The following is a 245199-nucleotide window of genomic DNA, read 5'->3' on the forward strand; positions in this document are numbered from 1 at the left end:
GATGTTTCAACTATTGGCAAACGATAAGGAGGTAATCATCAGAGAATAATAACTCTAGCATCCAATATTCAAAAAGACTGAGCCAAGAAACATTGCGCTGCAGGACATTTTGTATCTGTTTGGTTTGGCGCAAGAAACAAACTTCATTTTCTCTAGAAATGTGTTTAAAAAAGATCCGTATTTGATATTCTGCTCTTAAAATACTGTCACAAACATGTTTGCCAATATTTTAGATGCAATAATAGGAAAGTATGAGAGAGTAGCAGATCATGGGCAGACGTATAAAAGTATTTTAAAGATATGTTAGACAAGATTTGAAATGGGTTACAAGGGTTACTGTAAGTGGAAACATTTTTGTATTTGTGTGTTAAAAAATAAATATAATGTTGCAAAATAAATAATTGTTTGTGAATTGTAAAAGGATGTTGAAGGATTGCTCTGATCTATTACAATGGGACAACTCTTTTCCAGTGAAAATCTTGTTTTTGAAATAAACACTACTGTAATCTTTTCTTGTGAACACATTAAAGATTTCCACAGAGGAGGACAGCTGGGGTCTCCCAGGAACCCGACTGAGCTGAGACACACTGGATCAAAGAATTCATAACTAATTAAAGTTTTTGTTTTAAAAGAAAGCAAATTACACAGAGTAGAAATAGTCACATATTATATCAGAAAGAGTTTTCTAGTTTTATGTTTTTTTCAATATGCTGTATGTTTTTACATCTTTGCTCCTGTTCAGACAAAAAACATTTTGTATTCTATCAAACATTGAGATGTGTGAAAAGTCTGAAGTACCTTAAACAGAAGGTGATGCATTCACCTCTTAAATATTAGCCTCCTATACATTAACAGTTCAAGACTGGATTTTACGCCTCTTCAGGGTCTTGACGTCAATGTAATTATCACAGCGGAAAAAGGTGAATCTCGTGAGATATTACCTATAAGTCAGTGGCTGATAACTACTTAACGTTTAGTTATTATAAAAAAAAATGTAAGGCTTAACTCATGTTAGATAGGAACAAGTTGAGCCAACTTTATGCTTGCATATTTTGAGGTATTGTCCCTACACTATCATGCTTAATACGCCTTAATAACGTAACTGTGCCCCTCTTTTCTTTGGATTCCCTCGAGCTTTTAAAACATCGAGCAATCATCTTGGCTCAGACATCTGTTTGATCAATCAAGACTGGAGCTGTTTACATCAGGATTTATATTCTGTTTCCTTCATCACAAACCACCTTCTGTGGTAGGTTTTTACTTCCCTTCTCAGTTCTGATTTTATCAGTATGAAAGTGAGACTACGACTATACAAAACAAGCTGAGGTGGGCACACGTCCGTTAATACATCAACCGACAAAGTTATTTATTTTATTTTGGAAAGTGATTAATGGAACATTTAACTCCTGTTAAATTTGGTTTCCAAGCCAGGTCATCTCATTTGCTCCAGACTCTTCGAAGAGATGAGACTGAGAGAAAAAGCACCTCTGTGGGGCGGGGACTCAGGGGACGTGATAGCCTATATAAAAAAAAGTTTCTATTACTTTTAGATTTTCAACATTCTGTAAGAGTTGTCATCGTGGCCTCTTAGGAACTCTAGAACTTTTTCTATTTACATTGCAAAAAATGTTTTTGTTGCTTAATGATGAGACAGATTAATGTTAATAATAACTTCTGTTAAGTATTAACCGAATGATCTGATATCAAATTTAACGTCTTTGTTAACAGCTAAATTGAGGCACATTTTTAATAAACTGTGCTCATCTCTTAGAACAAGAATACAAAAAGGCAGTGCAACGCTGACATGTATATACTCTAGCTGTCAGATCACTTTGGCATAGGCAAATGATATCGACTGTTGGCAGCACAAACACGACATTGTTAAAAGGAAGAACCTCACTTTGGTCAAGAAGGACTTGTGGTTACATGAAGTTTGCATGTTTTGAAATATTATTATAATTAACATCCCTACATTGTCATACTTCCACACAGCAGGCAGCTGTAGCTGGATTAATTATGTTTACAGGCTGTTTGAAAGTCCAATTCTTGAGAAGATGAGTTGCGTCATGGAGGTTGACTTATCACCCCACACCCCTATAACTAGGTTTACCAGAAAGTCAGTTCTTCAGACGTAGGGTCAATTTGTCACATCACAGAGACTTTTACTAACAAATCGTTAAAATTGTAGAACCTGGTTAACCAGTAGAATGTGTAGAGGAGGCTTATCACATGGCATTGCACAAATCAAGAAATAAACTGTATCAAAAAATTCACCACAGAAAGAGAAAAATAAATATTCCATCATGTTTAACACAACCAGACTCCCAACTGTTGCAGATTGGGCTCAATCGTTAAAAATCACCGACAAACACGACTTCTCATCATTCAAGTTCCACGGCATTGAAAAAGTCACACTGCCAGAGAGAGGTGGTAAAACTGACCAAACTGTCAACAAAAGGGAAGCACAGGCTACTGAATTTGTACTCTACAAACTTGATCCCACAAAGGTTTAAATGATGAGATTCCTGCATGTTATGCTCTAGGAGTTCTGTTCTTTTGTTCAACACATCTATGGTACAAACAAGACACAAACATTGTAACTCATGTGATGAAGACTTATGAAAGCTGTAAGGCCCATGTTTTCATTAATCAAATAAGTTGTGTGCTATGTCTCATTGATTGATTTAACTGTGTATGTATTGTCTCTTTCCCAGTTCCTGATCAAGATTCCATATTCTAAAATCTTTATTGTCTATAACATAGTGACAAAAAATGTCCTTTTGTTGAGGCTCAGTAACATGAAAAGTACCCTCAATAGGTAAAAACACAAATTTGTATTTTGATTAAGTTGTTATTACCTTCATGTGTGGATGTTGTGGTGAGTGACTCTGCTCATGTCACTGCTGATGACTGAGAGACACTTCTAATTAAACCAAATGTGCCACACATGAGCACACACAAGTAGGCGGGGCCTTGTCTCCTTTAGCTCATGGTGGGAAAATTGTTTGACCAAAATGTTGTATTTTTTTCTATAAAATTGGTGATACCGAGAAAGGGATTTTTTTTCTTTTCACTGTGATGGTAAAAGGTCAAACATCAGGTTCACTGAGGGCTCACGTATGAGAAATGCATCTCAGGAACATGTTTAATTTTGGAAGATTATATTTTGTCCAGGTCCCTCTATATGTGACAGCTTGTCCTACTGATTACATTTTTTTTAAGCTCTAAATAATTGAAAATATTTTAAATATTAATTTATAATCTCCACATCTGCCATAATTAAACTGTCCATCTGCTAGAAACACAGGTGGATGTAAACAACCCCTTGTTGGTTATTCAACTAACTCTAACCCTTTTTCTACATCCATGAAGCTATACAGGATCAGGGTAAGATGGACAGAGGCTACAATTTGTATGTCCCTGGACCATATGAGATCAGTTAAATATTACTAAAATTAGAGCAAAAATTACTCTCCCTTTTCATAAGTGAGTTGCATTTTAATCATCTTAGTCCGACCTCAATGGAACGTACCACTTGCTTTAAAAAAGCCCTTTCCATTTGCTTGTGATTTATGTGTTATGAAAGAAAAACTCCTTTCTTATGAACCTTTAGGGGTACACTGTGTCATGTTCTGTTTTACAGCTTAGTCATACACTAAAATCGACATGGACATCTATATAATCCACAGCAGAGACCGCAGACAAATTACACTAGCAAAGTGCATTTGCAATAGATTACCTTTACAACATTTAAGAAACCCAGCAGGGACAGCCTGTACGTCCCATGATTCACTCTGCGCTGAAGAACGTTGCAGTCCACGTTGGATCAGTGGCATCACTACAGTGGTTTGTTGTCTTCCAGCTCCTCTTCTGTCTGCCGAAGAGATGAGCTGCGCTGGTTTACCTCTCAGAGAGGTGTTGTGATTGTCTCTCGGCCGCCCTCGCTGCTGCTCCTCACTGTAAACAAAAGTGAGTCAGTAATAACTGTGCAGAGTGCACTGACGTCCCGTGTGTTGAACATTATCCATCAGCCTTCTGCGTTTCCTCACAACCTTTTACAGTCATCTCTGGGTTTGGGACAGAGCTTTGAGCTGCACTGTGGACAAACAGGCTCGTCAGTGAAATTACTGACCTCATCAGAATAGACTAGAACTGTTCCCCACCATATATTTATGTGATTCATTTCTCACTTATACCATATATTTTCATAAACCCTTTTCACATGCTAAACATGCTCATCAGATAGATTCTATACTTTTCTAGGAAAGGAAAAAAGAGAAACTGACAGCAACTTAACCTTCATATAAAAAAGTAAAAACTATTTCAGAATCCACCTAAAGATGGATTTAAATAAATAGGCTACAAACTCTGTTGCAATTTGTTGTTGATTTTTATTTTCTGATAGCTGCATTGATTACATGTTTTCAGTGGGACAGCATTGTTGATAAAATCCTCATGTCCGCCCCTGTGACAGTGGTATTTAATAACTAAAAAGGAAATATACAAGCCTCACTTTTCTGGTAACTGAGATCTCTCTGCTTCAGATGCCAGGATTTCACATAAGCACATAAGGGGAGAGGTTTTTTTTTTTAAGAATTAAAACGTGTGCAAGAAAAAGTAAACCTATTGGAGTTCAGGTCTTCAGATCTGGACCATGCTCCTACTTGGGTGTGCTTCTTACATTGGCTCAGAAGGAGTGGAGGTGTGTCCGTTTACTTTTTGAGATTTGAGCTCTCTGCTATACAAGTGGATCTCTTATTTACATTCTCTGCAATCTGACTCATCTTAAACTGTTTGGGAAATGTCTGCCGAGTGCTTCTTTATCTCTGCTTCTCACCAGCCAGTTCAGCTGAATTCCTGACAGGCTGCTACATGCGCAGCTCTGTGATGTCAGCACGAGCCATTGAGCGGAAATTGGATGGAAAAAAAACGTATCGCTTTAGAGCCTCTCATCCCATCAGGGTGCAGGGTGGTTCAATAGGCTATATTAACATCCCGCCTCTCCGCTCACAGCTGTGAGACACACATGGATAACTGGGAAACAGGGAGGAATTAGACTACCAGAGAAAATACCCTTGCGTCCTCATTATCTGTGCTAAAAACTCAATGCACTACCAAATGCACAACAGACCGAATGAATCACCGCTTACCAGCAACAGCCTCTGGGTGCATGTGGAAATGGATAACCAGAGCTTTACGCGGGGACAGCCGCACGCGTTAGGGGTCGGCACACTAATCGATTTACCCATTTTGATGTTTGCAGGAGGTGCAATTGGAAATTTAATCGCAATAATCGTTCTCTCAGTATCAAAACAGGAGAGAAAATCATCAGCTTTCTACGCGCTAGTGCGTGGTCTCGCGGTGACGGACCTGTTGGGCACGTGCCTCGCCAGCCCGCTCACCATAGCAAACTACCTGGACCGGCAGGTGCTGATGGACCGGCATGTGTGCCAGTTTCACTCCTTCTTGTTGCTGTTTTTCGGGCTTGCAGGTCTAAGCATTATCTGCGCCATGGCAGCAGAGCGCTACCTGGCCATCTGCTGCCCGTATACCTACCAGCGGTGGGGAGTGGACCGACGCTTTGCGCAGAAGTTACTTCTCTTTATCTACATCAGTCACATCTTCTTCTGCTGCCTCCCAATGATGGGCATGGCGAGCAGCGAGCTGCAGCCGTCCGGAACCTGGTGTTTCATAGACTGGAGGACGCAAAAGCCTCTGGCCACCGCGTACTCCGTTCTGTACGGCGCCGTCAGCGTGCTGCTCATCCTTGGCACCATTGTGCTGAACCTGGCCGTGTGCGGAGCGCTGCTGCTGATGCGCCAGAGGACCGTGCAGCGGCCCGTCACCAGGGGCAGCGTCCGACAGAGGTGGATGGCTCTGTCCTCCGCTGCAGAGACTCAGATGATCGCGGTGCTGGTGACAACCTCCGCGGTGGTTCTGGGATGTTCAGCCCCGCTAGTGGTGAGTCAGAGTGGGATCGTTATTTAGCTGTGATTGGTTTCCTATTGGTTATTGATATAAAATCCCCTTAAACTTTACATGTAGAGCGACAAAAGAGAGCCTGAGTTTTCCTCCAAGGAGCTTAAACGATATGTTACATTGTTGGTGTAGATAATGTTACATCCCAAGGTTTTTCACAGGAAACTTTATTTACTATTAGACATGTGATGGACAGTGGTGGTCCGATATTTTTAAGGGCAGGGGCCAAACATTTAAGGGGCACCAGCTCTATTTGGTGGGGCACTTTATACCTATTATAGAAAGAGTTCAAATTGATTTACTATGTGATTTGACGATTCTTCAATATAGAACCCCACATGTGATTCAGACTGTGTTGAATTTGAGCCCCTGAGAGTTGACAAACTTTAAACCCCAGTAGTGGCTAAAAACCTGCAAAGTTTTCAATGACAGCAGGGAACCTCCCTTATGGGGCCCCATCTGACAGCAATCACTCATTGCACTGTTGTGGCAACAATTTCTCTGTATTAGATTATTTTGTTTCTGGTTTAACCAGAAATATGATACAGGGGTCTGTCAGCCAAGTCTCTTTTTATAAGATATGATAACACTTTATTGATCCCCAGGGGGAAATTCAATTCTTTGAGTTGGTATTCAACATAGGGGAGGGAGACTCCAAAGAGGCTAAAAGCTGAATTTGAGGGGTCACAAGATTATTAAGGGCAGAATACTGCCAAAAAAATGTAAATATAGGCAGAAAATATTAGAATTTACCTACCTCCAGAAGGTACGGCCATTTGACGCGGTGGAAAGCCTTCTCAGCGTCGAGTGATAAAATGGCGGTATCAGGGGAACCTTCACATGCATGAACCAGGTTAAGTACCCGCCTAACGTTATGTAACCCAAGACGATTTTTCACAAAACCATTTTGATCCGGATGAATCACCGAAGGCAGAACATGATCTAGTCTCATAGCTAACGCCTTTGCGATAATCTTGGCATCCACATTTAGGAGTGAGATTGGTCTGTGGGACCTGCATTCTGTCGGGGGTTTGTCAGGTTTTAAAATAAGCATGATCCTAGTAATTCGTAATGATGGGGGTAGTAAACCCTGTTCAAAGGATTCCACATACATGTCCAACATGGGGGCCTTTAGCTTTTCTTTAAATAATTTATACAAGTCTATTGGGATTGCATCAGGTCCTGCTGCCTTACCCCCTTTCATATTAATAATAGCATTGGAGATGTCTTCCAAATTCAGATTCTTATCCAGCTCCTGTTTAGCCTCCTCATTAATACAGGGGATAGCAAGCTTATCTAGAAAGCTGATCTGGTCATCTGAGTCCCTAGGGTACTCTGATTGATGCAGTACTTTGTAGTATGTAACAAAAGTTTGATTGATTTCCTTTGGAACAGTTGTCACCTCTCCCTGTACATTTCTGATTGCATTAATAACTCTGTCTGCGTTCATTTTCTTAATTTGCCAGGCTAGTAACTTTGATTTATCTCTTTTCTTTAAGGTCCGCGTGTTTGCAAACTGCTTCATGACGAATCATGAGCACGAGGCTGACCTGGCTGCCATCAGGATAGCCTCTGCTAACCCCATCCTGGACCCCTGGATCTACATCCTCCTCAGGAGGTCTCTGTTTCGGCGGTTACTCAGTTTATCCAGACGAGGCAGCAGCATATGCAACAGCATACGCAGCAGCTCACCCCCTACTCCAAAAAGAAATCTTGTGTCTCCTGAGCTCAAGACAGGCTGCCATGTGTTCACACAGCCCATGTTCAGCACAAACGTTATCACTCATCTGCCTGCCACCGTGGCGTTAACTCCATGCAACACAGAGAGCCTCCAGCAGACCTAAAACACAGAGGACAAGTTTAACATCTATGAATGTTTGCAGCTTCTCACAATATGAGATGCTTTTATGTAGAAACAAACACTTTGCCTCGGAGACAGTGAGATGGACAAACTGTGATGACTCTGTGGACTCTGCTGAGTGGGACTCTTCAAGCTCCCGGTGGATTATTTATTAAACAGAGGCAAAAGACTGCTCTGGTGAATGAACAGCTTGCATACGGAGCCTGCAGGAAAACAGGAAATACAAGACTCTGATACCAAAGAGTGAACATTTATTGTGTGCTTCATCCAGCTTCTCCTCATCAGCTCCTGCCTCCTCCTGACCGCCACACCTTTATAAAGTTTCACTTTCCCTTTCTCATTACCCCACCCCCAGCTCCTCCTTCCACCTGATCAGCCAATCCCCCATGAATGTGAATGAAAAAGCTGCAGGTTATTAAAGCTCCTGCTGATTGATCTGATCTGCAGCTCATGTAATGTGGACACAGAGTTCAGATGACTCTTCTTGTATTAGAGGTGCCGGAGCATCATCACAGTCTGGTTTTACAAGAAACCAGGTGTTGTTATATTTGTTTGTATTAGCCCGTCATCCTCCTACAGACACATCCTGATGGGAATCTTTTCAGTTGCTACGTCTACATTAAAAGACAAATCAAATACTGATATAAAGTCAAACTAAATCATGATGATGGCTGTTTGCATTAAAAATCCTACAGCTCGATCTTTGGTGTCGTCTGTCGTTACTTTTTGAGTGTTTGTTGTCTTAAATGAAACAGATGCTAACAGTGGTCCTGACTGGTGGAAACCGTGCGAATACTTTTGCTCCAATACCGAACTTAGATAGTGTTTTGTGATTATTATATTTGAGTATTTGCCTTTTTTTGCTACCTTGTACCTCCACTTCACATCATCTACAGTTAAATGGTCTCATTGTCCTTTTACAGCACTACAAAAAAACATTTAACATTTTAGCTTTAGGTTTGCGTGAAACAATGAAATCCCATGATGCTTTTGTGCTGTAACCTTTCCACATGGCCTCATTTTAAAGCTCCTTAATTACCTAACAATTCAGAGGTAGTATGGATATTAAGTATTAAAAAAGAATTTGTCAATGAGCATTTTTCTCTCTCTCTATTGTTCCATGACACCTCATTTGTCTTAATAATTTTAAAACTAGCAAACTGTATAGAAAGAAGTTTAAAATGCCTCCACCCAATTTAAATTGGGGGCGCAAATAGCCTATGGTTAATGTGTGCGCCCAATGTAGGGAGGCAATAGTCCTTGAAGCGGGAAGCCGGGGCTCTAATCCGACCTGTGGCTTCTTTCCCGCACGTCATTCCCCGCTCTCTCTGTCCCCCCAGTTTCTGACATTTTTTTTTTTTTTTTCAATCAGTCAATGATGAGGGATTGTAAAGAAAAAAGTAATTGTCTTACTCAGCAGAGCGACTTGTGATTGGGTAACTGTTGTGGTTTATGAAGTTGCATCCATGCAGGACACACACACACAGGTTACTGACACATCATGAGCAGGTTGTGGATAATGACTGAACTCCACCTTTAGAAGTTTCTCCACAGGATCCTCTTCCATGAGTGTCCTGGATGTTGAGCAGATTTCTGTTTAAGTTTGTAAGTTGGAAGAAAGTCACACTGCATCATCAACTCCTGTACCTAACAGACTAGAGTGAGCGGATTCAGGATTGCTCTCTCGCTGCCTGAAAATCCCCAATAACCAAAAGTGCATCAAATCTTTAAAAACTTCTTCCTTTGCTGAATGTTGATGTAACATTAACTGTTTTTGACCACTTGGGGGGGCAGAAATACACCAAGCCATTCTGGAAACTACACAACAACCAATTAAACTTACATTTCTCGCGGTGTCGGCTGCCTTGTGGTTATGTCGCATGCCCATTGTACACAGGGATTTAGGCGACTTATTTCTCAAAAGCTGAAAGTTTTCATTAAAACCAAACAATAAATGATAGTAGTGGAATATTTACAGATATTGCTTTCATCTTATCTGCACTCAAAAGGTTAACACAAACAGTGTTTATATCAGTAAGTCTTCCTCATTTTTTAAATTACACAAAAAAAAAAAAAATCAATATTTTCAGTATTCCATAATGCATTTATTTTTCCCCGACATTTAAAAATAGCGTTTACTAAACATAAGCACACGAGACTGTGCAAAGCTGCACCTCTGTACAACATCTTTGTACCTTGACACATAAATAAAAATCTATAAACATCAGTTAAGTAAAAATTCTGTCTGGAGATCCATTAAAGACGCACAAAAATAATAATTATACAAGTTTTACAAAGTAATCCCTCCCCCTCGTCCTATGGTCATTTACAGCTCAAGTACAAGTTTTACAGGCGAGTCATCGTCCCAATCAACCCTTTTCAAAATGTAGAGTTCTAAACTCTACGTACAGAAATAAACAATCATTAGGGAAAGTCATAAAGTACAACATGTTGTAGTTTATGAATTTTTACATCGCTTCACCTGCAAACAAGGCCCCATGCTGCAGTGTGTCAGCATCAGAAAGATGAGCTTTTGGCAACATGACGTAGGATAAGAACAAAATCATGAAGAAAATAAAGTATGTACTGAAGACAGAGACGGCGTGATTAACCAGGGAAGGATGAGCAATGAATGAGTTGTTACTCCCAATGCACTCTGGGACAAATGCGATTGTTGATTTTGACTGTTCCAAGTATAGATGTAATCTTAAGTGGAGATTGAATTTCAAAATGACACTGGAAAAGAATTGTGTAACGTCCGCTTCATACGTTTGTTTGGATGTAAAACTTCTGCTTCACATGAAATCACATTTATCAGCCACATCAGTACGGCTTATAAAAAAACCAAATCACATCCAGAGATACAAGAAATGTTGAATTCAACTCATCTCCTGCACTAGTTTGATATGAAGACTTTGTCTGCATTCTGTTTAGAATCTGTATTCAAATGTTAATTATCAGCTGATCTTGATCTGAAAGGGTTCTGAAAGTCATGATGATCTAAAAGTGTAACCAGCAATATTTAAACATCTGTTGCTTTAGCAGTAAGATGCTCCTCCTCTGTGTTCTCCGGCCAATGTGCCACTGAATGTGTCTGCTGTGGTGTGGAGAGTTATCATACTCACAGGTACTTTACATAGCTGCTGATGAGAGCAGGTACACATTAAACTATATCAAACATGTGCTGCTGTAACCGTTCACCATCATGCTCTGCTGTTTGGGCATCATGAACAAAACTTTACTTTGTCATTTTACATGAAATGATTGTAGAAAATGTTAATCATTAAAGGGGAAAATAATGAAAACATTAATGTTGCATTTAAATAATGTCTTCTTGGAGACACTGATCATTTAAGGGATTTCTGGATCATCTCCTTTTTTTATTTTCAAAGCTCCACTTTATTACAGAGTACATTGTACTGTCTTATCTATTTTTGTTTTATGCAGCAATGTAAAGCCTTACAGTGGACAATAATCAATTAACACAAATCAAAACAGATAGAAGTTGCTGCAAACCAATGTTTCTTCTTTCAAGTTTCCTAACAGGAGCCCTGCCTGCAGAAATTGTGATTTATCTATTTTTTGGAGAAGAACTGAGCTGCAATGGGTTCCAAATGTCTCAAAAATACCGCCAATAAAACATCTCAGCAGTAAGAGCTGGCTTGCTTGATTTTTAAATAAGGAGAAAACCCCACACCTGTTGACAGCTTTGTCTCAAGACAGAGTCACAGTCAGTTTCTTCTGGTCTAAACACTTCAAGATTGTTCTAAATGTCATCAAGCAGGTAAACATAATAATCTAAAACAATAAAAGAACTAGAATATAACTGTACTCTCCTTACCAACATCTACAGCTACAGCAAAAAATATATCTGAGGCTACAGCTGGCACTTCTGCGTCATTAAAAGGTGCGTTATCCAACAAAATCAATATGCAGAAATTGAATTGGGCTACAAGCAAAAATAATGCAAGATGTCATATTGCTGCAGGGAGACGCTCATTCTGCATCAAAGAAAGCAAAGCTATCCTGCAAAGAGAAAAAGAAAGGGCCTCAATAGTTTCTCAAGTAGTAACAAAAGGCTGATAAATGATTATTAGTTCACAACTTGTAGACACAACTTTTGTAAAGAATAATGACCAGGATTCCTTTTTGTCTACATGAACTTACAGTTGAATCTTTAATTGCACAAACCAAACCTTTGATATCATGCATGTCTCCCCTGACCCGTGACCAATGACCTTCTGACACCGAAAAGGGACAGTTTGAAATAAAACATCTTGAAAGTCACTCGACAGAGAGACAAAATCTGCGTAATGCATTCGGTTTCATGATGTGCAATTTTGAAACTGAGCCTCTAACTTAAAAAAAACAAAAAAAAAAACATAAAAAACCAACAAAACAAACAGAGCAGCTTTGGTTCAGGCCGGAAAAAAAAAAAAGTAAAACAGCTGACAGAAAAAAAAACTCCCTCTGCCTCAGACATGTTGAAGATCTATAAATATTAATAATAAAGAAAACTATGAATCATTTTAAACCATTTTCTAACTCTATACTATGACATCTCAGCTACATTTACATGGTTAAAGTCGCGAAGAAATGTGAAACGTCTTCTCAGCACTCAGCTGCTGTAGTTTGAACTGCACGGATGTTTGAGGCTAAAATCTGATTTCATGCTAACTTTTCACATTTAAGCTCCATGATATCAAATGTATTCGTTGTGTTTGGAGAAATAGACAGATCTGTGAGAGGTCACTGACTGTTCTGGGTGACAGAAATCGTCTCACTCGTTTTACAGAACAGATTGAAGACAACAGGGCGTTGTGTGTGTGTGTGTGTTTGTGTGTATTAGCGCATTTTAGAATAGCTAATTATTTATACAGTGGCATGTAAAAAGACTTGCTGATGACAAGTGTGGCTGAAAGATTACTTATCTTTGTATGCAGCAAGTTCACCAGCATACTTTTTTGCAGACAGACTTAATGGTTTTTGTACTTTTATTTTGAAATCTGGACATTTTTCCACATCAGGCATTTGTAATGTTGAACAACTCAGTATCACGAGGGCAATCATTGTGTTGCGTTAACAGCTGTACCAGTGAGGCATCCTGATGTGCTTGATCCTCATCATGTTTAATATTTACCATGTCCAACATGTTAGTGTAGCATGCTAACACATGCCGACTAGTGCCAAACACAGAGCACAGCTGAGGCGATTATAAGTGACTGTCCCCTAAATCGCTCGTCTGTCCACAAAAGTGTCCATACGTGGCGTCTGCCTCAAGAGTTTCATTGGTCTATCACTGTAATCACTGAGAACAAGTGTTACAAGTTAATTGCTTTCACGTCATTACAGGTGCCTTATGAAGAAAAATGACAATCCTAATCATGAAGTTGTCGTGATCTGAAATGGGGCCCTTTCCACTGAGCTGCCTACATGCGATGTAACATCACTCTTGTTCGGTTCAAGGTAACACTCGCACTAGATAATTACAGCGGACATCCTTCCTAAAAAAAAAAAAAAGGTAACAAACGTACCAAAACAGTGATCATAGGTTGTGGAAACAAACTTGGACATTTCCAGAAAGCAAGGTGAAAATTAATCAGAACTACCGTTTACGGTGCTGTGGCACTTTTCTGTGTTCGGAGAAAATGGCTGAATCTGTCACCAAAGTGTCTGAAACAGGTGATTTGACTTTTTTTTTTTCCCCCTCTTGGACACTCCCATACTGTCTGTACCAAAGTAATATATCAACAATGCCAGAAAGTGAAGTTTGGACAGGGAGGAGTGTTGGAGAGGTCACGTCACTGGCCTGTCATGAGAGGCTCTTCTCATTCTTTCTACCCACCACCAACAGGACTTGCCTTCAGTCTTGTGTGCGGGGTAAAAAAAAGGACCCGCTGCAGGGAGGGCAGCTACACAGCAATGTCTACGACAGCGAGCCTGAGCGAGGACTAAATCCTCCTTCACACCACATACTGGTGGTTGCTGCTGTAGTTTGTCGTGTAGGCCTGCCTGCTGTACTGGAAGTGGTCGGTCAGCACGTTGTTCCAGTTGTGCTGCTGCTCCGAGCCGTGGGGGAAAGGCACTGAGCCGTTAGCCTGGGTCTTCTCCAGCGCCGGGTTGTCAAAGGACATCAGGTCCTCCTTGGTGCTGGGCAGCAGCTTTTTCTGCTTGTTGGCGTCATACTTGGCCTGTTGACAGATGAGAAGGGAGAAATTAATTTTATATGACTGGTTGTCTTCGAGAGTTACTCCCTAACCCTGATCCTTGGCTGCACACTGAACGTTAACAAGTTCAAACTTTTCCTCAACATGAATAAAACTTCATTGTTTACATTTCATTGAGTGGTAAACAGCCACATGTTGGATATGATATGGAAAGCAGTTTGCAGCCATAGTGCCAGCAGTTGACTACTATTAATAGAAAAGGACAGTTGTGAGTGGAACAAAGGGCGGTCAGAGCACATACAGTGGTTTGCAAAAGTATTCATACCCCTCCACATTTTGTCACGTTACAACAACAAACATAAATGTATCTCATTGGGAATTTATGTCATAGACCAACACAAAGTGGCGCATAATTGTGAAGTGGAAGGAAAATGATACGTGATTTTCAATTTTTTTCACAAATAAAAAAACGGAAAGTGTGGCGTGTACAAGTATTCCAGTGTTGTTGTATCATCGTCAGCCTCTCATACTGCCTAAAATACAGCAAATGCAAATCCCTTTCCAAAATGATGTGATGAATACAAATAAAACCAATACAGAGATGGTAGAGAATGTTTTTCAGTCAAAGTTACCAAAATGTAAAAAAAAAAACCACTTTGCACACTAAAGATGTGTTTTGTTTTAATCCTCCTTCTTCATAAGAATACTTGATGTAGGCTGATAGTGATACTCATGTCTTGGTGTTGGTTGAAAATATCTTATCTGTTGATATATACTCATCATACGTTTATCAACACTGATGTTCTATGAATGAAGATGTTTGAATTAAAAATGAGAAACTGAAGATTATTTAGTTTTTATTCATCTCTAAATGTCTTCATCTATCCCTGTGGACGTGGTGACTCACCTTGTTGTAGAGGAAGACCCCCACGATGGCCGTCATCATACCAAGGACGTTCGTGGATGAGACCGGGTTGCGCAGCATTAGCAGGGAGATGCTAATGACCATGATCCTCTTGGTGGCATTGGCAACGGCGTAGCTTAGGGGGCTGACAAGGTTGAGTACGCTGAAAGCAATAACATTCTGAGCGAAGTTGCAGAAGCCGCTGATGAGCAAAAGGACAAAGGTGCTTGTCCAGCCTGAGATCTCCGACTGTGAGGAGAGAGAGGTTTGGACATTGGTTACAAACAAGCCAGTTGCTGCTGAAGAACCTCCAAAGTGATGTTATTAAATCGCTATCACTCGTACTCACCAGGTCTCCATTAACAAGAAACACAGACAGATCGACCAGGACCCAAGTGGGCAGCATGAAGAAAACGGCATTGAAGCCCAAGATATTGAGCAGCCTCAAGTGGTGGACCCTCGTGTCCCGCAGCACCTTTCACAGGGAGAAGATACATTTTTAAGATTCAAGGCAGAGAAAAAAAAATTAAAAAGTTACTACAGCACCAACCAATACGATGGAGATTCAAAGTTTTGGACCCTGTTCCCTGTTCACTTTGAACTTTATGAAGACAATCAAAAAAAAAAGCAACAAAAGCAAGTTCAAAATGATACCAGAATAGAGTTAGTGTGGGTAGAGTTCATTTCAACCCTGGGGCATTTTTTTCCGACAGTTTCCAACCTCAATGATCGTCCATAACCTTAACCAAATGTTGTAAAATTGCAGTTGATAAAACAAAACAGCCCTGAGCCAAGGCTCACAGGCTAGGCTGCCAGGCGGTCAGGCTGCGTACCGCTTTGCCTGCACTGTACAGGAAACAAATTTCAAAAACACAAATTATAATGGACCCTCCATCGTAGCCTCCTCAGTAAAACTGCACCCACGGCAGCTATCCAGCTCAGTAATGTCCGTGTTGAAGTCACTGGGTGCTACCGCGGACCGGCAGCCTAGCCTGTGAGCCTGCGCTCAGGGCACCAACTCCACTAATGTGTTTGCAGATCGTCAGACACACATTTGAAGATATGTGTTTATGCATTTGTGGATCTTGCACGGCAGGAGTGTTGCAAAAGTCATGTGTAAAATGACAGCCAATGGAGAGGTCCGCCTCAGTTGTAAGCAATCATTTGTGTGTATTTTCAGGATTTACAGCTGAAAAAGTTCACTGCCATTAATAAATAAGTAAATATTTTGAAATTGGTCATCATATTTGCAGATTTGTTTACGCATTTGTGGATCTTTTTACACATTTGTGGATCTGTGTACGCATATTCAAATAGTTTTGCCACAATCATAGCTCCATAATTATAGATACCATTGCCATCTTGTGGCAGGAGCAGGTATTGCATACCAACTAAAAAATAACATTTTAGAGGCTGAAACATTTTCAAACAAACCACATAATAATAATAATAATAATAATAATAATAATAATAATAATAATGTTGATTGAAGTTGAAAAGGGGGATTCAAAATAAATCACTCTAGTCCCTTACAACATATTATAGTCATTTTTGATCTTGTGAAGATGAAGTGTTCACTTTCATATTGCTAGTATTTATAACCACAATACAAATGTTAGCCTTCTGTTATCATAAAAAAATTAATAAAGCAACAATAAATAATAAATAAATAATAATAACAATACACAAGATCAGAGATCAATGAGATTAAAGCACACTGTTTTGTAGTCATGTTGGAGCTGTGACTTTTTTCAACAAACCCCAGAAACCAGGATTTTGGTTTGAGATAGTGGTGTGTGATAGTGTTGAGAATGAGTTACCTTTTTGGAGAAGATGTTCTGCAGAGAGAAGCAGAGCGTGGCAGCCAGAGCGCTGATGAGTCCTGAGACATCAAAGGAGAGCTCCGTCGCTGTAGCCAGCAGCACTCCACCAATGATGGGGATGAGCGACACGTAGATCTGTGACAGAGAGCGTGCAACCGGACAGAGTCAGCAGGAGACAATACATAAAGACCAGCAGCATTACGAAACCCCCTTTTGCACTGACCACCCCAAAAAAAAAATATCAACCTCACTGAGTGACAGAGAAAATGTTTCCCTCACAGGTCTACAACGTGGACTTAAAAAAAACTGTGGACTGTGCCTTTAACACTGCCTCCTGAGTCACTGGTTAATGATTGAACCTTAACAGGATAAAATATGAGGAAGCGGAGCAGCTTCAGGAAGTAACTTGTTGTGATGAAAAGTTCGGATATACACCGATATATCCAGAAAGTTCTGATCTGCTTTACTTTTATCACATGTTCAGTATTGTAAAGTGGCAAGTTGTTGTTTGTCAATTAGCAATTAAGAGAGACCTCTTTTATTTTGAAAAGGGCCTCAATATTTGTCCCACATGAAGAGTCTAGACTTATTTTGAAAAATCATCACTGAGGCTTTTTGCAGTTGGCTATTTTTTTTTAGAAAGTAGAAAGAAATCAAATACAACTGCTTTACTAAATAGTCAACTTCAATTTAACTTTTAATATCCAGTTTTTTTTTTCAATGTAGAACAGCTGATGGGATCCGACAGAAGATAAAACAGAGCAGACGTGTCCCTCTGTTTTCTCAAAAGCCCAGAATCTTTCAGGTTATAATAAAGCTTTAACTCTGCGCAATCCCCCATCCGTCTCTCTGAATGAATACATGAAGGAAGATTAATTAAACAGAAGGTCTATCCTAACTGAATGAAGATAACCAGTGGCAGGTTGTTGTCGTGTCTGTATGTGTTGAGTTCAGAAAAGCCTCTCCCCCTGTGAACAAGTAAGACATTTAGTGAATGTGCTGCTGAGACGATCACTGATTCATATTAGTCTGCTCCTCAAACACAGAAACACGTCATCAACACCTTCACCCTTAGTCTGTGCACCCAGACGGCCCGCTGGAAGTAAACATGACAAGCTCATGTTAGACTCAGAAGTTTCCTTGACTGTTTAACGCTCCTACCACCTAGACTGAATATTAAACTTCAATGTTAGCAAGTAGCAGATCTTAAGCTCAGATTGGTTTTATGTAGAACTACATTTAAGCAATGTAGAAAATATTGTCTACACCTTAGCTTACTAAAGATTGTTTCTCATGATACAGAATGAAAAGTGTTCTGTGGTGTTTGGTTTTGAATCTTTGAAGGAAAATGTGTAACAATGAATCAAGACTGTTGTACATTCATTTGTATTTAAGTTCAGCTACAGTAAACGCTGTCACTGTAATAAGCAGAGGCCAAGATGAGCTGAGGAGGCATGACCAGGTATTTGTGAAGAATAGTCTTTCAGTCAATAGAGAGAGATAGACTTTATAATTGTTCATTCAGCTGTAGCTTGTACCGTATTTTCCGCACTATAAAGGCGCACTTAAAAGCCTTTAATTTTCTCAAAAAACGACAGTGCGCCTTATAATCCGGAGCGCCTTATATATGGATCAATTGGTTAATTGGTTGATCCATACTGGTTGTACACGGCGCTCAGCGACACTGACTCGGATAATGACGAGAGGGAGCCGGGCATGTTGGATGCCGTACTCGCCCAACTGTTCAATTCGGACACTGAAGAAGAAGAATTCGAGGGATTCGTGGACAGGGAATGAACTGAAAAAGTGAGCTTTACGTGTTATACGTAACTGAACAATGTTGAGTTATGCACTAACGTTTGAATTAGCGGTATCAGACTGTGTTTCCTTTACGTGTTTACAACTGAACTAGGCTGGGAGATATTGTGAATATGCACATTAACGTTTGAACAACGTTGAGTTATTGTGAATGCACTACGTATAAAACATAGTTTTATACGTATTTATATTTATATATTCACAATATCTCCCAGCCTTGTTCAGTTGTAAACACGTTCTATTCTATGCGCCTTATAATCCGGTGCGCCCTATATATGAAAACAGTTCTAAAATAGGCCATTAATTGAAGGTGCGCCTTATAATCCGGTGCGCCTTATAGTGCGGAAAATACGGTAGTTATTGTTCATTAATTATAGAATAATAAAGTAGTTAACTGTAGTACAGCAGTAATGTTGCAGTCTTGGAAACTGATAAAGATTGTTGATTTTTTTTTTTTTTACTGTTCGTTTAATAGACAAAAAAATAAATAAAAACATTGATTCCAAATGAATGTAATCTTTAGTTGCACATCGTTTTAGTATTTTAGTAAATTAACTTTTGGCAAAACTGCAGTGACACAAACATTCATAATTTTAAACACTTTTCTTGCTAAATTTATGATCAAAACTAACATAAGGTTTCGTTTTTGCGTGTAGAAGTTACAACACCTGTAGTGACATGCACTGCAGGATTTGCTTTGTTACACTGATAACAGTGGATCAAGCAGTCCATCAGTAAAAAATCCTCTCCACTCTTTCCCTCTTATCGTTGATGAATGTCTGCTAAACTGTTTGTGCTTATAGCTTATGTTTTGTCCATCACAGTTCAGAGTCAGCTTTCATCAGATCTCTTTAAACACTGCCCTCTGTTCTTAAAATGTTCTACCACCTCTGTATGTATGAGGGACAGCTTTAAAAAAAAAAAAATGTAATCACCTGAACACTGCCCCGCATCCAATTTAAGACATGTTTAGACACTGACCTAGCTGTCTCCTGCAGTATTGAAAGTAGTGTGTGAATTCAGAGATTTAACAAGTGAGTATGGCCCTGCCAGTGCAGGTGAAGACTTCCCTCTCTGACCCCCGGGCCTGCACGGTGCCACATCACCACTGCTGACTCTGAAACAGAGTGGGCCTTGTGCCTCCTTTGCTGCGTCCTACCCACTCACCTTTGTGGTTTGCTTCTCCTTCATGATTATTCTTGATAACAGCACAACCCATATCGGCATCGTGGCTTTGACTGTGGAATAAAAAATTAAAAAAAGACAGAGAGGGGACATTGTCAACTGGGACTGTTTCCTGGGCAAACACAGCAGCATTAAACAGCAGCAGGTGTAAGGTAGAGATTAAGTTAGTGCTTCAACACAATGCAGCAATATTATGTGTCATAAACCTACGTCAGAGGCAGGAAAACACACCTATGTCAAACACTCAACTTGTGTCACTCAATTATTTATAGAGCTCCACTGTACTACGTCAGACATGATCCTGGTTGGCTTATAGCTCAACGCTGGTTGCACTATGATTATTACAATGGTTTGAATAAAATTAGATCACATTTTCAAACTTAAAAACCATGAAACGTTGACCTGTGGAGTCAAAAAATGCTAACAAGAAAGAAAGACTTAATAGTGTGTAGTGAGGTCATTCTTGGTATTAGAAGAAGAATGTACACGCTTTACATGTTTTTCACGCTTAAAACATGTGAAGAATGAATAGTTGAATGGTTCATTTTAAAACTAGTTATGTTGTGTAGATAAAGTTAAGGCAAACTCCTAATAGTCAAAGCAACAATTTCATTTAAGGTTATAAACTCAGTGTCCTGTTTGTTCGGGAAACGTAGCTGAAAGTAATGCACTGAATGAGATCAGCTTTGGTTATAAACTGTTGCTGTAGATTTTTAACACAATATCCTGATGTGTTTGTCACTAAAGATTTTGCTTTTGCCTGGATTTTAAAGAACAGCGAAGGAGAGACATTAAAGGGATACTTCACTCATTTGCATTAAGCTTTGTATCTCTAGAAACCTGGTAGTATGTTTGAATGGTCGTGCATCCCGCCCTCATTTTCCCCTGAGACGGCAAATCTTTGTATGTCTAAGTCTGAAAAAGGAGCTTCCAGTGACGCAAAATGACGATTTTTGCGTCACTGGAAGCTGGTGCGGTTAGCGGGGTGAAACTACAACGCTAGTTCCTCATGTTTTTGACCACTGAAGCTACAGACCAATGAAATCTATAGCAAAAGCAATAAAAAAAAGTGAAGGATATCGTGTCTATGATGCCAGAAGAACTCAAATAAGGCAGACATGGATGTGACGGCTCACGCATTTGGTGCAAATAAATAAATACATTTTAACTTAACAATGAGTGGCATAAGTGAAAAGAGAGAATATTTTACTTCACAGGTTTTTAACATATCAATCAGGTATACAGTTTTAAGTTAAGCAGTCTAACGACAGTCCAGCAAATTTCTAACTATCATGAAGGTGATTTTTATTTATTTATTATTTATGTGTTGATTCAACCTTTATTTTAAATATAACCGGTCATTTCAATAAGATTTAGTTGTTGTGCAGATGAGCTGCAGAACATTATAGTGGGATGGTGCACATTATAACCCTCACAAAAAGGGCTGATTGAATATAGACCTGCTGTATTATAAGATTGAATTAATTTAGCATTGACAGCAGTTTTAGCTCCGTGTACCTAATGACGTCCAGCTGTGGCAGCCAATTAGCTTTATTAAATTCAACAGAAGGTAACTTCATGTTGCTTATTAGGAAAAAAACTCAATTAGCTAGGGAGCTGTGAAGTTAGAGGGGGAAACTCCCATTCAGAGCAGATTCAGGAATGGTCCCTCCCCCCTACCGTAGTACATCTGCGATAATGAAATTGGCTAGCAAGCTAACAGAGCCACTTATTTATATATCTTGTGGTAGCCTAAAAAGCTGGATAGTTAGTAGTTAGAGGACGAGGGGAAAGTTATTAAGTCCTCTGAAAGCTTGTCTGTTCCCATCCGAATGACACCGAGTCACGCCAGGAACACAAAGCTGTAGTTAAATGTCTGTGTCGCCGAGGTTGTCCAGAGTTAGCCACGAAGCTAGCCGCATCAGCTGACGGTACAGACACATCATCAGGTTCCCCCCATGGCTCACACACACACACACACAGACACACACACACACACACCGCTCCAGGTGGCCCAAAAAAAATCAACACATATCACAACATACTCACCCGTGTGCGCGTATGAAACAGGTACTTTCCAGATGCTGAAGTGAGCAGACACGGATGCGAAGTATTTCCCGAAAGCTAAGGGCAGGATGGACCACCGGTAGTACCTGCTCGGTAGCTCCGTTTTGGGGACTCCCCATGCCCGCAACAACGGCGGAAGGAAGACGACGATGGAGACGATGTGAAACAGAGAGACCGTGACCGGGTACGGGAATCCATTCAGGATGATTTTGTTGACGATGTTGCCCCCCGAGCTGACTGTGTACCAGCACACACACAGTAAAAATATCCGGATCCCTTCCCTGACCGGGGGCCGGTCCGCCGCAGCCATCTTCCAGCGCGGAGTGACGAGTCACCCCGCCTCGCCGGTGATATATATCTGGGCTGCAAAAGCTACTGCTCGAACCGTCAGATCACCAACGAAGAAGAACACGCGTAGCTTCCGGTTAACACTTTCAAGATAAAAGCCATTCACGGACTATAAGTCGTAGGGCCCTTTTTTTAAACCAACCCCTACACACCCTCCCCCTCCGTGACGGAGTGCACTCTGTTAGAAGTCACACTCGCAGCTGAGTGAAGTCTCCTTCATCGAGGTGTAGGGTACAAATACAGCGGCAGGCTTTGGGAAAAAAAACTTCCCTCTCTCAGGTGGAAACAGGAACTGTGTGTTACCATGGTTACTCAGCGGTATCTTGCGGAACAGCTTTTTTTTTTTGTAGCAAATGCATTCTTTAAAAATATTTATTATAGATTATTATAGATTATTAAAGATTATTCTTATTCTTCAAAGTCAAAGTCAACTTTATTGTCAATTTCTAAATATGCCAGACATACAGTGGAATCGAAATTGCGTTTGTCTCCGTCCCGCGGTGCAATTCAACCAAAATAAGGTAAAATAAGATAAAATAAAATGAGGTAAAATAAGGTAAAATAAGATAAGGTAAAATAGATAAAATAAAATGAGGTAAATAAGATAAGGTAAAATAGATCAAATAAAATGAGGTAAAATAAGATAAAATAAGATCAGGTAAAATAGATAAAATAAAATAAGGTAGAATAAGATAAAATAAAATAAGGTAAAATAGATAAAATAAAATAAGGTAAAATAAGATAAAATAAGATAAGGTAAAATAGATAAAATAAAATAAGATAAAATAAGATAAGGTAAAATAGATAAAATAAAATAAGGTAAAATAGATAAAATAAAACAAGGTAAAATAAGATAAAATACGATCAGGTAAAATAGATAAAATAAAATAAGGTAAAATAAGATAAGGTAAAATAGATAAAATAAAATGAGGTAAAATAAGATAAGGTAATAGATAAAATAAAATAAGGTAAAATAAGATAAAATAAGATAAGCTAAAATAAGATAAAATAAAATGAGGTAAAATAAGATAAAATAAGATAAGGTAAAATAGATCAAATAAAATGAGGTAAAATTAGATAAATAATATTTACAGTAATAAATTCTAAATTGTGCAAAATGGTAAATAAAATAAAATAAAATTTAAAGAAAAAGTAAACTTGTGCAATATGTGCAATGTGCAGTAAACTGAGTGTACTTTTGAATAACTTCATTGGTAAGTTATATTAGTGTAGACTTATAACAAAACAATTAGATTGAGCCTACATTGTTTATTGTAATTTAGAATTTCAGTTAATTTATTGTAATTTCATAGAACAGGGTGTCCTAAATTAATGTAAAGACAAGGATAATATAGACATAAGTTTATAAAATGTGACGTCATTAAGCTGCGTTAAAATGATAGATTGTGTAGTTTGAACTTTCTGCGATAAAATAAACCACTTTAAGTACTAATTTGAATAAATACAGAAAAAAAAAAAACATTTCAAACGCGAACAACAGGTGCATGAAAATATGTTTACTTCTGAGCTGTACAATTCCCAGAGTAAAACTTGGTTGAACTACTTGAACTGTAGATATTGCATTAGGGTGTTTTGCTCAAAGTGTTCAATTTTGCCATCAATATGGAAATACTGCTTTTCAGAGTGTCTCCAAGGAAATTATTAAAATTCTGACAAGTGCTTACTTCACTGAGCCAGCTTATATCTTGAACTGTGGATTTGTCTGATCAAGCTGCAAGGAGAAAGTAATGAACACAGAGGACAATCAAAATTCCTTCAATTTTTTTTAATTAACACATATCAACATGTCCACTTAAAAGGGCAAAGTAGGAAATATGGTCTCTTCTGCATTCAGCTGAACAAAAAACAAATTTCTGTATTCACTAAGGCTGTCTTTAGGGGAGGGGGGAGTTTCCATAAGGCAAACTATATTTAAAGGAATGATATTAAGTACTTTATCCAGCATGTCAATTTATATCCCAGCTCCTCCTTACAGTACAAAGATGCAAGCTAACAGTACTTACTGCTCTGCCATGTCAATTGATATTTTACAAACTAAATACACAAGAGAAAAGGCAAGTTTAAAATAAAATTAGTTTACATTATTACAATTTCTCATTATGGAAAGTATTTCCCGGATTAAGTAGGTTGGTGTATGAACAGGAAAAGGGCAGCTGTATTACCAAAACAATTGTGAATGAAGAAACCAGAAATTAAACAGCGTGGTCTGAAAACATATGTAAATTATTAATTTAAAACTAAAAATTAATATTTAGATGTAAATAAATATCTTTCATGGCAGCCACATTTCTCTCTCAGTGTGTATTTTTTTGGCCTAATACATGCCTTTCTCTCACCTCAAGCTGCACAGTCACATCTGGCAGTTTCACAATTTAACCACATTCAAAACTCACAACACACTTTTTTTTTTTGTTATGTTATGAAACAGATCAGTCTGTTTTTCTGATGGATGAAACAGTTATATACTGCTGAAACACGTGCCTTGCAGAACAATTTCATGGCTCAAACATTTCTTAGTTCTTAATACTGATGGTTATTATGATAGCAACTTTTTTTGTTGATAGACAGGTTTGTTCCAAGACTTTTGAGCAAATACCAACAGAGACCTCATTGGTATACGTGTTAGATTTCGATTAAAACTAACAAAACTTCAACTTGGAGAAAAAAATACAGCACTGTTATTTGAATCTGGGTAGATGCAGGAATCATGTTCACAAGGCTAACAATAAGATGAGTAAATGTAGCTCTGAAGTTTAATGATATGTCCTCATCCATACGGACAATGTCAGGTTTGGAAACTCAATCTGTACGGTAACTAAACACTGACAACTTCATAGTCAGATTGTGCATAGCCCATTTTTCTTCCTGCCCGCACACATTGTTCAAAAACTCATAAAAGAGCACTGATTACACACCCTCTGCTCCACACACTATGAAGCAGTCAGCACATTGTCTCATCTTTTATCCCAAGGTGCAAAACACCTCATATGTAAGTGCCTTCATATGCAGAGTCATACAAAGCATAGAACTTCCAACCAGATCTTGGTTTCAATCCAGACAGACGTACGGCAGTATGTTCAACCTGCTCTCATCTCCATGTGGGTCTAAAGATATGCACTCTGTCCAGTCATACCAATGACCCTTTGTGTCAAAGCAACCATTAACACCAGACCAGTGTTGGGTGTGTAATCTGCTCAGGTCTTCATAGATGACCTCTCTGCTGACCCCCGGTAAATCCTTGGCTGGGAGTTCTGGTGCAAGCGTGTGTGTCTTCTTGGCGTCTTTACTTTGGTGTTCCTCTTTTTTTATGAACTCTGTCATGAAAAAGTGTGCACCAGGTGTGTGTGTGCCCGATGACGTGAGCATGTTGCTTTGCTGGCTAAGGTATGACTGGATGATTTCGCTCCTAGAAAGTTCTTTCCAGTCCGTCTGTTGGAAGGAACTGGGAGGAATGGGCTGATTGGGTTTTGGCATTTCCGACCACTGGGATTCAGGTCTGTGGCTCAGTCTAACCTCCTCCTCTTGGCAAGGCTCTTTAAGAAAGGAGGGTTTGATCTGTCCTGTCACAGGGTCAAAAGTCAGCCTCCTGTCTTTTAACCTGACTGGTTTAGAGCTATCTTCTACAGTATGTCCATCTGACTTCACAACAACACAGTCCTTAGGCTTGTAATTGTGTCCTTTCCTTCTCCCTGTATTGCTAACAGTACTATTGTCCTCCAAACTGACACCATCACTAAAGGGTGAGTTAAGAAGAGATTTATGGGGAGCCCTGCTTTTAGAGTCTGAATCGGCAGACCACGAACCTGGAACACAAATATTTAAAGGCTGAAGGGAAGACCCTGACACAGAGGTGTCATCTGACACAGGCCTCTGTGCTTGTGGTGCAGTTTGAGTAAAGCCAGCTTCCTGCTTTAAAGTTTGAGGACTGTGCAAGAAACCACGTGGGCTTCTGGGTTTATGCTGCCCCCCAGAAGCAGCTTGCTCCTGTCTGGCATGCTGCTGCAGGACTGATGCCTTCAGCAAAGAAGAAGTGCTAGGAGGCTTGCTGTATCCTGGGGCACTTGGATGAGGTTTTACAGCATTGACTGGGATTTTACTTAACCTGTTGTTGTCCAAAGGCTCAGGAATATCCCTATCTAAAGGCTGATGTGCATACATTTCTGTAGAAATTTCAGAGCTACTGCTAAGTCCATTGGTCGGCAGCTGTTTGGAGCTTCGCATTTTATCATCAAGTGTCTTTTTGGATATCTTGGCTGGCAAAAGCTCTCCTTCCTTATGGTTTCCCTTGCGTTTTTTGTTGCTCAACTTTTCCATCCTAAGGGGGGAACAGTTGTTGAAGTCGTTTCTGTTCTTCAACTCTGCCCCGGTTTTACCTGATGGCGTGGTAATGGCTGGAGTGGCGATGCAACCATTTGAAGACCATGATGCAACACTGTGACCCTTGGACAACACCTCACCCTTCCCTGGTTCAATAAGCTTCTGCCAGTTTCGCAAGAGCTTCTTGGCTCTTTTTGCAAGGTCTTCATTCTTGGTTTTCTTGCGGACATCGTTGATGAGTTTGCCGAGTCGAGTTTCCTTGAGGACATAGAATTAGTGTTAAAGAGCTGCTAGAAGTTGATTCAATTTAAGTCCATCTTAACTTAATCTCACATTTAATAGGTCTGAATGTAACCTACCTCCAGTGCTTCTTTGGTGATGGGATATTTCTCCAGATAGGAGATAACCTCCATAACTACCACCATGTTGCATATCTGCTGAAAAGACATATTTACATTGAAAATCCTGAGCCTTCAGTATAATGTCTACATTACAACCACAGCATCCAGGTACAATGGTTTTTATTAAGATGTTACAATTGGTAATTCAGAACTTAACAGGCCAAATTTGCATGAATTGTAGACAGAGAAATGATTTGAATGGACTCTCACATGTGCACCTGCATATCACCAGACTATGTACTCACAACGGTTTCAGGCACAGAATGAGTAAAGTTAGATTGCATGCAAATGTGTAATTGTTTCCCACAAGAAGACAAGGTCAGAACTGCATGTATGATAGAGGAAAAGAGACACAAATAGAGGTCTGTTCACTTGGACCAAGCCTGATCGATTGATCCATATGATGTTATGACATTACCATGGATTGTAAATATTAATGGACGAAGCCTGAGTGACGTCACCCATTTGTTACTGCAGAGTGTTTTGGAGTCCCATCGATGGTGGTCACCATCTGGGAAATGCTGTCTCACCCATAGACTGTAAATATTAAATGGACCAATCTGAGTGACGTCACTAATCTGTTACTTCAGGGGGCTCACCGGCTGCAGCCGCCATGCTGAAAATCATATCTCAGCCTCACTTTCAACAACCTAACGACAGGCTAAGAGCTGAGGCAGGTTTTAAGCCTCCTTACAAACAGCTACATTGCACCCACCTGTCAATCAGGTCTGCTGCAAGTTTAACTATGCACAACTTGTATCATTCAGAAAAATCACAGATGCATTAAAAAATAATAATAATAATAATCACCCCCCATACAGTGTGTGCCCACAAGGACATAAACTAATCAGACCTATATCGTCTTTTGCACCAGGCTGTAAAACATGCTATTTGTTTGCTGTAAAAACTGGCATTTGTGAATGGGGTGTGTATGTGACTTCAGGGGGTCTTGGAGCCAGCCTCAAGTGGACACTTGAAGAATGCCGTATTCTGCTTCATTTTTCAGAACCAGAGGTTGCCCCTTGGACACAACAGATGTTTTTTTAAACTAAAAGGAGTTTCTCTTTAATGCTGTTAAAACGGTGCTAAATCATTCTAACAGGTCTGGTAGTGATGGAACATTGTAGGGCTGTGTAGCAATGCTTTCACTGGACTTCCATTTATGATTGAAGTTAAAAAAAAAAAAAAAATCTGCTGTTTCATTTGCTGGATTTTCCCAAGAAAGACATTGTAGTTTTGTTATTAAAAGTGGTAACAATTTTGTTATGACACCTGTGTTTTAACCATAGGCCACTATATAATCCCAAATAAAGGATTTGTTTTGTTAGTGTGAACAGTGACACAGACAATATGTAGAAGTAAGCACAAAGTGTCATTAAATCATGTTCCTTACCTCGACCAAAGCAGTGTATTCATCATTGCTCCAAAAAAAAAGGTAAATAACATAGCTACAGTATATTTAGACATCTAGATCTTAAAGTCAGGTTATGATGACTCTTTGGGATCTTATCTTCCCAGTGTTTTAAACTGTGCTGTGACATGCCATAGCAAATTCCTCAGCACTATAACAAAAAAAAAAAAGGTGGGAGTCGAGATACTAGACTAATATTTGACATGACCTGATTTAACTAAACCAAAAAGGAATAACTGTCTGCCACTGAAACACATCAACCTGTCGATTAACACTCCCCACCTAAATCAGTTTCACAGGCCTCTCAGTCTTAAACACACTGGACATTTTAGTGTTGCAAAAATAAAGCAAACTGGACTCCAACAACGGTGGCCACCAGCGGCCAGTAAAGGCGGATTGTTTCTTTCGCTAACTGGAGATGTTAGCCGGCTACTTAGCGAGCAAATAATGACTCCCTACACCGACACAATACTAACCCCCACACCCCCCCTCCTCCACTTTGTCAACCCTTTGTGGGCTCTACTGTCTGCCGGTCTGCCTCCTTTGGAAAAAACAAGCAGGTATACTCACATTGCTCTGGCCGTCGATGGCCTTTAGCAGCCGGTCCCTCATCACCTGCGGAGTGGCTGTAGCCGCTGTCATCGCCTGGCGGTGTCACGGGTCAGTCAGGACGGACGGACTCAGTCAGCTCTCTCTCTCTCTCTCTCTCTCTCTCCCCTCCTCCCCTCCCCGCAGAAGAGGCGCTTGGTTGTGAAACCTGCCGGCACTCACAGGCCAGTCGGAAGCTCTTCTGTGTGTTTGAGCACCATGTTTTATGATGCATCCAGATCTGTGTTTTCATCCGCCTCCGTTATGTTTTATGGTGTTGGCGACGAGCACGGACTAGCCTCCAGAGGATCGGCTACCCTCCTCCTCCTCTCCTCCTCCACCTCCTCCTCCTCCTCCTCCTCGGCTGGTAGCCTTCTCCTGTTTCGGTACTCTCATCGGGCTTTTTGTGAAGCGCTGGCGCAGTGCATGGTGGGAGAATTTGACGTAATGGACTGATCACGTTGGCGATGTTGTTCTACAGATGGACAATAGTTCTGTTTCTCCTGAGAGGGGTTTATTTTTTTCCATTATATTAATCGATTAGCGTCAATTAAATGTTTGGTATTATGTTTTGGATTTACCTTTTCTTTTGATTTTGATTCTGTTTGCTCATGAACAGTGTTTCAGCATTATGAGATTTTTGTTTTTTTGTTGTGTATTATGGTGTTGAAAACCATACACTGAATTGAGCAAATAAATCAAATATGAAATTAAATGAAATATGAAATTTTATGAAAATGTAAGGACCCCCTTGAAAATTAGATGATGCATCTCAAGGAGCTGATAAAATTACGATTTTTAAATTATGATTGAAATAAATTACAAATTACAAAATTAAGTTGGCCACGTTTTATACCCTAAAACTCTTCGAGCCTCGCGAAACGCTTTTTGATGTTTTAGTATTTTTACTAATGTGAAACAGTTTTTTTTATTATTATTAATTTGAGACGTGCTGATAGGCTGTCATGACAAATCTGTATATGGGAGTGTTTTTATTGTATATGGAATCTTCTGAGCACACTGCCCATGAGTAACGCAGTTTTATTCCACTTAATGTGTTACAAATAAAGATGTGGATGTAGTGACAATCAAATAAACTCGACTATCAGAATATAAAAAAGGATTTACGGAGGGTGATACAAAGGAATTTAAAAACATAAAAGAGTACAATGAAAATATTTGACACAACATTTCAAAATGGAGGATCTTTATTATTGAGCAGAGATATGCAGAAGGGGGGGAGGGGGGTCGCAAAATGTAGTTGCAAAGGTTTAGGATTGAATGTCTACAGAATACGTGTAATTCACAACCTTAAGAGGCAGAGCACTTGCCCCTTACAGGTTTCATGATCCAAATTCTCCCTCTGACACAACTTGACACCCATTCAGATGATTCCCCTCCGATTACATGCCATTTATATGCTACCTGCCAGTGGATTCAATACCATGATCACTTGCTGAAAACAAAACTGAAATGGGGAACATTCAAAATCAATAAAAAAAAACACCTTGCATCTAGAGAGTTACACAAACCTTTTCTTAAAGTATTCATAGCAATTGCACTTATTGATTTTTCAGGTTACAAACAGGGTGGTTATTTGCCTTATCAAGAAGAATAGTACAATATGTGTTTTTGTCCTATTTTTCTTCTGTGGCACTGAAATGTTAGAGGCAACAGTTGATTCCAAAACTGCCCCATATTACAAAAGAACAACAAAAAAACAGGGTCTATTATTTTGCTTTGATTGTTCTACAGCTAAATATTTGTTTTGTACTGTATACACTTGGTAAGTTGTATTATTAAGAAGTATCATGCAGACATCTTATCCTAAATAATGATAATTGATATAGGAGACAGACATTATGTATGCAGTTTACATGTATATAATTGGAAGTCAATTGGCAGACATTAGATAAGAAAACTTTTTTTTTTATTGTTAATAAAGAAACATTTACATAACAGTGCATATACATTTACATACAGCACATGCCTCAGAGCTCAGCAACATGGAATTTGTTTTATATCTGAGGGGCTGCATTAAAATGGTCTGTATTGACAATGCAATGCATCACAGATGATGGGTAAATGGGAAATGTTTTTGTCACTTATCACCGACAGAGGAAATCCAGACTTCTTTAAGTGAGAGTGGACATTTTGAAGGATCTTGTTGAATCCATTTGAACTCTGACAGCATTTTCAAACCTGGTGTGTGTCGAATTTGTAAACTGATAGGCAAGAGCTTTGATCCCGATCGGGGTCAGAGATCTCAGGAGAGAGAGGAGGCAAGAGGCTTTGTCTGTTATGTTATCAGAAGGGTGTTAGATCTGCACTACCAAAAATGTTGATAACACACAGATAGTTTTTACTAAATCATTTTGGTAAAAACAAGTGTGTGTAGGCCATTCCTGTTGGGATTTTAATCAATGAATTCATTTATTTTTTTTAATATGTGGGCCCTGGAACCATATATATATATATAAAATATTGGGAACCACTGTTCTAGAGGTAACATGCCGTGATTTGCAAGCATATATAAGGACAGGAGACAACACATGTACATCAGAGGTGGGGGGACTGATACAGTAACAGCTCTAACAAGAAGGGTCAAAAAGTAACAACTTCTGTAGGAAACAATATATCCAGTAATTCCTAAATACCTGTTCAAACAGAAGTAGCTTTAAGCTTTGGGATCTTAAGGTAAATGGAGCATAATTACAGTTTTAAGGGCCAAAAGAGCAACTAATAAACAAGTAGTCATCCATGTTGTCAGCATTCTGATAGACGTCATCCATCCCACGGGTGTTGATCATGATCCAAATAATCTGGATGGAGTATTGAAGACATGCAGTCAATTAAAAAAAAGCAACAAGTTCACAGCAATTTAGAGAATTTCTTTTAAAATACATTGGGATATATCTTGTAATAATAAATCAAACTGAGGCAGAGTTGAAGCGTAAGGGTCAGGATAAAGGAAGAAAATTGGGCTTGCAAAAGCGAAACATAAAATGAATTACTAATACAGAATGAGAGTTTAACCCTGAAAACTCTACCGTAACAAAAAAAAAAATGTCATATGTTGCTTTGACTTGGAAGAAGGTCAACTGAAAAAGACCCACTCAGCAGACGTTTGACTTGACACAGCCAGAGCCAAAACAAATGTCAGTCTTTTAGGGGTAAGGCTGATTCGACCATATTTTTAAGACAGTCATCAGATCACAGCCGAGGACCAGAACCAAGGGAGCATTTGATTCCCCTTCCCCATCCGGCACTCAATCCTGGGCTCATCATTTTTTCATTCTGACAGAAGAAATCTTTAAAAGTAAGTGGGTAACAATTACTGAGTTCCTGAGTAAATTCTTAACAAAGCTGGGCATTACAGGTTTTAGTAAACGTAGCACAAACAGGAATAAAGTTTTGTTTTGGGGTGGGGGGGGGGGAAGCTGATTAAAGATAGAGACTTCATTAAAGACAACTACTCACAGGATCATGCAGAACATCATGAAGATGTTCCACAGGGCGATGAAGATCCGGAAGTACCGCAGGCTGAGCAGAAACTCTCTGATGTTGTCACCTGAATAACACACATTACAATATTTGTGGCAACACTGTCACAACTATAGACACCTGTGACACGCACTGTTCTTTAACTTCTTCTCCTCTTTCCTACACTAACATGTAAATTACCTGTTGTCGGTGCTCTCGACTCATCTCCAAATCCTTGAGACTCCTTCCTTTTGCTGCAAAAACACCCACAACACATTGTCCAGGTTGTCTTTTTTTCCAGAATTTCGCTTTTCTAATGACTCTTAACTTAAATACTCACAGCTTGAAATTCAGCACAGCTCCTGCATTCACCAGTAAGGTCCTAAAGAACAAACAAAAAAAATGGGATAGTTTGACAGCAGGCTGAATATTAAGGTAACATTGTAATCTGTCTTTAGCGCTAGCAACAGCTGGGGAGCTGGCACTAGCACGGAGCTATCTTGTTTACGCTGCTACTTAACTAATGGCCGAGCACAGTAACACAATCGAGAAGGTGTTTAGATGACTAGAAGATCGAAAATAACAAATTAACTTACCCAAATATCAATAGGTCTCCGATCATTTTGTCCACATCACGTCACAGAGACTCGCTTCCGTGTACGTCCACGCATTACAAGAAAGTGACCAATAGCAACCGCGGGTTTCTGGAGTTGTGTCTGCCCTGCTGCTCGACTGACAGGCTGCTCCTGCAGGCAGCACTCGGGTGATTGCTGCTTTTAAATGACTGTAGTGACCAATTTTAACAAACCTAATATTGTTTTAGAAAAGTCACTTGAGGGATGAATGTGGGAGCTTTCGGAACGCGTGCTTAGCTCGAAGAAATTAACACAGTCCATTGATGATTTCATTTGGATATTTCAATCCATCTACTTTTAAACACTTCTGATCAAATAAAGGAGAATATGACGAACCACTGTCTATAAATAAAACAAACAAATCCGCGTTGGGGATGGCCAACACACACAACCACAAGGAAAATAGCATCACACAAAACAAACACCTCATTTGGCTCCAACAATGACTAAAGTCTACGTTTAGTACAAAGTTTGGAAAATTGTTGCGGGGGAATTAGATGGGGGTTTTAACACTTTGATGACCACGGCACAGAGCTGTTCTTGCCGGCACTGTCATGCAAACTGTAAAAGTTGGAGAACAAGTGATGTTGTAAGGCCTATTATGAGACGTAGTGCAGTCTCTTTACAGTAGGTGGCGCTATGATACCGGAAGAATTGTAGAATTGAAGCTCAGAAAGTCACTAAGTATAAGATGTAGTCTTCTAAAACATTAATTTCAGGTAGTTCTTTGTAAATATATTTTATATTTTGAATGGTCTATAGCCTAAAAAAAAATAAACAAGTCATTAATCTAACAGAGGAAAGTAGGCAAATCAAGCAAAATAAGATGTAATTTTTAGAAAAGCATTAAGCAAAATAGATGCAGTTATTAAATAATGGCCTTATGTCTAAACAAATGGATGAGCCAGTGTGCCCAACATGCCCAACATACCCATTTAGCCTACTGCAAACACTCACTTGCGGGGGGGGGGGGGGGGGGGGGTTATATAAAATAAAAAAAAAGACCAATTAATTTTTACCTATCTTAGTAATATTGTCTTAATTTAGAACAGTTGACACTTTGAACTAAAAATCATTTTAAAATGTAGCCCATAGCTTTGGAGCCCTCTGGTGGTGGCGGAGGATTATTCTCGATTTTAAGGGAAATATATTTAAAAAAAAATACAGAGGCTACATCCAATGCTTGGAAAAATATAATAAATCGCGCTGCTGTTTATTCGTAGGCTACATGGCTGTGTATTTAATACAAAGTTAGTGTACTGCATCATGTAGGGGAATGTAAACAGCCAATGTATCCCAATGTTAGCGAGCTGTTTGTTTGGGATTAGAGCCAATCATCTGACTGCGAGGCAGACTTGATGCAGCATCTGACTCTTGTGGATGTTTCGTACCAGATGATAAAGCAATCTTTCTCTTTGTATAAAGCATGGGAGATCTCCTGGCTTTGCAGCGTCTACAGACTGCAGTCGAGCCTAAAACAGCGTTTTGTTTAATAATAATAATAGTTACATCGATGTAGAGCACAAAGGAGGACAAGCCTTTTGTTTTGACATTTCAGGCAGCTGACATGTTTAACCCCCCTGTCGCGGAGCAGCTGGCACGGAGCGCAGATGAGGATGATGATGATGCTGAGACTGTAGAGATGAGTGGTATTAATAGGAGGGCTTGAGTGTCACACAGTCTTTCACTGTTGATACCGGGGGGGCTTTGGCGGAGAGTCGGTGGACCGGACTCGGGGGACTTTCGCATCAAGACTGCGCAGTTGGAATAAAAAACAGGGATTTGTTGTTTACCAGACGGGCATCATGGACGTGCTGGCAGTTCTTAATTTGGGAGAATTCCCCCACATTTTCTCCAAAATGGGAATGTTTCCTGTGTTTGATCTCGCGTATTACATCGTGTCCATCCTCTACCTCAAGTACGAGCCAGGTCAGTGCACATGAGACTTTGTTTTTTTCTTTGCTTTGAAATGAGCGTTGTTGTTCAATCAGTTTAAGGTTCCTACTTGATGAAAATGATGCGTTTTGATGTTTGTTGAGGTCGACATTCATCGGACAAGTGCTAAAACATAACCTACATTTCATTACATCAACACAATGAGAGGAAGAAAAAAAAAAACAAGCACAAACAAATAGCTTACTATGGAAGTTTAAAACTTTACTCATTGAAAACTTGTGAATAATCAAAGTTGCCTGTCACATGAAGTTGCTCCTCTGTGTTACACTTATATCCCTATACGGACTTTCTATTGCTGTAATCTCTGTCCTTATAAAGCATGACCTGTTACATAAAGGAAGCAGGAGCACTTGCAGCTCAGCTTGCTTGGTGTGAGGGGACTCTGATGCTGCAGTATAGTCTGACCTCATTTTCACCCTGGAAATCACTGAACTGGATTAAACAACTCAGATTTGGGTAAAAAGCCTGATATTTTACAAGATCTGACTCCTTTGAGAGCTGGAGGAGGGTGAAACCTGAGAGAAAGCCTTTGCATACCAGCGACTTAGGCAATAAATAGAAGATCCTGAAATAGACAGTGTCAGTGGGCCTCTGAACCCCTTCTGCTGCACACTTTTAGGCTGCAGCTGAGTGTGTTACTTACCTTGAATGTTAGACATGAAATACAATGTCAAACAAGCAGCTCAGTCTGACCTTATTGTTCCTGGGAGTGTGTAGCTTTTGAGTTAACTCCACCCCAAAGAAAAGTTTACTTGGTTATAAGAGTTCAGCCAATGCGGTGGAGCACTGGACACAACTTAAGCTCATTAAAAAATCTAGCATTTACAATCTTCCTTCACAGCCTTAAAGGAGCCTGGAGTGCACATCAAATACAAGCTACATTTATTGTTTATTTGAAAAACTAAATGTACCCCCATTTACATCTTCCATGTTACTCCACTTGCTTGCTGAGGAAAAGATGGGACCTACATGTCAGATTATCAATTAAGCTCTCAATATGTTGTCATTTGTTTTTTAGACACTCGTTATATACAATGAGCTACATGTGTAAGACACTTAAATTATTTGAAATATTTTCTATTTCCCACAAAGTTATGATTCACACATATTTTCTTTTTAAAATCTCTCCACATGTTTTTGAAGAAATCAGGGTGAAGCCACCAGATTGTGTTCCACAAAGCTGAAACCAGAATCGGTAGAAAAAGAAAAGATTTGTGGTTGGATGTTTTCCATTGATCTAACTCAGTTTACAACGTGAACCTCAAAGTGCACGTGAAAAGTATGATCAACATTATTGTTGAACACTGAGACTCCAAAGGAAGCTGCATGAGGTCTAATACACTGCCTTATGTGATGTCACTTGAGTCGGCACCAGTTTGGACAGGAGACCTCAAGTTGGCCTCTGGGTCTGTGGAGTAAAACAGAAGTGAATTTACTAGATTGAGATTTGCCCCAACTACTCTAGAACAACCCTACAGCTTAACCGTTAGTTGCATTTTGGGTGATGTAGGCACACATTTTTGACAAGTTAATCATGTATCTCTGGTTCTGCTGCAATTAATTTAACAGGCTAATTGTAAAAACAAAACAAAAAAAACAACAACCTGTATTTAATCCAAAAAAGTCTTTGAAGTTGTCCTTAAACAGTCATATCGGTTGTGAGATTTCGCTTATGAGTGTGCACATCCATACATTTATACATACACATATTAATGACTATCCCTGAGTTTTGAATCATCTAAAGGGGTTTAGGATTTTAAACCGTTTTAATATTTTGCTGCGCACACCTTCTTTTCAAAAACATGTTGTATTATCTATAAAAGGAACAGGAGCAGGAGGGTTAGGCAACACAGTTACATAGCTTGTTTTAAAATAAACATCTTTCAGGTTTACTTTAGTGTTATATCCTACTTCAGGCTAAGTGCTACATAAGGCTACCAAAGATGACTTCATGACTGTAACTACAAACCTCTATCATACATCATATCTGAGGATATTTTACAGTCAAATGTCACCTGCAGCCAACATTTGCAAGATCATTGAGTATTCACCTTTCCTGACATGTGTCTGAGTGGAGAGTGTTAGTTTGCAGTCCATGTTAGAGGAGAACATGAATGAGTATTTGGGGGTTGACATGGGTGGGGAAGGTGAGACAAGTGTTGGGGTTAAAGGTTAAGGCGGGCCTTACAGTTGAGAAGCAGTCAAGCAGACTATATTTATAGGGCGACATTTCTCAGGGTCAGATTGCATACAAACTGAGCACCAGCCACCACGACACCCTCACCCACCTGTTGTTGGAGATTTGTGCGGTGAAGCAGCCGGGTTTCTGTTCATGTCTTGATTTACTGAAAGTCTCCTCCAGGGCTATGAGACTGTTCTTTTTGTATATAATATAAAACATTCAGGTTGTTTTTCATATGTGCATGCTCAAACAGAATTCAGACCCTTTTTAGGAAATTATAGTGCCAAAAATATATCTTATTCTTGAATAACATGAACACCTCAGCAGTGAAAACTACTATAAAACATTTCTATAAAAGAAGCGTATACTTCTTTATTTTGTATTCTATGCTACATACTTACAGTACGACATGGATTGGGAGTTTCTAACATTCCTAGTTAGGAATGCCGTGTGTCGTTTCTGAAATTAAGTCCTGAAGATTTTAAATGTGCTTCAAGCAAACCACTGAAGACTGTTAGCGTAAGATAGGCCTACTAGGTTTGTACCATTTTAGCTACAGTGTGGCTAACGTAGACAACATCTGGATGAAGCTAAAGTTAGGCTTACCCAGGGTTAGCTAGTTAGATCAACAATTCAATGAAACCAGTGCCTCTGCTTTGTTCTTGGTTTCCTTTACATCATGAAAAAAAAGTTGACTCCCCTTATTGTGTAACCAGCACTTAAACCTTATTATTAAGTATGCCAACACTTACTTTTTGCAGGCTACACAACTATCATCCGGTTTGTTACGTTAGCAATAGCAAGTTAAGAATGTGCTTTGCATCAGCAATCTTGATCGTTTACAAAAAAATGTCTTAACTTTTCTTGGATGTGAGCAAGAAGAGTACAGCGAACTAACTGTCTCCGTCTCTTAAGTACTTCAGGTTTCAGTTAAACTGTTTCAATCAATTAATATTTTTTATTCAGGCTTCGGATATGAACCATTAGAGCGTGCTTTTATGTAAATAAACACTAGTGTTATGAGATCTAGATAAACTTTTTGATAAACACATTTAACATTCTGATGTATTACAGGCTGCTCATCAGCACATGTTTACGTTGTATATTTGGGTGTAGACCTTTACAATTGTATTGGTACAACATACAGATATGGGATAGATGTTTTTGTCTTATAATAAAAATGAATGCTAACTATTTCACGAGTTTATGAATGACACGGCTATGTGTGTTCTGCTTGTAGACTCAGTCACTTGTTGATTGGGTAAACTGTCAGCTCATGCATCACTGTGGAAGTCTTGAGTCAATATTAGTTTATGTTGAAGAGGCGGATTATCAGGGCGTGAACTGAAATGGTCAACTGGGTGTGGATTAAGATACAGCACATAGACACATAAGGGTTCCACTGATACTGTTTTCTTTTTAAGGTCACTGATAACAGTTTGGACGGGTAGGAACTCAAATTTTAGAAAATGTATAAATCAATGATTCCTTACAACCAGTTTCTTTTGACTTAGTCTTTGTTTCAATTACTTATATGTAGGCTGTACTTTTAATAGTTATTTTTGTGAATAAATCAACTGGGTAGGCCTAATCGATTTTGAAAAAATGATTGAAAACGTTTCTAATCAATAATTTGTAGGCAGAAAATGTCATGAATATATGATTTTTAAAAGTTTTTTTCATAGTATTTGACTTACTACAGTCATAGACGCATCAACACATTTTGCTTCACACAGACTCCGCCACCAACAGTAGGCCTACTAACTTCACTTATAAACACACGTGTTACACATGGTGTAACACATGGTGTATGGGTGTAACACATGGTGTAACACATGGTGCTATGCTGTGCTCTTTCCATTATAGTGCACCATATCGAGACAGCAGCCATTTTCCCCTGAGAACTCGCTCAGGGGGAGGAGCTCAAATTCTGTCAAAATCTTGTAGGCTACTTCTTTTCAGGTTCTTAGTCAAATAAATGTTTGGTATAATTCTGTTACTTCTTGTACAATAAGCAACCACACCTATTTCTAGCCATAATTCTAAATAAAACTAAATATTTAACCAATTAGCTAACTTCAGGAAACAGATTATGTTAGCACTCAAGCACTAGCCAACATTGCTCAGTTAGCAAGTAGCCTGTATTAACTAACCATTTTCTCAAGCTAACGTAATGTTAGCAATGAATTTTAGCAATCTTGATTTTATTTTGTAAAACTAATATTTGACTAATATGGATTTCAATAAGTTCCTTGCTGGTTATGCTAACGGTAAAATGGAGTATTAGTGGGTGGTTGATGCTAACATTAGCTGTTGTCTAAATGGTTAAGGGGGTATTGTCCTTTCAGGTGCTGATGGATTTGAAAGAGAGGGATTTATAGCAGAACAAAACCCTGAGGCTATGCAATTTACGACCTAGAACTCAACACAAGGACATTATCGCAACAGTTTAGCTTCTCACCCTGAGCATGATGTCAGAGTGAAATAGCTGCTGTATGAATGTTGTCTATGCCCTTCAGCTCCTCCGTCCCTCACGTCCTCCTTTTCTGTGTTGCAGGCTCGGTGGAGGTTTCTCGCAAGAGTCCCGTGGCCTCCTGGCTCTGTGCCATGCTCTACTGCTTTGGAAGTTACATCCTGGCAGATATCATGCTTGGAAGCAGCCCCATCGACTATTTCCAACACAACAGTCACATCCTGCTGGCCTCGGCTGTGTGGTGAGAAAATCCTCGAAACAAAGTTAGACATCACAGGGGAAAGGTTTACAAACAGATGTATGGAGTAAATCCAAAATGCTGTAACTAACAACATTAACTTTAGAACATAAGTACAGTTTTGAGGAGCTATAATTGAGTAAAGTAAGGTACCTCACTACAACTGGGGCGTACATTTTGTTCTTAAATTAATGGTGTTGGTTCATGTTGAAGCTAAACATGTTTCTGCTTTGACTCTAAGTACGTGAAGGTTTCTTTCCTTTCATTTGAGCTTTTCTTCTTAATATTTTAAAGTAATAAAAACAAAAGGTTTGGAATGATGAGTCAACAAAACCAACCTCGTAAAAAAGATGCTTTTTTGCTCTTGTGATTGAGACAGGATTTGCACAAAACAAAGAATCCATTGACTGGTAAATTAATTAGCACATTAGAACATGTAATTATTTAAATAAATAATTATTTAATTATCAGTTCAACTTTTCTATAAAGCAAAACTAGCTAGGAGAAATGCAGTTATAACATTTAAACGTCCATAATGTTATATAACATCTAAAAGTGAAAAGGGAACTTTATTTGTGGGACTTTTTTGGAGTATATTTACAGTATATGACTTTACCTGTGTTTAGATTATCTGAGTACCTTTAAGTTACCCACCAGCTAGCTTTTACAAAGTATTGGCTGGTATTTCAGGTGTAGACTTACCAATATCTCCAGTGAACAAAGTGGTTTATTTTGTATTCCTGATGAAAAAGGAAAATGCACCAGTTTTAAAGGATCAGTTCAGCATAATTTCTGAACATATTGTCCCCAACATATCATCAGCTGATCCGTTGATTTGATTGAACATGGCTCAGTCTCTTAACATAACCTATAAAATATTTCTGACATCATGACCACCCCCTCTAACTGTAATCTTTTATTCTCCACCCTCTGTCTCTGTCTTTGTCTTGTAACCCCAGGTACCTCATCTTTTACTGCCCTCTGAACCTCTTTTATAAGTGTGTGGCTTTTCTACCAGTCAAGCTGGTGTTAGTTGCTCTGAAGGAAGTGGTCCGCACTCGTAAGATCGCAGCAGGTGTTCACCATGCCCACCACGCATACCACCACGGCTTCCTCATCATGGTCATCGTCGGATACGTCAAAGGTCAGTGTCTTATCATGTTACGGCAACATTTTCCAATTCACTTTTGTAAATTTGCAGTCACCTGTCACAGGGCTGGTGGTGTTGTGAATTCAATAATATGTCACATTGATTTAGTGTATTACTGAGATTATGTATAAACAGTTGTGGCACAACATTAAGTCCATTGGGTTTCTGAAATTTCACAACAACCTCAATTTGTAAAATAGATTCCAAAGATTTCCTTAATTCTGTCAAATAGAAGTTGCTTGCCTGGTGCATCCACCAAAATGTTCTGTCTAGTGTGTTTTCATCATTTTATGCAGCCCCCTGATTATGCGCAAAAGTGGCTCTCATGTTGTCAAAACTGGACACTCATTTGTAAACTACCTTGATTCTTATAGTACAGTTTTTCTAAATTGTACTCACTTATGAGCTTCAATGAGTAGTTCGCAAGAATGGAAAAACCATAAACCGAGACCCAGTGCAAGATACTTTTCTTAATTAAGTAGTTTTGAAGCTCAAGCTAACCAAACCACACCGCAGATATTGTTCTGTGTTTGTACCTGTTGCAATTATAGAAATACGTGTCATTATTAGAGAGAAGAAGGGCTTGTAGGAGTTGTTTTTTGACTCTGAAACATAAGGAGAGATGACATACTGAGTTATTGTGGCAGAAAACAGGACCGCAAGAGTGTAAGAGATCGCAGGTTCAGCTGTCTTGTTACATGTACTTTCTGTTGAAGTCTGTGCTTGTCACTCTGGCAGCAGTTCTCTCTCTAGACAGCTGCGTTCATTCAGTGACAACCTCAGGAAACTACATGTCCACATTGAAACATGAATGAATGCTGCATTTTCATTGACACTGTATACCAGTGTGAACATGTGCTAGTCCCTCATAATAAAGTGAGTTACCCAGAAAAGAGCAGTTTAGATGAGAATCACTCACTTCTACGAGAACCATTTCAATGTTACTAAAATCTAAGGTATAAAATAAGCGTGGGAACATGTTGTCATGTAGTCTTCTGAGGCCCTGTAGGGTTAAATGCTGAAAAAATGCAGTCATAGGAGACACACACTTTGTTTTTGCCTAATATTCCGCTCTGTCTATTTTTATTCTTACAGGCTCTGGAGTAGCTCTCATTTCCAATTTTGAGCAGCTGTTGCGCGGCGTGTGGAGGCCTGACACCAACGAGATCCTGAACATGTCATTGTAAGTCTGTGTTTCCAGCTGCTGATATAAAAAAACAACTCATCACTGCTGCCATAAAGCATATAGTAATTATAACCCAGAGACAAAACTCTGACCATAAGAGTTGTGTCACTTAAATTAACACTGCCAATTGTTTTCTTTTTGAGTTTGTTTGTTGAAGTTTTTAGACTTTGTGCGCCCCCTTGTGGAAGCATCAAAAAATGCTCTTAGGCAGGTTAATGCAGCTGTCTTACAATGTCACACGTATTCTTTGAGCTGTTTTGTCTACAGGGGTCGCCAAAATCAACCAAACCAAAAGTTCCCAACAGGAGCTTTAAGTTAATAATAATTAAACAATACAATGATTTTTTATCTCCCTCTCTTTCTGTGAAGATAATCAAAATGTCATGTCTTTATTATTTTAATGTTCCTCTTTGCAGCCCAACCAAAGCCAGTCTGTACGGAGCCATCCTCTTCACCCTGCAGGAGGCTCAATATCTGCCAGTGTCAAAAAGCACCCTCATCCTTGTCTTCACCCTCTTCATGGCCACCAGCAAGGTGAGAACATCACTGCTGTGTTAAGTGTTGTTGACAGAGTTGCTTTTCAGATTATTTTACATGTAACTATATGCTGTGTTGTATACATGGGAATTGTTTTAGGTTAGTGAGAAAGGTTTTGTTTTTTTTACCAGAGCTTTCTCTTGTTTGGTCCTCAGGTGGTGATGACCGCCCGACACTCTCACGGCTCCCCCTTCGCTCTCATTGAGTCCTGGGTTTGCCACCTGCTGTTCGGCTCCCCTCTCGGTGGATCTGAGGAAGACCACCATCACGCTGCCGCCGCCCCATCATCACCTCTGAAAACCAAGGAGGAGCTGAGCGAAGGTGCTCGTAAGAGGAAGGCAAAGAAAGCAGAGTAGGACACCGTGTTACGACTGTAAAAAAACTGCATTTCCAGGAAGGGAACAGTTCGATGTTTTACAAATGAAACCCTTTCTATTAGAGCAAAATGGTGCTTTCTGCCTTTTACATAGCACAAGAACTCTGTAAATACTACGGCAAGGATTCACACTTCAAACCAACCTGAAACCTATTTCATTAAGTGTTTGTGAACTTCTGCAGCTGTGCTCAGCACTGTGTGGTGATCCATGTTTGTGTCACAGTGACCTCTGATCCACATCAGTAGTTGTGTTTCCATCAAACCTTATTTCACCTCAGAAAGAAGGAGAAACTTTTTCTTAATTCAACTGACTCTCCATTAAAAAATTCAAACTCGAAAGAAAAGAAAATAGTGAAATAACATTGCTGCTTTTACACTGAGAAGAGGACAACATCATGTCTTTCAATAAAATCAAGAGAAACATGGTGTCTTTGTGGTTTTCTTTACTGATCGACTTTTCAATAGTACAAAACAGAGCGACACATCAACAGCTTTTGCTGTGACTGTAAATGTTCTATACCAGAATGTATAGAATATTGAAATTTTCAAATAGACACGCCTTATAATGTTTTTTGAAAGAAGAATTGCAAAAACTGATTGAGAAACATTTCTTGTCAAAGTTTATCTCAGCAGTACTAAATAATTCTGGCCCATTATGTCACACAGTACTCTTATATTCTGGTTATTTTCACAATCTTAACTAACATTATTATAAGGTAAGTAGTACTACCAGTTCATTATTGTGTGAATACCATTTTAATTTAATCTTGGTGCAGTTTAAAGAGCTGACGCGGATATCAAGGACAGAACTACAACTACAAAGTGTTGATCTGTGAATCTGCTGTGAGTCTCTGTCATACAAAGACTTCTTTTTTTTTCCAAATTCAATATTAACAATAAGAACAGACTGCACAATGAATTGAGGCTTTCACTTGTTTGATACAGTTGTCATATTGCATTTCCAAAAGGACAGTTCTTTTCCACACTCTCTTGTTTGAAAGTGTAAAGCCTCAACAACAACTATCACTCCTCTCCTGAATTAGTTTCTAACGTTTCATGCCATGCACTTTGCTAATCTTCTAGAATAAATGTTAAAAGTGAAGGCGTATTGCACACCACCACTGGTTCTGAAGTACGTCTGTCGTGATAAAATCTCTGTTACATAATTGTGAAGCTGTTTGGAGGTGGCAGGAAAGGTCTCTGGTCAACCTGAGGTCGTGTCTTGAGAAACTTGTACGTTCCCTGCTGTGCTGACGATGTGTTGTAGAACAGGCCATAAAGCATCACTAATGAAGTTAGCAGGAGGTTGTTTCACTCCACCTTTGACCTGGACATTCCTCACAGCAGCAGAGCAGCTCAGGGCGGTATATGTAACCTGTTGGTTACATTTGTTGGAGCTAAAATACAGAAACCATCTCTAAAGCTGTGGTCCAGCTGTACCGTGCAAGCAGATGTTTGATTCATCACCCTTGGTTTGACTTCGTTTCTTAGTCATGACTTGAAATATGTTTTTTATTACCATGAGAAAACCATTTATTCTCGAACATGATGCTCCAAATATTATATCACGAATAAATGTTTTAAATAAATAATACAAACTAAATAATACTGTAAGTATCTCGAGAGGCCAAATAAATGTATTTTTACTGACACTTTTCAAGTGTTTAAACAGTAGTTAGCATCACTTCAGGTGCTGCATAAATAGCAGCAACGTGTTGTAGTTTTAAACCATTGTTAACACTTAGAGCGCCATAGTTCATCATTGCTGCAGTCTGTCTATCAGACTCATGATGGAAAGTAAAAAAAATTACCCACAGTGCATCTCTGCTGCTCACAAGATGGTAATGGCTTGTAATGGCTAATGTAAAGTTAAACAAACTTTTGAACCATTACTAAATTATTTACTAATCTTACGAACTTTCACTTGCTGATGAAACAGAATTGTTTGTATTTTTAAGACAAATACAATTATTCCACATCTGCCTAAGAGTCAAGGACTCCAGCATACAACAGAAACAAGCTGATGTTTGCTGTTCCAGGATATGACTTCCTCGCTTCTTTGGGAAAGGCAGCATGCAGGCGAGTGCACAGATAGAGAGAGACGCTGAGAGAGAGAGACACTCAGAGACAGAGAGAGAGAGAGAGAGAGGAGGTGGTGAGAGCTTATCAAGGTGATCGGGACCAAAAACTCCCAAAACAATAAATGCCAGGAATGTGACCAACATCTGCTTAATCCATTACCCCCCTCCACACACACGCACATATAGAAGTACACAAATGTGCACACACACACACACACACACACACACACACACACACACACACACACACACACACACACACACACACACACACACACACACACACAGTCTAAAGCATTTGTAATGTTGCAGTAAATATGTTTTCATTGTAAAATCCAGACTGCATCTGAAGCCTCATTTCTGCCTTTTTTCTTTTTAAACATCTTTTTCTTCCTTAACAAGTCAGAGACTAAATAAAAGCTCAACTGTTAAAGGTTTATCTTCTCCCGCGTGGGACGTAAATGTATGGACACTAAAATCATACCGCAGTAAGGTATGAAGATAAAGAAGATAATAATCAAGTAAAAAATACTATGATGTTTCTTTTCATGAGGCAAGCAGGGAATTGACCTTAAAGTAAATGTGAACATGTTTCTGAACAACTTTAACTAGTTAAAAAAGTATCAACGGATGAACAAGACTACAAGTATACCAACTTAACACCTTAATGAAGCAAAAACAACCAGACAAAACCAACACTGACCAAAAACCTTTTCATTCAAAATCTAAGGCCCCAGCACAGTGAACCCAAAATGACTGTGAGTTAAAATGCATCTATTAAAGGTGACGCTTTAATGTATTATGCAAACTCCTTTTCCCATTTCTTGGACTTCCCCAAATTTGCAGAGGAGCTTTTGGGGGAAAGGACAGGGATGTCAGCCAGGGAGGGGGAGGTGGGGGGGGGGGGGGGGGTATAAAAACCAAAAGCAGGAGAGGAGCGTCTGCTGGAACGAGGTTTTCAGGAGGAGCGCTGAGTCCAAGAGCATCTCAGATTGAACCATGCTGAGGTTTGTCGTGCTGACCTGTGTGCTGTGCATGGGAGGACACGCTGCGGCTGGACAGAGAGGTGAGAACCAGGTTTTATGGAGGCAAGATTTAGATTCTTTATTTGAGCTTTGGGTTGTTCACATGGGAAACCATAAAATTGAGAAACAAGATTTTGCCAGAGAAGCCTAAAATAATCCCAAATTACAAAAGGCAAATATGCATGAAATTATTTAGATTTTAAAAAAGCTAGACAATATGTTGTGCTCTTTTTTGTTGCAATTTTAATCCAGGACAGTTTAGTGTATAAGTGACATTTGAGGGGGAAAAAAAAAGCAAAATGTTTACAGAGTATGACAAACAATCAATAGAGGGTTAAAGCATCCTTGAATTTGGATGCATATCTGTCAAGATATAGTAATTGCATTGTTTGATTTTCATCTTTTGTCACAACTGTTCTTGCCTCACAATGTGGAAAAACAATCAGCATGAAGTCTCAGTTGTAAGATGTGATGTAAGAATCTATTAGCAGTGAGGGTGATTTATTCCAGGTATCTCTTCTCTCTGCTGTTTAATTCATTCAGTAAACAGGGCTGCTGCTAATGGAAAGAGCACATTTCCTGTGCTTCATGCTCAGGGGGTTTCTGCCCTCGTACTGCTCCTCATGGGGAAGGGGTAGTGGTCAAAGTGATCAGGGGGTGGAGATGATGGGTCTACGGGTCAATTAAAAGGAACTGAATATCTTAAAGTCTCATCCTGTTTGGAAAATAAAGCTTCTTCCCTTCAGGGAATCTTGACTCTTGTACTTTTTTATTAGCTATACAGAGAATTGCTACAAACTCCCCCCCTTTTAGAGTGTGACAGTTTCAGCTCTTTATCCATGAACCTGAGACTCTCCTCTTGTAGTCTTATTTTTCGCAGCTGCTTTTCACATAAAATAAATAATAAAAAAGCTCTCAAACTTCTTACTACTCGCTGAGTGTTTAGCAAACAACACGTAGCTCTGGTTAGCATGTTGGAGCATTAAGCTTAATATTTCCCTCTGGAGTTGGTAGAGATGAAATGACACTTTATCTATGTTGTGTTTACAACCTGTTTCTGCTGCCCCCCTGTGGCCAAAAAAGAACATAACCCTAACCCTTAACTCACTGTAAACATATTTTTTGGACAATTTAGTAGCCTGCCATTCACCCTAACAAATGTTTAGGTTGATTAAAGTTTCTTCAAGGTGTCTTCTGGTTTATCACATGGCAGTTTTTTAATCAGAGGACAAAACTAATTTCACTGCTCCTACTTTGTTCCTTCTGACATCAGCCGCGAAGCTAGCGGTCATTTTAGAACAAGGGAGATTGAGGTTATTAACATGAGTAACCGTGTGTTTTGAGGTTACTAATTCAACTTTTATTACTTTTATTTTATTTTATCCTTTAAAGTTACCTAGTTTATTTCAAGGACAACTGTTAACAGTTGTTTGGAAGAGGCTAACTTAAAAAGTCCAGATACGACTAAACGCCCGGAGAGTTCAGTTCCTGTAACTCACAAGCTTTGAAACGTATCGCCCAGAAAATCTGTATCATTCCATATCTGGAAAATCCATTTTACGACCGCAATGAAAACATCTCTGATTCCAGTGAATGCGTGGGCAGTAGATCCAAACGAGGCCTGCGGTGGCTTAGGAACGTCAGGTATTTGATGTACGATGGATCATGTTGGAGGACGTGTCTTTAAACCCCCCCACATGTCCATATGTAAAGTGAGCTTCTGCTTCCAGATGTTCAGCCAACAGGAAACTAATGAGGTGCAAAGACATGTCATCCAATTTGCATCCAAAAATGTATCCATAACTTATATTACCATTACCATACCATCACTGAAGAGCTTCAAAGAAAAAAGTGGAGACGGGAGGATTGGGTTTAAATAAGTGTGGAGACTAAAACGTTTCCCAAATGAGTGTCAAAGTGAAATAAGAATAGGACTTTCAGCTTGTTATGTGGCTTTACACCTTGTATTCTTGCAGACTGTATAAAAATAACAGGCAAATCAGCTGTTTATAATACATGGTTGTGTTGCCTCTTGAATGATTGTGATTACTTTTTTTCAGATGGAGAAATTATCAGTCAGATTAAAATGACGAACCTGGCGCTGGCTGAGATTAAAGAGCTTTTGAAACAACAGGTAAAAAAAACCTGTGTTATGGATTTACTTTTGCAGCCCATATAAGACTTCTGTCCTGAAGGATCTGCTTGTAAAAGCTATATTGAAGCAATAATACAATTTCAAAACTATTATTCATTTTGGGCAATGATCTCAATAAATGTCTTTAAAAAGAATTACACTTTAACACCAGTCATTTCAGGAGTAGGGCAGGTGTTTAGTAAAACTGGACAGTTGATTAGATTCAGTTTGGTGGCTTCATGAAAACAGAAGTAACTTCATTATTTGATTTTTGAATATTGCAGATTAAAGAAATCGTATTCCTGAAGAACACTGTGATGGAGTGTGAGGCCTGTGGTGAGTTTACCAGACAAACAGAAACCCTTTTCAGCACTTCATTGAAATATTTTGCATGCAGAATGATTCATGGTCGATATTAAATCTATTCACAACAGTTTCATTGTTTGAATAGAGTTCAAAGCTTCGATCATCCAGATGTTTTCATCAGTCTAAAATCCTGCATAAGTCCCAGTATAAAATAAAGAGAAAGAATAAAATAAAATAATTTATAATCAACATGAAGCTCTAATGATATCAGATATCATGAGCCATCATACCACAAGAGCTAGACCTGGTGCCAGTACAGTCAGTCAGTATGAATAGTATTATGACTGAGTTCTATTTACATGTTGGATATATGTTGCATGTTTAAGAGAGACACTTGCACTTGAATGTGTGTTTGTACTCCATTACTATTAGGGTTGGGGTCTCCTGGGGAACAGTGAAGGGGCAGCAGAGGGATATACAAAACAGACAGCTGAGACAGGTTGATCTGAGAGAGAAAACGCTAAATTGACCTTTAAAATTGGTCATTTTGAGGCCAACCACAACAGCTATTGGCTGAATATTGTATTTTCCAGGCCATAAAAGTCTGCTGAAAGTGTTGATGTCGATTTAATGTTTCTAGTGCCAAAAATATGAATGCAGAAAGAATTTAAACTGGGATGCTCGAGAAATGTCATGGCTCATTTAGAGCTGATGAGGTAGATGATTAGTATGGTGCTCCTGTTGCTCTTAAGCTCACTGTGCCAAAACCTTGAATCCGTTTTGCTTCAGAATCATATGAGAGCTGACACAGACATTTTCCCCACAGTTTGAGGGTAGCATATTTTGTGTGGAGCACAAATTGTTGGCTTTAATATCTACACTTTGATATGTTGGAATGAAGCATGTTTGACCTCTTCTCTCCTCAGGGATGGGAGGAATGCAGCCTCGTCCCTCCTGCATTCCCAACCCCTGCCACCCAGGGGTGAAGTGCATGGAGACACCTCAGGGTATAAAGTGTGGACCCTGTCCTGATGGCATGGAGGGGAACGGTACACACTGCACTGATGTAGACGAGGTACACGGAAATATAATAAGTCAGGGCATAGACAGTATGGGTTAAATAGTTTGCTTATAGGATTTGGAACATGTTTGGAAAATGTTGCAATCATTTTAGGTTGATAACTAAATGCAGAAAGAAACTACATAAAAATGAAACTAAAGGATTTCTCTACACTGTTCTGCTTAAAAAGAAAGAAAGAAAACAAATGAAATGAATAACTAATGCAATATTTAAAGAACTTCCACAGGTTGGCCTAAAGCTCATACAGTCTCTTTTGATTCATCATAATGTCAAAGAATAACATATAAAATTTTGATAGAAAGTCTTACCGTTTGGTGTTTCTGGATCTTTGTTGTCAACAGTGCATGGTGATGCCTTGCCACATGGGCGTACGCTGCATCAACACCTCCCCTGGTTTCCGTTGTGGTTCCTGTCCTGCTGGATACACCGGCCCCCAGGTCCAGGGTGTCGGGCTTGCCTACGCCAAAGCCAACAAACAGGTCAGGGTCAATAAATATACACATGTACAAACAAGTTGATTCACCAATTTGAGTGTATATTCAGGCTTGACATGGGGAATACGTGTGTGTATAATCAAATATTCAAAATGAAGGGCTCATTTATTAGATTTAGGTGAGCATTAGGATTTTGTTCAACCACATTTTGATGCTATAGTATGTAATAGATCTTTGACTTAAGTCAATACGTTTAATCACACATGCTAAATTACTTTGTCTTAGTTCAGTTGACATGATAGTAGCAATGGTAGACTACTATACCGTTGTTATTATTATACACACATTTGAATAATCAACATTAGTATATCAATATTGTATGTTAAATTGTCTTATTGCCATCAAAGATGAACTGATTGTTTCTGAATATTAAGATTGATTAATTCATTAATTGATAACCACCTACACTCACTGCTACGCAACCTATGTAATAAAATGTTTGAAAAGAGAAGAGAAATGTATCAAGACATCAAAATGATGAAATACACAACACTTTACTTCACCCACCTTGAGATTGCTGATCTTATATTAAAAATGAGGGAGAGAAAATTATTCCTCCTGCAGCTAAACATAATCATTTTTTCACTTCCTCCTTTATACATTCATTAGCAGCACCTCCTCACGCTCTCTGTGGTTTATATATACAATGTGTCACACCGCGTGCACTGGTCTGTGTCATGAACGTCTCACGCACTGCGTTCTCTCTACTGCACTCCACTCTTGTCCATCTTCTTGTTACAGTCTCAGTTTGGAATAGTGTATAATCTACTGATTTCTCTAACTGTGTTTTTTGTCCAATCAAGGTGTGCAAAGATATCAATGAGTGTGAAGGCCCCAACGATGGAGGCTGTGTGGCTAACTCTGTCTGTATGAACACACCTGTGAGTATAAACTCCAGCAATATTCATTACATGTCTTATTTCAGGAAGATTATAATAATTAGACACCGTCAGTGTTCATTATGTCAGTATTGGATGAATGTTGCAATGTTGGGGGTGCAAGCAGGGACTTGGGATGGGAAACTGAGGAGTGCCAATTCAAGTCCAGGTATAGACCTAGTATGGTATTAGGGCTGGTTGCTGCAGAGGCGCCAGCTTACTCCCCGAGTACTGTTGAAGTCCCCTTGTGCTAGGGTACTTCAGTTGCAAGGCACTGAACCACCACCGGCTTGGGGCGCCAGTTGTTGATCATTTTGATCAACAATGAGAGCATGATTATGAAACAATAACTTTAATTAAACATGTCACACTATGAGTCTATATTTATTTGCATTCAGGTTAAAGGTAGATGGCAAACCAGATATAATTTTAATTGAAGTTATCCAGGAGTAAAATTAGGTGAGGCAGAAATTTTATACTACAATAATACTAATGCAGGACTATAGAGTAATGCATGTCCTTACAAAATATATGTTTTTTCCCCCCTCTGTGTGCCACAGGGATCGTTCAGGTGTGGTCCATGTAAGACAGGCTACATTGGGGATCAGAGGCGTGGCTGTAAGCCTGAGAGAGCTTGTGGAAATGGCCAACCCAACCCCTGTCACGCCAGCGCTGAGTGCATCGTCCATCGAGAGGGTACAATCGAGTGTCAGGTGAATACATTCAACTTGCTTTATGTTGTACTTCTTGGTGAAAAACAGTACACATCACAATTTTTGCAGCCACAAAGAGTGAAGAATTTAGACTATTTATGACTTAAGAGAGAAAAGATCGTCATTATTCACTCATTTAAAATGTTGTGTATTAGTTTATTGTTGTGTGTATTAGCATGGACCAATAGGAAAAGTCTATATGGATTAAATATTCATTTCACAGCCTTAATTTAAGATTTGTGTTCATTGATGCAGTGATCTCAGTCATCAGCTTGTGTCAGATATAGAGAAATCAATGGTCTGTCTGATCACTTAGGATCATCAGATACTGTTTGTACTGCACAACAGGGCCAATGTTAACAGTGTGGGATCAATTAAAACACTTTCCATCCTCACAGTGTGGAGTTGGATGGGCAGGCAATGGCTACCTCTGCGGGCTTGACATTGACATTGATGGTGTCCCTGATGAGAAACTAGACTGCCCCGAGAGAAACTGCAACAAGGTGAGTCTCCTTTTATCATCGAAAACTTAAATTAAATCTTCAAAAACGACACTGAACTGTCATCCGCAAAGAATATTCACATCTCTTGTGTAGAAGTGGTTTCATAGGATGTGTACAGTATGTTTTCATACTGGTCAGTAATACTACCGTTGCAGGATTTTCAACAACACCTTGTCGGAACAGAGTTGAACTTCAGTCTTTTAAAGGATGTGGTTTGGAGTTTGAAAAGCGTCAGATATAAATATATATATATATATATATATTTTAACTTTGGTTCTTGTTTTGATGAATGATTTCTCCTTTTCAGGATAATTGTCTCACAGTGCCTAACTCTGGTCAAGAAGATGCTGACGGAGATGGAATTGGAGACGCCTGCGATGAGGATGCAGATGGGGATGGGATCCCCAACACACAGGTTGAGTTTGTAAAACAGTAAAGGGACACAAATCTATGAAGGTCCAGTGAACGTCTGTTTTAAAATGCCACTTTACGTTCAGAGACTGAAAAAGCTTCTTTACAGGATAACTGTGTGTTGGTGCCTAATGTGGACCAAAGGAACATTGACGAGGACGACTTTGGCGATGCTTGTGACAACTGCAGGGCTGTCAAAAACAACGACCAAAAGGACACCGATGTGGACAAATTTGGTGATGAATGTGATGAAGACATTGATGGTGATGGTATGTATTGTATTTTCTTTTTATAAAATATAGATATTAGTTATCAAATTCAAAGTGGATTAAAGTAAATCAAGAGCTGCCATTTTTAATTAATTCTACCAATATTTCAGCTTGGTGTAGCCACAATTATTGAGAAATGCAAATGAGCTTCAAATCGAAGGTCTAAGTTCCTTCTTAACTTCTCATCAAGGTTATTTAAAGAGAAATGACAAAAAAGCCTGTCAACGCAATTGGATGGGCCTGTCCTGACCAACCAGAGCAATTTTTACAGAACCTGTTTGCCCAGAATGTTTAATAAGAGTTGTGATAGTGATTCAGTATGCTTCACAGCAGCAGCTCTCTTTTGTTTGTTTGTAAGAACCAACAAGGATACCAATGTTTGAAAACATGGAGGTGGTTTGTGATAATTCTGTTACCCATGCTGTTCATGCAGTTAATTTAAAGCTCTTATACCAAGAACATGAATGATTAAGACTACTTGAACTTATCACTCTAATCTCAGGGATCCCCAATCACCTGGATAACTGCAAAAGGGTGCCCAACACTGACCAGATAGATCGTGATGGAGACAAAGTGGGAGACGCCTGTGACAGCTGTCCGTATGTTCCAAACCCTGAGCAGGTCAGAAATCCATCCTCATCCTGATCTGCTCTCAAATGAAACAAATTCACACATAAATTAAGCTGTTTCTGCAACCAAAATCCTGCAGCTTAACTCAAGAATTTGTACTAGCTGAAAACTGTAACTTAAAATGGATTAACATTCTTCCTCACTGCAGTGTTGTAAAAGAGTCCTCCAGGGTGTATCAGACATACTTTAAATTGTATTCTGACTTTTATCGATCTTTCCTCAGACGGACGTGGACAACGACTTGATTGGAGACCCCTGTGACACTAACAAGGACAGGTAAGGTGTGACCTGAGTGATCCAATCACATGTGAGATTTCCTAGCCATGAGCATTTTGGCATCCAACGTCAGCGTGTGGCAATAAAAGCGTGTCTCTTCCAGTGACGGTGACGGTCACCAGGACTCTCGAGACAACTGTCCAGCCGTCATAAATAGCTCCCAACTGGACACAGACAAGGACGGTAAGGGAGACGAGTGCGACGATGACGACGATAATGATGGCATTCCAGACCTGCTGCCACCTGGACCTGATAACTGCCGTCTGATCCCCAACCCCTTGCAGGAGGACTCTGATGGTGGGTCTTTTGCTGGCTTTGTAAAGAAAAACACATTTTTCTAAAGTACTTTTGTAAAAAAAACGAAACATGTAGAATTCTTAAAAAGTGTTTGTCTTTTTATCCTCTCAGGCAACGGTGTGGGTGATATATGTGAGATAGATTTTGACAACGACACCATCGTGGACACCATTGATGTTTGTCCCGAAAACGCCGAGGTCACCCTCACTGACTTCAGGGAGTACCAGACTGTTGTTTTAGACCCAGAGGGAGACGCACAGATAGACCCCAACTGGGTGGTGCTGAACCAGGTTAAGTGCTGGCTCCTGTTTAAGCTTCACATTTTTATTTGTCATTGCAAACAATGCAAATCTTTTTTGGCCATTTAACTTTCCCTTAATCCGATCTCTTTCTTTTTGCAGGGAAGAGAGATCGTGCAGACCATGAACAGTGATCCTGGCCTAGCTGTTGGTGAGAACATTATGTACCTGCTGTTGTTCTGTTCAAATACATGGGCCAGACGTGGCCATCGAACAGGCCGGGGGGGTCTGGCACAGTGTAGTTCCTATTCTTAAACATAGTCTCTACATTTGGGAGACTGGCCATAAGTGGGAGATACTTATTTTTAATTAATTTTATTTGGAAAACCTGGGGAAAGTGCCACATAACAAGCTAACTGTACATACATGTACATGCAAAGCTTAAGGTAAAGAAATACAATAAGTGTATCTGGCAAAATGACTATTTAAAGGAAAGGTACTTTAAGTATCCCAGTCTTTTAAAATGGTGGTCTCTTAAGAGTTGTAACTGAAAACTGGAATACACTGAAGGGTTAAACTAATGTTGCTAATCACAGGAGATTCATTTAAATGTTTGCACTTATTTAGAAGAAAATTCATTGGTCATAAAGTCATAAAGATCATCATGAGATGTTTCCATATTTTGATGGGTGGAATGAGAATTACTATCAACCACAACACAGAAAATATCAGACTTGTATGAGGTTCAAGGTATCCAGTAATTTAACGTTGTACCTAAAAGCGGCATCTTTGAGCGACCCACTGCCACCTGTGTTTACCACCAGGTTACACTGCTTTCAGCGGAGTGGATTTTGAAGGGACGTTTCATGTGAATACGGTAACAGATGACGACTACGCAGGATTTATCTTCGGGTACCAGGACAGCTCCAGTTTCTACGTGGTCATGTGGAAGCAGGTGGAACAGATCTACTGGCAGGCAAACCCTTTCAGAGCTGTGGCAGAGCCGGGCATACAGCTCAAGGTAGTCTACGGATGTAGCACAGTGGGGGAAAAAAAAAAGTCATGCATCAAATCCCAAACTTCAGATTTAGATTGACCTTTTAAACACAAACATGCCTTTTCTTTCAATTTATCGTTTACAGTTCAGTTTTAAGAGTCAATTGAACTTCTTGATAAGGAATAATTTAAGATGTAATAAATGCCTTTCATAATGATTTATTAATCATATAGTAATGGTTTGATAAAAGCAAGTGATAACCGTGATATTTAACTTACTGGACAGCTCCATTACGTTCTGTTGATTGATTGCTAACATTACGGTTTGTTATTACTGTTAACTATGATTTATGACTTTCTTTCCTGTTGTATCGTTTAACACCATCAGCAGTTATGTTAGCTTAAAAGTGGCTAAATGCTAATATTAGCTTTTGTTGCCATGATAAGCTAACTGGTTTAAAGGACATTGGAGGTTAGTCCAGATAATTAGACTAAATCTTATTTGTGTGTGTTTTATAAAGGCCGTCAAGTCCAACACAGGTCCAGGTGAGAACCTGAGGAACGCTCTGTGGCACACGGGAGACACGAGTGACCAGGTCAAACTCCTCTGGAAGGACTCGCGCAATGTTGGCTGGAAGGACAAGACTTCTTATCGCTGGTTCCTCCAACACCGACCCGCTGATGGATACATCAGGTACTGTCTGGTTTAACTTGAAGGAGTTCTGCAACTCTTGTTTGCAGGATTTTGAAATTTTTCTTAATTTCAACTCTGTTCCTTTATTTATTCCTCATGATGTTTAGCCCAGCGTAGCACAAACAATTAGAACTGTACCAAAGCATAAACAAACTTCTTGAGACTGCTACCTAAATTAAGTTAAAAATCCATATCATTTTCTTTTGTCACCTGCTCTCTTGTTGATTTTGCAGAGTTCGTTTTTACGAGGGTCCACAGATGGTGGCGGACACTGGAGTCATCATAGACACCACAATGAGAGGAGGTCGACTAGGAGTCTTCTGCTTCTCCCAGGAGAACATCATCTGGGCCAACCTGCGTTATCGCTGTAATGGTAGGACAAGTTTGCACTCCCAATCATGTTTTTAAAAACTTTGTCAACATCTGTCAACATTTCAAAACCCTTTGATTATCTTCTGAGTAGAAAATAAAAATGAAGTAAGCACTGATATTTTTTGATATTTTGCACAAATGAATAATAATTGGGACACCATAATTTGAGTTTGTCCCAAGCTCCAACTCTTAAAAAATAGCAACACATGAAGAAAACATACGAAATAGAAAAGAAAACATGGAAGAGGCCAGCATGCCTGTACATCTAACTCCTTTGTTTAAATCAAATAATTCATTAAGGGGTCTAAACTTAGTTTTTACTTTCAGAAATTAGCCAAACAATAAATGAAAAAAGTGAATGGAAGGAAGACATGAATGCAAACAATTTTTTTTCCTGCTCTGTTTGTTTTTGTTTTGCTAAACTAAAAAAAAAAGTGACTCACTTCTTTTGGTTTCTTCTCCAGACACTATTCCTGAGGACTTTGACACCTACAGAGCCCGGCAGGTCCAGATAGCTATCTGATGACATCAACCAAGCTTAGGGGATTCTGGGAAAGATATCCACACACTGGGATCAGAAATGTCACCAACCTGCCGATGGTTCTAAAAAGTCCATCACTAGTGTTTGAAATTACTCAAAAAGGGGATAACACGCTTTAATCTCCTGACAGAACAGGAAGGTCTATGATAAAAATAATAATAATAATAATCATGATATTAAGTGAATAAGTAACAGATTATTTGTCCCATGTATATGTACATTAGAATTTATACTGTGGTGAAGATGTAACGCTCACTAATAAATATATGTGAATTTTGGTGAATTCTGCCATTTATTCTAAATCTGCTAAATGTGATGTGAACATTTCGGCTATAAGACTGAATGTGATAGTTTAAAATACTGATTATTTTCTTACATAGATACAAAATAAGACCTTGTGAAGAATGACATTGTGAATTTGAGGGGAATCTTTGAAAAATGCCAGAGGCATCAATAATCTCCTGGACTAGTCAAATGCTAATCAAACAACAGCTGGAACGACTTTTATCATGTTAATGCACCTTTACATTTCTGGAGAAGTGCTAAATGAATTACGTTCAGTAACCGTTATTTAATAGCTACACTGCAACAAAGGCCAAACGTTAGATTTTAAGTAATAGACGTGACTTTTTTCAAACTCAACAGCTTTTAGTGGAAATCAACATCCTGAACATTTCACAAGCATGCACATATCCAAAATAATCTTTGAAACTTTGCATTTGGAAATACAGATTACAAAATAGAAACAATAGCAAAGACAATATACAACAGGATTAAAACACCATGCATGTCCACAGCAACAAGCTGCGGTGTTGAAAAATGACATCGGACGTTGTTGGGTTTTTTTCCAGCATATTTTTGCAAATCAAGACCATGTGCAGAAAAGAATCTGTCTTCCACATTCAATTTAATGGACAATTTTCTTTCATCTTATAAAAAAAATGGTCACATTGGGAGAATCACATGGCAACAAAGAAATAGCTACAGATCTTTTACTACGACTTGCAGGACAACAGTAATATAATGCTATTCTCACTATAGTGGAACTTACACTGTTTTTTTTTTTATCCAGAGAGAGCTGAAGAGTTGTTTAGAAAACCCGTGTTATTAAAGGGAGATTTGAGTCAGACCTAAAACACTCAGGGAACAAGCAGTAAAGACGAGCTGTGACTCCTTTCAGCCTGGGATAGAGGATAAAACTTTTAAAAAACAGGACGGCCTGCTGTGTGAGCGTCACTCATCTGATCGTTCAGTTTGGAACAACAATTAGCTTCATTGCTTTTCAACACAGCGTAAACAATGTGCGAACAAGTAATCCACGTAAATGTTGTCTCAGACCACAACAAGCAGAGGAGTCAAGAAATAAATAATCTACAAAATGCCGAAAATATACATTTCGATTCGTTCGTCTCATTTGTTTGCAAAATTGAATTCCAGCTTTCGTTAGTTCTCCTGAAGTTAATTCTTTGCATATTCTACTGCTTACACATTTCACAAGAGACAAACTCGTGCTGTTTATGAGAGTCTACATAAAAATGAATTTGGGGTTTAAATTTATGAACTCAGAAAAGTGTTTTTAAATCGCAGATATTGGATTTCTTTCAGTTTCCTAACATGTTTCTAAAAACCCATTCATGGGATTTACCTCAGAATTTGGATGCTTTTTCTAAATAGTTTCTGAAACTCTTCTGCTAATTAAACCTTGAATCAAACTGAAAAAGTCCCAGATTTTACTTTCACGTAGCCTTTATCCTCTTCTGTAATACTTTTCTAGCTGCCTGAATTCAAATTCAAATCTTGACCTATTTTCTAAATCACCATGTTCACAAACCTGTGACCACTTAAAAAAGCACTTCATCCCTCTGCACATATGTCATTACACTAATAATTCTTCTTCAGTATACAGTGCTTCATGTACCACTTAAGTTTGTTCTGTTTTGCCTTAAAGTAGAAGCTTTCAGCTGCCAGTCTCTATGGTAGATGGAGCATAGTGTGCACCATTCAGTCCTCGTTGTAGTTACAGTATTTGTAGTCAAGATGCAGACTGCTTCACATGAGTGTAACTGATAACTCCTAAGGCTAAACCAGTATCAGTGTAAGAACTGTGACTCGCTCAGATTTTAGGCAGTTTTCGTGAAGAGGGTAAATACTCAAACTAAGAATTACATTCGAAGTGCCGTTCCTTTTCAACACAAGAGCGCAAGCTGCACTAGAGTAAGCCCTTTCTGGTTTTGCATCCCCTAAAATCTTCACAGATAAAAAAAAAACAAAAAAAACAAGACAAGCCAAAATATAGTTTACAAAGGAAAATAGAGAATTCATCTTTTTCTTTGACATGAAAATATCTCCCGAGTATACATCTGGAGTCAAACAGTCAGCATTCACATTGGGCAGAACAGTCCCTGCTCAAGAGCCAGGAAGTCACAAATAAAGTGCGAAGCAACTAGTGGACTAAACATTGCACAAAAGTTAAAGTTAAAAAAAAACAAAACAAAAAAACAACATAAATGCAGAGTTACACTTTACCCAGCCCAAAACCTGACATGATAGGCAACAACAACATAAGACGATCACACCAGTTGTCACTTGAACAAAGCCAGGTCAAACTCCTGTACATAGCATGGGATAAGAGTCAGCTCAATGTGTCTATCATGTCATGCAGTCGACTGCGTAATGCCGAAGCTTCAGAAGTTTCAAGTCCATATATGCAAACACTCAGTGCACGTTTCCATCCATAATCCTCGCAAGCCAAAACCTGCTTTCATTTTCCTCAGAAAGCCAAGCGGTCGTGCTGACAGAGAGGAGGGGGCTGGGTTTAACAGTGTGTTTCTTTATGTACCAAAACCAACCGTTTACACTCATACGCTGTGAGATGCTACAGTAGAGAGAGAGAGAGAGAGAGAGAGAGAGAGAGAGAGAGAGCGAGTGGAACAGTCTGAATCCTGGGAGGAGAAAAGGGGACAAACTGAAAAGCAGAGAGACAAGAGTCTGATCCGACTGTGGCGGGACCAAGAGCTCCGAAAACATCAGGTCATTCTGGCAGCAGGCAAGAATCCAGGACACTGCCACAGAAAATACATTCTCTTATCATTCGTGGAGTAGCATTATGCTGAGATGGCGGTAACAGAGTTACTGAATAGGAGACTTGAGTTAACTGTTGCAAAGGAGAAACTAATACATGCATCCCTTCAGACTTTGTGATAGCGTTATGTGACACAAATCAAACCTGCGCAGCTATAGAAGGCCTTCGTTTAGAGGTTTTAACTGTCATCTTTAGTCATGCATTTTAGTTTTAGCTATAGCGTATGTACAAGGTCAGTGTGAGGGACTATAGTAATCAGTGGGATGACAGGAGGGGGAGTGAGAGGAAAGATCAAAAATCATAAACATACCTGGTACCTGGAAATAAAGGAGTGACGTTTGGCTTAAACACAATGCTTCATTTGTTTATGAATCAAACCTCTGGAAACATGAAATGCAGAGAATGAGTTCTTTACATTTGTTTCAGCGACTTAAAGGAAAAATCCAAGTTAAGATGCATTTCTATGCCCAATTTGGAGTGTTTTTCTTCTTCCAGCCAACTATAGTCCACAAATTTCCAGCAGCTAATCTAGAGTGATAAACTGATCTTAAAACATCTAGGTCAGGTTTAGCATCAGGTCCTTCGGGATTAGAAAGAGGGAGTTTCTTTTAAGGCAAAAGTTAGGTAGAAAGAAACATGTGAAGCTGGAGGCTAAGAGTAAAGTAAAAGACAAGCTGGATCTATGTTTCTGGACAGGAATTGGAAGTTTAGAGTTCGACTTCACATATTTTGATTGTCATAGCACCACTGCAACACTCAACGTCCTGCACTCATTGTATTCACTAGACGAGCTTACAATAGTCAGAGCTTCATCTCAAACATATCCATCTCTGCAGAGGGGGTTTGCAATGCAGAGCAACAATACTACTTTTGTTTTCTGTGAGAAGCTTCGTTACAATAAAGCAATATACATGTAGCTAGGGTTATCAAAAGGAGAATATTGTAGTCCAAATAACCGTACTCAAAACTCCACTATCTCCCATTTGAGAAGAGGAAATCCAGCTTTACTTCTTGAAAGCATCACAGGTGGATTTTCCCTTTAAGGGGTCGCTTTTTTTTTGTCTAATTTGCATAGGAATCACAACAAAAAAAAAAAGCCGAGCGAAAACCTTTGATGGACCAGTACAGCAGACAATCATCACTTCAACGTACTAACTGTAGAGGTATGCAGTAAAATCAAACGTGATTCCTTTACAGGTGGGGAGGGGGTTGAGTGGTTGGGGGCGAGGGGGGGGTGGGATCTTTCCAACAGAGCGTTTCGGTGAATAAATGATTAGCGTGTCTGTACATGAACATTACAATATACCAAACATGACCCCACAGAGCGACACACACCTCTCAGGGAAACTCTGACAAAAGGCCATTGCAGAATCCAATCTGAAGTTTGACACCGTTTGTTTGACACGTGTTGGTTAAAAAGAGATGGCTCATGGATGTATCGAGAGCTGATATCAATATGTACATTGTCAGATGAACCCTGTGTAAACATTTACAGTTAAAAAGGTTGCGTAAACAGTTTTAGACTCTTCTACATCCCTGATTGTATTTGTGACGGTTTTGTTTATTACACTGAACGGACCAGGGTAGATCTCTGTGCTGTGTGCATACAATACTAATTCTAGAAATACTCTTTATGTACCTTCTCCAGTGTACCAAATATACTTCATATATCCCTATATTCTTTTATGATAACAACCATCTTAAGGCTTCTGTACTGTTAAATATCCAACATTAGTTCTTTATACTGTGAATAGTTATTTTGTTGTCGACCTGTGTGCCACTGGTCTTTAGCTTTTTTGTTAGAGCTTCCCTGTCACGGAGCAAAAAGCCTCCCCATAATTGCACTCCTTCTCAAAAACTTGAAACCCATCCTTTGATTTTTTTTTTTTTTTCCTTTTAAGCTCCACTTTTAAAAAACATTGACGATTTGGCTATAAACTGTACCGATACAAAATACAGTACATTGATTTGTCAAACCTTACACAACAGAACCACAAATATCACTGACCAAAAGTTAAAGTTCCTCTGAAAGACAGGAAAATGTTACAATAAGTTACGAAAATACGTTTGTCACGCGAGACACTTAAAGTAGAACAGTAGAATACTCATGTAAGGCAAAATCAGGTGATTTCACAGTGACGACTTCCAAAAGATTTCAGATTTTAGTGTTTCAAAACTGGCCGATTCCTTCACTGAAAGGATGTTCAGTCTGGATAGATATATGCTTTTTTTTGGCCAGCAGAAAAATTAATTGGGACCAATTTGTCTTGCTTTCTAGTTCAATAGAAATACCTGATGTTTTCTCAGAAAAAGTTAATTCAAGTGGCATAAAAACCAACCCATTTCTGGAGCATGCAGTGTTTTCTGGAGCTGTGCGAAATTTTGATTGGACTGTCGGGCTGCAGCATGGCAACTTACGCTTCGCCCTACATCAGAGAATGGCACATTGAACACTTAAGAGCAACTATGGGGAGGTTTTGCACTCCTTCATTAACCAAGTAGCTTAACAAACACATAGATATAAATATGTACGTAATTAATAAATAGACACAAAGTACATCAGTGCAATCTTACACTATGCCTAGAGAGAGCATTTTGGCATTAAATTTAAATTATGAAATGGAATATAAAATATCTGTAACCAAATAAATAAATAAAACATATAAATACAGAAAGCATCAAAACATACAGTACATGACGAAAATAACATTTGGTTGTCAAAAATAAAGCTTTGAGTGAGAAATAGAAAGCCGTTACGGCATGATGGAAAACCGATTCATTTGATTGCAAGGTACAAGCAAACCGGCTGTTATCTTCTTTTCTGTTTTCAACACAGCCGTAAGAACAGGTACGGTTTAGCCCAATGTCCTAGCAGCTTCCTGCTACAAGTAAATATCAACAAAACAAGTGGATATGAAGAGAGAAAAAAAAAAAAAAGTCAAATGTGCGTATTTTTTTGGAATAAATGTGGCATGTAATGGTACACTGTAAACACAGCAGGCTAGCGAAAGCGCTGAGCGACCAATCTCATTCAAAACGATAGCGAGGCCATTCCCCTGCAAGCCACTGGATGTCTTTTTCCCTGTTGTCTTTTGGGCTTTACGGACTTGAGGGCGAGGTCGGGCAGCTGGACGGCCATGCAACAAGGGAGAGGGTTCATCCTGCCCTTTGTTTTTCTCCATTCACAAGTTAGTGTGTTTTTTTTTTTCTTCTTCCCCTTCCTGTTCTCAGCTTCTCACGTTACAGTCTGTCCATCCTGAACGTGTCCTCAGTGGCGGGGTCGGCGAGCACCATGTCAGGGTCGTTGAGCATGTGCAGTCCGTCTAGGGTGAGCGGGTCGATCTTGAGCTCGTCCAGAGGAAACTGAGAGTCTGCGTCAAAGCTGACATCGCCCACACCCGCCAGGGAGTTGGTGAGCTCTTTGGAGAGGCTCGGCGGGGACTCGCCTGTGACTGAGACAACACATCAGAGAAACGATCGAAAGAGAGACATGTGAGAAACAAGGGGAGGAACAGCAAGCGTCATGTGGACATTTTCACACAGGTTCAACTAGATTGAAAGAATTATTATCTTTAGAGATAAGCACAAAAAATACCATTCATTTTACACCCTGATCCAGCTTTTTGACCCCACTGGATATATCTATTTTAAGCACGAGTACAATGTTGAAACTCTGAAATTCCTACAAGCATTGGTTTAATTCTGCTTCCAGTACTGCACTGATTTCATTATAAAATAAGCTTATAGTCTATAAATGTGATTTTTGTTTTTCTTCTGATTGAAAGAGACTATATTTAACCTGAAAAACTGCTGAAGCTCACTATTACTCACTATGGAAATGTTTTTTTCCAACAAGGTGTACGATGCAGCTAAAGCCAAATATACTGAACAAAGTAATCCAATCAGAGTTCACGCTAGACTTTTTTTTTACAGCTAATATCGCTGGTAACATTTGACCATATATGGACTGCCATATATATCTTCAAAATCTTCAATAAAACACACACAAATAAAAACAGTGTACAGCACCGCTCTGCCAGACGTGTGAAGCTCTCTGCAAAACAGCTTTTAGGAAACACAAATTGTTATACATATAAAAAAAAGGAATAAATGCAAAAATGGTCGGCAAGTAAAGTCAATGTGTGGGAAACACGATCTTTTAATATGCCTTTTCATAATATAGCCTTTCATTTGGCACATTTCCCCGCCGGACATTTTGGACGTTGATATCGCTATCTGCAGGAAAACTGCATGTGATACTGGCCAGAAGCATAAACCCTGAACCCACTGAGACGCAGACACACTGCATGGAGTACGGTTTTGTCAAACACAGCACTAGTATAAAAAGATGATATGAGGTAGGATGGACTTGTGGTGTAGCTACCTGTGAGGATGATGTTGGGGATGTTGCCGTGGCTGCTGTAGCCGAGTTGCTGCGCGTCCTGCAGGCTGCTCCCGGTGAGGCCCATCATGGCCGCCTGTGTGTAGTTGAGGGTGGAGCACTGGTTGTAAAGGCTGTTGGAGCTGATGGGGTTCTCGATCATGTTGAACTGTTCCAGCTGAAAAGGGACAGAATTGTAACCCGATATTAATGCAGGAACTACGTGAAGGCTACCTTATTTTTTTGACACTTCTTCATGTCTGTGCGTGTTGTGTCACCTGGTGGGAGAGGGCGTTGGTCTGCCTCAATGCCAACTGCTGATCGTAGAAGGAGTCGCCGAATATGCTGCCTACCACAGGAATGTGCTGGAGGAAGAGAAGAACACAACAGAGATCACACACAAGGGATATGAAGAAGTTATACAATAATTGCAAGAAGGCAAGTTAGATATTTCAGCGATGGAACAACAGATAACTCAAGCAAAAAAAAAAAAACACAGACGTGTTGAGCTGAGCAGTGGCCAAAGCAAATGATGTTCATGACTAGGGCTGTGACGGTTCAGTGACAGAAAAAAGGAAGCTGTTTAAAAACTAGGAAAAGAAAATAAGGGATTATTTGTTCATCATTCAATGTATCATGTACATGTACCTAATCTTCTATAATGACGTTAAAAAAATCTCATTAAAAATAACTGAGATTGGCAGTGGAAGTATGAACATGATGTGGTCGTTTTTCATCCCTGTGGAAAAGACACAACAGTGCATTGTTTTGTTGACCGCAGCAGCCCCGTTCACTGTGATACAAACACAACTTCAAGTTGTTCAAAGGGGAATTCTGGCATTTCTCAACCCAGACTCTGTTATTCTGAATATTCTGACTACTGGTCATGATTATGTTTAAATCACATCATGCTTTAGTGTGAGCTACTAGCAGCTAAATGTTATCAAACATGATCCAAATGAAGCCTGATTCTGAACCTTATAGGGCGATGTATCCACATTCTTCCACAGAGGTAGTGAGTAAAATCTCATTTCATAGGCAATCAAAAATACTACGCTGTCCAGGTTGACAGATACAGTAATTCCCCCAGAACATTTTCTTGCTATGAGAAAAGCACAAACACTATGTGACTGGCATTTTTTAGTGTTGGAGTCTGAATAACATGAGGTGAAGTTATCACAGCATGAAAGGCCAAAGATCAGTTTGATTTAAATTTGTTCTGTATCTTTAAAACTCCATTATCTCCCATTCAGATCCCCCTCTCTTACCTCAAACAATAGATTAACTATATCTCTCTTTAAAGGTTTACTGGGGATATTTTTTGACGAGAACCCGACCGATTTATCGGCCAGCCGATAATATCAGCCGATATGAGGGATGAACCCAATAAATGTGTATGTCTATATCTATCTATCTCTAAAGATCGAATATAGATCTAATGAAGATATCGGCCGATATAATGGAATCCGATTTTTTTCTCTCCCAAATATCAGAGCTAAAAATCCAATATCGGTCAAGCCCTAATTTGACATCTAGTAGAGCTATAAAGTTTTTGTAATGCTGTTGTGCTTTTTTTATTTCCCCACAATTCTTCTGCTCTGCAGCATGCGATCAAACACTAGAGGCAGAGGAGGAGAAGAAGAAGGAGAAGAAGACAGAAGTAGAAGACTGCAAGCCGAAAAATATGATTTACACTTTAAGGGAAATTTGCTTTTCTAAATTTCTGTGGACGAGGCAAAGCATTCGACGTATTTGTTAGACCTCAAGGATCTACACCGACTCTAAGCATAACTTTTGTTTGTTTGACAATAAACTTCACATTTTAATGTTCATTTGATTCTGAATCTATTACATTTTGAACATTGACAAATTTATCTTTTTGCATTTGGACTTGTGCCATGAAGCAACCTTGGACACTGAGAAACACAACAAACATAAAGTGTATTATTATAATTATTATTATTGTTAAAATACTGACTTTGTTTTCTGCTTCCAAATGTTTTCCTGAGGATAGGATAAAGCCCTTACGACATATCACTGGAGAGAGTTATATGTTGGGTGTGTGAGTATTTGGCTAGCAGAAGTAAACAGAGGCAGAATGTGCCTCCTGACTGGAGTAGATCTCTGATGAAAACCCAGAATAACCCTGGGGGGGGGATTACTCTTAAATATGGCAAGTGAATTGGCAAATAACCACAACATATTTTTTGGGCTGCTGTGCTCCATAATTTGTATTCCCAAAGTTCTCTAAAGGAAAAATCCTAAACCTTAATTTTTTGTCAATTGATCTACTCTTTAGTTAGTGGGAAGACTTTGGCTGACTACAAGACTAACATTTGACGAGTCCATCAACAAACCCTGGCTATGTTGTCATGCACACAGTGAACAGTAGAGATGAAGACATGAAGAATGCAGCTGCTGACAACATGAGTGATTAACTGCTGATACAGAGAATGAAAAGCAGCCTAACTCATCTACAATAAGCTTTCCCCCAGGCGCAAAGCCCTCCCCCAAACAGCAGATAGCTTGGTGGGTGGGCCCTTACTTGAGGCGAGCCGCCAGGGGAGAAGCCTTGATTGGAGACTGGGGAGGTTGGAGACTGAGTGGCTGGTGAGCCAGTCTGATTGCGGTACTGTTGGAGGGAAGAGGGTTAGCTAGCACTGGGCTTCATGCCTGTCACACACAAATCTCAGAGGGCGGGATGTAAGAGTGCATGTGCCTTGCATCGTATGATTGACTACAATCATAAACCCTTTTCACACATACGGAAATCTCCTGAAAAACTCCAAAGATTTCCAGGAGGAGCCGTATGTGTGAATGCAACAGCCACATTTTTTACTCTGATATTACCCGGAGTTAATCCTGCCAGACCCTGAGTATTTTTTCATCAGATAATCCAGAGAAGCTGATGTCTGAACGCGGCCGCATATACTCCGGAGATTTTCAATTTGAGCCAATAGGAAGAGAATGACTTTTATATACAGTGACCGGCTAAAGTGTCTTCACACGACCACTATGATCTCCGTGCACGTAATTAAACGGCTGCATGATGTTTTCTGTTCGTCAGTATGTTGTTCTCCACTCTTGTGAATGTTGTCATCCCATTGGATTACACATAGCATTGATATAAAGGCAAATATTCTCATTATAACGTCGTGTAGCGGACTCTGTTGCTATGGCTGCTACTTCCGCGTTGTTTATTTACATCACGTCTTACCTCAGGAAATCCCCCCCCCCCCCCTCCCCCCCCCCCGCCGACAGGGAAAGTCCCCCGCTGTGAGGAGCATATGTGAACGGCTAGGTCGGGAGAATCTCCGGAGAAGTCCTCCTTTAAATATCTAGATATTATCCGGAGTGCACATGTGAAAACGGCTATATAGTAGTGTGGGAAGTATTCAGTCAGCTACAAAAGTATAGTCATTTGTGGTTTGGATCCTGGAAATGTTCAAGCACGACAGTAATATTTGCTGAAAAAAGTCTTATATTGCATTGAATGGTGCAGACAATCAGTCATGGTCGTACTGTGGTCAAAAAGTAAAGCTTAAGTGGTTGATGCTGCATTCATGTGATGCTCGTGAACGCCTGCATTGCTGTTGTTCCTGCAAGTCGGAACAACAGCAGGTCAACTCGGGACAGAATTTGGTGACCGACATTCTGACTTGACGTCATATTTGTCATTAACATGGCGGGCAAAAGATGTTTTGTTTCCTTGGTTCCTCGCTGTCACTAAAATACTGCAAACAGCGATGAACACTGAGGTTAAACTCTCTCAACAGTCACTTTCCTCACATCTTCTTCGCAGCAGTCATGTTGCTGGTGTTGTTACAACATTCCTACTTTTCAAATTGAAAGCACGTGAACACACTGAAGTCGGAAAAAAACCCAACTCAAAAACTGGGACCATCTGAAGAGCACATGAATGTTGCAAGAGAATGGCAGAATGTGTATTTTGTTCAACACTCAATTACATTGGAAAACATTTTAACGAAACAAAAACTGACACATTTTGAAACTAAATGCTAATATGCAGTACTAATATACACTTATAAGTATATAAGTGTATAAGGACATGCTAGCATCTCCCACAGCAGAAAATATCAACCTAACAAGTCATATTTTTGTTCAGCTTCTAAGGTAAGTGTTAAAGATATGCTCAGGGAAGAGTGCAGATATGCTTCTTGTAATAAGCTCACTTCTGAAAGAACCAATCAGTGTCAAAGCAAAGTAGTGTAAAGATCTAGATACTTTGGGTAATGGTAGAACTGTTTAAGGCTAAATAAGAAACAAAAGGTTCCCAGTCATTTCATCAAATCTCACAAGACTTCCTGGATTTCTTACCGAGCTGATGCTGATGCTGGCGGTGGTCTGGCTCTGGCTGTCCGAGGAGGGGCTGCTGGCTGTTCCAGGGGAGGCCAAAGTTGGCAAAGTGATGAGCTGGATGCCCTGCGACAGAACCTGCTGCTGCTTCTGGAGGTCACTAAGCAGCTGGGCCTGGGCCTGAGCCGTCAGCTGGTTGAACAGGGGGTACTGGGAAAGCTGCTGCTCCAGGGTCAGCAGCTCTGTTGGCAAAGCCTGCAAGAAGACATGGATGAACTCTCAGGTTAGTGTTTTGAACTGCGGCCGTATATTCTGAATTGACTTGACAGCTATTTGAATGTAACTGTTAAAACCACACCTGATATTGTTGAGACAAACTGTGATGAAAATAGGCACGTGTTGACTACGTTCTCCAGTCACTTGGACAGGGATTACAGTGATAAAGCCAAACTTTTTACAGAACAGAGTAAAGAGAGCATTCTGTTTTTTTTGGTTGACAGAAAACCTGAAGGCCATCTCTGGTTATCCTCAGATAACTCTGAGGATAATCCACTTCACAGCTCCAGTGAGAAGTTTTTAACTGGTTATGAAACTAATACTGATGCTTCTTTATGGCCTACAAAAGCATACAAGACCATTCAGAATAACAGTGATTGTTAGCACGCTGCAGAAACAGCCTTTGTTTTGATTGGTGGTGGGTTTGGTTGTTAAACGAAAGTGGGGTGAAAGAGATTTTTGTGCTCTGAATGTTTTATTGTTGGAAGACATTTCAAACACTAACCTTTTTGATATAGGAAAATGCTATTAATAACTTATTTCTGATCATTTATAGATAAACCAAAGTCTGCAGACACGCTGTATTATTTCTATATTATAACATAATCATCACAACTAGTGTTACAGAGTTAAAACATTGCCAGGAAATGCTTACAAAATGCTCTTTGAAATGCATATTCAGTCATAATTTTACAATTAGGTGAATCATTTGGAATAAATTCTAAAAAAAAGATGTTTGCATTTTTTTATGTATATTGGTTATAAATGTACAGATCAGAAAATGTCTCTGTGCTCATGTACAGGACACGATGAGAAAAGAGGAAAGATGCATGGCTGTGTCCACATTGACTGATACATAGTGAAACTTCCTCACAGGAGCGTTGACTTTAAATTATTCATATGTTAGGTGTCAATCTCGACACACACATACACTTTACTTGAAGCTCACCGTGCTTGTAGCTAAGAAAAGCTGAGCCCCTCTGGGACCCACAGGGAAAAAAATGAGAAGAGAAACATCTCTGTCAAGAATAAACTTAATTTTAGAAGTTTTTTTATTTATAAAACCCCAACAGAAAAAGGTTTGAAAATAACTATCTTTGTCAAATGAAATAAAAATGTATGTTTGTTATAAAAGAGTCAATGTGGCATGTCTTTATTAACCTTATAGTCATCTGTCTAAATAAATCATTACAAGTTGAAAAATATGGTCTAATACTGATAAGTCGAGAATAGGCATTATTAAAAAAAGACAAAAAAGCTGTTTACTGGGTGGCAAAGAGTGTGCGAAAACACACACGAGGACCTGCGTCTCCTTTTCTATATTTCATGAACTGTTTAGAATTGGGCTGTGATAGAGTAGTGGGATTTAAATGTGCCGAAAGTCCCCAAATCTGACAATTTAAGTCCAAAACCAAAAGTTTAAAAAAGGTCAAAGAGAGAGAGTTCACATTGCTGACGGGGAAAGATGACAAAATGAGAAATCAGCACTACATGATTTGAAGCTTTTAAGGGTGGTCAGCTGGTGCACTTAAATCATTCCTCTGCTTCATGTTGTGCCGACAAAAGTGTGACTCCACAGCTCACTATTATGTTGTTCATCTTTTTTCTCTGACACACCAAGCTGATCGTCGGCCGGCGGTCTTAGTTGGACTGTCGGTGAGCGGCTGTCACCCTAGTGGTTGCGGTTAGCCCGGCTCCGTCGTCTGCCTTTTTTTGGGCCGATTCGACATGTTGAATCAGCGTCGTGAGAGGAATCTCCCTGATTGGCCGGTACACCAGTGCCATTTTCAACTTTTTAAAATCAGACATGATTCTCGATTAGTAGGCCACCTATAATACGAGTGGTGCGTGACAGCGGTGTGAAATACACAAGGAAGACGACAGCTGATGGTGGGCTATGATAGAATATTGACACCCAAAATGTCAAGTTGTCTTTCAAGATGGCGATCAACCAGAGAGTCTCAAACAGAGCAGTCTTACCTGTGTGATATTTATGGGCGAGGAGAGGGTGGGTGAAAGCTGCTGTGGAGACTGTTGGAGATGGAGGTCAGAGGTGAGGGTCAGTGGCACCACGGGTGGTTGGCGGCGCTGTGCTGTTACAGTCATGGTGGGCTGAGAGGAGTTGGTGATCCCTGAGGAAGAGAAACATAAAAGCATATGTGAAAGGTTTCTTTGTATTCTGTCTGCTGACCAAGTTCCCTTTTACATATGTTGCCTCAAACCAAAATCTATTTTCACTCCAAGTTAAGAGGACGTTGCAAAAGAGTTTTCTTTTGTGCTGCAAATTTGATGTAATTCACAAAATCTTCCACATTTACTGCACATGAACTTAAAAGTCTGACTGTTTTGAGATAGAAGTTATTACCATGGCTGGCAGCGCTGATACCCAGGTGGGTGAGGTTGGTGGTCAAGCTTCCCGTGCTGTTGGACGCGGTGAGGGAGGGGAAGGCCACGTTGTCGTCAGGGTCCAGTGGGGTGGAAAGCGGAGGAGGGAACTGTATGTTGGTCAGATCGGGCAGAGAACCGCCGGTGTTGTGTGCAGCAGGCAGCAGGGAGGGGTTCAACTCCTGGTCTGGTGATGGGAATATACTAAAAAAAGACACAGAAAAGAGTTTTTCTCAATTTCATTATTCAATGACATCATTAACAAATCTATTTCTGGAAACATTTAGGACAGTCTGCCCCTGACATTTTTCAGTTCTTCTTTCCCACATGGCTCTCACAACAATTATATTCCCTGTCAGAATGGGGGGGGGGGGTTATGATAGTGGACGAAGCAACATGGTTGTACGCTAAGATGACAGTTTTTGCCTTTATATCAATGCGTCCTGAAGCAGCTTTATTACACACAGATCGTACCAGTCGTGCAGTGGGCGCAGGATAAAAGCGTCATCTTCCTGGACACCCGCTCTGACTATTCTCCTCAACATTACCCTGCTGCATTCAGGCATCGGCCTTTCCCGACATATAGCGGAAATGTTCAACGCAGAAGAAGTGCCTTCAGAGCACATTTCAACTGAACCTGGACCAGTTGTCCTCAGTCAGCGCTCCCACTGCACGACTTATTTATGGCTGTGTAAGTGACAGGATAATATATCCCAGTGATATATCACTGTATAGGAAAACATATAAACCACTCACTTAATTCCCGGGACATCACATGTGTTGGGCTTTGATGAATCATCCTGATGAGAAAACATAATCATTAGCTGCACATTTCAAATTATTTACATGTAAAAGGACAATTGTACACATTGCAGCCCTTCCCTTTTCCCATCAGTACCTCCTTGTCGTCCCACAGCTGTTTCTGCCCATCCTCATCTGTGTTTGACTCAGAGTCCTCCGTCCCAGGCACTGTTAGCAGCAGTACTAATTAGTGAAACAGCAAGACACAGTTGCTTGCTATGACAAAATAAACAACAATTCAAAATCAGTGCAAGAAATGAGTCATCAATATCCGAGCCAGTCAGGCAGGATATAGTGCTGTGCAGTCTAAAAATAGCAAGGTGACCAGCAGACAGACTGAGTGGGTGCCAGCCACTCTGGGATTCATTGTATCAGAGCGTCACACATAAAAAGACATAATCCATGGATAATCAGTGAATTATTGATCCCTGACTCTGGATCATCCGGAGTCATTTCCATTCAGAGATGTAGAGCACTGGCATGCTGAAGCAGTTCTTTGCAAGAGATCAGTATCCATTCTCTTCATAAATATTTCATTAACAGCCCAGCTCTTCTTTCGGCGTGACATCTACCCTTTTATGTCATTTAAGGTTTGCCGCCTGCATTAGCACATGGCGCATTAATAAATGAAAGTGGCTCTGTGTCTTTGTAACTGGATCTTCCGTTACCTCGTTTGGGCTGCAGCTCCTGCGATCCCCCTGCAAACACCTCCTGGGGCTTCGGATTCATGGCGCTCTGGTGTAAGGCAGAATCCGAGTTTGTCCTGAATGTGTGAGAAAGATGAGAAGTCAGCAAAATTGCTGCCAAATTCCCCAAAACAGGCAGACAGCCAATTCTACAGCATACACATCCACTGAAGGATCTGTCACAGACCTTTCTCTGTAATCTTGTGGACGAAAAAAGATGCTCAAATGTGTTAAGTGAGTTTGGAAACACAGATGTAAGGACTCATTATAATTCGTTTTTTTTTTTTTTTTTGTAGTTGATCTCTTTGGTTCAATATAACTATCATCTCATCTTGTCAAAAGGACAAAGGGGAGGGGGCTTACCTTCTCCAGCTTGTGTCTGGCGGTGGTGAGAGGTAAACTGAGCTATAAGGACAGCTGTCGATGTGAACTCAGTTAAGGTAAAAAAAAAACAGGAGAGGAGATGAAAAAGAACATCTCAACTTATCCAAAGTTTCATGCCTGTTGGCTGGTTTTATGTCATAGACCTGACGCAAAATAAACGACCACCAACACAAACACACGAGTGTTATTGGGATCCAATCACGTTAAAAGACGCTTCATTGTTATTTAATAGCAGCACATATTACCAAGAACAATCTTGTCAAGAGGACAGTACCAATACCAAGCATTGTACTGTTGAACAAAGAAGAGTTGTCTCCTCTTTCTAGTGTTCGCTGAGTGTTCAGCCTTGATTATAGAACACGAGTAAATCTACACAGTTTGAATATAAAGTCTCTCAATTGATGATTACTTTTCATTCATTTTTAAAAGCCATATAAGAAATGCCTTGTTTTGGTTTAAGGGTGGATTTAGTGTACAGGTTTCCAATTACAGACTTGTTTCTTTATAAGTGTTAGTTTGGCCTCCAGATGAAAACTGTGGTCTCACTTTTCAAACATACAAAAATGCTACATTATTATCTGTATTAAAAACAGAGCGAGCAGTCAAGTCTTCCAACCAATATTTAGGCACGCATCCAACAAGAACAAAAGGATATCTGGCGTCCGTGTTTGTCGACCGACAGTGGTCGGCGATGAGGAGAGGTGATGCGGTTCCGGTCGCGGTAAACACGCTCCACCAGGCCGTGGTGCCTGGTGGTCCTACTGGTATCCAGCACTGAGTTCTGGAGTGAACACATCAGGTGAATGAGGCCAGCAACACAGCTTAAACACGCAACACAACTACGTCTAAGGATCATGTCTTTGAACTAATGGTGCAAATGTGTTCATCTCAAAATGAGTCAAGCCATGGGCCACCCATACTGATGCTCGAGTTGGCAAATGTTTTTAAAGATGGAAAGCCATGACAAGCAATGATACATTTTTTTAAATTTAGGAACCAAATTACACTGCAGGGTTGAACCTTGTCATACACAATTCTAGCTTCCTTTCACTCCTGAACCATGAAACAACCTTTGACCTCTAGTGGCATCAAAGCCTGCAGATTTTGTAAAAATGTCTTTTACTACAATTCTCTGCTTTGAGTCAAGCTTTCACCAATAGTAAAGAGGACTAAAAAACGGTTTTGTCTAATAATATTCTAGCATTTTTTTTTTTTTAAAGATAAAAAAGGTAAGGTCGAGAACAAACCATTGTTTAACCAGCCGAGAGAGGCTAAGGGCTCACCTGAAAAGGCAGGTCAATGTTGCCATTTCCAATCTGATTGACATTGGGCAGTGAGCCTCCATAGTACTGTCCACGATTCTGCCCTAGTTGCAAATACTGGGTCTTCTGTAACTGCAACTGTGCAAAGTAAAATTGGATGAAAGCATGAGTGAATGATTGATCTGAATCAATAAAAAAGACGATGACAGAATGAAACCTGCCGGTCCACAGTGATGGGAGTGAAAGAGTAATGAATCCTTTAATTAACAGATGAAACATGATGAGACAGGCAGATTGAAGCACACAACATCTTCATACCAAACAAAGAAAAAATGAGACCTGACTGACACACGACTGCTGCAGTCACAGTATTACCATTTAAAACAAGAGACAAAATCAGTCACAGAAGTTATGTATGTTTGAACAACAACACGGTAATGAAAGCATTCATTCTTTTTCTTTTAACTAACAATGAGCTGCAGTAAGCCTGAGCATGATCTGAACAAATGCATTGGGTTGACATTTGGATGACACCACAAAGATATCTGACATGTACGACTGACAGAGTGAGTTTTTTCTTTTTCTTGCAATATGTGACAGTAAAAGTCAGGTTTACAGTGCCAGGCCTGTGGTAAGTATGTGGGTATCATTTCGAGCACTAGGGCTAATAATAAGATGTTTCCCAGCAAAACACTGACCTTAATTTGTGGTCAGTAGAGAAAGGAGCATTTGGCAATCAATGGGTAATTAATCATCAGAATATTCTTTGGGAACTATTTAAATAATTGACTCATAAAGTCAGTTTTTTTAAAGTTAAATATCCATACAATGTGTAAAATGTTAAAATGTGCTCCTTTACTCTGTTGATTATAACATTATAAACTGAATGTTTTATTGTTGGAAGACATTTCAAACACTCACCTTTTTGATATAGGAAAATGCTATTAATAACTTATTTCTGATCATTTATAGATAAACCAAAGTCTGCAGACACGCTGTATTATTTCTATATTATAACATAATCATCACAACTAGTGTTACAGAGTTAAAACATTGCCAGGAAATGCTTACAAAATGCTCTTAGAAATGCATATTCAGTCATAATTTTACAATTAGGTGAATCATTTGGAATAAATTCTAAAAAAAAAAAAAAAAAAGATGTTTGCATTTTTATTTATTTATATTGGTTATCAATGTACAAATCAGAAAATGTCTCTGACTAGTTGGAAAGATTGATCGACAGCAATAGAGGGGATAACTAAACAATAACATTTAGTCAATAATCATGAAGTTAATTTTACATCAACTAAAATTAAATTGTTTGATGTTTTAAAATCGAGGTAAAGCAGGGGTATTTGTTTTCAGTTTCCACAGGTCTTGTGTTACATTGTGACAATAATCAGTCAGCTGTTATGCAAAACGTAGAAGAGGTAACATGAAGGTAACAGGATGGTAAATAGGTAAAAGCATCACATCTGGGAAGGCTGGTTAACATCCAGCTGGATAACAAATACTAACTAAAGCCCTTTCAGAAATAATAAGCCAATTTGGTTTCCAGAGGTTGACTATCTAGCATGTCTCAGATGTAATATTTACATGTTGTTTGTTTGTTTGTTTGTTAATGAAATGACAGCAGCTCAATCCACAGACAGCACAGGTGCACATTATTCACCAGCAGCCTGCTAACCTAGTTATCGCTGCAGACCAGCATGTTAACTTGTTTATATCCGAGTGACGGTGGCATGATGTTGGCAGGCAGAATGAAAACATACATTTGCTGAGTAAAATTGATGCATCTTATATTAACTTTAGCAACCTAGCATCCAAATGTTCAGATTTATCTCCGCAGCGTTCATTACATGCCAAAAAAAAAAAAAAAAAGCGATGCAACCAAAATGTAAACAGACTGGCTTGTGCAGGTCTTACCCGTGCAGCTCTGGTGATGTTCAAGTCTTTCATCACTTCTTCAAACGCAGCGGTTTCTTCCGCCTGTTTCTGGTTGTGCAGAGCGATTTTTTCGCTAAATTTGCGAGGATTGTTAGAGGACGCCATCTTTCCCTCTTCTTCTCAATGGCATGTTACGTTACAAACGACGCTAGGGCCTTCTGGTGTCGTCATCACGTACAGCACGACAACCCGTGTGTTGACTGCTGCTGCTGCTGCTGCTGAGTAACGCTGGGTGACAGAAAGTGCCGACTAAAAGATAAGAAAATCATAAATCAGTATAACAAAATGTTATTTTTCCTATAGCCTATCCAGTGGTTATAATACGGAAGAGGATTAGGGCCACCGAAAAAAATAAATGTAACATTTTTTAGAATTCTGAATTTAATCTCTGAATTTTGAGAAAAAAGTCAAAATTCTTCAGAAGTAAAAGAAAACCTTGTTGGACAGGGTTCAGAAAACCTTTGAAGCCTGTTACATTCATCACCTTTAACGTTTTTTTTAGTTTTTTTTTTAACATTTTTAGTTTAAGTTAAACAATACACTAACAACACATAAAAACAGCCAGTTTACTCTGTTTCGTTGCTAGAACTGGGAGTGTCAACTTGGATTGATATTTAAAAAATATGTACTTATTACTTATTATATGTACTACCGGAGCTATATATTTTTATTTTTTATTTTTTATTTAATGGTTTATTTCATGTGTTTCAAGTAAAAAAAGACTAACATCAAGTTGCTCCAGCTGTTGGATTGTGAAAGTGTGATTATTTCATCTGTTTTATTTGACTGTAAATTGAAATATGTCTATTTTGGACTGATGAATGGAAAAATTACAGCAGATTTTAAGATTTAAACTTGTCTTTTGGGCATTTGTGACTGGCATTTTCCACTTCTTTTCAGGAATTTACAGGTTGAAAAAGGATGGCTAGTTCAAGAAGGCAATCGGTACAGCATTTAACAGTAATTTAAGAAAAATCACTATTTGCAGTCCAGATGAAAATAAATACAGCTTCTGGCATAAAACTCTGCAGTGGTTTTATCGTATACTTTGTCTCTGAGTGTTTGCGGCGACAAACAGTTCAGCCTTTACAGGGCAAATGAGTGCTTCAGCTGGCTTGTGAATATTCATCACCCTATCAAAATAAAACCACGGGCTCATTCTACAATAAAAGCTGGGCCGCTTTAGGAGTCCATAGACTCAAAGATTTGTACAGCAGAGATGGCCTGCATTCATTTCAACAGCTTAAGGACCGATATTCCCTCCCTGGGTTTTCTTAGTTCTTGTATTTACAATTGAGAACAGCGATTCGTACCCATGGAGTTCCATGGGATTTACCTTTATCCTCTCATCCACTGGACACTTGGATTAACCCCCAGAAAAAGTCTACGGGACTAATGTCTACCATACATAACAATTTCATCTCCAAAAGTGCCAAAACTCTGGGGGTGACCACATCCTGGAACCGGGACCTTCACTGGGACATTATTTAGATCAATATATTTCTTTCATCAAAAAATCCAGCACATCAACTCATTCACTTTAAATCTGTACATAAATATTATGCAACACCATATAGGCGCCTCAAAATGAAGCTTATAGACAATCCAAACTGCACTAAATGTAATCTTGATGTTGTTGGTACATACCTCCATGTTTTCTGGGAATGCCCTTCAGTTTCCACCCTTTGGTCTAAGGTGACTAAATGTCTTGAAAATATCAGCCCTCCCTACTGTTATTTAATTATGACTTTGCTCTCAGGGATAAAACCAGACTGGCCTTTAGGAAAATTATCTTTACAGGCTCAACTGCAGCAAAGAAGACGATAATACATTCTTGGTTCTCTGTTGAACCTCTATCGATATAGGAATGGTTTAACTATTTTAGAGACATCTGTCTTATTGAAAGATCATTAGCTGTAATTCATAAGGCACGGGCATCCACTTTACAGGCTTGGGATTTCCTTATTTCAACTCTTTCAGATCCACTTTTTCTTGAACAAATATAACCAGTACTATTTTATAAACAAAACGTAAACCTACACTTTGTGTGAAACTGTTTACTTGAATTCTTTTATCTGTTTATTTGTTTTAGTTTTATTTATTGAGCTGTGTCTGTAGGTTTTATTTTATGTGCATGTGTGTATGTGTGTGTATATATATATATATATATGTGTGTGTGTACATGCATATCATAATTTTATTCAGTAATTTTGTCTTTGTTTCAAATGTTATGTATGTTTTTCCTCATCAAGGCATCAACGGTCTGTAAATAGTTTCTATGTTTGATGATGCTGTCTTAGGTTTCTGTCATTGAGGCTCATATGTCCAAGCATCTTATGTAGAATTTCAATAAAAAGTTGATCTCAAAAAAAATAAAACCATGGAAAGCAACTGAAAGGTATTTTTTTTTAAAAAACATGACACACCTTTAATAAAGGATGCACATACACGATCTTGTACATTCCCGTATGACTAAAGCGATATCCTTTATATTGCACTTCAACATGATAGCATGTGCTTTTCCTTGTACAGTCACAACAATACAAACACACACTAAGGCAAACAAGTGACAGTTTAAAAACAGACACTCCCCAACAGCACAGATGGTTGCATCTTAAAGAAAAAAAACAAGAACTTAAAGCTTGATTTTTCCATGCACACCCAAATTAGAATCATGTTCTGACAAATACTGCTTTGAAAAGTGCAGAAATGGCCCAAAAAAATAAAAACAGGAGCCTGCTTCAAACACTGCAAACAGACAGATTAAGTACTATTTTCCACGGATAATAAAAAACCGTCAGTATTACCATCATATAAGAATATAAGCATGTGTGGTACGCATGATGTAGCACTACTCTGACATACAGCAGCACACGATGGCATTTCACCACTTGAATAGGTCATGTAGCTGCCTCAAGAGATCCACACTGATTTGTTATGTTGACTGAGATAACACTTAGTGAGCTACTGTTGGATTCAGAAAAACACACTGGCAGTCACTATACTTGTGAAAAACAAGGAGCCCGTCAACATTCAAATCTTACTTTAAATTAAACAGCACAACAAGTGCTTGTGTTTATCTGTGCAGTCATCACTGTGCATTAATAAGTGGTTTGTTAAGTACTTCAAATAAGGAGACATAAAGAGAAAGATTTTCCTTCAGCTCGATTGTCTGAAACATTAAAAAAAAAGGAAAAAAGAAGCAAACAAAACTAAAACATTCACAATGGTACAATCAAAATGTCTAACACAATATAGAAGGTAGAGTTGGTTAACACCTTTTCAAACACACAAGACAACTCAAGAGTTTCAGTCAAAACGGAGATTTCCGAGATGACTTGTGCTGTCTGTAACATAAGCCCTTGACCGGTGACATTACAAAACGTCTATGGACTAAATAATGTTCTTTCAGGAAAAAAAAGTGTTAAAAATGTAGTTAATACTCGTGTTTTTACACTTCATTTGGCGAGGACTAGCTAATGAATGTGAGACAGGTAGGAAATAATTGTGCTTGGTTACTTTTACAGTTGTTTCCTCAAATCAATGAGCACACTCACACACATACAGTACACACACAGACAAACACACACACACAAACACACACACAAACACGTATACAAACACACACAGTAGCTTACATAATATTCACACTTTGTGTTGACTCAGGTTCGGCAGAAAGAGCACATGGAATGAAATCTTCACAGTCACAGGTCGGATGGTTAGTGTTGCGTTGTGTTTTGTGGAATTATTATTGGTGTACAAGCAATGCCAGCAAAGGATTCTGGGAAGTGCAAATCCCTCTCCCACTCATCTGTGTCCGTGTTGTACACCTGCACGATGCTTGTGACGTTGTTAAGATGCCAGTTGTAGCCCCCTACGATGTAGATCTTCCTGTCCAGTAAACAGCAGCCTGCCTCAGACTGCCCGGCTCTCATTGGGCTGACGGTGGTCCACTGGTCATTTTCTGGAATGTAATACTCGACTGCTAGCACGTCAAAACAACGGTCCACATGGTCCATGCGACCGCCCAGAGCATACACTCGACCTCCGGTGCTGATCATGGCATGTAAAACTCTGGGCTCATTCATGGGAGCTCTGAAGTCCCACTGGTCTGAAACTGGGTCGTAGCGGTGGAGTGTTTTCTTGTCTTCCAGTGAGACCCCATAACCCCCTGATATATACAGTTTTCCTCCACATGGTGTCCCTGCATGACCCCAAATCCTACGTTTTAATGGCTCCACATAAGTCCACAGATTTTTCTTAGGGCAGTAACGCTCTACAGATGACAGACTGCCAGACCGATTGCGCCCCCCAGTGGCATACAGCTGTCCATGAAGAACATGGAGCTGAAACTGGATCCGGGCCTCCTGCAGGGGTTGGATGCGCAGCCACTGGCTGAGATGCGGGTCGTAGCGGTAGCAGCTGTCAACGGCACCCTCACCACTGCGATACTGCAAGTGCTGTCCACCCACAACATACACAAAGTTATCAAGCACTGAGACACAAGCATGGCTGCAGCCCGGCTCCATCTCTGTAAGCTCTTTGAACTGTCGGGAGGCGATGTCGGGGAGGTGGTACACCTTGGTGCTCACTGTGCGGTCATTGTCAGTGTACGGCGTCCCGCCAAAGGTGATGAGTGACATGACGTCAGAGCGTATGAGTGTACGAGAAGATTGCATCTCATGCTGCCGGAAGGGAAGAATCTGATAATTGAAGGCCTCGAGGAGAAACTGGCGACACAGCACGTCCTCCACCATGATGTCCACAGTTTGAACACTGTCCACCAGCTCCGAGGAGCGCATGAGGGGGAAGCGCACGTGGCAGAGGACGCTGCTGGCTTGAGCCCGACGCGACTCGTCATACTTGAGCCACTTGATGGCAGCGTGAAAGAGGTCAATCTCGCTACAGTTTTTGAGTTTGTTGCTATGCAGGAAGAAGACAAGGCGCTCCATGGGAATGTGCAAAAAATCCTCCTCCTCTGCAATTTGGAGGAAGTGTCGGAAGGTGAAGGCATCCACCGATTCTTTGAGGGAAGACAGGCTGAAGGTTGTGGCCATCTGACCGATGTGCAAACAGGTCTCCACGCTCATCGCTGACTTGAGGAACTCCTCGCAGAGCTCCACGACTGGAACCATCTGGAGAAAGACAGCAGCTCCAAGGACATCCTGAATACAGTCAAGGTCCAATGTGACCTCTGAACTGTAGGCGAAGTCAATGATATGCTTCAGACCACGGGCAGACAGACCCTTCAGCTCAATGGTATCTTGACTTGACTCCCTCATGCCTCCGGTGAACATTGCTCTGAAACACAAGAATGAGTCAATAAATGATGTGACATAATTTTATGTCCAACTTTTCTAGATGTGCTGATTTAAAATGTAATGGATTTGACTTATTGCAACACACAAATTATGTACAGCTACAATTTAAGTCAATCAGTTGTACATTCTCCTAATGTATGTTTAGTCATTCAGGATGTTGAAATTTCCTGAATTCATATAATTGGAATACCTCCTTCTTAAATTTCTATTATCATTTGTAACTGTTTAAAGACAAAAAATAAAGAAAAGGGTAAGTGAGTTAGGATTATGACTATTAGTTTTTCCCTCTTATACCTTCCCCCTCTCCTCACGGAGTAGCAGTAGTAGCTGAGTACAGTACTTTACCTATGAACTCCAGCTTGCTCTACCAGAGCACTTAGTGAAAATTGCTGAGTATAAAAGCATTGGATAAGAGCCTCCAACTTAAAATGCAAATGGGCAGAGAGGCAGCTTGTGATTTAGACTAACCTGAAGTAATCACTACAGGCGGCCAGCACGGCTTTGTGAACCTGGAAGCGCTCCTCGTTGATGGCAAGCACGACGTCAAGGAGTTGGCCCCGAGACCGCAAAAACGACAAGCCCTGGAGGAGGGTGGCACTGTGGCTTGGGGCCGAGAATGAACAGCGCAGGGTGCTATTCTTGTTAGCCATACTGGGAAGAAAAAAGGGCCTGGTCACAATGGGTGAATCAAGGCATCCCACACTTTTTTCACAAAGATAAAAAAAACCTCCCATATCTCCAGACAATGCTGACATTCTGAACTTGTAGATTTGTTTGTTGTTGTTATGTTAATATTATGTGCACAGCAAGAAGCCATTATATTTGCCCAAACAGCCAGTTTCTGTTTAGAAAAAAACAGAACTGATCCTAACAGAAATACATTAATAGACATCTAAAGAGTTTGCCACTGGGGGGGGGGGGGGCGGGAATGTACCATTCAGTGTCTTTACATTCTTTACAGTTAATCTGCAACCAGGAGAAAAGCATAGCTATGAGTAAAAGTATAACTCTGCTGATACAAGACAGAGTTCACAAAATAGAAATGAATAAAAAAAGAAATACTAATACTTGTGACAGCTGTCATATTAGTTTTTTTGTCCGTACCTTTTCAGTCTATAAATGGCTTTGAAACACTTGGAAGGCTGACTACTGATGACAAAATATCTCATCAAAAGTGATCCTATTTTAAGTTCAGATAAAAACTAAATTTAGAAATATGGTAGTCTAATGACATCTAATAAAAATGGATTTCAGATTTACTGCGTTTAGGCTGCAGCTCCGACACACAGCCAATATTTACTTTTTTGTTTATTTTTAAGGTTCCACATTCATGGGGGAAAACAACAAGCCCGTTGTGGCTCTGAAGTGGTGAAATGATTAACTCCAAGTGTATTTTATTGATTTATTGTTCCCCTACGTTAATTGCATCAAAAATATCATTAAGTTTGCGAGGTATTGTCTTCACTCTTCAAATGAGAAAATCGTCAACAAATAGGCTACGTTTAAAGTTTACTCGCTACTATGTATTTAAATGAGTTGCTCTTTGGGGACACAGACACTTTATTTCTGCTGGTCAGGTTAAAAACAAAAAGCACAGGCGGTGTTGATGTCTATAGGCCTGGACAGCTCCACGGTGTTTCCTGAATCTAATAAGCGACCCCGGTGCACTCCGGCCGGGTCGAGCTGCTCTGAAGGCCCGCAGACCATGAACTTTGCAGCAACACGGAGTCACCTGTCACACTCACCGGGGACATGTCACCTCCTCACGCCGCCTCACTCACCTGTTCTGTGGATACTGCGAAGCAAAATCCCCGCCATCCGACTCCGCCATCTTCTAGCTCAAAGCAACACGCATAGGGCATTTTCAGGAATGTTACGAGAAGGTCAATGGCTCAGTGGCCTGTTCATTGTAATTCACAAGTGTGGAAACGGCCTGTTGTTGAGACACGGACGGAGAGCACCCGTCGGCCGAGGCTCCTTCACTGAACACGGCGGCGGTGCGGACCTCTCCCTCACTTTGCTTCACTTCCTTCCTCTTGTGCTGACAGTCTGTGGCCACTGTGAGGCACCGGTGTTCCGTTTCTGCAGGTGAAGGCCTATAGCTACTAACTACACAAGCTCTAGTGACTAGACTGGCATTGTTCTTCTCCTAAAAGTCTAGTCTTTGAGGAAAATTGTGAGTCAATGTGTTGGCAAATAAGCGTAGGCCCAGCCTACAAAATTGTTCGATAGCTCTAGGATTGAGGACATGTCCAAATGGATTTAAGTCTTTTGGAAATAGTTGAGCCGTAGGTCTACACCAGGGGTGGGGCAACTGGCGGCCCGGGGGCCACATGCAGGCCCCCATCAACCCTCAACGTGGCCCTCAGGTCAATTTTTACATATCCATTAATTGGGAACATGAAGCAAACATGACTAAATATGCCATGAAATCATGAAAACCAGAAGTATGTCCATAATAATATTTGATCACTGGTATATGTTGAGTTAAATTGGAGAAAAAATTGACCGTAATCGTTTTTGTGTACTACAATTTGGCCCCCTAGCAGTGAGAATTAAATGAATGTGGCCCTTGCTGTGACCAATGTTGCCCATCCCTGGTCTACACCATAGACTGTAAAAATTACACATCAACGTTTAAAAAAAAAAAAAAAAAGCTTTAGATCATTTCGATGTTTGACTTAGGCTAGCCTATACTGTCATTTTTACTGTATGTTATAAAATGAAAATTGAATTAAATCTGTGTGGCAAGGCAATACAGTGGTTAGCGCTTATGTCAGTAACACCAGGCTGCGTACACTTCTTGTATGCCACAATCTTTACCTTAGTAACATGACAATCAAAAAAACAAGCACAAGCCTGTTAAGTAAACATTAATATAATCTTAGCTCCAACAGCATTGTTCTTTTTGTAAACTTTTGCCAATGATGTCCGCTGGCTTTATGTGTGTGCACTTTAAGATGAAGCTGTATAATTTCGTTGTACATTGTATAATGACAATAAAGACATTCTATTCTACTTCAAACTGAAAATGAATTGTATTCATTTTGAAACTATAAATGGGAAACAGGGAAAATAATGAGGATGTAAGATGAGAAGTTGCTGGAATAAAGTCATACAGGACCACAACATGAGGAAGAAGAAGGATATCTTTCTAGATTTGCAGTTTCAAACAATACAGTTTCACATTCCTCCACCACTTCCCTCAAGGCGCTTCTTGTTCCTGCCATACAGCTGGTTTGTGATAATTTTAGAATGGAAACCAAAACCATAAACTATCCAAACCTTGGCCTCCTTGATCCTCTGTTAAGGAGTCTGTTCACAAACAAGAAAACATAATAAGTCATTTAAAGAATTATTGTCTAATGACCATAGGCTGCCGTAGATGGTGGATGTTACAACAGTCATACAGCTTTACCATTTTGCATTTTGGAAAACAATATTTTGTTCTGTAAAGGTTCAGTACTTTTTTAGAATATAGTTCTTGTTTTTTGCATAGTACAGTGGATAAAGAAAACCAGTATGGGAGAGTCGTAAATGATGTGGCCAAATGTCAAGGGTCAGAATCAAACCAGGGATTACCACTTAAAGGAATAGCCTTGTGGGCCAAATGATATTACAGCTAGACTATCCAGCACCCCGTGAATACCACTTTTTAATGAAATCCTTTTCTTTTAGCTCTTATTAGGTCGATAAAGAATTGGACAAATCGGATTTAAGTGACTTGTGATACATAGAATAAACCTTATGATATTTAGGACAGGGACTTAGGATAGGGATTTTCACCTTTTGTTAAAAAGACTGATATATCTCTTATTGCCACTGAGTAAACAAAAGATTCAAAGTGAGCATCCATGTTGAGTGACATGTTCCTTCATTATTATTGACATGGTCACAGTAGTTTACCTTGACTCTCTCCCACAAAACCATCCTCCTCTTAAAGATACTCTCTAGAACACATCTGGAAATATACCAAACATATAAACAAAGTTTTCTGGATAGTGTTTCTGTACAAAAGCTACAGTGCCCAGCTGGTTAAGGCAATTCCTTTATTTTAAGTGATATTATGTATTTGGTAACTGTATTAAAACATGTACAACAATAAGAAAAAAATGCATGTCACATGTTTCTAAGAAACGGATGCTTCAAACCACCATCTGGTGAAGGAAGTCAGACATCAAACAAGAAAAGACAAGACGGCAACAACAAATGAGCTGTAAATAACAATGTGTATGACACATAGTTACATTTTGAAAAGAGATTTTGAAAAAATAGCAGTGATCCACAATGTGAAGGAGGGTTCAAATGAATCTACAAAATCATGAAATACCTGAAAAGTGCAAACTAAAATGTGAGGGCTCTATAAATTGCATTTGCAGATGTAGGTCTGTTTCTGTAGTTTGCAGATTTTTTTTTGTTTATTTTCTGTCAGCCATTCAGTCTGGAGTGAAAAGTTGTATTGAAATAAACGTCAAAAAACCCCCAAATGAGATCAAAGAGTCGCCACTTTCAGAATGGCTGCTATCTCTGTCTGACAAACGCAGCCTCCCCCCTGCATCAACAATTGTGGTTTTTCTGAGTGCTGAGAGCTATGAAACCTTTCTGACATTTCTGAGAAGGCAGCTGAGTTATGTGAAGGCGGGTTGATATGTACGTGTTTGACTCTCACCAAAGTCTCTCACATGCTGAAGAACAACCCTTTGCTACTTTCCACTTCACCTGATGGAAACTTTGAAATGCTGCCTCTCACTACATGGATATGCTGTTGTGTTTACGGTCCTTGCAATGATCAGCAAAGGTAAATTGATATGAAACCATTGATCTGTTTTTTACTTCTTGTATCAACTTATAATAGCTTTGGTCTACTCTGTCTAATAACATGAAAACACCAGATTACCAATCAGATAAGTAAAAGTGACAGTTCCATTACAGCAGAAGTAAAACATCCGTTACCAAATATTGGTTAGCTTATCAGTTACATGCGGTTTCCACCAACAAAAGACATCCGCTCTCTGTTACTCTGTGTGAAACCTTTTAAAAGTCCCTGCCTCTATGGTCTTTTACACGATGGCAGGTTACTTATTTTTACATTTATTTCTTCTTGTGTTCTCAGAATAACAGAGCTCATACAATTTAAAAGGTTGAACAAATAGCTTTTCAGAAGAACAAAAACATTAGTATATTGTTCTTCACTTTTTTGTTTACACTGTATGTCCAATTACAAGTAGAAAGTATTTTAAGTCTAAAACTGTCACCTAAAGCTGGATGGAAAATCTCAAGGTCATTTCTGGAGGACTGCCTGTACATCCTGAGGCAAGATGTGATGTAAAAAGAACAACTTGGAAGTGGCAGACGATACAACAAAGTCCACTATGCAACATAATGATAATATTTGCCTTTATATAATCGCTGTGTGTAGTTCAACAGATTCACCATATCAACAGAAGAGCAGAGTATAACATACTGGCAAACAAAAAACATAATGCAGTAGTTTATTTAAGGCAAGGAGATCGTACCAGTCTGCGTGCACACAGTCTGGTTGTGCACTGATTTCAGGGAATAAATGTCATCACCTCCTCCCTCTCGCTCAAGGTGAATTCTACTGATTATATCCTGCTGTGTTCCCACATTAGCTCACTCAGAGTTTTTTGCAGAAAAATTACTAGGAGGCTGGCAGGAGAAACTCCAAATAAAGTCAGAGTGAAAATATGAGAAGAAATTTGAGAAGTGTGAAAAGCACTTTTACATTGGACTCTTTGTTGTAAATATTGCAAAGTGTCTTCCACTGTGTTCTTTTTAGGTCATGTCTTTTGCCTTCCAAGACCTCATCCATCAGACAGGGAAAATCTCCGGCCATGAGGAAATGTGAACTAGCATCTCAGGAAGAAGTGTGAAAAGGGCTTGCGTCTTTCTTAACACATAATTTCTTGAGTTATGACTGAAGGCCATAAGCCGAAACGTGTCCGTCTGTTAAAGTTGATCTTTTAAACTACAAGTGTTGCTGGAACTTTTTTACCTCTTGAGTTATGAATCCAGTTGATAGATGTAAAAATTGAAAAATTAAATAGAAAAATGTCACTATTTGAAGCTATAAAAATGCAAATGTCATTTATTAAAATGTATATTCTGAGCCTGCAGTCGTAACGGTATGCACCATCAGCATGACAAAGTGTCCTATGCTCAACCAATATATAGACAGTCACCCTCACCTCCTACGTAGGTCGCACACATGAAATGCATAAAAATGAACAAACGAAAATGAAAATAAAAGTAAAATAAATGTGGCTCCGACACTGGCTTGCCCTTTCTGATAAGTTCCTCCTTTTTGTGATTTTTTAAAACAAAACTCTGCTTGAGGATTTATGTTTGTATTTTGAGTAAGTATGGAGGGGATTTGAGGTCACAGCGACGTTTGACCAACAAAATGTGATCAGATCTTCTTTGTGTCCAAGTGGATTCAAACTTCTCAAACTCAGGCCTCAGCTGTTGCTGGTAGACTTGCATATAAAGGTTAAATAACAAAGGGTTGGCTGTAGCCTTTCAATATGAATACATGTTCAAATAAATAAATGGCATATTATTGAAATCTGTTTCTCAAAGGGTCACCATGTGAAGCTCCTTCCAGTCCTGAGTGCTTCAGAAGAGGTGCCTATGAAAACACGTTCAAGTGTGAGTGGAGCATGAATACAACAGAGAGCGATGTGACATTTGACTTCTACCTTAAGTGAGTTTTGTTTCAACTACAATATTTTCAAATAGTGACTTTTGAGTATCATGAGAATGTGTATTGCTGTAAGACTCACTGATGTGTCTTGTCTTTTGGTCTGACACTTTTAGTCCAAACTTAATTTTAAAGGTGCACTTTGTAGTTTTGGTAGAGAAATGTGACAGCTGGAGAAATGTACAGATTATATGGTAAATCTTTATAACTCTATACACAAACTGTCCTCAGAGGAAAATGTGGTCGTTGTAACACTGTTTGAAGATAAAATTCTATGCGAGAAGTTATGGTGGAGCCGAAACAGTGAAACCGTAGCTCTCCTGGTAGCTTTTTAGCTCCAAACAATGTTCTGTTCCCAAAATGTACCCATTTTTTCTCATAGAAAATATGGCATAGAATTGTTTCACTTCCCAAATTTTTTAAATTTTTTCTACCAAATCTACATAGTGCACCTTTAAAGGAGATCCCAAAGTTTCCTATATCACATATATTAAGCTTGATTTCAGGAAGGACCTTTGATAAGAGAACATTTGAAATATATCTCTGATTATGCATGGTATTAAATGGTTTTAAAGTGACAATGAACTTGTTTTGAATGTTGCTCGTAAGCTTTCTTGCCTGTAAATAATGGTAATATTTAGCTTAGCTTAGCATAAAACAAGAATCAAGAGGAAACCGTCTGCTTGGCTCTATCTGAAGGTAACAATTGCAACAAAATATAGATTACACATAATGATGTGTGCTCAGTGGTATATTTGTACTGAGCCAGGCTAGACATTTTCTTCCAATTACTAGCAATTGTAAAGCAACTTAAAGGGATACTTCACCCATTTGCATTAATCTTTGTATCATTAGAAACCTGGTAGTATCTTTGAATGGTCGTGCATCCCGCCCTCATTTTCCCCTGAGATGGGAAATCTTTGTATTTCTAAGTTTGAAAAGGAGCTTCCAGTGACGCAAAATGACGATTTTTGCGTCACTGGAAGCTGTTGCGGTTAGCGGTGTGAAACTACAACGCTAGTTCCTCATATTTTCGACCACTGAAGCTACAGACCAATCACAGATCAGTGGGTGGGAACTCACTCCCAGAATCGAAACTTAACGTCCGCCATATTGCTTGGAAGCTATGCTAACAGGCTCTATGGAGAAAGCTGATAATGGCGAAAAAATATAAATATAGCAGCAAGACGGCTGCTGCCGACAGGCTGGTCTTGTGTTTCGGCCGCTGGCTGGGGCCACCGGGGCCGCCGCGACACAAGACCGGCCTGTCGGCAGCAGCCATCTTGCAGTTAGATTGCTATATTGCTGGCCGCCACCGGCCGCTGTCAGCTCAGCAGCCGAGACATAAAGCCTGCCTGTCGGCAGCGGTGAGGACGAGGAGCCCGGGCCGGCTCGAGCTGGGGAGGACTGATAGAGTCAGTGCTCTCACTATTTGCCTATGGACACAGACATAGAGTCTGTTTTCTGCCAGGAATTTCCAAGATCAATTCTTGAAGAAATCTCAGAATCAGTTGAGGAAACAGCCTCATGTGTTGAAGTAAATATGTCTGTAAATGTTTTTATTAATATATTTCTACTGCTATATTGTATATTTTGGAGAAACTGTAACGATCGAATTTCCCTCTGGGATTAATAAAGTATTTCTGATTCTGAACTAGAGGATCTTAGTGGGAGTGGCCTGTGGTGCTGTGCATTCTGGGATTTGTTGTCTTTCATCCACATCAGCCAAAAAGACACTTTCTGCCTTTTATAGGCCAAGAAGTTGAAAATGTATTTCACATTTCTACTACATATATGACCCAATGTCAATACACATTCATGTTTCAATGGGTGAAGTATACCTTTAAGGGATGACAATGACTTTTAAGATGCTATCAGTTTCTGTCTTTTCACTGAACTCAACGCTCATCTTTTTCATTCATAGTGAAACAAAAATTGAGAGCATAAAGAATAACACCTCAGCTGAGTTTACCATGGAACGGCTCATCATACTGGAAACTGTGTACATCTGGCTGGAGGCTCATGATGGAAAGTCCAGCTGTACATCACTCGAGAGTTTTGTTGTCCTGGCCGACATAGGTAGGAACGTGATGCTCCTCTCGTTTCACTAAAACAACATCCAAGACCAATGCACTACGTTCACTTGTTTCGTCAAGTTAAGTCAGAATACATTGACAGCTACACTGTCTACAGATTAAGAAGAACAATAAATAGATTTATTAAGTCTTTAAAGGAATATCATACTTGAAATATTTTGCTTTTTCCTGCACAGTTAAGTATGAAGCTCCACAGAAGATTATGATATCACGGGTTAAAGACAACCTCAAATTAAGATGGAAAGCAGCAGAGAACTATCCAGCATTAGCCGAGGTCCGGTTCCGTCGACATGGACACCCCAATGTATCATGGGTGAACGTAAGACCTTTCTTTATTTTCTGAATATCTCAATGTGTTTTTCTACAATAAATTAAATATTATACCTTTCATCCATTTTGCTCTCATAGACACTGCATTCAACAAAAACCAAGGCAGGGACTTCAGAGTGTAAGTAGTTTTATGTAATGCATATTCCTAATGAAAGTGTTTTTGAATGCAGTGTTCATACAGCCTGACTTCATTTAGATGAGATTTGGTGTTTTTTTGTTTTGTTTTTTTAATTTGTGAATCCAGAGAGTTATATCTCATACCAGGCTTTTTGTATGTTTTTTTTTTAACTCTTACATTATCTGATAACCAATTACAAAATAATACAATCCATTTTAAGACTAATTCCCCATGCTAACTGTAACAGGTACAGGATGGAACCTGCTTACAGCTTAAAGTATGTAAAACACACTGAGTCGACTGTAGTTGTTCACTCTTCTCTCACTTCTGACAAACTTTTATTAAATACCAAAACAAACAAAATATGTTACTTCTCTAAGTGCATTTCAGACAATCTGATTAATTCACTAAATACAAAATCTAATTTTACTGTTCAAATTAACATCCATGTAAACACAAGCTCATTATGGTTTAATTACCTAAACTAGCATTTTGCCTCTTAGCAAGATTTTCAATGGGAAAAACCCATGTTAACTGACAGAGCTACCAGATAAACAAATAACATTTAACTGATGCAACAATCTTACTTTTGTACATAAACAGAATGAATGATCTATTTATTTATTTTACACAGTATCATAAGCGTTTTTTAACCAACTGAAAATCAAAAGGGAATTAAAACTGAAAGTGACGGTCACACACAAGGCACTTTTCTTAGCATGCTAGCACTCAAACCCGTTTTTACTCTGTTTACAAACATAAGACCAACAAAAAAACTTTTTGTGGGATTAAATCTGCATCATATTGTGAAAGTTCTGTGTTTTAAACTTCAATTACTAACCTGTAAAAGACAAAGAAAACACACTGAGTCGACTGTAGTTGTTCACTCTTCTCTCGCTTCTGCCAAACTGAAGCATAGCGCAGCAAAGACAATAAACAGCCCGCTCAGCAGGGGAGGTGCTGCCCCCTTGTGGCATATACAGGAACAGCTTCAAAATAACTTCTTTAACCAAAACACAGATACGTTTATTCATACAAAATAACCAAATGCAATAACAAAATGTGACAACACATTTCGGTGTGTCACATACTCCCCGACAAAAATAAAGCATGGCTCCTGACATTTCCAAAATCTATAACCTTTTCCCTTATAAACTCTTGTCAATGACCGTAAACCAAAAGACTTTTTCAGTCTTTGGTTTGATGTCACATCGTCGTTCGTTTGAATGTTACATGTTGATGCACTTTCACTGACAGGTTTGTGACTGTTACTTGTTTCAGATTGGGACAGCGACACTGTTTGTCCCCAGGCAGAGACCGGTTCCAGTTTCCCTAACGCGTTGTCTTCTTCATACAACCAACTGCTCTATGTCCTTCTTCACCGCAGTGAAAACAGTGAGGACACCCGGGACAATTTAACTCAACACACCGTTCACATCCATATGGTTTTTCTCTCTGATAGTTTACTCTGCTTTTTCTGTATTGACTGCATTGCTATGGCTTTTGTGTTTGTAGTGACTGTTTCATTACTTCAACAATACTTGCAAGCTTTTCAACTTTCTCTGCCAACTGCTGTATCATGTCTGGTTTAGGTTTTCTTCCTGTGCTTTCCTGCTTCACATTAGGACACTGTGCTGCATTTATTTCAACTTGGGTACTGTGCACATATGTGTTCTTTTGGCGAGTGACAGGACCAAGGCGACGCTGTCTTTCACTTTCATCACTCATCACTTTTTTCATTTGTTTCAGGATAGCTTCGTCAGTGACTGTAGTATCTTCAAGTAGTGGTTTTAGCTCCCTACAAATGTCACCATGTCTGTGCCCTATGCCTTGATACACAGTGTGGAGAAAAACATCTTGAACAGTGCTGGCAGAGTACTTTACATCTGAGTCTGAGTGTTTTGAAGCAAGTAAGATCTTCTGTTTCAGTCCTATATCTCTTTATAGGAACTGTTGGGGTGTCTCATTGTCGCGTTGTTTTGTGCACATTAGCTCTTGGAAAAGCTCGGTGTTGTTTTGTTCACCAAGGTGGGAGTGGAGAAAGTCTTTAAGCTCCTCTACTGTTAGCTCATCTTTGTTAGCATTAGCATGTCCTTGAAATTACCAGGCTTGATGACTCTGAGGACAGCTCTGACAATCTCAGCATCGCTAAACTGTTCTCTGAAAGCTTCTTCGATCTGGCGACAAATGTTGTTGTAACTGATGTCTGACCCCTGGTCTCCAATCTGACCCCCTTGAAATTTAAACTCTCTACGCTGGAGGTAAGATAAGTCTCTTAAGGAAGCCACATTGTCATGCGTTACATGTTTTGAGTGTTCAACAGGACCTTTAGCTGAATGTTGTGATTCTTGTCTACTTTGTGACCTGGACTGTGTCATTACAGGTGGCTGAGCTGTAGACTGATCAGTTGATGTGGGCATATACTGCATAATTTTCTGATTGAGCTCCTCATAACTCTTTAAGTATTTTCTGCAGTTCAGAGTCATTTGAAACTGTACCATTAGCATCTGCGTGGTGAGTTATACTACCAAAAGCAGGCTCAATATCATCATCTTCATGTAAAGCTAACTTGACATTACCATTAGCTTGACTCTTTTCAATACTGTCATCATTTAGCTGATTTCGCTGATCATTTGAATTGACTTTGGCTGCTGTCTGGAATTGTGAATCAGAAACATGACTCTGAATGACTTCATTCACAACATCTTTCAAATCCATTAAATGTGACAAACCCTGATCCTTGGATTCTAACAAGGGCTTACTGTACATGAAGTTGCTGATGTACTCGAAGCAACTGTCCTCATCACCCAACTTGGGACGAGACTGGTCCGCTACTGCCATCAGACCTAAAGACTTGACAATTTGGAACAGTTCATCAGCAGATAGACTGAGCAGGTTTTTCTTGATGCTCCATACCAAGCTTCTCCTTTCATCATCCGCCATGGCTACTTCCCTTTTCCTTACTCTTGGTCACGAAATGTAGGTCTCTGTCCAGTCTCTTTCCTCTTTATGTGTTAAGGTGCAGTGCAGTTCTTACTTCTCATCTGTTGCACTCAGCATGATCATAAAGCAGGCTGCAACGACAAAATCTTCATCAGACGACATAATACTCTACATTAGTAGGCAAATGCAGAGGGAAAGGCTATGTAAAAGTTTTTCTTTTGGTCTGTACAGATTCGGTCAGTCTGTTGAGTAACTCTGCTTACCAGGTTCAGATCAGACAAAAGTCCACTCAAGCCCGTAAACCACTGTGGAGCAACTGGTCTCCAGTTGTGGACGTTCCTGCAGGTAAAGTCAAATATGTCTCTGCTTTGCACTTTAGATGTAACAACCGTAATTTTGATTTCAGTCATTTGTGTGTCATGATTAAAGTCACTGCAGGCTACTAGTAAGCGTTTAAACATTTCAGAGCTGCATTATGCCCAAAGTTAAAGTCCTACTAGTTTTGAAATTTAAATAACAATGTGTCACTTTAACAGAAAAGAGCATCAGACGCCCTGTGACTGAAATCTTTAACTGATTCTATAGTCTCTAAACTGTCTAATGACTTCTGGCCTGAAATGTTGGATGCAAACTGTTTATCAGAAAGCATAGACTTAAATATTCAGAATGTCAACAGATGTGTCTGTATGACTTAGTCTACTGTACACATTTAAAGCTATTCTAAAATGTATTAGATTGAATACATCTTGAACATTTAGTCTGTTGTAAAACAGGTAAAACAGTACAAAGAAGCTGAAAAGAGGTTGAAATCATTCAACATTAATATTTCTCCCTCTAGAACTTAAGGAAAAACCTGACGTCAAGATGACATCAGAACCTGTGAATGGCACTCTAACTGTGACGCTGTTTTGGAAGGTAAACCTGTGGGGGAAAACAACATCACAGCATGAGTAATTGTGGTTTGGAAAGGGCATTATATGTTTAAAAGTGTTGGCTTTGGGGCGCTGGTGGCGCAGTTGTGCAGTGGTTAGTGCACGCGCCCCATGTATGGAGGCTATGGTCCTCCAAGCAGGCGGCCCAGGTTCAAATCCCACCTGTGGCTCCTTTCAGTGCAAATTGCACTCCTCTTTATACTGCCCCTCTGTGGGTCAAGTATAAAAAGCCAAGCTAACAAAGGCTTACAGTCCCTGACAATGATTCTTTGAGGAAAATACTAAAAATACTCTATACTAAACATTGATGGGCAAGTGCAAGTGAACTGTTTTTGCAAAGCAGGAGTCAACACGCGCCAGGCTTTTATGAGAAACTTGATGTAATTTATCTGGCGACTGAAGGATTTTAAGAAGTCCATTATAATGCTGCTGACGGATCACAGTCACACAGGGCTTTCAAACATACAGCTGTATGTGTGAATGCCAACAGTCGAATTATTCACTCTGACTTCACCTAGAGTTTGTCCGGCCAGCCCCCTATTATATTGTCCTAAGCAAGTCCAAGTGAGCTGTGAGAACGCAGCAGGATATTCTCAGGAGAATTCAGCTCCCCCTCTCGTCTGACAGGGAAAGTCTCCAGCTGTGAGGTGCAATTGTGAACAGCCAGGTCAGGAGAATATCCGCAGCAGTCCTCCTGTAATTATCTAGATATCTGAAGTTTGATTGATCCTGATGTTTACACATATCCACTTCTATACATGTATTTTGCTCTAGGGGGGTGGGGGGGGGGGTGGGGGGGGGGGGGGGGGGGAGAGAGAGAAGGGGAAAACATTTATAACAAATTATGTAATTTCTTTGCACATTTCTAAATAAAAAATGTATCACAAAAAAAGATCTAGCAGTGACAACAACGAAAAACAGAGAGAAACAGGCGTACTTCCTGCGCCTTCACTTTGCTAATTATCGACTTTTCACATAGTTTAAGTGACTTTTACTTATTTTGCTTGAACCTTTTGGCCTTTGATTAAACTGTTATCGACACCCCCTTTCGACAGCAGATACAGTTGGCCGTACCATTCAAAGTTGATCTTGTTATCTGCTTTCTCGTCTAGTTGGTTTACTTTCACATCTTTTTCCTGAACTCACATCTCGTCTGTCCTTCAGCGGATGCCTTCTGCCACAGCAGTCACAGGAGTGACGTACATCCTGAATAACACGCAGTATTCTCGCGGATGTCCCTGTGTGAAAAGCACCCAGCTCATCAAAAATAACAAAAAAACTTTTCACTTACCCTACTCTGCTGTCGATGTCAATGTCTCTGTCATTGCCAACAACACAGCAGGGTGTTCTCCTCCAGCTGTCGTTCATTTACCTGCTGTGACTGCAGCAGATTTAAAAGGTTTGTAGAAGTGTGAACTTGAGTGTACAGTATCATGAATATTTAACTCAGACAGTCAAGGCTAATTGTCTCTTTTTTCTGGGCAGCATGCACTGCAACGTTATTGAATGAAAAATTAGACAGGAAGACTTGCCTTGAATGGTACGAGCTTCACAACGGAGTTCCGAGTCCAGAAAATGTGATCACTTTAACAGGAGGGCAGAAGAAAAAGACCAGGAAAAGAAAAGGAAAGGGTACGTTTTGTTTTTTTGATTGCAGTAACAATGTCATAGAAAATTAAAAAAAGATCACTTTGCAAGCAAAACCAACACATCTATTGGCCTCCAGTCTTCTCTGCTGTGTATCACTTGTTTGTGTCATTAACTCTTTCTGTTCCTTAGATGTGACAAATTTGTATTAAAACAAGATAATAAGTTTGACTCTCTTCCAGTTTATGTTACAGACCTGAAGGACTTTGTTCGTTACCTTTACTATGAGCACAGATGTGATGACGGGAAACCACGGACAGTTGAAATGTGTCTCTTTTATAAAAAAGAGGATGGTAAGTGTATCGCAGAGGGAGACACCTTTGCACATTCCAACTCTGATTAAACTCAGGTGTTCAATATTGAACGCCTCTTTTGAGCCATGCTAGCTGTGTAGCTCTACGGATAGCAACATCTGTCAGTTCAGCTCTTCAGTGAATACCTGCAAATCTCAACAACAATCACATAAGTTGCCATAGATGGTTGTTGCCTTGTTGTTTTTGACTGTAAAGAGATACATGAAATGAGAAAGTATATTCACCATAATACTGTAGGAAATGTACATACTTTTCTTTTCAAAATTAAAATTCTTAAACCAACACAATCATCTCATCTCACTGGATGGAATGGATCTTGACATTGATTCAGTATGTACCAATGCATACTTTAAATACTGCTACCCAAAAATGTAATCAGTTTCAAGTTTTCAGCAACCAGGTCATTAGATGATTTATATTGCAAATAGTGGTCGATTGCAGATCTGAGTCAAAAGACAGTAATGCATTTTGGATTTTTTTCCTCCAGCTCCCCTCACAGAGCCGCAGCATTTCAGTGCTTCTGATGAAACACACTGCTCTGTGAACCTGTCTTGGCAAGAGATTCCCTACGAGGAGCAGCGAGGTTTCCTCACACACTACAGCCTCTGCAGGGAGAAAATCAGCTCTCAGGATGAACGCCAAGGTATGAAGTCACTTTTACTCATCAGTAGTGTTTAACAAAGTGAAACATTTTGCAGAACTGGCAAAGCAAACAAAACGCTCCTTCAATGTGTGACTCATCTTAATTACAAATTAACAAAATTTCACGTAGAATGTTAGAGAATGAAACAACAACACAGCTGCTTTTGTTTCTGTGGAGACAAATCTATGTTAGATCTCTCTCTTCTCACTTCACCAGAGTGCCACAACATCTCTGCCTCATTGATCATATACCGTCTGGAAAACTTGACCCCCGCAACCAAGTACACCATCAGCCTGGCTGGAGTGACACAGGGGGGAGAAGGACCTAAAGCCACGATCACAATCAATACACTGCCAGAAAATACTTTTAATGGTATCATAGTTTTAAAAAATTATTGCGTTTGAGTGTTTTTTTATTTTCCATATGTGGCATATGTGTGCTAACAAGTTTCCATATTGTCCTTCTTCCCTGAAATCAGTGTGGTGGAGTCTCGGCTTGCTGTTGTTGTTCTTTTTATTCCCAACAATGTGTGCCTTTATTTTTAAGAGGTATGTTATGCTCTACTATTAATTTTATACATGCAAAAATACAATTAATGTTAGAGTCACATTAAAAATCAAATTGTCGTTGGGGCGCAGATGCTTGGAGTTGGAGTCCAACCTGTGACTCCTTTCCTGTATAAGATTTCGCACTCTCTCTCTCTCTCCTGATTTCCTATTCTATCCACTGTCCTATCCAATTAAACACTTCATCCCTTAGCCTACATAGCTGCTTTAAGGACTATTATTCTGTTGTGCCATCTCCCTTTTCATCAGCTGTTAACCCTGACAGATTTGTACACTGGTTCTTGTCAGTTCTGTTCTGTTGGTATCGGTTGTATATCTTACCTCTTGGAGTGTTATTATTATGGGGTTGGTTCATGTTGATGGTGCTGTTGTGATGTTGGCTAAATGACATGCTGGAACATTTGATTGACTCTCAGCCAATGTGTCAGAATAATGCCATGTGGGATGGGTCATGTGAATGAGCTGACATGAAAATAAAATGTTCATTCATTCATTCGATACCTAGAATCAAAATCAGGATCTGTCCTCCTGTGCCGACACCTGTTATTGATTTCAACTCTTATCCAACGAAGAATCAGGTAAGAATTAACAACTTATTCAACCTAAAATATTTAAAGAATCCCCTAAATGAATCTAAATTAAACCTGTGCAATTAAAATTAGACCTATACAAATACATTTTACATAACCTGTGCTGGAATAAAAACAGATATCAATGTGTAATTTAACGAAAACTATAAATAGCTTAAAAACACAGGTACAATTAGACCCGCACATCATAGAGTGGACAATGGATTCTGAGATTAATGAAACTAAAATAATTGATTTAAATTTTATGACTGACGGGCCTGAAGTATTCGTTGAACTCTAGATCTCCACTACGTCAACTTCATCTGAAACTATTTTTATATGGATCATTGTAGATTGTAAAAGTTTAACTTAATTGTTTAAACTTTTAACAGCAATCCACATTTTTGTAAGGACAAAAGTGTTTGAAATTTAAATGGCAGTAAAGTTTGGATTAACGTCTTCTTCTGCTTATTTGACCTGAAACAGGAAATGCAGGTCAGAAAGGAGGAGGTGCATCAACTGACACTGCACGTGCTGCCCCCGGAGGACAAGACTGTCCCAGAGGAGACAGAGGGGATGACTGTCCTCAGAGGAGAGTGGGATGGCACTGACGAGGACATGGAGAATGAAAGGGGGGATTCAAGGATGTCAGGAGACATCAGTGATGAGGGTCCCGACTGTGCGGATGATGCACTGAGGAGCTCCAGAGAGACAGAGATGACGGATCTCCAACAGCTAGAAAACGAGTTTGCCATGCTGATATACAGAAATGGTTTGGTCTTCGATGTGAAGACAGACTCATCTTAAAATGGACCTAGCAGAGGGTCTTACTGCCTCGAAGCAAAGGATTACACAAACATACCTCGGCTGAATTATTTGTGGACTCACTGTACACTTAAACCTGGAAGGATTAAATTTTTCATTTTCCAAAATGTATGATTTTTTTTGTCTCTTTTGATGGAAATTATCCGCTGAATCACCTTGTTTTAATGGAGCTCAGTGTATGGGCGTTTAGTAATTAACCAACCACTCAGCAGAGTTCAGATACAGCCTCACAAACCAACTCCTCATCACATCCTGCATTCTTCTGTCACCACCACCACCAGGGTCCAGACTACATCAGGGGGGTATCCTACCCTCCGAGCGCATGAAGTCATCATGACAGAGTCTAATCGCCAAAGATATTCCACATTGATCTTTTCTAAATTGTTAAATGAATTATTGTTCATTCTTAATGAAGTCTCTCCTGATTTAAATATAAATATACGATGTTCTTGTTTTGAATTTTGTTTCATTTCTTTGAAATAAGGAGATGCACCTGTGCATGAAAGCATGTAAGAAGGAGCGACATACGACTAAGATGTTTTGAACTGTAAAACGCAAATTCCGGTGCAGACCTGCGATTGTACAGGAAAGCACCATAAAAGCAACGAAAGCAAGACATTATCTCAATCTTAAGGAGACAAGAGACAGTCGGAGAAAGTTAAAAAAGTAGTCCATGAAATTTGATTGTTGGCTAGTGCACGCAAGGAGTACAGAACTAGCAGGCAGGCGTGATTGGTTCATCAGATTGGTAACTCGAGGCAGACATTGGTCGAAGTTTTTACATGCTTACAACTGCTACCGATTACAGATTTTCTTTGTTCCTTTTTCAGAGCACATGAATGATTAATTTCTGTAAGGGCCTGAAGACAATTTCAACCACAATCTTAAAAAATGTATCTGGAGAAATAACAAATCCTGAGAGTATTAACCATGGTCACTTAAAGTCTGACATATAAACACAGATACAGATTGTTTTGTTGTAAGAACACACATGAAGCCATTGAAATAGACACCAATAATTACTTCTCTATATACTTACTTATACATACGTCCTCACTTTAAATACTGAAAGAGAGATCATCTCTGACAGAGAGTAGATGCACAAGACCTGAACACTTTGGATTGACTGCATTGGGGTTTCCTTTGCTATTTTTTTTCAAGTCAAGCAGTTATTTTTTTTCTCTTTGACAGCACATCAAAACCAAAATCAAATGTCAGCTTTTCCCCAAAGAGTTCTGGCCTTTGTAGGTCAGGGTATAAAGAGGAAACCTGAGTCTTCATAAACATATAACCAGTGGATGTGATGGCTGACGAGCACTACAGTACGCATGCTGAGAGGAGAACATGTGACAGGAAGTGGTCGCAAAAAACAATGACCTTAAAAAAAAAGGGTATTACACGCAAGGAATAAAGCTAGATTACTCATAACTGAAGAGACTTCTGTGGTGTTTTGATCTACATTGTTCAAACTAGAACATGTTGCACCACTCTTAATTCCCCATTTGTTCTGGTAAAGGTCTGTTGTGGCCCGCTTAAGGAGAGTTAAATCAGCTGGGACTGAACATCAATATGTTGAGTTCGAAACCATCTGTTCTTTTTTTAATTTTATTTTTATTGGTGAAAAGGTGAACAAAAAGAAACAAGAATATATAGACATGACAACTAAAGCGAGAACAAACAAACAAAGACAAAAAATAAAAATAAAAATAGATACAAAATAGTAAAACATAAGCAAAGATAAAGAGCGACAATACAGACAAAAGACATTTAAATGAGATGAGAGTCAAGCAAAGATTTTTATGTTTAGGTAGTGTGTTAGAAAGGTGTGAAATGTGTTCGTGGCAGCGTAATGCATTAAAGTGCGGAACTTAGTGGGGAGTAACGAGAAAACAAACAAAAATATAAATAAATGGAAAATAAATGAAAAAGTAGTTAGAGAAAAAAAAAGTATATATGCATGAAAACATTAATGGAAAGAAGATAAAATTATATAAATGTAATAATGTGACCATCATAAAAAGAGAGGTGATGGTAATACATTTATATATAATATTAAATATACACATACACACGTACGTACACATGTACATCCATAGGTGTATCAAGATCATAGAGATGTCGTAAAGAAGAAGAGCAGGCAGGGGTTTGTGGTCATGTATGTGGCCTCAGTTTAAGACATGTTATTTCTGAGGTTGAGGTGAATTATGAATGGATTCCAGGTTTTATTAAATATGGAAGAAAAATTTGTAATAATATTGAAGGTTTCTTGTAATGACGTTGAAGGGTTTTGTAGGTGTAATAATAAATCATCTGCGTAAAGGCCTTATTTTATGCTCTGCTTGTTCACTGTAGATTCCTTTAATGTTATTGTTTTGTCTTGCTGCTGCGAGTGGTTCGATGAAAATAGGGATGGAGAGAGTGGGCATCCTTGTCTGGTCCCTTGGTGTAGTGTGAAGTTCGGTGAAGTGATCCCATTTGTGATTATTGTGGCCTTAGGTGATGTGTACAGTGTTCTTACCCAGTGGATGAACGACTCTCCAAAACCAAACTTGCGTAAGGCGCTGAATAAGAATGTCCAGTTAACTTTGTCAAAGGCCTTTTCTCCAATGAGACGATCGTGGTTTTGTCCTGTTTTTGTTGTGATATGTGGATTAAGTTGAAAAGCCTGCGGATGTTATCTGAAGCGTGTCTGTTTTTGATAAAACCAGTTTGGTCAGGGTGGATGATCATTGGAATGACTGTCTCTATTCTTGTTGTTAGTGTTTTTGTAATCATTTTTAAATCAGTGTTGATAAGTGAGAGGGGGCGGTAGCTGGAGGGGTGGGTTGGGTCCTTATTGGGTTTCAAAAGTAGTGTCATTACAGCGGTGTTCATGTGTGTGGGTATGTTGGTGGTTGCTTTAATTTCTGTAGTTACTCTATGGAATAGTGGTGATAAAATGTCCCAAAAGTGTTTGTAAAATTCTGCAGGGAGTCCGTCTGGTCCGGGAGATTTATCGTTTGGCATTTTATGTAGGGCTTTGTGTAGTTCTTCAGTGGTGATGGGTGCATCTAAAAAGTTGGCTTGTTCTGATGCAGGGTTGGTAGTTCTAGGTTATTTCGAAAGGTGTCTATTTCTGATTGGTTGGGTTCATGATCGGGGGAGTACAGGTTGCTGTAAAATATTTGTTGCTGTTTTTTCTTGTGTGATGAATATGATATTATTATTCCTGTTATTACTGTTTTGCCTGTTTCCCATACAAGTCATGGTGAAATGTTTGGAGAGTCGTTCATCTCCAGAAAGAAAGCCCACTCTCTCTTAATCAATGACATGAAATCAGGGTCTTGTAGAAGTGATGTATTAAAGCGCCATCTTGTGGGCGGCTTGATGTGTGATTTGATGTTTATTGACAGGGAGACTGGAGCGTGATCACTGATTATGATGGTATGAATTGTATTTTCTATAATGTGTCGGGAGAGTGAATTACTTATGAGGAAGAAATCTATTCTGGAGGAAGGTTGGTGGAGGGGTGAAAAGTAAGAATATCCTCTGGATGATGGATTTCTCGTTCTCCAACTATCACCAAGTCCAAGATCCTTCACGTATTGCTTAATTATTTCAGTGGAGTGCCAGATTCTTGAGTTAGTGGGGGTGCTCGAGCGGTCAGTTGTGGGGTTGATAACAGTATTGAAGTCTCCAGCTATGATGATATTGGATGAGTTATTTAGTCGTGAGAAGAAATTTTGGAAGAAGGATGGGTCATCGTTGTTGGGGCCGTAAATGTTTGCAAAGTGTGAATGTTGTTTGGTTTATTGATCCATTAATGACAACAAATCTTCCATCTGGGTCAGTGAGAGATGAGGTATGTGTGAATGGGATGTTTTTATTTACTAGGACATAAACGTGTTAAGAGTGAGGGGTGAAGACAAAAACAAAACATAAACTTCAGCACAAATGACAGAAGGGAGAAAATCTGAGGGGGTCATGGGTAGGTCATAGGATGTTGGGTAAGAAGCTTAGAGTACAATAGAGAGCGTTATTTATTTTATTTTAGGAATGTTTAAATCAGATTAAATCCGTTCATTCAGAAAAGCCATGGTGTGATTTTTGTGTTTCGGGAATAATTGTCCTTCAATATACAGCTTGTCAACGACCAGAGATGCACATTTGTTGTTGCTCCTGTTTTCTTTCAGAATGGGGTAAAGTATCCAGTATCGAAACCATCTGTTCTGACCAGCAACCTAAGATCATATAAACATGATGTGTGGCAAAGAAAAAAAAACCTTCTGATACTGATCTTCTTTGTAAGTGTTCTATAGGTACAGTAAGCACATGGAACTTATGGGAACAACATTTATGGTTAAACTCTTCCTTGCTGTTAAAACCTATTTGGATATAAAATCACCCTACAGTCACATGCATCAAGATCAATTTGATTTATTTTTCAATATTATATGGTTCCATTTCCACAAGATTAGCAATGGGTGTGACAAAAAGAAACGGTCTTCACCACACAAACTGAAACTTCCGTCCTATTCATTGTGGTTCCAACAATACTTGGAACCACAATGAAACAATAATACACTGACATGAATGTTTCTCACCCTCAGTGTAGTCTCAAATACAACTATCCTTTGAGCTCTTATGTACTTGTATATACATTTTTGGGCCGTTTAATCTCTTTTTTTCCCCACCATTTATAAATAACCTGTTATACTTCAGGGGTCGACTTTGTGTTAGAAGTCGTAACACAGATTGTCCAACAGATGGCGTTATACAGTAGATGACTTTCCTCAAATGTTTCATGAGAGGAATGATCAGATCTTCTGCTCTGGAAATTGACTCATAAGCGAGGCTGGTTCTAGGCATGGGCAGGGAGGGGCAATGCCCCCCAAATGCTCATTCTGCCCCACTAAAGCCAAATATCCTCCTTTCAAGATTCAGAAATGATTTTTTTTTTTTGTCCAAATAATATTTATTTCTAATAACTAATTGGTGGGATTGGCCATATAAAATATGGAGAACAGCGTTCAAAGTTCGCACTTTAGATTTTCTTCCCAAAATATAAAGTGCATTACAAATAAAATGTATTATTATTATTATTATTATTATTACTTAACTGTAAACGGCCTACTTGTATGTTAGTGTAGCTTGTTGAGCGGTAGACGCAGGTGGGTTTCAAATTAAATAAACTACAAGCGCAAGTATAAAAGTTATGCATTAATTACTTTGGTATTAAGCTTTAGATAAAAACAAAACAATCCGAGTTGTAGTTTACAGTCGTATTAAGTTTAGTCGTTGGTGACCAACTAACATTTCTTACTGCCCCCCCATTCAAGGCAGTCTACCAGGCCCATAAGCTCCACCAGACTCTTAAATCGCCACTGACTGTGACTGTACAATTCCTCTGTTCAATCCCCATCTACCATCTCATTCTTTAAAGAAACATTCACCACCATATGATCCCATCAGTATTGTGCCTCTGCAACAGGAACACTGTCTCAGTTTAAATATCTTTCTGTCAGTATGTTGGTTGAGACAATAAAAGCACAGTGCTTCACTTTGCTTTGGTATCACACTTGTACTATGGCTGAATTCCACCAGAGGACAGTGTTACCTTCTGTTTGGGCAAACTGGGACTCTTAAGAAGAACCTTTGAGTGGAGCAATAAACTCAAGAGTTGATCAAATAACAAAATTCAGAATATTTTTAGATAAATGATTTTTTTTAAATAAAGGAAATTTAGCAAAAGTTTTTTCTCTTTTCTGAGGGGCATAACTAAACTATTTTTTGAGAGACATAATACTAACTTGATATGATGTGTGTTGAGGATGTTTGTCCAGCTCCAGAAATGCTGTCATTGTACATTGTATGATCAAATTGGCTGGCCTGCATTGTCTATACAAAATCATTGGAATGTCCTTATTTATAGGGCTATACTTATCCCTCATAGGGTCTTCGCCTTTGGGTCAGTTTGACCCAGCTCATGTTCAACCATTCTAAAGTAGTTATAAACCCCCCAAAAAACCTACAAATCATAGTTTCTTCTTCGGTAACACTTTACACAAATTTTCCATAGCTAGTGGTAAACGAAATGGGAACTAACCACTAGGTAACCACTAAGTACCAACTAAGTAATGGGTTGATAGTGAATAATTCCTCATGACATGTTCAAGAGTAGCGAATGATTAGTAAGTGGAAAATTAATGCAGTGTTTCAAATACATTGATTAATCTGTGGAGGCCCGCCACATTAACGACAAGGACCACCACGGATTCATTTTTTATATTCATAAAATTGCTGTGTGCACAAGAGAGAGAGAGCGGGTGAGAGACAGCGCGCAAGAGAGTGCAGGCGCGCTATGAAGCGCGTTTGATGTAGCTGCAGCTACTTTTCCCTGCTCCTCTCTCTGCTGTCATGACTGTGAGCATCGCGGGGCACGCAGAGCTACACCAACACACAGTACATTGCCAGGTCGCTTCCTGAGCACTGCCCCTGAGCAAGGCACCAAACCCCCCACCCACATCAGGAGCGCCAGCTCAGGGGCGCCTGCCAGGGGCGGCTCCGTCACCCTGACATCTCTCCATTAGTGCGTGTCCATAGGATCCTGTTTGTGCATGTGTGTATATTTCAGCCTATGTGTGTGTTGCATGACTTACAGAGTGAAAAAACAGAATTTCCCCTTGCGGGATCAATAAAAAGTAAATCTTAAATCTTAATCTTAATATCTAAGAGTCCAAGTTATAACTTTTTTGGTCGTTTTTTTACTACTCCTAGGAGGTTTTCCTAGAAGCTGAAATATTTAAAAGGTATTTTTATCTTATTTTTGTGGTTAATCGGTAGCAACTCCACATCTATAGCTTGCCACATCAGCAGTGTATACACACACACGCATGCAAGCACACACCCACACACTCACAGTGGCGTGTTTTTTCATGCCACTCTGGTTTCAACCCAAACAGAAACAGGAAATGTGTTTTTTTTTATGAATTCTGCTAGTTTTAAAAGACTAGCAACCAAGAGCAAATTAGAATGCATGCAATTTGCACTTGGTTGCCAGTATTGTAATAAACCATGTAGGCCAATTTACAGACAGGCACAATGACAAAACAGAATTGAAAAAAATGTAGAAACAGGAGAAAAAAAAATTGAATCGGTCTGTCTAATATCAGTGTCTCCTTCAGGTCTTATCTATGTTTTAACTTGTGTAATCTATGGCTTGTACGTCAACTTGTCCTTGTTTGTGTTTCTTTCTCATGTGTACAAGCTGCTCCACACCAGTTGACCCAAGAGAGATTAATAAAGATGTTTGAATTGAAATATTACATTAAAACTCCCATATTACATGTATAAACTTACATTTGATAAGTTATACCAAAAAAAATGATTTTATTTGAATTGAAAAGCAATGATACACAGCCAATAAAATGGTCAGTGGTTATTTGGTCATTTGGCAAATTGAGTAAATGATTTCATACTCACCATTTGTTCCTTAAAACTCTTTGCAAATGTTAGACATGGATTCTTTTTTCTTTTTTCATAGTATCCAATGACTAGGACAGGTGGATGTATTGCTTATGTACTGGACTTATAACACAACAGTAGGAACAGCATTGGTTTGCTATTCAGAGCAGGATTAGGCATCAGGTAGGCATTTATACAAGACCCACGGGTGAAGAGAAGCAAATGAAACAAGGAGGCATAAAGGCTAGTGGTGAGCTATTCTCCTCGTGCTCCCGACCAGGGGACAAAAAGGTGAAAAAAAATTACTGTCAGTTACTGTTTGAACAAAATGTTGATTCATTTTTGCACTTCCTCTTCCTCTGTTAATTCTTCAGAGGAATCCATGTAAGGAGTCATCACACTTGGCACTGATCAGCCTGAAAGCTGACACAAAAAGTGCCACAAAAAGTTTTAATTGATCACAGTGTTTCAACCAGAGGTCTTCTTCAGGTGCCACTGAAGAATATATTTTTGACCTGGCCTGGCCAATAGAAAGAATTCTGTCAACTAGATCGGGCTTGTATGATGACTGTTGGGAGGAATAACTTTGATGTATTTTTGTTGGCAACCAAGAAGGCGGCCACAGGGTGGAATATTTCAAATCTGTACGTCAGTAAAAAACCTGAACTTTGTTTTATTTATTTAAATAAGTGTTGGATACTTGTCAAGTGTCAATTATGTTGAACTATAAGGCATTAGGATTTGGATGTAAGAACTCTGTACTTGGCCTGAAAGCTGACGGGTACATCATGTGGTGTCTTTCTGATTGTGTTGTATCCTCATCATGTAGAGGTATTATGCTCTGCTGATATTATCAGGCAAAACTATACAAATAAAAGACAAGAGAAAAGTATCATCTTTTCTGATGTGGTGATACAAACGAGTTTGATGCAGAGTACGGAGTTTGGTCAGCAGATGTGAATTTTTTAATCCAAACTTTTTTTCTATTGGTTTTTGCACAAAAATGTACAGTGTTACAACAATCACCAAAGTTAGTGTAAAAAAATTCATCAGATCCCTACCCACACACACACACACACACACACACACACACACACAAATACACACACACACACACACACAAATACACACACACACACACACACAAAAAACATTTATATTTGTAAAGAAGATGTGATTTTTTTGAGTTATAGCTCTGGTTCAGTAATGTTAACCAGTGGATGTTCAAACCAGAATAGTATGATACGATACAGGAATGCACAGTCAGCCAGAGTACACAGACAGGGGAAATTATCATGTGTGGTCTCTGCGGTCACGGGGGCCGTCGCTAGTTGCACTGTCCTGGTCTGCACTTATCATGTAACTGATGCTCACAGTTGATGCAACAGTTCACAGCACAGTAATAATAGTAACGTGATGTTTGTTGATGAGAAGCCTCCAGACACAGAAGAGGTAGGTGTTATGTGGTTCAAAGTGCAGCAATAGCGTTTGAATATGATAAATGCAGCAGCAGCAAACATGCAGATGATAATGACTTCCAGCCTCACCTCAGATGAGTGTGCAACAGTTAACTTGAATGATTGCCTTTGTAGGTCATCATCTAGTTAAGGCCTTTTTTTTTTTTAAATACTGAGCGGAGACACCACATTTCTGTTTTATTTCACACAGTAAAGTGCGACAGAAAGTAACACCCCTACCTTTCTACTGAAAAATACCATATCATATGCACGTGCTGCATGCTTGAAAGAGTTGGAAGGACCGACAAAGTCTGTAAATGAAATTTAACTCAGCCAGAACCCCTGACTTTTATATGAGGTTAGTTTTATCTTCTACAGACGACTTATGACTTTGTAATGAAGCAATGAGTACGGTCTTTTACCTGCTTTTTGTTATCTTATCTGAAGGGTCTTGAGATAAAATTTATGAATTGGCACTATACAACTAAAGCTAGATTGATTGATTATGAAGTCAAAGGCAAAACAGTGAATAAGCGCTACCTTTTACAAAACATCTAATTTAGAACTCCTGCCTTTTTCTTAAATATCTTGTAATCCTCTTTATATCTTAAAACTTTTTATAATTATAACACTCTGTAAAGCATGATCAATGTCCTTTCATTTCAGTTTACAACTTTCCTTAATCATGCTTTAGGGCCATCAGAGATCCAACACAAATAAGCCAACCTTTTTCTCATACCAAAAAAACCCATTTCTTACTGTGTTTTATCATTCATACGTTAATGCATTTCAAGCACAAACAGCTTTTGGTACCTTGGTAGTTTTCAGACTAAAGTTATGTGCCAAACAAAGTTTTCAGAGGAGACATGAAACTTGAGTTTATCTTTGTGTCGTGCAACTGAGGCCACATAATTAAAATAACGGTTATTATTTTCCTAGTTTGACGGGTAAATTTCCTTCCAGAGAAACAACCAACACTTAATTCTGAATAATTAACCAGCTTGTCTGTTTGAGCTCATAGTTCTGAGTTTAATTCTATATAATAGGAGGAACACACATTAACAACTGAGAACAATCTTTTATTAAGCACCAGAAAAGGAGAACTTTTGAGTACATCCAGTGGGAAACATCTCACAGACAGTCTGAGATATGAGTCAAACTGTCACGACACAGTAAATGGAAATCACACTTTTGCCTGTGAATTTACAAGACTTGTATACTCTACAAACATGAAGCCAACATTTCTAAGACTTTCATTTCACTTCTGTTTTATTTCATTTAAGGAGAACGGCAGAGAGTCAAACCTGGGGCCCGTTTCTGAAAGAAGGTTTTGTGCAAACTCTGAGTCAGTTACCACTGAAAGGAGGGAAACTCTGGGTATTCCATTTCAGAGGAGAAGGTCACTCAAACCCGAGAAAGAGGGGTAACTCCAGCCCGTTCCAGAGGGAGAGGTAACTTTACCTCTGACTCAGTTACTATGGTAACTGGTAACTGGTAACTATGGTAACAGTTTATATGGTAACTGAGTCTGTGAACCTAACCTGGTCAGGAGCAGGTTTTCTTCAATGAACCCCGAGTTTCTCTAGGTCTCCTCCCTCTTTCAGAGCCAGAAACACTGTTTCGTTTCCTCATTCACTCTTTCAGTCCGTATCATGCGCGTGTGAAAATTCACCGGTTGTCTGAATAAAAATCCAGGTTGTTTTAATATGATATGTTAGGGTGGCAATAGCCTACAACAGCGTATAAAACAAACTAGGCTATTTAATCCAACATGGCGTCTTTTAGTTGGTATGAAGGGGCTACATTACTCCGTAGGGAATTAGAGCCTACATTAACGTCGGGAGATATTAATTTAATTAGGGTTGATTAATAAACTAAAATGGAGAAAGGTGAGAGGACATTTAGCCTATGTGTTTGAATACAGCTTTATGTTGGGGATAAAGTTAATGCACATTCAAATAAACTCTGACTGAAGTTAACTTTAAATCTATGAGCCTATTATGTTCTTATTTCATTTTGAGCTGTTTTAAAGTCTCTTTCTTCTGCTGGATTACATCTTAATGAAAATAAATTGTATAGCCTAGGTTTAATAGCCGACCATTCCACCAGTTTTGACCTGCAAAATAGGCCTAATTCTGATTAAATATTAAGTTAATAGACTTTACAGCAGCAGTTTTACTTTTTTTTTCCTTCTTAAAAACCTGTTCATATTCATCGTAGCCTGTGGCCACATGAAGATATTGATATATTTTGAGATGGTTAAAGTAGGAGGATCTCTTTTTTGTCACCTGTTGCCATGGTGAATCGTAAAATTGGGGCTCAATTCATGTTGGCTTTTTATCTCAGTGGACCTACTCAGAGTTGATTTAACAAATTGAAATCTGCTGATCTGGAACCAAAAACTCAGTTTCCCAGCAGAGAGTAAATAAACTCAGAGCTCAGGGTTAGACTGAGGGTTTGTTGAACCGTCTTTTAGAAACGGGCGCCTGCAATGAACCCCACAAGGAAAACACTGACAGAGTGGATGAAAATGAGAGTTTCTAAAGAACTCACACCTTCAAACTGAAATGTAAAAATAGTCAAAGATGGAAATGAGGATTGGAATTTAATTTTGAGAGGACAGGTTGAATGGAAAAAATTAACTTTATCTTATTCTGGAAATCTTCGAAATGTCTTGTATTTGTCATCGCTCTCCACCCACAACAATGTAGATAATATGTCAGTGAAGGGTATTTTAGGGTTTTTACAATTTAACGACCAAAACCAACAGTTTGGTCTTTCATCCTTTAATATTTAAATGTCCATCAATTAAGCAGCTAAATAGTGTAGTCCAATCTTTAGAAAACATACATGTAGACTTTATCAAAATGAGTCAGTACTTTGCTTGAACAGTTAGGCACTTTAATACCGGCAACTTCAGCATGAATAAAAAGTGCACTTTTAGGACAATATTTTTTCAGGAGTATAAATAAACATTGGGGGTAATTCTGAATAAATGTAAAGCAGCAGGACGGTAAATGTGGGACTGGAAGAAAAAAAATAACAGTTTCAATGTTGATCGTAATGGAAACCAGATGATTGTGGTCTTTTTGGGATATTTATATAAGATTTAAAAAAATAAAAATAAAAATTAGAAAGACACAGACCAGGGTATGACCTTGTCCGAGCTCAGAACATTTTTCAAGGAGCAGAAAAGCAAAACAAAAGATGAAATTTTCTTTGTACTCTTGCCCACCTTTACTCAAACCAAGAGAGACAGTCTGGATTACAATAAGTGTCGTCACACCGGTCTCTTTTCCGTGAAATAACTGACAGCAGCATACTCTGTATCACTTGAATTAATCTCTAGAACTGTTGAAGTTCTCTTGGGAAAGTCCAGGACGCTGTAGACCAGTGAGGATGGAGGAACGGGGATGGACGCATCAACTGTTTCCTGCAAAGATCATCAAAGTCAAGCGGAGGCTCTTCTGCACGTGTTAAACATTTACTTTGCGCTTAAATCTTTAATGATAAGGAATAGTTAGTGTAAGTGTGCTCTTACTTGTATTGTGGGATTGGAGTTTTGATGAGTTGATGCTTCTTGTTTGTCTGTAAAAGAAGCAAAGTAGGCGAAATAATGAGTCAGTTGAGGAAAATAATGAAATGAGTCCTTGCAATGTGTAGATTTGGAGAGCTGAGGATGAAGGCGGCATGAAGTTTTAATAATTGCTTACACAGTTTCTGTGCGATGGTAACACGACAAACCTGATACTGCCTTAATTTCTGGAGTCTTTTTTATTTAGGTTTGTTTGCAAGGTTTGGTATTATTACGAATTTGAAAAAATCTTTGCTAATACTTGTTTTTACTCGGTGGTTATATCACCGTTTACGCTGGTAAAGATGAACATATGTACCATAGTATGTCAATGAAGAATAATGTTGATTTCATATTTTTGTTTTTGTAAAAAATAAACCAACAAGATACTGATTGTTTTAACCAGATACACTGATGATTGCTCAGGTTTAATCATGAAAGGACATAGGATGGGATGGAAACTGAACAAGTCTGACCCTCTCATTGATTTTCATTGACTTTAAGCTCTACTCTGCTCCTGGTGGCTCTGCTTTAAAGAATCAGTGAGATCATGGGTTTTTATCCTGGCAGCTGTGTCCTGGCCTGATCATGTTATTGAGCTGACCTGGAAAAGGGAGGTAGTAATATACGCAAATCACTGGAATATTTCAAATCTGCTACCAGTGTTGCTGGAGCTTTTTGACCTCTTCAGGCCTTTCACTCTTCATGCACCTTGTCAGTTGGTGAAGTTGTGCCAGAAAATCCTCTGCTTCTTCAAATCTGTGACCACGTCAGGATAAAACAACCTGAACTGTGTTTTATTTATTTAAATACAAAGTGTTGGATACTTTTTCAATTTTTGTCAATTATGTTGAACTACAAGGCATTAGGATTTGGATGTAAGAACTCTGTACTTGGCCTGAAAGCAGACGGGTACATCATGTGGTGTCTTTCTGATTGTGTTGTATCCTCATCATGTAGATGTTCTGTTGACATTATCGGAGTTTGGTCAGCAGATGTGAATTTATTGAGTAATGCTACCAGTGGATGTTCAAACCAGGTTAGAATGACGTGATACAGGAATGCACAGTCAGCCAAAGTGTAGTTAGCCAAAGTACAAAGACAGGGGAAATTATCATGTGTGGTCTCTGAGGGTAGCTGTCAAAAGATTTCCGAGGCACTTCTTCTACTCTAAGTATGCCATTGGGCTTTGAAGTGAAAGCACATTGGGTACAGTTGACAAATAATGCAAGTGATTAATTTCCACTCTTCCCTCTCTGATAGTAGGTAAATTATCATTTTGTCTGCACTGAAGGAACACTTCCTTTCAAACATGTGAGTCATCACATGCATCAAAAGGAAATGAAACTGCAATCTGGTTTTGCATATTTAGCATCTTGCCACACAATTAAATTTTTTTCCACAGAATAACAGAATAACACCTTCACTTTGTTTACTAGAAAATGTTAGAAAGTACTTCTGACTATAGCCCTAAACAAGGACATTTAACACTGGCCTGGTTTAAACTAAATATTATTTACAACTTAGATTCAGTGCAAAATTGAGGTATCCTAGAATCAGGTTAACACTTTCATTATATTTTCACAACACAGCAGATTCTTCACTGCAGACTTGAGTATTGCATGAAAATAGGCATACAAAATGATTTCCTATTTTAGCCGTATACAAGCAGCCATGCAATTAAATTGATGCAGATAATATTTTGAGTCCAAACCAGACAACAGTCATGGTGGAAATCTGTTTTTGTAGATTTAAAAGATACTGAGAAGTTATTTTTAAGCTTCCCTACCTTTGGTTCTCACGAGACACCAGATGAGCCCGGTAAGGACTGCAGCCAGCAGCACCACAGGTGAAACCACGAGGACAGAAGTCATGATGTTGGAATTTCCCCCATCTATCTTCAGGCTGTCATCCTGCACTGTAGGACCTGTAGGAACTGTGAGAGTCAAACAGGAAAGTATAACTCATGACTGCACATTCTTTTTTTCCTTATGACACAATAAAACGGTGTCATGTCAATAATTGATAATAAAAAAAGAATACAGAATCTCCAAATATAGACTTTGTTATTTTTTCAATTCTAGTTAGAATAATTAAAATAAATATAAAGTATAATCATAAGCTACAATTTTAACCGTCAAATTAGAATGCAATCACTCTTACGTACGAACCTCATTCATATGAGACACATGGGCATTTGATTTGTCTATTGACTAACTACTGGATGTTAAATGTACTCTCACAACAGATATCCATTGTGGCAGGAGGATGAATCCTACTGACTTAAGTTATTCCATAACTTTTCCTCTAGTGCCAACCCAACAACAGTATCAAAACTTTAGTTATAAGTACTTGTTAACAGGATCAGTTCAGTGAAATGTTATTATACCTGTGCTGTTGTTGCTCTCCTCTAGCACGATCAGCAGCACCTTCTCACTTTCTGTAGGAAACCCTTTTGAATCCATAAAGAAACTGGCCCAATAAGGCCCACCGTGACTTAGACTGAGATTCTTTATGTGGCAAAATACATAATTATTTTGAGGATAAGTATTAAAATGGACCCCTGACTTAGATTGTCCATTTGTGTACTCTGCAATCTTCTTCTGACTGTCTGGTGGTACATTTCTATAAATAGCAAAATGACTATTGTTTGTGATGCTGATGTTAAATGTGAACTGAAGAGTGATGTTTGACCCGAGGATCCCGATGACATTTGTTCTGCTGCAGTCTGTGTGAGGAAGAAAAGATTAGTAAGAGGAGGCCATGACTACAAGGTCAAATAAAAAGGAAACCACAGAACTGTGATGGACATCACAAGAAAGCAGAAGCTGCTGAAGGCTGGGTAATTAGTTTCTCTCTGACTTTATAATTCTCTTGATGTTATTTCAAGTAAAAGTTAGCTAATGATACAACACTCCACTACTGTACACTACCAGCTTGCGATACGGCTAAAACCAAAGCTGTCATCCTTGGTTAAAAATGAGTGTTCTAATTATACATTACATCATGGTGATTCAGTTTGTTGTCTGACATATCCGGATGAGAACGTGACTAAAGGACCGTCAAAAGCTAGCTTAATTTGTGGTATGGCTAATGAAACTAACAATAGCGGTAGCAGTGTCATAAACTGCTTTCACGTTTGAATTTAGAAGAATTCAAGCTATTTGTTGTTGGACAAAATAGATTTACATATCCTATAAATATTTTTTTAATAGCAATAACAATTTTATTTATAAAGCACATTTCATTACAGATAAACTCAATGTGCTTACACAGACAGACAGGTTTACTTATTTAGGTTATCTGTTTTAATGTGTGAAACATCAGAGTTGTATCAATACAAATGAACATTAATCAGTGTCATCTGAAAAGTCCCCAGCATTACATGTAGAGCAAAGCTCTGATGTTGAGTGGAAAATCAGATCTGCATCAACCTCAAATCAAACAGGTTGTCACAGCAGCAGTGTACAGAGTTTTGCGTTAAAAGTAGAGATAGTTTGATGGACCTCAGGTCAGCAAGTAGCTTGTTCCAGAGAGAAGCCCACAGTAACTACAGGCCCCCTCTTTGGATTTGATCTAAAAAGAATTCCAATATTTCTGGCCTGCTCACTGTATTTCATGGACATCTATTTGAGGTGAAGTTGGATGTGCAGTCTCTGATTTTTTGGACCAACGATGAGTATTTCAGTCTGTGTTTAGTTTAATGAAGTTGCCGGACATCCCGGAGTGGATATCTTTAAAGCAGTCTGTAAGTTTATCTATAGGATTAAGATCTTCAGAAAAGAGAGATGTACAACTGTGTGTCGTCAGCGTATTAATGGTAAGATATGTTATGTTTCTGTATGATTGTACCGAGTGGAAGCATGTTTAGATTAAAAAGTAATGGCCCAAGTTAATAAAGTTAAAGTTAATAAAAATAATGTGAAAACTTAGTCCTAAATATAACAGTACTTTACTTTTAAAAAATAAATTGTCATCATGTCCTTCTGCACTGGCAAAATAAACACCAACAGTGCCAAACTGACTACACATCATCTCAGAAATTCAGTGAGGGAAAAAATAAATGGCTCAACACCATGACCCAGTGGAACTCCTAATCACGGTTCAATAAAGGTAAAGATTATTTTGGTTGGGAGAAAAGGCAGCGGCATAAAAGCATCAGGTTACTTGGTACTAGCAGAACAATGAAGAAATAAAAGAAATTAGTTGAAGAAATCACCAAAAATGAAGCTCTTAGAAAGTCTAAATATTATCCACCACAAGAACAAGACTTACCAATAAAAACCATGTGAGCTGCGACGATCAAAAAGATTCCAACAGACTTTGTGATGATGTTGTGAACCATGATAGAAGAGCTATGTTAATCGCATGCCTCGTTAAGATGGCCCTTGAGTTTGTGATCTCACGAGTCTTATTATACACTTATACAATCCTCTAGTACGTGGTAGTTTGATATTTCTACTGAAGCAGCAATTTGTGTGCCTAGGAGGAAGCTGCAGGCAGGAACTTGTAAAAAAAAAAAAAAAAAATCTACATACAGTATCACAAGCACCTCCTGTAACGGAAGAGTACAAAGAGAGTCATGGACATGTGGTGAAGACTGTGAGAAACTCAGTTCAGTTCAAGAGCCTACGATGGAGGATTAGAGCCACGTTAAACTGACGAGAATAATCTCGTATATTAACAAGTTTGAGTCCTGTCTGCTCAAAATGCTGATGTAGAACTCTTTAAGTATTTTCCTCTGCAGACAACTTCCTCCAAGTCAGTGTGGTTCTTTCTTCGGAAAAGCCACAGTTTCTTGCAGTATCTTTTCAGGGTGCTGATAGTTTATGACAATGTGAAGATGATGATGAGCCAAAAGCATGTGTAGTTTCATATCTGCATAAGTAAAGCTCCTAAACAACTATTTGTGTGTGTTATCGGTCTGCCTTGTTAAAGTGTCTCATGTGCAGAGACAGTTTTTTGTCCTGTTCATACATCATTTTACAGATAAACAAGGTCTTGCAAGTTGAAATGAAAACTTCTCTTGAAGTGTTTTTACCGACTACACATGGAAGTAGCCTATTTCCTTATGAGTGAAACCTTTAGGACAAGATGCACCATGTTTGTCATTTGAGAACAGGATGCTGCTGCTCTTCTGATATAGACTAAAATAACAACTTTATTCTTAAGATTTCTACTTTCATAATTTTCGAGCAGGCAGTTCTCGAACTCGTTAATTTAGTTTCCGTCATGTTTAGGGGAAGTCTTTCACAAATTTTAAAGTAATCATACAGTTGACAATAGTTTACTCTTTCAGTCAACATGAAACTCTTACGGGTATGTTCCCCCTGTATTACAAAGAAAAACCTTGTTTTTTCAGCTATTTTTAGACTGTAACTGTCAGTTTTGTCTGCAGATGTTTTGAAATACGTCTTCCTGAGATCCTAGGTGACAAACACAGACGACATGCAAACATCAATTTAGTAGAGCTGCTGTTACTGCATTTGTAAGAATGCAAATACGAATAAATTCCCTAATAATCCAACATGGTTGCACAGATATCCCTGTTTAAACCTCAGAGATGGTCGCAATGAGAATTAATCATTTTTACTGGCCTGCTTCTTACCATTGATATTTATTGATCACACTGAAGTGGAATTATTTTATAACCAGCAAAGAACTGAAGTAGAGATATTATGTCCAGTATTAATCATCATGAAAAATATTGGCAAGGACACTGATCATTATGACAATAAGAGAAGGAGCCAACAGAAATTATGTAACAAAACACTGCAGATAACTCATTTTTTATACCTTTATTAAGTCATGTATTAATGAAATATTCTTATATTGTCTGTCCTCATTAATTGACCCGTGTTATTTCATAATGTGGTAAAGGCAGACATGTTTTTTGTTTACATTGTTACACTGGATTTTTAAATTATTGACTCATAACTGTCTTAATACTACTAATATTAAATACTAATTTTATATTTTTGTTTAAGACAAAAAGTGTACGCTTCCAGTATTACTTTAAGATATTGCTATGCTATATGAGAAAAACTCATCAAATCATACTTTGTTACAGAAAAACACTTTAACCACAGAGGGGGAAGTTGGAGGCTTTGAAGTGACAACACACTCAGTCTACTTCTCAAGGGGGATCTTGTTGGTGGGATAGTGGTTTCTGTGGTTGATGGAGTTGGTCATCACCTTGCAGCTCCTTTCCTTAGTCTTCCCTCAGTATCAGCTCACACTCAGTCTGAACTTTGATGTTTTTGTGGCGAGGAAGACCCCGTGGGTTGATAAACCGATGACTTACGTGTCTCTGGGTGTTGTATAGCCTGCAAAAATGTGTGGGCCCCTGAAAGGCCCAGTGAATGGGCCCTCCCAGGACATGATTTAAATAAACGTATGCACATTTGACTAGTACTGTTAGCGCTAGCCTCCTAGCTAACATTAGTTCCCTCTGCCTGGCTCCCATCGGCCTTTGGAGCTGTCTGAAAGACGTTTTTTTGCCAAGTTCTTGTTGGGGGTCAAATGCCCGAGACAGCTCCCTCCTCTTTTCTTCTTTCTTTTCTGGAATCCTAACTTGTGCGGGCCCTTCATTTCAAAAACAAAAACGATCTCCACGTAGACGTAGTTGAGGATCTTAGAGCCCCTTGTAACCAGGAAATGATCAACTTGTAACTTTCCTTGAGTTTAACAATAGAACGTTCAATATTTATAATTCATTTGACAATGTCAATAAAGATAAATGTCCAATGACTCATGTTTGTGTTTGTAATCGCCACAGGAGCCGCACTCATCCACAGAGCTGTAAAACATGCTACTTCACACCTTTACATCAAATAACGTGTTAAATAGAAACTTCCCAGGAAAAGGGGACTCGAACAAGATAAGTTACTATCACGATTGAACGGGGTTTGAGAGAATTTAATTTAACATCATCAATCAATTTCAATCAATTTTTATTTGTATAGCGTCAACTCATAACAAGTGTTATCTCGAGACACTTTACAAAAAGCAGGTAAAATACCTTACTCATTGCTATATTACAAAAACCCGGCCTATCCATCATGAGCACTTTAGCAAAGCAGCAAAAATTACAGTGGTAAGAAAAAACTGCCTTATTAAAAGGCAGAAATCTTCGGGCCGGATCCCCGGCTCATGCTGCTTTGAACATGTTTCTTTCAGGCGAGGTAAATGTATTTATAGTAGTACATTAATCAGGCATGCTTGTTCAAGTTATTGCATTGTTATTTTATTTGTTTCTTTGTTGTCTTGTTTTTTTACATGAGTGTTTTCTTCTTTCCTCTGGATTTGTTTAGTATAGTATTACAGCAGGCATATTGAAAAAGATGACCTCATGCACATGATTTAATATGTTGAAGTAAACTGTTGTTTCCATTTCTATGTTTTTTTGTCCACAGTCTCCTCAGACTGTTTTGGAGGAGGCAAAAGACTCTTCTTGAATCTGAATCTATCAAACATTTTTCAGGTCATGACATTTCAAACAAAGGACAATGAATCAGAATGTAAAATATTGCACACACTCTGCTGCTTATGTAAAGGTGTAAATATTGTGTAAGGTGAAGTGTTATACTCTATATACCATCATCTTGTGTGAAAAGATAACACATACTTTAGCTCTAGATAGTGATGTAATTGTTCTCCTGAGATAATTGTATTTCTACGCCATCTTGTGGACCAAGAGTGCGCAAAGCCCATACATGCGGTGACACAAACACACCCCTCTCTTTTTTTCTCTCTTTCAGTCACACACTTACACATACCAAATACCAGCTCTCATGCTCTTACACATTGCTGCTTGTATCCTCATTTCCTGCATCTCAGTTTATTGGAAATACGTCCCGTGATGGTCTTTTACACAATGTTATTTTTTTATTCTATTTTCAGCAAACAGAGTATCAACTTCTGACACATTCCCTGAATGTCATTACTGTATTCAGCGTGTTTGTCTTTTAATCTTATCGCTGGATCATTGCAGCATCCATTTGTGTATGATTTAAGTAGACATTAAATTTAATATAGGAGCTCACTCTGTGGTATACTTGCAGCATATACACAACAGATCAGGCCTCAGTGGTTCAGTAATATAGAGCGTCGCAAAATCAATCAAGGCCTCAGGTTATGCGCTTTCTGAGCCTCTGCTGATGAATGTTATGAGCTATTATAATGCCATCAGGGGAAGCATCTTCAGTTCATTGCTTGTGTGTATCTGTAGAGCTGAGACATTTGCTCAAGTGGAGAAGCTGCTTTTCAAACGGGAAGCCTCCGTTAAATGGCAGTTCAGGAAGACGTTGCTATATAAACATAATTTAGAGTGGAAGATTTGTTGTGTTTTGTGTGTTGCTGTAAATATATCTGACTGATGGTGCTGCTATCAGGGCTGTGAGTTATAAGTCATGTTTAAAGCATGTATTTCCAGTTATTTTCCTCCCATGCAGCAACACTGACTCCAACAATCTCTCATTTCTCTATGTTTTTGGTGCAGAGCCATCCCTGCACGCCCTACCTCTCTTTTGTTATTGAAGCCTTCTGTTTTACAAAATCACTCATGAGAACAATACAACTGGGAAAGTCTCAAAACCTAAAGCGTAAAAACAGTAGCAGATGCAACAATTCTCAACATAATATTGAGCATTTTCCAAATTTGACACGCGTACAAAAAGTACAAAAGAAGTAAGCTTAATTCAGCTGGTTCTTTTGTTTTTATACCTTATAGTATGTGAATGAATGTAAGCGATGTGATCCAAGAAGCTCTCGGCTCCTTTAATCTTTTCAAAATAGCTCCCAAAAAAGAAAGGTTGAAGACCCCTGGAGTAAGGTAGGTTTGCTGTCCTGCACTTTCAACCACAGTTGAACCGATACCATCCAATTGCACAACAAGTAGTAAAGGTCAACTGCCAGCATTACTCATGTCATTAGATTGTCGTAATGTAGAAGAAAAGTTCGATTTTTTTCTCTGTTTTTTTAAAATATTATAACATGCTGGATTGGTGTAAACAGTTTTTTTTGTGTCATGCGTGGCTATATCGCATAATTACTGGGCAGCTATTAAGGGGGCTCATCCTAGCTATGCCTCGCCACTGTCCACTGAAAATGAAGGCTGCATGGCTGCAAACAACATCAGCAAGCCAAATCAGCTTTGGTGCAAAGACATCTTTGTATTAGGAGAGTTATTTCTCTGTGGGATGGCAACATACTGTACATGGCACATGGACAGGCCTCAAACTGGGCTACATTTATGGCTGATGAACAATTACCTGAAACACAACCGACAGCACGAATGTAGCCAGACAATCCCCCAACAAATCCAGACACAGCTTAAGAGCATCTGATAGCAGAGAGCCCTCAATGTCCTTTTAATCAAATCTGTATCTGGTGCTGGTTCCAAATACTAATCTGGTTCTAATTGAATTATTTCAGTCATTCCAATTAAACATTTTTGGAGAGTGAAAAAAACCAAACATTTAGCTATACTTTATTTTTAGAACATTTAGGCTCGCAACAGTGAACTATCAGTTGTGACAGTGACTTGTAGTTTCCCCTCCATTTATAGAAACTCTCTTTATAAGTTAAGATCAACAAAACAGTTAGAAACCAAAAGTATTGACTTTTAAATACTAAAATGTTTTATTTTTAGTATTTAATTGACACGTTTATACAGGCTATAAATGACACATTTTTGTCTTTTGGAGCCTGCCTCAATATCAAGTCCATATTATTACTCAAGTGGTTAGGCCAAGTAGATTTAAAAACATGATTTAATGTTAGTAACAATCTAGTTCATGGGAGGGTGATTAAAGTGGACAAGTATCGGACTTGGCTGTTCTCTGCAGGGTCATTGGTTGAAACATCATTTAGCTAAGCTTCATCTCACACAGCAGAGACGGGAGGAGGCTCACAGGGCGATGTGAAGAGATGAGCAGGGAAGCCTGTATCGCCATGGCAACTGAGAAATCAACTCTCTTTTTAAACGCTGCTCTGAGAAAACAATCCCCGAGCAATCAGGAGGGATGGGAACCCCCCTTCACACCACCCGCTACTTGTTGCCAACCAGACGCGCGCACACTCTCATTAGGTTCAACAGATGAGTTCAGATAGAGAGGCAAAGCAATGTTGCATGCATGGAACAACAAATGACTGATTAACGGCATCAATCAAAAAAAAATGCATTGACTGGACCATTGCCCTTACTTTTTAAGGAAGAAATAAGGCAGCAAATAAGCCCTCAGAATAACTTTTACTAGTGTTGTGTCACATGTGCTCATCAACAGTCCTGAAAATGCATCCCTTCCTAGACAACTAAAAAATAACATAAAAAAATAAATAAAAAAAAGGTTTAACTTCCTTCTGCTATCAAGGAGCAGGTGATGTTTGTGAAGAAATTGGTTTTGTGTTTGTTGTTAAACATACAAGCTATCACTGTTTTTTTTCTTGGACAATTCACCAAAGAATTGTAAGTAAACGGTCAAGTACAACATGATAATGAGAACAATATATAAAATGACAATATGACGATTTTCACAATCAACCATTTTCCTTGGATGTCACACTAAGAATTAAAGCCCAAACACTAATAATGTTGTACTGTTGTAATCACATGTTTTCAAACAATTTAAATGCAGGAAATGCAACTGAAATTGTTTCACCATTAACTGAAAAGCTTATAAAAAGCAGAAGGTTGTCAGGATCCAGAAGGAAAGTATGCCATAGGCTATTCCAAAGTTAAACAACATTTATAGCCATATGAATGAGATACTGATCTGTAAAAGCTAACTTTAGCATTCAACTAATTCCCTGCCAACATTATGGTTAGGCTGTAAGATAGGAGTTTATTCCTATCGTTGTAACATTTGAAATGATATTTGTAGCGTGTCCCTCTGAATGATGGATAAAAACTTAATTTGATGATTTAAAGATTCATTGTAAATACAGAAAACAGAGAAATAGCTGGTTACAAAACACAAAGAAAGAAAAATATACAAGAACTGCAAAACGAGCTTCATCAACTGAACTGAGAATCAGCAGCTATTAAGCTTGTTCCTTCAGCTCAAACTTAATGAAACATGAAACCATGTTTAGAAATCACCATATTCCTGCAGGAACTTACCTGATGCCTCACTGAGGGGAACTCAAACATGAAACATTTCACTCCTTGATTGATGGTTTGTTTTATTTTTACTCACATTGTGATCGACACAGAAAGTATTTTCAGGATAAAAGCCTGTTTCATCCGAAGAGGAAGAATGACGACAGGAGTTTAAGCCAAATGACAAAATAAAAGCATCACTAATCACAGCTATTGAGGCAATCAGTGTGGGGTAAAAGTAACTAAAATAAATTATTAGAGCAGGTGATTAAAACTAATGGGAATTTAAAAAAAAGTGTTTTTAAAAATCACGATTTGCATCACTAAATTCACTTGTGAACGTTTTTGTGGGGAGATATTGGTGATGGAGATTATGATAATTTTCAGGTTTAAGAAACATTGCAAATTTGTAGTGGCAGAGGGGGGGGGATGAACAGGTGTTTTTATCTGTATGAAAATGCAGGAAATTAAGACTTATTATTATTCACAGCCAGACATAAATGCAGATAATAACCACACCTACAAATTGTACTTCTATTCTCGCATTGCAAACTGAGTAATTTTACCATTTTTACTTAAAGGTAGAGTCAGTAGCAATGTTGCTAGCAGCTTGTAAACACAATATCTAAATGAATAAAGTTTACTTCTGATTTTTTTTACAAGTCTACATTTTATTAGGCCTATTTCATTTCTTAGGAAAGCTATGACTCTATTGCACAGCACAGCACAGCACTGCAAGCAGACACATAACTGGTGAAAAACATTAATGAGCAACTAAGATAAATATTCCAAAAAAGAAAAAGATGATAAACAAAATTAAAAGCGAGGGAATATTGGATTACCTATAGGCCTACACACAGGGGGCCTTTAAATAATTATACTGCAAGATTTCTGCTGTCTAAAAAACTGCTGACCCATGTGACCCACTAAAGTCAGTCATTTGATGGTTTTTGATGATCAGACCTGCCAGTCAGGAGGAAGACAACACTGTGAAACTCCCTCTCTCTCTCTCTCTCTCTCTCTCTATAGCAACCAGCAAAACGATCACCAGCTCCCTAGCAACCAGAAAGACACTGGTGTCATCACTGTCGCCTGCTGCTGTTGGAGATGCGGGAATTCCATAGAAAGCAGAAAGCTGCAAAAAGTGACAGATCTATAAGAACAACAGAATATGACCATCTAATATGCCCTTACAAACACATCCACGAACACAGTCGCACACAAACACACTCCCACACGGAGCCACACTGGCCGGGAAAATCTACTTTTAAATGCACACACACAAAAAAAAACGTGTTAAGACCTCACATCCGCACGTGCGCGCACGAGACAGACCCGAGGAGCCTCGTAGAAGAAACTAAAAGAAAATAAAAGAAAATAAAGAAAATAAAGAGGCTCAGTAATAAGATTTAGTTACACGCATGCACAGGGGCTTCACACGCACGCGCACACACACACACACACACACACACACACACACACACACACACACACACACATCCTTTCTCCTTAGGGAAATCGAGTTTGTCCGTGCAATTAATGGCTTCCTAGACGGCTACATCACAGTCAGAAAATAATGGCTTGCAAGGCATCGCTCTCTCTCTCTCTCTCTCTCTCTCTCTCTCTCTCTCTCGCATGCACAGGGGCTTCACACGCACGCGCACACACACACACACACACACACACACACACACACACACACACACACACACACACACACACACACACACGCGCGGCAGAGGGTGAGAAACGTTTTCTGTTTGGCAGCTGTCACGGTTTAGAGGAGGTATTCCCCAGCCTCATCACGACCAGCAGACTCTTTGTTTCAGAGCACTATAGTGGATGATGGGTTTTAAAATGACCCGGACTCTTTTTCATTGTGGTTTTACGGAGTTTAACATCTGCAACAACAAAAAAATGGCTATAGGGTACACACTTTGTAATAAAACATTAAAATATCTGATAAAAAAAAAAAAAATGTTTTTATGGAAAATTATCATGTTTGTGATTTTGAACTTTCACATCATCTTCACCCAACCTCCGCCTCTATTGACTGTAACCAACAACCCAAATTGATTTAGCCACCCCCCTCCGATAGACTCCCCCTTTCCTCCCTCTTCCTCCTCCCCTCCTCTGCCTCTTCCTTCCCCACCAGTCACATGGATGTTAACGGTGACCCGTCGCTCCCTCGGTTTTTGTGGCACTCGCTCTCCAGTGCGCCTTCGGTAACGGACGTGTGACGAAACAGTCTGAGCGCATCGTTTCCCTCTGAACTGCCTGCGTTTTATTGCCTATTCAAGCGGAAAAAAATCTCCCCGGAATCCGCTGAAGCCGCCGGTAAACGATACGCTGTGAACCGTGTTATTTATAGTCCCCAACCGCAGCGATGAGTGGATGCCAGCCGGATCTGAGACCGACTACATGAAGACCCAGCTCGGCGCGAAGCAAGAATGAAGTCTCGGCGAGATAAACTGAAAATCCCCTCTCTGACTCTGGAGTAAGTTCTCTATTTATTTACATCCTCTGACACGACAAAGTTGTCATATGAAACTGTTGTCTTTAAAAGTTGCAGCTCTACTTTAAGGGGGGGAACAGTTGTGTTTTTGTGTTGTTGTTGGTTATGTACTCTGGTGTCAACACAGGCTTTTGTTGTTTTATAGCTGTTAGACCCAAACAGCCAGCAGATCCTGTTGGATATGCAAATAGTCCCTCATGTTTTCTCAAAGGGTGATGACAGTCCCAAGGCTTGTTTAAGTACTTAACGGTCTAGTTTTCAGTTGTCATCTGAAGAAAGGTCTGCACTGTGGGTGGAGAAGTAACAGGTGTCTCATCAGGTGCATTTTATTTTCTTCATAAGAAAAAGGCTGTTTCTTTCCAGAATATTGATTTTTAAACAAATTTCCCCCACAAGGATGAAGAGACATCCAGCTTCCTCTGTTGTAATTCATGACTGGTAAAATGTGTGGAACAACAAGGTCCCTTTTATAGAGTTGTTTTGGCAATATGTAATCTGTGGGATTACCTCTTAACATTTCTCAAAAATGCTCAGTTTACAGATCTTTTAAAGCATTTTCCCCCTTGATGTATGGAGGTTCATTCCTTGCCTCAATGTGAATTCTGTCCTCATGTTTTGCTTTTCTAGCTCTTATGTCTTTTTTTTTTTTTTTTTTCAAACCTCACATGGAATCCACACTCCTCGATTCCTGGATGAATCACCCGCTCACCCTCGCAGCGCAAAGCAACCCAAAAGGCTTGCAGTTTTAAAGAGAAGATATATTTTATTTAAGTCTAATTGCTAACCTGTGAATCCTTTTTCCATCAAAAGACATGGCTGCAGCCATATATCCACCCACTCTTCCTCCACAGTGATTGTAGCCTCTTTTTCTCATGGGGAGGCGGGGGTAAGGGGGCTACCTGCTGCCCATTAGATGCTGATCCATCCATAAGGCGTAGGAGCTCCCTGAGCACAGGCACACATTCTCTGATCCATCCATCTGCCTCCTCCGTGGATCATCTTAGCAGAGCATGTGCTGTTTGTGTTTCATTTTTAGGCTTTTACTGTAGCTGCTCCCGCGCTTAGATACAGAGGAGGTTTCACACTTAGTGCAGGGAGGGGTTCATGTTTTTTAGTGGTTGTTGTTGATGGACAACCAGGCCAACAAGAGTGACATAGATTTTACTGCCAGGAGTAAAAAAAAAAAAATGTTTGTTTGTTATTCAGATTCAGAATCAGATTCTGCAAGATATTGTGCCTATTTGAGCAAACTTTATAAAAAAAATAAAATAAAAGCAGATTAAATATTGGTGTAACAATGTGACACAAATATCTTTGAATATTTATCTTCGTCCTTCTATTAACCAACTTAGATTCATTTTTTGAAGAGAATTGGTTTTATAAGGTACCCAGCTTTTTAGAAACAGTTTTTTTTGCATGACATCATGCTGCTTATTGCAGGCATACTTAGAAAACATTGTCTAAAAACAAAGTTCCACATTTAAGTCATTTTTTGTAACAGATGTTATTATTTTTTTTAAATATTATTTAATGATGTATAAGGTAATCTTGTGTTGGATTTGAACCTTTAAGCACATCGACCTTGATAGTTTGAATTTTATGACGTTGAACTGACTTTTATTTTGGTAATATTTATTGATATTCAATAACTTGGCTGCTTTAAAATGCCAAAAATATATTTTAAGATGCAGCTTCTTCTTAATGCAGATTTAAGTTTCCTCACCATGATTGGTATTTTTCCTGTAGAGACAATCCGGCTGATGTCCTGCCTGATGCAAAAGGGGAAATTCTGCATGAACGTCTCTATTCCGCAGTCTGAGCTATTCTGCTCTGTTTACACACTGGACAAGAGTGCCGTCAAAATGGAAATAGGAAATGGATATTAAGGATGATTACTCAGTCAAGCACTTCCAAGGGCTTCGGTTTAGGGGTCTCAATGAGAAAATGTGTAAAGATAAAACACACGGTAATGAGTTTCATATGTTGTGTAATTATGAGCCGACACTACAGGATGTGGAGTCTTTGTGTGAGGAGTTGTTTTTCCTACCATCCTCCCTGTATTACTATGACAACACGTTCATTAGTGCTTTGGTAGCCATTGCTGTGTTTAGCACTGAGAAGCCTCTGCAGCAGAGACAATAGTGTGAGCAGAGTGGAGCCCACAAGGCAGAGCTTACATCTGAGCAGGGAAATCAATAGAAAAACAGCTCAGATGCTGGGTCAGCATCGTGAGGTATGGAGACCTTAGGAAGGCTGAGCATGCATATTCTGAGGCAAAATATTGTGTTAGAAGTGAAAAGGTAGATAACATTAAATGTAAAAGTGTTGTCTGAGAAATTGTTATTGTGTAAAGGAGGTACCTTTACAAAATAGGCAATGTTGGTAAGAAATTTAGAAACTTCAAATTAAGTTTGTGTTAGAGTTTGTCCTATGCTGACACCAGTATCTGCTGATATCGACATAGACACCTGATATTGTCTAATATGCTTCATGAGGTATCATTAACGCTATAGTCAATGCACTGATTTGACACTAGGGCCCGACCAATACGGGATTTTTGGGCTGATGCCGAAAAAATCAGATACAGATAAATTGGCCAATATCTTTCTGAGATCTGTGAAATCTGTTTGCATTGATCCCTCAAATGCAGTTATCAAACACACAAGATATACAGTTTGATGAAGTCAAGATGGTCACTCAACTGAAGAGTAATTGTGCATTTACTTGAGTCACCACTTGACCCTTTGGAGACTGATGATGCTTGTTGTAATCAATATAGCACACTCTGCTGGTGAAAGAGAACTGCTAGTGTAATACAATGAAACTCAAATGAAATGTCATTCTACTTGAGTCATATCGGCGCATATCTGCGAATAAAATTTGGCTGGCTGATAAATCCGTCGGCCTCTATTTGATTCCATTACCACCTCCTGCTGTTACTTTACCAAAGCATCATTCAGCACATCCTGCTGAACTGTTTGTCCTCTTTTTTTATCACAATGTAAACCATCTAGAAACAAAAACAAACTCACCAAAATGACAAACATATCCGTCAAGATAATCAGCCCCCCCAACTCCCAGCCCGTCGGACTTGAATGACAGAGCCACCACAAGCCTGGCAAGAACACTAACAAATGACATGACTCACCTACTGAACTCCTTTTTCACACTGCTTCCATAGATACAGAGTCATGAACTGGAAGAAGGCTCGTTTTAAGAGCAGTTTTGATGCTTCTGCAATCGCTGCACTTAATAAACTAGCTCAGTAACCCCGATGTAAAGATCCTGCTACAACATTCATCCATCCAACCATCCATAGCCTGTATATTCGCAGTTTGCTGTCCTATGTTATGCTGCTATATGTAATATGTTGTGTTGTTATGTGTAATATGTTATGCTGATATTTTATAAGTTGACTCCCAGTGGAACATATCTGTGAATATGAATATCCCATTTGGGACAGTAAAGCTGTCTTATCTGTCAACTCCGACTATTAAAATGATCCAATTATAGACAGGCATCAACCTATAGCCCTCGACCCAAGCTCTGCTGCTGAATGATTACGGACGCCAATGTGCTCATGTGGTCAGTAATCTAATCCATGCCAACCTATCTTGCTTTGCAGCTTGTCGCCCACATGCCAGAGCCCCACCCTCCTGAGCCCGTGCAGCCCCTGCAGTCCCTGCAGCCCCTTACAAACCCTTCATCCCTGGAGGTAAGAAAGCCAGCTCACAAGCACAGACTGTTTCTATGCACTGGACATGTTAAGTGCCTACAATCAAAGAGTTATTTCAATACAAGTCTAACAATTAGTAATCCACCTGACAAGAATGGAAAAATAAATCTCTGTTCTATAGAGCTGAAAAACTCGTAAATTAACTCCACTTTTGCGACATTATTTTAATAGAAAAATACATGGGCGAAGTAGTTTACCTCAACTCAGTCGCACATACATCATGCTGCAACAACAAAAAACCTAACAGAAAAATAAACAAACAATTTACTCAGTTGGACCAAGTTTGCTAGAACTACTAAGCCATGCTGTTCATGGAAATTATTTAAAAGAAGAAGAAACCAAACATTCTTGACCCATTTTAAAAGATTGTATGTCTTGGGGACTGAGAGTTGCTGACAGGGTGACACATGAAATATTGAGTGACTGACAGTTTGTGGTATTTAATGGGATTTTCAACGCAAAAGCAGAAGTATTAAACATCACTGGCTTTGTGCTTTAACCTCAGGAAATTTGGTGTGTAAATAGTCTGTGGCAACGACTGCCATAAGCAAGAAAGATGCAACACTTATTCCACTGTTGCAAAAATCGGTCAAAAATAAGCAAAAACAATGGAGTGAGATCTAGACCATCAAAACTGCAGTTGACAAACAACTTCACCAAAAGGTCCATTCAGAATTTTTTCCAGAACAGCTGCATCAAACTTGCTGTGTGGCTGCTTTATTCAATATAGATAACTGTTTTGAATATAGTCTACTCATTCATGGAATCATTGCAGAACAGAGAAATGTGGAGACAAATATTTCAATAGGTGGTTACAGAAAGCAGTCAGAGGGAATATGTGTATGATACATGGTATTGGTATGACTGTAAGTATCATTGTGATATTGTATTAATTTGACATTCAAAAGAAAATATTTTCTGAAAGTTGTCCACATTTTAAACCTGGACTGAACAAAAGCAGTGAACTCAACATGGACTTATCTAAGTGTGAACTATAAACAAAAAACCAGCAGAAATATGCAATAAATCTTAAAGTTCTTCTGTTTTACCAGAGAAGAACCATCATTTATTAGTTGTCTCTAAGTCTATGTGGGTTGCCTGGCAACGCTGTTGGGTGCTGTGGAGGAAGGTAAGACTGCAAACAGAGGCGGCTGCATCCAGCCTGTTTCTGGATGTGTGAGCAGTGCCAGGCTGTCACACTACAATAATAAATCCCATTATCTAGGTTTTGAAAATGAAAAAAAATTGATGGTGAAAAAAACAAAAAAAACCCTCTAAGATGAGATAAACGTGAAGCCTTTCCACAGTCTGGAGAAGTCTGATGACGCTGTGTGGCAGATCGAGAATTTGTTGGCAGTGTTCGTCACAGCATTTTTATTGAAAGACACACTGTTTTGTTTGTTGCACCATCCAGAAACATGTTCCCTCTCTTGCATCAGGTTCTATATTTGCTTGCAAGTTAATTGCTTCCCTACATCTTCCTTTGATTCTATTTCACTGGATGATGGCTTTGACACATCTTATATGACAAATGTTTCATACCATGGTGCCATTTTGTAGTGAGGGAGAGAGTTGGATTTATATTGTAATTCTACAATAGGTCTGGGTGATGTCAGAATTATATAAAGGACTAGGTGAAATTACTGTAAGATAGATCTGAAATACAAACAGAAGGCAACACTTGGAAAATGAAACTCCTTTTTATGTTATGATCTCATGACAGCAGTAACTTACTGTTGATGGATCCATATATGTTAATTTGTGAACAAGGATCATTTTAAACTGAATGTATGATCAATGTGAGGCCACATCAAACTACAAGAAGGACATGGAATAATGTAATCAAGATCAAACTGACTGAAGGAATCACTCCCATTGGGTTCTTGCAGTTTGACAACAAAACAACAGTAAATCACTTCTGAAAAGTAGGATCAGGACCTGGTTAAAAGAAAGTCACTGACTTTTTTTTGTGTACTGCATTATAATACTGTATAATCACTGGAGGTATATATGCTGTGGAATATACCACTTTTTAAAAGTTTGGCTAGAATCCACCCTCTACCAGAGGCCTTATGGTACATCCCACCAACACATCTTAAGCTGCTTTCAAGTTCTGTAGGGAATTATCACCATTGTAAGAATGCACCTGAGTAACAAGAGATCATGTAAATTGTTCTGATAGCAATGGTTTTGACATTTATTAACTTTGACAAAATTGCAAAATCTGCAGTTAACCAAACTTTACATAGGGGATCGTACTTTGATTTATGCAAAGAATGCTCTCCCCATATAAACGATTTTCTTAGTGTAAGGAAAGCGTTTGAAACTTTCTTCAGGGTCTCCTGAGCAAATTATTTCTCAAAATACAAAGTAAGTCAGTAAAAACATTTGACAGTGTCTCAAAAACAAGGAGCATTTTATATATTTGGAAAAAAAAAGGATAACGGTGACTAGAAAGATTGAGCTATAATAAGTGAAAGATACTTTAAATTTACACAGAGTCCAGAAAGTGAAAATCACATAACTTATTATTCTATTATCAACATATTTTCTTATAGCTATCTTATATAATCAGAAAGTTGTCCCCATTTTTAAACCTGGACTGAACAACAACAGTGAAATCAACAGCAGATATACTTTACAAGCAAACACTAATACAGTGGTACCAACGTGCCTGCCGGTATACGAAGAAATACTGTCACTTGTTTGTTATCCTTTAGGGTCCATTTTGCTAAACTTTAAACAAAACTGAAATCATGCTTTGTGGACAAGGCAGCACTTCAAGGATAATTTGTAATCGCTTTGTTTTGAGAAGTGCAAAGACATCATTTGTCATGGCTATATTTCTAGCTTATTTGCTGCATTTGTTTGGTTTGTAGTATTGAAAATGTAATGTCAAAAGACAAATGAATTCAAATCTTCATTTTTGTGGTGAAAACTATTTTCAGACTATGTAGACCAGGGGTCTCCAACAGGTTGCTCGCGAGCTACCAGTAGCTCGCGGGCTACCAGTAGCTCGTGGGGAGGTTTTCAGTAGCTCGCCTATAGGTTGACCGACTGTGTTAAAAAAAATTATATATATATATATATATATATATATATATATATATATATATATCTCTGACGACAGTAAATGCATCTCTTCTCACTATCCATATATTTGGCCCTTAAAAACAAGTGTAAAGAAGTAATATTTTCTGTCTTGATGTGAATTTAAGATTATTGATAAGCATTGTCTTATTACAATTCCACATGTGTACAAACCGTATCTTAATTTAGCTCATGTGTGCTGTGTAAATAAATGCAAGAGATTTTGATGCAAGTAGCTCTTGGCCACTTTCATTTTTTCAAAGTAGCTCTCAGATGAAGAAAGGTTGGAGACCCCTGATGTAGACAAATGTTGAATTTGAGCAGATTTTGAGAATCAGAAGAAACGAGCAGCACTTGAACGCAGCACCAGACTCCAGCCTTTCCTCACACGGATACACAACGCCACCAGCCAGCAGCGTCTGTTTGGTTTAACTAAAGTGTGCCCGCCGCCGGTGCTGTGTGGACGGTATTACGCAGCCAACAAGCCGCCATGGAGGTGATGCCTCACGGACAACAGGAGGCCCGCGGTCAGAGAGCCCACCGGGGGATGTAAGAGCAGCTCCGTCGTGGGGTCTTCACGAGGCAGACAGACAGAGAGAATACAAAAGGACCCGCCGCGGTGAAGAGACGATGGTGGGGAAAGCAGTAGAGAGCGGGGAGTCGGGGGGCGGGGGGGGTTTCTCATCGACCTGAGCTTTCTTAAATCAACATAAACTTTGAATCGTGGATTATTTAAAAAAAAAAAAAAGAATCCCCCAGCATGTCGGATCCGAGTCAGTGGTCTGCGATGCCGAGCAGCCAGAACAAGTCTCATTTTGTTCCGGGAGCTCTGCTGAAGCGCTCAAAAAGGTACTTATCCAAGAGTTGTGATGAGGATGTTTAACTTCAGCTACTTAAAACGTTTTTTTTGTTGTTGTTGTTGTTTCTTTCCCATGAAAAAGCTGCCGTGTTTAGTTGGTCTTTGTGTAGACTCACACACACACACACACACACACACACACAGAGAAAGGTGTTTAAAGATCACCAACATGAGCCAACATCTCTCCAAAAGCTAGTCAACGTTAATCCTGTTTGTCCACTGTAAAGCATTGGTCTGTATTCATACACATCGTTTGGTCTTTAAAAAATAACGCCACTAAAAATACAGCTAATGTGGTTGAAATGAATATCCTCAAAGACACCGCCTCATATTTGAGACAAAATATACAGTTTTCATTGTTAACATGGGATAATAACCCTGCAGCACGTCTGTAATACTAATGGGAGCTTTTGAGACACATCCTTCTGTTCACTGCGGATTCAAGCAGAAAGTAATCATTATTACCAGTGTGTCTGTAGTCTATAAAACAGATGAAGTGTCTAAATAATGCCCTTCACAATCTCCCAAACCCAAAGCTTGTGTATTCAGAAGAGACACATTATTTGCAATCATATTAAAAAAAAGAGAAAAGCAGTACATGTACACGTTTGCGAAGCGTTTAAAAATGGTTAGGATGGCAGTCTTAAACATCCATCGCAGTTTTAACACAATTTAGCATTTCATTTCAGGTTTTCAGAAGACTGGTTTGGTCCAAAGTAATATACCCTAAAGTATTTCAAACGCTATCTGCTGTCATGCGAGGAGCTTAAAACTAGACAAAATGTTGGCCGTTATGTGCGGGACGATGAATAACATATCAATATACTTACATTGGACTAATCATGTCAGCACTGTTGTGGATTGGTCACCCTGCAGGTGTCACAGTCAAATCTGCTCTTTTGAATGTTATTGGTCAAATTTTGCCCCTTCATTTGAGAACCAGATTCTTATATTGCACTCCCTCCTTCCTTTTATCCTCCAAGCCTACACACACACACACACACACACACACACACACATGGACACACAAACACAGACATCTTGGACATCTGTGGCTCAAGCTGGTGCTGCTGTTGCTGTCGGTGCACACACTCCCTCCAGCCTCGGGTCTGTTGACAGGAGGTCTCTTTGTATTTTTTGCTCTCATCAGCCCTCGCTCTTCATCTGACGGCAGATTAAAGTTGTAATTACGTAAACGTCTCTCAGGGCAGAGCTGCTCCGAGAGCGGAAATAATCTCATCGGTTGGGTTTAATCTCAGTGGGCAGAGACAAAAGTATTTCAACTCATATAGTCAAATATCTTTAATCTCATCTGTCCTTTGCTGAAGTGTGTTATTTTGTTTCCCGGACGAATTGCAAGCGTTTTATTGATTTGCATTGCTCTCGACTTTGCATTCAAACTCAGCTTTGGTAATGAACGTGATAAAGTTACATAAGTGCCTTTTGGTCGTGTGAGTTCTCAAATGCTTCTAGAGGGGTTCACTAATGCTCCGTGTGTCTGACTGACTTGGAAGAATAGCGTATCACTTCAGTATCTTGTCTGTCTTCTGATGATGACTGAAAAAGTAAAGCAGTCACAAAAGAAGCAGCTGATATCAAGAGGCCATGTATCTACCTCCTGTCTGGACAAAAAAATAAAAACCCCTCCAGTATCATCTAACGATCAGAGCTGAAACGATTAATTGAGTCGTGGAATGAGTGAAAAAATATTTGACCGTTTTGAATACTTGAAGTATTATGTGTACTGTAAGTCCAACAGCTAGGGACATCTGCAAACATTACAATGGGCTCAGCAAAGTTGTAACTGTTACACTTTTCATATTTAATCCACAAAACCATTCAGAAAATGGCGTAATCTGCTGCCTTGAAAAACAGTTTACAGAGGTCAATAGTGGCTGGCATTGCCACACTTATGTGATTAATGATCACTGAGCACGCCCTTGTTTACGAGCTTCATGACAGTAAAATGTCTTCATCTGAAGGTAAACTGTTTGGTGTACTTTTTGAAGATCCGTCTACGCGGCTCAAATTTGTGCTGCAGGAGAAAGAACTGTTGAATGAACCTCAAATATTTGCGTTTGTTAGCTGAACTAAATGACATTTTATAATGAACTAAAACCAAACAAACATCAATAGTTTGTCTCCAGTTTTGTTATTTTGAGTGCCGTCACCATTATTTAATGCCAAAATCTTAAACCAAGCGGAGAAAAAGATTGCAAAGGAATATACTGTAAACATGAAATTACATTAGGGAATCTACATAATATATAAGACACAAATCCTGACACCCCTGCTCGTTTTAACTATCACTAAGATGAGATAAAACTTTACTGATCCCCCATTGGGGGAAATTTTGTCGTTACAACAGCTAAGAAAATAGGAATATAATCAGCAAAAATACCAAAAAGTAAAACAAACAAACACATTTACGTTAATTAAATATAGGAAATAACAATATAAATAAACACTATGTACACTTTCAGTTGTGGAAAGACAGAGAACAGTTATTATTAAAAACACTCACTACTTCCTGTTTGCACCCAAACACAGATGTGTTTAGCTGATTGTCGGGCTTCTGCAGCATTTAGATTACTTGCAGCTTAGTGGTTCAGAGTCTGCTTCTTTAGAGGTCAAGTGTCTTCATACTCTACCCAGCATTGTGTCATAAATTGTCTTTTGTGCTACCCAGAAACACAGACACACACTTCAGTATGAATACATTAAAACGCAGATGTATGTGGGCCAACATGAGTACACTGAGCTTAGAGGTTATTTTCTGTCTTTGGATTTTTCAGTTGAACTGCTCAGCGAGACAAGGTAAAGCCAGCATACTCCATGGATGCTTACATTGAAACTGTGAAACGGTTTAGGCTCATTTTCCAGAGAATGATTGAAGTACTTGTAGCAGTTTGACTGAACAAGGTGATTAGACATAAGGGGGTGTTGTGCACCGGAGTTCGTATTCCTTGATAAAAGAATATCACAAATACTGTGACCCATTTGGAAAATAGGCTTCTGATACATGTTGCCTTCATCATGTGCCTAATGTGAGGCTGTTTTTATGTGGAAACTACTGTAGTCAGTAAGACACTTATTATATTAATTAATATTTATACGATGTATCCGTCAATGTCAAATTAATGGAGTCTCTCACATTTCATATTTCCAACCAACACATCACTCAATGAATGCACAAACAGCCTTTAAGTACAAGAAGGGTGATAGTGAAACATTTTACTGGTGATGACAGTCAAAGACATTTCCATTCAGATTGTGATGAGTGATGTGTTCATGCCAGCAGTCTGCTCACACTCTCTCCCTCTTTGCTTGTTTTGTGTTTCAGCTGTCGCAGCAGCAACAGGAAGAGCCTTGGAGTCGGGACTCCATCGCCAACGCTGTCCCGGCCGCTCTCCCCGCTCTCGCTGCACACCGGTAAGATCTAATGTGACGTTTGGTAACCTTTAATCCCAGCAAGTCCCAACAGGAGCACTGCAGCAAGAAATCATGTTAGTATTGGCTCTACTTTAGCTGCCCCTAGCAACTCGCTGCATCAGCCAAGCAAATAGACACAAACACTCATAGCTCCTTCAAACCCTTAAAGGAATATGATCATTCACATTTAATCTTACAGGCATTGAGACACAGCTTCATTAAAAAGTCCAAACTGCAGAATGCCCGGGCACTTTTTAAACTTTATTAAACTTTAAACTGGACTTTCTGGTTTGTATTTTACAGTAGCTTGGGCCCTGCAGAAACATGTCCACACCAATGCAGCCCGTTGCATTGTTGCATTGTTTCCTGAGTCCTGCACTAGTAATTCAGGCACAGCAGGATAGACTCAGAAGGAGAAGAACTCCTCTTTATGTCTGAACTGTTAGAACAGATGGACAGAAAATGCTCAACATGTGTATTAGTCCAGATCACACCAGATATGTTTGAATGTTTTGGGGTACCTTTATTGCCCCAAATGACGTTATAAACTCTGAAGAGTTGTCTTGAATGTCAGATTGGAATCATCACATTTCGCTCTTTGATTGATGATTTCTAATTAAAGTTGCAGAGGAGCACGTCATTGTTTCTCCTGTAGGGTGCCACTAAAATATCAGCTGGTCTCACGTTACTGTTTGTAGGCTGTAGGGCACCTTGCCTGACCACATGCTCACTAATACACTGTTAAGCTCGTTTAGCACTAACTTTTCAGCTGCACGTTAGCCAGTATCAGGTTGACTCTGACTGAATACACAGCGAGAAGCTGGAGGGGTTACGTTCAGAAAGAAGTGTGTGGAGGTAAATGGTCATGGTTAGAAGAGGAGAAGAGTGATGGAAATACAGCGAGGAAATGTAATAGATTAACTGCTGAAGAGAAAATGGAAATAGGAGATATTATGGACCTGATTGTCATCTCTTTTTCATTTAAGATAAACACATGGTCTCGGTTTTCTTCTCGTTCTCAGTTTGACGTTCTCAGTCTGAACGTCAAACTGTCTGTGCTACTTATTGATAAAAACCTAGTTAGGTGTTTCTTGTTATTCATAGGCACAGAGCCAGCCCTCGCCATTTTGGTGCCCGAGGCAAGATTTCAGCAGTTGTCCCTTTTATATTGCAGAAAGTTTGACCACCAAAGACTATATTCATCAACTTAATGAAAACTGGCATACAGCTTTATATTTAACAGAATTTCTTTATTTAAAAAATAAAAAATACTTACAGACAGACATTAATAAAATGGTAATAACATTAATATTTCTTAAGTAAACACATAGTGTTACAGAACAAACAATATCAAACAGTGCAGGGAGCAGAAGTGGTCACAGACGGCCCAGGGACAGCAGGGGATGGATTTAAATGCATCTAGAGAGAGGATATGAGCATTTGTGAAACAATTAGCGTTTTATAATATAGTGTGTTATTTAAATATTATTTTCTCTTCAAAGCAGTACAGAAAACTCAGCAACCAGACCTACAGCATGCACAAATATCTTTTCAGTGAGGACTTCTAGCACAAAATGCATTCATGCTCTTAGACATCTATACTCTAAATGCAAGAGCTTAAAACTATTAATTGAAACAGGGTTTGGTAAATAAAGTTGGTAAATAAACATTTTAATCGACTAGGGTGAAAGCTAACTAAGTAAACAAAGATGTCAATAAATATATAAGTAGGTTTTGTGTCCAGAACAACATAAGAAGAAAAGAAAAAGTGTTTTTACACTGGTTATTTTCTTAACAAGATTAATCTTTACCTTATGAAAGTACAGTGGAAATGTTAACTTGAGCTTTTGATTAGGAATTAGGAAACACGGTGGTTACTATCATCCATCCATTACAAGCTAGCTTAACTACAACAGATAAATAACTGATCCGTGCAGCACGTTTCATATTATTCCTCCTCTTCTTCTTTTTTAAGTCCTTGCGGGCTCCCGAGGGCTTTGTTGTTGTTGTTGTTTTTAAAAGTGATATTAATCGGTATGGTCCGTGTCACTCACTGTCGTCTGCCCTCCTCCTCCACAACGAGCAGTTAACCAGCAGCTGTGTTGTGATGCGCCGTGTCAAGCAAGAGGCAAGAAAATCGAGCCTTTTGAAATATGTGAAGTCGGCCTAGTTGTGTTTTCATGGCTTCTTTTGTATCATTATTAAATAATAGCATGAAAATGATATTAGATAAAATAATATTAAGTCATAGTTAAGCGCATTTTTCTTTCTATTTCTTCTTCTTATCTTCTTAACTTCTCAGCCTCACTCATTTGGGGCGCAGTCGACGCCCACTATTGAGGCTGCCGCCCCTAGCATTTGCCTATACTGCCTATGCCACGAGCCAGCCCTGCATAGGCACTAATGTGCACCAATACATTTGGGAGTAGCTCCAACTGTGATCACAGTATTGAAAGTAATCCCTCTTAAAGGGTCCAGGGTTCAGGGCTGACACATCATCATCATCATCATTGTTGAGAAAGGGAAATCTTGTCACAGACTTGAAAGTTGTAGTCTCTCAAATGTCGACTCCCGAGTTGAACTGTGATTGAAGAGATAGCAGAGCACAAAGAGAAGATAATTAAAGTGTGTGAGTTGGGGGGGGGGGGGGGGGGGGGGTTATTTTAAAACGATGCTTGTTGATCTCCATCTTTCTAAAATCAACATTAGTACAGACAGTGCAGAGCCCTCTAATGCCATGAAGCAGCTGCTCTCCATGAAAAGAGTTTTTTATCAAGAGCTCCTCATAGCAGCAGAATGTAGATGCTCCCTTTTGAACTCAAGCACACAGGATTATCTCATCACTCAGTGCAATCAGCTTCTGATTGGGTCTCTCTCTTTTGTGTTCTAATTGGTACTCAACCACATGCATGTAAATGTCACCACAGTCTCTCGTGTACCCAGACCTCACTTTTTTGTTTTTTCCCTCCTTTTTGTGACAATCATATAGAACATGGTTCTGTTTTGGTTTGTAGTTCAAGAGTTGCCAAACAGGATATGTTATGTAAAAAGGGTTTGCATAATTAGCCAAAGCCTTTTTTCCTAGTGTAATTATTTGTAACTTTGTTCATTATGTAGTTATCATATCACTGTATTTTTTGGTTAGGGAGATTTTTTTAAAATGTTGACCAAAACTGAAACTTAAAAAAATGAGGCTGATGAGGTGATGAGGCTCTAAACTGGAGGAGACTTCCCCCCCCGAGCTAAGATTATTTGACAAAGTGCTGTAATGTTTGGAAAAGTCAAACCAGGGTGATATCTTTGACCTTCCCGAGGAGCTGCTTAACGCTGCTGGGTCATGCGAAGATTAAAGGGGCATTGCTGCATTAGACATTACATCATCCCTTTTGTGTTGTTGTTGTTGCAACATTTCAGCTTGTTAATGCAATCAAGTGGACTTCTCTGTTCTATTTTCACGAGTTTATTATTGCAGGTGTGAAAAGCACTGCTAAGTAAGTAACATTGTCCTTTCCCTTTTAGCTGCCAGCAGCCCTCTGGACAGCCCGAGAAATGTGTCAACCAGTGCCTGCCTCAACTTTCCCTTTGCCCGAAGGTATGTCACCACAACTTATATATTATATTCCATTTAAACCAATAAGAAGAAGGGTATTTTTTTAAAGATGTATAATACATTTCTTTGAGCTTTATAGATATGAAAGTTGGTATTTACTCTGGGGTGAACAGTAATGTCCTAACCATAACCCCTTTCCTATTAAAGACACGCTCTGTTCAAATGCAGAAACTCAGGCATTATTCATATTTTATCAGAAACCTCTTGTTACTTTAAATTTGGTTTGGTCACTTTGATGCCCAAACTTTCCTTAGTTTAGACTGTTTCAACATTCTCCTTCAATATGCAGTGTTGTGGTGTGCTAATGTTGAATGATACTGACCTGTGGCTCGTTGCTTCAGTTATTTACACAGTCAAGTCCACACTACACTAAACGTCCAAACTATTTAGTTTGTCACTTAAATTGTCTCGTTGTTTGGTTGCGTAAGGTTCAGATTAACTAGTAGAAGAACAACATTGCAGCAGAAACTACGTTTTAACTTAATGTGACTAATCAGTGAAAAGCATCTTTCTTAATGCAGTGGTTGTTACAGTGTCACCTCTCCTGCCTAATGGTCCCTGAACGTCTTCATGTACATGTCTTCTGCTAAGACATGTACGGTAAATCTCCGATCCTAGCAGAGGCTACAAGCTAGTTCTAAGATTGAAGGTGTAATTTACGCCTACGTTGGAACGATCTCAGACGGTGCAACACCCTCCTAAAATAGACATGATGTTAAAACTAGGCGATGTTTGAATTTATACATAGTTGGTGAAACCCAGTGCTGAACAGTAGTTACTAGTGGCAGCTGTTCAATGTTTTCTTTCAGTGTAGGGAACTGCTTTGGTGAAATATGAATTGACATTAATTGCTGTTCTTGCAAATAAGGTGACTACAACTGATTGTAGGCTTTGTATTTCCTATATATTTATCGGTGTCACAACAACTCTTATGATTAGTTATAATCTGAGAAATTACAGTCAGTTTTTGATTTCTGAGTCGTCTGTTTACAGCATTGGAACTGTGCCATTTGCGAGTGTGAACCCAAGTGGACAAAAATCCAATTAATAATTTGATAAAATATATCAAATGCGTGAACACACTCAGTGGGTATCCTGTCAGATTGTATATGTGTGTGTGAGTGTGTGTGAATGCATGTGTGTGTGTGTGTGCTGGGACAGAGGCAGACAGTCTGGAAGCTGTGGAGAAACAGCAGAGAGGTGACTAAGGCTGACTCAGCCCCCCCCCCCGTCAGGTCTCCTTCCAGTCGACTCCTCTTCAGCAGGATGAGTGCAGTTAGATAGAGGGTACCCCCCCACCCCTCCCCCCCCCTCCCCGAACCCCCTTGAACATCATTCTGCCCTGTTCCCATGGCAACATGCTCGTCTCGCTTTAGGCATTTGTAGCCGGCAAGTGAGCAGCTCAGGTGCTTCGCTCTTAAATACGATGGAAAAGCAACACCTTCTGAGCAGATTAGTGCTCGCATCAGTAACGCCATGTTAACTTACTGTCAAGAAGATGAATGGTAATCTGTGAATAAGCCTTTTTTTTTCTTCCAAGTTTTACATCTGTTTAAAGAGGAGAAAAAAAATCACTGTCCTATATATCCTATATATCCTTAAGGAAAACAAAGTAAGTATAACGGTTACCTATATTACTGTGTGAGATTAAATTAATATCAAACCCTGCCAGCACAAAGTAAAAAAAAAAAAAACACACTTCCTCCAGGAGCCATCCTCTGTTTACGCTGCAGTACCAGTGACTCAAAGCCCTGCAGAACAATCAGTGACCCTGTTAATTTCTGTTGGACTCTCTTGTTTTCATTTTTTATTTTGTGTCAGTTTTCATGAAATGCACTGACAAGGAAATGAAACAGGCACAAATATTCAGTGGAAGTGTTTTGGTTTGTATTTTGGGGGGGGGAGCTTGATATGTTGAAGTGTTCTATTGAGCAACAATGTGTCTGTCTGGCCTATTAAACTTTCCCTCTTTTGGATGTTGTGGTTGATCACTCAGGGCCTATGAATAGATTTCAATCAGAAAGTTGCCGTGCTTTAAAAGCAATTACTCAGCCTGCGATTTCCACTGGAATTCTTTTTCTAATAAATTCATTCGTTTCTGCTGCTTGTAAACATCAGGGCTCATTTTCTAATACATAATCTTTATGTTTCATTTTCTGCAGCTTCGGTGTGTTTTTTTTTACATTTTTATTATTGTTTGCTTTTGCAACATTTGAATTGCAGAAAGGCTCCTTTGATGAGTCGGGCTTTGAAATGAAGAATTGTTTCCTGTAAACTATAAGGTTGGATTAATTTACTTTGCGAGCTAGTCCATGTGTCAGGACAAATGCAAACTGGCAAGGAAGGCAACACTGTCAGGACTAATCCCTCATGTGAATGCCAGGGGTCACAGCATCACTTGTGCGAGGTTTCGAAAAAACTCACTGAAAACTCTTTGCTTTTCTCTTTCTTTTTTTTTTTTTGCTGCTTTCGTGAACTCAGCCACATGGCTCGTGCCGACAGGTAGCTTCTTTTTTTTTTAAATTCTAGCACCATGTCTGTTGGCTTTTAAAGCATGTGTGGATGTTGTTTTTGTATTTCATAAAAGACAAATGAACAAAAAAAAAAAGAGTCCTTGAAGGAGTCTGTAGAGCTACATTTTCATTTGCATAAGAGCTCCTGAAAATCAAGTGAGGACACTGACCCCTTTTATTTAGGATTAAGAGAAAGAGACATTAATTTCATGCTTTTCATAGTCACAGGGCTCCTTTGCTGTGTGTTATGTAAGGACTTTCACGTATGAAATGTTAACTAATGCCTGTGCTGCTGAGGCTTATGTAACACGCGTGTCCTTTTCTCTCAGAGCTGAGGGCCGGAGATGGTCCCTGGCATCCCTCCCTTCTTCTGGCTATGGAACCAACCCTCCAAGCTCCACTGTCTCCGTAAGTCATCCTAAATCATGGAACCAACCTCCCCCCAATCCCCTCCACTCACCCCCTGTCAATAAATGGCGGCCAGGCATTTCTGACACCTCACCCAGCCCAAATAGCACATTACAGCTCACGCCAAGAGCGAGATGACAAACCGTTAATTGTTTTCCTCCATCATCTGCTCAGATTAGTCATTCTCCCGTCTGTGCTACTCTGTGTTAAAAGTAATACACACACACACACACAGTCCATGTAAGTATGTTATGTTAAAGAACAGGATGAAATGGGAGTGTGGGTGTTTCTGCACTGTTTTGGTTATTAGATGAAATATTTATATTACAGTGTTGAATAGACAGCTTTTCAATGAAGCCTCACAACACCACGTTTTTTTTTACATTTTTATTTTCCTTTCTTATTGACAGCCATAGTGATTCTACCAACTTGGCTTTGAATCGGATATTTTTTTACGTATTTGAACCTTGGTTCTCAGTGTGGGGTCCCTGAGGCGGCACCATTGTGTCTCCTCTTTATTTACACTAAAATACCATCCATCTGTTACAAAATAACAGAACATTTGGTCATAGGTATCAGACACTTTCTGTTGTAAAACGCCTTAAAGTTAGAAACCTTTCAGACCCTGGAACAAAGGGTGTATGATCACACAAGTTCAGTTTCTCTTTAATGCCCTTTAATAATGTTATTAATGAGAGTTTTAGACACACTGTTGTAAAGCTAATATCAATTCCTACTATTTATTACTTACAGAATGTATCTTTGTATCAAAGCTGTGTTTGTGTTCTTTTACTGAATGAGTCAGTGTTCAAATTAATAGTTTGCATGGGGGATGGGGGGGGGGGGTCTGCCATGTGCAGCTTTTATAAAGAAGTTTATTGGGTAGACAAAACCCAGAGGTCAGTGTGGACAATAGAGTTCTTCAGTGGCCCTCGCTGCCCTCTTTATACTGAGGCCTTAGAAAGAGACTTCACAGATGCCGTCCCTCTGGCCCTCTTCTGTCCGGGACACAGGGGCCGCATAATTAAACAGAATGTTGAAAATGTACACTGTGTCCAGCTTAGTTTGAAAAGAGTTCACTGAGCTTCTTCGTAGACGTGGAAAATGACCAATCTGGGTCTCTTTATACATCCACTGTGGCACCCAAGGCTTTATAAATTGAGTTTAGGAGGTGAATATTCTTACAAACATGTGCCGAGTCTCTATATGTTTGACTTTTTATTCGGTCTCTATGAGGCCAAACGACAACGGAAAATAAAATGATTTCTGTGGATTTGTGTTTGCAGTCCTCCTCGTCCTCCCAGGAGCGCCTTCACCAGCTTCCATACCAGCCGACGCAAGATGAGCTGCACTTTCTCTTTAGACACTTCCGCAGCACGGACAGCATGGCTGATGAAGATGGGCGGCCAGCCACGGTCATTAGACCTCGATCTCGGAGCCTCAGGTAGCTAATCCAGATTTCACTTTGTGACAGAATGAGTCTTGTTTGTGAAACGGTGACTCCTTGTATACAATTAGAAAGTATAACTGCTCATTATACATCACAATAAGATAGAACCATCTTTGCTTTGAGTCTGAATGTTTTGAAAAGCACACGGTGCAGATGGCCTCGCGTCTGTTTTAAAAGCTTGGAGATTCATTTATCAAACAAATAAATGGGTTTTTAAAGCGTCATTATACATTTTTTCGAGTTCTACAAAGTTTTTGTGTGTGTGACGAGTATTTTTAGACCTTGAATAGTGATTGCATGTTTTCACTGTTCATGAGGTGCATGTTGTTATTATGTACTGACTGTCAGATGTCTGCATGACCAAGACAAACTTTCAAGCAAGCTTTCAACAGCATTTGGCGTCTCGGATTGATTACACAGGGCTGTTGGCCGGCGGGCGGACGGAGAGCTCACTGCAGACCTCTGTGCTTCTGACAACTTAGTCTGTTGGCTCTGCTGTGCGCTGTTTGTGTGATGCCTGCATGCTCTGTGTTCTGGCACCATGGTGTGCAGTGCGTGGGCATGCTAGCTAACAGAGCGCCTCAGGGATCTTGCTGCTGAACTGTAGTTGAGGGTGGGGGTGGTTAAGGGGTTGGGTGGGGGGGGGGGGGGGGGGGGGTGCCTGATGCCTGATGCCTGATGCAGAGAGCCATGATGGGTTGCTGCAGTGTGTGTTGGGCAGCAGCCATCCACTCTAACAGAGGCGCCTTTCATGACAAAAAAAAAAAAAACAGCTCAGGGAGCCTGTTTGCTTGTGATAGGTTTCCCTCCATCTGTTCTGTTTGGCGCTTCCTCAAGCAAGGTGTTTCGGCTCGAGTGGTGATGCGGTAAATGACTAATTAAGTGATGATGCTTATTTACAGATTTTTACCAAGAACAACCTCTGCTGTCAGAGTAGAAAAAATCTAAAAGACAAACCTGGAAACACGACAGGCGAATCTGCTTTGAAGCTTTTCCTAGCTTAAGAGCGGCTGAAATCGAATATTGGCCTGCAGTATTTCTTCAGCAGGAGGAGATTGAGTGTACAATTGTAGATGTTGACCTCAAGAAGGGTCTTCCAGGCAAAGCCAACAGAGAATGTGTTATTGATTTGTTTATGTTTGGATTGGGCGGGCTGAACTGAATTGACTTTTCGGTCATCTCTAGACGAACCATGATGGCCTTGATGACATAATGACTCCTTCCTAGTTCAAAGGCGTACAGTCATTTAGTTAATTATATTTATTTGTGTCAGGTGATGTGTAAAGAACGCGTTAATCCACAAAGACAAAAGAGACTCTTTGTACCAGAGGTAGCTAAGGGCTTCCACATAACACCAGAAACCAGTGTGTCTGGTTTTGTATTTTGATTGGAAAATCAGATCTGTATCAACCTGTAGCAGTGTATACACACACACACACACACACACACTGACGTGTTTTTATTAAGGTTCATCAATATAAGTCTCATGAATGTGAAGACTGATATCTTTAACATTTGTAGATCAATTTAAATGTATTAATGGATTTCTTTGTTTCTGTTGCAGTCCTGGACGTTCGAGTGTCTCCTTCGATAATGAGATCGTTATGATGAACCATGTTTACAAAGAACGCTTTCCAAAGGTAAGGACTAGAAAATCCATACTTCTCACAGCGTTCTTATTTTTCTTTGTCTTTTTTCTTTTGTGTCTTGTTGCGCACGTGTCGTTCCAACTGAATAGAGTAGGTACAGCCAGGATTGGAACCGACTGTGAGCGTATTAAACCGTCTTAGCAGTTGACCAACAATAATCAACTATCACCTAAACCCACCGAAGAAATGTAATGATCATTTGGTTCCAATGGGAGTACAAATCTTAATTCTTGGGTCATAAAATGCTGTAACTCTGTGGTTGTGTGCTTGTCCTTCCTGCAGGCCACAGCCCAGATGGAGGAGCGCTTGTTTGAGATAATCACCCACCTCTCTCCAGACAGCTCCCTCCCGCTGGCCGACGGCGTGCTGGGCTTCATCCAGCACCAGTTGGTGGAGCTGGTCAGAGACTGCCTGGACAAATCCCAGAAAGACCTGGTTACTTCACGCTACTTTGCAGAGCTGCAGGAGAAGCTGGAAAAGCTGCTTCACGAGGTGGGGAAAAACTGCAGGACTTATGTAGAAATGATGTCTGTCAAAATATGAGGTAAACCAAATTAAATCTGCGGTATCTGATTAAATTCAGTAATTATCTAGAGAGCTACTACACGTGAACTCGTCATGTATCACAAGATGCGGTGCAGTTATGAAAGCTGATTAATCGAGCCGGGGTGCATTCAGGCGCGTCACTCAATAACTGTCTGATAGCCAAAGGCGCACAAAAGAGAACAGGTCGTTGAATCTGCCAGAGATGGCGAGCAGTCTTTTTGTAACAGATCTTATCTGTGTGGTGATAAAATGTTAGTTTCTATAGCAACCTCTTCCCCTGTTCCTCGGCATGCTGTCAGACAGAAGGCACGGCCGACTCGCTGTACCTCCAGCTGAACTGATAAGTCTGTTCCCATGCAGTGGAACAAATGCCACACAAACCTCAAAACCCACTTTGTTTGCAAAACCTGTTGGTCCGAAAGATTCAGGGAGGAAACAGACTTTCAGTCATCTAAAGGTTCTTTTGGAGTTGAAGTATTCAGTGGTACTAAATAATAGTAGTTGGTAAAAGTTGTAACATTTTTGTTTTGACCTTCTATTATCTCTTCCCTCGGAAATCGATAAAGTTACAGATTTATTTTTTTTGGCAGGAGAGATGAGAAGTAAACTCATGTGCAACACCAAGAAAAGCTAAACAATAAAAGCAGATTTATTGAGTAATACTTTTCAACCTAATCCCGGAGCTCATATTTGTCAACCTCAAATCTTTGTCTATGTGACATGTTAGCTCAGATGCTATTTTCCAAAGCTCATCTTTGTATCAAGCAGGACATAAACGTTACTCCTCTGAGGAGTAAATGTTTAAGACAACCACTTAGAAATAAGACAAAGCTCCGGGAGATCAAATAAGATCAGTCTGGGTTATCACACAAACATGTGAACCCTTTAAAATCATATTTTGATATTTATGTTGGGTTACACCACTGTTGGAAACTTAGTTTGACATTTTAAAGATGCTAGTATGAAAATCTTCTACATTTTGGTTGAAGCCAGGTTTCAGCTCTTTATACTAAGCTAAGCTAACTAGCTACCAACCACAGCTTTACATTTAAAAAAAAAACAGACGATATATATATATAGAGGTTTTGCATGTGATGTCACCATAGGCGGAGTGACTACAGTTAGAGCCACTCAGTAGTAGAAATAAATGAACGGGACATTAGGAGTAGAAAGGTAGGGCAGCAAAAGTTTAACAGGTGTTAAAATTGAGCTAGCTTATAATCAGAGTAAGCCTGGGTGAGTTAAATTCACTTTGAACACACCCCGCTGTTTTGTCATTGACTCTAGAGACTACTGAAAGCTAAAGTAAAACAAACAAACAAACAAGTGGATCCCTGAAATAGGGAGAAACAACTGGATCCTACACCCATTTAAATGTCAGGAAAACGTATTTCTGGCCAAATGTAAGAGTCCACAGCCCAATCCCAATCTCTTATAAAGTGTGGGAATCTTGAGTCCAGATGATCTAAATTGAAGTAGATAATATATTTTTTTTAATGCCTGTTTTTGTCGTGTCCCCTACCACACCCATGGAATAGTGATGTCAGTGCATATCCTCTATACAGATGTTGTCATGGTCAGGCTGTACATGCATATGACTTGGTCACACATGTTTATTATACTAAGCAGCCAGTGTTTAAACTAAAACAGACTGGTGCGCCAGTTGACTAAAAACAAGGCAGTGTGTGTGACTCATTAGGACTCCAACCACCCCTCTGATTATCTTCATAATTCCTTTTGGTTTTGAGTGATGTCCTCTCTGACGCATTTCTGTCTAACAGCTTCTGTTGTCACATTTCTATGAATGCTGACCTCATCTGCTTTTAACTGTGCTTTCTTTGTCCCATTTCAATAATGAGTAGTGCTTTTGCTTCAATCCTTTTTCCAAGATTTTCCAATTAAAGTCACGTGCCTTCACAATGCAAACACATTTAATGCACAATTTCACATCAAGAATGGCGCTGTAGTATTCCTATACACATGTTTCCTGGGGGTTTAAAGTATGCTTATAACCTGGGTTGATCTTTTTTTCTAATTCTTGTGCATTTGGTGACGGGCCTGTCGGATTAAAGTATTACATAAACAAACTGCTCCCTGCTCTCACATGTTTTCCAGGCATACGAGCGCTCTGAAAGCGAGGAGGTACCCGTCATCATCCAGCTGGTGAAGAAGATCCTGATCATAATCTCTCGGCCAGCTCGCCTCCTGGAGTGTCTGGTAAATTGAGGGGGGAGAACATCTCTTCCTAATTGAAAATGAGATTACTTTGACTGAAATGAGTTGGAAGTCAGTTCAAGTTTAAGTAGGTCTGAAATGGGTTTCTGACCTTTTATCCCCTCTTTCAAAGTGGAAATGTGAAGGTAATGATCTTTGAAGACAGTCTGGCAGAGCGATGTTTTCTCTTCTGTATATAATCGTGTCCCGTTACATATGTGGATCATTTCAAGTAACTAGGTCTGCAAATACGTTTTGTACTGCTTTGAAATGTTTCACAGCATCACCAATGAAATTCTTGTCACTTTCATTCTACGGCTGTAGTGGAGGAAGCCTGAGAAGCTGAAATAATAGTCTCAGCAGATTCATCCTTAACTCTCTTCATGGTTTAATACCACTACTGTCTTTTTTCTGGCTGTGAACTAGACAAAATGACTCTTTAAATAACCTAATGAATTACCAAGTGTCATGAGTGTATTTATTTCTTTTCATTTTTTCTTTACATGGATGTTTGGATCACCTAAATGAGATAAATAAAAATCCACATTTAAAACAACAAAAATCAATCACTTGTTTGTACAAGCAACTGGAGCAGCTTAAAATCTGAAGAAGAAAAAAAAAAAAAAAGTCTTCAGTTGCTTTTGACTTATACCTGTGATACAGATTATGAGTCTTTGTTGTTTCCTGCCCTGAGCTGAGTCTGGCAGGATAATGGCTTCAGTCAGCCCTCGTTAATGAGACTTGATGTTGTTGACAGGAGTTTGACCCAGAAGAGTTCTATCACTTACTCGAGGCCGCAGAGGGTCATGCCAAAGTCGGACGGGGAATCAAAACAGACATCCCGCGGTACATCATCAGCCAGCTGGGTCTGACACGAGACCCATTAGAAGGTAAATAACTCTCTGCCAGAACATTCAGCGCTGCACTCAGGGCACACAGGGACCGGAGGGTTTCTCGTTCTAAACATCAAAACAAAAACAACAAACAAATTGGTCGTTTGTTTTATACCAGTTTGCACATAACAGGATGATGATGTGACATTAGATGAAACAACATACATTTATGCTTTTGTTTTGGCCTAAAATCAGAAAAATCATCATTTGCTTAAGACTAAGTTCTGACTCCAACACCATTTTGGCTTAGACGAGAGGTGTAGTTATGGAGAAGTGAGTGTTTCAGACTGTGAAGTTGCTTTATTTATATAGTGCTTAAAGAAACAGCAAGAGTTAGAGGCTAAAGTGCTTTCCATGCAGACGGATTGGTTAGAATCTTCCTCTATCAGGTATACAAAATCAAAGCAACTAAATAGACAATAATAAAGGAGAAAGTTACACTGGTTTAAAACACCCTAAATGAATGAAAAGATACATTTAAAGTCTGAGATGTAATAAGGAAGTGAGAAGAAAACAACTAGACCGGAAAACAGAAAGTAAAAGGGGACAAAGGGGAACTTTTGATTTAGAATGAAAATGTCTTGTGGCTTTACAAGACTGAACAAATGACTACCCTGACATGGTTCAACAGAGCTCACTGAAAAGTCCCTAACTAGGTGTGAAACAAGAGTAACATGGACAGAGGAAAGCAGGCTAAAGGTTGGAGTTGAATCTTCTTCAATGCCTGACACACTCTTGTCTCTCTGAATTGTAGACATGGTGCAGCTTGACCAGTATGATGCCAGTCATTCCATGTCAACGGAAGCAGATGCTAATGTGGAGGTAAACTTTCACCTTCACTGTTACCTCATACACGTGTGCACAAATAAACATGAATGATCCTGCTGTCAAACGGGAAGGGGATTACAAGATGAAAATATTCTACTGGTCTAAATAAACCCTACATCTTCTACAGTATGACATTGTTAAACCTGCCCATCAGGAACCTTTGGCATCATGTTTCTGATTTCTCTCTATAGAATAAGGCCCCACAGACGCTGACACCAACTAGAAGGAAACCTCTTGAGAGAGATTTTGAAACCATCAAACTCATCAGTAACGGAGCTTATGGGTAAGAGGAAAGCCGTTGTTTCTACCTCTACTGTGCCTTTCCTTTTTTTTTCTAAAATCAGTTTTTCGAGTGCTTTAGCTGCCAACTTTCTGTCCTTTCCAATGAGAATATCCTTGAAAGTTTATTTAAGGGTTTACTTTACCCTGAAGTGTAAAGATCGATGGTCTAATCTGAGCCATGTTGGTTTTCACAGGGCTGTGTATCTTGTCCGGCACACGGAGACCCGCCAGCGGTTTGCCATGAAAAAGATAAATCGACAGAACCTGGTCCTGAGGAACCAGATCCAGCAGGCTTTTGTGGAGCGAGACATCCTAACGTTTGCTGAGAATCCCTTTGTTGTCTCCATGTTCTGCTCTTTTGAGACAAGGCGTCACCTGTGCATGGTCATGGAGTATGTGGAAGGTAAAATAGAGAAAAGCGTGTTTAATTTGGCTCTACCTATCTAGACTGGCTTACAGTGAGTAGTAGTTTAGATAGATACTTAAAACTAGAATAAGACATAGAAATTAGACCAGGGAACAGGACTGGTAATTAAACAATGGTTTTCTGTTTTGTTTCCTCAAGGTGGAGATTGTGCCAACCTGCTTAAGAACATGGGCCCGCTGCCGGTAGAAATGACACGATTGTACTTCGCCGAAACAGTCCTGGCCCTAGAGTACCTTCACAACTATGGTATTGTGCATCGAGATCTCAAACCTGACAAGTAAGAAAAACCTACTCCCACTTCAATTCTGTTCAAGATTGTTGCAGGACGCCAGCACTGCCTAACCCAGTTTCCAATTCTGTAAGAATGAATTAAATTAAATGAAGTATGAGTAAGATTTGTTGTTCCTGTTTGTAAACAAACCGTTAAAAAAAACAAAAAAAAAAAACACACACATAGTTGATTTTGATGTTGTCTTTTTCCATCCTACAGTTTGTTGATTACATCAATGGGTCACATCAAACTGACAGACTTTGGCCTTTCTAAAATTGGCCTGATGAACATGACCACTAACCTGTATGAGGGTCACATGGAGAAAGACACAAGAGAGTTCATTGACAAACAGGTGAGAATGTCAGCGACTAAACTTGACTTACTTTACTCTGTGTCAGCAGCAGTTTCTATTCTCCCAAACTCACCTGTGTTCTTCCTCTTGTGCAGGTTTGTGGCACTCCTGAGTACATCGCCCCAGAGGTGATCCTCAGGCAGGGCTATGGGAAGCCAGTGGACTGGTGGGCGATGGGGATTATCCTTTATGAATTCCTGGTCGGCTGTGTTCCATTCTTTGGGGACACACCTGAGGAGCTTTTCGGACAGGTTGTCAGCGGTGAGTAAAGCATAGTTATAAAGCTTAATCATTCAAAGAAGTAGAGGAGTATCTTAAACGGCTATACATTTTAGCATAAATGTTCAACTTGGGAGCATTACATCTGTTACCAAACTTAAAACTTGGCTTAAAAACCTCCCGAAACAGTGTTCAGCTGTATGCCATAGGCCAACACATCTGAGGTCCATAATTCAACCTGTGCTGTGTTCAATCAGAGATTCAAGTATTGCAGCAGAAGCTTTGCCAGAGGGTATTATGCTTTAGTGATTATAAACCTTGTGTTCATTTTTCCTCCAGATGAAATCATTTGGCCTGAAGGTGACGATGCTTTACCCCCTGAGGCCCAGGACCTGATCACCCGCTTGCTCAGACAGAGTCCTTTAGACCGACTTGGAACTGGTACTACTCAGTTTACCGCTCATTAACACACAACGGAAGGAATTAGATAAATGCACTTCTTGTTTATTGAAACTTTCTGCAGTGACAATGTTTCATAAACTTGCTTTGGCTGTAAAATCCTTGCGTCTGTAGGTGGAGCCTCAGATGTCAAACATCACCCCTTCTTCCTGGGTTTGGACTGGAACGGACTCCTGAGGCAGAAAGCTGAATTCATCCCTCAGCTGGAGGCGGAGGATGACACCAGCTACTTTGACAGTAAGAAACCGTTTGAATCAGTTTGTTTGAAAAGCACCACATCCTCACTTCTAGCTTAAAGAGGGAGTCAGTTTTCAACAATATTTGAAACACGTTAGAGCAAAATACTTGATCTATTTGTGCTTAAGTGACAGCAAAGTGCAACATTTGTGGAGGCTGTTGGGAGAAAAACATTTTACAAACTGTGGGACGGATAAGATGTTTTAGTCAATTTCTCTGAAATGAGGAATCTTCTTGCCTCTTCCTGTTTTCAGCTCGATCAGAGCGTTATCATCACTTGGCGTCTGATGAGGACGAGGAAACTAACGATGAAGAGTCTTCCCTGGAAATCAGACAGTTTTCTTCCTGGTCCCATCGCTTCAGTAAGGTAAGGGCTGATATAAAATATAAAACTCAACACAGTATCGTTAAATATGCAATGAAGTTTTCAACAAATTCAACAGCCATATATAGAATACGAGTGAAACTAAACAGACTAAGCAGCTGCAGGTGACATGCTCTCCATGGTGTCTCCTGTTGAATTTGGCCACTCGTGCACTTGTGTACCAGATGCAGAAGGTTTCACACGATAGAGGGAAAGACATTCAGCTCCTAATGTTTATAACCAAAAATACAAAATAAAAAAAGATTGGGCGAAACCTTGAGTTTGAGTCAAGTCTGAAGTCTTTGAGCGGCAAGTCCAAGTCAACTTTAAAGTAACATTTTTAGGCGACTTAAGTGCGACTTGAGTCCAAGTCTGGAAATCAAGTCCCCATCTCTTCTGTGTAGTGATCTTTACATAACAGTGAAGTGGTCAGTTTAGCCAAAAAGCAGAAGGGCCTCCCCTTAGCCCGCTGATCAACAACAACTTTTCTGTTCACTGTTCAGGTTTACAGCAGCACAGAACATCTGGCAACGCCATCCAACCTGAGCTTCTCCTCTGACCGCAGCCACAGTGAGGAAAAGGAAGACCGTGGAGACACGGGGGGGACCAGCCTCTCCCCGAGCCCGGCAGAAAACAGCGTGGAGCAAAAACATGCCGGGCGCATGGCCAGGTCGGCACAAGTTCAGATGCATTGGTTCTATCATGCACTTTTTGATGAGCATTTAGGTCATCTTTAGGGCTTGTTTATGTATTAGCACCTTGTTGCCCTGATCGGCACTGACATGCCCTATCAGCATTGTCTTGTATCTGTCAGTCAGTACAGTATATTGTCTGATCACGTTGATTTACCTGTCCAACTGGTTATTGGTTGTTTGTAGCCTTCGCCCTCGGGCCTCCTCCAGCTCCTCCCAGTCTGAGAGGAGTACCAGTCCTCTGGTCATGAGCAGCACCCACAGCCTGGAGACGATGCCCCGCTTTGCCCTTTCCACAGATGATGAAGGTCTGTCCAAACTGACTGCTACACAACATGTACCAGTAACTCTACTCCAAGCATAATGAACCTTTTGTTCACCTTACGACCCGTGTTTCCAACAGCTGAGGTGGTTGTGTCAAACCTTCGGAGGATTAGGATTCGCAGTAACAGCACTGGGGCCAAACACTCATCCCCCAAAGAACCGGCCGTCCCTCGACGCTTCGGGAACCAGCTGGAGACACCAGATAGACAGAGGCTTCCCTGTGGAGGGAAGGTTCCTAAATCGGCCTCTGTCTCTGCTCTGTCTCTAATCATCACGACAGGTACTGAGAGTCACACAAAATAAACATCAAAGTTAAGATTGAATTATCTGCTAATAGAAGTATAGTGAAAACAACAACACAGACGTTTACCTGGATGCAAATCTGTGGAATTTCTATGGATATTTCAATGTTTTTTTTGTCTTTAAATATCTGTAGCCAAACGTTCTATTCAGTAATGTTATTATTGTGTTATTGTACTATGACATAAATCTGTTTTGCTCTCTGAAGCAGTAAGCTGTTGGTTGGCCTGGTCACACTATGTTCTGTTGATATTCAAAGGAAAATGTTCCTTTTTTTTTTTTTATCCAGATGACTCGCCAGGTGGACTTCAGCCCAGCCCGATCTCCCCACGCTCTCTCTCTTCCAACCCTTCGTCCCGTGACTCCTCCCCCAGCCGGGACCTGTCACTTAGCCCCGGCAGCTACAAGCCTCCCATCGTCATCCACACCTCTGGAAAGAAGTATGGCTTCACCCTGCAGGCCATCCGGGTCTACATGGGCGACAGCGATGTCTACACAGTGCATCACATGGTGTCGGTGGGTGTCACAACAAGGCTAAAAACCGGGGTCTTTCAAAAAAAAACAAAGCTTTCATATGTCCTTATGTGTTTGAAATATCATGTGTCCACATGTAGTATTGTACCTCACTCTAATGACAACAAACCAAAGAACATAGAAATGTGCTTATGTAATGCTCAAATGAAACTCCTCTCCTTACACTCTCTGTGTTGCTGTTTCAACAGAGTGTGGAGGAGGGCAGCCCGGCCCACCAGGCAGGTCTCTGCACTGGAGACCTCATCACCCACGTGAACGGAGAGTCTGTCCAAGGCCTGGTCCACACTGAGGTGTTAGAACTGCTGCTGAAGGTACAAAAAAAAAAAACTCACTGTGATTGCTGTGACACATTATCCCTCCGTCTGATATTCTGTTCAAGTTTGATGAATTTTACATGGACCCCTGGACTCCTTAACGATGGACTCTTCTTTGCTTTCTATGAAATGTGCAGAGTGGCAGCAAGATGGCGCTGCAGACGATAGCGCTTGAGAACACGTCAATCAAAGTAGGTCCAGCTCGAAAGACCAAACACAAAGGCAAGATGGCACGGCGCAGCAAGAAGAGCAAGAGGAGAGATAACTATGACAGGTGAGCATCTGAAGTTCTGGTTTCTTTCAGCCCCTGCTGCTGTACACTTTTACTCATATTTGTTTACTTTATGAAGTTGGAAGCTGGTGAAAGTCATCACTTGTCAGTGTTCTACCTCCCTCTAGTGTTTGACTCCTGACATACTATGCAGTATGTGTATTGTATGGGTGATTATTTTTCCTTGACTAGGGCTGTTGCGTTCCACCGCGGTGTTCCAGGGTGGCTCAATAGCGCTAAATGCGGTATTATCGCACCATAGCAAGATTATTTTAATTACAACTTATTTTATTATTTTGGGTTAGGGTCTGCAACAACAATGCAGAGACAAACACACCCCGGACTGAGCATTAGAGTAGTGTATCATATCGATCATGATTAGTTATCTTATACAGGTCACGAAAAGGGAAAAACACCTCAAATGTCCGACAAATATTGTCCATGTCTTAGAAACATAGTATCTTGTATGTCATTATTCATACTGTATTTTAAGTATTGTTTATTTGGCATATTTCCTGCCAGACATTTTGGCTGTTGGTATCTTTTTTTCTGCTGGACAACTGCAGGTTGTACTGTCTAACGTAAACCCTGGTGTCCTATATCGGACTCTTTTTTTTTTTTTTTTTTCTTCTAGGCGACGAAGCATCTTGAAGAAGCTCTCAAAGCAGAGCACAGTGATACACAGCAGCCGCAGCTTCTCCTCAGGACTCCACCACTCTGTTTCCTCCAGTGAGAGTCTTCCAGGCTCCCCGACACACAGCCTCTCCCCCGGCCCCTCCACACCATGCCGGAGCCCTGCACCAGACCATCAGACCTTTGGTGAGCTCAGTTTGTCTCTCTAGTCCGGTTGGACAGTGGCCTATGCACACACTTTATTGTTGCATTAAGCTGTTATGTGGTTCCGTTATGAACATTTTTAAGAGAAGTTTCTGTAAGTAAATATGTAATAAAGGTTTTTAACACCTTGTTTACAACATCTGAAACCGTTTCACCTCTGCTTCCCAGAAAATAATTCTCCTCAGAGCACGTCTCCCTGCTCCAGCTCTCCCAGTTCCCCAGCTGCACACATCCGGCCCAGCTCTCTGCACGGCCTGGGCTCCAAACTCAGCACGCAGCGCTACTCAAAGGTAGGCCGCCGGAAGTCAACCAGCAACATCCCCCCTTCACCCCTGGCCTGCAACTCCTCGTCTTCCACCCAGCCTCTTTCTCCGCAGCGATCTCCCTCTCCACTCTCGGGCTTTGCAAAAACCCTTCACGCATACCATGGTAAAACGCTGTCCCCGCCCACCATCGTCAGACACATTGTCCGGCCCCGAAGTGCAGAGCCGCCTCGGTCTCCCTTGCTGAAGAGGGTGCAGTCAGCTGAGAAGCTCTCCGGTGTGTACCATGCTGATAAGAAGTCGTATGCACCCCGCAGGCACACATTGGAAGTGCCATTTTACGGTGAGGCAGACCTACTGGGCGACTCTGAGGCAGAGGTTGCCTGCGGAGGCTCCTACATCGGAGGATACATGGGCAGTCAGAGGTTGGATCGTTCCGAGCAGCTTGTTGTGATGCGAAAACTCAACCTATCGGAGCGGCGAGACTCCTTTAAGAAACAGGAGGCGGTGCAGGAAGTGAGCTTTGACGAGCCGGAAGAGAAAACCAGCACCACAGTCACCGTGACAACAATATCTCCAGGAATTCAAACACAACAGCAGCAGCAGCAGCAGCAGCAGCAGCAGCACAAGATGGCCTGGATCCTCACCGGACCCCAAAACAGTGAGGATGTGGAGCTGGAGGTGCCAGTAGTGAGGAGGTTCACACTGGTGCCTCAGATCGCTGTCCAGGGCTCCACAGAGAGCGAGGGCCAGGACGAGTGGGAGCCGTGTTCAGATGGAGAGGGGACCAACGAGAAACCGGAGCTGGAGGTGGGAATCACGTCATCTCAGCCTCAACAGGTGGGACGTCCTCTTGCTGAGAAGAGCTGCAGACAGGCAGCAGAGACCTCCTCCTCCTCGGGTCCTCAGGTTGGACCCTCATCAGAGTGCAGAGGCGAGACTGAGAAAAAAGGGCCTCAGAGAAAGTGACATCACAGCACGGCCCTCATTTCAACTGATCATATCTTTCTTTCAAGTGTTTAAAAAAGTGGTGACCTCGTTAACAAAGTTGTCATGCTGACAGAGAGAGAGTGGAGGAAGTTTTTACTTGAATTTTGTAATTGTAAATATTTGCCTTGAGGCATTGCAGACGATCGGGTGTTATTTATTACGTTTGTGAACTATGATGAGTTAATAAAGGGAGAGAGGAAAATTAACATTGGTTGTATAGCCGAGGCTCAACATTTTGTATCCATACTGTACAAATGTGTTTTTATGTCTTTGGACTGGATTGGGATTTTTTTTTTTTTTTTTTTTATAAATGTCTATTTTTTAAAGAATTGCTGCAGTACAGAATTTGATATTTGATAACGTTGGGTGTAGTTGTTTAAGGACCAAAAGGTACAAGAAGTCATTTCTGAATCTGAATTTGTGCTTGATATTTTTTTCTTCCTTACGTTATCAGTACAGCTTCCAATGGTGTTTTACCGCTTTTATTTAGATCTCCAAAAAGAAACAACCTAAGAATGAATTTTGGTTCACACTGTGAGCAACATGATTTATGTTTCATTTTATGATCAGCCAGGCTTAGCCTGTAATGTACAACTAAAATCCTCATTATCTGCTGTGTTGGGTTGGCATTCAATCTTACAAGAGAACACTAAAGTTACCATTCACTACTTTGCATATTGGGGAAAATGCTCACATTTAAATATTTCTTTAAACTGTGAAGCTTTGCATGCCTGAAGTCCTCCCAGCATCCCTTTCTCTGGACAACTATTGGTTATAAAACAAACACAAGTAGGGACCGAGGATGTGCTGCATGAAAAGCTTAATGTGGCCAATGTTTCTCTTGACAACTTGTCACACATTCAGAAATAAAAGTACTTCCACTGACTTGCTGATCATATTTCTTGCAGGGTGAATCCAAAGTCAAACTTTAAAGTTGATACACTTGATGAAGCTGACTCATAAAAAGGGTATTTATTATGTGCCATGCTGTCAGTGCATTGTCCTCAAAGCCATATCTTTGACGAGTGAAACCTCAGTTTTATTCATGTGTTGTTCGTAATCTCAGAATTAACAGGCTTCTTAGTTGTGGTTTTTTGCATTCTTGACAACATGTACTGAAAATGAAGCTCTGGATGATTGCGGAACGTAACGCTCTGCTTTGTGGCTACTCAATCCAAACTTTGTAATACCACAAAGAAGTATCTGAAAAATGTTTGATTACTTAACACCTGCTCGCACCTGAAATCGATGCATCATTATGGCTTTTCCTCTCGCTGTGATAACGTAATACTCAGCATGCAAAACACTGAGCGGCCAAAATCAAAGTCTATGTCTTCTGAGCATGGAGGGAATCATTTTTGTTCAAAACCTTTTGGAATTTATTTGTTGGTCTAAACTTATAAGACATTTTGTACCTGGAAATGTATTTGATTCTTGTATATTTTTGGAGTATTTTTCTGAAACTGTAGCTTTTGTCTTTGGTTTCTATTTCTTTTTTTCATGAGCATGCAGGAGATGCCATGCGTAAAACATGTATTCCTACTTTATTTACCCTGTAGTGATGTTTACATCAAGGGGAAAAGTGCACTAATGTATTTTTGTAGGTGACTGTTGAAAGTGAACTAAAATTGGCAGAGTGAAACACTTCCATTGAATCCAAACACAGGGCTGCTTTGAACAAATGTTTTATGTCTTTGTATCGTACAAATATTGATGTATATTTTGATAACAAGTTGTGTTTATAACTCTTAATGTGTTCAAGGACAGTATGCACAATGACAACTGAGGCATGAGGATTTAAGGAACTCTGACTGGAGGGAAATCCCTGGAGAAATTCAGAACAGTATTTTACATCCACTGGATGTTCTTCACATTTTACCACCGCAGTGACAGAGGTTTGAGGTTTAAGGTCTGATTTGATAGTTAGCTGTTGCTGGATTTTGTACACACTTACTGTTGAGTCTTATGTTGATAAAGCTCCATAATTTAAGTCCTCCTTACAAAATGCCCCTACATCTCATGCTGATGTCCTTATGGGATGCTGTCATGTAAAATTGTTTACAATGAATAGACATGCTATGTACTGTACAGACAGTTTTTATCCTGTGGCTGTATATGATGAAACTACTCTCTTTGATACCATTGAAGAAAACCACACTCAGAAGTAACATATCTGATTTGTTTTTGTTTTGTTCTTTTGAATCTGTTCGTAACGAGTGAGAGTAATTTAGCACTAAGCTGAGAAGCTTTTAGCGATTTAAATGCATTTAATTGACCAGTCAGGTCTGCTTTTGTAGATTTCAGTGAATGGAGAAAAACTGTTTTATAACTGGGCTAAGGGATAAAATGAGACATGGTTAACAGAGCTGAATGTCTGTGGTGGACATTTGCATTTAAAAAAAAAAGATGTCATACATTAATGCTGCAGAGGGATGATTTAAAACTACTCTACATGTTTTCTTATGTAACACAACAAGATCAAATCAAACTAAAATAGCCAATTCAACACCATTTACACAATTCAGACTAATTTGCACAGACAGCCGGTACTCTGACTGTATTTTTAAAAGGCTTTATAGTTCAAGTATAACTTTGCTTCAAAATGTATAAATGGGAATAATCTTCACATAGCATATCGACTGATTTCTTCTATGAATGTAATTGTAGTTGATGCCTGGTTGATTTCTACTTGGTGAAAGTCTGTGCTGCCTCGGTAACAACATTGTAACGAAAACGTCAGCCACTGGTCAGCAAAAGATTCTCAGCTTAAATCTACTCTTCAGAACAAACTGGCAGGATAAACTGTTGTACATCTGCACGAGTTCTCCTGTTGACTCCTGTGTTCAGTGCATGCTGCATGAAGACAAGCACACATCTGTAATACTTGATGCATGGTATACCGGCGCTGTCGCCCTGTACTGTGTTTTCTTGTGCAACAAATAAAATTTGTATTTCTCTTTGACTCATCCTTTGTCTGACTCACACTGTTGCTTAATTCTTATGTAATTCATCTTTGCTAACCACTTACAGAGCTCTGCCAAAGCTCTGGTGAGGGAAAATATGTCGGCTTCAGCACATCAAGGATGTTTACAAAATCTCACACTTATTTGAAAGCTATAAAAGGAGGGAAAATACATAATGTAGATAGATTTTAAATTCATTGCATATCTATCTTACATTTCTGTTATTATTTTGGTGATAACTATATTAAGAACGAATACTTAGAAATAAGAAAATAAAAAAAAGACAATTTACTGAGGTTGGAAATTAAAGTTTAAATTCCCTCATTAATTGATCTATTGTCTGCACAATGATTTGAAATACCACCTTTAGCTGATTTGCTTAATTACCTGTATTATTATAAATGATTCAGTTATACAGTAATAGTAAAGCTGCAGTTTCACACCCAGACCGCCAGGTGGCAGAAGACCGGGAAAAGACTTTATTTAACATAGTAGAAGAAGAAGAACTCCGTGTCCTTCACGACCACAACAGCAATCATGGCGACTGCTACCAAAATCATTCAGCGGCTTCGAAATTTATTATCTGGGGTAAGAAAAACATTCTCAGACTAGATAGTGTTTGTCCTGTTGGAGACTGGATGAAACCTCGTAACTAACATGCCAAATGAACGCTGAAGCTACAGTAGCATTAAGGAGCTAGTCAGTGTGGCTAGTTTAAGATAGCTGGCTGCAGATATCGCAAAAGGTTAAAAAAGGTTAGAAGTGTTGTTAGCGTTTATTTTCAGCAACTATTAATATTATAATATGTTAATTCACTCTTGGTTGTACTTTTCAGCATGACCTGCAAGCCAAACTGCAGCTGAGATATGAGGAGGTTGCAAAGAGGTAAGTTGTTAAGTAATTATTAAGTTGTTTAATTGAGGGACTAGAGAAAAGAAGAATAACATACTGTACTCACTGCTTATTTGAATGTCATGTAAGGTCATTTCAGGTAAATTTACATGCAGTGTGAAGATAAGAGCATAATAAAGATCACTCACATTATCGTGCTAACACAACAATATTAATATAAAGCCCCGAAAATGATCGTGATCTAGAAACGCTTACGTGACATTCAGTTAAGCAGTGAGTACAGTATGTTATTCTTCTTTTCTCTAGTCCCTCAATTAAACAACTTTTATTCGTGAGGTGATGAGCCGGTCGGCCGTCCTGGCGATGTAAACAAAGTGAAGATAGGACTCGGAAAACTCTGAAAACATCCCAGACAGTGGGACTCTGGAGTTACACCCATTGTAGACAGTCATGACTCTCAGGCTGCATCCGAATTGCCAAGTACCTACTCAGTCTGTCAGTAGGCAGTAGACAGCACCTACTATCCGTGCTGTATACTGTTAGTACCTACTATTCAGTAGGCGCACACAGTAGGAAGATATTTGTTCCTACTTCTTCTGATTCATTCAGTATGAAAGTGGCGTCATTTACGTTAACCGAACCGGCCGCATCCACCTGTTTTTGTTTTGTTTTGTTTAGCTTTATTCAAGAAGAGTAATGCGCATATACAGTCAAAAAAGAAAACAATATCACAATGTAAATCAAGTAAAAGACAGATTCAATAACTAAATAACATACAGTACATAAAGGAAAGTACAAATGAAAGACAGAAATATACAGAATATAAAATCAACCAATAAAGACGCATTTAAATAGTGAAATCATTATTTAAATAGAGGGGGAAAGGTTTTATAATAATGTATACATTTGTTATATTTTCTGTTGTGAATTAAAAGTAGTGATTTCAGTCGGGACTTTAACTCTACATTAAAAATTGATTCAATTAATCCACGCTCGTTTGTTTTGATTTGAAGGCGGACGTGAAGTGACGATTTACGTGTAATTTCGCACTGCATTGTGGGTGGTAAAACACAATTAATTTCCTGAAAGGATGCATCCGATCCATACTGCATAAAACCCGGAAGTTAGTATCCATAATGAAATGTTCAGTATACTGAGGTGGACCCAAAAAATGCATACTGAATGACCACGAAAGTTCAGTATACTGAAACTCCATACTGACAAGTATGTACTGCCCACTGAACCGTGACTATTCGGAAAGGGCCACAGAGTTATTTTCAGAGGATTTACTTGATTTCTATTTCTATTACATTTAAGTGTGAAAAATCACATATTAAGCCTTTAAAAATGCATGTTTTCTTCTGAAATTTTCGGTCTCTAATGTAAGGTCATTTCCTATCTGACCGCTTCTGCTTCTGGCACTGCATTTGTTTTCACTTTCCCGACCCAAACCGTGGCACACCCAGACATTTAAGGCCCCTAAGATCTTGGCGTGGCACACCAAAACCAAAATCCATGCACTGAATTTAAAAAATGCTTTTGTATTTCATGGTATAGGCTGAAAACTTATTCAGGCACCAGTTATCCACATTATTTGTTAATTATGTTCCTTGTGGACAACTTTAACTTTAAATTCTGTGTACAATGCTTTTTCTCTAGGACACAGCCACCTCCCAAACTACCTGTAGGACCGAGCCACAAGTATGCCAACAACTACTACTTCACCAGAGATGGACGTAGAGAGTCTGTACCTGCTACTGTCGTTATGTCTTCACAGAAGGCTCTTCCAGCTAGCAGGTACATGTCTCGATCAGTACATTTTTCTATGTATGGTAATAGTTAATGTTTTAACCAGATAAGGGTATTTCTCTGATTATTACAACTTTCATATCACACATTTTAACAAAGCTGAATTAAGATAACAAGCATCTCAAGCAAACCTGATAAACCTGGCAGGATTATTCACACTTTTCCTTAACAAGCACCTGTCACTCCACATCAAGTTCATCTCTTACTAAATCAACTTTTGGGAAAACGTTGTAAAATAGCCAAATGTTGAATGAGACTTCTGATCTTACAACTCCCTTAGCTGGAACCTTACTGTTGAACACCGACACAGGAAGTGTTACATTTGCATTTTCAGCAGATCAACAATGTGAAAATGTTGTCCTTACACCAAATAGAGTAAACATGACCAAATACATTCAGCACAAGCAAATACAACTAAATAAAGACAAGGCAACCAAAAGTAGAAAACACTTACACCATAACCACATGCAGCCAAGTCAACATCTTTAATGCAGTGGTTCTATAAGTGAGATGGGGCCCATGTAAACAGACACATTCACATTATGTTAATGCAGTAAGGTTCATGGTTAGGGCGGTAGTTGTCTAATGCGGACAGTGCAAATTATACAAGTGAGGGGTAATCTGAAATCCCACTATAGAGGTCTATGAGAGATGTCTGCACATTTTGGTAACACAAAATAATCCATCTGTGTGATCTGCTAAAGATGTTTAGATCTAATGTATTTTATGTAAGTAGGCTGGTTTAACTTCTAAAGTATTTGCCATCTTTATGGCCCATGATAACTGATAAGATAGGTTGATAGAATACCTGTGTTTATTTCTGAAATATTTTGTATCTCTTCTAGTCAAGTAGTTGAAGCCCCAAAGCCTCCAGTGACCCCGGGTGCTGTGTACAAGGAGCCTTCTCTCTCCACAGACCAGCCATACCTTTAAGCAGCAGGATTATCCCATTCAGCACCAACAACTTCATTTATCCACCAAACCTGCTCCAGCGGCCTGACCACTGCATGAATTGGTTGTATCCTGTATAATACCAAGTGTGAATAAAATGTGTTCTATTTAAACTTTTTGTCAAACTTGTTATTCTAGTTAATTAATGAACCACAAAGTGTAAGAGGGATTACATAACTTAAATAACATGTTTAAGTTCATCACAATAACAATTCAATTAAAAAGCTGACAAATGACTGACTTATTCTGCATTTATGTGCTCCTCGGATGGTCCCAGTTTCAGAGTTGGGACGTTGTTCTACGTCTTTAAATTGGACATTTAGCCCCCCATGTGATGATGAATATGAAGTCGGGGCAACTATTCTTTCCCGATTTGTTGCTCCGACTTGAGCAGACGTTCATGTGCAGTTTAATACTCGGAAACTTGTTTTTTCCGATGTGTGTCTGACACCACGTGCATGCACCATTAATACCAGTAGAATACTTCACATATTACAATCAAAAATGTGTTTCGGGTTGAGGATTACCAGTAATATACAATTTTGGTTTACAATCTCAAAAATTCTCCTGGACCCCGCTCAAATCCACAGGACTTCTCCCTGCTTTTATGCCTGTATTAACACTAAGATGCATCCAGTTAAAAACAAGTCAAGTTAATAAACCGGACTGTCCTAAAGCTCTCCTGCACACCTGAACAGATGAATATAGCCTCATTTAGCCAGTTTAGTTTCTGAGCACAGTATAAGCAGACTGTAAATGAAGATGAATTGGTGAGAACACTTAATTTGTTGGTCTAATCAGCAAACGTAATTGAATACACCTGTGACGGTGGTCATTATGTGACATCATAAAGCCTCCACACACACACACACACACACACACAGGTGTTTTTAATTACGCTGGCTGACAAGACTAGAACAGGTTGTAGATGTATAGGTGGAGCAATGGTTAGAGCCTATCAATACAATTATCAGGATATTGGTGATTGATATATTCCTGAGAAGAGGTCTAATCATGGTCCAATCACAAACACCTGTGTGAGTGTAAAGGTGCTTTTAAAATAAGTAACTAGTCTACATTTGAAGGCTACACTCAAAATTATTTGTAAAAATCACACTAGTAGGCTACCAGACTAGAAGCAGCATTTTTGTGTCGAAAGGCTGAAATAAAACGATGCTTCAGTGAAAACACTTTTTTTTTTTTAAGAACACAATCTCCATCATTTATGTAAAATTGCAGCGAATAACTTTCATAATTTACGTACTACGTGATTAAATAATAATTTAATTTAGAGAATTAATTTAAGCATCGGAAAAAAAAAACTACAAACAGCGTCGGCCGTTACGTTGACAACCTGCTGTTTGACAGCTCTTGCGTCATCTTTATGCGCCGCGTGCGCTGCATCTGTGGAGGACATCGAGCATGGGACACCTTGGCGTTTTATGTCTACTGTTCCCATCTCTGACTTATTTGAATATTTTGGGTAAGTAGCTGGAATTATATGTGAAATAGTGAAATAGTGAGTCAGTTTTAATGCGTTATTGTAAATAAATGGAGGTGAGGGAGAGAGTTTTAACCAGGTGTGCTGCCCAGCAGTTTGAATGGGGTGTTACATTGCAAACTACATTGGACTTTGTCTGTGGCATCTTGTGTTTTCTTAGATGTTGTGTTGATAGACAATTGCATAACATTGAAGCCAAAGTTTTGCATTCTAGCCCCAACGCCAGATATGTTTTTATCTATTCTACTGAAACGTATAGTTTGTTATTTAAAAGATTGAACGATCAAAACAAAGGATGTAATCTACCACTTCCATTTACGTACATTTCTAATGAAATACAATTTTTGCAGCTCCACACTTTGAACAGTTTCTTTATCAGATACAGGACACAGTTTGATCTGATTGAAAATGTCTTAATTTTCTCAGTTTTGTTGAAATATAAAATAAAATGTCATTGGACACAAGTGAAGACTGTTAAACTGCATGAACAAGTTTGATGAAATAAATGTATGATTCAACCCAAGTCTCTTTTGTCAACATGTAACATTTAATCCTTGAGTTTGTATTTTTATTTTAGTTTTTCATTCAGGACAGAATGACTTGTACAACTCATTACTTTAAACCAGTTTTCTATTTCTGTAGGATTCCTTCTGATCCCTCTGACTTGTTATCTGACTGACTGACGATCAGCACAGAGACAGTAAACAGTCTGTTTACATGTGTTTCAGGTGCTTCAGCTCACTCTCTTCCGCCCTGCAATGAGCAGCTGGAGTTCAGGTGTGACGATGGCCTTTGCATCCCTAAGCTAAGAGTGTGTGACGGACAGAAACATTGTGTGGATGGATCAGATGAACACAGCTGTGGTGAGTACACCGTCGATGAAGAGCCATTCCAAACTGTAAAAACACGCCGCACACACAGTCTGGTTTGGGTTTCATGGGCTCTTTTTATTTACATCATTATTTATTTTTTTGCCAATCAAAGAAAAAAAAAAAACTGATATGTTTTAAGCACTTTTCGAATATAGTATGATTTGAGAAAAGGGAAGGAATTCAAAGTGCAGACAAGATCGAAAAGAAACAAGATATGGAAAAGACGAAATTGTGATCTGGAAAGAATCAAATGAGATAAATAAAAATTCCAACAGAAGTATAAAAATCACGATGCATTTGAAGTGCTGAGCAGGTATGAATAAAAGGCAAAGGGCAAACAGAAAGGTTTAAGCATCAACTCAAGGTGGTACAGACCTGATATCAATAAAATCAAGGTATTCTGTGAGTATCTCTGAAAAACTTCCCTCATTGGTCGTGAGAGCAACGGCAAAAAATAAAAAGGGTGGGTGTGATGTTTGGAGTATAGGAAAGGTAAAGAGATCAACAAGTTGTGGAACAAAGGAGCATACGGAGGCAGGGACTTGACTTTTTTTTTTCAGAAATTCAGAAAATGTGACCTTGAAATCTTTCTTAAACAGAAATATTGTGCATGTAACTAAACTGTATGTATTTGACTTTGCTGAAACTCGAATAATGTCAAGTCCATACTGGCTGGAGGATGTAAGTAAAAGGTGATTATCTAGGATTTTCCCAGTTTCTGCTTAATCAGTTCCAACAAATCCAAACCAAATGGTGTCAAAGTCTAACATCCTAAGACAATCTTCATGTTCAATTTCCTGTGTTCAGATGTGGAAACCCTTTTACTTACACTCGTTGTCCTTTTTGAAAGAACAGTATTGTTAAATAGTGGGTTTCCCAGCTTTAAGTATAACTTTGTTTATTCAGGGTTTACACTCTGTTACTAAGAGGCGTGCTCTCACACACACACGACTTACACACATGCACAAACAGGACCTGTGTACGTGCATTAATGAAGAGATGTCATAGTGGGGCAGCAGAGATGTAAGGGGGTTTTTGGTGCCTTGCTCAAAGGTACCTTGACATTACTCTGGAAGTGACCTGTCACCTCTCCAGCATCCAGAACAATTTCCATACTTTGATCTGCACCAGGACTTGAACCCCAAACAAAGTCCCTACAGACTGAGCTAGCAGTATCGTAAAGGTTAATTCTTGATAACTTTAGCAGAATACCATTGCAGATTTGTCTTTAATCCCATTAAGTAATGTGAGACTTTGACATTAAATTCCTGAGGGATTTGAGTTCAAGCATGAACCACAATTTCTTAACACGAGTGAAAAAGCTTCGAGGGGAAGTTTTTTTTTTTTTAATTAAACATAACGATTACTGATGTGAGCTTTGCCTGAGACGGTGTTGCTCAGAGGTTAGCAAGTTGAAACCTAACTTCATTGCTTTGCCTTTGGTTTCTTCTCTTTTTATTTTCACCATCCATCGAATTGTTATTTTAAAGAATTCATAGAGAATTCTTATTGGTGTACATGAGTCTTTAGAATAGTTTTTTAAGATTCTACCTGTCAATCACCTGTCTGCTTGGCAAGCACTTTGAACTACATTTGAATTAATCTGACAGGGGAAATAAATATATAAATCATTAATCCACCGCACACTGAAATGGACTTTACTGTGACTTTGAAAGCGTGTTTCATCTGTAGCTTCCTCAGGTTTGTCCAGCCGATGAATGATTTTTTTTCTTATATGTTCCTGCAACCGACCAGCACCTGAGTACGCAGGTTATCTGTGCATGGGGACTCCTGTTTGGTGTTATATGGTGCTATAAATTGTTGATTGAATATCATAAAACTTTGGTAGTTATCTCATCAATAATTCTGTGAAAAACAAGGCTGCAGGAGTGCTTCAAGACTTTAACATTCAACATGTTCTGCAGTATGATTACTCGTCTGATTAGTCATCAAACAAATATTCCATCGGGTTATTTTTTTCCTTGTCTTAATATTTGTAATGGATATAAAATTGAAAGTACAATGGTAGAGGATTTAATGATGTCACTCGGCCTCACAATTTAAACAGGCCAAAGGTCGACCCTCAGATAATGGAGTGTCTTCGAGCTTATGAGCTGACTGCATTGGGTTTTTTTTTAACAGCTATTTTTAATGTAAACTTGTTTTATTTCCACTAACATAATTTAGCCAACATGTTTATTAACAAAAAAGCTTACATTGAACTTTTTAAAAAACGTTTTCAGATTGTACTTTCAGATATATTTTATTATTTTTTTAGTTTTCTTGAGTTTCTATGAAACTGCACACAGACCTTTTTATTAGATATACTGTAACTTGAGCTGATACATCACTGACTCCATTTAGAAAAAGGACGGTTGAAGCCTTGCAGATTGTGGATCTGAGGCTCTTATGAGGTTATCAAGTCAATCACTGCTGTAACTCTCACCCTTGTCAGGTCACCTGGGACCTCGCACGCAGACTCCTCCGACATGTGCAGCGTCAGAGTTTCGATGTAAAAACGGGCAGTGTATCCGTCAGTCCTGGAGGTGTGACCACGACCGAGACTGCTCTGACGGCAGTGACGAGGAAAGATGTGGTGAGTGACGTGGCTTTAAGTCCTCAAACAATGGACATTTACGAGAACATCAGTGTGACTTCCCTTTTGGAATATTAAGTACAAAACTATGTAGACAATCTCATCAGCGACTGTTTTCCCACGGTTCAGGTTATTGGTTCCTGTGAGGTAAATATTTGATATTTTCTAAAGCCTCTGTATGAAGCCTCTGCCTCTAGCTTTTCACCCAACATCAGTGTCTGACCAAACAAAAGCCTGAGGTGTGTTGAAGCACAAAACATGTTGTCCAATCCCGTCTGAGAGCCTCCTTCTTTTATTCACAACTGCTTTGAACATCCACAGCCAAAGGAGAGCTGTAAATCCTGCCGCCTTAAAGATTTATGAGACAGAAAATAGGAGAGCTGAGCTAGTCTGATTCTTACTGTCTCACTTACAATCTTACTTCTGACTGTTTGATTGTTGATAGCTGCCCCTGCTAAACAAATACTTCTGTTGAAGGTCACACTGTGCTGCTTTTTTTTCTGTGCAAATATCATGTGTACAGCCTGTTTCAGAAGAGAAGAGCTCTTTAAGGAGAAAATCAGCACCTTTAGTTTAAGCGTGAGATGTTGATTATTACTTTACATGTTGGATACAATGAAATGCTTTGTTGGTGTCATCTAGCAAGCAGCCAGCAGAGGGCAGTACAGCTTTGCTCCACACTGAAGAGTGCCCTGCAGACCGTTGCGTCCTCAGGCTTCTTTATTTATTTACATGAGGAACAAGGTCATTAATTATCTGTGTCCCCTGTCAGTTTCCCACTGGCTGTGTCAGAAAGTCTCCATAAATCTTAACAATGGCTGAATCTCGATGTCCACCTTAAACCCTGAGACTTAAACCCTTACAGACTCAATTGACATCACCTGCGCAAGGTTTGAAGGGCTTGAAATGGTTAAATAGGAATGGTATTTTATTTGACATTTTTTACTTTACTCACTCACAGCCATTGCCCTTATAAAAAGTTCTTACTTACGGTAATATATAGGCTATATATGTGTATTTCTCCATTGTGGGATAAATAAAGGTTTATCTTATATAACGGGACTAATATGCTCTCTGTCTTTCTTATTTTTGTTAACAGACTTGAAGTAAATTTCCAAATAAACTTTTGGTAGACTACTTATTTACCATTTCCCCCTTTTTTTCCCTTTTAAGGCATTTGTTTACCGTTCAGTTGTTGTGAGCTTCCCCTGGTAAGCTTATCTTTCATGTCACAATGCTATGAACGATGGGTAATTCCCTCGCACTACGCCCCTTTTACGAATATCCACAGTTCAGTATGCAGTACATACTTTTCAGTATGGATACTAACTTCTGGGTTTCATGCAGTATGGATTGGATGCGTCCTTTCAGGAAATTAATTGTGTTTTACCACCCACAATGCTGTGCGAAATTAACCGGCCGGTTAGGGAAACGTAAGTGACGCCACTTTCATACTGAATGAATCAGAAGAAGTAGGAACAAATATCTGCCTACTGTGCGTGCATACTGAATAGTAGGTACTAAACAGTATACAGCACGGATAGTAGGTGCTGTCTACTGACAGACTGAGTAGGTACTTGGCAATTCGGATGCAGCCTACGTCTGCAGATATGCCCACTTACAGACAGGTTGCATAAAGGACTTGGAAAAAGTTAGCTAGAGATCCCTTACTCACTTGAGGATTTGACAGTGGGACAGCCCTAAGCCCTCACAGACTTACCATGAACGCAAATGATTAGTCATGTATATTTATTTATTTCTCTCTCTCGCTCTCTTTCTTTCGCTCTCTCTTTCTTTCGCTCTCTCTTTCTTTCTTTGCCTTCAGCTGTTTGTTGTTTAATTTTTTCATTTGTGTTTTTCTCTTGGGTCTACAAATCATCCATTACAACATAATAGAAACATTGTTTGCCGAAGAGGAAATCCTGATGTTAATAAGTCTCTCCCAGAGGACGGCACTGGACAACTCTTGCAGCACAATTGTGAAATAAACATCCTCACCAGTATCAACCCTTTTAAATGAGTCACATCACAAGTTCATCAGGTTGGCTCACCTCTCAAGCGTACCTTAAAGTCCTCAATCAGCTTAGCCAATTGAACCCCAGCTTTGCCAAATAAATAAATAAATAAATCTCAGAACAACAAAAATTAAAAACCCAGGACTCAATGGACAGACCTCGGAATGAAATCATCATACAAGTGTTTACAAAGAAATGTTGTCACATTAAGAAATATGTTCTGTGCGCAAATGAGAGACCACAGTAGCAATCATTCATGGGCCACAAACCCAACAGCTTTCCTTTCATCTTTATTGAAATCACTGATGACGTAATGCTTGTTTTTGTAGATCAGAACGAGTGTGAGGTCAATAATGGAGGCTGCTCCTATGTGTGTGAGGACCAGCTGATGGGTTCCATCTGCCGCTGCCCTGAAAACATGAGGCTGATCGGAGACGGCCAGTGTGAGGGTGAGCCTGCACGCTGGACACCTGCTAACAGTCACTAAATGTACTTTTACATAACAGTGTTGTAAAGAATTCTTACTTGTTAGTGCACATCATGTAAGAAATATATCAGACAGAAGACTTTAAGGTCAGTTAATGCAGGAGTCATTTCTGTATGTTAAGAAAGATGCATTATATTCACATGTAGTGACCTTTGCTAACCATCTTTGTTTTTGAGTCTGGGAAGCTGGACGTCCATTTATAATGTTAGAACATTTCTAAGTTGGGCCTGTCCAACTCCTTTTTTTTCTGTTTGTGTTTGTCCTTTCACCCAGAGGTCAATCTGTGCCTGGAGCGCGATGTGTGTGATCAGCTGTGCGTTGCCATGAACAGCAGCCTCACCTGCAGCTGCCATGAGGACTACCAGATGAAGCTCACATCCAGAGAGTGCAAGGCCAAAGGTGAGAAACCAATGCTTCATTATCCTGCTAAGAAACATCCTGTTGTGTGTGATGTCTCGCTCTCCTGAGAGATCCAGAGTTCTCTTTGTTTGTAAATGAGATCATTATTACCGGCATATCAATTTCAGATGTGTTGCTAATTTTCAGAGATGGATTGTTCTGTGTGAAAACCCTACACATTAGCGTTTTGCCTATAATCGATCCAAAGACAGAGAAAGACTAAGTCCGCACACCAGACAAGGGCAAGGGCCCGAAACATTACATGTGGTGATACTTTCCATGAAATGTTAATGGGAGCAGCTTGTGGTGTACAGACTTAGTGTTTGTCTTATCGATTTAGTTAGTTTTGCAGTTGCATTAAATGATACACACTGCTATGTGGCCTTTGCCGGGAGATTTATGGGAAGTACATTTGGTTTTATGGTTGCTAATAAATCGATACAGACTATACAGCTAACAAGGGATTGGTGCAAAGCTGTGGTCTGAACCTATGCATGTAATGTAGGAGTAGAAAGAAAGATGTCAGCGGGGGGAAATAAAAGCCAGGCCTACATTTGGCAATAAGTGTTGATCAGAAAAACAAAGCCTAATATTTCATTGTGTCCTCTTAAAAAACCCTTCAACAATGTTTATAATCTGCAGTCATGAAGTCTGTTTTTCAGAGTGCAGAGTGCACTACTTAATCACAGGACTATTGTATTTAATCCATGATGTACGCTTCATGATCATTCCACTGTTTTCTTCTAGATCTAAACCAGCAAAGAAAGTTCTGTCTGCATGCTCGTCATGACAGGTCCCCTTCTTAAAACGTTTTTCAGAAGCATCTCAACATGTGGTGTGTTGAATCACATTTTAAGACTGTAATTCAAACATTTTCTACCCACGGAGATGTGAAAGGAAATTCAGTTCAGTTAGGGTGCAGAATGAAGTTAGAAGCAGGTATTAATTTATGCAGTGGACACACACAGTCTGAGCTTTTCTATTTGTCTTGACATTTTCAACTTCATGTCAAAGTGAGCGTAGCATTCTCCCCCTTATTGGCAAGGAAGTTGAACTGGAAAAATGCTGCTCCACCCACCTACACTCACTTAATCCGTCATGTCCAATCTCAAGTTGGAAAAGCTCTGAGCTTTCACAGGACTTGGGATGGTTTTTTGTGAGGCAATAGAATGGGCTACAATTAGACTGATGAGTATTCAGTAGATTGATTATATTCTTACTTGCTTTGACTGACAACCATTTAATTATATTTCTGGACCCCCTACCCCACCTATCATGTCCCCCCTCTTTGTAAGTCTGAGTGTGTCTCTTTATCTCTTGTCCTGTCTGTTGTCTGTATGCTTGTTGTCTTTGTGTTTGTTTTGTACTTGCTTATGCTTACTTGTTGACTTTTATTTTATTTTTGTTACTTTTGTTTTAAAGTTCACATGTGGGGTTTTGGTATGTTTTCTTCCCACACCACTAATGTTCACACTCATTTCTTTATCTGCCTTTTACGATGGATGTATTGGTTCAAATGTACCTATATGCTTTTAATTGTTATGTGAACATTCATCCAAGACAACTCTATTATAAAAATATCTTGGTTTTGTTAAATCAGAACACACAGTTTACAGCTTCATATTTCCATGTTCACGTTTCTAATCGTATACAAATTGTTACCAATCTATAATGCTATAATAATTAATAATGACTGACAATCATTGCTAAGTGGTGCTAAGCACATGCAGCTAACATAATTACATTTGCAGGTAAATTACTAATAGCCATTTATGCCTGCAATAATGATTTCTGCTTCTTGTTTTGTAGGAAATGAGGCTCAGCTGGTTTTCACCTCATCTAAAGGAATACGAGCGATAAGCATCACTGGCACTGAGCTCAGGGAACCCGCCTCACACATATCTGGACCTGGACCAGTCGGGGTCTTAGCCTCCAACCAAACACTGTTCTGGGCCCAGCAGGGACAAGGCTCGGTCTACAGGTAACAGAGTGTTTACTGCTGCAACCCAATACGCAAACACAGCTCTTTTATTATTGTTAGAAGCTGATGTGCTCGAGGGATGCAATCCAAAAATTCTGTGATTCCATGTGAAGTAATAGTTTATCTTTTTACCGTATCTCCCCCTTTTTCTACTCTATCCACTGTCCTGTCAAAGAAAGGCAAAAGTCCAAAAGAAATCTTTAAAAAAAAAACAAAGATGCAGAAGAGGCATCAAATGAAAGTCTGTAATTGGGAATAAATGCATTTTGGGGGGTTTTGCTGTGGAAAAACAAAACTTGAATAAACAGGAAATATTACAGGCAGTTTTTCCATTTTGAAATGACTGGGGTTTCCAGGGTTGACCTCAATGGAAAGCAGCAGGATCACGTGTTGGTGCTGAGATCTCAAGGTTCAGTCTCGAGCCTGGTTGTAGACTGGATCCACCAGCTCCTCTACTGGACCAGTATGGAGAGCGGTTCTGTTAATGTTGGCCTGCTGGACGGCTCGGCTCAGCGTCAGCTCATCACAGGACTGGACAAACCTTGTGCAGTGGCTGTGCATCCTCTACAAGGGTAGGACATTTACTGTTTAACACAGATATGTTTTGTTAAGCCATCCGTTAAAACCACTTAGGGAGAAGCACAGCAATGAATACGCTAACAGATGACAGATTGTATATATAGAGGGCTGCTTGAAGTGACTATTTGTGACTATTTGACTTCTCTTGGTGTGTCTTTATTTGAGTTATTTGCCAACAAGAAGCAAAAGACCATTTTCAAATCTTCAGCCAACTTTCAAGCCAGGTTTTTGATTCATTGTCTTTCTGTTATGTTTCAATTATAATAATGATGATAATATATCAATTAGCTGTCTCTGTTCTTCTTCAGGATGCTCTTCTGGGCTCAGTGTGGCAGCTCCCCAAAGATTTGGAGGTCCAGCTTGGATGGTCAAAACCAAACGGCTCTGGTCAGCAGCTCAATAAGCCGCCCTGTGGCTCTCTCTCTTGGTATGTTGGGAAATTTTACACACAGGCAACTGCACAGTGAACTTCCTTATATTCACAATCAAATCTAAAAAATGCTAAGAATAAATCATTAATACTTCCTGTATAATACAGGAACAAAAAGTGTGTGAATCTGTTGACCTTGACTCGATGTGCACACATTCATGTTTGTTTTTAATCCCAGATATGCCTCGTCAGCTGCTGTACTGGGTTGATCAGGGAATGAGGAGCATCTCCAGAGTTGATCTCGAGGGCAGACACCGTAAAACAGTGGTAGAGTCTAACGGTTATCTGGACCGGCCGTTTGGATTGGTTGTTTTTGAGGTAAGGTCAGACTGGTGTACCCGAACTCTGCAACCAATGCGTTTTAGGATATTTCCATTTAATCGACATATGTTGCATAATGTCGAATAACGGTAACAACCCTTCTGGAAACATCATGGCCTAGGAGGTACACAATTAAAGTCCTGTCACTTTCTGTCACTAATTCTCACACATGCACACCTCCATTAAGAAAACAGGAAATCCCCTTTTTTCTTTCAGTGCTCCCATCCAAATTTCTATAATTCTGATAAAGCTATTGGTCATGGAGAAAGCGATTTGTACTGTGGAGTTCTTGAAAGGTTCTTTATGGTTAGATTGTTGACTGTTGGCGTCACAGCCAAGAGGTTCCTGGTTCGAATCCCCCGTTGGTCAGGGCTTCTCTGTGTGGAGTTTGCATTTTCGTCCGTGCATGCGTGGGTTTCCTCCGGGTACTCCGGCGTCCTACCGCAGTCCAAAGACATGCTTGTTAGGTTAATTGGTCACTCTAAATTGCCTGTAGGTGTGAATGCAAGTGTGGCTGGTTGTCCCCCCCCCCCCCCTCCCCCCCCTACCCTGAACAGAACAAGGGGTTTGTATGATGGATGGAAATTGTTTGGATCTTGCTGCACAAGCATGCATAAGAGAAAAAGCTTGTTGTGATGCAAACACACTTATGGACTGGCATTGTGTATGCATGTCACAACACAACAGGAAAATATCACACAGGTGAACTGTTTGAAAAAAAACCTGCTGCTGCTAGGCCTGTGCACAGATCCAAATGCTCTGTGCTGGTAAACAAACCTGGTATTTACATCAAAGATTGGCCATGTGGTAAAATATAGAAAATTTAATTAAAGCCAATTTTAACATGACTTATTACCAGGGAGCACCTTTAACACTGCCTTCAAATGTAATAACGTCTTTGTGCTTATTCTCTTGATCAGGGTTTTGTATATTGGAGTGAAGAAGTGACAAACTCCATCTGCAGAGCCAGCAAACACAACGGCTCCAACCTCCAAGTGCTGCTGTCAAATGCCACCTCTCCGGGAGGAATGGTCGTCATCCAGCCTGCTCTCCAACCAAACGGTACGATCAGTCAAATAACTGCAGCATATTCTCTCTTTCTCAGACTGTGTGGTGGTTTTTTTTGCAGATAGTTTAACATAAGGAGAGGTGACAGCAAAGAGCAATGGTCATTGTTTATATCCGGCCAATACTGTAACTCTCATTTCCACGCTAAGCACCTGTGTTATGTAGATACTAGATAGTAAATGAAGCTGCGCCCATGGGTGTGCTGGCCTAGAATGAGGTGTGTTCAGGTGCATTACTGGTGTCGTGCTGTCTTTAGGCAGCTGAAAGAGATTGTGCCATTGACCAACAAAAACTTGGCATGAAGTCCTTTGCTCAGTGTTTTCCTCCATGCTATAAAAAGAGTGCGTAATCGGGATAGTAAGTTCACCTGAATAGGCGGGATCACAAAGCATTTACAGTCCGCTTGTTACTCACACAGATGCACGGCAGCGCTTCTAATCTTCTGCTACATATCAATTCCTTTTTTTTTTTATCTTGTCAGTCAAGTGGAAGTGTTAAAAAGGACACAGAGTCATGATGTCCTTACAAAAGAATCATAATAACTTTATTTATTTACTCTGTTTACGGCAGCTTTAAAAACAAGAGTTTACAACGGTCACAAATGTCGAGCAAAAGCATACTTTCGAACCAAGCACAAGAACCCAAAGGACAAAATAAGCCAGACCTTTCCGTGCTATAATAATGATCAGTAAAATCTTAAACTCTGTTCTAAAACTTGTGGGAATTATTGACTTTAAAAAAAAAAAAACACAGGAAAATGGCAGATTACGTTCTGATTGATGTTATTTTATTTTACACCCAAAATACAGAAACACCAAATCAGCCTTAGGCTTCAATGTGGGAGGGATGGTTCAAGCTGGACCTGCACCAAATGAGACAAACATGCGATAACATTGTTCAGAATTGTAATAACGATTTGATGTGTGATGAATATTTCAAGTTAAAGAATGAACATCAGCTACAATTTACAGGTTATATGTTCATCTGCTGGTCTTCATGTTGTTAACAAAACCTGTGTTTGTTCCTCCCAACACACAAAGTAACTAAAAAAGCATTTTTCCTGATTCACCTGAGTGTAGCTGATAGCTTGCTTGTTCTATGTGACGGCTTCAGAATGGTGTGACAGCATGGCCATCATACCTCCATCTAGGTCAAATGTTTGCATGCTGACACAAAGCATTGCTTGTTTACATGAACTGTTTTTCCTTTTTAATGCGATAATTTCAAACTTTCTGAAGAGGTGTTTGTTGTGAGTGCTCAAATCCCCATTACAAAAGAAATTGTGATTAACTGCAGTTTAAACACATCCTTAATGCACTTTCTGCACACATCTTTAGATTGCTGCTTTCTGACCTATCATACTAAAACTACCTGGCAGTAACCTCTTGACTCTCCTCTGACTGAACATGTGTCTGATTCTCAGGGCCCTCTGTATGCCGACATCCTGGGACAATGTGCGTTGCAGAGCTTCAAGGCATTCTTCGCACGGTTCCTGCAACAACTGTATCTGATCCTACATTCTCTGGAGTCCTTTCTCTTATCAGTAAGAAACTGCTTTGTTTTTTTTGTTTCTTCAAAATATTTTGTCCAAACAGATTTTCACCACATGACTGTAGAAACTTCCCATGCGTTTCTTTTTTTAGCGTTGGCACTAGAGTACACTGCTGTTAAAAAAAAGACACTTTCCGGTAACTGGGGAGGGTCAACAACTTTGCCAATAAAATACATCCCCGAAGCAGCCCTACATTCCAGACTACATTGGAATTTGTTTGTGGAACGTGTCATTCCTGAGATTCTCAGATTGACTCTCAAGATGAACACCAAAGTTAGTTTGTCCCAAAGTGTTTGTCATTCTTCCTTAACTCCGAGGAGCAGGAAGTGAAGTCACTCACACTGAGGTCAACATGATCACTCCCATCTGAGTCATATACATGCAACAGGCAGCATCTGTCAGTGTGCATTAACACCACCAACGTTTTATTTGGGATCTCAGGCATATCTATACAGACGGCCAAAAAAGAGGTGAACATGTCATACAATCGAAATACTTCCAGAAGCCTATTGAAATAGGAAAATGTTCTTGGTTTTGAGCTACATATGTTTTCTCATCTAGTCTGCATGTAAAGCATCTTCAAAGAGCTACTGTGTGAATAGTGATGCAGCTTTTCTTTTTCATGGCAGCCACTTTTTGTGTGTTTTTTACACTCAGAAGTGGTGAATGCTACTCAACAAAACCCTCTGTCATGTCTGTAAAGGCTCCAGAAAGTGATTTTGTGTGTGTGTGTGTGTGTGTGTGTGTGTGTGTTCCCCAGTGATTCTCAGTGTATTGCTGGTGGGAATGGCTCTGTGGTGGTGGAGAGAGGAGCTCAGCCCATCTGTGTCGCTCACTGAGCAGAGCTTCTCCCTCAAAGAGTCCCAGGACCCGCTCATCATCCGGGAGCCACCCATTGGACGAAACACACATCCTTTTAAGGCAAGACAAGTTTTGTGAACTCACACAGTGATGCACATATAAAGCAGACATATGGCCTTCATGCACTTTAAACAGGAGATGTCATTCATTGAGCTGGACGTGTGTACACTTTAGATATATATAACAGTCTCAAAGCGATGTTTATTTTCCACGTCGTGCTTATTTTAGATGCTGTGTTTATGTGGTGGCAAAGAGAAGTCATTTCAATAATGATAGAAAACTACTTTAAAAAAAAAAAATATCATTCATATCATATCAAGAAGGTCTTTGTCTTTAACTTAAATAGTTTTTGGTTATTTCACATGAGACATGTCTGTATCTCTCTATGTTCACCCTCTTCCTCCCCTTGTGATGTTTGTGTCAGCTGGGAAGAAGTGATGTCTCAAATCGTTGAGCATGTTCTGGCCACATTTTAAATCAAACTCTGATGACCTTTTGAGGGTTGTTTGGCTGCACTGTTTAAATCCAATCAAGCCTCACCCACAGCTCTGATGACGCTTGATGAACTTGAGTGTTTCAGTCACAGTAAAACAAACGTTTCAGCATCTCTGCTTCTATTGTACATTTGTTTCCTTAGTACTTAAAAAAAAAAAAGTGAAGTAAATTACACATTACGAATGATCCGTTTTAAAATATTGTTGCAATTAAATCTTATATTTATATGTACAAGGAAAAGGATTCCTTAAAATTGGATTCGCAGCACTCGCACTATTCAAACAAACTCACCTGTGGGGGTCAAAGGTTCTTGGGCACGGTACGGATTGCCCAGTGTGAGTGCACCCTTAAAGGGGACATATTATGAAAATTCCACTTTGACAGTGTTTTTGAACATTTATTTAGGTAACCTGAGTGTCTACCGACCCACAAAATGTGAAACAAACCCATCCAGCCCTTTTTTTTGTGGTCTACATAAGTCTTACAACACAGAGAAAAATGCTCTGTTTCAAATTTGCTCAACTTGTGATGTCACAAGTTGGATTCTGGTCAAAAAAATCCCCTCCCCTCCGCTGATATCTCCACCCATGGACTCCATCCCCAGCCTAGAGCAAAACTTTTGCGCAGGTCTGCCATTTTTATTCTCGCTACAGATGAGTGATGTCTTCTGGGAAAACTCAGTGGGGCTCAATGCATTTAAAGAGACACACACACACCAAAACGGAGCGTTCTGAGAGAGCTGGTTTATAACAGGGTCACAAACCTCCTCTGGTGCTTGATGCATGTTATAATTTAGACCACAGGGGACTGTTTGAAAAGGTGTAAAAGGGCTATAATGTGTCCTCTTTAAAGCGCCCATAAGGAACCTTCAGCTTGTGTTGATTTTAGCGACCCCTGTGGATAAAGTTGTACCTTTTTATCTCTTTGCTTTTCTTGTCCATTACATGCAGTGTTCTGATGAAGAAAACAATTCCTGCTTTCTACAACAAGATGTAAAAAAAAAAAAAAAAAAAAAAAAGACAGTGCTGATAATCTCCCAAAAGCTTTAAATGTTATTTCTATGAAAATGTCTTCATGCTTCAATCAACTACATTAACATTTTGAAAAACATTTTTTTTATTTCTTATAACTTCAAGACATTTAAAATAAAAAAACAGATGCAATTGAATGTAAAGCTTTTGAGGTTTGACCACTCTCTGATTTATTGTAACAAATTAAGTTTGGTAGTTTAAGGCATTTCTCTTATAATACTCGTAAAAGTTATCATAAGCACGAACAATCGATGTTAGTGCAGCCGTGAGTCTACAAACAAGACAGGATCCACAGGTGTTTCCTCCTCAGGAAGCCATGCCCCAGTGCTACTTCCTTGTGACCTTCCTTAGACATTATTCACAGAACCTGAATAACATGACAGAGGGATTACACCAAATTACTACAACTGAGACATAAAACAGTTTCCCCAGTTAGTCAATGCCCTGCTAACTGAGACTGCCAAAGTACTAAGAGCTGCTCATGGTGACAAAATTCTAAGAAAATTCTTAGAATCAGGACATTTTCTAAGAATTTCCCCTTACAGTCAGGACTAGATCCGTGTAAAGATGAAAGTTATTCACAAAGTGTCTTAGCCTTTAAGAGAGCTCCTATGGTGTAAAACTGTTAGAAGTATTGAGGAGGATTTTTAACAGGCTTAAGAGTTTCTCAGCTTGAGGAGAAATTCGAGAAATGTTCTCCAAACACTTCATGGATAATATTTTTGACTCATATTTGGGCCGAACAGACAAAAATTATTTTTGCAGACATTTCAATCCATCTCTGACTTTTTGCCAGTACAAAGTGAGACATGCATGTAGAGTTCCTCGACATGTGGTTACCTGCACAAGTGCATCCAATCACTAATTAAGACCCCTTTACCTGCTGATGTAACAATCGGCATGTGAAGAAGCTGGTGCACCAGTCGGACTGTCATTTCAAACATCTTTTAAAAGTACATCTTACAAATTATAACACAGACGCTAATTTCATAGTATTCATGAATACACAATGTTTGACTAGATTCTATGATTGACTTTGTGCAATTATGATCACTATGAGATTAGCATCTGTGTGATAATTTGTAAGACGTACTTTAAAGTAGAACGCCTACAAAAATGTTTGAAATGACATGCCCTCTTGTGTTGCTTTAATAACTAGTGTTGAGTATTTGGGTTTAAAAAAAAAATGTTGTGATCATTGCAATTAATGTGTTGTTGGCTGCATTTTGATATTATTGATAGTTCGATTGATACCGTTTTAATGTCCGGTCATGTGTTTCTATTACATTAGCTGTTTGTTTATCTGTTAGTAGTCCACACATCTCTTTCTTACTAATGGAAGTAATGTACTAACCTCAAAAAAAATCCTGTCTGATTTTATTGTTTATTAGCTTAATGTTATTGATTTTCTTAAAAAGCATTTGGGGAGCCTTCCCCCAGATAAACACTCCTTGACCCGCTCCCATCACTTTATAGGCTTATGGTGTGCAGTATGTCGACTAAGCCTCATGTCTCCCTGTCGCCAGGAAACTCTGGTTAAGCCGGACTTGGAAGGTGAATGAAGGCAGCGTGTCACACATGGTCAGCTGACCAGGCTTCCCCCGGGGCCATCTTCACCTCGCAGTGCCCTCAGAGCAGAGGGGATGACAGGACAGCAAACCATCTGAAATCATTCAGGAAATGACTCCATGGTAAATATAAGATTAGCAAAGGCTTAAAGGTTCAAAGAAGAATTAGTTTGAGCTTCTGGAGTTTGTGTTATTTTGTTGGAGATGTATTTTGTATTCACTCTTGAAGTTGAGAGCAAACATCAACATCAAGCCTTCTTCTTTAGCATGGTCCTAAAGAGGTCACAAGTTTAAGTACGTCTGAAGATCAAGATGGGATCTGTTAAGATTAAAAAATTGTTTTGTTTAACCCCTAACTCTTCAGAAAAGAAGAAATCAGCAGCTGTTGGAAAAAAAAAATGGATTAAGTCTAAATGCAGCTCACTTGCTGATTACAAATGTGTGATTTGATTTCAAAGCTTTGTTTCCTAGACACAAGCAATATATATATTTAGACTAAAAGGGCAGTTAGGGAAAACTTTGCAGACCAAACAATTACTACATGGATGAAAAACAATGGTCTAATCACACAGTAGAGTTTAATTGCACTTTCTTTTTCCCTATCCTTTACTTGTTCAGTGTTATGGCTTGTTTTTACTTTTCAGCATCAAACCGGTATATCATCATTTATTGGAGAGCATCCTCTTGACAATAACTGGTGTTTCACTTGTAGCTTTTGGCCTTTGACAGTTTTTTGTGTATGTATGCAACTCTTTGGTCAATAATGTTATCAAATGAAAATGTTGAAAAATTACGATTTTCCACACACTGGATTACAGGAATAGTTAATTATTCATTTACAATCAGTTTCTGGTGAAGACTAAGTTGTCATTTGATAACACTCTCGTAATCATACATTAAAAATGAATGGCAATGACATCAGGAAGTCAGCGCTATTATCCAAGAAATAGGTGCGGTTATACTAGAGCCACTCATTCTGTTATTCAACCCCCAGCCCTACCTTTTTTTTTTTTAAGTTTAACTTTGAAAATGGCCTTCAATGAGAGAAAACTTTATGTGGTTTCTTCATAGATTTGAATCGTCTTTAATTCGGACAGAAAATTAAAAAAAAGTATACAGAAGGAATTAAGTTTAAAGAAATGTGTGTATGACATATTGTACAGATTTAGACATTGAAACTGTAGAGGAAGGTTTAAAACAGCTGGTTTAATATCAATATGACTATCAGCAGATCGTTTTCATTTTTCTGAGTGGGGAAACAATCCTCAGTCTATTTATGCTTGAACCATAAAAACTTGCAAGATGTCGAATCTTTGCATCATGTGCCTCTGCGTTTAAGCATGAGTGGATGCTCTTACCTGTTTACGTCGGTGCTGAAATGAAAGACAAGACGTTTGTTGTAGGACGTAATTAACTTTGAACAGAGCCAGGTTAACCGTTTCCCACATTTCCTGGTCTTTCAAAAAGGCTAGCTTGCTCAGCTGCTAGCATCGATACATATTTACTGTACTTGTATGAGATAATTGTATTCCCCAAATATGCCGGGGATGTGTGGGGGATGATGAAATTATGTTTCAGTGAAAGTGCGGGCGTCGCAACACCCGCGGGTGAACACGCTCCATTGTGTTTTCGAGAGCACTGCTCTAGAAAACACAGTGGGGAAAATAAAGTTAAAATGGCAATAATGTAATCTATGAAATCAGAGTCGAGTATTAGGCCTGTTGGATTTCCTTCCGAGAAGAAGCGGTGCTACACTGGGAAGAAATGTGTGTCTTATTTTGTCTCCTGTTTGGTTTTTCCTCTGGTGCACAGAGCGTGTGTTGTGTTGGAGTGAGTGTTTGGTTGATGGACCTGCCTTGTTTGTATTCTACCTTTTTCTGTGACGATCTAAAAAAATATGTATTTAAATCTGTGGGACTGATTCCAATCCTTCTGCCTTATTTTGTTAGTTTCTTTTCGACCTGCTGAGTGTGGTTGGTATTTATTTTAAGGGATGACTTATTTATTTTCTTGCAGAAGTGCTGTAGTTGCAACAGGGATAAGTCTGTTAGATGCTGTATATGAATCAAATAAACTTGTTTTATGTTTTTCCTACATATTTGTGTATTTTTATTACACCTTTGTTTTTATCTTCTTTGCCTCTGCAGCTTTGACATTTCAGTGCCATACATTTATAGGAGTCCGTAGTACATAAACCAAGAAGTGTGAATGTAACCATTCGATTTTAATCTCACATTTGTTAAGCACATTCACAAAAATACAAAGTACAATGTGTGGTGAAATGTTTTTGTTACCTGTCCTGTCAAGAGTTATACACATTATGTAAAAGAAATACATAGAAAATACAGAAATATACCTCTCAAGTGTACTATTAAAGTTTTAAAAATATGAAACCTATATTTTAAATTTCTCACAGCATTGTCGTTTACATGTGAAAACCTGACCCAGTCCAAGAGGTGGGGGGGGGGGGATTTCTCACCTTGATACTGCCAATCTACGGCAATTCCTGTCAGTTGTTGGTGACTATAAATTCCTGTGAAGAGCCGTTAATTTGAACTTCCACAGCAATTTACAGAGAACATGGCGCAGAAAATCCTGCTTTTCATGCAGCGAAAAAATGCTAAAAAAGAGAAATGGTACTTTTCAATCCCAGAGACACTCTGTACCCTGGATACATTTAAAGTACACAAAAACCTCTACAGAGTACAAAAAAGTTGAAAAAAATAAAATCCCATAAAGAGTTAAAAGATATTGTGTATTTCGCAATAGTATTTCTGATGTGCAAGTGTTTTTCGAATGGTGAAACAATCCAGCCTCTAGAAAAAACACTTGTAGCTTCCGGTGCATTACCCACCACTTCTGCTATGTTGACCTACTTTAAAGGTACCATAAGAGGCAAGGCAAGTTTATTCATATAGCTAATTTCATGCCCAAAAGCAACTCAATGTGCTTTACACAGGAAAGACTAATACAAGGCTCAAATATTAAAATACAGATTCAACAGGAGTGCATAAAATCAAGGAGAATTAAATCATTTAAAAAGAGACATCAAAACAATTAGATTACATAAAACGTATTTGTAAAGTGCAATTACAACAAAAATCAAGTGTAAGCTTAAAGGCTCAGTCCAAGGCACATTAAAAAATAAATGTTTGGAGCACATATAATCTCTGATGGCAGCTTGATCCAGTTACCGGCAGCGTAGTGACTAAATGCTGTCACATTGTTTAGTCGGGACTCTGGACTGAACAAGGTGAACAGAGTTAATAGATGTAAGGTTTGAGTGTCTGAAGAATGTCTCAACAACTGATTCACACTAAGATATACACTTAATAATATAAACAGACACAAAATCAGCGTTTCATGTTCCATGAGCTGTTTCACTGCATATCTAGCGTCTACAGTTCACACAGGAGATTAAAGTGGAGCAGTCTGTGCCTCAGCAGCTGACGCTTCTTCTTAGCTCATTAGGTTACTGTTAGACCTGACCCAGTGACTTCAGCCGATTCCCCGGTGTATTTTTAATGAGTCTTTATAACTGTAAAAGTAAAAAGCTTTTTACAATGCTTGTGATTTTAGGAATGTTAGGTGTGACACAAACACAAGGGTCCCTTTCTTTAAGACCCCTCCCTCACAAACAATATCACACAGCTACGCTAATATAAAAAAACATGAAATATTTGTTAGACACTATGTTGATTAAAGCATGAAGTCTAGTTATCATTTCTGACAAACAGCCTCATTAAAAAATAATAAAAAATATTGTACTCTATATTCAACAAAATATTAAGTGCATTACATTAAAAAAATAAAATCTAGTGATCACTAATTTAAATATAATACAGTTCTTCCTGAAGGGCGGTTGGCTATCTGTGCTTGTTGTCATTGCAGTCCATTTAAATTTGTTGCCATGTTTTGGTAAAAGTATCAAGTGTCACCCTTTCGATTTGCCGCAGAATTTCATGTTAGTTACCAATTCTAGCTTCATTTCAAACAGGCCATCATGTACACGTAATGTACAGACGGAAAAAGGGAGATATAGGATATTGTTATTTGTATAAAAGTGTTGTAAATTGTTTCTTCTTATCAGAGATTTTATAACAGTTTATAGTGAGACAACACACTTTATTATCCTCTGGCAGACATTTGACACTATTGTCCGGATAGGTCATCTTTAGGTGTTGAACACCTCTATGGGTTTCTACATCACATCTTTCCAGTTCCTTTGTCCCTGTTAACTATAATCTAATGATGAGGTGTGAGGTGCGTCAAGGCGGTTAGCAGGGGAAGATCACAGACAGTCGATTAAGGTGAGAGGAATTACCTTCAAATTACATCAGTCGGGGAAACAACGGTCGGGATTGTCTGGAACAATGCGAGTGCAACAAAAAGTGTTTAGATGTAAACATGGCCAAGTGCTGCCCCAGACTTAAGAAATTTAGTTTTTTAATCTAACATAGCTTATGTTTCTATAAAGCCACAGTATGCTACAGAACAATAGCACACAGGTCTCATGTCATTCCTAATTTAACTACATGTCCCTCTGTCATCCAATAATAATTAATTATTCACACATGCACAGAATAATCCTCAACACTTAATCCCAATTGGTCCCAGGATTCGATTGAGTTCAATTCTTATAATTTAAAGTTAGCCAGCTAGGCTTAACTATGGTCAACATTAGCTAATCAGCAGCATGTTAGCATTGTGACTGTTAGCGTGCTTATGTTTATGAAAAAAAAGGAAAAAGGGACTCCACCCTGTCAAACCAGTTTAACGAATGTAAAGAAAAAGCGAACAGACATGGAGGCTATCTGCTCTGCCCCTGTAAAGCTATACTGGCCCTTAAACAATAGAATTACAAAAACTAATAAATAAATGAAGAAACCAAGTTGATGTGTGATGTAGTATTTAATTTATGAAATAAATTCCACTTTGTAAACCTAAAGCTATTGGAAATTATTTAAGTGGGTTTGACATAAATGTAAATTAATATAAATGCCTCCTTATGGTGTAAAAAAAAAAAAGTTCAGTTAAATGCCTTCAACTTCTGACCTTGGGTGTCAGATGAAGTGATTGACAGCATGCTGCAGAAACAGCCTTTTTTCTTTCCATGGTTTAGATTCTCATTCAGTGATTTATTTCACTGTTAAATGATAGCATTATGATATTATCAAACACTACTTAAGGATGTAGGCTATAGGAAGGAATCTGCACATTGGTATGGAGCTAAGGTTTTGTGCAGAGGGGTTGCCAAAATCAACACAATACCAAAGTTCCTCACTGGAGCTTTAAATACAAAATAAACACAGACAGTGAAAAATCATGAAGCAAGAGTCAAATATTTGTTTGTGGCAAGAGTACTCTATAAATCAGCAGTTTATCCTTCCCTTTTAAATGAAACCAGTCAAAATACTATTCAATTATTGGAAAGTAGTGTGAGGAAGTGAAAGAAAAATGGAACAAAAATCAGCCACTACAACGGAAAGGTCCAAGTTAGAGCTTTGTCTCCCCACACGTTAAAATCCTTAAATCAACTTTGTTTCCTAATCCTGCCTCCCCCTATATTTACAACTACTTAAGGAAACTTGGAAAGGCCCAAATGAGATTAAATGGATGACATTCTCACTGCTTGCCCTTGATCTAGTCTGGCTAGTCGAACAAATCAAATGCCTGTGTATTGTCTTCACAGTCAGAGAAGGGGAATCTCTTCCTCTGTATCAGACTCTCTGGACTATAACCTCAGCCACAGATGAGCCAGAAAAACAAGAAGAGCTGGTATTTACTGGGTTACCAGTTCCTGCAGGACCAGGGGCAGTCTTTCTGATGATTCATCAAGATACTGGGAGTTTCTGGACTTATTTTCCAGGAGTGTTTCCTGTTTTGCTTTCCCCCCCTTTTTAACTGGTGTACTGATTTCCTGCCGTGGACCACAGTTGCAATGGCATCACTGAATGTTAAACTGCAGAATTGTTTGAAAAACCGTCGCTCGACTATCAACTGTCTGCCCAAGGGTGTAGAGGACATCAAAACATTCCCGTTTTCTCAGGAGAAAGCAGTCAAAGCTTGGACATCTCTGGAGAATCTTGACAATCCGGGCACCAAACCAGTGAGCCCCAAAGGAGAGGAAAGACAGGAAAGGCAACAGGTCATCATTGTTAATGTTGGGGGGAAGGTGTTTCATATCCCCAAACAGTATGCTGCTAAGTATCCTCAGACGAGGATAGGCTCATTGGCCCTGTGCAGTGACCGAGCAAAACTCCTAACGCTTTGTGACGACTACTCTGTACGCAAAAATGAATTCTTCTTCGATCGGGACCCTGCATTTTTCCACCATGTTTGCCATTTCTACACAAGTGGAGTTTTGTGGGTGATACGTGAAATGTGCCCCATCAACTTTGAGGAGGAGATCGCATACTGGGGCCTGAGCCTGAAGGACACTCAGCTTTGCTGCTGGATGGTGTTCCAGGAGAAGGTGGATGATGTGAAGGAGAACCTTAAAGTGGACCGGGAGCTGATGGCTGAGATCGAGGTCAAGTACGATGACGAGTGTTTCAAAGAAATGGTCTTTGGGAATGTACGAAAGTCGCTGTGGAACCTTGTGGAGAATCCATACTCTTCAATTGTAGCTAAGGCTTTCACTGTAGTCTCCAACCTTCTTGTGCTGTTCTCCATCTTTGCAATGACTCTCAACACCGTGGAGGAACTTCACATGTATAAAATAAACGGCAAAACGTACATGGAATGGGTGGAGATCCTCACCATTATATTCTTCACCTTTGAATACGTCATTCGCCTTTTCACCAATCCGAACATTGCAATCTTTTTGAAGAGCGGACTCAACTTTGTGGACATGGTGGCTGTCATGCCGTATTTCTTCCAGATAGTCTTTGAAGTCTTTTCTGACCAGGAGAACGTGAGCGCACAGGAGGACCTCAAGACCATGGCTCGGGTCAGCAAACTCAGCCAGGTCCTCAAAGTCATCAAGCTAATGAGGATCTTTCGGATTTTAAAGCTTGCTCGACATTCCACGGGCATGAGAGCGTTTGGCTTCACCCTTCGGCAGTGTTACCAGCAGGCCTCTTGTATTCTCCTTTTTATTGCCATGGGAATCTTCACTTTCTCGGCTCTCCTTCATTCAGCCGAGAGAGAGACTGAGGGAACTCCCATCAGCAGTATCCCACATGCCTGGTGGTGGGCTGCAGTGAGTATCAGTTTAGCTACAAGTCATGCTCCAGACACTAAACTTAAAAGTCTTCCCTTTGGCTGTCCTCTTTCTCAAAAAACACCTGATGTACTTTAGAAAGCAAATAATTATTACAGTAAGCAATACTTAACCAACAGGCACAGACAATCCTCAAAGAGGGATGGAGCGTCTGCCATTCAGCCCCTAGATGGAAATTGCCTTTTTTATAGAAAAAGAAAAAGAAAACGTTCTATTTCCTGTCCTGATGAAAAGATGTATAGATATGATCCAAATCTCCGTTTAGGAGATAAGTGCCCCTGGGTGATGACCTCTACTTACCCTCTCTAATGGTTTCCTGCTGCGTATGTCATCCTTGAGTCATTGTATATGAAGAGCTGTAATACGTAACACACTGTGAGAATTTATCTGATATTGTCCAAATTCTTAATGGTAGATGTGGCTTAAAATAATTACATATAAAACTTAACTAAAACTTGAGTACTCCCTGTGATAATTCACATATTCATAAGATAAAAATCTAAATAAATGTGTTTGATCTAACCTTGCAAAGTGAGGGAATTTGGTTACAGTTTTGAACTATCAAATATGTGAAGTTTCTGTTAGAGGGTCTTTGTGTTTTTTTTTCTTATTCATTCACTGTTTAAATCCAGGAAATTATGAGTTTGAGAAAATAACCCCTCTGTCCAGGCTTTTTTTTTTATTCTTCTAACTACAACGGCACTAACACACGATTGAACAAAAAGGTATTTAATATCTGCATGAAGCCTTTTAATTCTTGCCTCTTGCCCCTGCCCCTCCAACATGGGAAGCCTGTTAGAGAACTTGAGAACTGACAGAACTTGAAGGCCCTTCACAGGAAAAAACATTTTTTTACTTCAGGAATTAAAGGCAGGAAGATTAGGTCCACATTCTCTTATAAATCATCAGGCAAAAAACTCTCTGACACTTAGAAGAAACGCTGTTTTTCTTTCTTGTTCCAGTGCGCAGGATTAGATTTAAACATAACATAGATATATATTTATGTTTTTTATGTGTATACCAAAGGCTTAAAAAAATGTTATTAAAACAAATAAAATACTGCCTACAACCATGATAAAACATCCTTGATGAGGATGAAGTGGCAATGTGTTCCCCACAAATACAAATAAAAGTGTTTCTGAGTTGTGATCCAGTGTGGGTATCAGACCCATTTCATCAAATGTTCTACCTTCAAGCTGCGACTTAACAATTAAGATCCTTATGTATTTATTTGGCGTCATGAATTGAAACCAACTTGTGCATGGGCATATGAGACCACACTGTAGCGGCTGTGAAACAGTGGTTGCTGCAGTTGAAAATTCTGTTTTCGGTGGCTGGATGCATGGAGGAAATAATAACGACATTAACCTCCCTCTTTAAGTGTTTGTGGCACCAAATGTCATTATGATGTTACAAATCTGTTGATTTAAAGTGAAATTCAAAGTCCCTTTGTGCTGAGCATTTTCAATACCTGGGTTTCATAAATACTTCTAATTTAAATTACCAACTTTTAAAGTTGACACAGGTCCCTCTTTCAAGAAAAATCTGAAAGGCTTTTTGAATCATCCGTTCTGGTCAGTGCTGTTGTCAAGCTGGAAAAGTCCTTTTCTGATACTAAATTATACTTGTGAAAACACGCTGCATATATTAGATGTACTTTTTAAAATGTGAATGCAAACAGAACATCAGCACCTGAACACTAAGATCTGACAATGATTCTTTTATAGGTTTCCTTTGCTCAATAATGGCAGTTTGTCACCACAGAGAGATTACACAAAGGAGCACGTAATGTAATCTCATCTAAACCAAGACTAAGCTTCTGTCCTGCATTCACCTTCTCTCGAGAGGAGAACGAACGCTACATAACACAATGACTTACAATAGCCCAAACCAGTTTGCCTGATTGTTGTAAGCCATTTCAAGTAGCTCACTGCTAGTTAATTCTGCAGTTTTTTTTTGTTGTGAAAAATGCATTTTGATGAATCATACAGGACATCCTGCGTGATGAAATTCAGTCTCAACGGCTCTGAATGAGCCAACAGGAACAGAAAAATTATGATCCTATATGAAGCTTGTAGCTTCATGACACCTCCTGTGCGTGACCATGGAGGGAGAGTTGGGGAGGAGATGTCCCCCAAAGTGTTGACTTGGAAATGTTTTATATTTTTGTTTTGCTAATTATTCTTTATTCTATAAATAACAACAATGAATTATTTCCCCCTTTTTTTTCCTCTTAGGTCAGCATCTCCACTGTGGGCTATGGGGATGTGGTTCCTGTAACCATCCTGGGCCGCTTTGTGGCCTTCGGCTGCATCTCATTCGGTATCATCCTCAACGGCATGCCGATCTCTTTCCTCTTCAACAAGTTCTCTGATTACTATTCCAAGCTAAAAGCCCAGGAGTACAACACCATATTAGTGCAGCGGCGCTTTTACCTTAAGAAGCGCCTCCGACGCAAAATGGACATGTGTTTTCATCCCTCAGAGGAAGAAAGTACGGCTGACAGCCAGTGTGAGTGCCCACACAATGAATCTAATGATGATAACTGATGTGTGTCTTAAGTTTGAATATGTTATTTGGTAAACTTGAAACTGAGTCTTCATGCATAACTGTGTTTAAGGAAGTGAGAAAATAAACTGACTTTAAAAGCAGGTTCAAACAGAAGGTGGACTGTTTTGCACAGAAGTTGTCACTATCACTCCTTTAACTCATCAGCCACACCTTTCTGATAAACCAGATCAACAGAAGGAAAGTTTATTGTGCTGTAAATGACTGGTGAGTGTCATGAAGTCTCCAAATTTGAAATATACAATCTGGTGAGCTGTGTGTCTTTAAAGTGGGCTTGGACCAGAAAATTACTGAATTGTAAACGAGTGCCTGTGAATGAATAAACATAGAAATTGTGTGAATGTTTTTTATAAACATACACTTGTGTTTCCATCAATACTGTCACATAGTTAACATGAACCCATTCTATCAAATGAGTGATTAAAAAGTACTGTTGACTGAAGTATTTTAAATGAAATGAAATGTGATCATCTCAAGCTCTTCATTATGACACTGCAGAGTTATCAACGCTGATTCCAACAGATAACAAACATGTTTTTGTCAAAATGAAAGTCAACACTGACAGTGAGAAACCATTCTGTTTTCTGAGAAGATGACCTAGACAATGAAGAGCTGCTCCACTTTTTTAATGTTTCACTTACAAAAAGGGTTTTTCCCCAGAGAGCGGGGGGAGGACATGCAACAACGGGCAGAGGTTGTATTCACACCCACAGCCGCTGTGATGAGGACTGCACGAAGTATGCGGCATAATTGCCAGGCTTTCAGGTGCCCAAAATTTGACATTTTATGCTGACATTTGATGGCTACTTTGTCATGATGTGGCAGAAATCCATTGCTTGGGGTTTCCTGTGTGAACTACAAGAAACCTAAAGAATCATTTCCTGTGATCTGACAACACTGCCTGTCTGCCCACATCTCCATGTATTCTGCCCACATCTCCATGTATTCAGCATTTGTGCAAAGCTATTTAGCTAATGGCAGGGTCCTTATTTCTACTGTGCATGTAGGGCGGTGGTCTTTCAGTCTTTCCAACTTTCAGTATAATGTGATAACTCTTATGTGTTTTGTCCCACAGTCCCTTGATCTATTTTGTATATATATGTCTAAATTATATCAGCTTTAATGAACCAATGATTTTCTTATGTGTGAGCAAAGATATACATTCCAATCAAGACTCCTCCATGGGGAAGTTCATGTCATTCAAAGAAACATGGTGTCTAACCTGTGACATCACACATCAATCTGATTTAAGGCTGGTCCACTGTTTCATTTTGTCACCGTTTAGATCACTAGCTGGGATCTGTAATGCACCTCAGGTGTAAAAAAAAAACAAAAAAACAACAACAACACTATTTTATAACTCAGATCATCTGTCTTAATTTTCTTTCACAGCTTCAAACATTTATTTTCATATGTCCAGTTCTAGTTTTTTTTATTATTTTTTTTGCAAAGAAACTTAATTGTATATGTGATGTAGAAAAAAATCTTTGCAAAACAAATACTGAAGTGCTTTGACCCTGCATCCTTTCATTTCAACAGCAAGCGGACACTCCACTGGTTAAAAAAAACAACCTCTGCTCACTTATCACGTACAACCGTGTTTTGAATTAGTTTAAGTTTCAAGTCTTCTTTAAAATTAATCATTTTGTAATTTATGGCAAGGTATGCTTCAGGCGTGGCAACCTTGAAACTGTGAATAAGGAAGAAGGTTTGGTGACACATATACACCCTATCAGCTATGTGTGGTTGATTCTGGCTCCAGTAAAACAAGATGCAAAGGCGGAAATGGACTTGCTGTTTTTTCTTGTCTTTTTTTTTCTCTGAGCCTCTAATTTTGTCTTTCTAACATTTGTAAACTAAAAAAAGTTCTATTTAAATTTGCTGAACTTACATGTAGCACTGCTTCTGTGTGAAATACAAGCGGTGGTGAAACAAAGTGAGATCACACAACATGCACTATTTTTGAACAAAGTGCTAAACTTTTGAATTCTTTCCAATTTCTCCTGCCACATATTATTTAATTATGCCATCTATCCCATGGCCTTAATTTTCTTCACTTGGTTTTAATACATAACTAGACAATTTGCATTTACCTGCGGAAAATGCCGGGGAATGCTGACCAATGAAATGTTTTGCAAAACACTGCTGAATGAAGAAGAATTAGCAGAAACAGCTGAAGGAATAGTAGATGAAGAAAAAGTAGATGTGGAAGATTAGTAGTAGTAGAAGAACAGTAGTAGAAGTAGAAGTAAAAGTAGTAAAAGCAGAAGAACAAGAATATGTAAAAGGAGTAGTAGAAGAAGTATTAGTAGCAGATGAAGAAACAGTAGTAGAAGTTGTAGATACTCTAAGAGTATCTTACTGCTTAACTGCAGTCTATGAGAAAAAAGGGGGAAACGTCTCCCTATTGAGTGCTCATTTCAAGGGCTTAAATTAAGAGTTGGTGGCTAAATGATGATTTTGTGAGCAAGAGGACAAATGGCCGAACGCGTTGATGTGATTTTCATGTCTGGGATCCAAGAAATGTGGGGATAGGGTTGCCACCCGTCCCGTAAAATACGGAATCGTCCCGTATTTTACACTTTGATATTGCGTCCCGTTTTGAATCAGTGCGGGACCCGGTTTGTCCCGTATTTCCCAAATGCCTTGAACTCAGCATCATTCAGCCGGCTAGTTCCCGCCTCCTCGGTGCGTCCGTTGGTTTGTTTGGTTGTTTTTTGGCATGAGCAATGAGAGCTCGTCAGTGATTGGGTGAGAGAAAGTCATAGGAGTCAGAAGGAAACATGTCTGCAGCTGCCTCTGATACGTGAGTAGACGTGAGTAGAAAGTTATGCCTGGCTTGAGTGAACATGAATATGATGTAAAGGAAACTACTGTAGGCCTACTTAATATATTTTCTCCGATGTTTATAGATAGGTTATTCCAGTATACTATAGTTCGAATATTTTTCGGCTCGTAAAACAAAAAGATGACGTTTATTTTAGCCAAATCTGTATTCACACTATGGCCTGGGCGAGATATCATCAATACAACATCAATATATCGACAGAAGACACTTAATTAATACAATAACAAAATAGTTCAAAACCATGTTAATTGTATCATTCATGATTTCATGAGCAAACAACAAAAAAGACAGAAAGAAGGACAGAATAAATGAATAAAAATACTATTAAATTCGTGCCTTTTATTTAATTAAATCTTACTGCTCCCCTCTATGTTACAGCAGTGTCAAAAGCACTTCAATAATACTCTGTTAACACTAGAAAGACCAAGGCAGTCATTTTGACTGTTTTTTAATTTTGCAATGTAGTAACTTACTTAAAATAAAACCTGTGTAACTACAGGACCATGACTTTTCCTAAATGTGTCTATGTTTTATTCTAGCATTGTTATTTTATCAAAAACACAAAACATAAAATAGTTTTGAGTATTTCTACCTTGAAAGTCCATAGCGGTCATATTGACTGCATGCATTATAGCCAGTGTATCATTTCAGTATTCACTACTTTTTCCCACTCTTGAAGGTAGAGGTGGGCGATATGGGAAAAATACCATATCACGATTTTATCACAATGTTTTTCATACTGTTTAGGCAAATTTGTAAGTTGCTGACCAGCTCAACCAAACTTATTTCCCTGTATAATGTTTTTAAATGCACAAAAACTGTGCCGACGAGTTTAATCCATTTGAAAAACATCTTTGTAGGAGGTCTGGAGGTCTCACCCAGAACAGGTTTTCCTCACCACTTTGAAATGATGATTTAGTTCTGTGTCCTCTTTTAATGTTCATCAGGAAAATTGTCACACAGTGATGCATTTATTTAAAAACATGTAGACTTCAGGTTCTTGTGTTTCTGTTCTATTTAACCCTGCAGAGTTCCTCCAGCTGTAGCTTCATACAGGCTCTGCAGCCTTTGTTGTTTTTTTATGACATCATTGGACTAACTTTAGTTTTGTTCATAATCAAACATAATACAGAATGTGTTCATTCTGTGACACATGATCAAAGTAAGTTTTACTGAAAGAAGAGCTTAATTCATAGAGGGGGCGGGACATTGTTGATTGACAGACAGACAGTCACCATGGTTACTCACTCTCAGCTGCCTGCTGAACACAACGTGTAACGTCGTTTAGCCTAATCCCTATAAGTTCAGTTATCACAACAGGTGAGCTTTGGGTGGAGAAGCTTGATAGTAACTTTTAAAAACTGAGAGAGAGCAGAAAACACCGACAGCAACATTTTAAACACCAGGGTTATATCTCTCATCACTGACTGTCTGAGCTCTGCCCTGTCTGTCTCTGACTGTTAACGTCTCTCCGTGCCGCTATCCGAGTTTGTAGACTAATCTTAACTGTGCACACTATGCAGATAAGTTAACTATTGCTCACAGCGTGTCGGTTTGTAAAAATATCAGAACAGTTGCATATAACTGAGATGGAGTTGTTTTTGCGGACTTTACTTTTAAGTTTCGTTTTCACCTCTGCGGAGCAAAAAAGGAGGAGACGCGTCTGTGTAGGAGCATAAACTGCAGTATGATAAAATAAACACATTAGTCCGGTTCTACGATCTCTCTGTTTTGGGAGATCGTCAGCAAGTTAAAATCCTTCACGATCTAAGATCGTTATATCGCCCACCACTACTTGAAGGTGCGCATCGCTGTTGCCGCATCGCTGTTGCCGTAGCAACTATTGTTTATAACGCCAAGGAGGAAAGAAAGCTTACCCGCCTCAAATCATATAGAAAGAATAGAAGACATACATTTGAATTAATCAACATTGAAAAGGCATAATAGAGTAAATTAGGATCTGATTTAGAACAGAATAGAACGAAATGTCAGAAAGGAGGAGGATTGCTGCCACAGAGGCTCCAGAGCCTTGATGAGGTAGAGTCTGATGGAGGCAGGTTCGGATACGGAAAGTGATGTCTCCTGGTCTCTCGAAACTTCACCTGACACTGGCTCTGAGATTGAACCTGAGAATGATACAGAGATCATTTCCATTCGCAAAAAACGCCGGCTGCTGTTTTCGATAAACTATTCAAATTTCAAATTCAATAGAATTGAAGGTTTATTATACCTTTCACAACATTACAGATCCATTTATTCTTATATTTGATATTGATTATTGAAATGATATGCAAATAATTTGTAAACAGTCAAAATGACCACTATGGCCTTTCTAGTAGTGATAGAATGCCGGTCGTTCTAGTGTTAATGAATTAATGTTAAGTTAATAACTTTATTTGAAGTTTAAATTAAGTTGTAAATTAGATAGGCCTAGCATATGCATTTCATTGTGCATACATTACTGTATCCGCCTTTACACTGAAGTTTTGTGTTTTTGTAAATTATTTCAGAAAAAAAACTGTTAATAAAGCACTTAAAACTTTAAGTATGACTCTTATTACTTTATTAAAACCACGTTTTAAATCATGATTCACCACAACTGGTGCCCCACAACGTTGGGCCAGTGGTGGTCAGGCCCCTTCTGAGTTGCACCCCGCTGAGGGGTGTCCTATATTTTTCTGCTTGGAAGGTGGCAACCCACAGTGGGACCCACCCCTAAAGTTTTTCAACTTTAGTTGAAAAGTAAAAAGTCACAGCAAACATATCTCGAAGAAATAAGAGTTTGATAGTTGAATGGTGGAAGTAGCACAAACGGTTGAAGAGTTGGAACGCGGCGAAAGTTGTAATACAGCATTCTCACTCATGAATGCTCATTACAGCTTTATCACTAATGATAATTGCTTGCATTCCAATAGGGTCCTCCGAGGTCAGTGCTTGGGCCCTAAATAATGTTTGACCTGCTTTCTTTCACGATGGAAAGAGAAAAAATAACTTATAAATATTAAATCTAATTTAGTTGAGTTTAATTTGGGGCTATTCTTCCCACGTTTGCCTACCAAGTTCACAAGTGAGCTTCATCAATTTTCTTTTTTAGCTACATTTTTGTAATGATTGATGGTCAATGTTCACTCTGTAATTACGCTCACAGTGGAATTTAATTTATCTCAGCTCAAATAACACAGTATATATAGGAGTGAGAGGGGACGTACACGTATGCACATACAGTTAAGAAGTTACTGTTGGGGGGGTGCTGGTGGTGCAGTGGTTAGTGCGTGCGCCCCATGTATGGAGGCTGTCGTCTCAAGCGGGCTCAAGCAAAAATAAATCTTAAAAAAAAGAAGTTACTGTTGCCTCACTAACATACTTAAACTCATGCAAAAGGATCCTTCCTTTATTCTTATTTTCAGTTTTTTTTCTGCTGCTTTGCTTATGTTTTGTGGCTTTAGTTCAGCAACAGCAAGGAAGTAAACTTTCACCTTCCTATACAAGCCTGGGTGAAGCGGAGGAAAGTCGTGAGGTTCTTTAAATGAGGAGCCCAAAATGTTAATTTAACTGAGCAACTGAGAACGCTTCTTCTTTTAATTGGACAATAATACTGATTTCCCGTTTACGTATCCATTTTTGACTGATCAATTGTTTCCCCTTTGTCTACAGTTTTACCCGACTGCTAGTAGCCTACGTATAAGTTCCACTTTGTTGTTGTTGCAGGCAAGATAAGATAATATATATGATAAGGTATTTCTCCTCCTTTTAAGTGTGTTCACATACAGTCCAATAAGTTTTGTTTGATTCGCAATGTGTGTCTACAAATCATAAACAATGTTAGAAAGAATTGTGATAGGCCTAATGATGTCACTGAAAATTATGTAAGCAGGAAAAGCTTCGTGACACCAGGTATTTTGATTGGGTGAAGAACAATAATGAGTTCTTAACAGTAAACCCTTTGTTCACTCTAGTAAAGTAAAGAAAGTGAAAATAAGAACGGCAACATGCTTATGCATGCGTACATGCAAGTTAAGAAACTGAATGTTAAACCAATTTTTTCTCATTTACTTAGGCTCAATTCTCAAATGAGAGCGACTTTCTTCAAAACATTTGGTTCAAATCTCTGAACACTTCCTTTCTCACAACAGATTAGAATGATTGCAAATTGCACATGTTTTGGTTCATGAAAGCAAATGATTCAGCACAACTGTCTCCAAATTTGCACAGTAATCACTCCTAACTACAGATGACAACAGATCAGTCAATTCACAACGTGCTTTCATCATTTGAGCTGTCGCATGCTCCATTCAGTCATACTTCCTTTTTTCAGGTTTTTCAGGTTTTTCAGGTTTTTCAGGTTTTTGCTGCTTTGCTTAAATTTTGTGGCTTTAGTCCACCAACCGCAAAAACGTCACCTCTCACCTTCCTATACAAGCCTGGGTGGAGCAGAGGAAAGTCGTGAGGCTCTTTAAATGAGGAGCCCAAAATACTAATTTAACTGAGCAACTGAGAACGCTTCTTCAGAGGAAAGTCAAAAGCCATCGAAATGATGTATATTCCATAACATGCAATGTTATTAGTGTCCACTAAACCAGCAAAGCAGCTGACAGTAATGAATGAGGAAACACGTGGGTGTCGTTTTGTGATGAAAAGACCAAAGGATGCTGTATTGTACAGTATGGATTTTTCCCAGTAAACTTTTACCTTGTGTTGACATCTTGAATCTAAAAATCTCAGTATGATGCAGAATAAAGGAGCATTCAGTGAGTCGAAATATAATTGAATAGAAGCCTACAGAAAGCAGTCTGTGTCAACAAAAATGTCGAAGTCATTTTTATTTCGCCTACTTTACTTTGAACTGATTGAAAAAGAGAAATACTGATGTGGACACAATGACGTATGGATGGAGAGATTGATGGATGGATGACGCTCTGTTAGGAGGCACCGCCCAGCCAGCAGCCTGGACAGCAGATCTCAGGGTACAGAGTCATGCTGGTGCTGCTTCTGCTGCTGCTGGCTGCTGTTTGCTGAAGTCTGACGACAGGATTTATCTCCTTTGAACGGTAACTACTCTATTCATCAGTTATAAAAGCCTAATTTAAACTGAAGTGGTCATCCAAGTATCGCGCTTCTTTCCGGGAAGTTTGAAGAGTATCCTGGAGGGAGTGTCCCTTTACAAATAACGGTCAATATTAGATCAGGTAAACCGGACTCTTATTCTCGTAGAGGCTGCGTAGAGGCTTAGTTAATAGTGCATGTAATTGAACAAAATGCAAACACGTGATAGGCTACATGAATATTAAAAACAGACAAATGAAAAGATAAACAACATACATTTAAAGACGTCTATTTTCTTTAAAAAAACCCAAACAATAATAGGCTAATCTCGACGCTCTCTGCAGACCAGTGGACCTTACACAGGTCTTCATTATGCTCTATCCGATATTGTGAGTTGATTATAAATGTTATCCTACCTGATCCGCCAATTTACACTCCAATTCAATCACGAGGTGAACAGACCAAAAAGTTTGGAAATTTGTCTTCGCCTTCTTCAAACAGATCAAGAAAAAGTCCAAAACAGACCAAACTAGACAAATAAAGTTGAAGTTTGTTCATTGGGCGGTTTTATGAAAAGACAGACCTGAAGTTACTTTTTCCACCGTCACAGACGCTCTCGCATCAAAAATAGATGTGATTACAATAATATCAAATACATGGATCTTATCTCCAATATCACTTCAAGATCGAAGCTCAGACATGTACAGACAAGTCGACACAATGCTGTAGATGTTTTGTTTGAGTTCAATTCCACTTAAATTACCATTTTCTTAAAATGCAATATATTATTTGAAAAAATTACTCCGGTATCATTGTGGATTCCCCCGAATAGTGTTTTATTTTTGTCAGTGAATAATTGATGCATGATAAAGTTAGCAGCGTTGTAATGCTCTTGCTGTTCAAGAGGTACTTTTAATAGTTACATTATTATTAATGCATGCTCTTTTTGCAAGGTAGACTGCAAGATAACTACTGTAATAAGCTGTGAGATGAATGTTAAAGAATGTAGCAGAGTGGGAGTATAAAGTAGCACAAAGTTTCACAAATAGTACTTGTATAGTTCCTAAATTAGTCGGCTTTGTGGTGAGCACTTTCAACCCCCTTTGTCTTGAAGTGAACGACAGGTTTAAGTCTCAAACTGTTGTGGCTTTTGAGGGATAACATACGTTTTAACACAGTTCTCATCATGGGTGTTCAAGGTCTTGCTTGATGTCTTTCAGCCGGTGAAGGTAAGAGTCTGTTATGTGGAATCTTTGAGTGATCTGTTAAAATTTGCCAAAGAATATAATCCACCTGCTGAACCATTGTAGCACAAATGGACAGTGAATAAACAGACTTCAGGCCCTCCCAGCACGCTTGTAGATATTGAATCAGAAAGTTGTGTGATCTGCTCCATGACTTCCTCATACTGAGAAACAGAATGACGCTAGTCCAGGCGGGTCAGTACTGACTGTAAATGTCACTGGGAGCTGCCAGTCTTTTTTATATATATATATATTTTTCTAATGAGCATATCGTTTATTCTAATGACTTCATATCTGACATCATGTATGTCAAATATTCCACCCGTTTTGAGACATGACAACGTTGGATCTCTTGCCACCAAACACCCCGAGTAATAGCACATGTGAGGACTCTGCAGGCCGATGCCAGGCCACCTCATGTCTACTCACACTCATTGGCGTCTGCTTGTTGTTCAGCGCAGTGAGGGCGAATGTGGGAGTGCTTTTATTTATTGGCATCATCCTTTGAGACTCATTAGACTTCAGCAACTCCCTAAGGGTTTTGGCAGAGGAAAGTCTCCACCTCCTATTATCTATTTCTCTTGGAAGCACTGTTGTTCAGAGAGGCCAGCTAAAAACTTTTCTTTCAACTTACTGTCTCACTGTCTACTCTGATATAACCCATTGTTTGTCTAATTCTTTGTCCCAGTTTAATCATATTGAAGTTAAAACATGGCAAGGCAAATAACTAATAACAAGGAATAGGGAAAATAATGAAGACTCCTTCTATGAAATAAGAAGCATCAACTTGTAGACTCTATCATAAATCACATCAATGTTGTGTTTTTTCACTCCTTTGCATGGATACAAATGTGACACTGACTTTAAAGCAGTAAAGAAGGGAAACCAAATAACAATGCGCAAACAAACAGTCAAGGAACTGACACACCGAGGCCGGCTTTTATAAGCATCTGACTCTGGAAAAGAAAGTATTGAGTGTGTTTGATTTTCTGTTCCCTTAATTCCAGGGTTGATAAAGTTTAGTGAACACTGTCCTCTTTTCCTGCAGGCTGGTAATGGCTTATTCATAATATGAGAAGTAAGGAATTCAGCTTTCCAGTGTTTAAATACCAACCCCCTTTAAGATGCTTTAGTCAAAGAGCTTCAATTTAATTTCTTCTCCTTGTTTTACGGTCCTGCAAAACCTTCACATTTGTACTTGCTCTGGAGGGACAGATGCACTGAGCAGGTTGTGATCTGCTCAGATCAGCATGTTGTAGTGTGTACACAGGAAGCATGTCTGATGCAGCGTTGCTATGCTCCTGACGTCACAATATAGTATCTGCAGTAGCTTTGCTTTGATCGTGTCCATAAAAAAAAACCAAATGTTAACTTTGTTTCTATCTAAATATCATTGTATTTACACAGTTGTAGTTTGGATACAGGCCGTTTTTGACTTATTTTTTCGTCAGTGACATGGTGTACTGATACACATTGAAAGTGTAGTGAAAGATTTGATATTAGTATTGCCTCAATAGATCTTTCCCCTGATAACTTTTACAGACAGTTTTTAACAGCGCTCTGCTCACCCACAAACGCTCAAGCCTCCCATTTTGTAGTTGCCTCACAATGCAGCAACAAACACATTTGGTCCACTATAGTGTGGACCAAATGTTACAATGCGTCAAGACTGCTCATTTGAAAAAAATGTTGTATCTGTGTTAATTTTCTGCTAAAACAAGATCAATAATGACTAGAAAAAACAATAATTCCTTGGGTTACAATAGGGTCCTACGCACTTCTCAGTACTTCAGACCCTAAATATGCATTGTGTGTATTATGTGTGTATTATGTGCATTATTGTACATTGTGGGGCGGCTGTGGCTCAGTTGGTACAGTCGTCGCCTCTCAACCGGAAGGTCAAGGGTTTGATCCCCAGCTGAGCAACATGTCCGATGTGTCCTTGGGCAAGACACTTAACCCTGCATTGCTCCCGCTGCTTCAGTGGCGGTGTATGAATGGATTAGTGTTGTACTTACTCTCTGATGTACGTCGCTGTGGATAAAAGCGTCTGCTGAGTGAATTGTAACATTATCAAAGGCAAACTCAGTATTTAGTGGTTTGGCTGACAGCAGCAGCTCCGTGATAACACCTCAGCTGCAACTCTGCAGATGTGGTCAATGCAATAATTAAGTGTGTCATGTGTGGAACAAATTGCCTTCCTACACGCCAAGCAAGAGCAAAGCAACTGGTCTGTCAATTTTATGTCGATTGTTCCACTTTTTTTTTGACTTTTGGTTCCAAAGAAAATTGTCTTTGTCTCCCCCTCTTTTAAACTAATTTAGCGGTTGCAGGTCTTATATCTTTAAATGTATTTAAATGTAAGTTAATTATTGGTTTTGTGTTGTACTAAAGTGTTTTAATATAAAATGTCTTTTGTTTCATCACTGCAGACTTTCGAGGATGAGACCCATCAGAGTAAGAACTTTCTTGCTGGCGATAGCTCTTGGTCTTTTGGTCCTCCATCTCTGTAAAGATTTTATAGATCTTTACAGAAATGAAAGGATCCGCCTGCATAACGATGTGAGAGAGGATGACAGTCAAAGAAGACAACACATCACAAAGTACTCCTATGTCTTCAGCTGGCCAGGATGCCAACAAAATAAGTCAGCTGCCAATGTCACCGGCTTCAGCTCTCTTCCTGGAAGCATCCAAGACTTTCTTTACTATCATCACTGTCGCCATTTCCCCATGCTGCTGGACCTTCCTGGCAAATGTGGAGGAGCTGACAATTCAGCAGATGTTTTCCTTCTGCTAGTCATTAAAAGCTCTCCTGGGAACTATGACCGCAGGGAGGTGCTACGCAAAACCTGGGCTAAAGAGAGGCTACGCGATGGTGCGCGCATTCTAAGGATCTTCATCTCAGGAACCACGGCCTCTGGTTTTGAGAAAGAGAGACTCAACAAACTTCTGCAGCTGGAGCAACAAGAGCACAGTGATATTCTCCAGTGGGACTTTCGTGACACATTTTACAACCTCACCTTGAAGCAGATACTTTTCCTGGAATGGATGGAAAGAAGCTGTCCAAATGTTCGCTTCTTGCTAAACGGTGATGATGATGTTTTTGTCAACACAGACAACGTGGTCGAGTATCTTCAAAGCCTCGAAGACAATGATGGAAGCAAGCACCTTTTCATTGGCGATATGATCCAGGGTGTGGGTCCCATTAGATCAGCAGCAAGCAAATATTATATCCCAGTGCAGTTACATAAGTCAGACTCATATCCACCCTACTGTGGTGGTGGGGGCTTCCTCCTGTCTGGCTATACAGCTTTGGTGATTAACAAAATGTCCCACTCAATTTCTATTTTTCCCATTGATGATGTTTACATGGGAATGTGTCTCGCAAAAGCAGGACTTGATCCGTCTGACCATATGGGTGTGAAGACAGCAGGACTGAACATTCCCTTCAGCGATTCAGATGTATATGATCCATGCTACTATAAAGACGTTTTGCTGGTACACAGATTCCTTTCAGCTCACTTGTATCTTATGTGGCACAGAATACACGACCCCAGTCTGAACTGTGGGCCTTTCAAGAATACGCTTTAGAACCACCTAACGTATATTTATAGTTGTCAAGAGTCTTCGTTCCTGCTGGTCTGATCTTCAGCCTATCATGAGGACTGATTTAGGAACACTGTCTGGCCTAAAACTTGGGCTTACTCCAATTGATTTGATGAGAAATGTGCCAGACCCCAACGGGAATGCCATATTTTTCACACTACTGTATCGATAATCATCATTGTTGTGTTGACCATAATTTTAAACTTCCCTCATTCTTCACTGTCGACTTCATCTGAGCAAAAAAAATAATTTATTATTTATGGTCAATTTGTAAGCCTCTTTGATGGATGGATGTCTTTAACTTTTCTTGCCTTTATAAGCTGTTGAGAAAAAACAGCGACCTTTAGCTTTTTTTGTCAAACACTCTTTTCTTTTGTATTTCTATAACATTCTATAAAAACATTGTTTAGTAGCTTTTAGGCTTGAAAAGCCAAACAATATGCACAAATCATGCAAGCTCCTAAAAGGCCTTGATTCTTGTGAGCAACCTTTTAAAAGAACATTCCCAGCCCACACCACATCTGCACAGTTAATGAAGACTTCCCCTCAGTAGGTTGATAGCGACATTGGTGTCGGGTGTTTGACTTCTTAGGGGGATAAGTACACAGGGCTTTGGATTGACACTCAAAAGTTTGGAGGATGGCGTCCTCTTTTGCCTTTTGGTAAGTAAAATATACCAGAGCAAAAGTGTCATTCAATAATGAGCTGCAGACACTAACATGTCAAGCTAACATGCTTGCTGACAGAAGCCTTTTTAATCACCTCCTGTCTTTTAACACATCATGTATGTAACCATCAAGTGTAAGTGCTTTTCTGGGGTTAGTTAGCTAGTTGATCAAATTTGTTGGCTGGGGATTAGATTCCTGCTCTATCTACCTCTGTCAGAACTCAAGCACCCATTTAAAAAAAAGATACAGATTTTGTCTCGTCAATTTGCCTCGATTATCATTGAAAACAGAATATGTCCCACCAAGACCAATTTTATAAACAGATGCAGCCAATGGGGGACATGAAATCAAGAAAGGTCACTTTGTTTTTCTGTAAAAAAAAAAGAAAAAAAAAGGGACATATCACAGCTAACAGTGATAGAAAGAAAACAAGGATTACTTAATTTTTTTGACTTTTAAGCATTAAGCATGGGTTCAACTTTTGAGGGAATATATTTTGTTTATAAGTTGGAAAATAAAATAATAATAAACTTATAATGGTAATTGTTTCTACATAAGGAAGGTAAGGTCTGCTGTAACCTCAGAGTAATGTTGGTCAGAGTACTATTGTGAGGTCCTGAAACACCTTGTACTGTGCAACCAAGAATGAGAAGTGTATGTTTCACCAGTGGGGTAGGGCCTTAAGTTGTTTGTTTTCGGTAGACAAATAGCCTTGCCCATCAAATCTGTGAGTGGACTTCACCTTACATATTCTTGTATCTATTGTGTTTAGTGTATTATAATGTATAATGGCTCTCAGCTTGGGAGTGGGATTGTGTTGTGTTGTGTCAAGGTCTGGGTATTGATCCATGAAACAACCTTTATTTATATTCTACGTTAAAGCAAACGTGCACACAGAAACAAACCAATACCTATCTCTAGTAATGTTACAGTATAGGGCTCTAAAGGACCAATACTGAGTTGTGCCTACATTTTACTGGAACATCATTTAAATATATCATCAGGGTTTGATTAGATTACTTTTTGGCTGAGGGTTTGTAAATTTACAGTTTTCTCTAATGTCGTTCAGAAGGAAACTAATTAATGTTTTTGTGTATAGTGCCTCTCAGACAGAAACCACTGTGAATAAAGCAAAAAAAAAAAAAAAAAATGCTTTTAAGGAGTGAAAGTGTTTATGTACAGTCGGATGTTCAAATTTATAAAACAGCAGTCAAGATCAGGTGGTTGTTGTAATCGTTGGAAATGTTGTTGTTTTATTTTTATAATGAGAGCTTTGAGATTAAATTTTGTACGGCATATAATAAAAACCTTTTTGTTTTCACAAGTAAATGATTTTCAAATCGTTTTTTCTTATTGTGGACTTTTTTCAGGACCCTATCGGACAAATATTTGAGGTATAGTTCGGGATATTTTCCTTCTAAAAATACATTCGGCTGTGTGAGTAGAATCAAAAAGACACATTTCTATATTTCCCCTAAAGTCAACAAACAGATCAGCAGAACACATACGCGAATGATGTGTGATGAGATGTGTACCTGTATGTTAGTTTACATACTTTATGTATGTACATTTACACATCTATGTGACAGCCCTGTGCACAGCTGTATACATTCCAACACCAATAAGTTACTTTTTGCACATGATCGCAAATGAAAAAAAAAAAAAGTGGGCACAAAGGTTAATGACACAGGGCCCCTTCGCTCTACACTGCTAACCTGTACAAAATGAATCCTGTAATAGTAATCCTGCACCAAGCTGCTTAATCACAAAACCAGCGCTCTGACCAGTCCATGCATAGTTATAATGTAATGAACTTCCACAGACTTCAACTCTTGGTACTCCCATCTCTGGTTATAGCCCCATATAACCATATAAATTACCTTTTTTTGAGGTAACTTGTTTGAGTTGCTGACATAATTGCTGAGTTCAGAGTTGTGATATGGGTGATGTTTGTACAAGACACTGGGTGAATTCCTAGATAAAGAAAAACCTCCTCCATCTTGCTGATTAGGTGAAACATTAAATAACAGTTATTACATTCCCAAATGTCTGTTTAAGTTATTGCCTAATGTGGCTGGGGTGTTATCACAAAGAGTGTTTGTAGACCATCTCTACTATTTTTTTGCTCATGTTTGGTTAACTGTCTTTTATTCTGATAGCTCCCTCACTAGTCTAAAAGTTTCCCTGGTGATGTCAACAGTATGGGGAAATATTTCAACTGCACTGGTTAATGTGTTGTTGCCCCTTTCTTGCAGAGGCCTGGAACTATCAAGTGGTCGGATTTGTTTGAAAGTGAAATATTTAATATAAAGGGAACATCATCTGTCAGTGATTAGATAAGCCATCATGTTGTGTTATGCCTGCAGAATAAGTTTGTCTCCTGATGATATTGTTTTCATTTGATATCCTCTTAATGTTTCTTAATAGTGTTGGATTTGAGGGCAAACGGTATCTCTGGAAGAGAGTGTGGATTTGGGGAGCCATCTACTGGACAAACAATGTAACTGCAGCCCTTAATAACCACATTTAAACATGTAAAACTAATATACAAGTTAATTCAGGCCATTTGCTATATACCATTTTAGATCCCTTTTAATGAAAGATTCCTCTCTGTAATTCCAAATTCAACGTTCAGTTTTATTTTCATCTGCCAATACAAGCTTTGCCAAAGTTGGTAGGGTTGGTTGACTTAATTGATGTCTCGGGTTTCTATGATTTCTTGATCTGAAAACCAATCATTTAGAAAGTTCTATACTTATACATTTTTTCTTACCGTGTGTCACCACACACAAATAACATGTTTATATTGCCTCACTCCACCTTGTCCACCAGGTGGCATAGGACTTATAGTTATTATTCATCTCCAAAATGAAATGTTCAAACTACATCTGCTTTAAGTTCAGTACAACAGTTAATCTGTCATTCCTAAGAGGGGGAGGTCCTATAAAGGCACTCTTTCTTGCGCCTCACTGAGGTTGCTATAGGAATCAAGTCAATGCAGAGTCAGGTGTGTTTGTGGCTGATTGGCCTTGATTAAGCTCAGGTGTGAGGTGCTTACTTCTTCTTGGAGTCTAGTTTGCTGTGTTGACTCATTATCTCACCTTCAGAGGCAGTGAGAGGATTGCAAGTCGAGTCTCTTGTGTGTCAGTCTGCATAAACGCCAACAGCTACTTTATACATTTGCTCACTATTGCAGGTATCTCTTTGAGTATCTCTCACTCAATTTAGCAAGGAGGCATTGGTGACATCTAACGACGAGTGAGACGTCTTCTGTCTTTGCTTCTCCTGTCCTTTACATGCATGCTGTATGTTCTAATGAACAAGCTCCTCCTCTCATTTAAAAGTCTAACAACACTTGTGAAACTTGGCCATAAGATGTTTAAGCAAAAGCTCTGTTGGCAGTAAATCACTGCCTGACGTGCAGCAGCTTTGCTCGAGTAATGCGACAAAATTGACAGCTTAGAAACAAGTGAATCTTCATCACGGAAAATATTCTATTTGTTTTGGACACCACATAGTTACTTAGTTTCAATGTCGCACTTCCTTGACAACATGCTTTATTAAACAATGGGCACACTGTATTGTGACACCGTATTAAAGAATTTAATGAACGTCAAACATGTGGTTTCTTTGGTGAAAGAAATGCGTTGTGTCAAGACACAAAGTTGCAACGTCAGTATGAGATAACATCTTTTGTGGATACGGTGAGTGTTCCTTTTTTCCCCCTTGAGCCTTAATCTGCCCCCAAAAAATTGTCTCTGCAAGCCCCTCTACAGGCTGCCAAATCCATGTTTCTCTTGAGTCGCCTTTTTGGTATATGCTCTGCTGACCATAGGAACTGCTACTGTTCAAATGTGCTCTGTAAAAACCCTGTGCATCATCTTTCCCTCTACAGCCCATCATTCACACAAATGTCATATAACCAGCTGTGAACCGTGACCTAACTCAAACATGTATCGTCCATAAAATCAAAATGGATGTGTTCGGAAAAAAAAATCACCCCCGTACAGTGTGTGCCCGTATGGACAATAACTGATCATTCCTATTTTGTTTTTTGAACCAGGCTGTAATTTTAATCTCTGGATGAGGAAGACATGTTGGACAACTCAAAGTGAAAGAAAACAAAGGAGTTCATGCTATTTAAAAAAAAGTAGTGTTGGCAACATTTAACTTACCAGCTTTTAGCACTTTTTACAATCTGACTTTATTTACCCATGAAAAATTTGAGTTTAATCAAAGTTCTTGACCAAAGTGACCAGGCAACAGATTTACAAAGTTGATCCTTGCACCCTTACAAAAATAGTATCCATCACAGTCTGTCAGCTGATTGAGTACATCCCAGTTTATTCAAATTGGATGTTCCTTAGTGGCATTACTGTCTGATTTAATTGGACTGACCAGTTGCTTCTGATTTGAGATTGTTATTGTGATAATGATGTTGACTATGATGTAATGATGATTGTGATGATGTTGTGGATTATGCTTCACATTCTCTGCACTTGTAAAACTTCAATACAAAGTCATCTTATTTATTATGATTTAGTCCAATAAAAGGAGCTTTCATAAAATTGCTGAATTTATAAAAAGGAGGGATGTTTGACAAATTAAAAAATACATCATATTTTTAATTACAACAATGCACTCAGATAGGAGGGGAAATACAAGACATCTTTACAAAATAAAGTTTGTTTAACTGAAGAAAACCCCCTGCTGTGCCCAGCACAGTGTACCTACATCATCTCGCTATCAGTATTTCTATTAATTTCTGTTGTGGTTTGAGGAATGAGTTATTGATAAATACATTACAGTTTTATTATGTTTGACAGTAGAATTGTAAGCAGCAATATGGATATTTTCTCTTAAGCATTTGCCTGAACATTTCTTTAGTAATTTTTAAATATCATTTCTGAATCACCTCAAGGGAAGTTTAGGTTGTTGAGAGACATGCTACTCACCCCTGAGTTGTTTTGGTTTCGGTCCCAACAGGTTGCCAACCCAAGTCTCTACAAACTGAGCAACTGTCGTTCAATAATAACATTCAAACATTAAAATTACACAATAGACTTTAAGAACCTGTCTAGCAAGTTATCAGAAATAATTCACCTGACGCCATGGAGAGTAGCATTCTGAAGAAATAACTTGATGCTCACGTTTATATTTCTTCTGCCTTATATACATGTTTTCTGTGCTTTTATGTGACAGAATGTCTACAGTATAAGCTTCAAAATCATTTAGGGCAACAAATATTAGATTAGATTTAATAAGTAACCATGTGCACTATCCTCAGTTTACAATCTCAGCCCGGTCACAAGGCACAAAGTGAGCTTTACCTGATCGTTTATGGAAGAAGGCTTAAGAGACTTGTACCCAACATTGCAGAAATTCTATTACTAGTATGTACATGCCTATAGTCTGTGTTTTCCTCTGCTGTGAGTGTGACACCAGAGTGAAGTAAGTTTAAGGGTATTGTATTTTTTCATGATGCTCTGAAACACATGCTCAGCTGAGGTGTGCAGCAAGACGCCGTGTCAGCCTTTAGGATTCTCTCTTTCGTCTTGCATGATGGTTTCAATGTGGTTTCCCAGGCTGGAGAAACAGGGACGCTCAGCAAAGTCGTACGCCCAGCACTCCATCATCAGACTGTAGACCTGGTGTCACAGCAGGGAAAATATGATCAGCTTGATCAGCTATGAGCAGATCGATTATTTTTTTTTTTTTACATGGACAGCAATATCAAAGAACTGTTTGGATTGAACTGGTTGGTTTAAGTTTGACAGTGGCAGTGAGTTGTTTAATGATTTAAAGGACAAAATAAGATGACATTATGACAGTATCGCAGCATATTTGTTAGTGATTTGTGAATGCAGAAATGTAGAAATTAAAACACCTTTAATTTAGTCGTTATCAAGATGAGAGTCTTTTAAAAAGGTTTCTGTATTCCAAGATGAAACCGCCTAACATGAACATACCTTGGTTGGACAGTTTGGCGGAGCCGGCAGCCTCCAGTTGTTCTTCAGAATATTTGCCAGATGCATTGAAACGGATGGACCCTGCACGTTGTATCCAATCTCCTGCATACACAGCTAAAAGGGGCAAGTCATTATGGTGTTGCAGTCGGATTAAACACTCTTTGATCATGAAAAGAATGACTCACAGTGCATGCATGGATGTACCAATGGTAAACCTTACTTTTTTTGGGTTGGAGTTCATGTCACAGTAGTTGAAAATCTCATGGAGAACGACTCCAAAACTCCAGACATCTGACTTGTGGGAGAATTTTAACTCATTGATGGCCTCTGGAGCGTACCTGCATTAGATGAGCAGTGTTTGGTCAGACTGACCGCCAAAACTGAACAAGAAGTCATCTTTATTTAAAAGATGGCTCTGGATCATAACTACATGGTACTCTGTTATGTCTGAGCTGCTGAGAATGATCCAGAAACCTTTTATTCAAAAAAAAAAAAAATAAAAACATGTCCATACTTTTATTGGTTAACACTACCTGCGGAGTATTTTAGTTTTTAAACAGGAGGAAAGGTACCAGAAAATGGGGCTCTCTCCAGGCTGCGTGACACGGTAGTACTCCTTGTCGAAAGGAATAATCTTGCTCAGCCCGAAATCTGCGATTTTCACCAGCGACTCACTGGCCACAAGAATATTTCTGGCTGCCAGGTCTCGGTGCACATAGCGCAGGCTTTGCAGACACTCCATTCCCTTGGACAATTACAAACAGAAGAAACAGAAGAAAATGTAATGTAAACGAAGTTGACTCTAAAGTTACATTTAAACAAAACAAGTTACAGTCATTAAAGATGATGTTTAATTAGAATCCACTCATTTACAGACATTTTAAGAGAGCTTATTCAAACATTTAGCTTCTTTTTGAATGTTTTGAGAGCAACCTTTTGCTTTAGGTCATACATTCTACTCTTACCTTACAGATCTGAGAAGCAAAAAGCAGCATCCGCCTGGTATTGACATTGTGTCGGTTATTCTCCAAGTAGTGAATGAGGCTGCCACAGGGCAGGTACTCCATCACCAGACTCATGCTCAGCCGACCTTTGAAGAGGAAAACGTTCAAAATAAGGAGGAGAAGAAGTGACTAAACACTGTCTACAATTGAACTGAAGACTGAAACTGTTTTTTGTACGACATGCTCTATGTTTGCAGTGATTGCTTTTATTACCCGTGCTGTAGCAGATCCCTCTGTATTTGACTATGTAGTCGCAGTGAAAAACACTGAGGGTGTTGACCTCTTTCTTGAAGTCCTCCAACGTCGACTGTTTGTTGGGCTGCAGTTTCTTTACGGCCACAAACTCGCCTGTGTTATCACCCAGCGGGTCATAACGGCAAAGTTCAACGATGCCAAAGTTTCCCTTGAAAAATTTGAAGTCAATTAGTTGTCAATCACACCCCCCCAAAAAAGTTAAACACAGCAGTGATTAAGCTTACTGGGTACCCCCTTTTGGGGGAGTTGTTTGAGGATTTGAATCAGCAAAGTTTTTCATCGCTGTAAAAATTCAAATTGCAAAAATGGGCTGGGATGGCAAATCTTTTTAATTTGCCGAACGATGTGGCTCTCATTTTAAAATGTTTTATTAATGGCAGGTCTATAGTTGGAATTGAACCCGCAGGTGGACTGATCTTTAATTTATGCCGTGAGCACTCTATCAGCTGAGCCAGCGGGGTACCTCACTATGAAAACCTAAATCATAAGATCACAAACATGTGATCTAAAGGTGTTTGCATTATGTGTGGTCTGTTGAGTGTTGAGTGCAGACTTACTTTTCCCAGATTGGAGATGAAGCGTAGGTGTCTCTCTTCAAACAATGTCTGGTCATGTTGATTTGGACTGAGTGCTTTCCACACAGGACTCTGTGTGACGGGCTCCGAGGCATGTAGGATCACGTAGTCTGAGGTGAAACAAAAACACCTTATTTTAGTTTATTACCTAATGTAGCTGTATGCTGTGGTTTAAAACACAAGACCGTTTGAGAAACATCTTCAGGGTCAAACAGAAGTTCAAGGAAGAATATTAAATTGTACTTTAATTTGTTGGGATTTTTTTGCTAATGAAGGTCTTCTCTTCTGCTCAGACTATTGTTACTTCACAAGAACCTTTTAAGGAGCTGAATGGAAACTTCAGCAGGCAGGTGAAATAAATACAATGAAAAATCACAAAAGATAAGTTAATCATTCAATTAATAGATCTATTTATTTCAAGTTTCAGTGTCAATGTATAAATTCTGTTTCCCTTTTTTACCCGAGTGTTTTATTTTCTGGCAGTATGACTATGAGCTGAGCAGTGATGCACATCTTTACCTGAGGTGATCAGGCTGTTGAGCTGACGGATAATACTGCGACAGGAAGGTCTGAAGGCCGCCTGGTAGTCCATACATTGAGTGATCAACTCAGCGAGCTCTGTCCACTCGGAGGGAGGCAGCTGCTGGAGGTTCTCATAAAACTGAAGCTTCTGCACCAAACAAAACAGAACAGTCGCTCGCATCATTCACTTTATCTTAGCTTTATTCTAGATATTATTTTATTTTCATGCACTTGTGATTTATGTCTTTTTGTTTGTTTGCCTTCTGATTACAACATGTTTTTATATCTCTTTGCTGCTCTTGTTCTGTAAATGTGTAAGTAGTGTTTTCTGATGAAAAACTTATGTCTGCTGTCTGTCAGCCAAACACGTCACTCATTTTGAATATTTGCTGTGGAAAAAAAAAAAAAAAAAAAAAAAAAAGCTTTTTTAGAAGCAAGCTGTAAATGATCAGATCTGTGGCAGTGGTTACCAAGACGTTAAAAGATACAATCTACAGTGCTGTAGAAAAAAGGCTAATCGATCTGATGGTCTTGTTGGCTTCTGTGGGTCATGAACAGTCATCACTATTTATTACAGTCTGTTTCATCATCGGATAAAAACTCCTCACAGGGTCTTTGTTGGCTAAAACCTTATAATTTCACCCTTCATTTTTTCATCTTTTGATGAATTTCAGTCTTAAGAATCTGGACAGCAGCACGTGGGTAACTTAACAGATTTTAAGTGTCAAACTTGGTGATGCATCCTAAATTTGACGTCAAAAACCCTTTTTCAACTGCTCTTTTTGGGTTTATTTCTCAAGACAAACAGAAAACAAATGTAAGTCTTGGTAATATCCTAAACAGAACCCCAACAATGTATATTTTTTGTGTTTTCCTTGAACTTGCTTATGCTAGCTGATTAAAATCCTCTTGTTTGAGACTCAGTGTTTAAATCTGGAAATTGAAATATTCCCTTCAGATTGCAGTTGAAAATCTTTGATGAATACGTTTGATTCAATAAACACTTAGCACCCCTGAACCATAGTAGAGAAGTTACAGTGCATATGAAGTCATTTGGACTCATTTTGAACTTGTTTAATGGACAGCTAGATAACAACCTTTCACCCTGACAGAGCAGCATTCGGTGCCCGTTTTTTTTTTTATCCTAAGAAAAAAAATAGAAAGTACCAGATTCAAGTCCCAGCCCTGCAGGGGATTGTTCCCACTGTTGAAGATTTCCCACACAGTGGTACCAAAGCTCCACTTATCACTCTCCAGAGTCAGGTTGTTTGGAGCCTCCAGCACCTCAGGGGCCACCCAGGGGATTCTGTCCAGGATCACTAAAGCAGCGCACACAGAGATGAATATCCACTAAAGTAAATGAGCGAGTTAGGATCAGTAACATGTAACCTATTTTAAAAAGTGTTACAATTTAAGATTAAGATTTAAGATTTAATTTTTATTGATCCCCGCAAGGGGAAATTTCTGTTTTTACACTCTGTAAGTCATGCAACACACACATAGGTTGATATATACACACATGCACAAACAGGATCCTATGGACATGCACTAATGGAGTGCACGTCCATTAGTCCCTACAGACTAAGTCCCTACAGACTGAGCTACTGCCGCCCTCAGGGCAATGTTACACATTATATGTCTCCATCTTTATACTTCTTTTTGGATCCATAACCATCAATCATCATTGGTCATCAATCAGTTATCCCTCCTTCTGTTTCCTGACTGATAGATTCAATATTTCATATAAATGGACCTGTTGGTGTTCAACATGGATACAGGTGGACTGGTCATGCTTTGATTTACCATTTCTGCTCAGCATGGTCACGTTGATGCCTGGGTCACTTAGCTTGATGAAAGGAGGGCTTCCTTGTGCTGGGTCACCTTCTCTGGCCAACAGCAGATTTTTTGCACAGATGTTTCCATGAACGATGTTCTTTTCTTCCTAAAAGACCGCTTTAGGTTAAAGTCACCTCATTATAGGCTGCCACACCGGGCTACAGTCCAAATCAAACTGAGCATAAACAAAAATGAATTTTCTTTTTTGTCTTTTTCAATCGTAAATGATTTGCACAGCAACCACTTTAACTTTTCTTATAGCAGTACTAATAGTCATATTTTATGGTCTTATGTCATGAAGACATACAAACACACACAGGAAAAAAGGTTCACTGAGTTTAAGCAGCCGATTGTGTAGAATGCCCTTTTTTCATCGCCTCCATAAGTTGTGTTAATGCTCGTCCTCAAAGTTGATCTTACCAGAAAGTTGAGGACAGACGCCAGTTGTTTTGCTACGTCAAGTTTCCAGCTCACTGACACAGATCTCCCTCTCTTCAAGTAGAGGTCAAGAGCCCCATGCTCGACAAACTCCTGCACCATGATGTCTGTAAGGCACAGCAGGGATTGTTTCTACAGCCGTTCTTAAAAAAAAACACCAAGTACAAATTCTTGATCACGGACAACAGACAGAGACGGGGTCACTTGAGGATTTAAGCTGAAGATATTCTTATTGAGAAGAAAATGATTTAATGGTTTATTCATTCTATCATTTATCTTCACAAGTTTGTTTGCTGTTGTGAAGAATAGGGAAGTGATTTGTAGCCGAGCAGAAGATGTACAGCTACATTTACACAGATCAACTTACTCTGAGCATTACAAAATAAAAAAAAGGGAAAACATAGTTGCCTCTTGAATCTGAACTCACTTTTTGCTCCATAAACACTAACACCATATACAAGGAGGAGGTGTTTGTGTGAAATCTGGCTCATTAAGCTGGCAGCCTCAAAGAATGACTGACAAGGGGAAACGAGAAGAAAACAAAAAAGGTCTTAGATTAATCAATAATCTGCAATAACGTCAAAACATTCTGAACATTTTAAACTGAAAACACCTACTTCCCAGCAGTTTTTGTGAACGGCATTGAGCTCTTTGAGGAAAACATCTGTCACATGTGTCTCCCCATCTCGGATGTCAGTTTTGGAGCCCTTGTAAATCCGAGTGAAGGATCCCTGTCCAAGGCTCTCTTCCTAAGAGGTAAAGAAAACCATCATCCTGAATTATATTTTACACCTGAAGTACCCTTAGTCTGACTTTAATATCATAGCGATAACAGTACTGGCAGTTTTTCTGGCATACCAGTAGTCAATGGTTGTGGGATCAGTGGGAGCAATAGTGTTCGATAGTAACGCAGAAGATTTGAAAACAATAGTCATAAAAATAGGGTTGATAGCAAAAATGGTAGAAGACAAGTTTTCACATTGATATTTGTGGATTTTGATTCACAACCAAAAGTCTTGCTCAGCTGGAGTCATGTTTCCGTTCTCACCCATTTCAAGTCTTCATATTTTATCATCTGGAACTGGACATGACTGAATTTGTTTCTCTCCAGAGTTGGAGATCCTTGAGCCTCCACAGAGCTGCTGCTCCGTATGATGATCAGATTTGTGAGCTCTAGAGGAACAGCGGAATAGTCAATGTTAAAAATTCTTTAAAAGCTAAAAATACAAAGGCACATTTCTCAATAAGAGCAAAAAAATAAACGTTGAATTATTACACAAGCTAAGATCGAGCTAGGTTAGGTCTGTCAATAGATACATGCAATACAATATGTGCTTTTGTTGCCTTAGTTTACAAGAATGTAAATGGAGTCTTGAAAGCCTGAGACACTTGCATGAATTAAAACATAAATACTCTTAATATTAGTTGGTTTGTTTGAGATCTGCTCATAATACTTGATTAAGTCACCCTGCCTCTACATAACGAAATATGCCACAATGTGTGCCCTCTTGTGAAAATGGGTACAAAAGACATGCAATGCATACAAATACAGAAATAGATACTTGAAGTAAAGGAAAAACAAAAAGCAGCATACACAGCTATAATGCACCTTGACATTTAATCTATAACTATGCATTAGAAGGCCTCCTGAAGAGTAGAGCCCCTTGTTCCCCTTACATAGGAGTCAAGCTTTCTGGTATTTTTCTTCAATTTGTTCCCCAAATGTATCCAACTGATACCATTGGTTTAAAAAACATTATCACCTAGTTTATGTATCTATGACTTTGGGAAACACACCTTTGGGTCGAGGTGGACAGCAGTGGCTCAGTTTGACAGGTACGTCAGCCAATAGCAGCATGTGGTGTTGGTAATAGCCGGTGAGCTCTTTCAAGCTGGAAAAGTTTTTCTGAACACCAGGGAGACTGTAGTGCTCATTCTCAATGATAAGACAGTCTTTGTAGTCAAGTCCAAGTGGAGTCTGCATGAATAAAAATGTTCAAATTTTCTCAAAACAGAAGATTGTTGAGACAACAGTATTCAGTAAAGTTCATAGGAAATATTCCACAAACTTTGATATGTGCAAACGTTGTGATTACAACAATATGAGTGTCAAGGAAATTATTTTTGCACATATTTGAGTAAGCTGATATTTCTCTTAAGCTTGTCTTTGTTCAGACTCAATGTTCAACATAACAACTGCATCATCTGCATAGAAAGAAACTTTCATGATATAAATGATAGAGACATCAGATGTTGTCGCTATCACAAAGAGGAGCATATACCTGTAAAGGCATGACTAGCAGATTAGTCATATATGCAACATTTTATTTTGCTCTCAAAGGAACTTTTACCTGAACACAAACAGTCATGAAGAAGTTGTTGTAGTTCTTGGGACTCTGCCGAAGAAGGAACAAACCCCCTTTAGATCCTGACCTTTTCAGCTTATTGACTGCAAACTCTGATCTGTTTGAATAAGATAAGAGAGGGATATTTAAAAATGGTGCATCGGCAAGTAAAATGTATTCAATATAGATTATGATGACTCACGTGATTGGGCCGTGACAGTGGTTTTTGAGCCTCTCTAGAATACTTGGAGGAGCAATGTCCTGACAGAAGTAGTGGCTGGAGTCTGTGGTCAGTCTGAAGTAGCCATCAACAAGTGAAACAAATGAAAGTGCTTCCTTGAGACACTGAAATATGGCTTCCTATTGGGCAAAGCAATAACAAATAGACCTGAATCATTGAATCCACTCAAAACAGAAAAAAATAATAATAATAAACTTTAATAATCATTCAAAATGATGTGGAAAAATGTCTTTACCAAACATCTGTCATCTTTGCGAGTTATGATCACCATGCTCTTGTCTTGGGGGACTTGATCCTGGCTTAACCTTGTTACACTAACGTCGATGATTTCTTTGAAATCACAGAAGGTCTGCCACTGCCAAAAAAGAAAGGCTGATTATTCAACATCTCAACATCTGAAGGGGTTTTGTTTATATAATTACTTTCAAAATGGGCTATATGGATCTAATAGAGCAAGACTAAATCTAAAAAAACTGACATGGAATTTACAAGTTCTTACCTCAGCAGAATCCAGATGACTACTGTCACTGATCTGAATTCCAGTTTCCCCTGTGACCCGCACAAGAGAGAAATTCGGCTTTGACTGGGAGGACGAAGGATTAACTTGGAAGATTTCGCTTCCCAAAGAATGCTCGATGCCAGCCAGTTCGATCAGGTACTTGAGCTTCAAGCTGCACTCATCGACTGAGCAGCTGCCAATCTTCCTTAAGTAATGCTTCAAGGTGTTTCGGATTCGATATCGAGCAAGGCGGTTTCGATTCTGGATGTCCTGGCGATGCAGTTTAGGGAGGCATGATTTGTAGCTAAAAGATTAAAGACATTAGCTGTTATGACTTCTAGATGTTACACATTCACAAACACATTCACAAATTGAGGTTGCTATGTTACGAACTGCTCAACAGTAATATTGTATTTACACACTATTTCTATTTACATACACATACTATGCAGTGGGAGCCACTTGGAGTTCAGTATCCTGCCAAAGGAGACTTTGACATTCATTTGCAGGAGATGGGAATTGAGCCATCAACCCCCGATTCAGAGACATCTAACTCAACTCCACTGAGCCACAGTTCACCGCAAAGTAACTGAACAAAATTAACTCTTAACTGCTGAGGCTGGGTTTTGAAATATGATCCAAACATAACTACCTGACAGTCCTACAGAGCTCTCTAACACTCTGATGGCGCTCTTTAGCCATCCTCCACAAGTCCAGCACCGCAAGGGCAAGGCAATCCTCCTGAGCACTCAAAGGTGGAGAGATTCCTGCATCACTAGCAATGAAGTCACTTCGCAACTACATGAGAAAAGAAATGTGTTGGACATAATAGTTAACATATTGTCAATGAAGGTAACTATTTCTGGCATTTAATTGTTGGACAATTGCTTAGGCCTACTTAACAAATAATTAACATTTTGAAGCACAGCATGACATTGAATTATAGAGCTGTAATACAACGAGAATGTTAAGAGAAAACTGCATGTTGAGTTATGCCAAGACTTAATTTACATCACAAATGTGTCAAAACTTTTCAAAGATTCCCTGTAAATTGACTATTCTTTGTTTGTTATAGCAGTTCAGGAAATGCTTTGAATAACTACAAAATATTGGTGATATATATCCAACACCATTCCACGGATACTGATAAAAAAATTTGCATTTTGCTTACTGAAAATACAATAAGATATGTAGTAGTTATAGATCTTATTATGTGAATAAAAAAATAAAAAAACCTGAGCAAAGAGGTAATCAATGACACTGCAGTCCAGCACTGGACTAACTCTGTCTCTGGTCAGACTGTAGCGGTATGATGATCTTGCTCCTTGTCCAAACCAATTTCCAAAGAAAAACCTGCATTAAAAAAATAAGTGTCATACTCAACAAAAGACAAGATAACAAAACAAAATTGACTTCTTTGCACGCCGATAGCATAGTGGTTAGTGCCCGTGCCCCATGTACGGAGGCTATAGTCCTCCAAGTGAGCAGCCCAGGTTCAAACCTGACTCTATCCATTGTCCTGTCACTACAAAAAAAAAGCTACAAAATAAATCTAAAAAAAAACAAAACTTCTTTGCATATTTTGTTTTTTCCCCCTCTAAAAATATTCTACATGGCTTCCTATATTCAATGAGTTGTTGACTGAAAGCAGTTTTGTCTTACCTGACTCTAAAGTTGACTTGTACGTTTTCTTCTATGCTGAACATGTGTGATGGAGGATACCAAAATGAGAGATCAGCTGATGCCAACCCAAAAAGGCTTTGATACACCGGTAAGATTCCTGTGGTAAGAGATCAAATACATCATGATTAATGGCTTTAATTCAGAAGGGACATGGTTATTAATCCACATTCAGAATGTACAAGAGGTAGCCAAAAGGCGAATTTCCATCAGCAGTCTGTTTAGTAGATGTTGTTTGGCATATTAGAATTAAATGTACAGTAGGACAATATGTACAATAGTGAAAAAAACAACTTATTGAATATGATTAAATAAGGAAAGCAGATATATGAAGTAATCATATGATACTGTTACAGTCACCATGGGTAATTACAGAAACTATACAGTGCTGACATTGTTGGTTCTCAATAAACCATTTCTGGTTATCACACTATATCTAAATGAATGGTAGGATGGTGACTCTCTCATAAATTGTGGCTCTGTATTCCACTGATGTGTTGCTCCGAAGGAAAAGACACCCTTGCTAAATGTGGGATTGTGCTTCCTCTCCTAGCTGCACCTGTAGTGGTTCTGCTTATGGTCGTTTTGGAGTTGATAAAGCCAGACAGAGGAGGGGGAGCTTAGCCATGAAGAGTAATGTAAACTATAAACAGACATTTTGGGATCTAATGAGGTTTTCACAGCTTAACAGACTGTACTTCTTTAGGATATGGCAATGATGATAACTGGATGTTTTCTCGTCCGAAGAGTGCTTGCTTTGTATAATGATTCCAGTGGTTTTAGGGCTGTAGAGTGTGGATTACATCGACCTATCTGACAGTAGGTGATGTGAGACAGAATCAATGAGTGTAAGTATATCTATAAAAGCCAAACAGAACTTAACTTTTGGATGAGGTTTTTGGAGCCAAAGTTTGAGTCAAATGAAACTCCTAACAATTTTTTATTCTGGCACAAATAGTTGTCTTTGTCCTCAGATCAGAATGTTTTGCTCAACATCCACACTGTAACCTGTAGTGAAAGCATGAGGTGAAGGATATCACGACTGCTCCAGCATTCATCTTTAGACGCAACTGTACATTTACAAACACATACTTTTTTTATGTTCCTTCAGTTAGACTCTTCACTTGCCAAATTAATCTTACCACATTTTTTGCCTGCTTGGATGCAGACACTTTCAGCAGAGATTTGGCCAGATGAAATGTGAATTGTCGTTTGGTCTTTTGTGGCTGGGAAGAAGTAGAGGTGCACTTGTAGACTGGGAGCAGTGCTAGAACTGGACCTCTGGCTGCCTCTCCGGTCTCTGATCACCAGGGGTACAGACTCCTCTTCACTGAGATCCATGAGAGCCTCTGAGGACCAAAACAATAGATTTAAACGTTCTATGTATCTCACAGATTCAGTATGAGTTTTAATTGAATTCTAATTTTGCCATGAAGAGTTAGGGTAACTATAACTATGACTTGCTCACTTAACCCACATGCACTCATTTATATAAGGATAAATGAGTCATAGTGTTGTTTCCCCACCACAACTTAACAGAAACTCTTAAAATAACTCTTTTTAATAAAGACTCAAACTCCAGCAGAAAGTGTTCAGGCTGTATTTTACAACCTTAACAGCAGATCAGTGTCATGTCATTCTGGCTCACAAATGTACTTGAGGAGAAACCCCACCATAACTCTGAGTGATGTTTTGACTTGGGGAATTCCTGTTACCTTCAATAAAATGCCCACCATCTTCTGCTGTATATGAATCAGGAACACTGTGAGCTTAATACTTAATGGTGGGTAATCATACATGACATTTAACCATTTTTTCATCAAGGTTTCTAAAACACTTTGTTCATCTAGATAGAAACACAGAGCTGCTAACTTTTACCTTGTAATGGATCGTTCATAACAACATTTAAAATAGTAATATAACTTTAGTTGGCCACCACAGGAAGTCTTGGTCGTGACATATGAAACCTGACTACAAGTATTGAAGGAGCCATGACATGGACAAACACACGTTTCCACGTAAAATAAAATGGACATATCTCAACACAACATAAATGCTTTACATCGACAGACTTGTGAGCTTCAGATTCATAACATAAGAAATTTGAGGAATTAGTTTTACCTTTATATTTAAACGGCGTAAATCCTCATCTCAAAGGTTAGATCATTTAAGTGTTTCTTCTCTAGACTTCTGAGTCTCTGCTCTCTGTCTGTCTCTGTGCGTGTGTGTGTGTTTGTGTGTATATGTGTGTGTGTGTGTGTGACAGGAAGTATGATAGTGCTTCCTGATTTACAGAAACAGATGCAACACGATCAACTGTTTTTTTCAAACAATTTTCATCGCTCTCGCTAAACTGAAACAGTTATGTATACATTAAAAAATGATGTGTTCACCTAAATGCTGAACTTTTGAGTTATAATTGCAATCTTAATATCGGGTTGTGAAAGAAGAAAGAAAAGGCAGAATGATCCTCTTCAAAAGTCTCTCTCGAATGAAGTTAAGTCAGGTCTGTGCATGAATCTACATCTGATATTACTGGAACCGAGAACAAGCTGAACACTGTGGTTTTGTTGTTCAGCAGGAAGGTTAGCAGTTTCCTGCTTCTACAAACTGCAAAGAGATCAATAAACCATGTTTGTTTGCTAAAACCTTTTAGTTATGTATTTATTTATTTAAGATAGGCACAGTGCACATTAATGAACATAAACATGTAAATATGCCAGAGTACAGCCATATAGGATATTTTAGTCCCTTTGCAGGTTGGTGGTAAATGTATACAAGTTTATACAACCACAATGACAATCAAAAGCTACATGAGGTGTAAAGTGCTGAAGTATTAAAGAGCAAAAGTGCTTGATTATTGAACATGATTATGAGGTACAGATTATGTAGATTGCACATTTGCCCTGGAGCCTGTAACTTGATCATGCTGTTGTGATTGCACATAGCCCTATCCAATATGGTTGTTTTTGTTTGTGTTTTTCTTCTCTTGGTGATTTTTTTTTTTTTTATTCTTTCAATATTATTATTCAAGGTACAAATGAAATGACAATTTGGGGGAAATAAAGTTAAGTCAGACCACTAAAGGCATCATACCACCCGAAATCTCAAATTTCATTTGCAATTTTGTGTGTGGGTGGATGTGGTCTGAGTTATTGTGTCCTCAATGCATGTTGGGTGCATTCACACCTAAGGTGACATAACCTGTCAAGTTAAGGTCAGGTACTTGTTTTGATATATTTTATTTTAATATTGTCATTTCCTGTTTTATTTTGTATTAACCTTGCCTCTGTCTTCCAGATCCTGCTCCTCATGTTTTCTCGCCTTGTGCACCCTCTCCCTTATTGTGCACCTGTGCACATTCCTCTCTATTGAGTTTTCTAGTGTTTGACCATTGCCTGCCTGTTTGACCTTTGTCTTTTGCATGCCCCTCTAGGATTTTCTTTGCTAAAGTGTTTTTGGATTATCTGTCTACCGACCTGGACTATGAACTCTGCCCTTTTATTATAATTATGTAGCTTGTTAACCTGAATTTATGGCTCCTTTCATCTGTCTGGTTCTTTTAAAAGTTGTCCATTTAGCCCTGTTTCCACCTTGCGGTCCTGTTTAGTTTGGTTCAGTATGGTACCCATTTATTGACGTATCAATATAAGGAATCTGTACAGTCCTACTTTTTTGGTACCCTTCTGTTGGGGTGCCAAGGGTACCGATCCGACCCTGAAGGTCTTCTTTTTTTTTTTACTCTTTCTATTCCCACTTATTGTAAGTAACACAAATTGGCATATATATATGTCTTTGCTTGATTCTTTAGTATTTAGAAATGTGCATGCTTGTGCAACTTGCAAAAACACATTTATTGGCAATGAAGCCCATTGCAAATAAGAGAGTATGTTCAAGTATTTCCTTGGAATTTTTAAAGTAAATTTGTACTTAAATCCCGCCTCTGATTTGGCAAATAGCCAATCATAGATTTGGATTATGGGGTGGCACCTGGGGTAGCCAATCAGATTTTAAGGGGAGGCCATGCCACCTCGAGGCCCGACCCCTTCCTATACTTGTCAGAATGAACTTCCTTTCCAGACCAAATATAATAACTGCTGACAGAGGAGCAACCCTGGCCGATGGAGCTACCCTATGTCAACTAGGCTACCTTATCTGACTTATTGAACTTTTGAATTGACTTTTGAATGAAAGTGAAATTGTTCTCTTCCTGAATAAATGGCAGAAAAACCCAGAGGTTAATGATGCAAGAGGCTACTAAACAGAAATGGTGTACAAGTAAAAGCCTTGCATTCAAAATGTTGATATAACAGTATAATGGTATTATTATTAAAACATGGCTTAAAAATTAGTACATTCTCTATTATGCTGAAATGTTCAATACAGATGTATATCTGTTATATTACTGTATCATGAGGATTGATGCATAAATGAGTTTAGTGCACAGCTGGTAAAGATGAAGCTTACTTTATCTTTTTTAAACTGCTGGGTACATTTCCACACACAGCCCAATACATTCTTCATCTTAATGAAATGTGATATTTTGTTATGATTTTCTTTTTTTTTTATTATCAACCTGAATCTGAAAAGAAGGTAATTTTATTAGATAATGTGGTTGAGAAGGAAAATTAGAAACTTGAAAAATGACAAATTTTTTGTATAGCCTATATCAGAATTGTAGCCTACTTAGATCATTTGAGCACTTATTCACTTTTGTATTTGTTTAAAAAAAATATTTGTTCCCTCTTTTAAACGACAACTTCCGACCTATAAGGGAGGATGTGCTGGCGATGTTCATCAGGCAAATCAAGGTGCTGACCTGTGGGAGGCAGGTAAACATATGTGAAAACCCTAATGATGATGTTGAAATGCAATATGAAAGTCGGGATATAAAATTTTTAATTTCCCTAAAAAATATTTTGAGTGGTGTAAAAGTAAGGTTACTACGGAGTCCTTAAGGGGACATGGGTAAAAGAAAATTGAAAGTGTATATACGGATTAGTTTCTGCTGCACCATTTTATTTTCTAATATTTTTTTCTGTCCATGTCCCTTCAGAGGCCCCGTAGGTTACTTATTATTTATATATGAAATATTTCCTTTCGTTCAGTGTAATTTAGTGTTTCAGCGAGAGGATTAAACACTTTTAAGGAACTACACATCACAAACACTTAAGGAGCTGAGCACCACTAAAGTTCAGATCCTTAACTCGCCCCTGAGTTACACTTGTCGTTGGTGAATGCATTATTTCATATTTAAAAATGTTTTTATCACAACACATTTTCTCCGTTATTAAACATGTCTAGTCCTTCTTCTTGTGAAAACATATCAAATGAAAATTTCATAGAAGAGTTGCATCACTAAGGGAAATGTTTTTTGTATTTTTTTTGTACATAAGCCAATTGAGGATTGCGGGAATCATTTTCATTCTGAAGTAGCCTGTTTTTTTCCCCCTGCAGCCACTGTATCCAACTTCTTGCCACACGATCCACCTGAGCCAGTGCCACACTCTCTCTTTCTCTCTCTCTCTCTCTCTCTCTCTCTCTCTCTCACACACACTCTCTCTCTCTCTCTCTCTCTCTCTCTCTCTCAGACGCTTTGTAACGCCCCTCGGTGAATCACAAAGATGCATAAGGTACCCGTTAACGTTTGCGGGAGACGCACTGCTTTTCATAGTGTGCGCAAAAGCACGCACGTCCGCTGATGCGTTATCAGAGAAAGCTGCTCAGGTAGCTGCTCAGGTATAAAGAGGTTTGTCAGCACATCCCACTATCACTAAGAGGACACCACCGGACTGAATGGAAGACAAATGGTGAGTCTTTTCAAGTTTCTTACGAATCTTTCTGCAGTCATCTGCTTTGTATTCATAGTCTACCTTTTCTTACACATTGTCTCGCTTTATAATTTATAATCTAAAAAGAAAAAAACGTAATGTGTAAAGTTACACATTCAACGTAAATGAATATTGCGCGACAAATTTTTAAATTTAGTTCTGCCAAAAACTCGGATAAGCTACTTAAAGGATATAAATGAAAAAAACATTTCAGAAAAATCGAGGGCCTTTTTATACAGTTTTAAATTCTCGACAGCTGACAAAATATAGTCTACAGCCTAAAATATATATATTGCTAACAGTCTGGTGACAAAGAAGAAAACAAAAAAAGTTTTCAAACTGATATGTGAAATAAAAATGCGCGATTTATGAAAATAATTACAATTTTAAATCGAATTAAATTGTCTCAAAACAACTTTGATTAATGTCATATTATATTTATTATTCATTGGACATATTTCAAAAAGTAGTATTTCTGATGATTACATTAAAACACTCAATGGACCACTCCAAATAACTAGACAGCATATTTCACAAGCCAGTATGAGCATCATGCTGTCAGGTTCAGCTATAGCACACCAGCTATAAGAGAGTAAACCAGCTATAATGGGTTCATATAGTGTTTGATCTTAAGTGTGTTTATTTAATGTAGACACCTATTGTCACAAGTTATCACATTAAAGAGAAAGGACATCCTACAGCCTACAAGCATGCTTTGTTTCAGGGACATTTGTGGTACAGTTATGAACTGTGAATCTGTCTTCACCTTGACAGATCAAAAAAACAAACAAACATTCAAATCAAACAATCCACAAGGAAGAGGACACTCAAGTCAAATAATGGAAGAGCTGACAGTAAGAGATCCATCCACGCTAGGCTTCGTCATTGCCGACTATGCAGTCTTTGCTTGCATGCTGTTGGTCTCTATGGCCATCGGAGTCTTCCAGGCCTTGAAGAAGAGCAAAAGGGAAGCCACAGCAGATGACTTCTTCACCGGGGGCAGGAGCCTGCCAGCAGTGCCGGTTGGGCTGTCGCTCTGTGCCAGCTTTATGTCAGCAGTCCAGGTTTTGGGTGTTCCCGCTGAAGCTTCTCGCTACGGCTTTAAATTCCTCTACATGTGTCTTGGGCAAAGCATCAACTCGCTGCTGACGGCGTACCTTTTCCTTCCTGTTTTCTTTCGACTGGGCATCACCAGCACCAATCAGGTAATATTGAACCTCCAGTTAATACACCAATACACAATATAAACTATACAGTTTAGAAGAATTCATGGGATTTTATAGTTTGTACAGTAAGTAATACAGAAGGGTTTGATTTGATGCCTTTATCAATAAAGAAATTAGATAATTAATCAATGATATGACTTCAGTAAGAGTAACTCTAACCCCCCATGTTAAAAAAAAACAAAAAAAACGGAGTTCTTCATTTCTCAGACATCTTGAAATGCACCTGTGGGTCATGAAACATGTTGAGTGTAAGATGTGAGGAATGATGAGGGATGTCTCATAACTCCAGCCATCTGTCTGTCACAGTATCTGAAGTTGAGATTTGGCAGAGGGATGCAGCTGTTGGGGAGTATCCAGTTTCTTGTTGCAACGGTAAGACAGGTGTTATGGTTCTCTGTATGGTTAAAGACCACGTGCTCATTAAGTGGAGGTCACATTTCTAGTTTTTCACATGCTAATATTTGTGTTGGCCTAGACTCACACTCAGTTAGCTAAGAGGTTTTAATAAAGACTGACGCTTCTGTAATGGAACAAAACAATCATGAGGTGTCACTTCTCATGACTGTTTTTATGTTTTCTGTTTGATTATTTCGTTTCCTCCTTCTCAGCTGCTTTACACAGGAGTTGTCATCTATGCACCTGCCTTGATTCTCAACCAAGGTAGGAGTGATCACCTGAAACTTGACCTGCTGTCTACACTAATGAGATGTTTTCATTCTTTTTCACATTTTTGGATAAATACATTTTAAGATCTGAATTCTTTTATATTTGGTCCACATATTCAAATAATAATTGGCTTTCAGCATCAATTCTCACTGTGTTCTGTGTATCAGAAGTTACTTTTTTCATCAGGTCAAGCAAAAACAAGAGAAAAACTAACTGAGAACAGGATGCAATGAGTAACTCTTTAGGCAAGGTTTATTCTATTTAGATATGAAACTGTGAAAGTGATATGAAAAGTCTTTCTGACACTTGTTAAGGTATGTAGAAGAGTTTACCTGATAATCAGACGGACTGAACATGGATAAAACCTGGGCAAAAGAATCAGAAAGACACTGTCTTGTTAACAAAACACAAGCAGAGCAAACAGTGTCTCTGTGCTTCAGTGGTGGTTGCGCTTATTCAAATGAGCAAGTATGCTGTCATACAGGGGAAAAACTGTCCCCTACTATGAACATAAGCATCATTGCAAAGAACATCTGCTGCCGAACAGCTGCTCCATTCAACAAAAAAAGTTTTGTTAAAATGGTTTAACTAATTTAAAATGTTTCAAGTCTGGCACTAAAATAAATCCTGAAAAACTTCCCCCCCAACTCGTAAATTTTACGAGGACAAAATAGTGTAGTCAGCACGAAAGCACAGCTCCGGGCATTGTAAAGTTGCAGACAGCATTTTATTTCCTTTCAGACACAAAACACAAGAAAACTGAACTAACCAGGACAACATTATGGGGGTGTTTGCATCGGGACATCATTAGCGCTTTATCATTTGTGATTTAGACTTTGAGAAGGATTAGATAGCGTGAGCAGATGATGCAGGAGGTCACCTGGGCTTCAGCTTTCCCATATTCAACAACACCATTGTATGCTAGCTTTAGTCTTCTGTGTTACAATGTGACATCCATCAGCGGAGTTTGTTTGGATGTACTGTAATTCATTTTAAACACACACTCATGTTTACAAATAGTATTAAATGTACATTTGAACATAATTTCATAAGATGACAGAAATAAAGAAAACATCACACCCCCTGTGACTACGTGGCAGCCGAGGAAGTGAACAGTAAACACCATAATGATGAAACTAAATTCCCTAAAGTATTTCAAAATTATACTCTATTAACCATGTGCATATTTGACCATTTGATAACATTTTAAAACCAGCAAGTGCTAGAGTTTAGTTAGCTTGCTGCCAATGCTGGGTTTTCAAACTTTGTATTCAAGGGAAACTCTTTTGCAAACAACCACACCAAAGCAAAGTTCAAACTCATTACTGCATCCAATTAGTTATAAGTATATTGAATAAGCCAGGCTTACAGACATAACCAATTGATGCACAGCAGATAAAGCTTATTTGCCAAACTGCTCAAGTATTTGCCTTGTAGGCCTACAACCCGCAGGAAGAGACATGGGGGTTGGGTGCATGCCAATCCTCTGCGGTGCGTGTTGGCCTTCACCAGGGTTACATATTCTGTTTGTGATCTTCATGGACAGGATCTCACGACGCAGCCGGAGGGAAGAAGGGTTTCCAGTTTGAGGGCCCAAAGATCTCATCTCTGCTTTTTGCAGATGATGTGGTTTTGTTAGCTTCCTCATGCTGGAACCTCCAGCAGGCATTGGGGTGGTTTACAGCTGAGTATGAAGCGGTTGGGATGAGGGCAAGCACCTCCAAGTCTGAGGCCATGGTTCTTTGCCGAAAAACAGTGGATTGCGCCCTCTGGGTGGGGAGTGAGTCCTTGACTCAAGTGAAGGAGTTTAAGTATCGCGGGGTCTTGTTCACAAATGAGGGTAAGATGGACCCTGAGATTGACAGGCGGATTGGCTCAGCGTCGGCAGTAATGCAGGCGTTGTCTCTCCATTCATCAGTCGATCTTAGTTCCAACCCTCCCCTACAAGCAGCTGAAATGAATTTTCTCTGGAGGGTGGCTAGGCTTAGCCTTAGAGATATGGGTCAAAAGATTGGGGGGAGATCCCCCAGAAGGAGCTGGAAAATGTTGCTGGGGAGGGAGAAGTCTGGTTTGACTTACAGCGCTTGCTGCCACCACGACCCGACCTCAGATAAGGGAAAGAAAATGGATGGCTGGATGGATTGAAGTCTTTAATCATTTTAAAATTTGAGTTTGGAGAATGCTGTTCAAACTCTTTTTCAATACTTTTTTCTTTCATTTCAGCTATTGGACTCAATATGTGGGTATCTCTGTTTTCTACTGGGATCATTTGCACCCTATACACCACACTGGTAAGGAACTATCTATTCCATCACAGAGCTAAGGTCTCCTTAAACTGTAAAGACTAGTTTCATATTGACATGGTGCAACACCACTATTCTTATACTTTTTAAATCACTACTCATTTGCAAGAAATGTTGTCCCTCCAGCTAATAAATATTTTGTAGTGTATCTCAGCAGTCTGAAAGAACATTGTCAGAGACTCCCTTTAAAAATTACAATGCAAAAAGCACGCCCACTTCAACCTTGGGTTCAACTGATTTTCTCAAGTTTTAAACACCAGACTCTAATCCTTACATGTTTTACCATGCGTCTGTTTCTTCATCTGTCTGTTAACAGGGGGGCATAAAAGCTGTGATCTGGACTGATGTGTTCCAGATTATCGTCATGTTCTCTGGCTTTGTGGCCGTTTTAATACGAGGAACAGTTCTGGTTGGTGGTCCTGCACTTGTACTGGAGATAGCCAAGAATGGATCACGCGTCAACTTCAATGAGTAAAAAACACTTTTCTTGATCTGTAGAACCACACATATAATAAATGTTTGAAATTCTATAATCTAATCTTAATGCAACAACAACTGAGGGTCCTATGATGATGATGTTAGGAGTCTACTAGAAGTGCCCTAGCCCTAACTACACACACCAGCATGCTAATCTAGTTGACACACCGTCATGATGGACGGTGCGTGCAGAGAGACGCCTGCTCTTGGATTAAGTCGGCCACTTTTAAAACCCGTGATCTATGAGACGGTAGATGGCAAACTGATTGTAGAGGATGAGTTTCTGAACTTCCTCGCAGTCAAAATAAAGACTGAGTCAAGATGAACTTGTCCTTATAGCCTCGAACACCTTCGATTCTAAGTGGATTGAATCATCGAGAAAGACACTGTTTGAACTGTGTCCTGACACCAAGCAACGTTGTGTAGCCTTTAAGGGTGACCAGAAAGACATCAATAGTATTCAAAGTTGATTAAAGGTGTTAAATGAGTACGGAGAAAACGTCCCTCGCTTTGTCTCACACTACCTGGATGAGCTACAATTTAGATGTGTCTAAATTACTGAGTAAAGTGAGATCTCTGCGCTACGGCATGCAGTAAGACTCCAAGCTAACATCGGCGTGGGCTTGTGTGACATTACTACAACCACTGAACGCAGAGTTGCAGCTATAGAGCGCAATTTGAAACCGGGGCATGGCGGAGCGCAAAGCCGGGCTATGTCCAGTGACGCCGGGTACTCTAGCAAGCGCACTGGCTGGATCCTCTGCTTTGGATAATGCTCTGGTTGGAGCTGTAGCTGAGGTGGACTCTGTCTCCACCGATAAAGGCGACTCAATCAGTGATGACCCGGCTTCTGCAGCCTGCACGGAGGTAGACCTGAGCATATGTTCCAGTGCCGGTGTCTCAGTAATTACTAGGAGCACAGGTGAGAGCCCTGGAGGAGCATTGCCGAAATGGAGCCATGTTGTCAAGCAGGGCCGGCGGGTGAGGAATCATGACAGCAAACAGACTACCGGTGGTAGACAGCGCACCGACAAGCCTGCACCAGGGAGGCCCAAGCCTATCATTGGCACGGGTGCGCTGGAATAAACATGTAGCTATACATCATGCAGCAGCAAAGGAGGCTTTCAGGGCTTGGAATCAGGCAGGTTGACCCAGACAGGGGCCTGTCCTGGATCACAAAAAGCTCACTAATGCTAGATGTAAATATGCTGTCCGTTTTGTGTGTAAAAATGAGCAGGTAATGAGAGCAGACTCATTGGCTAAAAAACTGCTCTATAACAAAGTCATGGATTTTTGGAAAGATGCAAGAGCTTTAAATAAGGGAGCAGCTGTGCTACCGAGCATAATAGAGGGAGTTTCTGGACCAGATAACATTGCTGAGATATGGAGGCAACATTACTATGATTTATTTAATTGTGTGAAAGGGGACCCATATAATTTGTGAAACATTGCTAGTAGTGATATTGAGGGTTTTACAGCCACTGAGGTCCATCAAGCAATATTGTAGCTTGTGAAAAATAAGGCAAGTCGCTCAGATCAAATCACTGCAGAGCACCTCAAGTTTGCTACCCCAAAGGTTGCTATTCTTCTTGCTGTCTGTTTTACCGGTCTAATGACTCATGGCCTGTTGCCAGACTCCATGTTGTCCGTCACTTTGTTGCCTGTTATCAAGGACGAGGGGGTTGCTTTCTCCTGCACTCTTTAACTTGTACGTGAATGATCTATCTTAACAACTAAATGGTTACAAAACTGGTTGTGTGTTGGGTAACAGTATAATCAATCACCTCATCTATGTTGATGATTTGGCATTTTTTCCCCCTAGCAGCGCTGGGTTTCAGCAGCTGCTTAATATATGTTCTGATTATGGTCTAACATATGATGTGCAATACAATGCTACAAAGAGTACTGTTTTGATATGCAGAACAAAAGGGTACAAGGACCTAAACTTTCCTAATTTTTACCTGTCAGGGCAGGTGCTGAGTGTGAGCACCAAAATAATATATTTAGGTCACTTTATTACGGATCAAATGGCCAATGATGACGACATGTACAGACAATGTAGAATGTTATATGCCCAGGCCAATATGTTGGCAAGAAAATTCTCAATGTGTACAGTCAATGTTAAAGGTCCCATATTATGCTTTTTCTGGTTTTATATGCCCTTTAGTGTGTTTTCCAAGTGTCCTGTGCATGTTTAGGCACATCTATGTGCAAAAATTCAAACTTCTCCTACGTCCTCCTGTTAGCTGTAGCATTAGCCGCATGTAACGCTCGGTTCTAGCCCCCCTCGATAAAAACGTGTCAGTCCGACGTCATTGTCAGTGTGAGATCACTGATCTAAGCCCATTGGCTCGTTGTGGCAAGCCCTGCAGCTCATGTTGAAATTTCCGAGACGCGTGCTGAGCAACTGACCAATAACGACAGGGCGGATCGGCAGACCAATCAGAGCAGACTTGGCCCACGTGGGGTCTAACAGTGTGGGCTCAACAGAGCGTAGCTGACGGACTCAGAGCGTAGAGGGAGAAAGGAGGAGCAGTACATGAAAACAGACACTTTTTTCGGACTTTAGCTATTGTGAACGTACAAAAGTAGGTACATAGATTAAATATACGAACCCCAAAAAGGGCATTATATGGGCTCTTTAAGAAAAATCTATTCAGAGCATATTGTACTCCTCTTTATACTGCCTCCTTGTGGGCCAGGTTTAAAAAGGCAAGCTTACAAAAGCTTAAAGTTGCATATAATGACTCCCTGAGAATACTGTTTAAAAAACCTTGATGGACTAGTGCAAGTGAGTTATTTTGTAATGCAGGAGTTAACACTTTTCAGGCTCTTAAACTGAGAAACTTAATGTACAAATTTATCTGCCGATTGAAGGATTCTCAGAATTCCATCATTATGCTGTTGACTAATCCCAGTCATAGTTCTGTGCGATACCAGTCATCCTTGTGGCGACACTGGTACAGTTGTCGTTTATATGTGATGGTTTGTCATATTCACAACTGAAGGTCCTCTTTTCAGCCTTTTTTCCCACTCCTTATATTTTCTGCATACATGTGTCATATTACAACCTGACGCTATATGTACAAGAGGTACCCGTGCTCACGCCTGTTTGGGTCCTGGATCAATTTGAGTGCAGACCAATGATGGACTGGGGAGGTAGGAGCAGTCATGCTGGTGTTAGTCTGAGTCCGCTCTTATTGGGTAGCACGTGCAGGAGGTGGAGTAGTCTTCCATAATGGCGACTTTTTCTGTGTAAATATCACTGCAACATGTATAAGGATGTTTGTGAAAGACAAACACAGCAATGTAAAACACTGTGCAACAATCAGTAAAGAGTATAATGCAGAGAAACCCTCTCAATGTGAAACATCATCACTCCACCCTTGTCCAACTAAATTTTGCAAATGTTCCCACTGCGTTCACTTTTCTGCGACTACGACTTTACTCAGACATTTGACTGGTGTTCGGATATAGTCAGGGAGAAGAGATTTGGTTATTTGTGTCAACACATGCATCCTATTATAAGCTGCAACATTTTAAGGATTGCAGTTCATGTGGTCGCGTGTCATCCCAGGGGGACAGAGGTTGCTGAGTTTTTACTACCAGTTTTTATACCAGTGTTCAAAATACTGATCCTTTGTCACAGCCCTCTGCGTCTATAAAGACACATACCTTACAGAGTCTGCAAGAGATGTACATGGCTTCCAACCAACTCCAATGACATGCAATGACGTTTCCCAAACCATTTCATTTCGCCTAAACCTAACCAAACAGGATTTGTTACACTTTAAAAGTTGTAGACAGGAAGAATTCACCTGTAAGCTCATATGTTTAAATGAGATGTCAGAGAAACAGGTCAATGCCAAAGGATTTGGCAACCAGGCTATTATGATCAAATTATGAAACCTCCAACTGGGACACCAAATGGTTGGATATAATGACAGTTTTCAAACCTGTTTATGTTCAGAGTTGGTCTAAGAACCTGCAAGATGGTTTATATAGTGCAGAATATGAAATTACAAGTAAGATCTTAAGTTATGGATTTTTTATCACACTTAAATGTACAGCATGTCACAAGCAACATATAAACCTTCTGTCCCTTGATTTCAATATTTCCTGTTCTATACTGGTTTTGAAAGTTGTGTTTCCACTCATTTGTTTGAAAAATGTTTTTTCACTAGTTTTGACATTGACCCACGTAAGCGGTATACCTTCTGGAGCTTGTCTGTCGGGGGTGCAATGGTTTGGCTGTCCATGTACGGGGTAAACCAAGCCCAAGTCCAGCGCTACATCTCCTGCCGAACAGAAAAAGCGGCCCAGTGGTGAGTGGCCGATCTGTATATCATACAGAAAGACTCTTGGTCTTGAATATGTGTGATGTTAAACACAGAAAAATAGCACAATGTGTAGTATAGCACAATACAGCGCCTTTAAATTCAACTACATGTTTCTGAAGAGACAAATTCAGAGTCTGCTCATGCCTTACTTCCAGTTTATTATACAATTTAACACCCAGCGCTCACTGGCGTAGGAGGGGAATGTTTGTACCTGGGAAAGTCCTCAATCAGCTCTCTAAAGTCTAAACAAACATCGGCATGTAAGTGCAGGGAACATTTTTTCATAGACATCTTTGAACTCTTACTTTTAAATGTGCTTGTCGGATTTTAATCAGTGACAATCACATTGAATTAGAATTCATGGTCTGGATATACTAGATGATTGATTAGAATATCTTCCATCTGGTATATACTGAAGCCAATACACCGATCAATCAAGCATGCACTGCCCTCCACTAAGAAATGTATCTGCTGAAACATCCTCTCAATAAAAAAAAAGAGGACACACAGAAGGGAGTGAAGCAGGTTGTACTACTGATTGTATTTCTATTTCTGAGGCATCTTCTGAAGCACCTTTTTGTTTCTAACCATTGAATCCAGCTCTGTCTGGATGGCCTCTTCTTCCACTTCTCTGCTGATCTTGTTTGAACAGACTGGCTGTCCTCTTCAAAATAGATACAAACAAGCCTTGACTCAACTCAAAACATGTCCATAAGCCTCAGCTATACTTTGTTTAATGTGATAACTAGCAATGTCAGCATGATATCATGATGAAGTCAGGCGGAGAACATGGTAAACATACCCACATTGTAATGAATAAAAGATACGTGTAGATGACACCATTGCTCTCTTGAGACGTGTTGTTCTCCTAACAGTGCAGTATGCCTAAATAAAGGGTGGCTTAATGATGTTTTAGAGCAGAGTTCAATATTTACATAAAAGTTATTTGTTTTATGAACACATTATTATGTTATGTCTCTTCATTGTCTGCTTTGCATACACGTGTATGAATTCTCTGCTATCAGACACATGTTTTTAAATGTATTTTCTTTGTCTTGTTCATGTTAACATGATATTACTCTAAGACAGCCCTTTTTTATGATTGCAGGGCATTGTTTGTGAACCAAGTTGGCCTGTGTCTCATTGTGAGCAGTGCAGGAACATGTGGCATTGTCATGTTTGCTTACTACATCAACTGTGATCCACTGAAGTCTGGGACTATTTCAACCCCTGATCTGGTACAGAAAACTCCAGAAAGACAATCCTTAATATCTTTGACTAGGACTTAGATTTGTTTGTCTTATCGTATTTGTTTGTCGTATTGCTACCCTATACCTCAAATTATTACTCAGACTGTTGACCAAAGCTAAGTGTTACGTGTTATGTCCTATACTGGTGATGGGGAACAGGGGGCGCACTTTTTTGCTTTAAGTGATGGTTATAGCTGTACTATGTGTCAAACAGGAGTTCCTGTCAAAGTATGTATCATGCACAGTCTTCGTTGTAGTTATTGAGCTAATACTAAGGTCAGCTGAAAGTGTGTTTTATAGATTGTCAACAGGATAAAAAGTTCCCTTTTACTGCGTAGGATCAGAACACTGTGAGGAATAAAAAATAATATGTTAAAGGGTTTTGATCTTCTTCAATGAAGTACAATTGTAAAAAAAATAATAATAACAATTTCTAACAAAGACAATTGTTTTTTCCTCTCCCCCCCTCTTTCTTGTTATGAAGTATATGCCGTTCTTTGTGTTGGACATATTCAGAAATCATCCTGGCTTTCCAGGACTTTTCCTTGCCTGTGCATACAGCGGGACTCTGAGGTATTTCAGATTATATTTTATTAAGACAGGAAACTAGAAGTTACTAGTAATTAAGATCACTCTAACATAACCTCAGGTATTTTTTTTATAACTTTTTCTACCAGAGAATACGTCTGCCACGTATTCTCCACTTGTTCCAGAGGGAAATACTGATTCCACTAACTGATCTGAAAGCTGTAGATAAGAATTAATTTACAGTGGAAATAAAAAATTTCTGACTTGTGACATCTAGCATCAAGCAGCTGTGTTTGACGCAAGCTCCTCATTACATTTTAGATGACTAGAATTTCTACAAAGACGCATATCCCTGTCAGACAATTTGGATCGTTTTACTTTAAAGGGTCACATGTTATGCAAAATACACTTTACCACGTATTTCTCACACTATGGGTCCCGATAGCCTGTCTACAAACTCCCCAATTCTGAGAAAAGTCCATCCTCTCCTTCTTTTTTAAGAAAACGTGTGCTAAGTAATACTTGGGGAGCGCTGAGACTTATTTAAACTTTTTGAAAATGAGAATAATATGTGACCTTTCAAGTAAAGAACACAACCTTGTTTTTATTCTGTCCTGACCTTTATCGCCCCGTGACCCCTCAGTTTTTTCCTTTTGACTCTTTTGAGGGACACAAACCATACATTACAACACTAAATGCATAAAGATAATCAGGCAAATGTTGAAAATGATGATCAATGAAAAAAAAAAAAACGATCAATATTCTTCATACTTTACATATTTGACTGATGCATCTGAATTCTTGCTAAAGCAGGATTAGGTTAGTAGGGCTTTTACTCACAAGTGTGTTCAGCTTATAGGATCCAGTAATACTTTTAGTATTTTCAAAGATGATTGCCTTCTACAGGGGCTTTAGTGATAGTCACAGAAGTAATTGAAAGTGATATGCGATGTGGGTAAGCTGTTGACCATGTGTGTGTTTTTTTTTCACAGCACAGCTTCCACAAGTATTAATGCGATGGCTGCAGTGATGATGGAGGATCTTCTGCGACCTCACCTGGTCCATGTTTCCCAGAAGAAATTAGTCCTCATTTCCAAAGGACTGTGTAGGTTGATCCTCACTAAAACAACATACACTTAATCGAGTTGTTTTAAAATTGCACGTCAACTTGAACAACAACAGACGATAACACTATGAAAGCAAAGAAGTTAACGGCTGCGTCATTTATATTTGATCAATAAAATGAATATACTGTATCACTGTAAATGATAGTTCATACATGGGGTGGCAGTAGCTCAGTCTGCAGGGACTTAGGTTGGGAACAGGAGGGTCGTCAGTCCTGGTGCGGACTAAAGTATGGAAGGTCAGCTCTGGCAGTGTGTAGCAGCCAGATTGTAAAGCTTGAATTTCCCCTTAGAGATTAATAAAATATTTTTTTAAAACTCAGCCCCTGAATTCCCGCGTAGCTGAACCCACAAAACTTGAGTTTTAATGAGATTATGACTCATGAACTTAAACATCTTTTTTATTTTTATGCAACAGCACTTACAGTTATTTTTGTTTTTTGTTAAAGCCCTCCTGTGTGGAGCTGGTTGTATCACTGTGGCTGCGCTCTCCTCATTTCTGGACTGGGGAGTACTTCAGGTATACCTAAATATTACCACAAATATTGATATCACTAATATGACATGATATTTAATTCATCTTTTCCTTTATTTATTTTTTAACAACCGATTTTGATTTTTAATAGAAAATAAGTAAACGTATTCAAGATAATGACCTTAACATTGAGCACTGTCTCGATTTTGTGTCGACCAACCAAGAAAAAATTATCCAAGGTCAATCTCTGGAGCTCTAGTTAATCAAGACATGTGGTGACTTGACTGTGATTGCAGTTGCTGCTGTGACTGTGTAATTTCCTGCAAAGAATTAATAAAGTATCCATCTATCTATCTAGTTGTATTTCTCTGACTTCTGGGATGAAAGGCGTTAGCTCAAACAGAAATATTTACTTTGCTTTTCTGTAACTTCCCATATGTGCTCTGTTTAGGGATCGTTCACTGTCATGGGTGTGGTCAGCGGTCCTTTACTGGGTGTCTTCATTTTGGGGATGTTTATCCCAGCAGCAAACAGACTTGTAAGTGGTTTGACTTGTCCTGTCTTTTACTCTCCTTTAACAGGACTTCTAAACTTTTACATAAGAATGTGAAAAAAAACTCTCTAGCTTCAGAGATATCTGTTGTTTTTTGGTCACTTTCTATCTTATTGTAGTTGACTTTCCCTGACACACAGTTTGATCGATTTTGAACCTGATTCAGTCAAATGTCCACACATCTTCTACTAAAAGCTGTGTTTGGTTTTCCAGGGGGCATTCTCTGGAATATTAGTGGGATTCTGTGTCTCTCTGTGGCTGGCTGTCGGATCAACTCTTTACCCTCCCAGTGAGCAGACCATGGGTGTGCTGCCCAGTTACTCAGGCGAGTGTGAAGTCAGCAACATCACTGTGAGCAGAATCCCTAAACAACATTCCATATCCATCCCGCTTCATCCCAACAACCTGGGGTCAGTGAGTTCAAAAAGTCATCCACCGAGATCAAACTGTTTATCCCCCCTGTGTGGTCTGCAGTGGATACAAAGATCAGAGATGATAGTCGTGATTCATTTGGGCTAAAACAAACAGAGGCAAAAATGAGACACAAGATTAGTTAATTGCTCTGTCAATGTGGTGTTTGTTTGCACGGAGATTAAATATGCATGGATTTTACAATTGCTCTATCTTTCACACTGATAATGTCAGATAAATCAGTCTTAACATAGAATAACACAACTTGCAGCTATAAAGATTTTTAAAAATGCAAATCAACCTTCTCTTTTCCAAAACAAGGGGTCTGCAGAACTTTTACTCCATGTCCTACCTCTACTTCGGTGCAATAGCAACTAGTTCTGTTGTGATCGTGGGGGTGATCGTGAGTTATGCGACAGGTAAGACAATAAAGAAGAAGAAGAGAGAAGTGCTGACACTAGTGAAAAATAATTCAAAACTACTGAATACATTTAAGCCAAATATGCACTAAGCCAAGTGCTCTCTGACACTACTACAGTGCAGTTAGCACATATACAGTTTAAAGTCTTTATTATACTGTATTATAACAAAGAGATGGGATTGAACTCTGATGTCTGTTTGCCTGCCGTTTGTGTGACTTATTGCATTATTACACGCAGGACCAACCAAAAGGGCTCATATAAAAGAGGGTTTGCTGTGGTGGGATCTGAACAAAAAGCAGATCGAGGTTCCATCAGAGCGCAGAGTGAGTACTGTCTCAAAGATTTATGACCTTGATGTCCTTTCTTTCATAACAAACAGAAAGTAAATTTAAGGAAGACGGAGAACAGGATGTACAGGATGAACAAACATCTCAACAATTAAAGGATTCACTTTTCATAATCCACAGCTATCACACACTGGAGGTTATAACTCGTTTGTTGTTATGTTGTATGGCTCTATGTTGCGTTCTCTTTTCAACAGTGTAATAAAGACATGCACTCTATGTGCACTTGAGACTCAGAATAAAGAGTTTCATTCAAAAATGTCAATATCAATATTTTGTAAATTGTACAACCAGATTCCTCAGCTAAGACTCTATGTGCAGTTTTTTACATGATATGTTGTGTGATTTTGTTTGTTTTTAAGACAATGTCATTGAGGTGTCCCTGTCCTCTGCGCAATGCATGCTGGGATACTCCAAGCCAGAATAGCAAGAATAACCAGGTAAAGAAAGAAATAGATACATTATCTGTGATAACTTAAAAAACAAAAAAAACTCACACACTTATGCAGCTCAAACTTCATTTTCATAACCTTAATCTGCTTTCTTGCAGGGAGACGGTCTGAGAGATAAACCACAGCTTGTGCCTTTGAGAGAGCTGCATAAAGAAGACAGACGTGACCAAGAAGGAACGACAGATGACGACATCGTTAAATTTTCCCCCACAGTGTAGGAGTCTAGAAAATGAAACTTTTTTTTCCTGAATACCTTTGTAGAATGACGGCCGCCTTTCCTCTTTGGCAGCACTTTTTAGTACTTGCCTTTTTCCCTCAATTCAACTCTTCACTCAAAAAAAGTTATTGTCTTTTTGTCGGTCAAAGTGTGACCCACATTTGGAGCAAAATTTGGGTTATCAAAATCTATTTCTAGAATGAATCTTTTGTTCAGAGTATTATAGGATAATGAAGGGATTAAGAATGGTGCCAGGGAATATATATGAAATACTTTCAGGTGTTATTGTAATTCTTCACTGAAAGGCTCTTTCATCAGGACTTTAATTCTGGCATGACCTATATCTGCAGTAATGCAAACCTGTACGTCTACCAGTCTTAACAGATATGGGAACGACAGTCTAAGGTGAACTGAATGAACAGTAACTGAACTCTTTGTTTCCTTGTGGCTAGAAAACACTGTAAATCTATCAGATGCCTTTTAACCCTCAGGTGAAAAAAGGCAGACTAGCTGCTTGGCTGTTGCTCATCCAGTCCAAACACCTGTCACACAAATGTTAATAAGAAGCATTGTTAAAGCCCTTGGTTTAACCTAATTCATCATAAAAACAATGTTATCTGTAAATCAATTGTACTTTTTTGGTAAATGATGTGATGAGTGCATTCTATTTTTTAAAGTGTATTAAATATAAATAATATATAATATAAAAATGTTTCTTTGAGGTTTACTCTGATCTGATCACGTTTTTATTTTGTCTGAGACTATAAGATAATGAAAACCCACATTATATTATTGATGTTTTAAGCTAAAACTGGTCATTCATTTAAGGAGCTTATAGGTCATTAATCATTTCCTGTTAAGTAATATGTGGTCTTTGCTGTAAGAAAGATAGTGGTGGACATTGCGAATAAAATGTCAAGTCCTAACTTAGCAAGCAGGCTTTAGGATCACAGCTGCCTACGGACAACTAAAGTTGTTTCAGGATTGTTATGACTGGAGGGGTTCCGGTTATAAGAACCTGTATTAGAGTTATAATCACATTACATTTCCTTTTCAGGATGAAGCTGCAGAAAGCTTCTTAAATAGTTCACTGCCGCCAAGTCTACAATGATTGGTTAAAGTCTGAAGTATACTGACGATAGTTTCAGTTTATTTCCTTATAGATTTTTTTTCCTTTATATTTTTACCTGATATACTTTTTTTTTTTATGATTTTACCAAAAAAATAACATACTTACCAACTAATTTCCTCAAAAGCTGGAGCATTGTGTGTAAAATGGAAAACAAAACAGAATGTGATGATTTGCAAAACATTGAAATCCCATATTTGATTGAAAATAGCTCAGACAGCATTTCAAATGTTAAAGCTGAAAAATGTGAATGCTTTGAGAAAATGCTGTGCACAATTTGAATTCCGGGCAGAAAAATTGGGACATTGGCAACAAAACAAAGAAAAAGGTGTATACTAAGGTTAGCTGGCAACATGATTGGGTATAAAAAGAGCATCCCAGAGAGGCAGAGTCTTTCTAAAGTAAAGATGGAGGCTGGAGAGGGCTTTGCCCCTCAGCAAAAGACTGTGTGGGCAAGAAATATCTGCATGTAGGGGACAAGGCCATAACCCAATATCGGATGGCAATGATCTTCAGGCTCTCAGATGGACCTGCATGAAAAAAAAGACATGATTCTGTAGGGGACATGACTGCATGGACTCAGGAAGACTTTCAAAAACCATTGTCTGCATAAACAGTTCATCGCTGCATTCAAAAACGCTAGAGCTGAAACTATTGCAAAGAGGAAACCATAACCAGGGAAGACTCTGTCCTCTCTGGGTTCAGGCTCATTTAAGACGGGCTAATGTGAGGTTGAAAACTTTCCTGAGGTGAAACAAGTCACAATTTGACTTTTTGACTGGAAATCCTGGACGCCTGTGAACTGGAACGAAGAGGAGGGACCATAGGGCTCGTTTTCAGTGCAGTTAGAACACCAACATCCCTGGTGGATGATGGGTTTGCATTAGTGCACATGGCTAACCTGCAAATTGGTGGAAGCGCCATAATGCTGAGCAATACGAGTTCCGAAGCTACAAATGCCGCCAAATACACATCATCTTTTTCAGGGAAATGGGGTTGTATAATGTGAATACATCAAGTTAGAAATAATATTGGGAACATGGGTTAAGAAAAGACAGTTTTCACAGAAAATATGTAGCTTTGTCTTGTGTTAATACATCTGTATAAAGTTTTATTGTTACATTTTTTTCTCTTAAATTTTTATTTTAACTATGTTTTTGATTTTTACACTTACTATTACTATTTTGTTCTTTGAGTTAGACCCTGCCCACTTTAACATACAGGCAACACAATCAGCTCTCATTTTAAAGGTGAGAGGATTTTCTACCCTATGGGGTTGTGTAAAGCCTATGCATATGTAGGTGAATACTGACACCTGCTGATGATTGAATGTCACTCCAGACTCCAGATATACACACATGGTCGACATCCATTCATCATGGCTGCCAGATACAAGAAACCAATACGTACCAAAAGACCTCATGTTACATGATGATCATTTATTGCATTTTTTTTTTGTTCAATATCTCACCCATTCTCACTATACAAAAGTAAGCATTACATTTCCTCACACGTTACCAATCCAGAACAAACTGGTAGGCCAAGCTGAAGGCCTGTCATTCAAATGTGTGATTGCACTTCCGTGCACACTGGTCCCTCTCTTCCCTTCTCGTTAACCCGCTGCTTCACCACTCGTCTGCGGCCCTGTTTGAGTCCTCGTCCGCTACAGCACAGTCCAGGCGCTGCACACCGGGAAGCGCCAGGTCCCTTTCATTAAGCTTCTCCAGAAAGGAGGAGAGCAGCCTTTTGTTTAAATGGTCCGTCAGGGTCCTCTCTTCTTCCACCCGCTCCTTGACGACATTCTCTCCAGACTCCACTTCTTCCGCCTCGGTGTCCGCGGCGAGCTGCGGAGGGGCCGACTGGTTGTTCAAGGACAAGCCGTTCGAGTGCTCGCCCTCCCCGGTCTGCTGTTCCGTCCAGCTCCCGGCGTCCGCCCCAGATTCCGTCTCCATTTGTGATATCAAAGTGGTTTGCAATGCAGCATTTTCCAGCTCCTTCAGGCGCTTACTGTGGAGGCCACAGGCGGGCGGTTCATTTCCAGTCGGGTAGATGTTGTTGTTGTTGTGAGGTGGCTCACCAGTTTGCTCCATCATGTTCTGCGTCAGGAGAGTTTCCCATAGAAAAAGAAAGACGTCTGTGGCGCAGATTGTGAAGTGTCACCTCCCCGTGGCCACATATGTTACTGCATCATTCATGATAAAAGTAGCCCACACACTGCAGCAATCGATGCCCTTTCCTGTCCCAAGAAGTCCAATGTGTTCACTATTCATTTTTTTTTTTAAGCCAGGTTTCCAAATATTCAATTTAAGTAATAGTCATGCATAAAAAACTTTCCTTATTAAAAGTAGGTCACTAAAATTAATGTCAATACTTTAAATTGTAATAATAATAACTTTATTTATATGGCACCTTTTTAAAAACACAGGTTTACAAAGTGCTTTGACAAACAAGAGCAAAGCAAACTAAACCAAACACAGAAGAACATTAACAACAGCAAGAACATAACAA

At 39.3% G+C, this 245199-nt stretch overlaps 16 protein-coding genes and 1 pseudogene across 24 annotated transcripts; 10 read left to right on the forward strand and 7 right to left on the reverse strand.

The window, feature by feature from the left end:
* Window positions 1–4679: 4679 nt before the first annotated feature.
* On the forward strand, window positions 4680–8540 carry LOC110001016 (prostaglandin E2 receptor EP4 subtype-like). The gene is made up of 2 exons (XM_020656433.3): window positions 4680–5961; window positions 7479–8540. The coding sequence occupies exons 1-2, from the start codon at window positions 5107–5109 to the stop codon at window positions 7821–7823; spliced, it is 1200 nt and encodes a 399-aa protein (XP_020512089.2). The 5' UTR covers window positions 4680–5106; the 3' UTR covers window positions 7824–8540.
* A 2647-nt stretch (window positions 8541–11187) lies between these two features.
* slc35e1 (solute carrier family 35 member E1) lies at window positions 11188–22249 on the reverse strand. Its single transcript, XM_020625608.3, has 6 exons — window positions 21787–22249; window positions 19720–19790; window positions 16732–16869; window positions 15261–15386; window positions 14915–15160; window positions 11188–14031 (listed from the first exon to the last, which is right to left on the reverse strand). The coding sequence occupies exons 1-6, from the start codon at window positions 22112–22114 to the stop codon at window positions 13804–13806; spliced, it is 1137 nt and encodes a 378-aa protein (XP_020481264.2). The 5' UTR covers window positions 22115–22249; the 3' UTR covers window positions 11188–13803.
* Window positions 22250–23923: 1674 nt separating this feature from the next.
* On the reverse strand, window positions 23924–29508 carry LOC110001448 (mediator of RNA polymerase II transcription subunit 26-like). 2 transcript variants are annotated; one of them, XM_020625610.3, is made up of 3 exons: window positions 28873–29508; window positions 26850–26924; window positions 23924–26748 (listed from the first exon to the last, which is right to left on the reverse strand). In XM_020625610.3, exons 1-3 carry the CDS (start codon window positions 28942–28944, stop codon window positions 25222–25224), a joined length of 1674 nt encoding a protein of 557 aa, XP_020481266.1. In that variant the 5' UTR covers window positions 28945–29508; the 3' UTR covers window positions 23924–25221. The 2 variants fall into 2 exon arrangements, with proteins under 2 accessions (XP_020481266.1, XP_020481265.1); XM_020625609.3 differs by having other exon boundaries at window positions 26850–26927.
* A 1295-nt stretch (window positions 29509–30803) lies between these two features.
* Window positions 30804–33092, reverse strand: smim7 (small integral membrane protein 7). Its single transcript, XM_020656198.3, has 5 exons — window positions 32970–33092; window positions 32714–32755; window positions 32575–32627; window positions 32371–32461; window positions 30804–31712 (listed from the first exon to the last, which is right to left on the reverse strand). The coding sequence occupies exons 1-5, from the start codon at window positions 32993–32995 to the stop codon at window positions 31697–31699; spliced, it is 228 nt and encodes a 75-aa protein (XP_020511854.1). The 5' UTR covers window positions 32996–33092; the 3' UTR covers window positions 30804–31696.
* Window positions 33093–34433: 1341 nt separating this feature from the next.
* tmem38a (transmembrane protein 38A) lies at window positions 34434–43532 on the forward strand. The gene is made up of 6 exons (XM_020655377.3): window positions 34434–34937; window positions 39704–39860; window positions 40817–41001; window positions 42103–42190; window positions 42610–42727; window positions 42886–43532. The coding sequence occupies exons 1-6, from the start codon at window positions 34814–34816 to the stop codon at window positions 43084–43086; spliced, it is 873 nt and encodes a 290-aa protein (XP_020511033.1). The 5' UTR covers window positions 34434–34813; the 3' UTR covers window positions 43087–43532.
* A 2582-nt stretch (window positions 43533–46114) lies between these two features.
* comp (cartilage oligomeric matrix protein) lies at window positions 46115–57329 on the forward strand. Its single transcript, XM_029281340.2, has 19 exons — window positions 46115–46253; window positions 48273–48346; window positions 48631–48682; window positions 49579–49727; window positions 50075–50212; window positions 51031–51108; window positions 51666–51818; window positions 52217–52321; window positions 52629–52736; window positions 52842–53001; window positions 53504–53622; window positions 53855–53907; window positions 54011–54204; window positions 54316–54494; window positions 54606–54654; window positions 55268–55464; window positions 55961–56133; window positions 56367–56506; window positions 56970–57329. The coding sequence occupies exons 1-19, from the start codon at window positions 46187–46189 to the stop codon at window positions 57026–57028; spliced, it is 2247 nt and encodes a 748-aa protein (XP_029137173.2). The 5' UTR covers window positions 46115–46186; the 3' UTR covers window positions 57029–57329.
* Window positions 57330–57934: 605 nt separating this feature from the next.
* crtc1b (CREB regulated transcription coactivator 1b) lies at window positions 57935–76703 on the reverse strand. The gene is made up of 14 exons (XM_020656107.3): window positions 76547–76703; window positions 74642–74758; window positions 74014–74139; window positions 73338–73399; window positions 72957–73051; window positions 72386–72471; window positions 72244–72287; window positions 71468–71691; window positions 71083–71234; window positions 68848–69081; window positions 67055–67141; window positions 64788–64874; window positions 64513–64687; window positions 57935–63580 (listed from the first exon to the last, which is right to left on the reverse strand). Exons 1-14 carry the CDS (start codon window positions 76670–76672, stop codon window positions 63369–63371), a joined length of 1827 nt encoding a protein of 608 aa, XP_020511763.1. The 5' UTR covers window positions 76673–76703; the 3' UTR covers window positions 57935–63368.
* Window positions 76704–78959: 2256 nt separating this feature from the next.
* Window positions 78960–83931, reverse strand: klhl26 (kelch-like family member 26). Of its 2 annotated transcripts, XM_020655230.3 has the most exons (3): window positions 83670–83931; window positions 82357–82539; window positions 78960–81868 (listed from the first exon to the last, which is right to left on the reverse strand). In XM_020655230.3, the coding sequence occupies exons 1-3, from the start codon at window positions 83717–83719 to the stop codon at window positions 80287–80289; spliced, it is 1815 nt and encodes a 604-aa protein (XP_020510886.2). In that variant the 5' UTR covers window positions 83720–83931; the 3' UTR covers window positions 78960–80286. The 2 variants fall into 2 exon arrangements, with proteins under 2 accessions (XP_020510886.2, XP_020510893.2); XM_020655237.3 differs by lacking the exon at window positions 82357–82539.
* A 2585-nt stretch (window positions 83932–86516) lies between these two features.
* Window positions 86517–100051, forward strand: il12rb1 (interleukin 12 receptor subunit beta 1). Of its 2 annotated transcripts, none has more exons than XM_065955766.1 (16): window positions 86517–86686; window positions 88489–88612; window positions 90534–90688; window positions 90882–91024; window positions 91114–91153; window positions 92435–92548; window positions 94328–94441; window positions 94935–95011; window positions 96193–96427; window positions 96514–96660; window positions 96870–96968; window positions 97477–97632; window positions 97849–98004; window positions 98111–98180; window positions 98704–98776; window positions 99254–100051. In XM_065955766.1, exons 1-16 carry the CDS (start codon window positions 86611–86613, stop codon window positions 99572–99574), a joined length of 2100 nt encoding a protein of 699 aa, XP_065811838.1. In that variant the 5' UTR covers window positions 86517–86610; the 3' UTR covers window positions 99575–100051. The 2 variants fall into 2 exon arrangements, with proteins under 2 accessions (XP_065811838.1, XP_065811837.1); XM_065955765.1 differs by having other exon boundaries at window positions 86519–86686; window positions 96858–96968.
* A 9504-nt stretch (window positions 100052–109555) lies between these two features.
* Window positions 109556–116584, reverse strand: LOC110001071 (uncharacterized). Of its 2 annotated transcripts, none has more exons than XM_020656497.3 (5): window positions 116342–116584; window positions 114456–114794; window positions 113856–113993; window positions 112034–112080; window positions 109556–111925 (listed from the first exon to the last, which is right to left on the reverse strand). In XM_020656497.3, the coding sequence occupies exons 1-5, from the start codon at window positions 116409–116411 to the stop codon at window positions 111773–111775; spliced, it is 747 nt and encodes a 248-aa protein (XP_020512153.2). In that variant the 5' UTR covers window positions 116412–116584; the 3' UTR covers window positions 109556–111772. The 2 variants fall into 2 exon arrangements, with proteins under 2 accessions (XP_020512153.2, XP_020512162.2); XM_020656506.3 differs by having other exon boundaries at window positions 113856–114002; window positions 116342–116573.
* An 8735-nt stretch (window positions 116585–125319) lies between these two features.
* Window positions 125320–161008, forward strand: mast3b (microtubule associated serine/threonine kinase 3b). 4 transcript variants are annotated; one of them, XM_020655822.2, is made up of 28 exons: window positions 125320–125664; window positions 129308–129397; window positions 136711–136799; window positions 140319–140391; window positions 142891–142911; window positions 143252–143330; window positions 144617–144774; window positions 146345–146420; window positions 146712–146921; window positions 149091–149192; window positions 149947–150079; window positions 150837–150904; window positions 151102–151193; window positions 151387–151595; window positions 151758–151896; window positions 152110–152242; window positions 152338–152503; window positions 152801–152902; window positions 153035–153157; window positions 153412–153524; window positions 154025–154191; window positions 154400–154521; window positions 154617–154817; window positions 155127–155353; window positions 155560–155682; window positions 155823–155959; window positions 156591–156775; window positions 156962–161008. In XM_020655822.2, the coding sequence occupies exons 1-28, from the start codon at window positions 125618–125620 to the stop codon at window positions 158023–158025; spliced, it is 4449 nt and encodes a 1482-aa protein (XP_020511478.2). In that variant the 5' UTR covers window positions 125320–125617; the 3' UTR covers window positions 158026–161008. The 4 variants fall into 4 exon arrangements, with proteins under 4 accessions (XP_020511478.2, XP_020511489.2, XP_020511497.2 ...); XM_020655833.2 differs by lacking the exon at window positions 142891–142911; XM_020655841.3 differs by lacking the exons at window positions 125320–125664; window positions 129308–129397 and adding an exon at window positions 133180–133357.
* A 475-nt stretch (window positions 161009–161483) lies between these two features.
* ndufa7 (NADH:ubiquinone oxidoreductase subunit A7) lies at window positions 161484–164734 on the forward strand. Its single transcript, XM_020656691.3, has 4 exons — window positions 161484–161597; window positions 161845–161894; window positions 163521–163658; window positions 164516–164734. The coding sequence occupies exons 1-4, from the start codon at window positions 161547–161549 to the stop codon at window positions 164601–164603; spliced, it is 327 nt and encodes a 108-aa protein (XP_020512347.1). The 5' UTR covers window positions 161484–161546; the 3' UTR covers window positions 164604–164734.
* Window positions 164735–165981: 1247 nt separating this feature from the next.
* On the forward strand, window positions 165982–184471 carry LOC110000173 (very low-density lipoprotein receptor). 2 transcript variants are annotated; one of them, XR_010666522.1, is made up of 14 exons: window positions 165982–166104; window positions 166851–166985; window positions 169450–169590; window positions 171935–172054; window positions 172366–172491; window positions 174301–174472; window positions 174829–175044; window positions 175360–175478; window positions 175660–175799; window positions 176723–176864; window positions 178294–178413; window positions 179183–179343; window positions 182336–182500; window positions 182996–184471. XR_010666522.1 is itself a non-coding variant. In XM_020655366.3 (13 exons), exons 1-13 carry the CDS (start codon window positions 166044–166046, stop codon window positions 182369–182371), a joined length of 1689 nt encoding a protein of 562 aa, XP_020511022.2. In that variant the 5' UTR covers window positions 165982–166043; the 3' UTR covers window positions 182372–184471. The 2 variants fall into 2 exon arrangements, 1 of the variants encoding a protein (XP_020511022.2); XM_020655366.3 differs by having other exon boundaries at window positions 182336–184471.
* A 3542-nt stretch (window positions 184472–188013) lies between these two features.
* LOC110000733 (potassium voltage-gated channel subfamily V member 2-like) lies at window positions 188014–192528 on the forward strand. The gene is made up of 2 exons (XM_020656083.3): window positions 188014–189581; window positions 191840–192528. The coding sequence occupies exons 1-2, from the start codon at window positions 188319–188321 to the stop codon at window positions 192149–192151; spliced, it is 1575 nt and encodes a 524-aa protein (XP_020511739.1). The 5' UTR covers window positions 188014–188318; the 3' UTR covers window positions 192152–192528.
* A 7412-nt stretch (window positions 192529–199940) lies between these two features.
* On the forward strand, window positions 199941–206908 carry LOC110000250 (N-acetyllactosaminide beta-1,3-N-acetylglucosaminyltransferase 3 pseudogene; annotated as a pseudogene).
* Window positions 206909–210087: 3179 nt separating this feature from the next.
* jak3 (Janus kinase 3 (a protein tyrosine kinase, leukocyte)) lies at window positions 210088–223212 on the reverse strand. The gene is made up of 24 exons (XM_065955767.1): window positions 223065–223212; window positions 222086–222292; window positions 220926–221043; window positions 220499–220616; window positions 219916–220061; window positions 219264–219567; window positions 219000–219119; window positions 218726–218883; window positions 218530–218641; window positions 217976–218156; window positions 217227–217351; window positions 216796–216927; window positions 216606–216693; window positions 216161–216285; window positions 215708–215846; window positions 215072–215223; window positions 213902–214052; window positions 213365–213492; window positions 212766–212955; window positions 212514–212638; window positions 212117–212293; window positions 211769–211882; window positions 211549–211662; window positions 210088–211227 (listed from the first exon to the last, which is right to left on the reverse strand). The coding sequence occupies exons 2-24, from the start codon at window positions 222282–222284 to the stop codon at window positions 211108–211110; spliced, it is 3336 nt and encodes a 1111-aa protein (XP_065811839.1). The 5' UTR covers window positions 222285–222292; window positions 223065–223212; the 3' UTR covers window positions 210088–211107.
* A 3332-nt stretch (window positions 223213–226544) lies between these two features.
* slc5a5 (solute carrier family 5 member 5) lies at window positions 226545–242289 on the forward strand. The gene is made up of 17 exons (XM_020655645.3): window positions 226545–226753; window positions 227549–227979; window positions 228307–228372; window positions 228609–228660; window positions 230890–230957; window positions 231286–231440; window positions 235631–235771; window positions 236895–237024; window positions 237521–237609; window positions 238557–238669; window positions 239138–239208; window positions 239615–239701; window positions 239930–240126; window positions 240449–240546; window positions 240787–240872; window positions 241256–241333; window positions 241444–242289. The coding sequence occupies exons 2-17, from the start codon at window positions 227614–227616 to the stop codon at window positions 241561–241563; spliced, it is 1917 nt and encodes a 638-aa protein (XP_020511301.2). The 5' UTR covers window positions 226545–226753; window positions 227549–227613; the 3' UTR covers window positions 241564–242289.
* The last annotated feature ends 2910 nt before the right edge of the window (window positions 242290–245199 follow it).

The sequence above is a fragment of the Labrus bergylta genome, chromosome 6, assembly GCF_963930695.1.
Source record: "Labrus bergylta chromosome 6, fLabBer1.1, whole genome shotgun sequence".
Classification (NCBI taxonomy): domain Eukaryota; kingdom Metazoa; phylum Chordata; class Actinopteri; order Labriformes; family Labridae; genus Labrus; species Labrus bergylta.

Excerpts from the sequence above, each read along its gene's own strand:
- LOC110001016 (XM_020656433.3), top strand. The coding sequence starts at position 5,107 with ATGCACTACCAAATGCACAACAGACCGAATGAATCACCGCTTACCAGC. Across the intron at positions 5,962-7,478 it reads GATGTTCAGCCCCGCTAGTG|GTCCGCGTGTTTGCAAACTG; the intron begins GTGAGTCAGAGT and ends CTTTTCTTTAAG.
- slc35e1 (XM_020625608.3), bottom strand. The coding sequence starts at position 22,114 with ATGGCTGCGGCGGACCGGCCCCCGGTCAGGGAAGGGATCCGGATATTT. Across the intron at positions 16,870-19,719 it reads AGGAGAAGCAAACCACAAAG|ATCTACGTGTCGCTCATCCC; the intron begins GTGAGTGGGTAG and ends TCTCTGTCACAG. Across the intron at positions 15,387-16,731 it reads AGAACATCTTCTCCAAAAAG|GTGCTGCGGGACACGAGGGT; the intron begins GTAACTCATTCT and ends TCCCTGTGAAAG.
- LOC110001448 (XM_020625609.3), bottom strand. The coding sequence starts at position 28,944 with ATGACAGCGGCTACAGCCACTCCGCAGGTGATGAGGGACCGGCTGCTA. Across the intron at positions 26,928-28,872 it reads CCATCGACGGCCAGAGCAAT|CAGATATGCAACATGGTGGT; the intron begins GTGAGTATACCT and ends ATGTCTTTTCAG. Across the intron at positions 26,749-26,849 it reads TCACCAAAGAAGCACTGGAG|GAAACTCGACTCGGCAAACT; the intron begins GTAGGTTACATT and ends TATGTCCTCAAG.
- smim7 (XM_020656198.3), bottom strand. The coding sequence starts at position 32,995 with ATGATCGGAGACCTATTGATATTTGG. Across the intron at positions 32,756-32,969 it reads GGAGACCTATTGATATTTGG|GACCTTACTGGTGAATGCAG; the intron begins GTAAGTTAATTT and ends TTTGTTCTTTAG. Across the intron at positions 32,462-32,574 it reads GTCGAGAGCACCGACAACAG|GTGACAACATCAGAGAGTTT; the intron begins GTAATTTACATG and ends TGTGTTATTCAG.
- tmem38a (XM_020655377.3), top strand. The coding sequence starts at position 34,814 with ATGGACGTGCTGGCAGTTCTTAATTTGGGAGAATTCCCCCACATTTTC. Across the intron at positions 34,938-39,703 it reads CTACCTCAAGTACGAGCCAG|GCTCGGTGGAGGTTTCTCGC; the intron begins GTCAGTGCACAT and ends TCTGTGTTGCAG. Across the intron at positions 39,861-40,816 it reads CTGCTGGCCTCGGCTGTGTG|GTACCTCATCTTTTACTGCC; the intron begins GTGAGAAAATCC and ends TTGTAACCCCAG.
- comp (XM_029281340.2), top strand. The coding sequence starts at position 46,187 with ATGCTGAGGTTTGTCGTGCTGACCTGTGTGCTGTGCATGGGAGGACAC. Across the intron at positions 52,737-52,841 it reads ATGGGATCCCCAACACACAG|GATAACTGTGTGTTGGTGCC; the intron begins GTTGAGTTTGTA and ends GCTTCTTTACAG. Across the intron at positions 56,134-56,366 it reads CCCGCTGATGGATACATCAG|AGTTCGTTTTTACGAGGGTC; the intron begins GTACTGTCTGGT and ends TTGATTTTGCAG.
- crtc1b (XM_020656107.3), bottom strand. The coding sequence starts at position 76,672 with ATGGCGTCCTCTAACAATCCTCGCAAATTTAGCGAAAAAATCGCTCTG. Across the intron at positions 74,140-74,641 it reads ACATTGACCTGCCTTTTCAG|AACTCAGTGCTGGATACCAG; the intron begins GTGAGCCCTTAG and ends TGTTCACTCCAG. Across the intron at positions 72,288-72,385 it reads AGCTGTGGGACGACAAGGAG|GATGATTCATCAAAGCCCAA; the intron begins GTACTGATGGGA and ends TTTTCTCATCAG.
- klhl26 (XM_020655230.3), bottom strand. The coding sequence starts at position 83,719 with ATGGCGGAGTCGGATGGCGGGGATTTTGCTTCGCAGTATCCACAGAAC. Across the intron at positions 82,540-83,669 it reads TCGCAGTATCCACAGAACAG|TATGGCTAACAAGAATAGCA; the intron begins GTGAGTGAGGCG and ends TTTTCTTCCCAG. Across the intron at positions 81,869-82,356 it reads GCCTGTAGTGATTACTTCAG|AGCAATGTTCACCGGAGGCA; the intron begins GTTAGTCTAAAT and ends CTTGTGTTTCAG.
- il12rb1 (XM_065955765.1), top strand. The coding sequence starts at position 86,611 with ATGGAAACTTTGAAATGCTGCCTCTCACTACATGGATATGCTGTTGTG. Across the intron at positions 92,549-94,327 it reads TCTTCACCGCAGTGAAAACA|ATTCGGTCAGTCTGTTGAGT; the intron begins GTGAGGACACCC and ends TGGTCTGTACAG. Across the intron at positions 98,777-99,253 it reads CTTATCCAACGAAGAATCAG|GAAATGCAGGTCAGAAAGGA; the intron begins GTAAGAATTAAC and ends GACCTGAAACAG.
- LOC110001071 (XM_020656506.3), bottom strand. The coding sequence starts at position 116,411 with ATGGTTCACAACATCATCACAAAGTCTGTTGGAATCTTTTTGATCGTC. Across the intron at positions 114,795-116,341 it reads AGCTCACATGGTTTTTATTG|ACTGCAGCAGAACAAATGTC; the intron begins GTAAGTCTTGTT and ends TTCCTCACACAG. Across the intron at positions 114,003-114,455 it reads GGAGAGCAACAACAGCACAG|TTCCTACAGGTCCTACAGTG; the intron begins GTATAATAACAT and ends TGACTCTCACAG.
- mast3b (XM_020655822.2), top strand. The coding sequence starts at position 125,618 with ATGAAGTCTCGGCGAGATAAACTGAAAATCCCCTCTCTGACTCTGGA. Across the intron at positions 149,193-149,946 it reads CTCGCCTCCTGGAGTGTCTG|GAGTTTGACCCAGAAGAGTT; the intron begins GTAAATTGAGGG and ends TGTTGTTGACAG. Across the intron at positions 154,522-154,616 it reads CCTTTCCACAGATGATGAAG|CTGAGGTGGTTGTGTCAAAC; the intron begins GTCTGTCCAAAC and ends TGTTTCCAACAG.
- ndufa7 (XM_020656691.3), top strand. The coding sequence starts at position 161,547 with ATGGCGACTGCTACCAAAATCATTCAGCGGCTTCGAAATTTATTATCT. Across the intron at positions 161,598-161,844 it reads TTCGAAATTTATTATCTGGG|CATGACCTGCAAGCCAAACT; the intron begins GTAAGAAAAACA and ends TGTACTTTTCAG. Across the intron at positions 161,895-163,520 it reads TATGAGGAGGTTGCAAAGAG|GACACAGCCACCTCCCAAAC; the intron begins GTAAGTTGTTAA and ends CTTTTTCTCTAG.
- LOC110000173 (XM_020655366.3), top strand. The coding sequence starts at position 166,044 with ATGGGACACCTTGGCGTTTTATGTCTACTGTTCCCATCTCTGACTTAT. Across the intron at positions 169,591-171,934 it reads CAGTGACGAGGAAAGATGTG|ATCAGAACGAGTGTGAGGTC; the intron begins GTGAGTGACGTG and ends TTGTTTTTGTAG. Across the intron at positions 175,045-175,359 it reads GCTGTGCATCCTCTACAAGG|GATGCTCTTCTGGGCTCAGT; the intron begins GTAGGACATTTA and ends GTTCTTCTTCAG.
- LOC110000733 (XM_020656083.3), top strand. The coding sequence starts at position 188,319 with ATGGCATCACTGAATGTTAAACTGCAGAATTGTTTGAAAAACCGTCGC. Across the intron at positions 189,582-191,839 it reads ATGCCTGGTGGTGGGCTGCA|GTCAGCATCTCCACTGTGGG; the intron begins GTGAGTATCAGT and ends TTTTCCTCTTAG.
- jak3 (XM_065955767.1), bottom strand. The coding sequence starts at position 222,284 with ATGGATCTCAGTGAAGAGGAGTCTGTACCCCTGGTGATCAGAGACCGG. Across the intron at positions 220,062-220,498 it reads TTGATTACCTCTTTGCTCAG|TTGCGAAGTGACTTCATTGC; the intron begins GTTTTTTTATTT and ends TTTCTCATGTAG. Across the intron at positions 216,928-217,226 it reads AATATGAAGACTTGAAATGG|GAAGAGAGCCTTGGACAGGG; the intron begins GTGAGAACGGAA and ends TTTACCTCTTAG.
- slc5a5 (XM_020655645.3), top strand. The coding sequence starts at position 227,614 with ATGGAAGAGCTGACAGTAAGAGATCCATCCACGCTAGGCTTCGTCATT. Across the intron at positions 239,209-239,614 it reads TGGACTGGGGAGTACTTCAG|GGATCGTTCACTGTCATGGG; the intron begins GTATACCTAAAT and ends TGCTCTGTTTAG. Across the intron at positions 240,547-240,786 it reads GATCGTGAGTTATGCGACAG|GACCAACCAAAAGGGCTCAT; the intron begins GTAAGACAATAA and ends TATTACACGCAG.